This window comes from Mobula hypostoma, chromosome 4, assembly GCF_963921235.1.
Source record: "Mobula hypostoma chromosome 4, sMobHyp1.1, whole genome shotgun sequence".
Classification (NCBI taxonomy): domain Eukaryota; kingdom Metazoa; phylum Chordata; class Chondrichthyes; order Myliobatiformes; family Myliobatidae; genus Mobula; species Mobula hypostoma.
The window spans coordinates 27,866,530-28,148,226 of NC_086100.1; the positions used below are offsets into that span (position 1 = coordinate 27,866,530).

The following is a 281,697-nucleotide window of genomic DNA, read 5'->3' on the forward strand; positions in this document are numbered from 1 at the left end:
CTTGGATCACATTTCTTCCCCATTCTGTTGTTTGGTTTCAGAATCAGAATCGGGTTTAATATATTTGGCATATGTCATGAAAATTGTTGTTTTGTGGCAGCAGTACATTGCAATGTGTTGGCGTGTGGCCGAATGGTTAAGGCGTTCGTCTAGTGATTTGAAGGTCGCCAGTTCGAGCCTTGGCTGAGGCAACGTGTTGTGTCCTTGAGCAAGGCACTTAACCACAGATTGCTCTGCGATGACACCGGTGACAAGCTGTATGGGTCCTAATGCCCTTCCCTTGGACAACATTGGTGGCGTGGACAGTGGAGACTTGCAGCATGGGCAACTGCCGGTCTTCCATACAACTTTGCCCAAGCCTGCACCCTGGAAACCTTCCAAGGCACAAATCCATGGTCTCATGAGACTAACGGATGCCTATATATATATAATACATTGCAATACATAATAATTTTTTAAAACTGTAAATTACACTAAGAAATATATATTAAAAATTAAATTAAATATGTAGTGCAAAAAGAGAGCACAATAAAATGGTGATGTAGTGTACATGGCTTAATTGTCCATTCAGAAATCTAATAGTGGAGGGGAAGAGACTGTTACTGAAATATTAAGTGTGTGTCTTCAGGCTCCTGTATCTCCTCCCTGATGGTAGCAATGAGAAGGGAGCAAGTCCTGGGTGACGGAAGTCCTTAACGATGGATTCCACCTTTCTGAGGCATTGCCTTTTGAAGGTGTCCTTGATGCTGGAGAGGCGAGTGCCCATGATGGATCTGGCTCCGTTTACAACTTTTTCCAATCCTGTGCAGTGGCCCCTCCATACCAGACAGTGATGCAACCAGTTAGCTATACTGTCTCCACAGTACAGCTGTAGAAATTTGCAAGAGTCTTGGGTGACATACTATATATCCTCAAATTCCTAATGAAATATAGCCCCTGTTTTGCCTTCTATGTAATTGCATCAATATGTAGGGTGCAGGAGAAACGTTCAGAGATGTTGATACTGAGGAACTGGAAACTGCTCACCCTTTCCACTGTTGATCCCTTTATGAGGACTGGTATGTGTTCCCTTGAGTTCCCCTTCCCTCGACAACGAAAGCTGAAGGTCAGTCTTGCAGATTGCTCCACAATGCAGTCACCCAATCTGTGTTTGCTATCTCCATGGCAACATCATAGAACATAGTACTGGACAGGGCCTTTGACCCATAAAGTGTGCCAACCATAAACCTTACTCCAAGATCAATCTAACTTCATCTCCCCCCCCCCCCCATAGCCTTCCATGGAAACTCATCGGCAGATCAGGGTGGAGAGGGTCAGTAACTTCAAATTCCTTCGTATTATCACTTCAGGGTCAAGCACATAAATGCCACTACAAAGAAAGCATGGCAACGTTTCTACTTCCTCAGATGTTTGTGAAGATTCGGCACGACATCTAAAACTTTGAAAAACTTCTACGGATGTGCGGTGGAGAGTATATTGACTGGTTGCATCATGACCTGATATGGAAATGCAATGCCCTTGAAAAGAAAGTTCCACAAAAAGTAGTAGATACAGCCCAGTCCTTCACTGATAAAGCCCTTCCCTCCACTGAGCACATTTACGTGGAGCGCCATCACAGGGAAGTAACATCCATCATCAAGGATCCCCACCATCCCTTCCATGCTCTCTCCTCACTACTGCCATCAGGTTCAATTCGTTAGTAGTTATTACCCCTCAAACCTCAGGGTCTTGAAGCAGAGGGGATAACTTCACTAGCCCATCTCTGAACTGTTCACACAAACTATTGACTCACCTTTAAGGGCTTTTCATCTCATGTTCTCAATACTTATTGCTTATTTTTTTCTTTGTATTTACACGGTTTGTTCTCTTTTGTTGTCCACCCTGTTGAATACGGTCTTTCATGATTCTACTGTGCTTCTTGGATTTACTGTGTATGCCTGCAAGGAAGTGAATCTCAGGATTGTATATGGCGATATGTATGTACTTTTATGATAAATTTACTTTGAACTTTGATTTTTCTTTCATCCATTTGCCTATCTAAGAGTCCCTTAAATGTCCCTTATGAATCGTCTTCTTCCACCACCCCTGGCAGGGCATTCCAAGCTCCCTCCACTCTCTATGTTAAAAAATCACCCCCCCCCCACCCCATACAGTACTCCAACCACTTTGGAAAAAATATCCCCCTTGTATTAGTCATTTCTGCCCTGGAAAAGAAAGTCACCAGCTATCCACTCTATCTATGCTTCTTATCATCTTATACACCTCCATCAAATCAACACACCCTCCTTTTCTCCCATGAGAAATACCCTAATTCACCCAATCTATCCTCATAAGACCTGAATAAGTCTCCTCTGCACCCTCTCTAAAGCTTCCACATTCTCCCTATAATTATCAGAGCATTTAATAGGTCTGCACCGTAGAAATTTATGATGTGGGAAGCCATTCAGCACATCATGCCTGTGCTAACCCAAACTCACTTTCCAGATCTTTATCTGTGACTTTGCAGGTCACAGGTCTTGAGTGCATATTCAGCATTTTTAAATGCAATAAAGATTTCTGTTCTTTTCACCCTTTCAGGTAGTGAGTTCACAATCTATCCCCACCACTTCCTTCTCTGCGTATCCTCCTCAAACATTCTCAACATCTCCTCTGTAAATCCGTTATTAATTAAGTTAAACACATGCCATATGGTTGATCTTCCTGCTGTGGGAAATATGTCCTGTGATATATTTTGAGTCCATACAATCTTGTAACTCTCAATAAAATAGCCACTCAGCATCCTCTGCCTCTAGTAAAGCAGCCTCAACCCATCCAGATCTTTTCTCAGAGATAATATTTTCCAGTCCTGGCAACATCTTTACAAATCTCTCCCTGGCCCCCTCAAATACATTCACATACTTCTTGCAATGCGGTCTGCAGACTGCACACTGCAAGCTATCTTTGGCTTAAAAACTGTTTTGTACTCTTTCGTATGACATATGGCATACTGTTTTATTGAGCATTAAGTCCCAGCTCTTATATTTTAAATTGAGCTATTTCAGAATACTTAACCTCTCCCTGTAAATCGGTCCCTTGAGTGTTGGCAGCACCCTCATAAACCACCCCTGCATTCTTTCCAGTTTAATAATGGCTTTCCAAAACTGTGCACAATTTTCTAAAGTGCAGCCTCACCAATATCTTGCTCAATTGCAATATAATGTCATGACTCCTACATTTGATTTGCCCCTATACTATGAACCAGGACTCTGGTATTGAACACGAGAACAAGGTGATCTGCCCATTGGAGCTGAATGAGCATGCGTAGAGCATCAACCCTCAGGAGGGAGGTCAAGGAGAGGATACTAACATGGGTTTCATTTATTTTGTCAGTAGATTAGGAGAATTTTGCAGAGACAGCGTCATCGGAGACCTCGTGCCAGAAGGTGAGGATCCTTACTGGCTGATAAATCATGTGCTTCTTACTGGATTTGAGATCTTAACCTTCAAGTATCATTTTCCTCAGAAGACCAAAGGCTGAGCTAGCACACTAAATGGTTCCCTTTCTGGGAGGTGACTTCTGATCGATAGAAAATGTTCCACATTAACCACATTTTGATCATGAACGCTGTTGCCTGGAGTTAGAGGGGTGGCGCCCACAGCAGGGACAGGATGGTAGAGGATTTCTGTTTCGCCTGCATTTGCTACAAGACTCATTCCTTGTATGCTTCAGTGATCTGGTTGTCAATGACTTGCAGCTGCTCAACATGGAAACATCAAATACAGGTCGACATTCACTAATCCGACTACCTGTAATCCGGTTCCTTCGATAATCTGGCACTGATTATGCTTAATGTGATCCTTCTGTAATCCGGCATTTTCACTAATCCAGCACTCCTCAGATCCCAATGGTGTCGGATTAGTGGAGGTCGACCTGTACATGTGGCTGTCCCATCACTGAGGCTGACGTGAGCTTGATCCTTTCAGTCAGGAATGCACAAAAAGAAGAGGGAGATCATGTGACTCTTTACGCCTGCCCCTCTGAGCAAAATAAAGTTTTGTGCAGAATCCTTTCCTGCCATCCCACAATGATCTGACAGGAGCAAAATTAAAGACAATAGTCTATGAGAAATATAGGAAACATTTTGAAAATTTCACGCAATTTCTAGAATGTCAAGATCATCATATGAAAAACAGAAAATGCTGGAAAGACCCCGCAAAATTAAACAGGAACTGCTTGGCTTTGCTATTAAACAGATCAGATATTGTCTGAACTGATTGTTTCAAACATTTTCTAAAATTTTTAACAACACACACGATGCTGGAGGAACTTAGCAGGTCAGGGGGCAACCATGGTGGGAAGTAGGCAGTCGATGCTCTGAAAAGGCTGAACCCAAAATGTCCACTGTCCATTTCCCTCCCTGGGTCAGCTGCCTGACCCAGTGAGTTCTTTGTGATTCCAGTATCTGCAGTCTCTAGTTTTTATTTTAGAATCCCTGCGACGGTAGTTTTCAGGAGTATTTTTATGCCCTGATCATCATGACAAGCTATTCCACAAGATCCCAGTTATCACAGAGTTACAGAGTTATACAGCAAGGAAACAGGCCCTCTGGCTCAACTTGTCCATGCCAACCAAGTTGCCTTCATGAGCGAATCCCACTTGCCTGCATCGGTTCATATCCTTCCAAACCTTTCTTATTTACTTATTGAAATATCATCTTAAATAATTCTCTCTGGAAGAACTTGTTCTTCTGAAAAACTGCTGGAAAATGGAGCAAACAGAAAGGCCATATGGTGTTGGTCTTTGAAATAGCGGGTGATTTTTAAAGCTGGTGTGTGCCAGGAGACCAACCTAAGCTGATCTACCTGTGTGTGAATTTAGTACAGCTTTTAAATTCTCAGTTGATGAGATTACACAGAAACTGATTAACAGTAAACCTAGGTTTTATTAACAGATAGGTGATCACAGGAAGATTTAATTAATAGGTTAGGTCTTGATTATATAATAAAACGGTTATCCAAGCATTCTAGAAATGAAAGGGTTATCGTATGAGGAGTGTTTGATGTGTTTGGGCCTGTACTCGGAATTTAGAAGAATGCAGGGGGATCTCATTGAAACCTATCGAATGTTGAAAGGCCTAGATAGAGTGGAGTGGAGAGGATGTTTCCTATAGCGGGGGAGTCTAGGACCAGAGGACACAGCCTCAGAATACAGGGAAAACTACTTAGAATGGAGATGAGGGTGAATTTCTTTAGCCAGGTGGTGATGACTCTGGAATTCATTAACACGGGCAGCTGCGGAAGCCAGGTTAGTGGGAGTATTTAAGGCAGAAGTTGATAGGTTATTGATTAGTCAGGGCATGAAAGGTTATGGAGAGAAGACAGAAGAATGGGGTTCAGAAAAAAAAATGGATCAGCCATGATAAAATAGTAGAGCAGACTCAATGGGACGAATCGCCTAATTCTGCTCCTACGTCTTATGGTCTTATGACCTAAGTCTAACTTAGCTAACAGTAAATCCAATTTTCTATTACAACAATGGATGCACACTGTAACATAATTAATGAAGTTCCTGAAACTCGGGAGTTGTTACTGCTGCATTCTACATCTCTACTTTTTAGCTTTGTGTGGTTCACTGTTACCACGTTAACAAAATCCATATTAACAAAATCCACATCCCTATTTACTAGTTACCTACAATAGTAGGCTTGCATTTATTTGGTACTTATCAACTCATAAGCCAAAGCACTTTATAACTACAGACCTTTTCTTCAACAGATGTAATGGCCACTTCAATATAGGGCAAATATGCACATAGAAAGCTCTCATAAGCAGCAAGTTAATGTTTACAGAGCAAAGAACAATCTGCTAGGGGAACTCATTGGTTTGAGCATCATCTGTGGGGGAAGGAATTGCTGACATTGTGCCAAACTTGATGTCAACTAGAGATGTCAACAATTCCTTCCTCCCTTCCACAGATGCTGCTCACTGAGTCCCTCCAAGAGGTTATTTTTCACTCCAGGTTCCAGCATCTGCAGCCGCTTGAACTTCTCTAATGCTTTTAGGAATGATCTCTGTAAACTAAATATTGGCCAGGATATATGAAGAAGTGCCATTTGATTTTAATATCCAGCAGAGAGTTGGAAGAAGGAATTTTAGTTTAATATCTCATCTGAAAAATGACATCTCCAATGGAGCAGTGTTCCTCCCAGGACTAGCAATCTGGATTTTCGTGCTTAAGTCTCCGAACCTGTAACCTTTGGATGGAGAGGTTTTACTGGAAACTAAAGCGTCTCCAATAATTCTTTGCATTACCATTCATTTCAGTAACATGTTCCAGATAGAAAAATATCTTAAGAAATTTTTATTTCTTAGTACTCTTTCTTCCTATGAATTATGCTTGGTATAAACAGAGAGAGAGAGGGGAGAGAAATTCTGACAAGAATATATAGAAGGGGCATCAAATGAATCCAACAGGCCTTAGTTCCTCTATAAGAGACGTCATCAATCAGGTCCTCATCAGGGGATCAGAGGTGGAGAGGGTCAGTAGCTTTAAGTTCCTCAGTGTTATCATATCAGAAGATCTGTCCTGGCACCAGCATCGAGAAGGCATAACAGCCCAACTACTTTCATAGAAAGTTGCAAAGATTCGGCTTGTCACCAAAAGCTTTGATAAACGTCTATAGATGGACAGTGGAGAGTAGACGAACTGGTTGCATCACGGGCTGAGTATGGAGGCATCAGCGCATAGAAATCAAAGAGGCTTCAGGAAGTGATGGATACAGCCTAATCCATCACAGGCAATGTCATCCCCATCATTAAGCACATTTACATGGAGCATGCTACAAGAATGCAACATCCTTCATCAAAGAGCTTAGGAGAGTCGATGGTGCCTAACAGCAACTCCTTTGCTTGCATCTTCGGAAACAGCTCTATTACCATCTTTAATATCTCTATTTTCCCCTTTCAGGGTTCTTTTGAAGACCTTGACCTGGAGTTACATGCTGACTATGATTCTTTGCGGGAATGGGACCCACTCTCGGGGTTTCAAGGTTATTCGGCACGCCAAGGGTGTGGCCTAAAAGCTTCACTCATCTTTGGAGGTCCAAGATTTTGTGGCTCTGGAGACAGGGGATTCAAGGTCGGTGACTGGGCAAGAAATCGGTGTGTCATTGGAGATGGGAGATCTAAGGCTGTGTGCCCAGAGACCCGAGACCTTTGAGCACAGAGCTCGGAAAAAGCGACACAACAGACTTTTAACATTGTAAACCAATGAGTTGTTTGTTATGTCTCCCCTCTCGCTGTGAAATGGAGACATCTCTTTCTCTCTAATTAGGGAAAGAGAGAACCTGTGGTTTGTCGAATACTGGGTGAACGAGCAGTCTTGGGGGTACTGCAAGTCTGTGTCTTTGCTGTTGCTTTGTTAATGCTTGAGTGCTCAGTGGCAGGTGCCAATGCTTTTTTTGCCAGTGGGGGGAGGAGGGATCGTTGCTTGCTGCCGCTTACGCGCGGGAGGGAGGGGTGCTGGGGGAGGACTTTGGGGTTCTAACATTTAGCTGTCATTCATTCTTTGGGAGCACTCCTCTGTTTTTCATGGATAGTTTGTGAAGAAAAAGCATTTCAGGATGTATATTGTATACACTTCTCTGACATTAAATGTACCTTTGAAACCTTTGAAGACCTCTCCCATCCAGGTTATGTTCTCTTTTTGTTGCTGTCCCTTATGTCAGAATGCTGTTTCTGGATTTCAGTTCAGCATTCAACACTGTTGTCCCATAGGAGTAGAATAATTTCTTACTCCCTAGCCTAAATGCAGCTCTGTGCAGCTGAGTGCTGGCCTTCCTAACAGACAGATCTCAGACAGTCAGGATGCACAACCACTCCATCATCCTCAACACAGGAGCCCCCCGGGACTTGGGGTGAGCCCACTGCTACACACTCTGCTCTCACGTGACTACATGGCCAAACACCCAAGTGATCACATTGTCAAGTTCACTGATGACACAACAGTGGTGGGGCTCATCACCAACAACAATGAGATGGTCTACAGAGAGGAGATGGAGGAGCTTGAGGCCTGATGCCAGGCAAAAAGCCTCTTCCCCAATGTCAAAAAGACAAAGAAGATGGGTATCTTTACATCAACAGCACGGCAGTGGATAATGTGAACAGTTTCAAACTCCTCTGAGTGCACTACCGGTCAACCCATGAACAGACGTTTCTGTGACTAGCATCACTTTATGTACATACAACCAATCAATGTATATCAGCTATCTTATGGATTTATATTTATTGTGTTTTTTTTTTACTATCACTGTGTCTTTATCCTATTGTGTTCATTTTTTTTGTGCTGCATCGGATATGGAGTAACAATTATTTTGTTCTTCTTTACACTTGCGTACTGGAATGACATAAAACAATCTTGAATCAAGCAGGGGGTTACTGGAAGGATCCCAATCCACCTACTGTTTTTTTTTTGGCTCTCCTCCATTATGTCTTGTTTAAGTTTGGAGAAAATAAGGAGTCAGACATTTGATACATCTTTTAAATTTGAGCAAACTTTGCGACCTTTTATTTAATATTTTCATATGATCTAATTCTTTTTACTTTTCCAGGTAATTATTTTTTCATCTCTGCAAAGTTTTAGATTTGACCAGAAGGATTTTCACTTTTTTTTAAACTGCATCCTCAAAATGGACTGCCCAGTCCCCCTTTTTTTGTTTGTTTTAGGTTAGTTTAGTGGGTTTTTTTTCCTCAATAACAGGAAATCTTGAGTTTTTTTTCTACGAACTGTTAAGAGAAGTGTTTCTTTTCTCTCCTTATATTAGCTTAATACTATATATGATTTTGACAGTGTATATTCCTTTGTTTGTAATATTATTGAAATATGTATTTGAGATAACTCTCCTCTGGTTTGTATTTATCCTTATTCTTTTAAATCAATAAAAAAAATTGGAAGAGAAAGAAGCAGGAGGTACAGGGCCCTTACATCTCACACCTCTAGGTTCTGACCCAGCATGGATATCTTCACTCACCATAAGTCTGAACCAATTCTACAAACTACAGACTCACTTTCAAGAACTCTTTACAACTCATGTTCTCAGTGTTCCTTTTAATTTGCACAATTAGACTTCTTCGCACATTGGTTGTTTGTCAGTCTTTGTTTATGTATAGTTCCTCATAAAATCTGTTGTGTTTGTTTATTTTCCTGTAAATGCCTGCAAGAAAATGAATGTGAAGGTAGAATATGGCAACATATATGCACTTTGAAAATAAATTTTACTTGGAGTTTGACCTCAACATTACCTGTTTATCACTAGTTAGGGGACACAGATGTCCAGAATTAACTTGCTGAATACTTTGCATTAACTAGTGTGCATTATCTTAGAAGAAAATCATTAAAAAAAGCAGATTTAAATCTGATATAAAAATAGAAAAGACTTGAAACACTCAACAGACCAGGCAGAACCACCACCACTGATGTTGTCCCCAGTCACATCTCCTCCATTTCCCAAATGCTCGATAATGCTTAATTGTATGTTTGCTAATTGCTAATCATCATCATCATCAGGTGCCATGCCCAATTTGAGCTTTGACTGCCATGGCCCACACACTCCTGTTTCGGGTCAAGTGGATCAATTCATTGGTATTCATTTCCAATTCTCTGGCTGCTGTCTCCATCATCATTTGTCTTTGTCTTCCTCTTGCTTTCTTCCCTTCAATCTTTCCCATAATTACCGTGCATTCTAACTCCTCTTTCCTAATCACGTCCAATGAAGTTAGGTTGCCTTTTCATGATCTCATACATTATTTCTCTTTTTGTGTTTGCTCTGTTCATGATATCCTCATTGGATATTCGTTTCATCCATGATATTCTTTGCATCCTCCTCAAAAACCACATTTCTGCTGCTACAATTTGTTTCCTCATGTTACTAGATATTGTCCAACATTCTGAGCCATATAACATAACTGGATAAACATAACATTTCAGTACTCTGAGGCGGGTTGTCATGCCTAGTTTAGTATTGGTCAGTATACTCTTCATTTCTGTAAAGGTGTCTTTTGCCATCCCTATTCTCCTTTTGATGTCCAAGACGCACCTGCCATCTGATGTCACCCAGCCTCCTAAGTAGCAAAAGTTCTTTACTTTTTTTATGTCTTCCCCATTTATTCTCAGCCTGCAGATAGGATTCTCCTTCTTTTTGGATATGACCATACATTCTGTCTTTTTGGAATTGACAGAGAGACCCATTTTTGCACTTTCTTCAACAATTATATCAATTAAGTTTTGTAGTTCTTCCTCCGTACTTGCAATTAACACAGTGTCATCTGTATATCTGAAATTATTGATGTTTTCACTGCCAACTTTGATCCCCAAGATGTCTCTTTATTTTTGTAATATTGTTTCACTGTATACATTAAATAAATCAGGGGAGAAAACACACCCTTGTCTAATGCCTCTCTTGATTTTCGTAAACTGACTCACTTCTCCATCTATTCTTACAGCGGCAGTTTGTTCCCAGTACAGATTTCTGATTAGGCGGAGGTGTTTCAAATCTAGATCTAGAGTTTTCTGTAATATTTCAAATAACTTATTGTGTTTCACTTTATCAAATGCTTTTGTGTAGTCGATAAAACAAAGAAACAAATCTTTTTGCACTTAAATAGCTCGTTCTGATAGTAGGTGTCCCCCGCTTTTCAAATGTTCGCTTTACGAAACCTCACTGTTATGAAAGACCTACATTAGTTCCCTGTTTTCGCTAACAGAAGGTGTTTTCACTGTACAAAAAAAGCAACGCGCAATAAAAAGCAGCATGCGCCCCGAGCAGCTGCTCTCCCCTGGATTCGGAACGGCATTCGCACCAGCGTTGCTTAAACACGTGCCTGTGAGAGTCGTTAGCAAGATGAGTTCTAAGGTATCGGAAAAACCTGAAAGAGCTCGTAAGGGTGTTACACTTAGCATAAAACTAGACATAATTAAGCATTTTGATCATGGTGAACGAAGCAAGGACAAAGTGAGTTTGGCTTGTGGAAGTTGACGAAGATGATGTTGAAGAGGTTTTGGCATCTCATGACCAAGAACTGATAGATGAAGAGCTGATGCAATTGGAAGAGGAAAGGATAACAATCAAAACCGAATGTAGTAGTGAACGGACCGAAAGTGAAGTCCACCAGGAACTGAACGTGAGGCAACTGCGTGAGATTTTCGCTGCAATGATAAAGTACGACTTTAATTTTGAAAGGGTACGTCAGTTTAGGGCATATTTGCAGGATGGTTTGAGTGCTTACAAAGAACTGTATGATCTAAAAATGTGCGAGGCTAGCAGTCAAGCAAGCCTTCCACATCAGCCACAGCAGACGACAAACCTCGACCTTCGACATCGAGGCAGGCAGACATAGAAGAAGATGAGCTGCCTGCCCTGATGGAAACAGACAACACCTCAATGTCCCACCACCCCAACCCCAGGGCCGCGGGCAGATACTGATTCGCGGAGAATGCAGCGGTAGCCAGGACGCACCCAGCATATCTTTAAGAAAAAAGCCGAAATAAACAAGCTAATTAATTAGGTGCCGCCCAGCACGTAATTGTCGGCCCAGATCAGAGGTGATTGTCAATTGCGTCGCCTCTGAGCTGGGCCGACATTTACGTGCCAGGCGGCACCTAATTAATTAGCTTGCTTATTTCAGCTTTTTTTCTTAAAGATGTGCTGAGTGTGTCCCGGCTACCGCTGCATTCTCCATGAATTGGTATCGGTCGGCGGCCCAGAAGGTGGGGGCCACTGCACCACCCCAACCTCCTATGACTCAGCCTAACACACCATCATCAGTGTGCTCGATGTCTTTCCGATTCCCGTAAGTGATACTACACTGTATATACATTATTTCTACTTTATATCGGCTGCGTATTTTTAGGTGTTATTTGGTATGATTTGCCAGCTTCATAGCTTAAAGGTTACTGGAGAGCGCTTGCGCCGTGTTTCCGCCAAGAGCACTTGCATGAGGTTTTCGCTACGGAGAACGGTGCGGCAATGATTGTGGAAAAGTACTTCTACTTTATATAGGCTGTGTATTTATCATATCATTCCTGCTTTTACTATATGTTACTGTTATTTTAGGTGACCCCTGTTTCCATCCAGGGGGTCAGTGTGGACATGGTGGAGGATTACAAATACCTGGGGATACGAACTGACAATAGACTGGACTGGTCAAAGAACACTGAGGCTGTCTACAAGAAGGGTCAGAGCCGTCTCTATTTCCTGAGGAGACTGAGGTCCTTTAACATCTGTTGGACGATGCTGAGGATGCTCTATGAGTCTGTGGTGGCCAGTGCTATCATGTTTGCTGTTGTGTGCTGGGGCAGCAGGCACCAACAGAATCACAAACTCATTCGTAAGGCCAGTGATGTTGTGGGGATGGAACTGGACTGTCTGACGGTGGTGTCTGAAAAGAGGATGCTGTCCAAGTTGCATGCCATCTTGGACAATGTCTCCCATCCACTACATAATGTACTGGTTGGGCACAGGAGTACATTCAGCCAGAGACTCATTTCACCGAGATGCAATACAGAGCATCATAGGAAGTCATTCCTGCCTGTGGCCATCAAACTTTACAACCCTCTCTTAGAGGGTCAAACACCCTGAGCCAATAGGCTGGTCCTGGACATTTCCTGGCATAATTTACATATTACTATTTAATTATTTATGGTTTTATTACTATTTAATTATTTATGGTGCAACTGTAACAAAAACCAATTTCCCCTGGGATCAATAAAGTAAGATTATAACTATGACTATGTGTTATTTGGCATGATTTGGTAGGTTATTTTTGGGTCTGCGAATGCTCACAAATTTTTCCCGTATAAATAAATGGTAATTGCTTCTTCGCTTTACGACCTTCCGGCTTACGAACCATTTCATAGAAATGCTCTACCTTCGGATGGCGGGGGAAACCTGTATCCTTAACATCAATATTGCATTTCTTGTACCTTTATCTTTCACAAAACCACATTGTTCTTTGTCTATTTCAGCTTGTATCTTACTTTTAGCTCTTGTCATCAAAATTCTTAGAAGTATCTTGGTGATATGACTCATTAAACTTATGGTTCTATGTAATTCAGATTCTATTGCTCCAGGTTTCTTACGAAGAGTGATAAATACTGATTTTTTTCATCTCTTCTGGTATTATTCCAGTCACATAAATGTCATTGATTAACTCAAAGTTGCTGGTGAACGCAGCAGGCCAGGCAGCATCTATAGGAAGAGGCGCAGTCGACGTTTCAGGCCGAGACCCTTCGTCAGGACTAACTGAAGGAAGAGTGAGTAAGGGATTTGAAAGCTGGAGGGGGAGGGGGAGATGCAAAATGATAGGAGAAGACAGGAGGGGGAGGGATGGAGCCGAGAGCTGGACAGGTGATAGGCAGAAGGGGATACGAGAGGATCATGGGACAGGAGGTCCGGGAAGAAAGACAAGCGGGGGGGGGGGGTGACCCAGAGGATGGGCAAGAGGTATATTCAGAGGGACAGAGGGAGAAAAAGGAGAGTGAGAGAAAGAATGTGTGCATTAAAAAGAGTAACAGATGGGGTACGAGGGGGAGGTGGGGCCTAGCGGAAGTTAGAGAAGTCAATGTTCATGCCATCAGGTTGGAGGCTACCCAGACGGAATATAAGGTGTTGTTCCTCCAACCTGAGTGTGGCTTCATCTTTACAGTAGAGGAGGCCGTGGATAGACATGTCAGAATGGGAATGGGATGTGGAATTAAAATGTGTGGCCACTGGGAGATCCTGCAGGATTTTAATTCCACATCCCATTCCCATTCTGACATGTCTATCCACGGCCTCCTCTACTGTAAAGATGAAGCCACACTCAGGTTGGAGGAACAACACCTTATATTCCGTCTGGGTAGCCTCCAACCTGATGGCATGAACATTGACTTCTCTAACTTCCGCTAGGCCCCACCTCCCCCTCGTACCCCATCTGTTACTCTTTTTAATGCACACATTCTTTCTCTCACTCTCCTTTTTCTCCCTCTGTCCCTCTGAATATACCTCTTGCCCATCCTCTGGGTCACCCCCCCTCCCGCTTGTCTTTCTTCCCGGACCTCCTGTCCCATGATCCTCTCGTATCCCCTTCTGCCTATCACCTGTCCAGCTCTCGGCTCCATCCCTCCCCCTCCTGTCTTCTCCTATCATTTTGCATCTCCCCCTCCCCCTCCAGCTTTCAAATCCCTTACTCACTCTTCCTTCAGTTAGTCCTGACGAAGGGTCTCGGCCTGAAACGTCGACTGCGCCTCTTCCTATAGATGCTGCCTGGCCTGCTGCGTTCACTAGCAACTTTGATGTATGTTGCTTGAATTTCCAGCATCTGCAGAATTCCTGTTGTTTGCGTTATTGATTAACTCAGTAAGTTTTTCAATTCCATAATCTTCAAGGGCAATAATTTGTTCTACGTATTACTAATTCATCAGGACCTGCTGCCTTTCCTTTCTTCATCTTATTTATTGCATTACAAACTTCAGATTTTAAAATGCTTGGACCTTCAATGTTTTTTTAAATTTCTGGTTTTTTGCCTTGATCGTCTTCAAACAATTCCTGAATATACTCAGTCCATCTGTCCATAATCTCATCTTTTTTCATTATAATGGTACCATCTTTTGCTTTCAAACATCCACCTGAAGAAGAGGAGCTTTTTACCAGTGATATTCTTGATTTGTTGATGTAACCTTTTTGGATCAGTAATAGGGATTCTTTCTATTTGCTCACATTCCTGGTTTAATCATTCTGCTTTGGCTTTTTGACATAAGCTTTTAACTTTTTTTTAATCTAAGGACTTACATTCTATTGGATTTGCTTTCTTCCATTAGATTTTTAATTTCATCTGTCATCCATTTATTCTTTGTGTTTTTTTCTTTTTTAGGAATCACTGACTTTGCTGATTCTACCAAGGCGTCCTTTAGAGAGTTAAATTTCATTTCTACGTGATTGCTATCATCTTCAACAGATTCTATTTCTAGACTTTGAAATCTATTCCTTACTTCAATTGTAAATTTTTGTCTTAAGTTTTCTTTAATTAATTGCAAGTAGTCAAGGGATTGTTCAGGTATTTGCCTCTTTAGATTTTTAAGTTTTACTTTCACAAGACCTACTACTGGGTTATGGTCACCATTACTGACTGCACCTGGATATATTTTGCATTGAGTCACTGAGTTTCTAAATCTTTGGTTTATAGTAATAAAGTCAATTTGATTTCTAGTGCTATCACCTGGACTTTTCCAGGTCCACAAGCTTCTTGGATGGTTTTTGAAGTAGGTATTCATAATTTTAATAAAGGATCAAAATAAGGATTTTGACTCTTTGGAGCTGTGGGTGTCACACAAGGATGACAACTCCGTTTGGGGTTGCAAGCTGGCAGCAATCATTTCGTTTTGATTTTGGATCGATTTTTGTTGTTACAGAAGTAATGCATTATATCTGCAAAATAAAGGTTAGAGGAATGGAGTCAGAGAGCATTAGAGCACACAAACAGGTTCTTTGGCCCATCTAGTCTGTGCCGATCTGTTAGTCTGCCTAGTCCCACTGACCAGCACTTAGACCACAGCCCTCTATACTCTCCTATCCATGTACTAATCCAAATTTCTCCATGTTGCATTCAAATACACATCCACTATTTTCACTGGCAGCTCGTTCCACATTCACACCACCATCTGAGTGAAGAAGATCCCACCCCTCAGGTTTCCCTTAAATATTTCACCTTTGTCCCTTAACAATCAATATGCAAAAGATCATCAATTGTGTAAATATAAATAAGAGAAACAAACAATTTGCAAATGAACGAATGAGTGAGTGAACAGATATAGGGATGGAAGGATAGACAGATGGAACTGAGAACCTAAGTTGCAGAGTCTTGGAAAGCGAGCCCACAGGTTATTGAATCAGTTCAGTGTAGGGGTGAGTGAAGTTGAAGGATAATAACTGTTCCTGAGCCCATGGATCCTGACACCCCTGTACCTGATTCCTGATGGCAGCAGCAAGAAGAGAGCTTGGTCTGCAGGGCAGGGGTTCCTTGATGACAGATGCTTACTTTCCTGTAACAGCAATGAACCTGAAGTTACTGTTTTGACTGTACACTATTGTAAAATGGCTCGTAGGAAATTTATTCCCAGACATCCCACCTCTCCCGGGAATTCCAGGAGTCTCCCGCAAATCGATAGCGGCTCCCTGATGCCCGCAAATTACATCCAATATCCCGGAAATCGATTTTTTAGAGAGGGAGAGAGAGAGGGAAAAGAAAGAAAGAAAATGAATGAATCCTGCTTTACAGTCGACCTCTCTCTCTCTTCCATAGTCCATCAGTTCAGTTACTGCCGTCTGTAATGATGCTGAAATGATCCGGACAACTATTGGTGATGAAGTACAAAAGCCTGGCGAAGAAATTCCCAAGGCTGGTGGTGACAACCTGACTACGCGAGGCTGTCCTATGCGGGCAGGGCCCACTGGCATCTTAAAGGGAATTAGAGCGGGGTTTAAATTGGAGCGAAATTCCAAAATCGTCTGCTAAGACATTTTTAAAAACATGCTTGCAGCAAGCAAATTCTTCGGGTTTTTTTTTCCTGAAACACTTCCACTTACGGGTACATTGAAGCCCGCGATGGGCTGGGTTTAAGCGCAGCCGTTTTCAGAAGAAAATCCAATTTTAATAAATACCCGGCCCCCGCTGAGGTCTCGTCATTAGGACAGCAAACTGTTTACCTGCGCTGAGCACTTTATATGCATTTTGAATTAAACTTTATTAAATAATATGGTAATATATTGTTTTATGTGGTGTGCGTGGTATATGTATTGTGGCTACACCGTGGTCCGGACAGAGGTTGTTTCGTTTGTGATCAATCAGCCAGATGACAATAAACTTGAACTTGAAGATACAGAACTTCTAAATCACTCATTTAAAATCCCCCATTTCGATGTAAAAAAGTAAGTTCTGATCCCGACTATTGCAGGCAGTGTGTGTGTGTGTGTGTGTGTGAGTGACTACGGACGTATATGCGATCAGACGTTGTCTGAATGGACATTAAGTGGCGCACACCTGTAATAAGGATACACCTTATGCTTTTATTCTTTTAGGGACCACAACATATTAGGGAGGCTAAGCACAGGGAAGGCTGCTCAAGTATTTCACAGATCTTTTCAGCAGAAAACCGAAGTCTGACAGAGAAGGTCACTGGAGCTGAGGTGTACTTTACATCTTTCATCATTGAGCATAACCTGTCATTCCAGGTGTGTGAGCACACAGGCAAGCTATTCAGGAAAATGTTTCCTGATTCAGAAACAGCAAAAAACTATGCCTACTCATCAACCAAGACAGCAGCTGTTGTGAATGTGGCACATTAAGGCAGAATTCAGAAGTCAGCTGTCTCACAAAACACTTGTGAATCTGATGTCTTGCAAGATTAACGAATTCATTGACACAGACTGCTATGAGGTTGAGACCTCCCCGAAATGAGTTTTTGCAGGGTGGGATGTCTGTATTCTGCCTTATCATCATCAGTTCCATCTAGGCTGGAATCAAAATGCAGAAGAGTTACAAAAGTATACAACATCTGCAATGCAAGAAAATGAGGTGGGGGCAGGTATGAGATTGCAGTCCGCTTTCAAGTCTAGATACAGAACAGCTCTCAGAGCGGCCAGGAGAAACTTCATCTTGGGCATCAAGAGGGCGAAGACCACCTACGCACACACAAAAGAATCAGGAAAACCTGTCTGATACCAATCTCCGGTGTATGTAGCTGGGAATCAAGGGCAAGGCGTTACTGGTGTACCCCCTCTGTAAAAAAAAATTGCCGCCTACGTCTCCTTTAAACTTTCCCGCGCTTTCCTTAAAGTTCTGCCCTGCCCTCTGGTATTTGACATGAAAATTCGCTAAAAGTATTTACCTAATTCAGTTTAAAGCCTACAGTGGTTCCAAGTCGATAATTCTGGGCGAACCTGGATATATGCATCAGGAAAAGAGAATTCACCAGAGCCGGATTTCGAGCTTAAATTGCTGGGCACCTGGTAATTTTCATTGGGGAATCTCACACGTAAATTTCTCAGCGGGTTGGTCGGAGACCTTCGCACGATGGTTTTCTCCTGCCGACCAAAGCGTGTTTGTTCGTGACTGCATCCATTGCCCTTAACAAATATTATTGATATTTTGGGGAAAGGTTTTAATTTAAAAAGTTACATTTTGGAAAGCTCCTCGAAGGACGGAAGGAAATTTCAACATCAGTCAGAGAAGTTCAGCTCTTCGGCCTAAAGAACTGATGGTCCCGCCCATATTCAGAACACAATGGCGTTTGCCATCGCAACGCACAGCAAACAAACGACTGCTCGGTGCTCCACTGTTCCCGCTCCCGACAACGCTGGAATTGCAGAGAGGGGATGAACATCTTGGTTCCATGAGCAGGTCCTTCAGCAACCCGCGTTTATGAAAGGTAAACAGCCCGTGGATGGCTTTGGTTCATGAAACTGAAGTGTGGTGAAGGGGGTGAGAGGGGTTGTATCCACCGTGCAGTTATATTTGCGCTTGTGTGTTTTGTGAGAGATAGGTTCGGAGACATCGCACCTGCAAAAACTCATTTCAGGGAGGTAGCATCCCACCCACCCCGTCGACCTCCAAGGGTGTATGTAATACTTTGTTTAGTGATTTTGTCTAATCTGTAAACCAAGTTGGGTACATGCAGAAAATGTGACATTAAAATGTGTACTTATATTATCATGTTTATTCTATTACAACTTTAGGCAAGTCTACAGGGAGTTTGGCCTTATCACGTAGGACATCAATAGCGTAGCTCCTTAGCAGCCAGCCAGCTAGTTTAAATAACGTTAGCTATGCTAATGAACGAATGACACCTGTTAAACTCACCTCAACATGTCTTTTACATTTTAACCCACCATGGGCAATAGAAAAGTCACTGTTGCAAACAGTGCAGCGAGCAACACTGTCATTATTTTTGAGGTCGACTGTAAAGCCCTCCCACAGAGAAAACTGATAGGTCTACTTAGCAGGGTTCCCGACCTTTTTTGCATCGCAGACCGGTTTAATATTGACAATATTCTTGAGGACCGGCCGACTGGGGGCAGGAGTGTTAATCACAGCCGGAATATAGGTGATAAGTCAATCGCATCATAACATTTTAAGTAACGTTTGGATACTAAACACACAGCGCATATTTTCCCCGTATTAACATATAAAATCATTGCAACACACCAATATCGTTGAATCAGTGGGAGCCCTGGGCTTGTTTCCCTGCAACAAGACGGTCCTATCGGGGTGATGGGAGACAGCGATACACGAAAGGGGTTCCAGTCTATTCCGCAATTTAGTTTTCGTTGCATTCATTGCAGAAAACCCCGCTTCACCGAGATATGTTGGAAATGGAAGCAACGTTTTCAGTGCTTCCGTGGCTATCTCAGGATATTTAGCCTTGACTTTGATCCAGAATGCCGGCAGAGATGTTATGTCAAACATACTTTTCAGCCCACCGTCATTTGCAAGCTCGAGGAGTTGATCTTTTTCCCCCGCACTGAGATGGATGATTCACCGGGGACATTCACAAGTGGGTCACGGACCCATTCCTTTGCACGTCTTAGGTCACTGATGACCTCGCGTGCTTTAAAATTCAACAGGGCGTGACAGGGAATGAGGAAAGGTGCAGCTGACTCATATCAGCAAATCATATTGTTTCCTCGCCGCCCGGTGGTTGGGGACCACTCTTAGCACGAAGAGAGACCAATCAGGATGCTTGCTCTCCCTCTCCCTCTCAAAAACAATCTATTTCCGGGATATTGTAGATAATTTCCGGGTGTCAGGGAGCCACTATCGATAAGCGGGAGACTCCCAGAACTTCCGGGAGAGGTGGGATGTCTTGGTTCGGATGAACAGTTGTCCTGAAGCACAACTGTGGTTCCAATGGATGCTAGAATCATGGACAGAACAAGGAGACTTTTTTTTTAATAAATCCCTTGGTGATACTTAAATGAAGAGGAAATTATACAGTGCAAGATATAATTGGCAGGTTACAGTATATGCACAGCACCATAACTGAGACAGTGACACGAATTCTGTGCCCTACATAGCTAACAGTGAAAGCTACTGCCTCTATTGCACTCATGGCAAAATAATTCATTTTAGACTGTCAGATACAACAGCAGAATTGCGCCATCGGGTCTGCTCCACCATTCGATTACGGCTGGTTTTTCTTTCCCTCTCAATCCCGTTCTTCAGTCGTCTTCCTGTAACGTCTGAGGCCCTTGTAAGAAACTGCAGTTATGGACGTAACATTGCATGGTCCTTATGTGTGTGTCTCAGTCACCCTTCCCCTCAAAAGATCTTTGCCCCGAGTTAGAATGTTGCAGATTCAAATCTTTAAAGACCCCAGTACAAATTAACATTTTCTAGGGGCACTGAGGGTGCTGCACGGTCAGAGATACTTCCTCCCTAGTGAGGTGTTACAGGAAGAGGTGCTCTCCCAGATGGGTGTAAAAGGGTCCATGGTACAGAAAAAGGCATTAATCTCACTCACAGTGCTACTTCTTTGGTTGTTAAATATTCTCCCATGTGGTAGATTCTACAGAAATAGAGGAATTTTTTTAATTTGGTGTAATCTTGAAGTTCATGATACTGATATGCCAAATAGTGAAAAGAATTTTTCATTGTATATCCTATTTTAAAACATATTTGTAGCTATTCATCCAACTGTGTTACATTATTCTACTCCTTAACTGCAGTAACATTCCCATGAATTCTGTAGTCTTCACAGGGCTCTGATCCACATTCAATATTGCAGTACCCAGAACTGTATACAACTCTACTAAAGTTGCTTAAATTAACCCATACCAAGTGCTATCATTCATTGCCTGTATTCAATGTTTCATTGGCTTTGAAACCAACCTGTACATCCACATCACTGTTGAATGCACATTCTTAATATTTTCATTGGTTAGAATCTTTTTGGTCTTGATTTTTTTTTACCAATTTCTGCCATGATTTATACCTACCATGTATTTATCTACTTGGTTAATCAGTTTTTGGGTTCTTGTGATTCTCAGGGTTTGCCAAACTCCTAATTTGATGTCATCAACAATAATACCATTCCTTTTGAGCTTATCACATACATAAAGGGAGAAAAAATGCCATCACTAACCACATCCTGCTCTTCTTTATGAAGTTGGAAATATTAGTGTGAGAATAATTAAAATGTTGCATCTGTTTCAAATTCGAAATGTTCTTCTGTGCTCTTTCATGTGTTACGTTATTGTAAATTTGTTATTGTACATCGCCCAGAATCAGTAATAGAAAGAATCTTAGCAATAAACTTGACTATTCTACAGGAAAATTCCACCTTTTGCATCCATTTTAGTACACCTTAAAATGCTTTGCAAACAATGCAGTATTTCTTAAACGCAATCAGTTACAAAATAGGAAAAATATGGCTGCCAGTTTGCACACTGAAAGCTCCCACAATCACCAGGTGAACAGGTTGCATATTGTAATGAGGGGTAAATATTATCCAAGGCAGCGAACTAACATCTCACTTGAGAGCAAACACTGACAGGGCAACAGTGCCCTCATGTAAGCGGCCAGAGTGGAACTTAAAACTATAGATTAAGACCATAAGTCATAGGAACAGAATTAGGCCATTCAGCCCATAGAGTCTGTTCCGCCATTTTATCGTGGCTGATCTCAGATACCACTCAACTCCACACACCTGCCTTCTCGCCATATCCTTTGGTTCCCTGACTGATCAGGAAATGATCAACTTCTACCTTAAATAAACCCACGGACTTGGCCACCACCATAGTCTGTGGCAGAGCATTCCACTGATTCACTACTCTTGGCTAAAAAAATTCCTCCTTACCTCTGTCCTAAAAGGTCATCTCTCAATTTTGAGGCTCCAGTTCTGGATACTCCCACCATAGGAAACATCCTCTCTACATCCACCCTACATCCACCCTATCTCGTCCTTTCAATATTCGGTAGGTTTCAATAAAATCCCCATGCATTCTTCTAAATTCCAGTGAGTACAGGCCCAAAGCTGCCAAATGCTCCTCATATGTTAACCCCTTCATTCCCAGAATCATCCTCGTGAATCTCCGCTGGACTTTCTCCAATGACAACACATCTTTTCTGAGTTATGGGGCCAAACACTGTTGACAATACACCAAATGCAGCCCGACTACTGTCTTATAAAGCCCCAGCATTACCTCCTTGCTTTTGTATTCCATTCTGCTTGAAATAAGTGCCATCACTGCATTTGCCTTCTTTACCACAGACTCAACCTGTAAATTAACCTTCTGGGAGTCTCACACGAGGTCTCCTAAGTCCCTCTGTACTTCTGATAACCGTATAACCATTACAGCACGGAAACAGGCCATCTCGGCCCTTTGAGTCCATGCCGAACTCTTACTGTCACCTAGTCCCTCCGACCTGCACTTAGCCCATAACCCTCCATTCCTTTCCTGTCCATATAGTTATCCAATTTAAATTTAAATGACAACATCGAACCTGCCTCAACCACTTCTGCTGGAAGCTCATTCCACACAGCTACCACTCTCTGAGTAAAGAAGTTCCCCCTCATGTTACCCCTAAACTTTTGCCCTTTAACTCTCAACTCTCAACTTTGAATCTTCTCCCCATTTAGATAATAGTCTGCATTATTGTTCCTTTTGCCAAAATGTATTATCGTACATTTCCCAGCACTGTATTCCATCTGCCACTTTTTTGCCAATTCTTCCAATTGTCTAAGTCCTGCTGCAATCACATTGCTTCCTCAGCACTACCTACCCCTCCAAATATCTTCATATCATCCACAAACTTTGCTACATAGTCATCAATTCCATTATCCAAATCATTGTCAAACAATGTGAAAAGTAGTGGTCCCAATACTGACCCCTGAGGAACACCACTAGTCACTGGCAGCCAACCAGAAAAGGCCCCTTTTATTCCCACTCACTGCTCCTGCCTGACAGCCGTTCCTCCATCCATGCAGTATCTTTCCTGTAACACCACAGGATTTTATGTTCTTAAGCAGCCTCATCAGAATCAGAAACAGGTTTTATTATCACCAGCATGTGTCGTGAAACTTGTTAACTTAGCAGCAGCAGTTCAATGCAATACATAATATAGAAGAAGCAGAAAAAAATAATAATACTAAATAAGTAAATCAATTACTGTATATTGAATAGATTAAAAATAGAAATATATATTTAAAAAGTGAGATAGTGTTCACGGGTTCAGTGTCCATTTAGGAATCGGAGGGCAGAGGGGCAGAAGCTGTTCCTGAATCGCTGAGTGTGTGCCTTCAGGCTTCTGTACCTCCAAGCCGATAGTAACAGTGAGAAAAGGGCATGCCCTGGATACTGGAGGTCCTTAATGATGGACGCTGCCTTTCTGAGACACCGCTCCTTGAAGACGTCTTGGGTACTTTGTATGCTGGTACCCAAGATGGAGCTGACTAGATTTACAACCCTCTGCAGCTTCTTTCAGTCCTGTGCAGTAGCCCCTCCATATCAGACAGTGATGCAGCCTGTCGGAATGCTCTCCATGGTACATCTGTAGAAGTTTTTCAGTGATTTTGTTGACAAAGCAAATCTCCTCAAACTCCTAATAAAGTATTGTCGCTGTCTTGCCTTCTTTATGACTGCATAGATATGTTGGGACCAGGTTAGATCCTCAGAGATCTTGACACACTGGAACTGAAACTGCTCACTCTCTCTACTTCTGATCCCTCTATGAGGATTGGTACGTGTTCCTTCGTCTTACCCTCCTGGAAGTCCACAATCAGCTCTTTCATCTTACTGACGTTGAGTGCCAGGTTGTCGCTCCGACACCACTCCACTAGTTGGCATATCTCACTCCTGTACGCCCTCTCATCACCACCTGAGATTCTACCAACAATGGTTGTATCATCAGCAAATGTACAGATGTTATTTGAGCTATGTCTAGCCACACAGTCGTGGGTATAGAGAGAGTAGAGCAGTGGGCTAAGCACAAGCCCTGAGGTGCACCAGTGTTGATCATCAGCGAGGAGGAGATGTTATCACCAGTCCACACAGATTGTGATCTTCCGGTTAGGAAGTCAAGTATCCAATTGCGGAGGGAGGTACAGAGGCCCAGGTTCTATAACTTCTCAATCAGGTTTGTGGGAATGATGGTATTAAATGCTGAGCTATAGTCGATGAACAGCATCCTGACCTAGGTGTTTGTGTTGTCCAGGTGGTCTAAAGCTGTCTGAAGAGCCATTGAGATTGCATTTGCCATTGACCTGTTGTGGTGATGCGCAAATTGTAGTAGGTCCAGGTTCTTGCTGATGCAGGAGTTCAGTCTAGTTATGACCAACCTCTCAAAGCATTTCATCACTGTTGATGTGAGTGCTACCAGGTGATAGTCATTAAGGCAACTCACATTATTCTTCTTAGACACTGGTATAATTGTTGCCTTTTTGAAGCAAGTGGGAACTTCCACCGGTAGCAGTGAGAGGTTGAAAATATCATTGAATACTGCTGCTAGTTGGTTGGTACAGGTTTTCAGAGCCTTACCAGGTATCCATCCGGATCTGCCTTGCAAATGTTCACCCTCTTTAAAGACAGTCTAACATCGGCATCTGAGACAGAGATCACAGGGTCATCAGGTGCAGCAGGGATCTTCACAGCTGTAGTTGTGTTCTCCCTTTCAAAGTGGGCATAGAAAGCATTGAGTTCATCTGGTACTGAAGCATCGCTGCCATTCTTGCTATTGGGTTTCGCTTTGTAAGAAGTAATGTCTTGCAGACCCTGCCAGAGCCTCATGTGTGGCAGTTTATCAGATGTCTTTTGATTATCTAACAACTCTAACAGATTTGTCAGGCAAGAGATCCCTTTACAGAAACCATGCCGATTTTGACTCATTTTATCATTAGTCTCCAAGTACCCCAAACCTCCTCCTTAATAATAGACTCCAACACTTTCCCAACCACTGAAGTTAGGCTAACTGACCTACAATTTCCTTTCTTTTGCTTCCTTCCTTCTTAAAGAGTGGAGTGACATTTACAATCTTCCAGTCCTCTGGAACCATGCTAGAATCAAGTGATTCTCGAAAGATCATGAGTAGTGCATCTGTTATCTATTCAGCAACCTCTCTCAGGACTGTGGGGTGTAGTCCATCTGGTCCAGGCGACTCAGTTTACCTAGCACTTTCTCCTTTGTAATAGCAATAGCACTTACTCCTGCTCCCTGATAGTCACGGACCTCTGCCACACTGCTAGTGTTTTCCACAGTGAAGATTGATGCAAAGTACTGTAAAGTTCATCTGCCGTTTTTGTCCCCCATTACTACCTCACCAGCATTATTTTCCAGTAGGCCAAATATCAACTCTCACCTCCCTTTTACTCTTTAAATAACTAAAAAAATGTTTAGTATCCTGCTTTATGCCCTCATATTTCATCTTTTCCCTTCTTTTAGCTTTTCTCATTGCCTTTTGTTGGATTTTAAAAGTTTCCCAATCATCCAACTTCCCACTCTCTTTTGCTATCATATATGCCCTTTCCTTGACTTTTATGCAATCATTAACTTCCCTTCTCAGCCACAGTTTCCTATCCCTGCCATTTGAGAACAACTTCTTCTGTGGAACATATCTGTCTTGTGCCTTGTGAACTATTCCCAGAAACCTCAGCCACCTGCACTCTGCCGTCATCCTTGACAGTATCCTCCTCCAAACCAGGTGAGCAAGCTCCTCTCCCTTGCCTCTGTAATTCCCTTCATTCCATTGCAATACTGATACATGTGACTTGTGCTTCTCTCAGATTCCAGTATGAATTCAATCACATTATGATCGCTGCCTTCCAAGTGTTCTGTTACATTAAGCTCGCTCATAAGATCTGGGTATTACACAACACCCAATCTAAGATAGCCTTTCCCCAAAGCAGGTTCAAGCACAAGCTGCTCTAAAAAGCCATCTCCTAGGCATTCAACAAATTCCTTGTGATCCAACACCAACCTGATTTTCCCAATCCCCTTACATATTGAAGTCCCCCATTACAATTGTGACATTACCCTTAATACAAGCCTTTTCCAGCTCCCTTTGCAATCTCAACCTCACATCTTGGCTACTATTTGGAGGCCTATATATACTATTTGTTGGCATGTGGCCAAGTGGTTAAGGCGTTTGTCTAGTGATCTGAAGGTCGCTAGTTCGAGCCTTGGCTGAGGCAGCGTGTTGTGTCCTTGAGCGAGGCACTTAACCACATATTGCTCTGCGACGACACTGGTGCCAAGCTGTATGGGTCCTAATGCCCTTCCCTTGGACAACATTGGTGGCGTGGAGAGGGGAGACTCGCAGCATGGGCAACTGCCGGTCTTCCATACAACCTTGCCCAGGCCTGCACCCTGGAAACCTTCCAAGGTGCAAATCCATGGTCTCACGAGACTAACGGATGCCTAAAAAAAATATATGGCTCTCATGATGTTTTTTTCACCCTTGCAGTTTCTTAACTCCACCCACAAAGATTCAACATTCTCTGACCCATGTCACCTCTTTCTAAAGATGTAATTCTGTTTTCAGTTCTATGATAGACCGATTGAAGGAAGCTCCATCCTTGCTCCCTCGTACACATTTCCCTCCATTGAAGTAAATGGAAAAGCTGCAATCGTGCCAGGTCTAACTTGGCAGGGTCCTGAGCTTTCTGAGAACTGCACTGGTGAATGCCAATGAATTGCTGGCACATTCCGGAATATTCAGCTTTTAGGAGCTAGGGTGACCATAGAGACCTTATAGATATTTTTTTTTGGAATACAGTATAGGAGAGTCAAAGGTTTAGTGCATCATATATACTTATTGCCTGTTATGCATTCTTATCTAGAGGTTGCTAATTAAAACTCCCTGAGAGAAGACATGAACAAAGACCTGTCCCACCTGACAAAGGTCCAGTTCTGCTAGTAAACTGAGAGAGAGAGGGGCAGCATTGCAGTAGGGGGATGGCACGTTGTAAAGATGAGAGTGGCAAGCAGCAGGCTTGGCAGACAGGAGCTGGAACTTCTGATAGATGCTCCAGGATCTATCATGCAGCCCACCTGTCCTCAGTCCCTGAGCCATTTTACTGCTGCTAGGCTTCCAGAGATCTGATCAAAGTCCACAAGAGTCCAGAATCTGACTGTGGTTTTTCAGTAAGATGGTGGCATGTTCGATTGCAGCAGCTTCCAAGTGGTCAACCAAAGGTGTTATAGTCCTTTTTAAACATTTTTTTTATGATTGCAAGATCCTGCTGGACACTAAGAACTTAAAATACTGCAGGTCTGCCCCATCAGCGAGTTGCTCGTTGGCGGTGAAACTGAAGGAGCTGGACGGTGCAGACTGTGGGGCTGCCTGCATCAGAGAGGCATCAGAGGAGTCGGGGCATGAAGGTGGTATTCAGTCTAACGAGTGATCGTCCTAGGCACTTTTCTTCTGATAGCAGGACCCTGTTGGACATTGTTAATGTGGAATGCCGCAAGTCCGATTCACTGATTTATTGGCGGACGGCGGGAGAGATGCATTGCCTTGGTCGTAGTGAGAACTAGGCCTCAAGCCATGGTGTTGCCTGTTTAAAGCTGCCCAGAGAGAGGTGTCGGAGTTGGTGTTCTCCATCTGAGGTGGTATGGCATGGCGTCTAAGCTGGAGTAGGTGCTGCCTCCCAGTGTTCGCTCAGCAGAAGACAAGCTGTTTTGTGTTCAACTGCAGATTTCTGCAACATTCATGGACTCAGCATCTTGGGCTATATATATTCTTGTGTGACTGTATTTTACCGATACCTTATATGTGCCTTGTGCTGCTTATGTCTGTAGGTACTGTGTTTTGTACCTTGGCTCTGGAGTAATGCTGTTTTGTTTGGTTGTATTCATGTACGGTTGAATGACAATCGAACTTGAAGTCCTGGTTTAATGTGACTACCTCAATATCATGCTGGCATCAAACATCGTTGAGAAGGCTCGTACAAATTTCAGCACAGCCTGGAGCTGACTTGATCCCTTTCAGTGAGGCCCTGACTGTTCACTTCATTTTCCAAAGTGTAGAATGCCACATGATGGGGCTGAACGAGGCAGAAAATGGAAAAGCTTGTGAGCACCATCCACACCGCACCCCCAACCCCAGATCAAGGATAACTTCTACCCCACCGTTATAAGACAATTAAAAGCTTCCCTAGTATAATACATTGGATTCTTAATTTCACAATCTATCTTGTTAAGGTCTTACAGCTTATTGTTTACCTGCACTGCACTTTATCTGTAGATGTTACACTTTATTTTGCATTGTTATTGTTTTACCTTGTTCTACCTCAATGTACTGTGTAACCAGTCTACAAGACAAGCGTTTCACTCTATCTTGGTACGTGAGACAATAATAAGCCGATTTGAAATCCAATTCCCATTCATGACCTCATACTCTGCTTTATCTTTCTTCATCACTATGAAAAGGTGGTCCTCCTGGATGAGAGAGAAGTTGTAATGAGCGTTGAGAAAGTGGAACGAGAGCTTAGGGAGGAAATTACGAATATTATGACAACGAAAGTTGACTGCCTGATTACAAGTAATTAACGTCTAGAGATATAGAATTGGGGGGGGTGGGCATCTCATAGAGTTGGAGATTGGAGAGGTTATAGAGATGTAAAGCTGTATGACCATGGGGAGATTTGAAAATATAAACACTCACAAAAGGCTTTTTCACTATAATAGGCTTATTTTTGGAGTAGCATCTGCGTCTGCACTCTGATAGAAAGCTATGGACCAAGTGCTGGAAGGCCGTGCAGGCACTTAGTGTTACCTGAATGTTACTGGTAAGGATGACAAGGAACACTCTCAAGACAGTGTTAAAAAGATTTGAAGATTATGAGCTCAGTGCATGACGCTACAAGTGTAAATTCTTTAAACCATGCATTACTTATTGTGGTCACATCATCGATACACAACGATTACACAAGTATGCTCAGAAAATTCAAGCGATGATGGATGCCCCAAGGCCAAAAGACATGTCACAGTTGTGGTTCTTCCTAGGATTTGTCCATTAATATAACAGGTTCCTGCCAAGCCTGGCCACTGTTCTCCACATCTTGAACTCATTACTACAGATCGGGAAGAAATGGCAATGGACAAAGCAGTAATAAGGTGGCTTTCCGAAAGGGAATGGAAATGGTGACGTCAGACACTGTCCTCACCCATTATGGTCCACATTGTCCCTCTTGTGATGCATCACCTTATGGTATAGGTGCAGCCATGTTACATGTTATGAGTGATGGAAGTGATTGCCACATAGCCTTTGCATCACGTTCCCTTACGGCTGCAGAGAAAAATTACACGCAGATTGACAGAGTGGCTTGAGTCTGGTTTGGGGTGTAAAACGGTTCAACCATTGGGAAAGAGTTTATTGATCATCAATCACTCATGTACACGGAAGAGTGTCCCACTAACAGCAGCAGTACAACTGCAGAGATGGGCTCAGTTTCTTGCAGGGCACAATTACAAGCCTGAATTCAAGAGGACAACTAATCATGGAAATGCTGATTGGAAATGGAAATGGAAACCCTTTTGCCCTTGGAAAAAGAAATATCTGAAAAAAATTATAAAAAAAAGAACACTCCTCTTGAGATATTTTCCCTAACGCAAATTGAAAGTCTAGAGATGATCCAAAGGGAAACCAGACTGTCTCAGGTCTACATGACAACTCATAATGGCTGAAATGTGCAGCAGAAACTCCAGTACCCCCAGTTTTCCCTGGACAGGGGTTTCCTTATGTGGGGATTGAGAGTTGTTGTACCATCCGAGCTGAGAGCTAAAGAGCTGGAGAAACTACATGCCAGTCACCTTAGACATGGTCAAAATGAAAGCATTGGTTGAAAGGTTTATCTGGTGGCCTGGGATAGATCAGCAGATCGAGCAGCTTGCCACGTGCTGCTCGGGATGCCAGCACATCCAGAAGAAAGGTGTCCAGAGCTGTCAGAACCTCTTCCAGCAGTCTCAGAGTCAACTCCGACAACCATCACGGAGGAGATCCCAGAACCTGAACCTGAGATTGTTTCACAGTTACAAGTCTCGGCTTCCAAGCGGAGTGACTACCCCCCCCCCCCATCAGGAAAGACATTAATCCCACAAAAGAAATAAATCCTTCACAGCAATTAAATCTTTAGGCCTGAACAGGGCAATTTCAAAGTTACGATACTGTGGATGTGTATATAGTAGTCGTATAGTTGTAGGGTAACATAATGGGGAGAAATGTACATAATTCACAACCACCAACACTGAGTTGGGGTTTTGCTTTAAGAGGCTGGTCTGATGTGATGACATTATTATGTAAAAGGCTTTTAGCGTGCTTTTGTTGTGTGGGTTTTAGAATTCAATCAAATGTGTCACAGGTTTCGATAAGCGGAAAACAGCTCACTTCATTTTATTTCCGGAAACCTACACTGGTGACCCCAGAACTCTAGCACAATTTCAGAGCTGTTGAACATGTCGACCACCATAGTCGCTTTGAAACTGCCGGGGATTTGGGAGCAAAATTTCACCGTTTGGTTTGTACAAGCTGAGGACCAGTTCGCCCGGTGAGAAATCTCTGCCGAAAACACCAAATATTTCTATGTGGTAGCATCGCTCAGCAACCCCATGGCCGTGAGAGTAGTGAGTCTGCTTGAACGCCCACCTGAACACGATTAATACCAATCGCTGAAAACTCACCTTTTACACACTTTTGGACCATCAGAGTATCAGCACGCCAACCAGTTGCTCTCCTTGCCTGGTCTCAGCGATACTAAGCCGTCAGAGCTAATGGACCACAAGCTGTCTCTCCTGGAAGTCACCATCCTTGTTTTAATTTTAATGAACTCTTGAGGTAGCAAGTGCCTGATCAAGTTTGTGTAGCCCTCGCTAATGCTCCCATGATGGGCTATAGGGAGCTTGCTAAAATGGCTGATAATCTACACTCAGCTGGGCATCATTCCTCCTCCTTTCTCTACCTGAGTAAGCCCAGTCGGTAAGGCTCACAACATAAGAACACCATCACCTGTGAAACAGACAAAGCCTTTGTTTTTACCCCGTTTGCTTTGGTACGAGCGCTAGGAAATGTAGACCACCTTGCAGCTTCGACAGTGCCAGTGCATCGGCACATCAGAGGCCTGTGAACACCGCGGGTTCCAGCTGCCAGGGACGTCTCCTGTTCATCACAGACACCCTTTCAGGGCGACGTTTCCTGTGTGACAACAGGCGCTCAAGTCAGTGTGCTGCCGGCATTGCCTATTGATGAGAAGGCAAAGAGCAATGAAACCTCAGTGGAGGTCATAGGATCCAGAACTATGGGACACGACGGGTGACCCTCTGCTTCAGCGAGTGATGTTGCACATTGGACTTCGTCCTGGCTAAAGAGGCTACACCTCTGCTCAGTACAGACTTCCTGATTGTCCAAGGACTTTTAGTTGATCGTAAGAACTGCCGGCTTGTGGGTGTCAAGGATTTGGTGTTGTTATCCTTCTCCCTCAGAACAACTCTGTCAACCGTATGCACCACCTCATGTGAGTTTACTTGACTGCTGGACAAATTCCCAAACCTCACCAATCCCTCATTCTCCACTGGAGTCACAAAACGTGGGGTCGAGCACCACATTCCCACAACTGGCCCGCCAGTCCGTGCCCGAGCATGTAGACTGGACACAGAAAAGCTGGCGACCGCGAAGTCTGAGTTTGCTCACATGGAAAGACTTGGCATTGAATGCCGATCGAATAGCCCTTCCATATAGTCCTTAAGACTGATGATGGTTGCCACCCATGTGACCTTAATGAGGCGCCAACCCCGATCGTTACCCCGTCCCACAAATCCAAGACTTTTCAGCATCTTTAGCTGGAAAGATAATCTTTTCCAAAGAAAATCTAGTTAGAGTCTACCACCAGGTGCCTGTGTGCTCGGAGGACATTCCCAACATTCCCGTTTGGCCTTTTAGAGTTTCTGCACATGCCGTTTGGACTGAAAAATACAGCACAGATTTTTCAACGGCTGATGGACTCTGTATTAAAGGATTTTCTTTTTGTTTACCTGGATGACGTACTTGTTGCCAGTGCATCCAATTTTGAACACATACCTCATCTCTGCACGCTTTTTGAGCATTTGAGCCAACACAGGCTGATTATTAACCCTGCTAAATGCCGGTTTGGGTTGTCAACCATGACTTTCCCAGCCATCACATCTCTGCAGAAGATGCAAAACCCCTCCCATCAAAAGTAGCCACTATTGTGCATTTCCCACCACTCTGCACTGCTTAAAAACTACAGGAGTTTTTTTTAGGCATGGTGAATTTCTATCACTGCTTCATTCCACGAGCTGCTGAACTTATGTTCCCCTGTATAGTGCGCTTAAATGCGATAACCCTAATCACATGCTTGACTGGTCAGTGAACATTTCCAGGACATTTCATAATACCAGATGAGCTCTTTCCAACACAACCCCACTGGCGCAGCCACTCCCCAATGCACCCATAGCCATGACAACTGATGCTTCAGACTGTGCTGTGCAGGAGCAGTTGGTTGGAGGTATGTGGCAGCTGCTAGCCTTCTTCAGCCGGCTGCTCCATCCCCCCGAAAGGAAGTACAGCTCATTTGACCATGAGCTTCTACAAAAGAACTACAGCTCGGGAGAAGATTTGTTTTCCAGCAAGGCAACGACCCCAAACATAAAGCCAAAGCTACACAGGAATGGCTTAAATACAACAAAGTTAATGTCCTGGAGTGGCCCAAGTCAGAGTCCGGTCCTCAATCCAATTGAGAATTTGTGGCTGGACTTGAAAAGGGCTGTTCATCCCACAATCCCCATGCAATCTGACAAAGCTTGAGCAGTTTTGTAAAGAAGATTACGAAATAATTGCAGTGTCCAGATGTGTAAAGCTGACAGTGACCTACCCACACATACTCAAGGCTGTAATTGCCGCCAAAGGTGCATCTACTAAGTTACAACATGTAACAAACCATATTCAAGTAGGGTGACACCTGCTATTGAAAACTAAAAAGTTTCTAGAAAAATACAGAAGCAACTATACTATAATTGCTGGAAAATTCACTGAATATTTACATATATATAGGTGATTATATAAAAATATGAGCAAACATAGGAAAGTTAAACTACAAGGATAATATAAGGAAAATAACAATTCTACAATTCTACTCTCTAATGCAACATCATCTGGTCCTTTGAGCCTGGTCCGCCATTTATTAAGATAATGGCTGATCTTCTACTTTAGTGTCATTCTCCTGCATTATCATCATAATCCCTTCATTTCCTTAATTTCCAGAAATCTTTCTATCTCAGTTGTGAATGAATACAAGCACAAAGACTCACCACCTTCTGAGAGAAGAGTCATTAACCTGCTCTTTTCCTGCATCCCTGTATATTATTCTACTTCTGCAGGAGAACCAATTCCCTCAGAATGTCCCTACAGGTTGTCCATTCCATATCATTAACTTTTATATGTTTTAGTTATTCTTATGAATGTTAATTATTATAAATATTATTAATATTTATATATTTTATGTAAATTGATTTTCTTCACCTCTCCTCTTGTATTTGCCATTCATGAACCTTACCCTTAGTAATAATGATCAGAGAGGCAGAGAGAATCTGTAATTAACAACAAGTACCTTTATTGTTTCAATGGAAGAACGCCGAATTTACACAGCTGAATATCCGTGTGCACACCTACTAATTTTTCCTAGCCCTCAATGAACAGTCAAATACAGGTGTCCCCTGCTTTTCGAACGTTCGCTTTACGAAACCTCACTGTTACGAAAGACCTTCATTAGTACCCCGTTTTCGCTATCAGGAAGTGTTTTCACTGTTACAAAGAAAGGCAGCGCGCGATAAAAGGCAGCACGCGCCCCAAGCAGCCGCTCTGCCCTGGATTCGAAATGGCATTGCTTAAACACGTTGCATTGAGCAACCATTAGCAAGATGAGTTCTAAGGTGTCGGAAAACGTAAAACTAGACATAATTAAGCGTTTCGATCGTGGTGAACGAAGCAAGGACAAAGTGAGTTTGGCTTGTGGAAGTTGACAAAGATGATGTTGAAGAGGTTTTGGCATCCCATGACCAAGAACTGATAGATGAAGAGCTGATGCAATTGGAAGAGGAAAGGATAACAATCGAAACCGAATGCAGAAAGTGAAGCAACTGCGTGAGATTTTCGCTGCAATGATAAAGTACGACTTTAATTTTGAAAGAGTACGTCGGTTTAGTGGATATTTGCAGGATGGTTTGAGTGTTTACAAAGAACTGTATGATAGAAAAATGTGCGAGGCTCAGCAGTCGAGCAAGCCTTCCACATCAGCCACTGCAGACGACGAACCTCGACCTTTGACATCGAGGCGGGCAGTCATAGGAGAAGATGAGCTGCCTGCCCTGATCGACGATAAGATGACACCTCTGTGTCCCACCACACCAATACCCGGGCCCCAGAGAGATACTGTACCGATTCGTGAAGAACGCAGCGATAGCTGGGAGGCACACAGCACATCTTTAAGAAAAAAGCCAAAATAGACATGCTAATTAATTAGGTGCTGCCTAGCACGTAATTGTCGGCCTAGATCAGAGGCGATGCAATCGGCAATCGCCTCTGATCTGCGCTGACATTTACATGCCGGGCAGCACCTAATTAATTAGCATATTTATTTTGGCTTTTTTCTTAACGATGTGCTGTGTGCCTCCCGGCTACCGCTGGATCCCTGCGTTCTTCGCGGCAATGTATTGGGTTGGCGGCCTGGAGGGTGGGGGCCACTGCACCACCCAGCCTGCGACGACTCAGTCTAACACACCATCATCAGTGTGCTCGGCGCTGTTTTCCTAATTCCGGTAAGTGATACTACACTGCACATACATTATTTCTACTTAATATAGGCTGTGTATTTTTACGTGTTATTTGGTAGATTTGGCAGCTTCATAATTTAAAGGTTACTGGAGAGCGCATTTATGCCAACAGCGCTTGCGTGAGATTTTCTGCCGAGAGCGCTTGCTTGAGGTTTTCGCTACGGAGATCTGTGCAGACAATCGTTGTAGAGAAGTATTTCTACTTTATATAGGCTGTGTATTTATCATATCATTCCTGCTTTTACTATATGTTACTGTTATTTTAGGTTTTATGTGTTATTTGGCATGATTTGGTAGGTTATTTTTGGGTCTGTGAACGCTCACAAAATTTTTCCATATAAATAAATGGTAACTGTTTCTTCGCTTTACGACATTTCAGCTTACGAACAGTTTCATAGGAACGCTCTACCTTCGGATGGTGGGGGAAACCTGTAATAGGAAAAGTAATACCAGTAAAGGGAGTCTATGCTGGCCATGGGATACTCCACAGCCAAGATGGTTGGTCTCTGGTGGTTGGAGAGTTATCGTTACTTTGCATTCAAAGCCTCTGCCTTTATATTCATTCTTTACCAGTTCAAATGTTGCATTTCAGTGTTGTTGTCTTGGGTCATCTGACTGACCTATAACAACTTCTTAAAAAACGCAAACAACAGGAATTCTGCAGATGCTGGAAATTCAAGCAACACACATCAAAGTTGCTGGTGAACGCAGCAGGCCAGGCAGCATCTCTAGGAAGAGGCACAGTCGACGTTTCAGGCCGAGACCCTTCGTCAGGAACTCTTCTTCCGCCGTCTCCATCTCCGAGCCTACTTCTTCGGCAAGGACTCTTCCACCCCCACCGATGACCCCTTCTCCCATCTTCAACCCTCCTCTTCTTCATGGACACCCCGCTCTGGTCTTCTGCCTGCTCTGGATCTCTTTATCGCTAACTGCCAACGGGACATCAACTGTCTCGACTTCACCGCACCTTGTTCCCATTCTAACCTCGCTTCTTCCGAACACTCTGCTCTCAGCTCCCTCCGCACTAATCCTAACCTTATTATTAAACCTGCCGATAAGGGGGGTGCTGTTGTAGTCTGGCATACTGACAACTCGCGGATACCTCCTCTTATTTACCCCTTGATGGTGACCCCACTAAGGAGCACCAGGCCATTGTCTCCCACACCATCACCGACTTTTTCCGCTCAGGGGATCTCCCATCCACTGCTACCAACCTTATAGTTCCCACACCTCGCACTTCCCATTTCTACCTCCTACCCAAGATCCACAAACCTGCCTGTCCTGGCAGACCTATTGTCTCAGCTTGCTCCTGCCCCACCGAACTCGTTTCTGCATACCTCGACACAGTTTTATCCCCCCTTGTTCAATCCCTCCCTGCCTATGTTCGTGACATTTCTCACGCTCTTAAACTTTTCGATGATTTTAAGTTCCCTGGCCCCCACCGCTTTATTTTCACCAGAAGTCCTGACGAAGGGTCTCGGCCTGAAACGTCAACTGTACCTCTTCCTAGAGATACTGCCTGGCCTGCTGTGTTCACCAGCAACTTTGATGTGTGTTGCTATAACAACTTCTTATTGGCACTGGTCCAAGGGCTTCACAATTTCACGCTTTTATTCTCTTCGACTGTGATTCAAACAAGTCAAACCAGGTCACTCAGACACTGAACCAAAATAACGAGATTACTTCTGCAGCCTGCCATGGTACATAATACACAGCTTATCTGAGAATGATCTCAGGTTTAGCAGGTCACTAGCAGAAACTTCACATTCAATTGCTCTGATTCGATTATCCCAGAGCAAGAACCAGTTCTCAACCAATTCACAAGAAGGAAGTTACAGGGCAGCTTCACAAAATTAACATCTCCTTCAAGCATAAGGCAAGAACAAAGACATTTTTTTGTCTCATCTCCTTCAAGCCTAAGGCAAGAACAAAGAATTTTGTTTTTGTCTACTTCCACTGTCTTTGTTTAATTTGCATTCACTGATTTTTGGACTGTAGTTCTTTCTAGTCAACAATACTTCTAGTTCAAATAAAGAAAGTAGTTGCTTGAGTTGAGCAATGTGTTAATGTTTTACTATGTAATGTTTCTTCTGCTCCTTCCAGTGTGGTTTATCATGACACGAGAATGATGAAGAAACCGAAGAAGAGTAAGAAGGAGCAGGGAAAGAATGTTTCAATCATCGTTCAAAAATTTCTGAAAACCTACGAACATCACTGTGGTCAGACATCAAGTGCAGTCAGCTCAATGCTTGTACGTAATCTGCAGAAGTGCATCGAAAATGAAGAAATCCTGACCAAGGTACATATGGTGATCAAATCTTTACTGATAAAATGTCCACTTGAGGTCAGGTAATACTGGAGAGTCCAACAAGCATGGTAGTTTTGGGGTGCTGTTGAAAAATACAAAACAATCAGTTTTTTTTTCAAATCCAGGTTCACGTTTATTGTCATTCAACCGTATACATCTACACTGAGAAATGAAACAGCGTACTTCCGGACAAATGTGCACAATGCAGCACACAGAACTCACACACTATACATCAGATGATATTAATGTAAATTAGCATATAATAAAATATATTCCAGAAGATTTAGCATAAAGTACACTTGGAATCAGAATCTTTGGCATACGTCGTGAAGTATGTTGTTTTGCCGTAGTCATACATTGAAAACATAATAAAAAAACCTATAAATTACAATAAGAAAAAAATACGTATAAAGATAAAAAGTAGTGCTAAAAGACAGAAAAGAATTAGTGAGGTAATGTACATGGGTTCATTATCCATTCAGAAATCTGAAGGTGATGGGGAAGAAGCTGCTCCTAATACATAGAGTGTGTGTCTTCAGGGACCTGTACCACCTCCTTGCTGGTAGCAATGAGAGGAATGCATGTCCTGGGTGATGGGGGTCCTGAATAATGGATGCCACCTTCTTGAGGAATCAACTTTTCAAGATGTCCTTTTTGCTGGGGAGCTGACTGAGTTTGCAACTTTCTGCTGCTTTTTTCAATCCTGTGCCGTGGCAGAGGGTAATGCAACCAGTTAGAATGCTCTCCACGATATATCTGTAGAAATTTGTGAGAGTCTTTGGTGACATAACTGCTCTCCTCCAAGTTCCAAAGAAATATAGCCGCTGTCGTCACTTCTTTGTAATTGCATCAATATGTCGGGCCCAGGATATTGGGCTCAGAGATGTTGACACACAGAAATGTGAAGCTGCTCATCCTTTCCACTGCTGATCCCTCGATTGGAATGGAGTGTGTTCTCTCACCTTCCTCTTCCTGAAGTCCCCAATAATCCCTTGGTCTTACTGATGTTGAGTGCATGTTGCTGTGACACCACTCAACCAGCTAATCTACTTCACTCTTGTACGACCCCTTGTCATCTTCTGAAATTCTTCCAACAATGGTTATGCCATCGGCAAATTTATAGATGATGGTCAAGCTGTGCCTAGCCACACAGTTATGTGTGTAGAGAGAGTAGAGCAGTGGACTAAGCACCCATACTTGAAGTGCACTAGTGTTAATTGTCAGTGAGGAAGAGATGCTATTTCCATTCTGCACTGACTGTGGTCTCCTGAAGTCAAGGATCCAGTTGCAGAGAGAGGTACAGAAGCCCAGGTTTTGTAGTTTGTTGATTAGTATTGTGGGTACTATGACATTGAATACTGAGCTGTAATCAATAAACAGCAGCCTGATGTAGGTATTGCTATTTTCACACAAGTTATTAAGTAAACTGTATAACGCTACTGGCACTTCATATGTGTGTGACCTGGGTGGTGGCAGGGAGTTCGGTAGTCTCATGGCCTGAGAGAAGAAGCTATTTCCCATCCTAACAGTCCTTATTCAAATGTTACGGTACCTCCTGCCTAATCGTGGGGGGGCAGGGGTCAAAGAGATTGTTGGACGGTTGGGAGGGATCCTTTACAAGGCTAAGGGCCTTGCATTTGCAGCACTCTTGATAAATATCTTTGGTGGGTAGGAGGGAGACCCCGACAATCCTCACTGCAGTCCCTGCAATCCTTTGTAGGTGTTGTGGTTAGATGCCATGCAATTTCCATACCAGGCAGTGATGTAGCTGGTCAGGACAATCGCATGGTTCTCCTGTAAAAATTGATTTAAATGGGGTGGGCAGCCTCAATCACCTCTATCTCCTCAGGAAGTGGAGACATTGTTGTGCTTTCTTGACTAAAGAGATAGTGTGATGGACCAGGTAAGATCTAGATAAGACAGCAATCAATAAATACTGGTTGGCAGGGCTCATGACAATACCTTAATCCCTCAGGCCAGCACCTGGTGGCCCAGGCAGCCCTGGGAAACTTGAGACAGACCTGATGCTCTCGATACAGTGCTGGTTAACTAGGGAACATTACATTACTTGGAACATTGCATATTACTCAGGAACATAGAATCAAACTCAGGAACATTGAATAGCCTTTGGAAACTTGGAGGGCCATGGGAGACCCAGGAAACCGTGATAACCTTGAATGTAGACTGGAGAAGCGCAGAACATAAACTTGAGAAACTCAGAGATTAGCCTCGGGAAAGTAGGAATGTAGCCTCAGGACAAGCACTGAGAATAGAAAGCACCCTCACCTCCAGCTGACCAATGACCAAGCCACTGTTGAACCTCCGCTGGGTCCATTTATAGGCATGGTCCTACTGTCATGGAGTGTGCTGCCAAATGACGGAACCCAAGTGCAGAGGAACGACAGACTCACATGTGGAGACAGAAACAAGAGTTTATTCAGAGGAATTCCAATAGAACATCGGTGCCTCAACTGAGCGACACTGCGAGACGAACCATTCTCAAAACACAAGGACCCCACGATTTGTGCTAATCAGGAGTCCACTTTAAATAATCACATTACACAGAAACCCTGTGCCAGTTAAAATAAACTTGACAAGATTAATCAGCACAAGAGCAAAACGGCTCAAGATAAGACAACTATTAACAAATACAGTTGAGGGGGCGTCACGTGATGACGTGGGATTGAGACGTGTAAATTCCGCTCTCCCACAACAAATCAGTAAAGTACCGTTTAAATAAAACAAAGTTGGTAAATATTTTTTGAAAATTATTTATAAACTTTGTAAGACTACTTTACGATATGCCTCCTAAACCGCAACAAAAGAAGTCTGCTGTTGCGAAGCAGCCGCGAGACGGGAAGAAAAAAGGGCCTACTGCAACGATGGAGCCTGGGACTCAGGTTGGATCTCCTTCGGTAGAACAGGGCGGTGGCAACGGTTGCTCCGAAGAAGACAACGGAATTGCGCATGCGCAAATCGACACAACGCAAACTACAAGAACCGACACCCACTGCAATTGAAAGTGACTCAGAGTCAGAACTGGATTCTGCAGAGAACACAGATGAAGAAGAGGAGGAAGAATTGGAAGCGAGTGGAAGTAAAGGAGATGATAGAGACATAAGAGAGGCTGTATTGCAATCAACGGCTGAATTAAGGAAAGTAAGAGAGGAGCTTAGAGATACGAAGAGATGCTATAATAAAGTTATGGAAAGACAGGACAAAATGGAAAAGAAGCTTCAGAAGATGGAAAGAGAAATGGGGCTTATGAATGATAGAGTGGAAAAAACAGAAAATGATTTGCTTGTCTGGAACTCGGAAAGAAACCGACTCTTGGAGAAAGTGGACATGTTGGAAAATTTCAGTAGATGTAATAATATTAAAATTGTTGGTCTTACAGAAGGTATGGAAGGAGAAAAGCCAATAGAATTTTTTCAAAGATGGATCCCGGAGGTTTTGCAAATGGGAGAGGAGGTTCGACCAATTGAAATTGAGCGGGCACATAGAGCTTTAAGACCAAAACCAAAAGATGACTAATATCCACGATCGATTTTAATAAAATTCTTAAGATTTCAAGACAAGGAAAGGATTCTTCAGGCAGCTGTTCGAACCGCCAAAGATAGAAAAGGGCCATTGATAATTAAAGAGAAAAGAGTTTTTTTCTACCCTGATATAAGTTACGAACTTTTGAAGAAAAGGAAGATGTTTAATCCAGTGAAAAAAACCCTATGGGAGCATGGTTATCAATTTATACTGCGTTATCCTGCAACTTTGAAGATTTTTTTGTCTGGTGGAGAAAAAAGATTTTTTGATGACTACCAGAAAGAGAGCAGTTTGTGCAAGATTCTCTGAATATTCACCAGATACAAGAACAAACTCAGGAGAGCGAGAAAGATTGAAGGTGAAGATTGGGCTTAAGAATGGATTTGTTGGATTTTTGAAGCTGGATAAATGTATAAATATAGTATTAATTATATGAGGGGGGTAAGAAAGGTTAACACTGGAGGAAATTAGTTGGGAATAATAATACTAATTTTGTCTATATATATATAACTTTTTTTGTTGCGGGGGAGCTGAAAGAAGCACTGATCGATTGCTACGTTAATCATGTGTGCAAGCGTGGCTTTTGCCGCGACCCGTAAAATGGAGGGGGGTAGTGTTGTGTATCTTTTCATTCACAACATTAGTGGGGGGGTATTTTGTTTTTTCTTTTTTTTCTATCTTTTTTTTTCTCTTTTTGCCTGGAAGGTTGGGAGGGGAACACATAGCATCATGGTGAAGTTTAAAGAGATTCCCCAAGGAACTATGAGAGTTGATAAGATAAGTAATGTTTTAGATTGGAGTAACTTTGTTAAGAATAATGACTAATTTATTGAATTTTTTGAGTTTTAATGTTAATGGGCTTAATGGACCAGTGAAAAGAAAAAGAATCTTAACATATATTAAAAAAATGAAGATAGTTTTAGCTTTTTTACAGGAAACACACCTAACAGAAACAGAACATCAGAAACTAAAGAGAGATTGGGTGGGTAATGTTGTTGCGGCCTCATTTAATTCAAAAGCGAGGGGAGTAGCAATTTTGATCAATAAAACGTTACCAATTAGAATACAAAGTGTAATAACTGATTCTGCGGGGAGATATGTGATTATACATTGTCAACTTTTTTCCGAACTATGGACTTTTATGAATATTAATGCACCAAATGAAAATGATGCAAAATTCAGACAAGAAACTTTTTTGAATTTGGTGGATGCACATGAAAAAATATTAATTGGAGGAGACTCTAATTTTTGCTTAGACCCAGTCTTAGATAGATCAACCAAGGCTGTTATAAAATCGAAGGTAGTAAATCTAACTTTATCATTGATGAAAGATTTAAATTTGATTGATATATGGAGAAGAATCAATCCTAAAGAAAGAGACTATTCGTTCTATTCCCATAGACATAGAACTTATTCAAGGATAGATTTTTTTCTATTATCAATGCATATTCAACACAGAGTGAAAAATATGGAATATAAAGCAAGAATATTATCAGATCATTCTCCTTTATTAATGACAATAATAATGGCTGATAAGGAAGAAGTGGCTTATAGATGGAGATTTAATTCGACATTATTAAAACGTCAAGATTTTTGTGATTTTATGAAAAAGCAGATTCAATTTTTTTTGGATACAAATTTTCATTCAGTGGAGGATAAATTTATATTATGGGATGCAATGAAAGCATATCTTAGGGGACAGATAATAAGTTATACGTCTAAAATTAAGAAAGAATATATGGCAGAACTAGATCAATTGGAAAAAGAGATTACAAGAATAGAAAAAGAATCACAAAGATATATGTCAGAAGAAAAACGAAGACAACTTGTCAATAAGAAGTTACAATATAATACGCTTCAGACATATAGAACGGAAAAAGCAATTATAAGATCTAAACAAAGGTATTATGAGTTAGGTGAGAGAGCACATAAAATTCTTGCCTGGCAGTTGAAAACAGAACAAGCTTCCAAAACAATAAATGCAATTAGAACAAGGGCAAATAAAATATCTTATAAACCTCTTGAAATAAATGAAACCTTAAAAAATTTTTATTCTGAATTATATCAATCAGAATCCCAAAACGATGTTAATGAGATAGAAAGGTTTTTATCACAAGTTTCTCTTCCAAAATTGAATTTGGAAGAACAGAGGGGATTAGATATGCCTTTTACATTAAAAGAAGTTGAAGAAGCTTTAGGATCACTTCAAAGTAATAAATCTCCAGGAGAAGATGGTTTTCCACCTGAATTTTATAAAAAATTTAAAGATTTATTATTTCCTCTTTTTATGGAACTAATACGTCAAGCAGAAAAAATACATAAACTTCCAGAATCTTTTTCAACAGCGATTGTAATAGTATTGCCAAAAAAGGACAGAGATCCTTTGAAACCAACATCATACAGGCCTATTTCTTTATTGAATACGGATTATAAAATAATAGCAAAAATTTTATCGAATAGATTATCTAAGTATTTACCAAAATTAATACATATGGATCAAACAGGATTTATTAAAAATAGACAACTGGCAGATAATGTAACTCGGCTACTCAGTATAATTCATTTGGCACAAAAAAGGGATGAGAAGAGTATAGTAGTAGCTTTGGATGCAGAAAAAGCATTTGATAGATTAGAATGGGATTTTTTATTTAAAGTATTAGAAAAATATGGGTTAGGAATATCCTTTATAAATTGGATTAAAACTTTAATTTCTAACCCTAAAGCTAAAGTAGTGACAAACTCTCAAATTTCAACACCATTCCAGCTAAAAAGGTCAACTAGACAAGGTTGTCCATTATCACCTGCTCTATTTGTATTGGCGATAGAGCCATTAGCAGAACTAATTAGATTGGATCCAGATATTATGGGTTTTAGAGTTAACCAAGAGGAATATAAAATTAATCTTTTTGCCGATGATGTTTTGATCTATTTAACAAACCCACAACATTCGTTACATAAATTATCTTCTAGATTGGATGAATATGGGAAGGTATCAGGTTACAAAATAAACTGGGATAAAAGTGAAATTTTATCTCTTACTAAAGGAGACTATAGTCAATGTTGATTAGTAACCCAATTTAGATGGCCGGTAAATGGTATAAAGTATTTAGGTATAAGACTTGATAGTGATGTAAAGAATTTATATAAATTTAATTATTTACCACTATTGAAAAAAATTCAAGAAGATCTTGACAAATGGATGATACTACCAATAACATTAGTAGGTAGAGTCAATGTTGTAAAAATGAATATATTTCCGAGATTACAGTATTTGTTTCAAACATTACCAATACAATTGCCACAGAAGTTTTTTCAAGAGTTAAATAAATCTGTGAGAAAATTTCTTTGGAAAGGTAAAATGTCAAGAATATCATTGGAAAAATTGACATGTAAATTTAGGTTAGGAGGGTTACAACTTCCAAACTTTAAAAATTACTATAAAGCAAATCAACTTAGATTTATTGCATCTTTTTTCGATGATCAAAAACCAGCATGGATTAAAATAGAACTAGACAAGATAGGAGAAAATAAACCTGAAGATTTTATATATAAATGGGAATCTAAATGGATACGGGAAAAGAAAGAATCTCCTATATTAACACACTTGATTGATCTATGGAATAAGATAAATGTTGATAAGGAAACACAGAAATCTCTATTAGCAAGGAGACCTTTGTTTCAAAACAGACTTATTCCTTTTACAATGGACAATCAACTTTTATATAATTGGTACCAAAAAGGGATTAAATTTATAGGAGATTGTTTTGAGCGAGGTATATTGATGTCATTTGAACAATTAAAGGATAAATATAAAATATCTAATAATACTTTCTTTTGTTATTTTCAGTTAAGGGCTTACTTGATAGGTGAGCTGGGTCAAACAATGTTTTTGCCAAAAGCTAATGAAATTGAAATTTTAATTCAAAAAGGAAAAATTTAAAAAATTTGTTGCTTGTATGTATAATTTGATTCAAGAACAGACAATTAAACAAGGAACCCATAAGTCAAAGCAAAAATGGGAAACAGATCTGAATATTAATATTGATGAAATAAATTGGTCAAGACTTTGTCTGGACAGTATGACAAATACAATAAATGTTCGACTTAGATTAGTACAATATAATTTTTTACACCAATTATATATTACACCACAAAAAATAGATTAAACTCAAATCTATCTGATAAATGTTTTCGGTGTAATCAAGAAATTGGTACTTTTTTACATTCTACTTGGTCTTGTTTTAAAATTCAACCTTTTTGGATAAATTTAAGAATCTTATTGGAACAAATTACTGGAATTCAACTTCCACATAACCCTGTATTATTTCTATTAGGTGATATTGAAGGGATAAAACCGAAACTTAAATTGAATAAATATCAGAAAGAATTTATAAAAATTGCATTGGCAGTAGCTAAGAAGACTATAGCAGTTACTTGGAAATCTGATTTGTATTTAAGTATGGATCGTTGGAATAATGAAATGGCTAGTTCTATTCCACTTGAAAAAATTACTTATAATTTAAGAGATAATTATGTAACATTCTTGAATATTTGGCGCCCTTATTTACAAAAGATAGGATGTCATATTTAAGTGCTCCGACAAAGAATTTGGTTACTTGGGGAAAGTAACAAATAATTATACCAAATTTATTTTGAATCCCATGGAGCATGTGGAAACCTTCCAATACCCAGGCGGCTCTTTTTTTTTCTTTCTTTCCTTTAGGTAGGACTATATATGGGGGGGGGGTTAAGGGGGGGTAGATTTTATCTTTTCATGTATTCTTTTTGAAAATTTAATAAAAATTATATAAAAAAAACAAATACAGTTGCACGGGTCCGCAGAGCTCATGACGGGTAGGGTGGTGCAGACAGCATTTGGCATGTTTGCCTTCATTGGATGGGGGACTGAGTACAAGAGTTGACACGTCATGTTAGACCATAAGACATAAGAGCAGAATTATGCCACTTGGTTCATCGAGTTTGTCAGGTTTATTTTCCATCTCAAACCCATTCTCCTGTCTTCATGCATAACTTTTGACACCCTTACTAATTAAGAACATGTCAATCTCTGCATTGTATACCCTTTGTCTTGGTCTCCTCAGCAATCTGTGGCAACAAATTCCACAGATTCACCAGTCTGGCTAAGGAAATTCCTCCTCATTTCTGTTCTAAAGAGACATCCTTCTATTCTGAGGTTGTACCCTCTGGTCTTAGACTCTCACACTATTGGAAACATCTTCTCCACATCCATTCTGTCTTGACCTTTCAATATTTGGTCCCCCTTCATTTTTCTGAACTCCAGTGAGTATAAGCCCAGAGCCATCAAATGCTCCTCATATGTTAACTCTTTCATTCCCGAGATCATTCTTGTAAACCTCCTCTAGACCCCGTCCAATGGCATCTCATCCTTTCTTAGATATGGAACCCAAAAACTGCCAAATTTGGTCCACCAATGCCTCATAAAGCCTGAGGATTACATTTTACTTTCTACTCCTCTTGAAATGAATGCTGGCATTGCAGTCATTTGAACAATGGCTACAGATGATGGTCTCTCTCTGGGTGCTTTGCTATTGCCTGGTGGGTGGTGGGCATTGATGCTTTTTGTTAAAATGGGTGGGGAGTGGAGGAAGATGCTTTTCTGCTGCTTGCGCAGGGGAGGGTGAGAGGGGGCATTGGGGTTCTAATGGTTTTCTGTCGTTCATTCTTTTGAGGTTTTGTTTTTCGTAGAAGTCAATGAAGACGAAGTATTTCAGCTTGTGTACCTAATACATTCTCTGATACTAAACGGAACCACTTGAACTTACAACGTGCATTATCTTCCGATACTTGGGGTTTGCATATTGATTTAAATGCACATGGTAGATTGGGATATTGTGGATTTTTTTTGGGGGGGTGGAATGAGATGATTATTTTTTGATTAGCAACAGCAATGTGTTCTTAATCACATATCAGAGCTAAAATACAACAGATTCTGCAGGTGCTGGAAATCCAGAGTATCACGCACGAACGTTGGAGGAACTCAGCAGATCAGGCAGCATTTATGGAAATGAATAAACAGGCGACATTTCGGACCAAGACCCTTCTCCAGGACTGGAAAGGAAGGGGGTAGATGCCAGAATAAAAAGGTGGAGGGAGGGGAAGGAGGACAAGCTAGAAGGTGATGGATGGAAAGGGTAAATGGCTGGAGGAGGAGGAATCTGATAAGAGAGGAGAGTGGACCATGGGAGAAAGGGAAGAATTTATAAACAGACATCTCCTAGCAACTATTTGGGTTTACATGATAAGCTTTTAAAATCCGGTTCTATGAAGAAATGAGGGGAAAGTATTATATATTTGTAATTATCTTTCCCCCTTAGAAACTTGGAATCAGACACAAGATGAGCTGCCTCAGATTAAAAGCTAACAATGTTAAAACATGAAACTCTACTCAAAGAATTTTTTTCTGATTCTAGAACATAGAAATCTACAGCACATTACAGGCCCTTTGGCCAACAATATTGTGTCGACCAAGTAACCGACCCTAGAAACTGCCTAGGATTACCCGACCACATAGCCCTCCATTTTTCTAAGCTCCATGTACCTATCTAAGAGTCTTTTAAAAGACCCTATTGTAACTGCCTCCATCACTGTCACTGGCAGTGCATTCCATGCACCCACCACTCTCTGTGTGAAAAACTTACCCCTGACATCCCCTCTGTACCTACTTACAAGCACCTTAAAACTATGCCTCCTCATGTTAGCCATTTCAGCCCTGGGAAAAAGCCTCTGGCTATCCACACGATCAATGCCTTTCATCATGTTATACACCTCTACCAGGTCACCTCTCATCCTCCATTGCTCCAAGGAGAAACAGCCAAGTTCACTCAACCTCTCCTCATAAGGCACATTCTCCAATCCAGGCACTGGTGGCATCCGTTAGTCTCGCGAGACCATGGATCTGCGACTGGAAAGTCTTGCTGCAGTCTGTGTTAGAGCAGCGTCTGTTGTGGCTGTAGAGGCCCACACGGGAGTGACAGTCTCGGCTGCATCGACTGCACTTGAAGCCGCTGTCCTCCAGTGTTGTCTTGGTGCTGTTTTTCCGACGAGTGCGGTTTTCTTCAGCAGCAAGCCTCAGCTTCTCTTCTCCTCTTTTTAGACCTCTGCATAGTTCCAGATGAAGTTGAAGATCCAATTACAGAGGGAGGTACAGAGGCCCAGATTCTGCAACTTCTCAATCAGGATTGTGGGAATGATGGTATTAAATGCTGAGCTACAGTCGATGAACAGCATCCTGACATAGGTGCTTGTGTTGTCTAGGTGGTCTAAAGCCGTGTGGAGAGCCATTGAGATTGCATTTGCCATTGACCTATTGTGGCGATAGGCAAATTGCAATGGATCCAGGTCCTTGCTGAGGCAGGAGTTCAGTCTAGTAATGACTAACCTCTCAAAGCATTTCATCATTGTAGATGTGAGTGCTACCGGGCGATAGATATTAAGGCAGCCCACATTTTCCTTTTTAGGCACTGGTATAATTGTTGCCTTTTTGAAGCAAGTGGGAACTTCTGCCCATAGCATTGAGAGGTTGAAAATGTCCTTGAATACTGCCGCTAGTTGGTCAGCACAGGTTTTCAGAGCCTTACCAGGTACGCCATCAGGACTTTCCACCTTGCGAGGGTTCACTCTCTTTAAAGACAGTACTCAAAATGAAGTACTTATTGTTAAGGGGAATGGTCACAGGGGTGCTTTCAGCTACCTGATGCTCTCTCTTCCCTCTCTTGACAGTCACCCACTTATCCGTCTCCTGTGACCCCCAGTGTGACTACCTGCCTGCAGCTCCTCACTTTCCCTAACAAGCCGAAAGTCATCGAGCTGCAGCTCCAGTTCTGAGGAGCTGCAGCTCAGCGCACCTGGTGATGATGTGGCCATCAGGGAGGCAGGAAGTCTCCCGGCTATCCCACGTCAGACACCAAGAGATGAAAACTGGCCTTGCAGTCATACCCACTATTCTTAAGTTAGAGGGAAAAGGAGATGTAAAAGTAACCGCTGAAAGAAGCTCGCTTTTTAAGTCTTCTCAGCGGCCTTGAGTGATGACATGCTACTGCGTCTGTGCATTTCTCCCAATTGAACTGATTGCTTTGGTGAAATTCCAATTAATTTTAAAATAAAGAAAAAAGGCCTTTTATATCCTTTCATATTCTATTAGGGAGGTGTCATTTTGTCCTATAATATTGACTTTAACCAAGGCTTTTGAAGGAGTGTGAAATCTTCATATGATTTATTTAAGGCTAATGAAAGCCATTTCGTCAGTGGGATGTGGGTGCTGTTGGCAAAGCCAGCAAGTGCCCCTGAGAATGTACTTGTGTTTGTCTTCTTCAGCTGTTGGAGTCTCTCAGATGAAGGTATTCCTACGGGTCTTGGATAGTGAGTTCCAGGATTTACATCCAGCATTGACAATTAGGGTAGTGGTGAATTTCCATTTCAGAATGCTCAGTGACAGAGATGTTCTGACATTCTGCTAAGCTGGCTTCTCCCGTGCTTCCAAGTTGCAGAGATCTCAGGCTTGGGAGGTGCTGCCAGGGAAGGTTGGTAAGTTGCTGTATCACATCTACAAGGTAAGAATACAGAAAAAGAAGCCAGCCATGAGTTTATTCCACCATTCGTAGAACATAGAACAGTACAGACCCTTCAGCCCACAATGTTGTGCTGACCCTTAAACTTACTGCATGATCAATCTAACCCTTCTCTCCCACAAAGCCCTCCATTTTTCTATCTCCCATGTGCCAATCTAAGAATCTCTTAAATGTCCCTAATGTATCACCACCCCAGCAATGCATTTCATGCACTTGTCACTCTGTAAAAAAACTACCTCTGACATTCTACCTCCTGTACTTTCTTCCAATCACCTTAAAATTATGCCATCTCATATTAGCTATGTCTATGCTGGGAAAAAGGTGCTGGCTGGCCACTCTATCAATGCTTCTTATTATCTTATACACATCTATCAAATCACCTCTCATCCTCCTTTACCTGAAAGAGAAAAGCCCAAGATTGCTCAACATTTCCTCGTAAGACATGCCCTCTAGTCCACGCAGCATCCTGGCAAATCTCCTCTGTACGCTCTCTAAAGCTTCCACATCCTTCCTTTAATGAACCAACCAGAACTGAACATACTACTACAAGTGTGGTCTAACCAGAGTTTCAGAGCTATAACATTACCACATGCCTCCTGAACTCAGTCCCCAAGGAATGAAGGCCAACAAACCATATACCTTCCTATCCACCTGATCAACTTGCATAGCAACTGTGAGGAATCTATGGACGTGGATCACAAGGTCCCTCTGTTCCTCCACACTGCTAAGGATCCTGCCATTAACCTTGTACCCTGCCTTCAAATTTGACCTTCCAAAGTGTATCACTCGTACTTTTCTGGACTGAACTCCATTTGCCACTTCTGAGCCCAGCTCCACCTCCTGACAATGTCCTGTTGCAACCTATCCACAACACCACCAACTTTTGTGTCATCTGCAAGCTTTCTAACCCACCCTCCCACTCCCTCATCCAAGTCATTTTAAAAATCTCAAAGAGCAAGGGTCCCAGAACAGATCCTTGTGGAACACCACTGGTCACCAATCTCCAGGCAGAATACATTTCCTCTACTATCACTCTCGGCCTTCTGTGGGCAAGCCGTTTCTGAATGCATACAGCCGTGCTTTCCTGGCTCTCATGCCTCCTGACTTTCTGAATGAACCTTTCATAGGGAACCTTATCAAACTCCTTTCTAGGATCCATATATACCACATCCACTGCTCTACCTTCATCATCTGTTACGTCACCTCCTCGGAGAATTCAGTCAGGCTCATGAGGCATGACTTAGCCCTCAAAAAACCATGCTGGCTATCCTTAATCAGACTACCAAATGCTCGTAAATCCTGCCTCTCAGAATCCTCTCCAATAGGTTACTCACCACTGGTTTTTTGCTGGTTTATTATTTGCACGATTACCCCTACTCCCCTTCTTGTACAAAGGAATAATATTTGCCCCCTCCAGTCGTCTGCCACTACTCCTATGGCTAGTGACATTGCAAACACCATGGGCAAAGGTGCAGCAATCTCTTTATTTGCCTCCCATAGTAACCTAAGTATATTCCACCTGGCCCTGGGACTTATCTATGCTGATATTTTTTTAAATATTCCAGCACATTGTCGCTTTTAGCATTGATACGTTCCAGCATTTCCCCTTCATTTTCCTGCTTGATTCCACCAATTGTCTACATGTTTAAAAATTTGTCAGTCCTGGCATCGACTGTGCTCGATGATGTGGCAATCAGTGCCCCGCAGGGCACAGGATTCCAGAGTCATGATCCTCTGGGTGACAACATATTCCTTTTCATCATGTCTTCTCCTGGGCTGACTGTCGCCTAGTTCCGGACTCTCCAGCTGAAGGAAACAGATTCTCAGAAACAGCCGTGTCACTCACCACCAAAATCATTGGTGCTGCAATGAAATCAGGACTTCTGCTTCTAACTTACACTGAGTATGGGGCATCATAGACCGCCTTGTTCTTAAGGTAACCCTCTTATCACAGAAATTACTCCAACACGTTATTGTAACAGCACCTGTAAATGTAAGCAAGCTCTGACAGGGCTTAATGTTTCATGTTCGCAACACCTGCACTCGCTCTGTCATGCTGTTTGATCACTAGAGGTGATGACAGTACAACTGCAACATCTCTGAAAGAACCTTGTTTTTTAAGGGAGGAGAGATGGGATAATCCTTTGGGGATGAAACTAAAAATATTGTACATCCACAAAATTAACTAAACTAAATTTAACATTTTCATATTTACAAGTTTGATCTAGAACCGTGCAGGAACAGGCCCTATGACCCATAATATTGAAGCCAAGCTGATCAAATTAACAATTAAACACTTCACTAATGCTTTCTGTCTACACAATGTCCATATCAAGATTCAATATTCTGATTTATTTACTGTATCATGTGTATATCGAAGCAGTCAGTGGAGTGTGTCATTTGCGTTAACGAGCAGCAGTGCTGGGGACAGGCTGCAAGTGTTGCCACACATTCTAGTGCCAACACGCCCATCAGCACTGAACACAAAGCAGAGCAAAGCAACAACAGTGAACCAGCCCCCATTCCTCCCTCTCACACAGACACACACCCACATACACAGTCCTCCAACCCCAGGACGGCCTCCAGCGGACTCAGACCTGGGCGCACAGGCACTGGGCATTGACTTTTCCCCAGCTGACTCGCGGTTCCAGCCATTGGGCCTCGGCTTCTGAACTTCCGATCAAACCTCGGCGTCAACCCCAAGATCTGCTGACCACCAAACTAAGCCTTGAACTCCGGGCTCGCCAATGATGAGACCCCGAGCACTAGGCCTCGAACTTCAGACTCACTGATTCGCCTGTCAGTGGGGGTCATCGGTCCTCACTCCTGATCGCATGGAACTCCAACTCCAAAACCTGCCGACAAGTCGCTGACCCTGGAGGGGCCACGCTGGTGTGCCAGCCAATCTCGGACCACGGATGTCTCATTTCTGTGTTATTGGCCTTGGAGCGGAGGCTTAGACTCCTAGCTGACCTCTAATTCCCCCACGTCCGTGCCCCCAAGTTCTAACCTAACTCCCCTCACTGTCCCCTAAAGCATCATTGTAAACCTAGATCTGAGCTACGACATTGACAGAGACCACAGCTCAGTGGTATCCTGAAAAATAATCCCTCCAATTCCCTACACATTGATTTGCCGATCTAAGAACCTGTATTGTATTTCCCTCTACTACCTCTCCTGTCAGCACTGGCCAGCTGCCTACTGTTCTCTTTGTTTTGAAAAAAAGACTTGGCCCTCACCTGAAAAAGATCTGCCTGCCTTAAATCTACCTGCTAATTTCCTTGCTCGCTGTGAATGAAGCAGTTCAGTTTGCACTGGGGTATCACCAGTAGGTGACACTCTAATATCAGTTTCAGGAAAGGTGAGGAAACCTCTAGTTCCCACCTGTACTTACTTGGTTGAGCTGACTCCAGCAACGTTTGATGTCTTGTTGTGATCTTGCTAACGCTTTGCGACTACCCGAACATAACCTCAGCATAGTCAGTGATTCACCCTGATGCTCGGCCTCCCCGTGGGACAACTTGGGAAAAGTTCAGTATTGCCGACTTGAAAACGGTGCCCAGACAACCTGATGCTCTTCCTGCTTCAGTCGCTTGGACCACAGTAGCACCCTTTGGTTTTCACCCAGCCACGTTCCACCAGCACATCAGTGGGCACCTGCCCTGTAACTGCATGTGGTGTATTCCACTTGTGAAATGAGAAGCGCGTTTTGCACTTCAGTTTTCTCAGTCACTTCTGGCAACCCGTGTGAGCCTGGGTGAAGTGGAACTGTGCACAGAAACTTAATTAGGGGTGGTCAGCATGTCTTTAGTCATTGGAGATCATGTCTTAGCAGCTTATAGAGCCATAGATATATAGAGCACTACAGCACAGAAACAGGCCCTTCAGCCCATTAAGTTCATTCCGTACTGTTATTCTGCCTAGTCCCATTGACCCGCACCTGAGTTGTAGCCCTCCATACCCCTCACGTACGTGTACGTATCCAAACCTCTCTTAAATATTGAAATCAAACCCAGATCCACCATTTCTACTGGCAGCTTGTTCCACACTCTCACCAATCTCTGAGTGAAGAAGTTCGCCCTCATGTCCCCCTTAATCATTTCACCTTTGAACCTTAACCTATGACTTATAGTTCTCATCTCATCAGTGGGAAAAAGCCTGCTTACATTTACCCCGTTGACACCGCTCATGATGTTATAGATCTTTATCAAATCTCTCCTCATTCTGTTGCACTCCAGGGGACTTGTGGTTTTTGTTTTCAATGAGCTGACCAAAAATGGTGATAAGGGCAGGGCGTGGTTTGTATGGACTTCAGTGAGGTTTTTCATAAGGTTCTATCTACATGGTAGGCTGCACTGAATGTTAGATCAGGTGGAATTCTAGGAGAGCTGGCTAAGTAGATACATAATTGGCTTGATGTTAGAAAGCATGAGGTGATGGTAGAAGGTTATTTCTCCGACTGCAGTCCTGTGGCCAGTGGTAGCCTTGGGCTGGTGCTGGGCCCATTGTTGTTTAAATTCTATATCAGCGATTCAGATGAGAATGTGCAAGGTATGGTTGGTAAGATTGCAGATGACACTTCAGTAGATGGTATAGTGGACAGTGAAAAAGATTATCAACAATTGCAAGGAGATCTTGATCTGCTGAGTGAGTGGGCTTAAGAATGGCAAATGGAATTTTGTTCAGTAAGTGCAAGGTGTTATATTTTGGAAAGTCAAACCCCCAGGATTTTCATGGTGAACTGTAGGGTTCTGGGGAGTGTTGTAAAAGAGAGGGGCCTTGAATCCCTGAAAGTGGGGTCGCAGGCAGACAGGATGGTGAAGAAGGTTTTTTGGTATGCTGGCGATCATAAATCCATTATTGAGTATAAAGGTTGAGAGGTACTGTGTGGTTGTAGGGGATGCTGGTGAGGTTGCACTTGGAGTATTGTGTTCAGATTTGATTGCTCTGCTATGGGAAAGATGTTATTAAACTACTGAGTGCAGAAAAGCCTTACAAGGATGCTCCCAGGACTTGGGAGCCTGAGACATAGAGCAAGAATAGATAGGCTAGGGCCTTATTCCCTAGAGTGTAGAAGACTGAGAGGTGATCTTGTAGAGGTGTATGAAATCATGAGAGGCATTGGTAGGGTGAATACACTCAGTCTTTTCGCAAAGTTGGGGTATCAAGAACTAGGGGGCATAGGTGTAAGATGAGATGGGAAAGAGGAACTTGAAGGGCAACTTTTTACACAAAGGGTTGTATCAATGTGGAATCAGCTGCCAAAGGAAGTGGTTGAGGCACACATAACAACTTTTATTGGATAGGTACATGGATTGGAAAGATTTAGAAGGTTATGAGATTTTATTGGATAGGTACATGGATTGGAAAGATTAAGAAGGTTATGAGATTTTATTGGATAGGTACATGGATTGGAAAGATTAAGAAGGTTATGAGATTTTATTGGATAGGTACATGGATTGGAAAGATTTAGAAGGTTATGAGATTTTATTGGATAGGTACATGGATTGGAAAGATTAAGAAGGTTATGAGATTTTATTGGATAGGTACATGGATTGGAAAGATTAAGAAGGTTATGAGATTTTATTGGATAGGTACATGGATTGGAAAGATTAAGAAGGTTATGAGATTTTATTGGATAGGTACATGGATTGGAAAGATTTAGAAGGTTATGAGATTTTATTGGATAGGTACATGGATTGGAAAGATTTAGAAGTTTATGGGCCAAATACTGGCAAATTGGACTATCTTGGTCAGCATGGGCCAGTTGGACTGAATATCGTGTTTCTATGCTGGGTGACTCTATAACTCTATGCCCTTACACCTGATTGCCAGATGCTGGCCTGTTATTGACAGGGAGCACCAGTGCCAGTTAATGCTTGACTTTGGCCATCTGCTCCAGGCAGAGCTTATCACATTTCCTACCTCTTCCAATCCAGATCGACAGCATGTTCAGGTAGACATACTGGGAACATAGGAGTAGTTGGGCCAGTTGTCAATGAGTTGCCCCTTCATGTAGCACTCTCTGCAGAATGCTCTTTCTACCCCATAAATTCCTCAACCTCTCAAAAGAATCATGTTGTGGTTAAATCAAAATTTCAAAACTGAGATTGGTAGACCTTTGGAGATGATAAGGTGTCAGGTTAATGGTGGAATAACCTTTGTGTGCTTGTGTGTGTATTGTAAACCATGCCTCCAGATGATACTTCACACACTGTGAGGTTGGGTGTCACTGGAAACAAAGGTCAAAATTCAAAGTAAATTTATTATCGAAGTACATATATGTCACTGTGTACTACCATGAGATTCACTTTCTTGTGGACCTCCTCAGTAAATATAAAGAAACACACTAGGATCAATGAAAAACTGCACACAACAAAGATGGGCAAACAACCAATGTGTAAAGGACAACAAATTGTGCAAGTATATAGAAACAAAGAAACATAGAAAACCTACAGCACAATACAGGCCCTTCAGCCCAGAAAGCTGTGCCGAACATGTCCCTACCTTAGAAGTTACCTAGGGTTGCCCATAGCCTTCTGTTTTTCTAAGCTCCATGTACCTATCCAGGAGTCTCTTAAAAGACCCTATTGTATCCAACTCCACCACCATTGCCGGCAGCCCATTCCATGCACTCACCACTCTCTGCCTAAAAAACTTAGCCCTGACATCTCCTCTGTACCTACTTCCAAGCACCTTAGAACTGTGCCCTCTCGTGCTAGCCATTTCAGCCCTGGGAAAAAGCCTCTGACTATTGTCACAACCCTATGACAGGAATAAAGAACCAGCAGAGATGGAAAACACTTTGGAGTCCAGTATTGCTATAAACTAATAATATTTATTAGTAACTGTGCAATACAGTAATATAAATGTAGATAAATCAAAAAGGTTAGCAATGATTATATGTATAAGTAAGTATATCAATAAGTGTGGAAATATATGTATGAAAAACCAAGCTTCTTTAAGTCTAGGGGTAAAAAGATACAGTCTTACGATGATGAGTAAAGTTCAGTTCAGTTCATGGTATTTAGTTGAGTAGTGATGGGGTGAGGGGGGGGGAGAGGTTTGAGTCTTCAGGTGAGCTGATGCCATCGATCTCCTTGTCGTCCTTTGAAATCCTTTAAAAGTCACCGACTGTGACTTTAACAAAGGGGACCAGTTTTCTGTGGTGGAGCTATCCCCCAGGCGAGGGTGGACACACAGACAGCTCCCCCACCAGTCAACCCTTTTCCTCTTTCCACTGCAAGAGCGATGGATCGATCCGCCTGATCGATCCTCCAAAACCCCCTTTTTCTGTGGGCACAACAATGCTCATTCAATGTCCAAACATGTGTCTGGGGTCTGTATCATCTGACCTCCTATTTTATCTCCCCGTGCTGAGCATCAACTGTCATTCAAATAATCCCTCCTTCCTCTCTCTCTGAAGGAAATGCACAAGCAGGCGAACTGTCCTTGAAGAAAGTGTCAACAACCTGCCGAAAATCATAACGTCACGTGTCCATTAAATAACACTGCCTTCGATCACCATAGCAACTTACGAGCTGCTCGGTGCTGTCTCCAACTCAGTAGACGTCCAAAGTTACTTCCAGTGCCTTAAAGTGACAGTCCAACCGTTAATCTTCGTCTCTCGCTCTTTTACGAACAAGCTATTGATGTTAAATAACTCTCTCTCTCTGTTCAAAAGCACAGTTAATAGGGGTACTTCAGGATCCCATCACACTATCCACACGATCAATGCCTCTCGTCATCTTATACAGATATAAAAGAAAAAAACTAAATAATAAAAAAAATCAAAAAACTATTGAAAACGAGAGTTCTGGAGTGCTTGAAAGTGAGTCCATAGGTTATGGAATCAGTTTAGTGTTGAGGTTCATGAGCTTGATGGTTCCTGAACCATGTGTTGTGGAACCTAAGGCTCCTATACCTCCTTCCCAAAGGCGACGGTGAGAAGAGAACATGGTCTGGATGGTGGGGGTCTTTGATGATGAATGCTGCTTTCTTGTGGCATTGGTCCTTGTAGATGTGTACAGTGATTAGAAGGGTTTTTCCTGTCATGGACTGGGCTGCATCCACTACTTTTTGTAGGCTTTTCCATTCCTGAGCATTTGTGTTTCCTTACCAGGCTGTGATGCTACTAGAAGGGACACTCTCCACTGCGCATCTATAGAAGTTTGTCGGAGTTGTAGATGACATGCTGAATCTATGCAAACTTGTAAGAAAGTTGAGTCATGGGACTTACCTGGTGGAGAGGGTCAGTAACTTTAAATACCTCAGCATTATCATTACAGAGGATCTGTCCTGGGCCCAGCACGTAAGTGCCATTTACAAAGAAGGCACTTGTAAGTGCCTCTACTCTCTTACAAGTGCAGAGCTCTCACCAGGCTCGTACACAAACTTGGCACGATAGCTAACTCTGCTAACAGCCATGTGACTCAGTGCTGAGAAGGCCACCTTTCATAAGCAAGATATGTCTATTGTCAGTATAATTTGGGGTTCCACCAAAGTGGAAAGTTGGGATGCTCCGATCAAAAAGCATTGATTGTAGCAAATGCTGTGTAAATACTGCCCCATACACAACTAATAGTCGCCAAGAAATGACAGATCGTACCCCAGCATAAAATTATAAAGTAAGTATATTTACCAATTTTTCAGCTTTTAACAAACCGTTAAGAGGAAAAGAAAAGAACAATAAAAGGGCCCATTACAGTTAAACCAGCAGCTGGGTGTACTGCTTTACTCATGGCGCTGAATTCTCATCGCCAACCACAGGAAGAACTTCCTTTCTTAGAATCTTTGACTTGCAAAGCAGCTCATGCTTTAGTGTTTCCCCTTCAGATGGTATCTTCCAAGCATCTTCCCTGGAGTTCTTCTCTCCACACCTCCTGCTGGAAGACCCCAACCAGACTACTGTCCTTCAGAAATCTCATCTCACCCAGCTCTCTCGAATCTTCTTTCACATCCCACTGGGCAGAAAATTACAACACATACCCAGAGAGTCCTGATTGGCTGACAAAACATTCCTAAGTTGGACAATATGGTTCCATATCTTTAGCTGAAACCAAAACATTCTCACTAGCAGGACACATTCTTTTACAGAAAACTGATAAAATAAAAATACCTCACAGCATTGCAGTAGAAATCTTACTCAAGGCATTACATCAGTCTGCAAAGATTTGGCATGTCATCTAAAACCTTGACAAGCTTCAGTGGAGAGTATACTGACTGGTTGCATTGCAGCCTAGTTAGGAAGCAGAACATTTGTTTGTTTTTAAGTCTCAAGTAAATTGAAAAACATATGGAAGAACAGATGCCCAGGCATGTTAAGAGAAGATATTTAGGAAATGAAAACTTCACATGAAAGGACTGTAACTAAACTAAAGGTGAAAGAGTTGCACTGATTTTGGAGCTGGGATAATGACAACAACCACAAATATCAGGTTTTACTGCTGAAAATTCTGGTTGTGTTTTCTTGTTTTAATACTCACTGGAGATCTTTGCGTTTGTCCCAAAGCCTGTTTCGCTTAGTCATTTCCCAGTGTTTTAGATGTCCAACTAGAAAAAAATGTCTGTAACACCACAACCAGACTGCAAAGACAAACTATTAGCACTGAGCGATTTAAGTAGAACACCACAGGAAAGTCCTTCAATGATTTTGTAAAATAGAATGAGTGAACTTGACAAGGCACTAGGAAACTTGTTTTGTAGTTGACTCTTGCATTGTTTGAGATTTACGTAAACAAACGAGGCTGGCCACGTGTAAGGTAACTATGCAGAAGGTGAATTAATGGATAAAGCAACCCTTAACAAAATGAAAGCTTTGATATTTCTTCAGCTTATTTCATTTTAGGAACAGCTTCTTCCTCTCCACCATCCGATTTCTGAATGGTCCATGATCACTACCTCACTATTCCTCTTTTACATTATTTTTGCAGGCTGGTGGCGTAGTGGCATCAGCACTGGACTTCGGAGCGAGAGGTCCCGAGTTTGAATCCGACCAGCCCCCTTGTACGCTGTCCATCCGTGCCTGGGTTGAGTGTTGAGCTAACAATTCGACCTTGTAAAAAAAAAACTGGAGAGGGATGGGCTCCGCCAAGTTTCAGATGCCCAAAACACGCCATATGATGAGCATACCAAAAAGCTTGTCATGATGGCGCCCCGATGACTCTACCAGGAGTTAAGGTCACGTGTGTATACACACACACACACACACACACACACACACACACACCTTATTTATTATTCTCAGTCATTTTATATGTTGCACTGTACTGAAGCCACAAAACAACAAATTTCATGGCATATGGCAATGATAATAAGCCTGATTCTGATTCTGACTTTAATTTTGATTCTGATCTCTAAAAATTTCAAAGTTCAAAATACATTTATTATCCAAGTGCATGTATGTCAGCAGCTACAGTACTGAGCAAAAGTCTTAGGCACACGTATATATCGCTAGGGTACCTAAGCTATTTGCACAGTATTGTAGCAATTTTATGTATTGCACTGTACTGCTGCTACAAAAAAACAAAACAAATTTCATGGCATGTATGAGCGATGATAAACCCGATTCTGATATGGGTCTCTATTGTGGACTGAGAGTGGGAAGGGTGCAGGGAGAGGGAATTTATGGTTGGGTAAATGGGAAGTTAGCAGGAAACACCAGAGAGACATGCTGTAATGATCGATAAATCAATAGTTTGGAATCAAACTACATTGTACATTCTCTGTAAAATAAAATTGAAGACCTCAGAGCAAGATTGCAGTACTGGAGGGATATCAGGGACTGCTGTGTACTTTGCTTCACAGAAACATAGCTCATACTCACTATTTTTGATATACAATGCTGCAGCCTGAGGGCTTCCCCAATGACAGGACAGCTGAGTCCTTTAAAGGTAAAGGAGGCAGAGTATGCTTCATGATTAACTCACTGTGGTGCACAGATGTGGCAGTTCGGTTTCAGTCCTGGAACATATAGCAGTCAAGTGTTGTTCATTTTATAAGCCGAGGTAGCTTTCTGCCATCATCCTGGTAGAAGTGTACATTCCCCTCCTGGCAAACATCAGGAAGGCACTGAGCACCATGATCAACAGTCACAAAACAGCACATCCTGATGCCTTCCCTATCATTGAAGGGAATTTCAACCAGACCAGCCTGAAGAAGTCTCTGACCAACTACCACCAACATATCACCTGTGGAACCAGGGGAGCCAACACACTTGACCACTACTACACCACCATCAAGAACGCTTACCACTCCCGCGCTTTGGAAAGTTCAACTACCTGGCTGTACTCCCAGTGTACTGGCAGAGACTAAAGACTGCAGCACCAGTGGTGAGGAACAAGAATGATCAAGGGAGGTGGACTGGCACTTACAGGACTGCTTTGAGTTAGTGAGCTGGACAATATTCAGTGATTCATCCTCAAATTTGAATGAATATACCACAGTTGTCACCGACTTCATCGAGACCTGTGAGAGTGTGTGTCTTTCAGGACGTACCAGACATTTTCAAACCAAAAACTGTGGATGACCCAGGAGATTTGTAATCTGCTGACAGCTAGATATGTGGCATTCAAGACTGGTGATCCAGAGTTATATGATTTACAGAAGGCTATTTTAAAAGCGAGAAAATAATTCTGATTGAAATTAGACACAGAATTGGAAGCATGTCAGCTCTGACATGGTTTCCAGGCCATTACTCCCTACAAAGCAAAACCCAACATCATGAACAGCTCTGATCCTCACTCCCAGATGAGCTCAACACCTCTTATGCACATTTTGAAAGGGAGAATAAATCTTACCCATATCCCTGCAGGACTGATCTCGGTCTCCGAGTCGGACATCAAAACATTTCTTAAGAGGGTGAACCCTTGCAAGGCATCAAGCCCCGATGATCTACCTGGTAGGCTCTGAAAATCTGTGCCAGCCAACTGGTAGGAGTGTTCAAGAACATTGACAATCTCTCGCTGCTGCAGTCAGAGGTTCCCACCCACTTCAAAATGGCCACAATCATACCAATGTCTCTAGCGGTAAGATGGCAGTGCGTGTAGATGCAGTAGCCTCTTGGGGGCCAACCAAAGGTGCTTTTTCCCTTGTTAAATGTGCTTTTATGCATGGTAAGACTATTCTTTAATCCAATAACTACCTGTACAGCAGGTCCACAGCATCAGTGAGCTGCTGATTGTTCGGAGTAGTCGGCTGGGGTGTCGTAAGAGATGGCCTGCAGTTTGGAGAAAGCAAGTCGGCCTGCCAAGCTGGAGAGGTTGAATCGGGCCGTCCCGTCAGGGATGTCGAATCCGGCCGTCCGGTCGGGGATGTCGGATTGGGCCGTCCGGTCGGGGATGTCGGATCGGGCCGTCCGGTCGGGGATGTCGGATCGGGCCATCCAGTCGGGGATGTCGAATACAGCCGTCCGGTCGGGGATGTCGGATCGGGCCGTCCGGTCGGGGATGTCGGATCGGGCCATCCGGTCGGGGATGTCGGTTCGGGCCGTCCGGTCGGGGATGTGGAATCGGGCCGTCCAATCGGGGATGTGGAATCGGGCCGTCGGGTCAGGGATATCGGATTGGGCTGTCTGGTCAGGGATGTCGGATTGGGCCGTCCAGTTGAGGGATGTCGAATCGGGCTGTCCCGTTGAGTATTTGGAATCGGGCTGTCGGGCTGTCAGGCTGGGGATGTTGAATCAGGGCATTGGGCCTGGGGATTCAAGCTAGGCTGTCGGGCTGGGGAATTGGAGTCAGGCTGTCGGGCTGGGAGATTGGAGTCAGGCTGTCGGGCTGGGGAATTGAAATCGGGCTGTCGGGCTGGGGAATTGGAGTCAGGCTGTCGGGCTGGGAGATTGGAGTCAGGCTGTCGGGCTGGGGGATTGGAGTCAGGCTGTCGGGCTGGGGAATTGGAGGCAGGCTGTCGGGCTGGGGGATTGGAGGCAGGCTGTCGGGCTGGGGGATTGGAGTCAGGCTGTCAGGCTGGGGAATTGGAGTCAGGCTGTCGGGCTGGGAGATTGGAGGCAGGCTGCTGGGCTGGGGAATTGAAGTCGGGCTGTCGGGCTTAGGGATTCGAACTGGGCGGTTGAGTTGCAGGAGAAGCCAGTTTCGTTCGGAAGTGCTGACCTGGGTGGAGACCATGCTGCTGCCTGCTACTCAGAAGCATTGGGGTTGGTGCCTTCAAATTGGTGTGAAGGGAGCATGCAGTGACACTGTGAGTGACCGTCTTGGACTTTCCTTTTGCGATTGTAAGACCCTGTTGGACATTGGTTGCCATAGGCCTGCTTCTCTTGTTTGGTGGCGGGAAAGCAGTGTTGCCTCGGTTGTCGATAGGACTGGGCCTCAGTCCTCGGGCTTGCGTTGTTATGTGGCATCCAGGCTCAGTTGGGGGTGGCCTCGTGTCCGTGCTGCCCTCCAGTGGTGTATCGGTGGAGTTACAGGCCGGACTGCTGGGAGCCATCAATTTGCGGGACTTGTCGCTCGGGAACTTAGTCTAAAAAAAAGATGTATTGTTTTCCATACGTCCTTTTTTCCCCTTTCTCATTATTTTAAATGCACGTGTATGTTCTTGCACCTTGGCCTCAGAGGAACTCTGTCTCATTCGGCTATATCAATGTATGGTTTGAATGACAATTAAACTTGATTTGATTTGAAAAGCAGGGTGAACTGCCTCAGCAACTATCGCACAGTTGCATTCACATCTGCCCTGATGAAGTGCTGTGAGAGGTTGGCTAGAATCAACTCCTGCCTAAGCAAGGATCTGGACCCGCTGCAATTTGCTTACAGCAGATGCAATGTCACTGGCTTGGATCACTGGACAATAGCAATACCTATGTCAGGCTGCTGTTATTTACTGAGGAACAGTGTTCAACACAATTATACCTTCAGTACTAATCAACAAGCTTCAAACCCTGGGCCTCTGTACCTCCCTCTGCAACTGGAGTCTTGACTTCCTCATTGAGAGCCCACAGTCAGTGTGGATCAGAAATAACTCCTCTTTCTCACTGACGATCAACACTGGTGCACCTCAAGGATGCATGCTGAGCCCACTGCTCTACTCTCTCTACCCTCATGATAGTGTGGCTAGGCACAGCCCAAATGTTGTCTATAAAGTTGTCGATGTCAATTTGGTTGGCATAATTTCAGATGTTGACAGTGAGGCGTACGGAAGAGTGATAGATCATCTGGTTGAGTGGTATCGCAACAACAACCTTGCAATCAATGTCAATAAGACCAAGGAATTGATTATGGACTCCAGGAAAGGGAAGTTCAGGGATCATACACCAGTCCTCATTGAGGGATCAACAGTGGAAAGGGCAAGCAGTTTCAAGCTCCTGAGTGTGAATGTTATCTCAAGATCTATCCTGGGGCCAATATATTGATGCAATTACAAAGAAGGCACGACAGCAGCTATATTTCATTAGGAGTTTGAGGAGACCTAGTCTATCACCAAACACTCTAGCAAATTTCTACAGGTTACCAGGAGAACATTCTACCTGGTTGCATCACCGTCTGGTATGGAGGGGCCACTGTGCAGGATCGGAAAAGGCTGCAGGAAGTTGTAAACTCAGCCAGCTCCATCGTGGACACTAGCATCGAGGACATCTTCAAAAGGCAATGCCTCAAAAAAGGATACATCCATTATTAAGGACCCCCATCACCAGGGCATGCTCTCTTCTCATTGCTAAAATTATGGAGGAGGTACAGGAACCTGAAGACACGCTTAGTATTTTAGGAACAGTTTCTTCCCCTCCACCATCAGATTTCTGAATGGACAGTGAACCTATGTATGCAATCTCACTATATATTTTTATTTTTGTGCTCCCTTTACACTACTAATTTAATTTATATATATTCACAACATATGCCAATGATATTAAGCCTGATTCTGATTCTCTTCTCCAAGGAAAGCTATCCGATCTGTCTTCCATACAGCCAACCTACAGGTTAATCTCTTCTGCACCGTGTTCACTACAATCACATACTCCCTATTGCACACAATAGTCTGGTGGCATATCTACCGTTTCTTATAATTATGCCAAAACTTCCTGTTCATATACGGTTATTTTCTGTCCCCCACCTAATAAAGACAAATATCCCTTCAGCTCCATGTACAGATTACCTCTGAGGACTCTAATGGCCCCTACTCTACCTAGTCCCCCCTGCAGCATGGTAGCATTGTGGTTAGTGCAAGTACTTTACAACACTGGCTGTAAGATCAGGTTTTGATTCCCAAAGCTGACTGTAAGGAGTTTGTACATTCTCCCCGTGACTGTGTGAGTTTCCTCCGGGTGCTCTGGTATCCTCCTATATTCCACAGATGTACGGATTAGAGTTGGTGAGTCCTGGGCATGCCATATTGGCACCGGTGGTGTGGACTGTTGTGGGCTGCCCAGCACAATCCTCACTGATTTGATCTGACACAAACGATGGACTTCATTGTACGCTTTGATGTACATGTGCCAAACAAATCTAATCTTTATCTTTAAGCAGATAAAGCCATCCATTTGAGTAGCATTTGTACTGACAGAGTGATCAAAGTTCCTAGTGGTAGTGAAAGAAATATAGAAATTAAATCTGGAGAGGATTAAAACTGCCAAGCAGCTTGATCCTGCCTATTTACTGTATGTACACATTATACCACCAAGCTGTACCCCTGACTGCTTGCAGGAAAGTTTTCTTAATCAGTACATCAAGGTCCCAACCAGAGAGCGTGCGATAACACAGCAGCAAATTTTTTTCAAAAGTGTTGTTTCTTCAGAATTTTTTTTTTGTTCATGATAGACCACTTACAGCTGAACACAGATATAATTCCATACTACATGTATCGTATAGGAATTTGCAGAAACAAGTAATTAACTTTTTTTGAATATACTGCATTTAATTGCGTAACACTGCTGACGCTTTGCAATAGTTCAACGAAGTTAAAAATGCTTTATTGATGGTCTTCATTAGTACTCAGTATCTGAGGCCAACAATAATCAGCCAGTAGTGATGGATTCTAGTTGCCCTGATACCATTTCTCCATGATTGCAATGTCCTGGTGAAATCTTGCACATGCTCATCACTGACAGTGTCAAGATTTGCAGGGAAGAAGTCTAAGTGGAAAGAAATGCAAAACGTTAATCTTTAGTGATGTTGCACTTCATAGTATTGCATGCTTGAAGCATGTTGTCAACCAACTACATGTAGTTTGCTGCTCTGCAGTTGCTAGGAAAATTTTCAACAACACCCTTGAATGCCTTCCATGTGATTTTCTCCAGTTCCATTAAAAGTTCTTCAAGTTGCTTGTCATTGATGACACGTTTGATTTGTGGACCAACAAAAATGCTTTCCTTAATCACGGCATCAGTTATTCTGGGAAACTGGTGACAGCAGATTCCGTCTTTGTAATCTTGAACGCAGTAATTCTACTATTGCCTTTGACAAACCCATGTCTCTGACCAGGTCATTTAACTCAGATTGAGTTATCAGATGATGCTCACCCAGTGTCGTTTTCCATTGCTGGCTCATACTTCATGGCATCTTCGTCTGCTCCTCTGGACTCCATGTCTCTGCTGGCTAGTCCTGGCAGACTATTGTTGTGTAGCACAGGTCTTGTGGCCGAAGGGAGTCAGGGGTAATCAATGAGTTTCTTGTTTTTAGCAGCGAAACCGGACACACTGGTCAGACCGAAGTAGCAGTCTATCATATGATCCTCCCACACTTGCAATATCATCAGGACAGTGAATGGCATTGACTTCCACGTACCTCTGAGCCAAAATGTGTGGAGCCCAGGCTTTGTCTTGATTACCAGCTTTACACCCAAAGTAGAGCTCGTTGGCTTTCTTAATAAGAGGAGTCATGCTCCACCTTTGAGATTTAAGCACATACTCGCCACAAGTATCACAGAAAGTATCTTGGCTGTTGCAACATTGGGGAGACATTTTGCAATCATAAATACTCCTGAAAATACAATTACTTTCTTAGAATGAGCACACACGCGCCTAGAGCATGCACATTAAAGTGATCGCAAACTGATATACATGTAAACACAATGCACAGAATAGTGTGTGCGTGATACTTTTATAGCCTTTCGAGAACTTGTCCTGCCATGCAGCCTCTGCCCTGCCTAAGTATGCCTAGGCATGCCTAGACAAGATCGAAAACCTTTCCATTTACATTGTGGGCAACTGTGACAGAGCAGCTCTACCACAAGTAATTTCTCTGTTCCCCCCCCCCCCCCCACCATAGCCTTGTAATTCACATTGTCCTGTCTGGTAGTGCAGAGGTTGTGCTTACCGGTCACACACGCTCAGGGTGGGCTCAGTAGAAAAGTTTATTTTGGGGAATGGGGAAGAGTGCCGGCTCCTGAAAATGGTTAATTATTGATTGATTTTGTTGTGAATGTCATTGTGGACATTTGTAAGTGTGAAGAAGGATGTGAATTTCTGTACCTTGGTTTTTGTGTAATTGTTCAGGCAGATGGCAACAACTGTACCCCCCCCCCCGCCACCCCATTCCCGCATTCCAAAGAATGGACTCCCAGAGGAGGAGATCCCTATTAACTTTTCTTTCTGATGGATGAGATGAGAGAAAGAGAGTACGGTAAGGTGTTTTGCTTTCAGACTGAGGTTTTGAAGCTGTAGTCCTAAAGGTCTGATGGTATACATTTGTATTTTTCTCTTTTGTCGTTTTTGCTATTTTGCCATTTTTTCCTTTGTAAATATTTTTGCACTTTTTCAAGAAGTGTTCCACCTTTTGGCACACAATAAACACTTTTGCACGGAATATGCTATTGCAACCTGTCGTCTGGGTATTTTTAAAGTCCACACCTTCATATGGGCTGGCGGCCCTCACCAAAACCCAACAGTGTGGCAGCAACATTTTAATTGAGTTGAATTATAAATTGAAATAACAAAGATGGGTGATTTCAGAAACATCGTGCATGATAGGGAAATTTCGTAAGTGATCTTGATGATCAGCAAGCCAAGATCCATAAGATATACCCAAAAGTGTTCAGGAAGGAAAATCTTTGTTGTCCAGTGTAATGGATCTCCTATTAGGGAAGGAGACAGGGCAGGTGACAGAAGTTTGTGTAAAGGAATGCTTTGTTTCTAGTGATCATAATGCCATTGGTTTTAGGATAATTATGGAGAAGGATAGGTCTGGTCCTCTGGTTGAGATTCTAAATTAGAAAAAGGCCAATTTTTATGGTTTCAGAAAGGATCAGCCAAGTGTGAATCGCGCCAGGTTGTTTTCTAGCAAAGGTGTGCTTGGAAAATGGGAGACCTCCAAAAGTGAAACTCTAGGAGTACAGCTTGTATGTTCCTGTCAAAATAAAAGGCAAGAGTAACACATTTAGGGAATCTTAGTTTTTAAGAGATATGAAGGTTTGGTTAATAAAAAGGAGGTGCATAGCAGGTACAGGCAGGAAAGAGCAAATGAAGGGCTTGGTGGGTATAAGAAATGCCAGAGAATGCTTAAGAAGGAAATCAGAAGGGCTAAAAGAAGCCATGAGGTTACTCTAGTAGACAAGGTGAAGGAGAATCCCAAGAGCTTCTACAGATAAATTAGGAGCAAAAGGATAGCTAGGGACAAAAGTGGTCCTCTGAAAGATCAGTGTAGTCATCTATATGTGGAGCTGAAAGAGATGGGGGAGATCTTAAATGGAGTTTTTGAAGTTGTATTTACTTGGGAGATGGACACAGAGTCTACTGAAGTGAGACAAAGCAGCAGTGAGATTATGGACTGTATATGGTTACGGAGGAGAAAGTATTTGCTGTCTTGAGGAAAGTTAGTGTGCATAAATCCCCAGGACCTGACAAGGTATTTCCTGAGACCCTGTGGGAGGCTGGTGCAGAAATGGCAAGGACTTTTGCAGAGATACTTATGATACCCTAAGGCATGGCTGAGGTGCAAGAGTATTGGAGGATAGAACATAGAACATAGACTAGTACAGCACAGTACAGGCCCTTCGGCCCACAATGTTGTGCCGACCCTCAAACCCTGCCTCCCATGTAAGCCCCTACCTTAGATTCCTCCATATACCTGTCTAGTAGTCTCTTAAACTTCACTAGTGTATCTGCCTCCACCACTGACTCAGGCAGTGCATTCCATGCACTAACCACTCTCTGAGTAAAAAACCCTCCTCTAATATCCCCCTTGAACTTCCCACCCCTTACCTTAAAGCCATGTCCTCTTGTATTGAGCAGTGGTGCCCTGGGGAAGAGGCACTGGCTATTCACTCTATCTATTCCTCTTATTATCTTGTACACCTTTATCATGTCTCCTCTCATCCTCCTTCTCTCCAAAGAGTAAAGCCCTAGCTCCCTTAATCTCTGATCATAATGCATACTTTCTAAACCAGGCAGCATGCTGGTAAATCTCCTCTGTACCCTTTCCAATGCTTCCACATCCTTCCTATAGTGAGGTGACCAGAACTGGACACAATACTCCAAGTGTAGCCTAACCAGGGTTTTATAGAGCTGCATCATTACATCACGACTCTTAAACTCTATCCCTCGACTTATGAAAGCTAACACCCCATAAGCTTTCTTAACTACCCTATCTACCTGTGAGGCAACTTTCAGGGATCTGTGGACATGTACTCCGAGATCCTTCTGCTCCTCCACACTACCAAGTATCCTGCCATTTACTTTGTACTCTGCCTTGGAGTTTGTCCTTCCAAAGTGTACCACCTCACACTTCTCCGGGTTGAACTCCATCTGCCACTTCTCAGCCCACTTCTGCATCCTATCAATGTCTCTCTGCAATCTTTGACAATCCTCTACACTATCCACAACACCACCAACCTTTCTGTCATCTGCAAACTTGCCAACCCACCCTTCTACCCCAACATCCAGGTCGTTAATAAAAATCACGAAAAGTAGAGGTCCCAGAACAGATCCTTGTGGGACACCACTAGTCACAATCCTCCAATCTGAATGTACTCCCTCCACCACCACCCTCTGCCTTCTACAGGCAAGACAATTCTGAATCCACCTGGCCAAACTTCCCTGGATCCCATGCCTTCTAACTTTCTGAATAAGCCTACCGTGTGGAACCTTGTCAAATGCCTTACTAAAATCCATATAGATCACATCCACTGCACTACCCTCATCTATATGCCTGATCACCTCCTCAAAGAACTCTATCAGGCTTGTTAGACACGATCTGCCCTTCACAAAGCCATGCTGACTGTCCCTGATCAGACCATGATTCTCTAAATGCCTATAGATCCTATCTCTAAGGATAGCTAATGTTGTTCCGTTGTTCAAGAAAGGCTCTACAGATAAGCCAGGAAATTATAGGCTGGTAATCCTGACATCTGTAGTGGGTAAATTATGGGAATTCCAAGTAAGTTATGGGTATTCCAAGGGACCGAATATATAAGTATTTTGATAGACGGAGATTGATGAGGAATAGTCAACATGGCTTCGTGCAATGTATGTTATGTATAACCAACCTCATAGAGTTTTTTGAGGAAGTTACCAGGGAAGTTGATGCAGGCAAGGCAGCGGATGTTGTCTATATTATCTTTAGCAATGCCTTTGACAAGATCGCACATGGGACTTTGGGCAACAAGGTTCAGTCACGTGCCATTTGGCGGGCTGGGGGTTTGGGATTTGATGTTCTTGTTGCTGTTGCTCTGTGTGAACAATCTATTCATTTTTGTGTGAGGGAGGGGTTGGGGGTTTGGAGTTTGCTAGTTTTTGTTTCTTGTTTTCATGCAGGGGGATTGATGTCTTCTTTTAACTACTTCTATGTTTTTTCTGTATTTTATGGCTGTCTGGAGAAGACAGATCTCAGAGTTGTATTCTGCATATGTACTTTGATAATAAAATGAACCTTTGAACCTTTGAACAGGTATGTAGATTTGTAAAGAAAACTTTTGGCACATTGCCTGTCATAAATCAAAGTATTGGGTGCAGAAGGTGGGATGTTATGTTGAAGTTGTATAAGATGTTGGTGGGGCCTAATTTGGAGTACTGTATGCAGCTTTGGTCACCTACCTACAGGAAAGGACCTGAGCTATAGGGAAAGGTTGAACAGGTTAGGAGTTTATTTGCTAGAGGATAAAAGAATGAGGGAAGTTCTCTATCAAAATATGAGGGGCATAGATAAGGTAAATGCAAGCAAGCTTTTTCTACTGAGGTTGGGTGAGGCTACGACTAGAGGTCATTGGTTAAGGGTGAAAGGTGAAATGTTTAAAGGGAACATGAGTGGGCACTTCACTCAGAGGGTGGTGAGAGTGTGGAATGAGCTGCCAGCACAAGTGGTGGGTGTGAGCTCAATTTCAGCATTTAAGTGAAATTTGGATGGGTATATGCATGGGAGGGGTATGGTGCGCTACAGTCCAGGGGCAGATCAGTAGGACTAAGCCGAGTAATAGTTCAGCGTGGACTAGATGTTTCTGTGCTGTAGTGTTCTATGACCCTATACTTCCCGATGAAACAGAAAAATATGATGATTGTAAAAGAAAAGTTGAGTCGCTTTACTCAATGGGGATGTATTGGAAGGTCTCAGAGCCATTGGCATCACAATTGATAGGCTCTAAGCGGTTATGTAAAGAGGCCATTAGCAAACCAGCAGTATGATTAAAAAGGGAGATTAAGGGAATTTTAGATCAGTTTTAAGACAAAAATAAAATGTGGAAGATTGAAAATGCAAAATATGAGATAAAATTGTGGCTGTTTAAGAGCATTATATTTGATCTCAGCATTGATGGGGTGGGTAGTCAAATTCAATTATATTTTAGGTGCTGTGATTTAAGTCACTGCGATAACTCTTCCCTTTGCTTTCCAGTTGACGCTTGCTGGGCCTGAGACATCTGCAGATCCACTGCCACCAGTCACTCTGAAACCACTGCTAATGACAATTCGAGATGAGCGTTATATGTATGGAAAGGAGCTGTATGTCTGGCATGTTGCTCTCAGCAATGAGGACATTGCAAATTTAGTAAGTTTAGATATTGATTCTGTTCTGCTGAAAAGTCCTGGGCTTTGAAAGAGAAGCAATAAATCACACTATTTTGATGGATTAGCAATTTGCACTTATAATATATAATTAAGTCCAGTACTGGGAAATATTACTAAATGTAGCACTACGATAGCAATTTATACTCTACTAAAGGGGTTCCCAACCTGTGTCCATGGAGCCCTTGCTTAGTCATATTGGTCCATGGCATAAAATCAAATCAAATCAAGTTTAATTATTATTCAAACCATGCACAGCTACAGCTGAACAAGACAGTGTTCCTTTGGGGCCAAGGTGCAAAACATTCAAAATAGCAAGCACACATTCAAAAGTAGCGAGTTACACAATTCAAAATATCCAGCAAAGAAGCACGTTCACTTGAAATAAAAAATATATGTAGTCTAAGACCCTGAGCAACAATGTCCGGCAACACCTTGGCCGCCAACACCAGTCCAGTTACTCTGATCAATGAGCAGCTCACTGACGGAGTAGCCCTGCAGTACCCACTGTTCTTGGAGTAGAATTGTCTTTGGTTCGTTGGAAAAAGGCTGGGAGCCCCTGCTCTACAAGCTGAATAAGTCCTACTTCCATTACAATAGTTTTAGACAAATCATAATTCATTATGGAAGGGTGAAATATGTTTCTTTTTATTTGGGAGCAGCTGATGGTTGTGGGGATTTGGGAAGTAGAGGAGTAGATATGAATTTGCTGGGAACAACAGGAATTCTGCAGATGCTGGAAATTCAAGCAACATACATCAAAGTTGCTGGTGAACGCAGCAGGCCAAGCAGCATCTATAGGAAGAGGAGCAGTCGACGTTTCAGGCCGAGACCCTTCGTCAGGACTAACTGAAGGAAGAGTGAGTAAGGGATTTGAAAGTTGGAGGGGGAGGGGGAGATCCAAAATGATAGGAGAAGACAGGAGGGGGAGGGATAGAGCCGAGAGCTGGACAGGTGATAGGCAAAAGGGGATACGAGAGGATCATGGGACAGGAGGTCCGGGAAGAAAGACAAGGGGGGAGGGGTGACCCAGAGGATGGGCAAGAGGTATATTCAGAGGGACAGAGGGAGAAAAAGGAGAGTGAGAGAAAGAATGTGTGCATAAAAATGAGTAACAGATGGGGTACGAGGGGGAGGTGGGGCCTTAGCGGAAGTTAGAGAAGTCAATGTTCATGCCATCAGGTTGGACTTTTTCTCCCTCTGTCCCTCTGAATATACCTCTTGTCCATCCTCTGAGTCACCCCCCCCCCCTTGTCTTTCTTCCCGGACCTCCTGTCCCATGATCCTCTCGTATCCCCTTTTGCCAATCACCTGTCCAGCTCTCGGCTCTATCCCTCCCCCTCCTGTCTTCTCCTATCATTTTGGATCTCCCCCTCCCCCTCCAACTTTCAAATCCCTTACTCACTCTTCCTTCAGTTAGTCCTGACGAAGGGTCTCGGCCTGAAACGTCGACTGCACCTGTTCCTATGAATTTGCTGGGAGTTATTTCATGGCATTAAGTATGAAAATTGGATTTTCATAGAATTTTGACTTCTTCCTCCTTCTTAAACTGTACACTTTTGATTTCTCCTGTCAGAATGAAATGTCCATTATTCTTCATTTCTAACACGTGGTAATGAAACATACCACCAAATGACATTGTAGTCAGACAAAGAACTGTACTGTCACACTCAAAAATAATTCTCAGCATTGGGCTGGTCATGGTTTAAAGTTTAATCTTCTTGTGAAATGTTACAAAACAGCTTGTCAATCTAAAATCCTCACATAATAGAGGCAGGTGTTCGATCGCTCAGTCACACCGTCGCACAAATAACTACCTGCTCTGGAGTTCATCTGGGGGAGAATGACTGTAGCAACTTGGTTGCAGACAGTCTGCTCGGAGAACAACACCACACTCAAAGAGTTATTCAAACAAAGGTGGAGCTGAGAATAATTTCATCCTTTATTCACTGGTTTGGGGAAAGGAAACAACTTCAAAGTAATGGGATGAATCACAATGCTGGAGTCAGTGAGTCCAACTAGAAACACCAGCTCAAACACAAGAAAGTCTGCAGATGCTGGAAATCCAAAGCAACACACGCACACAACACTGGAGGAACTCAGCAGGTCAGGCAACATCTATAGAAAAGAATAAACACCTGAAGACCTGAAGAAGAGTCTTGGTCTGGAAAGTCAACTGTTATTCTTTTCCATTGATGCTACTTGCCCTGCTGAGTTCCTCCAGTGTTGTGTGCGTGTGTTGCTTTGGAAACACCAGCTTCCAGCTCTATGAACTTCACTGTGTCTCGTCAAATGTAAAAGTCACTCTGTTGCTGAGTGGACTCAATAGCGGGGACCAGGCTAGCTGAAGTCTTCACATTTAAGAGGTATTGGAAGGTACTAATGTGGGCAAGTCAGAGTGATATAGATAGGCACCACAGAGAATGTGGATGGGTTGAAGAGAGTGCCCAGTTCTCTGCTGTACAACTCGCTGAGTCTGTGAATCAAAGATGTCCCATCATTTGTTGATGGCATGAAACGTTCTTTTTCTTGTTCTTCTAAAGCTTCTAAACCAAGCCTAGCATGAAGAATTCACCTTGAAGAGCACTCAGCAGCTGCCTGCTTTAAATCATTTGTGGATCAAAGTTCAATGTTTGAAGTAAAATTTATTATCAAAGTACATACAGTATATGTTATTGTTTACTATCCTGAGATTCATTTTATGGATAGGCTTCATCACCCCTCTCAAGGAGGTGTCTTATGTTTCTAGGCAACATCTTACTTTCTCCAAGCCATTAATGAAAAAAATGAACAGTGACATACAACTTTTCCTTGAATAATTATTGTGGTTATTCCGATCTTTGCCTTTATTCAAGTGGTCGTGTTGAAACAACTCTTGCTAAGTCAATGCAAGGGTCACGAATTTAACTGACTGAATGGCCTTAACCATCATAAGATGTTTATCCCAATCCTTTCTCTGCCTCCCAGTTAGCATGATGCATATATATTCTGTGTGTACAAAGGATATGTGATTCCACAAGCGAAAGCTATTGCCTTTAGAACTCTGCTGGAAACTTGTTGAAGTTTTCTACTTAAAAAAGCAGAGCCTCAATGTTTCTCTGTTCATCTTTCCCTCGAGTTCCCTCAATGTTTCTCCATTCATCTTTCCCTCGAGTAGTTTCCTCATTGATCACACTTGCCCATTTGCATCATATAATTTAGCTAATATTTTCCCCTCTGACTTTCTAACTACTATCCCTCGTCCATCACCTAACTTTCAACATAACAATGACATTGTACCCAAAACTCTACACCTGCTCCTCTTTCACAATGAGCCACTTACCAACCCAGCCAGCTCTGGGTTAGAAGCTCTCTCATTTCCTGTTCAAGCACCATAAATAACGCATCAAGACAGGGAAAGTCATAAGGTTGTGTTGCAGAGTTGGGTGAATTACCAATAACTCGGGTTCCGTTCTGGGTGACGTGGCTCAAAAGGCTGGAAGGGGCTATTGAGTGCTGCATCTCAAAAAACAAATAAATCCCGTCACTCTCTGTAAGGAGTGTGTACATCCTCCCCATGGAATGTATAGGTTTATTCCGGGTGCTCCAGTTTTCTCCCATAGTCCAAAGACATACTATTTGCTAGGTTATCGGGTGGTTGTAAATTACCCTGTGATTAAATCGGGGGGGGTGGGGGGTACTGGGCAGCATGGCTGAAAGGGCCTGTTCGGTCCTATATTTCAATCAATAAATAGGGATGTTTGAATTTTCAATGTTAGTTTTTAAATTAATATCCATAGATGACTGTCAATACCACCAAGACAGAAGTGGTTTGCCAATGGAGTACCAGTGTCCCACCCACTCTACCTGCCTTCACTGTTGGTGATGAAAAGCTGTCAGTAATGCCATCTTTTAAATATCTGGGGAGCATTCTCTCTGAGGATAGCAGCATTGACAACGACATCCAGAGCCGCATTAAACAGACATCAGCTGCCTTTGGGAGACTTCGGCGTAGAGTCTTTCAGAACAGAAGCCTTCGTCCCTCCACAAAGGTCGCTGTATACCAAGCGGTCTGTGTCACCACCCTCCTTTATAGCTGTGAAGCTTGGGTAACCTACAGCCATCACATCAGGTCCTTGGAGCGTTTCCACATAAGCTGTCTCCAGCGCATCCTGGGAATTACCTAGTGTGAGTGGGTGCCTCACACTGAAATACTTGTTGTAACGTTCCGTTATATTGGCTCGTGTATGTCTAGGGGAATCCCGCCCAGCACCTGCTTCAACACTCCCCTCAGGGTCAGTCGCCGCCCAAATCAATCACAAACATCAATCACCAGTCAGCACACCCAGTAAATTTTAACAAATACACTTTATAGATATTACTAATTCTATGACATTAATATGTATTTGATACAGAGAGGAAAGTAATGGAAAAAAAAAGGCGCCAACACTTATCAAAGTCCAAGTTCTTCGCACGCTACCGTTGGAGCTCAATTCGACGTCAGACGACCACCCGAATTCCGTCGACTCACGGCTCGGGACCACCCTGAGTGATCGACCGGAGCCTCTCCACACGTCCGCCGTCCTCCTCGTCTCTCCTCCGACTCCCCGCCAAAACCCAGTCCACAGTCATATCATACAGCATGGCATCCGAAAACAAAATGATACATAACCACCCATTGGCTAATAGAACCTTGTTATCATCATTTTAAAGTAAAACAAACTGTTAGCGCACACTCTCTGCAGCGTTAAAACACAACAAAGCCGCATTCCCCAGATTAACATAACAAAATCGCCATTTTAAATGTAACAAAAGAAAGACCAACTGCAGGAGTATTGAGGCCATGATCACCCAGCGTCAGCTGCAGTGGCTGGGGCACGTGATAAGGATGCCCCCATGTCGGCTACCCCATAGAGTGTTATACAGCCAGCTACATCATGTTCTACGCTGAGTTGGAAGGCCGAAGAAGCGCTATAAGGATCAGATGAAGAATGCTTTAAGGAAGTGCAATATCAGACCCGAAGACCTGGAGGAGGTTGCTGCTGACTGTACCACTTGGCGACAGCTGTGTAGGGATGGGGTTCGTATTCTGGAGATGGAAAGAAGAGAGCAGAAGAGAACCAGGAGAAAAGAAGCCATGGTTGCCACCACTGCCACATATACGTATCCCACCTGCAATAGAGCTTGTGAGTCCAGGATAGGAGTGTATAGTTATCAAAGATCTCACCATTAAAGGAGTGGACATCGTCATTGGATTTAAATGGACAACCGAAGAGAGAAATCCATAGATGATCATTGCAAATTATTGCCTCTCTTCAGCCTTCAACTTTCCTTGTCTAAAACCTATGTAATACTTTCATAGAACATAGAACATACAGATCTACAGCACATTACAGGCCCTTCAGCCCACTATGTTGTGCCAACCGTGTAATCTACTCTAGAAACTGCCCAGAATTTTCCTAGCACATAGCCCGCTATTTTTCGAAGCTCCATGTACCTAAGAGGCTTCGAAAAGACCCTATTGTATCCGCTGTCACCACCACTGCCGGCAACGCATTCCACACACCCACCACTCTCTGTGTGAAAAGCTTACCCCTGACATCCCCTCTGTACCTACTTCCAAGCACCTTAAGACTATGCCCCCTCATGTTAGCCATTTCAGCCCTGGGAGAAAACTGGCTATCCACACGATCAATGCCCCTCATCATCTTTCCATCCCATATTTGCTTCAAGGATACTCGTGTTTTAACATACCATCTTAACTTTCTCAATGTCATTTTATCTACCAACGTATTTGCTGCAATAATTTAGTCAGCTATCTCTTTCTTTCCTGTGAATTACATTAACCATTTCATGAGACAGGATTGTCAAGTAATTGTGTGGGTCTGAGACCCATTTCTCGGTGCAAATTTACCGAATCGTTTTCATAGGTCAATTACTTCTTTTGCAACCTTGTTTCAATTGCACGTTCAGAGCAGGTCAATATCTGTTGGCGTTACATTAATATGTAATGTTAGCAGTTCAAATCCACATTGGATCTTTTCCTTTCTGATGATATTTTGCTTCCACATTTGTGTTTGAGGATATATTTGAATTGCTGTCATCCTATTCAGAGCAATGGATAAAAGTTATTGTTTAATCTATTATTTCCATAATCCCTTTAAATGATTAGTTCTGCATTCAGCTTAAAGTCCTGGTTACTAGCACAGCCTTATTCGATTAACTTAGATCATAGAACGATCGGAGTTGGACCACAAGTAGAGTCAGAGCGTTAGTGTCAGAAACGTGGGTTCAATTCTGACCTCGGGCGCTGTTTGAATGGAGTTTGCATTTTCTCTCTGTGACTGCCTGGGATTTCCCCGTGTGTTTCAGTTTCCCCTCTCAGCCCAAAGATGAGTCCATTGGTGTTTTAATTGGCTATGGCAAGTTGGCCCTGGGGTGTAGATGGGAGGGTAGTAAGAATCTGGAGAGAATAAGAAATGGAGTTAACACAGAATTAGTGTAAAATAGGTGGTTGATGTTCAGCAAGGACTCATTTGGCCGAAGGGCTTATTTCTGTACCATTTCTCCCAATTACTCTATAATATATCATACTATTGTTATTTGAATTTAAATTTCAGAATCCCAGATCTAAATATTGCGGAACTAACAGGTTTTGCCAGGTTAAAAAGTCTTGTCCCCATTAACTCCTTATTCTTTTAAGCACAGTAATCTCCTCAGAGCAGAAACCACTCCGACCAAATTAAACACGAGAAAATCTGCAGATGCTGGAAACCAAGCAACACACACAAAATGCTGGAGGAACTCAGCAGGTCAGGCAGCACCTATGGAAAAGAGTATGCAGTTGATGTTTCGGGCCAAGACCCTTCTTCAGGACTGGGGGGGGGAAAAAGAAGATGAGAAGTCAGAGTAAGAAGGTGGGAGGAGAGGAAGAAAAAGAACAAGGTGGTAGGTGATAGGTGAAACCGGGAGGAGGAGAGGGTGAAGTAAGGAGCTGGAAAGTTGATTCGTTAAAGAGATAACAGTCTGGAGAATGGGGAATCTGATAGAAAAGGAAAGAAGACCTTGGAAGAAAGGGAAGGAGAAGGAGCACCAGAGGGAGGTGATGGGCAGGTTAGGAGATAAGGTGAGATTGGGAAACAGGGATGGGGAATGGTGAAAGGGGGAGCAATTAGCGGAAGTTCAAGAAATTTGAAGTTCATGCCATCAGGTTGGAAGCTACCTGGGTGGAATACAAGGTGGTGGTACTCCAACCTGAGTGTGGCCTCATCATGGCAGTAGAGGAGGCCATGGACTGACATGTCAGAATGGGAATGGGAAGTAGAACCGAAATGGATGGCTTCTGGGAGATCCCGTTTTTTCAGGCGAATAGAGCGTAGGTGCTCGGCAAGGCAGTCTCCCAATCTACAGTATGTCGGGTCTCAACAATACACAGGAGGCCACATTGGGAGCACTGGATACAGTAGATGACCCCAACAGACTCACTGAAGTGTTGTCTCACCTGGAAGGACTGTCCTAAATGGTAGTGAGGGAGGAGGTGTAGGGGCAGGTGTGGCACTTGTTCCGCTTGCAAGGCTAAGTGCCAGGAGGGAGATCAGTGGGGAGGGACGAATGGACAAAAGAGTCCCTGTGGAAAGTGGAAAGTGGGTGGGAGGGAAAGATATGTTCGGTGATGATGTTAGAGATGGCTATATTAAATTTGAGCTTCTTGAAGGCAAAATCTTAACTTAAAATCATGACAATAATATGTAACCTCTGCCTGTGGGTACGGTTTAAATGCCTGAAACAAGATATCTTGCTGCATCACTTGTGGTTGCCAAACCCTAATCCCACCTCATTTTAAAAGGATTCAATCCATTGTGGTGCTGCCGATGAGCCCAAGGGGAAAATTTGACCCTGTAGCAAAACATTATTTCATTGTAACTTCCAAAGCCACATTCACAGTTTTCCCTTAAAATAATAAATGTCAAAAAGGATCCTAGTGCTTTATAGGATCTAGTGTGTAATGAATGTCAGATAAACAAAATCAGATAAATGTTCGATTGAATTATTCAACAGTTGCCAAATCTAATCTGATTGAAAACAAAAACTTGGCTCAATCAGTGCTCTCTGGTTATTGACCTCTTCATCAGAGACAGGGCTCCTTTTAATCCCTTCTCTTTAACACTTCGATAATTTAGTGCAGATTTTAAATAATTTTAAACAGGAAAGCTGTTAGAGAAACATCAGACAGAATTGAGAACTTCAATGAGTGGGGAAATGTCTGTGGCAGTGTTAGGTTTCCTAAGCCATATTTTTCCATCATTTTAAGCAATAAATATTTAAAATTCTAATGTGTAGTATTTGTCCTTCCTTCACTTGATTCCATGCCTTGCTAACTTCTGATTATATTCACGAACTTGCTCATGTTCTGGGAGAAGATGTTACAGTGAGTTTTTGAGCATCAGAAGCTGTTTGCCTGCATGTGTTCAGTTTTGTCCAGCCAACCCAAAACATCAAGCAGGATTTAAGAAACAACTCTGGTGTATAAATCCTCAATTCAAAAACTAGGAACAATAAACTGGATGATTTAAGAAGGAGCTGAACCACTATTTGACTTGGTCAGTGATTGCATTATTATAAGTACATGAATTAACTACAAAAATATACTCTATATAAAAAAACTGACCTCTGACATCTCCCCTAAACTCCCCTCCGCTCACCTTAATAACTCTGGTATTAGCCACTGCCTCCCTGGGAGAAAGACATCAACCGACATGTTATAATTTTATACAACTGAATTCTCCAACTTAAGGTAACCTTCTCCTCCTCTGTCCCTTTTCTCTCTCCTTCTGATCTACCAGTGTCTCCTACACCCAACCCAGCACCCCCACTCCCACTAACCTATTTTGGCCAATCATGATGAAGTGTCTTGGCCCAAAATATCACTTTCTTATTCCTCTACATCAGGGGTTCCAAACCTGCGGTCTACGGACTCCATGAAAATGGACAAGGGAGAGCCAGTGGATGTAGTGTACCTGGACTTTCAGAAAGCCTTTGATAAAGTCCCACATAGGAGATTAGTGGGCAAAATTAGGGCACATGGTATTGGGGGCAGAGTACTGACATGGATTGAAAATTGGATGGTTGACAGAAAACAAAGAGTAGCGATTAACGGGTCCCTTTTGGAATGGCAGGCCAGTGGGATACCGCAGGGTTCAGTGCTGGGACCGCAGCTGCTTACAATATATATTAATGATTTAGATGAGGGAATTAAAAGTAACATTAGCAAATTTGCTGATGACACAAAGCTGGGTGACAGTGTGAAATGTGAGGAGGATGTTATGAGAATGCAGGGTGACTTGGACAGGCTGGGTGAGTGGGCAGATGCATGGCAGATGCAGTTTAATGTGGATAAATGTGAGGTTATCCACTTTAGTGGTAAGAACAGGAAGGCAGATTATCATCTAAATGGAGTCAAGTTAGGAAAAGGGGAAGTACAACGAGATCTAGGTGTTCTAGATGCATGCAAGTACAGCAGGCTGTGAAGAAAGCTAATGGCATGCTGGCCTTCATAACAAGGGGAATTGAGTACAAGAGCAAAGAGGTCGTTCTGCAGCTGTACAGGGCCCTGGTGAGACCACACCTGGAGTACTGTGTGCAGTTTGGTCTCCAAATTTGAGGAAGTACATTCTTGCTATTGAGGGATTGCAGCGTAGGTTCACAAGGTTAATTCCCGGGATGGCGGGACTGTCATATATCGAAAGATTGGAGCGACTGGGCTTATATACTCTGGAACTTAGAAGGCTGAGAGGGGATCTTATTGAAACATATAAGATTATTAAGGGATTGGACACGCTGGAGGCAGGAAGCATGTTCCCGCTGATGGGTGAGTCCAGAACCAGAGGCCACAGTTTAAGAATAAGGGGTAGGCCATTTAGAACGGAGCTGAGGAAAAACTTTTTCACCCAGAGAGTGGTGGATATATGGAATGCTCTGCCCCAGAAGGCTGTGGAGGCCAAGTCTCTGGATGCTTTCAAGGAAGAGGTGGATAGAGCTCTTAAAGATAGCGGAATCAAAGGTTATGGGGATAAGGCAGGAACTGGATACTGATTGTGGATGATCAGCCATGATCACAGTGAATGGTGGTGCTGGCTCAAAGGGCCGAATGGCCTACTCCTGCATCTATTGTCTATTGTCTACTCGGTTAATGGTGGGAGTCCATGGCATATAAAAGGGTTGGGAACCCCTGCTCTACATAGATTATGCTTGACCTGCTGAGTTCTTCTGGCATTTTGTGTCTGTTACCGTGCTCTATTACCCACACACCCCTCGCCACACTCTACTGTTCCCACTGCCTTCACCATCTCCCGATTTGCTTCCTCTCCAATCACATTCTACCATCTGCAGTCCTCTGTTGTCTCTGTCTATGATCTAGGCAGAGCAGGGGGAAGGAGGATGGAGAGACTTAAGGTTACCCCAGATGCTCCAGTTTTCCTCCCACAGTCTACAGCCTTGTCCTTGGTTTTCAGACCTATTCATCACCGTCGTCATTATGTGCCCTGTCGTAAGACATGGGTGATCATGGTCTATGATCATAATTGTTCTTGGCAAATCTTTCTGCAGAAGTGGTTTGCCATTGCCTTCTTCTGGGTGGTGTCTTCACAAGATGGGTGACCCCAGCCATTATCAATACTCTTCAGAGATTGTCTGCCTGGCACCAGTGGGCGCAAAACCAGGACTTGTGATATGCACCAGCTGCTCGTACGACCACCCACCACCTGCTCCCATGGCGTCACGTGACCCCTTTCGGCGGGGTGCGGGGGGAGGAGGTAGCTAAGCAGGTGCTACACCTGCAGCCTAGCAGAGGAAAGGAGCGCCTTACACCTCCTTTGGTAGAGGCCTATCTACACCCTGCCACTCAGAGGAGGCGAGTAGGAGTCAACTCAGGGTTGGTAATGAGGTTGCAAGAGGAAGAGTGGTAACAGGGAAATAAGTATTTGCATTAGGATAATGGGATTGCTTTGAAAGCTGCCATTGAGTCAAAGGGCTGACTGGCCTCTTGGGAACTGGTCTAAGGAAGCAACGGATGCTTTGGCTGAGATCTTTCAGAATGCCTTGAAACAATCCAAGTGGATTAGAAAATAGCAAATGTTAACACCACTCTTCATCAGCAGCAACACACAACGCGCTAGAGGAGTCCAGACGGTGGGAAATGGACAGTCAGTGCTTCAGGCTGAGACCCGACATTACGACTGGAAATCAATAGGGGAGATAGCCAGTACAAAATGGTGTGGGGGAGGGTTGAAATAAGAGCTGGCAGGTGATCAGTGCATCCATGTGAGAGGGGGATGATTGGAATATAACGGAGGGGGAGAATGGGAATGATGTAGAAAGCTAGGGGTTGATAGGTGGAAGTGAGAAAGGGCTGAAGAAGATGGAATCTGATAGGAAAGGATAGTGTACCACGAAATAAAGGGAAGGAGGTGGAGAAGGGAACTGGAAGGAGGAATATGTAGGTGATGGGCAAACAGAGAGGGTGGAGGAGTAGGAGAGGGGGTGTGGGGGCTGGTGGAATAGGGAAAAATGAAGGATGAATATCTCCTGACCTGCTGAGTTCCTCCAGCATCTTGCGTGTAGCTCCAGATTTCCAGCATTTGCAGCTTCGTTTTTCATGACACCATTTTTCATCGGACGAGGAAGATGGAAAAGAACGAAGGTTAGGTAGTCAGAGCTCCCCCAAAGTCAAAATGTCAAATGAGAAGGAGCATAGTTTTAAAGTGAGAGGATGAGAGTTTGAAGGAGGTATCTGAGGCATGTCTTTACCAGAGAGGGTGGTAGGTGGGGACGTGAGGAGGCAGATACAATAACAATGTTTAAGAAGCACATCAGTAGGAGGAAATTGGGGGATATGTGCACTTGTAAGCAGCTGTGCAGTTCAACGGTCTATCACATGGTTGTGATAGACACTGGGAGCTGAATGGCATGTTTCTGTGCTATCCTGTTCTGTGTTCTGTGTTCTGTGTTTAAGGCAACTACAGGCCATGTAGGCAAATTCCTTTTGTTGGGGAAATTCTGGAATAAATTAGTAAGGGAATGGCAGAAGTGCCAGTTTTTTTAAAAAATCACATTATAGTTGATAGTTAGAGTGGTTAGATGAAAGAGAAACTGAGAAATCTATCGGTTTATTTTTAGAAGTGTTAACCAGCCAAACATCGTATTCTTTTGGATTTTCAAGCAAGTAAGATCATGCCATTACCAGAAGTTTCTATTTCAGAATAAAACCTCAGAGGGCTGGGACAATATTAACCCGGAGAAGAATAATTTAAAGGTCAGGAAACACAGTGGGAATAACTGGTTTATTTCCTGGTGGCAGACTGTTACCAGACTGCATCTGATATAGAGATGCTGAAAACCTGGCTCCTGGAATGGAATGTCAAAGTGCAAGGATAATTTTTAGGAAGAAAAGAAAAACTGTATAATTTTCCACACTATTTTACACTGATGTTCAGAGGGTTTTGCTGTCCTTATACAGAGAGCAAATATGTAAAGAATTAAGGTTTTATTGCAAGGGGGTCTGAGCACAGAGGGGATTTAAGTTTTGTTGCAGTGTTGCAGTGTTGTGATAAGATCGCTGGAGTAATGTGTGCAGCGTTGCACTCCAAATCTGTGGAAGGATGCCCTTTTCTGGAGTTAATGCAACTAAATTTCAGAAAGAGAGTGCTATCTTTGTCAGCCTTTGTCTATTTTATATATACGTTTTAATATAATTTTTGTAAAATAGCATGGTATTTTATTCCTCTGAATGTCTGCAGGAATAGGAAATCCTAAGGTAGTTTGTGTCTTATATGGCAGTCATATGCGTACTTCGATAATTAATGTACTTATGAGTTTTTGAACTTTGGAAAATGAACTTGAGGCTGCGGTAAATGGATCAGCCGTGATGCTGATGGGACAGAACACTGTCATATCAACAACATTGTTCATCTCCTGGAAACATTCCGATCACAGGGAGAGTCCGAGAGCATTATTCCATCTTGTGCCACTTTTCCATTATCCTCCATGGGCTCTTTCTCTTCTGGCCTCTCCCAAGAAGTGCGGAGGTGATGTTTGGGAGGTGGAAGGGCACGACATCCTGGCTGTGAAGGATGCTCCTTTCTGGAGATGATGTAACTAAACTCTGAGGGAGGGGGGGAGAAAGAGAGAGAGAGACAATGTTTCAGTCCTTTAGATCTGGTGAGAAATTATGGTGTTACTTAGGGTGATACTCAAAGGTTATTTCCCCTGACTGAATAGATTGGTACTATGGTTCACTATCTAAGGCAGGGGTTTCCAACCTGGGGTCCGTGGACCTCTTGGTTATTGGTAGGGGTGTTTGGCATAAAAAAGGTTGGGAACCCCTGCTCTATAGGAAAATGATCCACCTCTTAGGTAATAGGTATATTGTGGCTCATCACAATTTTCTGTTCCAAAGGCTGTGAATGTCTAATTGTTGAGTGCATAAAGATTTTGGGGGGAGCTGTCAGTGAATTTCATTACCGCAAAGAGGGCATGGTGGTGCCTCTACTTTCCAAGAAGTTTGCGTACATTTGGCATGTTACCAAAACTTTGACGAACTTCTGTTGAAGTTCTATAACTGGTATAGATCCGTAGTGGAGAGTATCCTAGCTGGTTGCACCAGAGCCTGTCATGGAAGCACCATGAACTTTGGAAAATGAACTTGAGGCTGCGGTAAATGGATCAGCCGTGATGCTGATGGGACAGAACACTGTCATATCAACAACTTTGTTCATCTCTTGGAAACGTTCCGATCACAGGGAGAGTCCGAGAGCGTTATTCCATCTTGTGCCACTTTTCCATTATCCTCCATGGGCTCTTTCTCTTCTGGCCTCTCCCAAGAAGTGCAGAGGTGATGTTTGGGAGGGGGAGAGAGAGAGAGGAAACTGAAAAGGCTACAGAGAGAGGTGGATATAGCCCGATCCATTCCAGGCAGAGCCCCCACCCCACAGTGGAGCGCTGCCACAAGAAAGCAGCGTCCATCAGCAAAGACCCCCACCACCCAGGCATGCTCTCTTCTCATTGCTACCATCAAGCAGGAGGTACAGAAGCCTTAGATCCCAGGAATAGTTATTATCCTGAACCAGTGTGGATAACTTCATTCACCACTGCTCTGAACTGATTCTACAAACTGACCTTGCAAGGACTCTTTGCAACTTATGTTCTTGGTATTATCTTTATTTGCCCAGTCTGTCTTCTTTGCCATTAGTATTTGTCAGTCTCTGTCTGTTTATGCAAAGTATTGTATTGTATTTCTTTTGTTCCCTGTAAATGGCTGCAAGAAAATGAATCTGAAGGTAATAGATGGTAACATATTCCCAATTGATAATAAATTTGCTTTGAACTTTTGAACTTTGGAAAATGAACTTGAGGCTGCAGTAAGTAGATCAGCCTTTGATGGTGGGACTGGCTTGAGGGATGGTACTCTGCATTGGCACTGATTTCCTATGTCCTTGTATCAAACAACACTGCCCATCTCTTGGGAGCGTTCTGATCACATGAAAGAAAGAAAGAGAATTATTCCACCTAGTATTGCTGTTCCAGTATTATTCATATGCTTGTATCTTTTTGCTTCTCCCAGAAATTAGGAAGTTGGGAAGTGACAGGGCGTGATGTCCTGGCTTTCCTGTGGTTGGGTTGTGCACTGGCTTTCCTGAAATCTGCACTGTGTGAAAAAGCTCCAGTGATATTTTAGATTTATGTAATGTTTTAATGTTAGTCATGTCGGCTTGTTTCATCTGGGTCTGTTTGTGACCACACAGGCAATAATTCTCAAACTCCGTGGACGGACGTCTTATCCGTTTTCCAAAATTGAATTGTTGGATTGTGGAATTGATACCTGGTCAATTGAAAGGCTTGGGAAATCTCTCAATTTTAGTGTGCTGACTTGCATTGTTCTGGATTACAATGAGTAAGTATACAACCTCTATTATTGAAGCATAATTTTATAAAAATGCTTTTGTACATTTAATTCGGACTGTTGTGTCGTCATTGCAAAGGCTCACAATATGATGTTGAATATCACCTTCACTACTCACCTGAAGTGGAATGCAGCATTAAGTTGCAAGACCCCAACCCCTTGTGTTATAATACCTGAGAGGTCAGTTTACAGAAGAGAATGCATTTTCTCCTGCAGTGACCCCAGTGTCATTCTTAAGTACAAGATAATGCTGTCCATTTATCCAGCTTGTAAATCCCTACAAGAAACCCATGCTACAAGAAGCCGGTCGAAGCCTGTGAAGTATGAGTTTGTTAGAAGTTACGGTGCTTGGGCCTTTTCAGGAGCAGAAAGCTACAAGATAAAAAAGGGGCTAGAAAACTCACATCCCAGATTCCACTGTTTGTCCCCATTCTAACCAGTTTTTACAGGAGCACTATCCAGAGTGACCAGACCAGCTGCATCACCATCTGGAATGGGAATTACAAGGTATCTGACAGCAATTCCCTACAAAGGATTGCGAGGACTGCTGAGGGGAACATCAGGGTCTCTCTTCCACCTATCAACAGTGTTCGCAGGGCCCTTAGCATTGTCAATGATCTCTCCCAGCCATCCAGCTGTCCCTTTGGTCCCATACCATCAGGCAGGAAGGACCATAGCATTAAGACAAGAATTGTTAGGTTGGGAAACAGCTTCTTCCTCAGGCCATAAGGGTACTGAACTCCCAGCCAGCACCAAGGTTTCATCACACATGAAGCACCACTAGTATTATACTGTTGACTTTTTCACTTGTGTCATAAATGAGCCTTATTATTTGTTAATTTATTTGTGGTAATATTACTTTATGTGTCATGTGTATGAGTTATATGTACTGTGATATGTACCTTGGCCCCAGTGGAATGATGTTTTGTTTGGTGGTATACATGTGTACCATTGAATGACAAAGAACTGAACTTGAACTTGTACAGTACACCCACCAAAAGGGCATTTATGGATCCCCTCCATATTCTCGGATATAACTAACCCTTGACATTATTGCCAAGATCACTTTACCTAGAAGCAGTTGTTTCCCACTGGCACTATGCAGTCCATGTGTGTAATTTTGTAGAATTTGTGTGTGTATGGTAACTGCATGTCTGTTCATCATCATCATCAGGTGCCGTGCCCGGTTTGAGCTTTGACTGCCATGGCCCACACACTCCTGTTTCGGGTCAGGTGGATCAATTCATTGGTATTCATTTCCAGTTCTCTGGCTGCTGTCTCCATCATCATTTCTTTGCCTTCCTTTTGCTTTCTTCCCTTCAATCTTTCCCATAATTACCGTGCATTCTAACTCCTCTTTCCTAATCACATGTCCAATGAAGTTACATTGCCTTTTCATGATCTCATACATCATTTCTCTTTTTGTGCTTGCTCTGTTCATGACATCCTCGTTAGATATTCGTTTCGTCCATGATATTCTTTTCATCCTCCTCAAAAACCACACTTCTGTTGCTTCAGTTCGTTTCCTCATGTTACTAGATATTGTCCAACATTCTGATCCATATAACATCACTGAATAAATATAACATTTCAGTACTCTGAGGTGGGTTGTCATGCCTAGTTTAGTGTTGGTCAGTATACTCTTCATTCTCGTAAAGGTGTCTTTTGCCATCCCTATTCTTCTTTTGATGTCCATGTCGCACCTGCCATCTGATGTCACCCAGCTTCCTAAGTAGCAAAAGTTCTGTACTTGTTTTATGTCTTCCCCGTTTAGTTTCAGCCTGCAGATAGGATTCTCCTTTTTGGATATCATCATATATTCTGTCTTTTTGCAATTTATCGATAGACCCATTTTTGCACTTTCTTCAACAACTATATCAATTAAGTTTTGTAGTTCTTCCTCCGTACTTACAATTAACACAGTGTCATCCGCATATCTGAAATTATTTACGTTTTCACCACCAACTTTGGTTCCCAAGGAGTCTCTTATTTTTTGTAATATTGTTTCACTGTACACATTAAACAAATCAGGTGAGAAAGCACACCCTTGTCTAACGCCTCTCTTGATTTTCGTAAACTGACTCACTTCTCCATCTACTCATACAGCGGCAGTTTGTTCTCAGTACAGATTTCTGATTAGGCGGAGGTCTTTCGAATCTAGATCTAGATTTCCTGTAATATTTCAAATAACTTATTGTGCTTCACTTTATCAAATGCTTTTGTGTAGTCGATAAAACAAACAAATCTTTTTGCAATTGAATAGCTTGTTCTGATAGTATCCTTAACATCAATATTGCGTTTCTTGTACCTTTGTCTTTCACAAAACCACATTGTTCTTAACCTATTTCAGCTTGTATCTTGTCATCAAAATTCGTAGAAGTATCTTAGTGATATGACTCATTAAACTTATGGTTCCATGTAATTCACATTCTATTGCTCCAGGTTTCTTAGGAAGAGTGATAAATACTGATTTTTTTCATGTCTGTTACAATATGGAAACGCTTCTTTCAAGGATTTGGTGCATAAATACCACTCAGAAAGCAGACACATTAAACATTAAGTGTTGGACACATCATGAGCTTTTAGAAACATAGAACATAGAAAGCTTACAGCACAATACAGGCCCTTCGGCCCACAAAGCTGTGCCGAGCATGTCCTTACAATAGAAATTACCTTGGGTACCCATAGTCCTCTATTTTTCTAAGCTTCATATACCTATTGAGGAGTCTCTTAAAAGACCCTATAATATCCGCCTCCATCACCGTCGCCGGCAGCCCATTCCACGCACTTACCATTCTCTGCATTTAAAAAATTACCCCTGACATCTCCTCTGTACCTACTTCCAATCACATTAAAACTGTGCCCTCTCGTGTTAGCCATTTCATCCCTGGGAAAAAGCCTCTGACTATGCATAAGATCAATTCCTCTCATCATCTTATGCACCACCTCTAATCCTCCATCACTCCAAGGACAAAAGGCCAAGTTCACTCAACCTATTCTCATGAGGCATGCTCCCCAATCCAAGCAACATCCTTGTAAATCTCCTCTGCACCCTTTCTGTAGTTTCCACATCCTTCCTGTACTGAGGCGACCAGATCTGAGCACGGTACTCTCCAAGTGGGGTCTGACCAGGATCCTATATAACTGCAACATTACCTCTCGGCTCCTAAACTCATTCCCATGATTGATGAAGGCCAATGCACCATATGCCTTCTTAACCGCAGAGTCAACCTGTGTAGCAGCTTTGAGTGCCCTATGGACTTGGACCCCAAGATCCCTCTGATCCTCCACACTGTCAAGAGTCTTACCATTAATACAATATTTTGCCATGATATTTGACCTACCAAAATGAACCACCTCACACTTATCTGTGTTGAACTCCATCTGACACTTCTCAGCCCAGTTTTGCATTCTATCAATGTCCCACTGTAATGTCTGCCAGCCCTCAACACTATCCACAACACCCCCAACCTTTGTCATCAACAGATTTACTAACCCTTCCCTCCACTTCCTCATCCAGGTCATTTATAAAAATCACGAAGAGTAGGGGTCCCAGAACAGATCCCTGAGGCACACCACTGGTTACCAACCTCCATGCAGAATATGACCCATCTACAACCACTCTTTTCCTTCTGTGAGCAAGCCAATTCTGGATCCACAAAGCAAGGTCCCCTTGGATCCCATGCCTTCTTACTTTCTCAATAAGCCTTGCATGAGATACCTTATCAAATGCCTTGCTGAGATCCATATACACAACATCTACTGCTCTACCCTCGTCAATGTGTTTAGTCATATCCTCAAAAAATACAATCAGATTCATAAAGCACGACCTGCCTTTGACAAAGCCATGCTGACTATTCCTAATCATATTATGCCTCTCCAAATGTTCATAAAGCCTGCCTCTCAGGATCCTTTCCATCAATTTACCAAGCACTGAAGTAAGACTCACTGGTCTATAATTTCCTGGGCTATTCCTACTCCCTTTCTTGAATAAGGGAACAACATCCACAACCCTCCAATCCTCAGGAACTTCTCCCATCTCCATTGATGGTGCAAAGATCATCGCCAGAGGCTCAGCAATCTCCTCCCTCACTTCCCACAGTAGCCTGGGGTACATCTCATCCGATCTCGGTGACTTATCCAACTTGATGCTTTCCAAAAGCTCCAGCACATCCTCTTTCTTAATGTCTATATGCTCAAGCTTTTTAGGCCACTGCAAGTCATCCCTACAATTGCCAAGATCCTTTTCCGTACTGAATACTGAAGCAAGGTACTCATTAAGTACCTCTGCTATCTCCTCGGGTTCCATACACACTTTTCCACTGTCACACTTGATTGGTCCTATTCTCTCATGTCTTATCCTCTTGTTCTTCATATACGTGTAGAATGCCTTGGAGTTTTCCTTAATCCTGTCCGCCAAGACCTTCTCATGACCCCTTCTGGCTCTCCTAATTTCATTCTTAAGCTCCTTCCTGCTATCCTTATAATCTTCAAGATCTCTATCATTACCTAGTTTTTTGAACCTTTTGTGAGTTTTTCTTTTCTTCTTGCGTAGATTTACAACAGCCTTTATACACCATGGTTCCTGCACTCTGCCATCTTTTCCCTGTCTCATTGGAACGTACCTATGCAGAACTCCATGCAAATATCCCCTGAACATTTGACACATTTCTGCTGTATGTTTCCCTGAGAACATCTGTTCGCAATTTATGCTTCCAAGTTCCTGCCTGGTAGCCTCATATTTCCCATTACTCCAATGAAACACTTTCCTAACTTGTCTGTTCCTATCTCTCTCCAGTGCTATGGTAAAGGAGATAGAATTGTGATCACTATCTCTAAAATGCTTTCCCACTGAGAGATCTGACGCCTGACCAGGTTCATTTCCCAATACCAGATCAAGTACAGCCTCTCCTTTTGTAGGCTTATCTATATATTGTGTCAAGAAACCTTCCTGAACGCACCTAACAAACTGCACACCATCTAAACCCCTTGTTCTAGGGAGATGCCAATCAATATTTGGGAAATTAACATCTCCCACCATGACAACCCTGTTATTATTATACCTTTCCAGAATCTGTCTCCCTATCTGCTCCTCGATGTCCCTGTTACTATTGGGTGGTCTATAAAAAGCACCCAGTAAAGTTATTGACCCCTTTCTGTTCCTAACTTCCACCCATAGAGATTCTGTAGACAATCCCTCCATGACTTCCTCCTTTTCTGCAGCTGTGACACTATCTCTGATCAACAGTGCCACGCCCCCACCTCTTTTGCCTTCCTCCCTGTCCTTTCTGAAACATCTAAAGCCTGGCACTCAAAGTACCCATTCCTGCCCTTGAGCCATCCAAGTCTCTATAATGGCCACAACATCATACTGATCCATGCTCTAAGCTCATAGACAAGCCATCGGTCTGAGCGCATCCCTTCTCTATCACCTGCCTATCCTCACTCTCACACTCTCTACAAGCTTTCTCTATTTGTGAGCCAACCGCCTCTTCCTCCGTCTCTTCAGTTTGGTTCCCGCCCCTCAGCAATTCTCGTTTAAACTCTTCCCACTAGCTGTAGCAAACCTCCTCGCCAGGATATTGGTCCCCCTGGGTTTCAAGTGCAACCCATCCTTTTTGTACAGGTCACACCTGCCCCAAAAGAGGTCCCAATGATCCAGAAATCTGGATCCCTGCCTCCTGCTCCAATCCCTCAGCCACCCATTTATCCTCCACCTATACTCACTGTCACATGGTACAGGCAGTAATTCTAAGATTACTACCTTTGAGGTCCTGCTTCTCAACTTCCTCCTAACTCCCTATAGTCTATTTTCAGGACCTCCTCCCTTTTCCTACCTATGTCGTTGGTGCCAATACATACCACGACCTCTGGCTGTTCTCCTTCCTACCTCAGGATATCGTGGACACGATCAAAAACATCCTGGACCCTGGCACCTGGGAGGCAAACTACCATCCGTGTTTCTTTTCTGCATCCACAGAATCGCCTGTCTGATCTCCTAACTATAGAGCCCCCTATCACTGCTGCCTTCCTCTTCCTTTCCCTCCCCTTCTGAGCCACAGGGCCAGACTCTGTGCCAGAGGCGTGGCCACTGTTGCTTCCCCCAGGTAGGCCAGCACCCCCCCCCCAAACAGTACTCAAACAGGAGTACGTATTGTTAAGGGATACTCCCCAGTACCTGATTCTTGCCCTTCCCCACCTGACTGTTACCCACTTGTCTGTCTCCCGTGGCCCCTGTGTGACCACCTACCTATAACTCCTTTCTATCACCTCCTGGCTCTCCCTGACCAGGCGAAGGTCATTGAGCTGCATCTCCAGTTCCCTAACGTGATCCCTAAGGAGCTGCAGCTCGATGCATCTTGCGCAGATGTGGCCATCCAGGAGGCTGGGGGTCTCCAGGACTTCCCACATCTGACACTGAGCACAGAACACCAGCCTCACACACATTCTTCCTGTCTGTATTCTACACGAGTAATGTACCTCGCCTCGACCCATTGAGCCAAAGCCCTCCTACTCTGTCTCCCTCTACTTTGTCGCCCGCCCTATAAAGCTGTCTCCTTTAAACTCTTCTCCCTGTTCTAACTGGCTGGCGTCCACGTGCTTGCGCAGTCGTGCCCCGATCAAACCGCTGATGAAATAACCACCTCTCTTTAAACTCTTCTCACTGTTCTAACTGGCTGACGACCACACGCTTGCGCAGTCGTGCCTTTTCTTAATAGAGTTGCAGAAAGAGTCAGAGAGATACAGCACAGAGAAAGGCCTTTTGACCGACCAGTGCATGCTGCCCATCAAGCACCCATTTATACCAATCCTACCCTACCTGGTGGTGTGGGTCCTGAGGCTCCTGTACCACCTTCCTGCTGGCAGTAGTGAGAAGAGAGCATGATCTGGGTGGCGAAGGTCCTTGATGATGGATGCTGCTTTCCTACAACAGCACTCTGTATAGGTGTGCTCAATGATGGGAAGGGCTTTACCCATGATGGACTGGACTGTACTCACTACTTTTTGTAGGCTTGTCCATTCAAGGGCATTGGTGTTTTCATACCAGGCTGTGATGCAACCTGTCAATATACTCTCCATCACACATCTATAGAAGTTTGTAAAATTTTTAGATGACAAGCTGAATCTTTATAAACTTCTAAGAAAGTAGAGGCGTTGCCATGCTTTCTACGTTTTGGCACCTACAGTACATGCTGGCCCCAGGGCCGATCCTCTGAAATGGTAACACTAAAGACTTTAATGTTACTGACCCTCTCCACCTCTGATCCTTAATGAGGGCTGGTTCACGATCCTCTGGCTTCCTTGTCCTGAAGTCAACAATCAGCTCCTTGGTCGTGTTGACATTGAGTGAGAGGTTGTTGTGGCACCATTCAGCCAAGTTTTCAACCTCCCTGCAGTATTGTGATTCATCACCACCTTTCATTTGGCCAACGACAAATTTGAATATGGCACTGGAGTTGTGCTTGGCCTCACAGTCATAAGTACAAAGCAACTGGAGCAGCGGGCTAAGCATACAGCCTTGTGGTGCACCTGTGCTGATGGAGAACTTGGTGGAGGTATTGTTGCCAATCTGAACTGACTGAGTCCTGCAAGTGAGGAAATCTGGGATCGAGTTTCACAAGGTGGTATTGAGGCCAAAGTCTTGAAGCTTATTAGTTTTGAAGGGATGATAGAATTGAGTGCCAAGCAGTAGTCAGTGAAGAACAACCTGTTTTATGCATCTCTGCTGTCCAGTTATTCCAGGGTTTAGTGAAGAGCCAATGAATTGGCATTTGCTGTGGACCTGCTGTGACAGTAGGCAATTGGAGTGGATCCAAGCTGCTTCTCAGGCAGGAATGGTAATAGATTTCTGGAGATTGTACCTGGACCTGTTGTATCACCAGACCTAAATGCCACTGATCTGGCTCTCAGCAGATTACAGATCTCATGGTTCATCCAGATATTCTGGTTGGGGAAGACTCTGATTGATTTTGTGGGGACACGCTTGTGTATGATTGTTTTTATAACGTGGCTCAGTCCACTGACTCAAAACAATCCCGCCCCTCTGCCGCCCACGACCACCTTTTTGTTGTCCTTATCTCTGGAGTCTCGCTCTTTAGCCTCTGCCTGAATGCTGGTAGGGGTGGTTAGCCATGTGATCAAATTTCCAGAGATGCAGTCTAGGCATAGAACAGAGGGCATTCCTAATCACAGTGTAGCAGTGGTCAGGTGGATCGGGAACCCGGGTCCCTGTAAATTACAGAGGCCTAAATGCTGGAGCTCCCTTCCCAACAACGCTGTGCAAGGCATCAGTGAGGTCATATTTAATATTGTGTTCAGCTTTGGTTATCCTGATACACAAAAATGCCAATAAGCTGGAAAAAGCACCAAGGAAATTTATGAGAATGTTGCCTAGACTCAAGGGACTGGAAAGATCAAGTTCAAGTTTAACTATCATTCAACTGTTCACAAATATAGCCAAATGATTCAGCATTCCTCAGCATTCAGGGCCTGCCAAAACAACGAAAAGATCATTCAAATACTGGTTGGTACTTGAGATCTCAACTCAGCATTCACGAGAAAATTCATAATTAATTCATTTAAGAAATAGTTAGGTGAACTAATGACAGATTATAAAATCCAAGACCGAATTTGACAAAATAAAATCTTTAATCTGATGTAATGGGTACATTCGCATTGAAAAGCTGATTTTAATCCAGAATATGCTGATCCATGATATTACACTGATTTCTTGTTTTTAATGATGTCTTGAAGCTACTAATAATTAAAAAAGTCACTTGATCATATATTTGTCAGATTTCTCGATGAAGGCCTACGAGGACTATGCCATGGACTGAAGGGAAATGGTCAGCTGTTAACACTAAGCATGTGTTACTGTGATCTAGGACCTCCAAGTGGATCATTCTTGGGAGAGCTGGTGGCCAAAACTGCCATTAGGTAATAGAAATAGTTTTGGGTGCCCTACCTGTGAATTAGCTGAAATCTGTTTTAATTTATGATGTTGCTGAATTAATGCTTGTTGCTGAATACTGAGATAGTTGGCTTATATAAAATCCTAAAGGGATTGGACAGGCTAGATGTAGGAAGATTGTTCCCAATGTTGGGGAAGTCCAGAACGAGGCGTCACAGTTTGAGGATAAAGGGGAAGCCTTTTAGGACCGAGATGAGGAAAAACTTCTTCACGCAGAGAGTGGTGAATCTGTGGAATTCTCTGCCACAGGAAACAGTTGAGGCCAGTTCATTGGCCATATTTAAGAGGGAGTTAGATATGGCCCTTGTGGCTAAAGGGATCAGGGGGTATGGAGGGAAGGCAGGTACAGGGTTCTGAGTTGGATGATCAGCCATGATCGTACTGAATGGCGGTGCAGGCTCGAAGGGCCGAATGGCCTACTCCTGCACCTATTTTCTATGTTTCTATAAAAAAAGAAATTCTGTACAGTAACAGTAAAAGAAAAGTATAGTGCTTATTTGGAAATTTGGTCTTGCGTGCATTCACTTAAAGAGCCGGCTAACCAGTGAGTTCCATTCGAGTTAATAGTGCTAACCTTTCATCCTGATCCAAACCAAAAGAAACAAAGAAAATTGAAGAAGCAACACCTTATATTCAATCTGATGGCATGAGTATTGATTTCTCCTTCCGGTAAAAAGTTTTTTTTCCTTCCATTTCCCCTCTTCTTCTATTCCCTGCTTCGGTCTTTTACCTCTCCTCACCTGCCTATCATTTCCCCTCCTCCTTCCCTTTCTGCTATGCTCCACTCTCCTCTCCTATCAGATTTGTTCCTCTCTAGCCCTTTACCTTTCCCACCTGGCTTCACCTATCACCTTCCAGCTAGCCTTCTTCCCTCCCCCCCACCTTTTTATTCTGATACCTTCCCCCTTCTACTTCAGTCCTAAAGAAGGATCTTGACCAGAAACATTGACTGTTCATTCATTTCCATGGATACCGTCTGACCTGCTGAGTTCCTCTAGCGTTTTGTGTGTGTTGCTTTGGATTTCCAGCATCTGCAGAATCTCTCGTTTTTATGTAGCACTTTTCCAATGGCTTTAACTGACTACTGGGCTAGTTCTTTCTCATCCTTTGAGAGAATATAACCCCAGTGTTGGGCACGTGGCCAAGTGGTTAAGGCATTCGTCTAGTGATCTGAAGGTCGCTAGTTCGAGCCTCAGCTGTGGCAGCATGTTTGTGTCCTTGAGCAAGGCACTTAACCACACATTGATCTAGAGTCTGTGCGAGGAGTAGCACCCCACACAGACTTCCAATCTGCGCCTTGTAAGGCATGAAAATGCCCGACGCAGGCCTCTCATGGTCTGAGTTGACGTTCCCTCCCCCTCCTTACAAGGAGTGAAGATCTCTTGCTGTCAGGCTAAGAAAGAAGATGTGATACTGCAACACCAATGTTAGCAGGTCAGTATTTCATTTTACACTGCTTGGTTTTATTTTGCCTGCATGATTGGGTAATGTCAAGGAGACTTCCTTTATCCCCCATTGCTGAGAGGGACATTTCTACGCTCCCCCCCCCCATTGCTGAGAGGGACATTTCTACTTCCCACCACCCCCCCCCCGCCATTGCTGAAAGGAACGTTCACCCACCTACATCCGGGATACATCCCATGCTCTCCACCTCTTCAATAACTTCCAATTCCCAGGTCCCGACCGCTTCATTTTCACTATGGATGTCCAATCCTTATACACTTCCATTCCCCATCAAGAAGGCCTCAAAGCCCTCCGCTACTTTCTGGATAATAGACCTCACCAGTTCCCCACCACCACTATCCTCCTCCAGTTGGTGGAACTGGTTCTCACACTTAATAACTTCTCTTTTGGCTCTTCCCACTTTCTTCAGACCAAGGGTGTAGCTATGGGCACTTGCATGGGTCCCAGCTATGCCTGCCTCTTCACTGGTTATGTGGAACAGTCTATGCTCCAAACCTGTACTGGTACTGCTCCCCAACTTTTCCTTCACTACATTGACGACTACATTGGTGCTGCTTCCTGCACCCATGCTGAGCGTGTCAATTTCACTGACTTTACTTCAAACTTCCATCCAGCCCTCAAATTCACTTGGTCTATCTCGGACACTTCTCTCCCCTTTCTCGATGTCTCGGTCTCCATCTCTGGAGACGGACTGTCCACTGACATCTTCTACAAGCCCACTGACTCTCATAACTACCTCGACTATACTTCTTCCCACCCTGTCACATGCAAAAATGCCATTCCCTATTCCCAGTTCCTCCGTCTCCGCCACATCTGCTCCCAGGATGAGGCTTTCCATTCCAGGACATCTCAAATGTCCTCTTTCTTTAAGGATCGTGGTTTCCCTTCTACCGTCATCAATGATGTCTCACCCGCATCTCCTCCATTTCCCGCACTTCGGCCCTCACCCCATCCTCCCACAACCACAACAGGGACAGAGTTCCCCTTGTCCTTACCTACCACCCCACCAGCCTCCGGATCCAGCACATTATCCTCCGCAACTTACGCCACCTTCAACAGGACCCCACCACTAAGCACATCTTTCCCTCTCTACCCCTGTCCACTTGCAGCAGGGATCGGTCCCTCCACGACTTCCTTATCCGCACGTCAATCCCCACGGATCTCCCACCCGGCACTTATCCCTGTAAGCGTAAGTGCTACACCTGTCCCTACACCTCATCTCTTGCAACCATTCAGGGCCCCAAACAGTCCTTCCAGGTGAGGCAACACTTCACTTGTGAGTCTGTTGGGGTCATCTATTGCATCCGGTGCGGCCTCCTCTATATCGGTGAAACCTGACACAGATTGGGGGACCACTTCATCGAGCACCTCCGCTCCGTTCAGCACAACAGACAGGATCTCCCAGTTGCCACCCACTTCAACTCCGCTTCACATTCCCATTCGGTTATGTCCATACATGGCCTCCTCTACTGCCATGATGAGGCTAAACTCAGGTTGGAGGAGCAACACTTCATATACCGTCTAGGTAGTCTCCAGCCCCTTGGCATGAACATTGAATTCTCCAACTTCTGGTAATTCCCTTCCCCATCCCAGTTTCACTCTGCCCCCTCCCCCAGCTCCCTCATGGTTCCGCCTCGTTCTACTACCCATTGTATTTTCCCCTATTCCTTCTTCATCTTTCCTGCCTCCCCTCCCCCACCCCTTTATCTTTCCCCTTACTGGTTTTTCACCTGGAACCTACCAGCCTTCTCCTTCCCACCCTCCCCCCACCTTCTTTGTAGGGACTCTGCCCCTTCCCTCTACAGTCCTGACGAAGGGTTCCAGCCCGAAACTTTGACTGATTGCTTCCACGGATGCTGCCCGACCTGCTGAGTTCTTCCAGTGTGTTGTGAGTGTTGACTTCACCCACCCCCATTACTGAGAGGAACGTTCACCCACCCCCATTACTGAGAGGGACATTTCTTCCCCCCCCCAACATTGCTGAAAGGGGCAAACCCCCCATTGATGAGAGGGACATTCTATCCCATTGATGAGAGGGACGTTCCCCCCCCCCATTGCTGAGAGGGACCTTCTACCCTATTGCTGAGAGGGATGTTCCCCCCATTGATGAGAGGGACATTCCCCCCATTGCTGAGAGGGACGTTCCACCCCATTGCTGAGAGGGACGTTCCCCCCATCGATGAGAGGGACATTCCCCCCCATTGATGAGAGGAACGTTCCCCCCCCCACTGCTGAGAGGGACGTCCCCCCCCCCATTGATGAGAGGGACATTCTACCCCATTGATGAGAGGGACGTTCCCCCCATTGATGAGAGGGACATTCCCCCCATTGATGAGAGGGATGTTCCCCCATTGATGAGAGGGACATTCTACCCCATTGATGAGAGGGACGTTCTACCCCATTGATGAGAGGGACGTTCCCCCCATTGATGAGAGGGACATAGAGTCACACATCATGGAAACAGATCCTTCAGCTCATCAAGTCCGTGCCAGCCATGAAGCTCCCATTTACATTAATAGTACACTTAACCATACATCAAAACATTGAAACATACAATGAAATGTGCTGTTTGCATCAAATCAAATCAGCAAGGATTGCACTGGGCTGCCTACCAACATAGTGTGTCCACAACTCATTAATCCTAGCCTGTTCATCTTTGGACTGTGGGAGGAAACTGGAGCAACTGGAGGAAAGCTACTTGATCACGGGAGAATGTACAAACTCCTCACAGGCACGGAGGATACTTCCCCTGGCTCAGGAGTTTAGGACCAAGGTCACAGTTTCAGAAGAACTGGGACCAAGATAAGGAAAAAAATATTTATGTTATTTATGTTGTGGTCGGTGAATCTTAGGAATTCCCTACCTTGGAAGGCTGTAGAGAATCAGTCATTGAATTCATTTAAAACAGATATTGATAGATTTGAGGATAATAAGATAATCAAAGGATATGGGGGTAATGCAGGAAAATGGATGTTGAGGTAAAGGATCAGTCACGATCTTGATATACAGTACTGTACAAAAATCTCAGACCATATATATAGCGAGGGTGCTCAAGACTTTAGCACAGTACTGTATATTGGTTAAAATAGCAAAGTGATTGGGAAACAGAAATAAAAGTACTTAGCTTTGTATTAGCTCACTAGTATTTTTTAAAGAATACTTTCTACAATACTCTAAACACATCATCAGTGATGTAACCTTAGGTCACTGGATGTTTCAGGTCTTTCAGCATCAGACACCCTCACCCAGGTGACCCAGCCATGACAGATCAAGCCACAACTGGTATTCAGGTAGCATGTGCTGCAGATCCCCATGGACTTGCTCTCTTCATCCAGAGCCATCCTGAGGCTTTATCTGCTGCCTCGGTGATGTTTCCAGTGGCTCTCTGCCTCCTTGTACCAGCAATGCCCAATGTGCTGGGGGCTCTGTGAGGAGACTGTCCATAGCGAAGACCTGGCTGCCCATTTCAACGGGCATGCACTTGGCCTTCCATCCCTGTCTCTGACCGTCACTGGCCAGTTCCTCGTATCTGGCAAGCTTCCTCCCAGGGGCCTCCTCCAGATGCTCCTCCCACGGCACTGTCAGCTCCAGCAGGATGATGTACTAGAGGCACCCACGGGGATTCTGGCACCCGCTGACGACTGGCAGCTCCACACAGCACATCGTCAAGACCACCTTGAGACCAGACATCCTCCTGGTCTCAGAAACAGCAAAATTCATCATCCTGCCCAGAAGAAAATGAATCTCAGGGTTGTATATAGTAATGTATATGGTACGTACATTGATAATAAATTTACTTTGAACTAGCAATGATGCTTCCAGTCTAAATTGGATGACAACACACATCAAAGTTGCTGGTGAACGCAGCAGGCCAAGCAGCATCTGTAGGAAGAGGTACAGTCGACGTTTCAGGCCGAGACCCTTCGTCAGGACTAACTGAAGGAAGAGTGAGTGCCTGGCCCTGCTGCGTTCACCAGCAACTTTGATGTGTGTTGCTTGAATTTCCAGCATCTGCAGAATTCCTGTTGTTTGCGTTTAAATTGGATGAGTCTCTGCCTCCCTTAAATTCAGCTCCCAGTTGTTCAGTGTTTTTTTTTTCTCCCAGTTTGCAGAATGACTTTGGTTCCTATGGGATGTTGGTGTCTATGAAAGGCCAGTGTTTATTTCCCTTCCTGAATTGCCTTTGTTCCAGATGGCTTACTGGGTCCATTTAAACATCAGCAACATTGCTGTGGTTTAGAGAGACAGAACCTGAAAAGAAACAAGTAGACATTAGTGAACCTGATGGATATTAGATGACCAGAAGGTGTTTATGTCAGAGTTTCATAGACCCCACTACTGAAACTAAGCTAATTAATTTCATGAATATAAACTTCCAAGTTTCTGTCGTGGGATTTAAACTCAAATTCCAGATCTTTAGTTGTGCCCTCTGTACTGCTGGAGTCTAGACGTGTGTTATATCAATGGTTGATTTAGATTGTAGCACAAATGAATGTCAGAAAATCTAACTCATTCCAGGTTTGAAGTACATTCTCCAGAATCATACATTGCCCAGGGTTGGAATAGTTTTATCGACTTGTTAACAATATAAACAGAGTAGCAAGGTTTTGTAAAATGATTGACTGACAATGAATAATTTCGTTCTGTCATCCTGTTCTATTGTCCCTTTTGCAGAGATCTGCTTCTGGATGGAAATAATCTGCAGTGTGAGGGGGCTTATGAGCTGATTACGTTTATTGCCAATTATGCCGAACATGTGGCGAGGAAGAAATCTGGGGCATCTTCAGATATTGAGGGCGAAACATCAAAGCCTGTTCTGGAAGGTGCAGATGGATATTATATAAATCTCTTATGCAGTGTATTATAAATGCATAATTAGCATATCCTCTAATACAGACTGGGAAAAGGGATGATGAATTATTTAAACAATAAACTTGGCTACAGGACAAATGTTGTCTTGTGACGTACAGGGTCATACAGAGGCATGGATTTCTTTCTTCCTTATCCTCATTTCCCCAACAGTCAACTGGAGGTGTTTTTGTAGGCATACAGTATACACTTGATTTGCACTTATTCTGCTCATAACATTAAGGAAAAATATACCGTACTGTGCAAAAGTCTTAGGCACATATATATTTAACTCGGGTGCCTAAGACTTTCACGTAGTACTGAATTTGTCAACGTAGAGTGAAGAGCGAGTTTGTAAATGTGATGTGAGCAAAGGATGTTGGGATTGGCGAGGGTGGAGTGCCGCAAGAGGGGAAGAGGGGTGTGGCAGAGAAGGGGTGTCAGGGTTGGGGGGTGGGTGTTGCAGACACACCCAGCCCTGAGACACCAGACAAGGTCATTTAATTCCAAACTACTGGTTAATTAATCATTACAGAATGTCTCTGTCTCTCTGTTGCTTTCCACTCCCTCCCATCTCCCTTCCTCTTTTTCCAACCATGATTCCCTTCTCACTCAGTTCAGAATAGAGACCCACATCAGAATCAGGTTTATCATCATTCACATGTATCATGTGCAGTGCAAGACATAAAGTTACTACAGTACTGTGCAAAAGTCATAGGCACCATATATATGTGTGAGTGTGTGTGTGTGTCTAAGACTTTTGCACAGTACTATATATGGTGTCCACGGGCAGTTAAATTCCTATACCTGGTCTCAAAAATTTAGAGGGTAAAAATAGCAACAAAAGTTGATGTGAAGAGACACAGTGGTGCTAGAAAGTTTGTGAACCCTGTAAACATTTTCTCTATTTCTGCATAAAATTGACTTAAAATGAATAAAGGAACAAGTATTATGTTTTTTGTGTTATTTATTTAATTAAGTTCTCTTTATCTAGTTTTAGTATTTACGTGAAGCTCTGATCACATTTTAGGTCATATTGGAAAGGTGGAAAGGATTGTGTAAGATACTTCCTCTGGTAATAAAGTGGCCACTGAGTGTATGTTCGTAGTCTTCGGCTGCTTTAGCCCATTCACTTCAAGGTTCAGTGTGTTAAACATTCAGAGATGCTCTTCTGCACACCACTGTTGTAATGCATGATTATTTGAGTTACTTTCACCTTCCTAACAGCTTGAACCAGTCTGGCCATTCTCCTCTGAACACTTTCATTAACAAGGTGTTTTCAACCACAGAGTAAATGACAACCTTCTGTTAGTTTTTCTAGTTAATTGCTCTACTTGCAAATAAGCCTTTGTGAATCATGGATTAAAACATCTGGAAAATGTTACTCACTGGATTGTTTTTTGTTTCTCACACCACTCGCTGTAAACTCTAGAGACTGTTGTGTGTGAAAATCCCAGGAGATCAGCAGTTTCTGAGATACTCAAACCACTCAATCTGGCACCAATAATCATTCAATGGTCAAAGATGACATTCCCACCCCATTCTGATGTTTGGTCTGAACAACAACTGGACCTCTTGACCATGTCTGCATGCTTTAATGCATTGAGTTGCTGCCATATGATTGGCTGATTAGATATTTGCATTATTGAGAAGGGGTACAGATGTACCTAATAAAGTGGCCACTGACTGTATAACTATCTAGAATGAAGGCACCAAATTTAGTTCTGCTGATGTCGGGTGGCTAGGTAGAGAAGTGAGTTGTGAAGAGGATATAAGAGAAACACAAAAGGACCCACAAGGAAAATGGGCAAAGATCTGTCAGTAAAGTATAATGTGAGAAAATGTAAAATTGGCTATTATATCTAAAAATAACATTATCTAATGGTGAGAGATTTCAGATGAATCCAGATGTCTTAATCCATGATTCACAAAGGCTTATTTGCAAGTAGAGCAAGGAATTAGCTAACAGAAGGTTGTCATTTATTTCAAAGTAAATTGAATAGAAAGTTAGGGGATTTTTGCTTCTGCTACATGAGGCATTAGTGGAATTGCACCTGGAGTACAGTATTAATTCCCTTACTTAAGGAAAGATGTTAATGCATTGGAAGCAGTTCAGAGAAGGCTTATTAGACTGATTCCTGGAATGTGCAGATGATCTTACAAGAAAAGACTGGACAAGTGCGGCTTGTTCCCACTGAAGTTTAGATCCTGAGGGATCTTGACAGGATGGATGTGAAAAGATGATTCCTTATCAAGAATGTACAACCAGTGGTCTTTACTTAAAAATAAGGGTCTGCCCATTGAGACAGAGATGAAGTGACATTCTCTCTCAAAGCAGGCTGTTGTCTTTGAATCTGTCTCACTCAAAGAGTTGTGAAAGCAGAGTTTTAGAATATTGTTAAGGCAATGGTACATGGATACTTGGAAAGTACGGTAGGTAAAAAGATTACAATGGGTAGACAGGAATGCAGGGTAACACATGCAAAATGCTGGAGGAACTCAGCAGGTCACCATCTATGGGGAGGAATAAACAGCCAAAGTTTCAGGCTAAGACTCTTCATCAGGACTGGAAAGGAAGGGGGAAGAAGCCAGGATAAGAAGGTGGGGTTGAGGTTACCAACAGGTTAGTAATAATTTTATTAAATGATGGGGCAGGCTTGAGAGGCCGAGTAGTGTAGTCATTCCTAGTTTATAAACTGCTATGTTCATATTAGGTTTGGGAAATGTTTGTATCAAGGTTTTGTTTATTTTGCAACTGCTCTGTGATCTTAAATTGTGATCTCTTTGCTCATTACTTTGGTTTTTTTCCCCCCATTTTACAAATAACACAATGAATCAGATTTACATTCCGTTTCATCAAATGAAAACACAAAACTTATTGTTGGCAGTGTTGATATGAATAGCAACATTCCTGGATCCAAGAAGGAAAGAAAAGGTAATTATTCCAATACATTTATTTACATAAAGTCTACGTATCACAACCACAATGTTTTCAAAGTTGCAGATGTGAAGAATAACCGAACAGGTAATAATGAATATGCATTTTATACGATTGTAGGCTAGGAATAAGACATAAGTAGTGCCATACAAATAATTCTTTTATTGGGGTAAGTTATGAGTTCTTCCCAACGAGGTGGATTTTACCAGCAGGTGCCAATGGTACTGATCAGAAGTGTTATTTTTAACCCAAGTTTTGGGATTTCCATACATGTGCTGCTGAATGTGGTAATCAGAGAATGGTTGACTGACTTAACTGTCACCACACTTCTGGCACCAACAGAATATACTAACCCTAACTGTGCATTTTAGGAATATGGGAGGAAACCAGAGCACCAAGAGGAAGCATGGGGGCATGGGGGTAGCTTACAAAAACCTTATAGACACCAGCAGAAATTGAACTCTTTGTTTATATTTATTGCGTTTTTTATTATTGTGTTCTTTACCTTATCGTACTTTTTATGCTGCAACAAACCCAGAGTAACAATTATTTTGTTCTCCTTTACACTTGTGTACTGGAAATGACATTAAGTAATCTTGAATCTTACAGCTGGCATTGTAACGTGTCTTGTTAACCACAATGTTACCACACCCACCCCACAGTTTTTCTGTAGGATGGTTGGAAAATGTTGCTGACTGCTTGACAAGTTTTTGTTGCCTTTGTAAGAATAAAACTGTTTTCTCACATGGAATCTCATTGAGAATGCAAGCCATTGTGGTGTTGGGCAGAAAGAAACGCAGTCTACAAATCCGTGAATTCAAATGAATCAAGGACAGTGGAGGTAGATAGAATAATTGTCTTTGTTCTTGCCACATGCTTGGGGTTGGAATTTGTGAAGACACTGTATTCTCCATTTTGTGAACTTGACATGCTGGGCTTGATCAATGTTTTAAAGAAGACACAATGGTACTTCAGGTAATCTCCTGGACCAGGGGTCATTTCCAAATAAGAAATTATTTGTGAGATGTTCTTTGGTTGGATATAACATGTAGGTTTGTGAATGCTGGGGTTAGTGTCTGCCTGGAGTGATTTGAGCTCATTGCTGATTGAGAACAAACAGCCATAAATTATCGACTGTCACTTGATGGGAAGAGGGCAATAAATGGATGCTGGCTTGGAGCAGAGCCAGTAACGAGGTGTTAGAGATCAGACACATGGCCAATGACACTGGAATGCAACATTTGAATTGATAAGGAATGGATATAAGAGTGGAAGCTTTCTGTGTGCTGGCAGTGGTAATTTCGAAGAATAACCATCGCAGATACAAGCGTGAGCCCAAAAAAAAAACACGTGGCGAGTGAATCAGGAACATGAGGAACACCTGGGTAGCGTAGATTCCTTTGCCCGGGTAATACCTTTGCTATTCTTTGACTATTCAGGAGTGTGGTAATATCACGTGTCACATGTAAGAACGTGATTGGACAGAGTCGGGAGCATGCGCGGAAATGATAGAATGATCTGGAAACTGTATGTTAAAGACGTGCTTGCTGTTTGCTGTTGTAAATGAACGTTCTAGTTTTAATTCTTCCAGAATATGGTTTGTTCTTAGTAACCCACGGTATGTGTAAAGAACACAACATGGTGTCAGAAATCGGTCTGGAAGAATAATTTGTTTTGCTTACACGGGAGAAGCGAAGATAATCAAAAAAAAAGAGTGCAAACTTTTTCGTTGTTTGGCAACAGCTTTAAAAATGGAAGTTTTGCAACCTCTACCAACGCTTCAGCTGACTGGAAACTTAGCTGAAAACTGGAAAAGATTTAAACAGCATTTTGAAATTTATTTATCAGCGATCAGAGCAGAAAATAAAACGGGAAAAACAGAAGCAGCAATCCTGATGAAGGATTTCAACCCGAAACATTGATTGTTTATTCATTTCCATAGACCTGCTGAGTTCCTCCGGCATTTTGTATGTTATGTTGTAGTTGAACAGGATACTGGTGAGACTGCATTTGGAATACTGTGTCCCAGTTTTGGTCACTCTGTTACAGAGAAGAGGCTATTAAGCGGGGAAGAGTGCAGAGGAGAATTATAGGGTTATAACTTGGATATGGAAGACCAGCAGGTTGGGACTTTGTTCATCGGAGTGCAGGAGAATGATCTTTATAGAGGTGCATAAAATCTTGAGAGCCATAGATAGGATCAATCAGCATTGTCTTTTCCCAGGGTTGGAGAATTGAGAACCAGAGGGCATAGGTTTAAGGTGAGATGGGAGAGATTTAATAAGAACCTGATGGACAACTTTTTCCATATATTGACTGAGCTGCCAGAGGAAGTGATTGAAACATCATTTAAAAGAACCATGGATACAAAAGGTCCAGAAGGATTTGGGACAAAAGGAGGCAACTGGGACTAGCTCAGACAGGAATCTTGGTCGGCAAGGACCATTTGGGCTGAAGAATTTGTTTCCATGCTATGATTCAAAGACTCACTAACTCTATGGCTGAGACATCTCAAATTCAACTGGATGATAGCTTTCAGTTCACCTGTTTTGTTTAAAGGATGATAGTTAATTTAGTTTATCTAAATAAATTATCTTCAGAGCACTTTAAAAAAAGATGTAATTCAAACTGATTTACAATGGGATAAAGTTCAAACATAAAAATAAAAGGCAAAATTATGTTACTTAAAAGCAAAGTTGAATAAATAAGTTTTGAGCTGGCATTTGAAAGCATCATTTGAGTCTGCATCCCTTATGGTTTGAGGTATTGAGTTTTACAATTTAGAAGCATAATTTTAAAAAGCTGAGATGTCAATTATCTTTTGTGGAAGATTGTTTGAATTTAAGAGACCAGTGAAAGAAGACAGAGCTCGAGCAGGATTATAAAATGAATGCGATTCTGTGATGTACTCCAGTCCCAGACCATTGAGAGCTTTAAAAACAAATAAGAGAAATTTAAAATCGATTCTTAAAGATAAAGGAAGCCAAGGCAGAGTAGTTAGAATGGGAGTGATACCTCATCCTGGTTTTAGTTAAAAGTCTAGCAGTGGCATTCTAAATAAGATAAAGTTTGTCAATAGGTTGCTTTGAAGACTAGTAAAATATGTGTTGCAGTAACCTAGTCTATTCATGAATTACACTTCGTAGTTTCTCAGCATCGTTACATGACAGAAACAGATGCACTGTACCTTTGCATTATTTCTTAGGTGTAGAAATGATGCTCTGGTTACTTCCTTAATGTGAGGTTTAAAATTCAAATCTGAATCAAGGATAACACCAAGGCTAGTTACTTCTGATTTTTCATGAGGAGCCAAGTTCCCAAGTTTATTTGGATCCCAAATCTATTTGGATTTTCAGAAGGCCTTTGACAAGGTGCCGCACATGAGGCTGCTAAACGAGATAAGAGCCCATGGAATTACGGGAAAGTTACATACGTGGATAGAGCGTTGGCTGATTGGCAGGAAACAGAGAGTGGGAATAAAGGGATCCTATTCTGCTTGGCTGCTGGTTACCAGTGGTGTTCCACAGGGGTCCATGTTGGGGCCGCTTCTTTTTACACTGTACATCAATGATTTGGATTATGGCATAGAGGGCTTTGTGGCTAAGTTTGGTGATGATACGAAGATAGGTGGAGGGGCCGGTAGTGCTGAGGAAACAGAGTCTGCAGAGAGACTTGGATAGATTGGAAGAATGGGCAAAGAAGTGGCAAATGAAATACAATGTTGGAAAGTGTATGGTCATGCACTTTGGTAGAAGAAATAAACAGGCAGACTATTATTTAAATGGGGAGAGAATTCAAAGTTCTGAGATGCAACGGGACTTGGGAGTCCTCGTGCAGGATATCCTTAAAGTTAACCTCCAGGTTGAGTCGGTGGTGAAGAAGGCAAATGCAATTTTGGCATTCATTTCTAGAGGAATAGAGTATAGGAGCAGGGATGTGATGTTGAGGCTCTATAAGGCACTGGTAAGACCTCACTTGGAGTACTGTGGGCAGTTTTGGGCTCCTTATTTAAGAAAGGATGTGCTGACATTGGAGAGGGTTCAGAGAAGATTCACTAGAATGATTCCAGGAATAAGAGGGTTAACATATGAGGAACGTTTGACCGCTCTTGGACTGTATTCCTTGGAGAATGAGGGGAGATCTCATAGAAACATTTCGAATGTTGAAAGGCATGGACAGAGTGGATGTGGCAAAGTTGTTTCCCATGGTGGGGGAGTCTAGTACGAGAGGGCATGACTTAAGGATTGAAGGGCGCCCATTCAGAAGAGAGATGCAAAGAAATTTTTTTAGCCAGAGGGTGGTGAATCTGTGGAATTTGTTGCCACAGGCGGCAGTGGAGGTCAGGTTATTGGGTGTATTTAAGGCAGAGATTGATTGGTATCTGAGTAGCCAAGGCATCAAAGGTTATGGTGAGAAGGCAGGGGAGTGGGACTAAATGGGAGAATGGATCAGCTCATGATAAAATGGCGGAGCAAACTCGATGGGCCGAATGGCCGACTTCTGCTCCTTTGTCTTATGGTCTTATGGTTTATCAGGAAGTATATCTGTTTTGGCTTTGGGACCAACCAAAGTTTTATCTCATTTCAGTTTTATCTTCATTTAGTTGTATGAAATTATTGCTCGTGTATTGGTTTATTGCAGCCATACCAGAAGTCAGAGAAGATGGGTTGTAACACACACAGCAGTCCTGCCGAAGGGTTTCGGCTCGAAATGTCAACTGTTCTTTTTGCTGTAGATACTTCCTGGCCTGCTGAGTTCCTCCAGCACTTTTGTGTGTTACTCGGATTTCCAGCATCTGCAGATTTTCTCTTGCTTGAAGATAGGGTGTTATCATCATCAGGCTTGACCAAGATAGACAATTGTGTGTCATCTGCATTACTGTGGAGATCAAGTTCATGCTGTCTAATGATGTCTCCTAAGCAGAGTATGTTTAAAGAGAAGAGTAGGGGGCCTATTGGCAGTTTCCCTGAGCAACACCAAAAGGGACATTGTGTCTCTTCGTAAAATGATCTTCAAGGCAGACAAAAAATTTTCTCTCTGAGATATATGAACAGAACCAATTAAAGGCACTATCAGAGAGGCCAATCCAGATCTCAAGGTGATCTCAGAACTGAGACTCTGTTTGCATCAGTGGTGAGCTGAGGGTCACAGATAATTTTGGTCAGAGCCATCTCCGTGCTGTGATTTACTCTATAACCTGACTGAAACTTTTGTAGAATATTGCTCTCATTCAGAAAGTTGTTGCATTGGTTGAAAATGGCTTTCTCAAGATTCTTTCCCAGGAAGGGAAGACTTGATCTAGGCCTATAGTTAGCTAGTATCTTGTTAGCAAGGTTTGGCTTTGTGGGTGGGGGATTGACAGCTGCAATTTTGAAGGCATCTGGAAAAACTCCAGATGTGTTTAAAGATTACCTGAACAGGAACCAATATCAAACATCAAAGCAGACCAGATAGGAATAACTGGATTTTAAACTACTGTTAAAGAATGTGAAAGCAGAATTTAGGCAGGCTGTAACTTAAAGGATCATTTCCGTCTGTTTTCTGCTAACAGCATAATGAGACATGAGGTAGTAGGTTTGCAAGTAGGTTTGGCAAACTATTCTAACATTAGTTGTGGGCGCAAATGTATACTTTAGTTCAGGCAGGCTCCATGTGAGCTAAATTTGCAGTCAAAATTCTCTTGGGATGTGGAAAATCTCTGGAATGCATTTTCAAGACACACTGAGAGAGCTGTATCTGCCTTTGATTACTTTTAAAGAGGTATTTGAATAAATGTCTATTCAGAGCAACATTTAAATGATGGAATGCCATAGAAGATCACTGAGTCCATCCAAAACCCAGCTATTATCATAGCCAAAGGCAAATGCATTCAAGTCATGATGTGATTATGCCATTACCTGGAAATTACTGTCACCAACATCTGTGAACAAATGTTTAACACATTTGTTTGAAAAATTCTGCCTGATATTCTAGCTGGGGGGCTTAACTATTAAACTGTGACACGAAATAGGAATGTGTTTGGCATTCATCGATCAATTTCACTGATATTTCTCGGTGTTCATAAAATTTCTAGGTTATTTCTAGGTTATCATAAAATGTCAGTGTAGCTACACTATTTTCAATAATGTTGTGTACTTAATATTTCAATAATATCTGAGTAATCGTGTGTGTGTATATATATATATATATATATATATATATATATATACACTTTGATTAAGCATTCTTGGGCACCTCGCTCAAAGTAAAAACTGTTACAAGAATCACTCCTTGAAATATTGATCTGTGAGACACAGAGAATCTGTATTTACCAACAAGTAATTTTTATTGTCTCAACTAAAAGTCATGTGGGTTCACAAACTTAACTACCTGTGTGCACCCCACTAGAATCCCTGACCCTCCATGAACAGAAAAGGTATTACCCGAGAAAGCAGTTTACTCTGGCCAGGCGTTCTTCACGGTTCCAATCTCCACGTGTCTGTGAGGCCCTCCTTATGGTCGGTCTCTGGTTGCTGGAGAGTTTTTACCCCTGTGTATTTGGAGCACCTGACTCTTCTAGTGTTCCTCATCAGTTGAACCAGTGGATCTCCATCCCATTGGCTCAAGGTCACCTGACCGACCTTGATCACCTTCTTACTGGTTCTGGTCCAGGGCTACAACCAACATTGTTTCATGTTTCTCCCCACCCCAGCCTTGTGTGTTAGTGTCTTTCAGTTCTGACTATCCAAACCAGTTAAGTGAGGTGACCCAGACCTAGTCTAGCCAGATTACAGATTGCTCCTTTGGCAGGTCTGGCATTTTAAATAATAAGTGGCTACTCATCTAAGAATGGTCATTCCCTGAAGTTCCTTGTGACCACATTCAAATGCCCTGATTAGATTATCCCAGGCCAAGAATCAGTTCAGAGTCCACAAAGTGCAGGGAAACAAAGACAATTGGTTTGTCTGCTTCCCCTGTCCTTGATTCATCAAATCCACTAATTGTAAACTGTAGTTTCTTCTGGCTGACAAGACGAAGCCAGATCTGCGTTCCCAGACTTTCAGACAAATTCCTTTGAATTAGTTTAATGTTTTGAAGTTACAAAGCATAATACTTAACACTGTGAATCCCTGAATAAATCCACTCTAAATGTGTATGTAAAAGCAACCAGACCATAAAAAACTTCGTCCTCACCAAAATGTAAATAACATGTCCTGCAAGCATAATATCACAAAGGCCTGTACTGTTCTATCACCACCACACAACTGTTTTAAGATGTATTGAAATTACCCTCACTTCAAGAGTAAATGTCATAATTCTGTCTCCAAGTATTTGACTAACTATGAAATGATGGAAGAAAGTCCGTTAGGTTACCTCACCAATGTATTTCAAACTATTGCCTTGGAACTTGAAGGGAATTGTCAAGGATTTCAGGGGTATTACTGGCATTTGACCTAATAGTGCCAGCATTCTTTTAGACTCTTGCACAGATGAGGAAACCCTGAACTTGTTAATGAGTCATTCCGGTCAAGATGGCGTCTGGGTACAATGTTCCTTTGGTCCTCGACATCTTCTGGATAGATCAGAAAACCATCTTTTTCACTCCTTTTATGTCATTTACATTTGTTTCTCATCTTAAATATGATTCTAGAAGAGTTGGTCCCTGTATTTTGCTGTTTGGAGATTGTTTGTGTGCTTCAGCACTCTGTAATCGAGGATTCCGGGAGGCAGAGGCAGCGTGAGCGAACCTCGTGGCAAGAAGGCTGCAGGATGGCACACAAGCCGATGTTTGACCCCATTTCACTAATTATAGCTTCCATTGTCCACTGATGAAAGTGCCGAGGGCAATTGAAACATCAAGGCGAGTGTGGAACCTGGAGGTCATTTGAGTGTTCCAGTGCTCAGCGGTCTCTGAGAGGATTCCGTGAGGCAGAAGCAGCGTGCGTGAACCTTGAGGCGGCAGACAGCAGGATGAGGCACAAGCCGATGTTTGGCTTCATTTTGCCGATAAAAGCAACAAGGGAGATTAAAGCATCGAAGCGAGTGTGGAGGGATGAGTGCCGGCTGCTTGCCTCTTGAATGGTTACTCTGTACTGCAGAGGTACTGCCGCTGCACCCTAAGAGTGTTGCCCAGGTTTTTTCTGCATTTTGGATGTGGACTTGGACTATAGACTCGCTTTTTCAGTCTTACGTTTTTTATATTCTTTGCTTTTTCGCCCGACCTTCTCAGTCTTTTTTGTGCGGGGAGGGGAATCAATGTGCCTAATGCATTTTGTTTTTTTTTTGTGTTGGAAGAGGGATTTGAGAGTCGATGTGCTTGATCCGTTCTGTTCGGTTTTTTTGTGCAGGGAGAGGGATTTGGGGGTCCATGTGCCTTATCAGTTTGTTCCTCTTTTTGTGCAGGGAGAGGGATTTAGGGGTCAATATGCCTGATATATTTTGAGTGGAAAGAGAGATTTGGGGGTCGATGTGCCTGATTCGTTTTGTTTGGGTTTTTTGTGTGGGAGGTGGGATTTGTGGGTTGGTGATTGCCCTGCCTTCCTTTCTTGTTTTCATGGCTACCCGGAGAATCGAAGAATTTCAGAGTTCTATACTTCGATAATAAATGAACTTCCGAACTTCTTGAGCTTCACTTTCTCTTGATGCTGCCTGATCTGCTGGTTTTTTCCAGTACTTAATGTTTTTATTTCACACTGTGGTAATATTTTCTAATCCACATTTCAATCGCTTTGAGCTTTGAAGTTGATTTCCAGTCTATTGCTGAGGTATCTGTAAGGTGAAGGAATGCGGTTGGACTCTATTCCCTGAACATTGAACTAGCCAAATAGACCTTTTCTGGTTCTGTAAGGTTCTGTGCTCCATCTTGGGCCACTGCCTATGAGAAAATCAATTTGCAGCAGTTCACAGGACCTTGTAAAGCTTAGAATGTAAGCTGATCTTTCAGATCAGAGGAAAACATGGAAACAAATAACTACCAAAAACAGATGAACTTGAGGAAATAATAAATAAGAAGCAAGAGAAAATAAATGTCCTGCATATAGTTAGTGTTTACTTTTAATATAGTTTAATCTGCATGCTTTCTGAAGGAGCCGGCTGCATGGCAGTCTAATTGTGATTTTGAAGGTTGTCATGCACGCTTCCGTACATTTCACTATCAAGTAGGAGGACCTGCTGAGTCCCTCCAGGAATTTGTATGTGTTCCTCAATATTTCCAACACCTGCAGAATCTCCTGTGCATATCACTATCAAATCATGGGTCTGGAAAGCCCCAGGAATGAACTTTACTCTGGGGCTCATGTGTGGAGGCGAAGCAACACGTCTGGGTAACCTTGTGTTTCTTCTTCTGTTCTCTGGTTTTCAGCAAAGTTATTGATAATGTTACTTAAATGTATTATATACTCAGTAGCCCCTTTATTGGGTACACCTGCCCATTAATGCAAATATCTAATCAGCCAATCATACGGCAGCAACTCAATGCATAAAAGCATGCAGACATGGTCAAGAGGTTCAGTTGCTGTTTAGACCAAACATCAGAATGGGGAAGAAATGTGATCTAAGTGACTTTGACTGTGGGATGATTGTTGGTGGCAGACGGGGTGGTTTGAGTACCTTAGAAACTGGGATGTTCCAGAGACTGCAGAGTATAGTGCGAAAATCAAAAAAACATCCAGTGAGCGGCAGTTCTGTGGGCAAAAATGCCTTGTTAATGAGAGAGGTCAGAGGAGAGTGGTCAGACTGGTTCAAGCTGACAGGAACTCAAATAATCAGGCTTTACAGCAGTGGTGTGCAAAAGAGCATCTCTGAATGTACAACACGTCAAACGTTGAAGTGGATGGGTTACAGCAGCAGAAGACCATGAACATACAGTCAGTGACCACTTTACTAAGGATACATGGTACTGTTGGACAAGTTTGTCTTATCCTTTAACTTTCTAAACTTCTCTTCACCAGAATCTCTTTTCCCCCAATCCCTGTCCTCCAACCATTTAGTTTGAAATCTTATCTACAGTACTGATTATTAGGTGTAGAAAGAATCTCTTCCCAACCCATTTCCACTGAAGCACAATGAAAGATCTTCCTCTTTCACCAGTTCACCTGGGGCCTTAAAACAACAATTATTCCTTTTAAGCAAAATTAAACATCATGTCCTGCTCTCCTGAGAAAGATTCAACTTGAATCAACGTATTTACAAATTGAACAAATTTAACATAAGGTTAAGACCATTAAGCAGAAGTCATTTCAGTGGATCTTCACTTAACCCATAGAACAACTGGACAGCAAAGAAGCATACATCAGGGTGCTCTTTATTGACTGCAGCTTGGTATTCAATATTATCATCCCCTCAAAACTAATCATCTTATCTCTTTCACCAATCAATTTCCCAGCTCTTTACTTCATACCCTGCCCCTCTCCCAGTTTCACCTATCACCTGCCTCCTTGTGCTTCTTCCTCCCCTCCCCCACCTTCTTAGTCTGACGCCTTTCTCCTTCCTTTCCAGTCTTGATGGAGGGTCTCGGCCCGAAACATTGACTGTTTACTCTTTTCCATAGGTGCTGCTTGACCTGCTGACTTCCTCCATCATTTTGTGTGTGTTACTTTGGATTTCCAGTACCTGCAGATTTTCTTGTGTTTGCAAAACTAATTAATAAGCTTCAAGGCCTTGGCCTCAATACCTTCTTGTGCAACTGGATCCTTGGTTTCTTCACTTGCAGACCCTAGGCAGTTTGAATTGGCAACAACATCTCCTCCATGATCTCCATCAGCACTGGCACACCACAAGGCTGTGTGCTTAGCCCCCTGCTCTACTTGCTTTACACTCTTGACTGTGAGGCTAAGTACAGCTCCAGTGTCATATACAAGTTTGCTGATGACACCACTGTCATTGGCCGAATCAGCATATAGGAGGGAGATTGAAAATCTGTCTGAGGGTGCCACAACAACAACCTCTCACTCACTGTCAGCAAGACCAAGGAGCTGATTATTGACTTCAGGAGGAGGAAACCAGAAGTCAATGGCCCAATCCTCATCAGGGGATGGGAGGTGGAGGGGATCAGCAACTTTAAATTCTTCGGTGTTGTCACTTCAGCATGTAAGTGCAATTGCGAAGAAGGTACCGCAGTGTGCCTCTACTTTAGAAGATTCAGCATGACATCTAAACTTTGACAAACTTCTGTTGATGTACGTTACGGAAAATCCTGCAAAAAATAGTGGATACAGCCCACTGCATCATGGGACACATCTACTCAAAGCGTTGTCTCGGGGAAGCAGCATCCATCATCAGGAACCTCATCACCCAGCTCATGCTGTCTTCTCGCTGGGACTATCAGGAAGAAGATACAGGAGCCTCAGGACCCACAACACCATGTTCTGCAACAGTTATTACCCCTCGGCCATCAGGCTGTTGAACCAGAAGGGACAACTTCACTTGCCCCATCACTGAACTGTTCACGCAACTTATGCACTCACTTTCAAGGACTCCTGATCTCGTGTTCTCAATATTTATTACTGTTTTATTTATTATTATCATTTATTATTTTTTTCTTTTGTATTTGCAGAGTTTGCTGTCTTATGCACATTAGTTGTTGGTCCGTTCTGTTAGGTGCAGTATTTCATTGATTCTTTAATGTTTCTTGGATATCCTGAGGATGCCTGCAAGAAAACAGATCTCAGGGTGGTACATAGTGAGAGGTTTAGAAGAGTATGAGAGGCCCCCTCTGAATGCACTGCCCTCCACTCTGTCTGCACCAATTGCAATCTTACCGTCAAACTCGCAGACAAAGGGAGAGCTGTTGTAGTCTACCCTACTGAGGGCACAAGGAAACTCTGTGATACCTCCTCTTACTTACACCTTGAAAAGAACCCCACTCTGAACTATCAGAAAATTGTCTCCAACACCATCACTGACCTCATCAACTCTGGACAACTCCCATCTATTGCAACCGAAGTCTTAGTTCTCTTATCTCACACTGCTCATTTCTATTCCCTATCGAAGAACCACAAATCTGACTCGCCAAGTAGACCAGTTGTTTCTGCCTGCTCCTGCCTCACTGAACTCTATCCTCATATCTCAACTTCATTCTGTCCCCTATATCCATGCCACGTCACATGCTTTTGAACTTCTCAACAATTTTCAATTCCCTTACCCTGACCAGCTCATTATCACCATGGATGTCCAGTCGCTATACACTTCTATCCCCCATCAAGGAGGCCTTAAATCTCTCTGCTTCTTTCTCAACAAAACACTCAACCTGTTCCCCTCCACCACCACCCTCCCCTGCCTGGCAAAACTAGTCTTCACCCTCAAGAATTTCTTATTCAACTCCTCCCTCTTTCTCCAAACTCAAGGGGTAGCCATGCCTACCTTTCATTGGCTACAGTCCGTGTTCCAAGCCTTCCCTGGTAATGCTCCCCAACTATTTCTGCGCTACATTGACGACTGCATTGGTGCTGCTTTATGCACCCATGATAAGCTTTTCGATTTCCTCAACTGTGCCTCCAATTTCCACCCTGCCCTTAAATTCATTTGGTCCATTCCTGACACCTTTCTCCCCTTTCTAGATCTTTCTGTCTCCATCTTTGGAGGTAAGCTGTCTACCGACATCTTTCATAAACCTACTGATTCTCGTGGCTGTCTTGACTGTACCTCTTCCTATCCTGCCTCTTGTAAAAATGCCACTCCCTCTTCTCACTTCCCCCATCTCTGCCGCATCTTTTTCCAGAATGAGGCTTTCTTTTCCAGGACATCAGAGATGTCTTTCTTCAAAGAACAGGATTTCACTTCCTCCACCATGCTCACCTGCATCTACTCCATTTCCTGGATATCTGCTCTCACCCCATCTTCCTGCTGTCTTATCTGGTATAGAGTTCCTGTCGTCTTCACCTACCACTACCTGAGCCGCCACATCCAACAAATCATTCTCCACAACTTCTGCCATCTTCAATGAAATCCTACCGCCAAACACATCTTTATCTCTCCTCCACTTCCCACAGAGCTCACGCCCTCCCTACTATTCTCCCTCCTGACACGTATCCCTGCAGTGCCAGAAATGCTACACCTGCCCATTCACCTCCTCCCTCACCTCCATTCAGGGCCCCAAACAGTCCTTCCAGCTGAGACAGTGCTTCACCCGTGAACCTGTTGAGGTCGTCTACTGTATAAGGTGCTCTCTACGTAAGTGAGAACCTGATGTAGGTTGGGGGAGGGCTTTGTCAAGTACCTCCGCTCCATCTACAAAAAGCAGAATCCATGTTCAGCCATTTTAATTCCTAACCCCATCCCTATTCCAACATGTCCATCGATGGCCTCCTCTTCTGCCACGATGAGGCCACTCTCAGGCTGGAGGAGCAACACCTCAGAATATCTCGGTCGTCTCCAACTTGATGTCATGAACATTGATTTATCCTTCTGATAATATTTTTATTCCCTCCCCGTTCCCTCCTCTTCTGTTGCCCACTCTGGCCTCTCACCTCTTCTCCTCAACAACCTCCCCCTGGTGCCCCTCTTCTTTTCTTTCTCCTAAGGGTCTGCTCTCCTACCAGATTCCTTCCTCTCCAGCCCTTTACCTCTCCCCCTCTCCTGGCTTCACCTATCACCTTCTAGCTATCCTCCTTCACCTACCCCCACCTTTTTTTATTCTGGCATCTTCCTCTTTCTTTCCAGTTCTGAAGAAGAGTCTCCACTCCAAACTTCAACTGGGATTTTGTTTTTCATTTCCCTAGATGCTACCTGACCTGCTGAGTTCCTTCAGCATTTTGTGTGTGTTGCTCTAACTTGATGACTATTTCCAACAAGTGACCACATTAATTGGTATGTAGCTGTTGGAACGGTCTGGCTAACCACTTCCTGATGAGGTGCCTTGTGGTTTTGTGTTTAATAGTACGGACATATTGTTTATCCACCGGCTAGAAACTCTGTACTTTTGTCACTGCCAACCAAACAGCCAAATCGTCTCTTTTTCAAACTGCTTGGCAGATTTTATATTTTGAAAAATCAGTCCAGGGGTAACAGTGTGAAGAAACACGGGAATGAAAAATTCTTCTCAATATGGAGAGTTCAGGCACAGTATAGCAATGATTGCATATTATACTCTGCTTCCAAGGCTTAATTGGAACTGGAATTCAGGAGCAGAACACAACATGTACACCCACCCATGTCACACAGATTCTTTTCTAGCTCATGGTTTCTGGATTAGCCAATTATTTGTGGATAAACCTTCATGTAAGGAGAAAGCACACTGTGTGTAATCCAAGTTGAAATGATTTGTAATTTAGTCCCAGGGGAGCTATGTTTATTTGGGTAAAGGAGATGGTGTGCTTTGAGGGGAAGGTGGTCGTGAAGATGTTTGAATGACTCGGTCTCCCCCATTGTTTAACATGATAGCAACAACAAAAGCATTACTAGTTTCAAAGCATACCAGGGCTAGGAAATTGGGAAATAAATTTAAAAAGAGTTGATTCCTTACTGTTTCTTAATACTTTGAAAGCAACAACAATGATTGAAAAGACCACAAACCTTGGGGTTGGAAAGAACTGTTGAAGTAGCAGATGTGCAAGTTAAATTCAAACAGTTGCAACTCATCAACGATGCTAGTGAGCACTCGTTGGTGAAAGAATGCAGGGAAAGGCAAATTCTACAATTGCAATATCATGTTATGGATCATTAAAAATACTCTCACTTTGAAAATCAAATTTTTAAGATATAACTGTTGTGTTAAATGAGATATTATGAAAACTGTCCTTTGTAGTATATTGCAACAAGAATACAATGGGAGCCACAGAACCAAGCTGTAAAACTGCAAATGTATAAAATGTCCATGCAAAAGTTACAGTAATCAGTCAAAAGCACATGGCCAATAGGAGCAGGGATGGGTCATTTGGTCACTGTTCTGCTCCATCATTAAACATATTCAAGGCTGATCCTCCATCTCAATACCAAATTCCCTCTTACCCCTTCTCTTCTGCTCACCTGCCCGTTACCTCCCTCTGGTGCCTCCCCTCCTACTCTTTCTCCCATCGTCCACTTTCCTTTCCTATGGGCAACACCTCATATTCCAAACTGAAGGCATCAATTTCTCTAACTTCCAGTAATTTCTCCTCTTTCCTCTCCTCATTCTGGCTCCCCTCCTCACCCTTCTCTTCTCCTCACTTGCCCAACACCTCCCACTGGTGCCCCTCTTCCTTCCCTTCCTCTCATCGTCTACTCTCCTCTCCTATCAGATTCCTTTTCTGCAGCCCTTTACCTCTTCCACCTATCACCTGGCAGCTTGTACTCCCTCCCCTCCTCACCACTCTGTTCTGGCTTCTTCCCCCTTCCTTTCCAGTCCTGATGAAGGGTCTCAGCCTGTAAATTCGACTATTTATGCCTCTCCATGGATGCTGCCTGACTAGCCGTGTTCCTCCAGCATTTAGGGTGTTTTACTCTGGATTTCCAGCATCTGCAGAATCCCTTTTGTCCAAATTCCTGCAAATTCCCCTTACCCTACCTTCAATACCTTATCTGTCCAGAAATCTGTATCTATCTACAGAAATCAATAGAGCTTCATTAATATATTCAGGGGCATTCAGTTGTAGAGAACTTCTCAGGTTTCCAGCCATCTGAATGAACTAATTTCCCCTCATCCCCGTCCTGTATCCTGAGAATGCGACCCTTTGATTTAAACTCCCAGCCAGGGAAAAATTCCTCCTTGTATCCAGTCTGTCCAGCTCTGTCAGCATTTTATATGTTTCAAAAGATTTCCTCTTATTCCTCTAATCTCTAAATACTACAACCGTAGATGACCTACCCTGTCCTTATCAGATAGACCTGCCATCCCAGCATCAGTCTGGTGAACCTTTGCTGCACTGCCTCTAAGGCATGTATATGTCCTTTCTTAGGTGAGGAAACCCAAAAAAATGCACACAATAGGCCTCCTGAGGTCTCACCAAGGTTCTGTATCATTGTGAGAAGACATCCTTTCTTCTCTACTTACAGCCACTTCCTATGAAGGTCCAATATAGAACATAGAACACTAGAGCACAGTAGTGTTTCAGCCTACAGCCCACATTTTAACCTTTTCTAATGTCAATCTACCTTCCCTCCCACACAACCCTCCATTGTTCTATCATCCTTGTGCCTATCTAAGAGTTTCATAAAGGTCCCTAATGTGCCTCCCTTTATCATCACCATAACAGGGCGTTCCACACACCCACCACTCTCAGTGTGAGAAAAACAGACCTCTTACATCTCCCCTATAATTTTCTGTAATCGTTGCAGGGTCTGCATGTCCTTGAGGTTTGTCTGGTGTATTTCATCAATATATGGAAATCCATTACCCTGGAGACTTCATTCGAGCATTGCGCAATGCCTGGTATGTTTTCTCAGGCATTGGATTCAGTCTATAATATTAAAGATGCATGGATGATAATGCCCATCTTTGATGTGTTTATCCCCAATGTTTGAAGGGAAGAAAAAGAAGGAGCTCCCACAGATTGGCCCCTGGTTATCTAAATTACACCTCGCAGATAATGGCATAGATGGAAGAGGGAACAAAGGCAAAATAGGTGCAATGGCATTTGCAGAAACGTTATGCCAGTAAGTATCTTTAAGTAAGACTTTCATCTTGTCTGAATATAAATATATATTCTTGGAAGTATTTACCATTTTAACTGCATGTCATAATATTTACTATATCCAGTATTTATCCCTTGAAATGTTGATCTAATTTATGTGTATCAAATGGTCTCAAATGAAGATAAAATTTATTTTCCCACTATTTAGTCTGTGTTTCAGATCTACTGTAATCTATTTCCTTTTTTTCCAGCTAAATCACCCGTGGTACCTTAATTTCAGTTCTACTGCCTGTGGCGGTCTACTTACAGGTTAACTTGGTTTCCTATTGCAGGCCTGTAGTTGCCCACTTACACAATAATTGCCCTGTGAATGCTACTTTTCATGTTAGTTGGTTATACATTGTTCCTTATACATAGATGAATTGTTTTGATACCCTACCTTCAGATCTGCTCGACTGTAGTTCCTTACTTACAGGCTGCTTACCTGTTACTTTTCTCCCTTTAAGACCTACTGGCCTACATTTTCATATTTACAGACCAAATAGTTTGTAGCTCCTTATTTTTAAACTAGCTGGTCTCTAGTTCCTACTTTAAGCTTAGTTCATCTACAGGAACAGCACTTCAGGCAATCAATTTCTTGCTGACTATCAAGCACCCACCAACATTAATTCCATTTTGTTTGCCCCACATTCTCAATAACTCCCCCAGTTACCACTCACCCAGAGACAAGCAGCAAATCACAATGGATAACTAATCTACCCATGCAAAACACCCTTCCCTCCACTGACTCAGTCTACATTTCCTCTTTCCTTGGAAAAGTAGCCAATGTAATGAAGGACCTGTCCCATCCAAGTCATTTTCTCTCCTCCCCTCTCCAGTCAGGTAGTAGATATTGAAAGACCACACCACCAAACTTGAGGACAGCCTCTATCCTGCTGTTGTCAGACTCTGAAACAGATCTCCAATATCATAAGATTTAATCCTTGACCTTCCAATCTTACTCGTCCTGGTCTTTGCACGCTATTTGTGTACCTGCACTGCAGTTTCTCTGAAGCTGCTACATTGTAGTCTGCAACACAAGATTCTGCAGTTGTTGGAAATCTTGAGAATCACACACAAAATCCTGGAGGAAGTCAGTGTGTCAGGCAGCATTGTATGGAGGGGATTAAGCAGTCAATGTTTTGGAACAAGACTCTTCATCTATAGGTGCTGCCTGATTTGCTGTTCTGCCAACATTTTGTGTGTGTCACATTATAGTCTGCATTCTGTTTTCCTTTTACAACCTTGATATGCCATACACGCGTAAGGCATGATCGTGATCTTCGTTACAAAAGTGGTAAGTTGTGAGTAGATAAAGTTGGCATGTCCCCATCAACCCTTACCAATTTTTATTGGTGCATCCTGTCTGTCCGCATCACAGCTTCATATGACAACTGCTCCGCTCATGACTGCAGGAGATTTACACTGAGTTGTGTACACAGCTCAGTACATCGCAGAAGCCAGCCTCCCTTCCTGTCTACACCTCGCACTGCCTCAGTAAAGCAGCCAGCATAATCAAAGACCCCATTCACCCCGGACATTCCCTCTTCTGTCTTCCCCCACCCAGAAGAAGATGCAAAATCCTGAAAGCACATACCACCATTGTCAATGACAGGTCCTATCCCATCTTACAAGACTATTGAATGGTTCCCTAGCACAATAAGATGGACTCTTGCCCTGAATCTACATCATTATGATCCTGCATTTTATTGCCTATTTTCACAACAGTTTCTCTGTAGCTTTGCTGAGCATCTACGCTCCGTCCGCCAGAACAAGTGGGATCTCCCAGTGGCCACCCATTTCAATTCCACTTCTCACTCCCATTCTGATATGTCCATCCATTGCTTCCCTCTCACTGTTGTGATGAGGCCACACTTAGGTTGGAGGAACAACACCTTACATTCCGTTTGGGTAGCCTTCTACCTGATGACATGAACATCAATTTCTCAAACTTCCAATAAAGCCTCCCCACCCCCCCTTCACCATTTCCCACCCCCTTGTTCCTCATGTTATCTCCTTCCCCGCCCATCGCCTCCCTCTGGTGCTCCCCTCCCCCCGCCCAATTTTCCTTTCTTCCATGGCTTCTGTCTTTTTCACCAATCAACTTCCTTGCTCTTCGCTTCATCTCTCCTCCTTTAAGTTTCACCTATCTCCTTGTGTTTCTCTCTCCCTCCCCCCACCCTTCAAACCTACTCCTCAGCTTTTTTCTCCAGTCCTGCCAAAGGGTTTTGGCCCAAAACGTCGACTTTTTTTTTCCATTGATGCTACCTGGCCTGCTGAGTTCCTCCAGCATTTTATGTGTGTTGCTCAGATCTCCAGCATGTACAGCTCTTCTCTTGTTTGTTCTGTGTAGCTGTTATGCTTTATTCTATTTATTATTGTTTTACCTTGTGCTACACTGTGTAATGAATTGATCTGTATGAAAGCTATCCCAGAGAATTCGTTCATGTAACAATAGTGAACCAATTCCGATTCCAGAGGAAATGCATACAGTCATGTAGAAAAGACAAGAACTGCACACTGACATCACCAGAGGTTAGGATTAAACCTGGATGGTTGGAATGAGGGAGATGCTGGTCTACCAGCTGCACCTTTATTGCCCCCTATACAGAGACTAACTGGCTTTTAATTCTCTTTCTTCAAGTTGTTTTCCCCTGTTTTTAGGCTCACTGGTCAACAGTCCCCTCTTTCACTCTCATATCAAGTGCAAAGATTTATCATAAACTGATGCTGAGCTGAATGTAGCAAAGCAATATCCTGCCTTGTTGAAGACAGAAATGTTTATTTCATTCACTGTGTTTAGATTAAACTGGTAATATTGCATAATTTAACATCAAAATAACAAATAATGTTTAGTATTATGTAAAATGTGCAGTGACCTCAAATAATCTAGTGTCTGAATCACCATCAAAACATATTTAACAGTGTGCAATTACTGTGTTGCATGCTAGGTACAGCTAACCTCAACACAGTAAGTTGGTTCTTTCACAGGGAAACCAGACATCTGGGGCTCAATGAGCAGGAGGAGCAATTTTGCACCATCTTATTAAAAGGAGGGATTATATAATTAATACTGCAGGAGCTGAGAAGCAAATATGATTTAGGATGCAGAGTTTCAATGCAAATCCACAGACAGGACGTGTCAAGGGAAGACAGTCTCTGGCAGGGTGCCAAATGTGTGAAATCTGAAGTGCAAAACCTCCTGTTTGTATGGATGCTGTGTGATCTGTTCCCCCGTTACAAATCAGTACCCCAAAATAACAGAAAGTACTCCATATGCAATTGAACAATTTAGCTCTTAATTCTTCATTTGACTAGTAAAGAAAATCAAAAAGAAAAGGGCCCATTTTAATGAAACAGTCTAATGTGCACATTGGAGCTCATGGTTTCCCTTCCGTTGGTCCTCCATCGATTTCCCCCGGGCTTCGTCAATTCCTGGCCCACTCTGATTCCAAGTCCACTCTGTCCTCCTGTCTATGACCTCTACTTTCGGGCATCTTCTCTCGTCATCTCTCGCCAAACAAAAGACTCAGATCACCTTGTTCTCAGGCACACAACAACAAAAAAAACTCTCCCTTCATTGGACAGTGCACATTCCAACACCCCTGTTATCTCCAGCCATAACCCAAACACTGCTGCTACAGAAAAACCATTACATCCGCAGTGCTTCTACATAAAAACCTTTACATTAGCAGTGAAACCTTTCCCAGGGCATTGCAGATGTAAAGAATGATATATTTTTAAATTTTGGGAGAGCCAATGAGTCTGTCTTTTGGTTAGATAAAGTCCATGTGTGTTGAATTAAATCTGGATTATCGAACAGAGAGCCTTTTAGCAATCAGATAAATGTTAATTCCTGCCAATTAACCATTCTGACAGTAAAAACTAACCACTTGGCAATCTTCATCCTTTGGATTTTAATTATTGTCTTTTTTTTAAATATTATAAAAAATCTCTCATGAACTTTTCTCCTTTCTACCTTTTTAACTATCCCTTAATTCAAAATAGCAATTTCCTTCGTCGTCACTTCATTTAAATTCTGAAAATTTCTAACAAAATACTGTGGGGGTTATCTTGCCAGATAGACACTGGAGGCTCAAAGAGGAGTCTCACAATAGTTTCTCGAACAGCTCAGGGTGAGCCATAAATGTTGGTTGTGCCAGCATTGTGTGCATTCCATTCGATGGGTATGTTTTTAAATATCATTCTTTACGTCCCGCTTTGTGGATTTATTTGCTTCTCAGTTCTTGCAGTATTAATTTTGTAATCCTTCCATTTAATTGATCAAAGAGGTGTAAAGTGCTCTTCCTGCTCATCCAGCACCAGATGTCTGATTTCCTTCCTACAGATGTAAAGATTGGATTTATTTTTCACATCTACATCAAAACATTGAAACATGCAGTGAAATGCATCATTTGTGCTTGGGGATGCCCGCAAGTGTCGCCGTGCTTCCAGCACCAGTATAGAATGGTCATAACTTATTAACCCTGACCCGTACGTCTATAGTTATGTGGTGGAGAGGATATTGACCGGCTGCATCACAGCCTGGTATGGAAACGCCAATGCCCTTGAATGGAAAATCCTTCAAAAAGTAGTGGGTACAGCCCAGTCCCAACGATTGAACACATCTACATGAAACGCTGTTGCAGGAAAGTAGAATCTATCGTCAGGGACCCCCACCACTCAGGACATGCTCTCTTCCTGCTGCTGCCATCAGGAAGAAGGTACAGGAGCCTCAGCACTTACACCACCAGGTTCAGGATCAGTTATTACCTCTCAACCATCTTGAACCAAAGGGGATAATTTCACTCGATTTCACATGCCCCATCACTAATTTGTTCCTACAACCTGCAGACTCACTTTCAAGGTCTCTTCATCTCATGTTCTCCATATTTGTTGCTTTTTTTTTGTGTGTTGGCGTGTGGCCAAGTAGTTAAGGCGTTGGTCTACATATCTGAAGGTCGCTAGTTCGAGCCTCAGCCGAGGCAGTGTGTTGTATCCCTGAGCAAGGCACTTAACCACGCATTGCTCTGCAACAACACCGGTGCCAAGCTGTATCGGCTCTAGTGCCCTTCCCTTGGGCAACATTGGTGTTGTGGAGAGGGGAGACTTGCAGCATGGGCAACTGCCGCTGTTCCATACAACCTTGTCCAGGCCTGCGCCCTGGAAACCTTCCAAGGCGCAAATCCATGGTCTCATGAGAGTAACAGATGCCTAAAAAAAATTTTTTTTTTTTGTATTTGCATAGTTTGCTTTCTCTTACCCACTGTCTGCCTGCCCTGTTGGATGTGGTCTTTCATTGATTCTAATATGGTTATTAGATTTACTGAGTATGCTCTCAAGAAAATGAATCTCAGGGTTTATGTGGTGACGTATATGTACTTTGATAATAAATTTACTTTGAACTTCAAATGTGGCAGGAAACTGGAGCACCCGGCGAATGCTCATGGGGACATAGGGAGAACATACAGCTGTGGGAATTGAATCCCCATTGCTGATCGCTGGTGTTCTGCTAACCCATACACAGTGCCTTCCACTGTGACATTATCACCTCATGTGCTTTTGGTAACAGTTTGTTAAATATTGCTGCAATGAAATAGAAGTGGGTGTTCGTTGCCGCATGTAATCATGTTAAAGACCTTTATCTATCACGTCCTTTTTTTCTGTAATATTTAGATATCCAGCATTTCTTTTTCTTCTTTACCATGTTTTCATACAGATTGATAAAGTTTTCAGACCATTTGACAGAACTGCATTTAGATGGTAACTGCTTGGGTGAGCTGTGTGGGAAACAGATACTCGATGCCTTAACGAAAAGGAAAGAAGGTACTTTCAAAATTTAATTTAGTGCCTAATCAAATTATCTGCATGTTAGACTATTTTTTACATATACGTTTATGTACTTCCAGAGGAGATTCATGAGAATGATTACGGGAATGAAAGTGTTAACGTATGAGGAATGTCTGATGGCTCTAGGCCAGTGCTCACTGGAGTTTAGAGGAATGAGGGGAATCTCAGTGAAACCTATTGAATATTGAAAGGCCAAGATAGAGTGGACGTAGAGAGGGTGTTTCCTGTAGTGGGGGAATCTCAGACCAGAGGGCACAACCTCAGAATACTAGGACGTCCCTTTAGAACAGAGATGAGGAGGAATTTCTTGAGCCAGAGGGTGGTGAATCTGTGGAATTCAATACCACAGACAGCTGTGAAAGCCAAGTCATTGGGTATATTTAAAGCTGATGATGATAGGTTCTTGATTAGTAAGGCCATCAAAGGTTACAGGGAGAAGGCAGCAGAATGGGATTGAGTGGGATAATAATCTGCCGTGTTCGAATGGTGGAGCAGACCCAATGGGCCAGGTAGCCTGTTTCACATCCTGTGTCTTGTGGTCTTATGGTCTTGTGGCAAAGGAGGCTTTCTTTGGAACGTTTGGGTGTGGGATGCAGAGGTAACCTTGGCTGACTGTGCTGAAGGTACAAGCTGCCTGGATATTTTGGTACCAGGAACGAGCCTCATTGCTTATAATTGTGCTACCTGTCACAGGATAAACCCAGTGTGAAAGGAATAAGGAGTCACAGAGAGTTACACCACAGTGGCAAACCCATTGGCCCACCACATCCATGCTGATCTTTTTGCCAATCAGCATTAATCCCTTTTGACAACATTAGGTCCAACTCCTTTTCTGCTATCCTCTTTAATCGACTTCTCTGTGTCTCTTAAATGTAGTATTGAATCCTACCTCTACCACCTACTCCAGAGCAGATTCCTGATGTCAACAGGAGAAGGATCACAGTGAGAATATGAAGTTGGAGGCTGGCCGAGCTTTGGAAAGATGGAATAAGTCCATCATTAATGAAGGGAGGCTGTAGGGCTTGGAAGGGAAGGAATAATAAGCAAGGAGATAAGGAGACACATCATAGGTGACAGACAGCAGGTTGGGGAAAACTGTGAGTGACTTTGGAGGTCAAGTTGGGTCAGTGGAAGGAAGTCTTCCTGCTCCATGGGGCTCCACATGCAAACCGGTGAATTCACCTGCTGTACGGATCCAGCCCTCCTTTTATGTCTTTTTGCTTATCAAAATTTTCCAAGATTATACAGGTCTGGAGGAAATAAATTTGGATTGAAGTTTTATATAACTTTACTACTAGTCACTGGCCTCTATTCCAATTAAATTCATATAAGTCATATAATGAACCACATCATATTGTTATGGATGTTATATAAGCAGCCTAGAGAAAAGGATTGCAGCCCCCTTGAGGAGGGAAAGCTAAGAGGAGATTGGAACATATAAGTTATAGGAGAGGTTGGATTTGGATTGGAGAATATTAGCTAAAAAGAGAGTTTAGACAAATTTGAATTGTTTTCACTAGAATATTTGAATTTGGGAGAGACCTGATAGAATGATATCAGATTATGAAGATAGGGTAGATAGTCAGCCTTTTTCCAGGTTCAAATGTCAAATACTAAAAGGCACAGGTTTAAGGTGAGCAGTGAGCAGGGGAAATCTTTGTTGACACTGAGACCGGTAGGGGCCTGAGAGGAGAGGTGGTGGAAGCAGATGTGATAGCAAAGTTTAAGAATAATTTATACAGGAACATAAAGATGCAGGGAATAGAGAGACACTAACAATGTGCAGGCCTATAGTATTACTTCAGAGTCCATCACGGGTGGCGTAAACATGCTGGCAGAAGAGCCTGTTCTGGTAGAAGTGGATGTCCTTCATGATAATTGTCACCTTGCATGAAAATGTTAAAAAAAACTGCAGATACTATAAATCTGAATGTTGCTTCAAATTGAAACTAAGGGACTTTGTTTTGTAAATCAAAAACAAAGGGACACCTATTTTTGCTCTAATTGTGTCCTTTCTCATAAAATGTTGTGTTTAATTGATGTTTTTCTTGTGAATGCTGCTTTGATTTGATGCTACCAGCCTGTGATTCTCCATCAGTAAGTTCTCATTGCACTTGTGTATATGTGTGCTTGTGCATATGACAATAAACTTGACTTTGACACTGAAATAAAAACAGAAAATACAGGAGATACTTGGCAGGTCTGCCCACTTCTGAGAGAAGAGAAAAGAAGTTTGTGTCAGGTCACAGTTTGTCATCTTATCCAAGTCTGGCATTCGTGTACCCCACTGACCCACCAGTAGATGTGGAAAGGATGTTTCCCATGGTGGGGGAGTCTAGGACAAGAGGGCACAGCCTCAGGATAGAGGAGAATCCATTCAAATCAGAGACACGAAGAAATTTCTTTAGCCAGAGAGTGGTGAACTTGTGGAATTTATTACCACAGGCAGCTGTGGAGGCCAGCTCGTTGGGTGTATTCAAGGCAGAGATTGATAGGTTCTTGATTGGACATGGCATCAAATGTTACAGGGTGAAGGCCGGGGGGTGGAGCTAAGGAGGAAAGAAAATAAGGATCGCCCTTGATTGAATGGTGGAGCAGACTCGATGGGTCAAATGGCCTATTTCTGCTCCTGTGTCTTATGGTCTTATAGTCTTATGAGTTGGCTCTTTACTTTCCTCTGAAATTGCCCAGCAAGCCATCAAGTGAAATTGGAAACAGACAAAAACCTGGGCCATATGACAATATAAAGTAAAGGCATCTGTTAGTCTTGTGAGACCATGGATCTGCGCCTGGAAAATCTTCACTCTCCAGGGCGCAGGCCTGGGCAAGGTTGTATGGAAGACCAGCAGTTGCCCATGCTGCAAGTCTCCCCTCTCCACGCCACCAATGTTGTCCAAGGGAAGGGCATTAGGACCCATACAGCTTGGCACCGGTGTCGTCGCAGAGCAATGTGTGATTAAGTGCCTTGCTCAAGGACACAACACGCTGCCTCAGCTGTGGCTCGAACTCATGACCTTCAGGTTGCTAGTCCAATGCCTTAACCACTTGGCCACGTGCCCACGCATAACAATGATATCCTTTTAAAAAAATGATTATTTCAATTAATTATTTCAGAAGGGATTTGAATATAATTTTTAAATGTGAAAGCCTCTCTAAGGGTGAACCAGAGTCAGAATTAGAATCAGGTTTAATATCACTGGCTTATGTCGTGAAATTTGATAACTTAGAGACAGCAGTGCAATGCAATACATTATAAATGTAGAAAAACAAATTGAATTACAGTAATTAGATATATGTATATTAAATAGTTAAGTTAAAATAAGCAATGCAAGAACAAAAATATTGAAAAGTATTGAGGTGGTGTTCATGGGTTCAAAGTTCCATTTAGAAATCGGATGGCAGAGGGGAAGAAACTGTTCCTGAATTGCTGAGTGTGTGCCTTCAGGCAGTAACAATGAGAAGAGGGCATTTACTGAAACAATTTCGGGAATGACGGACTTTATTTCGGGGAATATACTGGCAAAGCTGATGTCGTTCTTTTTGGAAGAGAGAAGTTTGCAAGGAGGATCTAATCTAAGTATAATCCAGAAGGGTATAGACAGAGTGGATAAAGAGAAATTGTTCCCAGGAGCAGAGGCATCAAGAACCAGAAGGTGATAAGCTAAAGAACCAAAAGCAGTATGGAAAAAATACTGTTTGATCTAGTCGGTAATCAGGGTCTGAAATGAACTGCTGGAGGAGCAGTGGCTCCAGATTTAGTTGAAAACTGGAAGTGTCCAAAAGGGGAAGAGAGTGCAGACTATGGGCATAGGGCAGGGAGTGCGACTAGCTACCTTGCACTTACATTTAGCAAGTATAGGCTCAAGGGACTGAACAGTTTCATTCTCTGTGTTGTGACTATTCTGCGATTCTGTGTATGACAGAGCTATGGGGAAATGGCAAGTGAGTGGCAATAAATGTCTCATTCTTTGAAAGGACAAACACACAAGTGATGGGCCACATAACCACATATCTGTGACTACTGAATGATAATGGCTGAGGCACTCTGTTCGTGTTGCTGTAATGTGTCTGCAGATTGGATTTGTCAGAGGTCAACACTTGAGTTTGCTGAGCTCTGTGCAAGTTCCACATGCCTGACATTCCTTCAGACCACAACATACCATTTCCTGTCAGAGAATTTAAAAAGTAAAATCATTATTTGAAATTGTGACTAATCCTGCGCCCTACTTATTAATTCACAGTTAAGAATACCCAGCACATTTTTGCAGAAATATCTTGTGTTTTTTTTGTTTCTTTCCAGCAAAACTCCAGGATTTAAAAATTGAAGTCTCAACCCAAATGAATGCAGATACTTTTATAAACATCTTTCAAAATGCCAGAAAGCACAAGAAAGCCACAAGGAAAAAGAAGGTAAACCAAAGGACTTTGAAAAACAAGAGATATTTGCAGATGCTAGAAAGCTTCAAAAATAATGGCAGATGCAGAAGATCTGAATAAGATACAGAAAAGCATCAAATACTGAAGATACCCAAAGAGTCAGGCAGCACCTGTGGAAGGAGAAACAGAATTAATATTTCAGGTCTCTTTTCTCTCCACAGAACCTTTCTGACTTGTTCAGTACCTCTACCATTTTCTGTTTCTAATCCAAACAATATGGGTAGCTGCAGCAAAGTGTTAAGAATTGAGCATTTCTTCATAACTTAAACTCAGTTGGTGATCTTTCCAAAAAAAAAAACAGGGTCAATGAAGAGAAAGCATTAGATAGTCTGGTCACCATACCTTGCCAAATCTGAAGAATGTGCAGTGAAAATTACGACTGGGAAGGTGCTCAGGAAGCTTAATGGTCTGAGGGTGGATAAATCTCCTGGACCTGATGGAATGCACCCTTGGGTTCTGAAGGAAGTAGCGGGAGAGAATGCGGAGGCATTAATGATGTTCTTTCAAGAATCGATGGATTCTGGCATTGTACCGGATGACTGGAAAATTTCAAATGTTACTCCGCTATTTAAGAAGGGTGGGAGACAGCAGGAAGGAAACTATAGACCTGTTAGCCTGGCATCAGTGGTTGGAAAGTTGTTGGAATCAATTGATAGGGATGAGATTATGGGGTACCTGGAGGCACATGACAAGATAGGCCAAAGCCAATATGGTTTCCTGAAAGGAAAATCCTGCCTGACTAACCTACTGCAATTCTTTGAAGAAATTATAAGCAGGGGAGACAAAGGAGATGCAGTAGACGTGGTGTACTTGGATTTATAGAAGGCCTTTGACAAGGTGCCACACATGAGGCTGCTTAGCAAGATAAGAGCCCATGGAATTACAGGGGAGTTACTGTAATTCCATGGGCTTTTATGTTGTGCTGGAGCGTTGGCTGATCGGCGGAAAACAGAGAGTGGAAATAATGGGATCCTATTCTGGCTGGCTGCCAGTTACCAGGGAGTTCCACATGGATCGGCATTGGGACCGCTGCTATTTACAATGTATGTCAATGATTTGGATTACGGGATTAATGGATTTGTGGCTAAATTTGATGATGATACAAAGATAGGTGGAAGAGCAGGTAGTGTTGAGGAAACAGAGAGACTTAAATAGTTTAGGGGAATGGGCAAAGAAGTGGCAAATGAAATACTGTACTCAAATGGTAAAATAGTACAACTGTGGCTGACAAGGGAAATCAAAGCTATTGTAAAAGCAAAAGAGAAGGCATACAACAAAGCAAAAATTAGTGGGAAGATAGAGGATTGGGAAGTTTTTAAAAACCTACAGAGAATAACTGAAAAAATCATTAGAAAGGAAAAGATGAAATATGAAAGCAAGCTAGCAAATAATATCAAAGTGGATAGTAAAAGTTTTTTGAAGTAGGTTAAAAATAAAAGAGAAATGAGAGTGGATACAGGACCACTAGAAAATGAGGCGGGAGAAATAATAACGGGGGACAAGGAGACGGCTGCTGAATTAAATGAGTATTTTGCATCAGTCTTCACTGTGGAAAACACTAGCAGTATGTATGATGTTGTAGTGTGTGTGAAGGAAGAGAAGTGGGTGCAGTTACTGTTACAAGAGAGAAGGTGCTCAAAAAACTGAAAGGCCTAAAGGTATATAAGTCACCCGGACCAGATGAACTACACCTTAGGGTTCTGAAAGACGTAGCATTAGAGATTGTGGTGGCATTAGAAATGAAATTTCAAAAATCATTGGACTCTGGCATGTTGCCAGAGGACTGGAAAATTGCAAATGTCACTCCACTCTTTAAGAAAGGAGGAAGGCAGCAGAAAGGAAATTATAGACCAGTTAGTCTGACCTCAGTGGTTGGGAAGATGTTAGAGTCAATTGTTAAGGATGAGGTGAGGGAATACTTGGTGACACAGGACAAGATAGTACAGAGTCAGCATGGTTTCCTTCAGGGAAAGTCCTGCCTGATGAACCTGTTGGAATTCTTTGAGGAGATTACATGTAGGATAGATAAAGGGGATGCAGTGGATGTTGTATATTTGGACTTTCAAAAAGCCTTTGACAAGGTGCCACACATGAGACTGCTTACCAAGTTAAGAGCCCAAGGCATTACAGGAAAGTTACTAACATGGTTAAAACATCGGCTGGTTGGTTGGAGGCAGCAAGTGGGAATAAAAGGATCCTTTTCTGGTTGGTTGGCTGGCAGTGACTAGTGGTGTTTCGCAGGGGTCGGTGTTGGGACCGCTTCTCTTTATGCTGTATATGAATGATTTAGATGATGGAATAGATGGCTTTGTTACCAAGTTTGCAGATGATATGAAGATTGGTGGAGGGGCAAGTAGTGTTGAGGAAACAGGTAGGATGCAGGAGGAATTAGATTAGGAGAATGGGCAAGAAAGTGGCAAGTGAAATACCATGTTGGAAAATGCATGGTCATGCACTTTGGTAGTAAGAAATATACATGCAGACTATTTTCTAAATGGGGAGAATCTCCAGGAATCTGAGACGCAGAGGGACTTGGGAGTCCTTGTGCAGAACACCCTGAAGGTTAACTTGCAGGTTGAGTTGGTGGTGAGGAAGGTGAATGCCATGTTAGCATTCATTTCAAGAGGTCTAGAATACAAGAGCAAGGATGTGATGCTGAGACTTTATAAGGCACTGGTGAGGCCTCACCTTGAGTATTGTGAACAGTTTTGGGCTCCTCATCTTAGAAAAGATGAGCTGGCATTGGAGAGGGTCCAGAGGACGTTCACAAGGATGATTGCAGGAATGAAAGGGTTATCATATGAGGAACATTTGATGGTTCTGGGTCTGTACTCGCTGGAATTCAGAAGTATGAGGGGGATCTCATTGAAACCTTTTGAATGTTGAAAGGCCTAGACAGAGTAGATGTGGAAAGGATGTTTCCCATGATGGGAGAGTCTAGGATAAGAGGGCACAGCCTCAGGATAGAAGGGTGTCCATTCAATACAAAGATGCGGAGAAATTTCTTTAGCCAAAGGGTGGTGAATTTGTGGACTTTGTTGCCACATGCAGCTGTGGAGGCCAGGTTGTTGGGTGTATTTAAGGCAGAGATTGATAGGTTCTTGATTGGACATGGCATCAAAGGTTACTGGGAGAAGGCCGGGTACTGGGGTTAAAGAAGAGATAGAAAAAAGGATCAGCCATGATTGAATGGCCGAGCAGACTCGATGGGCCAGATGGCCTAATTCTGCTCCTATGTCTTATGGTCTAACACGCATTTTTGATGGAATGTATTAAAAATACAAAAGCACCTGTGGTTGGGGCACAGTGGAACAACAGGAGCAACATGCACAAAATGCTGGAGGAACTTAGCAGGCCGGGTCCTGATGAAAGGTCTCGGTCCAAAGTGTCAACTGTTTACTCTTTTCCATAGACTCCGCCTGACCTGCTGAGTTCCTCCAGCATCTTGTGTGTGTTGCTTGGATTTCCAGCATCTGCAGATGATCTCGTGTTTGTGGAACAACAAGAGGAATGGGTTGTCTCGAGCGCTACTGTGCAATCTCTAGCTCTCAGCAGGCACGATCCAGACAGTGGTTAGTTTGCTGAGTGCAGTAAATTCCATGGACATGAGACGAGCGAGAGAGCCCTGGACTCTCTTTGGACATTCCACCCGGGCCACAAAACATCGCAACCACAAATCCATCTTTGCTGTGGTAATTATACATTCCTGAAATAATCTTGCAAAGGTTCATTTAAAGTTGTACAGATTCGCAGTATTTATCACATGTGAGATGTGTCATTTGCATCAGTGACCAACACAGTCCAGGATGTGCTGGGGGCAGCCGGCAAGTGTCATCGTGCTCCCAGCGCCAACATAGCATGCCTATATCTTACCAACTCTAACACGTACATTTTTTCCCCGAGGACGTGCAGTTAGTGAGTTGTGAGCACACTCTGTTGGTGCTGGAAGCATGGCAGCACCTGAGGGCCGCCCAGCACCATCCTTGACGATTTGAGACGCCTCCAGTGGTGCATTTCTCAGCACGTTTCAAAGTGCGTGTCAAATAACTCTTTAAAAAAATATTTCAAATGAGAAAATCTGCAGATGCCGGAAATCCAGGCAACACACACACACAAAACGCTGGAGGAACTCAGCAGGCCAGGCAGCTTCTGTGGAAAAGAGTACCGTCAACATTTCGGGCTGAAACCCTTCAGCAGGACTGGAGAAAAAGGCTGAGGAGTAGATTTAAAAGGTGGGGGGGGGTGCTGTAGGGGAGAGAGGAACACAAGGTGATAGGTGAAACCTGAAGGGGGAGGGATGAAGTAAAGAGCTGGGAAGTTGCTTGGTGAAAGAGACAGAAGGTCATGGAAGAAAGAAAAGGGGGCAGGAGCACCAGAGGGAAACGATGGACGGACAAGGAGATATGGTGAGAGAGGGAAAAGGGGATGGGAAATGGTGAAGGGGAGGGGGGCTGGGGGGCATTACCGGAAGTCTAAGAAGTCGATGCTCGCCATCAGGTTGGAGGCGACCCAAATGGAATATAAGGTGTTGTTCCTCCAGCCTAAGCGTGACCTCATCATGACAGTGGAGAAGGCCATGGATAGGCATATCGGAATGGGTATGAGAAGTGGAATTAAAATGGGTGGTTCCTGGGAGATCCTGCTTTTTCTGGCGGACGGAGCGTAGGTGCTCAGCGAAGCGATCTCCCAATCTACGTTGGGTCTCACTGATATACAGAAGGCCACACCAGGAGCACCAAATGTTCTACTTAACTTCGTCATTTGATACTATAATATTGTTGTTCCGTATTTACAATTACTAGTCCCTCATTTCAGCACTATTTTATAATCATATGTCTCCTGCGTATGGTCTTTCTAGGCCTTTAATAAGAGTTAAAAATACACTTGGACTAAGATGTTAACTGTCCTGTGCTATCACCAGTGGGATCATCAGTTGATCTGCCATTTGTCTTCAGGAGTTTCGGCCCGCTTATGATCAAGACTCCCTCGAGGTGGTGGGCCAGCAGTGCTAAAGCACCACCTCCCACTGGTGAGCTTAAAAACTTGGCATCTGCCTCTATCAGTCACTTCCATCCAACAGATAGTCTGCTCTTCAGGTGTCTATGCAACTACTGAAGGGTTTGCAAGATATGTGTACACTGTCTGACTATCTGCTCCTCTGGACATACTTGGTCCACACCCATACTGATCCTTTCTCTGCTGCCTCAGCTACAGCCCTGCTGGTTGACTTGATCTCTCTTCTAGTGAAGCCAAGGTCACGCAGCCACTTTTGGAGAGTGAACACAATAAACCCACGGCAGCCTACTTCGAATGGATAGCATGAGACTTTCCACCCTCTGTCTCTGCACTCTGATCTTAATTCTGCATACTTGGTTAACTTGTGCTCCTGGGCTTCATCGATGTCTTCCCAGGGGACTGTAAGTTCACCAATAACCACTTCTCTACTGGTGTCAAACCATACGATTATATCTGGATACAATGTGGTGAAAGCTATTTGCTCCGGGAAACTGCCCTTCCCGTCCAGGTTGGCCTTGACACACCAATCATTGGCTGAAGAAGGTATGCTTGATCGTGAGCCTGCGCTGTACACCCTTGACTTGGAGCCTCCTTTCACAAATGATATGTGATGTTCTGTGCAGCAAGGGGCATGAGATAAGTTGTGCTGCAGTACTCTCTGCTCAACCACTTCTGTTACAACTTTGAGAACGTTGTTATGTCTCCAAGTGTACATGCCGCTGGAAAGATTGACTCTGCATGCACTCAAAATATGTTGAAGTGTTCCCTTCTCGCCACAAGCAGCACACCTGTCTGTCTTATCTTCATACCAGGTGCTGAGGTTGGCAGGTGCTGGGAGCAGATCGTATGCTGCTCTGCATAGAAAAGAAATGTGGAGCGTTTCCATCTGCCACAGAACATTCCAAGATATATGTCGTTGTCCAACACTTTCCCACCAGGTCCAAGCCCCTTGTTTGTCCAGGCCAGCTGTTTTAGCTAACCTCTTCTCCTCTTCTACCTCTCATACTTCTTGTGTTACAAGCTCACGGCGCTCCTTACCTGTAGAAGATGACCACCACTTGTGGGTTGTCCATCCAAGTCCCTGGCGGTCTAGCTGGATAGCCCCAACTGTTTCCTTGTGCTTCAATCTAGACTCTGCCTCATCAACTGCTACACGAGCTGACCACTTCCTGCCTGATCTCACATCCGGCTGGGTGTTCTTGATGATGGGGTCTTTTGAGTCTCAAAGCATCAAGAATGATCTTACCTTGGCAACCTTGACCTCTTCAACAAGGGATTGGACTAGGATGGTAAGCTTTGTCTGGCTACTGTGGATTGCAACATTGGTGAGGCTGCTCGGTACTCCAAGCCACTTCTTCACATACTTGTTGATCTTCCGCTCCATTGCCTCAACATGGGACATTGCCACTTCATAGACAGTTAATGGCCACATTATCCGTGGCATCAGTCCGTACTGCAAGCACCACAACTTGCCAGGCAAGCCACACTTGTCAACAGACATCAGACCCCTGCTGATCTGTTCTCCTGTCTCTTGAACCCTCTTGGTGTCCCTCAGCTCCTCTGTGGTACCATCGCCCGAGGCTCTTAACTGGTTGGTCCTGAATGGATGGAATCTCCTCTCCACAAAGGATGAAATGAAAGTCAACCAGCTTTCCTCTCCTAAGAACAAGGCTCCTTGAGTTCTTGGTCTTGAACTTCATTCTTCCCCAATCCATTAGCTCCTCGAGTCTAGATAGTACATTTTCCACTGCCTCTGTGCTGGGACCCAAGAGGGTGAGATCGTCCATGAACGCTCGTATTGGTGGTCACTCCCCTCTGCCATCAAGTGCGACACCTGGTCCCACTGATTCTGCAGCCCTCACAATGACCTTCATGGCTAACACAAAAAGGATGGGATATATGGATATTAATTGCTAATTTCAAATAGCAAGCTTCAATTTCAAGCTAAGCAGGACTAATGTTTAATGATGGTTATTTACGGTATCTAAAGATGAGCAAGCAACAAGACACTCAGAACTAAAGTTATTGTGGTACTTGAGCAAAGGACCGAAATACAGTACATTACTGACAAAGCTGTTCTCCAAGCATATGAAGTTGAAAGTGTTATGTCAGAAGTGAAGTAGAAAGAAAAGGAAATATTGAAAACCGCACAAATAAATAGTAAACAAAAGAGATTCTGCAGATGCTGGAAATCCAAAACAACACACAAAATGTTGGAAGAACTCAGCAGGCTGAGCAGTAATTATGGGGGCGGGGGGATAAACAATTGGCATTTTGGGCTGAGATCCTTCATCAGGACTGGAAAGTAAGGAGGAAAAAGCCAGGATAAAAAGGTGGGGGGCGGGGGGGGAGAGGAAGCCGGACAAGCTGTTAGGTGATAGGAGACGCCAAGTGAGGTGGAAGGTGGGTGGGTAGTAGAGGGAGGATGAAGTAAGAAGCTGGGAGGTGATGGGTGATAGGGTAATGTAACATGGGCTTTGTTGTCTGTTTTCTTGGTCAAGACTACAGTTTGTCTTCATGTGTGGACTGATGGATAAGAATAAATTATGAGGGTAATAATCATTCCAAGTTCTAAGCTAATTGATTTGTGAAGAAAAGCAAAATATGTCTATTCTGTTCTCCTTAGAATAAAGAGGAGTTAACTTCAAATTTAGTTAAAGGGCTTGACAGGGTTGTCAATGTAACTTTGAAGATGTTACTGGTGCTGTAAAGCACTACACTAACTGAGACGCTACCGTGCAGCCTGACGCCACCACATTATAGGGATATACAAATCTATCTAAGAATGTAATAAATCTGATCAAGTGTTGGCTATGCAACAGAGAGGATTACAATTTCAAGAGAGAACTTGCATGTTTTGAATTATGAAATAATTTATGGAAAAGTTTATGGAAAATACTGCCAACACACAAAATGCTGGTGGAACTCAGCAGGCCAGGCAGCATCTATGGAAAAAAAAAATACAATCAACGTATCAGACGAATCGACGAAGGGTCTTGGCCTGAAACGTCGACTGTACTTTTTCCCATAGGCGCTGCCTGGCCTGCTGAGTTCCTCCAGCATTTTGTCTGTGTTGCTTGGATTTCCAGCATCTGCTGATTTTCTCTTGTTTGTGATTGGAAAATACTGCCACCTACTGTAGCACAGGAACTAAACAAGCTTTTATCACAGAATTAATTAAAGTTGATTTACCAAAAGGTGGAGTCATGGTGAAAGTCAAAGTCCATATTACTGTCATGTGTGCAAGTCGATGTATTTATAGAAACAATGAAAAAATTTAGTGGCAACAGCAGTACAGGCACGTGGTATCTATAAGAAGCATTGACAAGAGAAACATTAATTACATGCAACTTTTACAAGAAAGAAAACAATTGCAACAAAAAAATGTCCATTGTAGTGCAGAGTGATCATGGTGTTCCTAAACAGTAGTGATTTACATTTTACTGGTTTGTTTAAGAGCTAAGTGGTTGAAGGGAAGTAGCTGTTGGTTGAACCTGGTGGTTTGAGACTTAAAGGCTTTTGCACCTCCTGGGCAGAGTACACTATTCTCTGTAGCTTCTTATGTTCTTGTGCATACAAATTGCTCCACCAGATCATGATACTTTCAAAAGTGCATCTATAGAAGTTTGTTAGAGTGTTTGGTGTCAAGCTGAACCTCCTTAACCTCCGAAGAAAATAAAGACATTGGCACACCTCACTGGCCATTGCATCACTAAGCTAGGCCTGGGGCAGGCCATCCCAGGATAATGCCCAGGAATTTAAAGCTGCCGACCCTCTCCGGCATCAGTGCCCCTCTGTAGATTGGCACACATTCAGCCTGCATCACTAAGCTAGGCCTGGGGCAGGCCATCCCAGGATAATGCCCAGGAATTTAAAGCTGCCGACCCTCTCCAGCATCAGTGCCCCTCTGTAGATTGGCACACATTCAGCCTCCTTCCCCTTCCTGAAGTTAACAGTCAGCCCTGTCGTTCTGCTGATGTTGAGTGAGAGGTTGTTGGTGTGGCATTATTCAAGCAGATGTCCTGTCTCACTCTGGTAAACTGACTCATCACCACCTATGATTCACGTCCGCTGACGAATAAGTTGTGGATCCAAATGCAGGGGGAGGTACAGAGGCCCAGGTTGTGAATCTTTGTGATGAGTTTGGATGGGATGATGGTGTTGAGTGAGCCTGATGTATATGAGTTCCTGTTCCAGAACAGAGTGAAAAGCTAGAGAGTTCACACCTGCTGTTAACCTGTCGTGGTGGTAGGCAAATTGGAGCAAATCCAGGCCATTAATGGGGCAGCGGTTGATTCCTGCCATAGCCAACCTCTCAAAACACGCAGTGAGTATAGGGAGTTAGGGAAGAGGCTGAAGGGTGGGCTCTCCAAGGTCGTAATTTCTGTATTACTCCCAGTACCACGTGTTAGTCAGGGCAGGAATGGGACAATATTACAGGTAAATGGCTGGCAGAGGAAGTGGTGCAGGGGACAGGGTTTCAGATTTCTCTATGGGAAGTTACAACATGTACCAAAAGGACAGGTTACGCCTGAACCCAAGGGAAACCAATATCCTTGCAGGCAGGTTTACGAGAGCTATTGTGATGGGTATAAACTAAGTTGGAAGGGGGATGGGAACCAGAGTGATAGGGGCTGAGGATGGGGCAGTTGGTATACAAGTAGATGCAGTGTGTAGTGAGACAGTGAGGAAGGACAGGCAGATGGGAGGGTAAAATTCCAGGCACTAGGATGAGTTGAAATGTAACACTGGGGAAAAAAAATTGAAAAGGGGGATGATTGCAAGACTGAAAGTGTTGTATTTGAATGCACGCAGTGTACGGAATAAGGTAGATGATCTTGTAGCACAGTAAGAGATTGCTACGTATGATGTTGTGGGCATCACTGAGCCATAGCTGAAAGAAAATCATAGTTGAGAGCTTAAATCTGAGGAAACACATTATATTGACAGGACAGGCAGGTAGGCAGAGGGGTTGGAGTGGCTCTGTTGGTAAAAAATGAAATCAAATCCTTAGAAAGAGGTGACATATGATCAGACGTTATAGAATCATTGTGGTAGAGCTAAGAAACTCCAAGGGTAAAAAGACCCTGATGGGAGTTACATACGGGCGCCGAACAGTAGACAGAATGTGGGTTATAAATTTCAATGGGAAATAGAAAAGTCATGTAATAAGCGCAATGTTATGATAGTCATGGGGGATTTCAATATGCAGGTAGATTGGGAAAATTAAATTGATGCTGGATCCCAAAAGAAGGAACTTGTAGGATGCCTATGAGATGGCTTTTGTGTTGGGTGTTGGATGTTGTATGATGAACCATATTTGATTAGGTAATGGAACACTTAGAAGGCAGTGATCATGATATGATAGAATTCACCTTGCAGTTTGAGAGAGAGAAGTTAAAGTCAGATGTATCAGTATTACAGTGAAGTAAAGGGATTCATAGAGACATGAGAGAGGAACTGGCCAAAGTTGATTGGAAGATGACAGAACAGGAATGGAGGGGGATTCTGGGGGCAATTCAGAAGGTGCAAGATTGACTCATCTCAAAGATGAAGAAGTATTCTAAAAAGAGGATGAGTCAACCGTGGCTGACAAGGGAAGTCAAACACAGCTTAAAAGGAAAAGAGAGGGCATATAGTATAGCAAAAATTAGTGTGAAGTTAGAGCATTACAATGCTTTTAAAAACCAACAGAAGGCAACTAAAAAAACACCATAAGGAGAGCAAAGATGAAATATAAAGGTAAGTTAGCCTTTACTATCATAGAGGATATCAAAAGTATTTTCAGATATATAAAGAGTAAGAGAGATAAGGGTGGATACCAGACCACTGGAAAATTATGCTGGAGAGGTAGTAAGTGGGGCAAATGAACTTAATAAGTATCTTTTCTCAGTCTTCACTGAGGAGGGCACTAGCAGAATGCCGGCATGGTTGGGAAACTGAAAGCTCTGCAGGTAGATAAATCATCTGGACCAGATGGTGTGTACAACAACAGGAATTCTGCAGATGCTGGAAATTCAAGCAACACACATAAAAGTTGCTGGTGAACGCAGCAGGCCAGGCAGCATCTCTAGGAAGAGGTACAGTCGACGTTTCAGGCCGAGACCCTTCGTCCTGATGAAGGGTCTCGGCCTGAAACGTTGACTGCACTGCTTCCTAGAGATGCTGCCTGGCCTGCTGTGTTCACCAGCAACTTTCAGATGGTGTGTACCCCAGGATTCTGAAATAGGTAACTGAAGAGATTGTGGAGGTATTCATAATGATCTTTCAAGAATCACTAGATTCAAGAAGGGAGGGAGGCAGAAGAAAGCAAATTATAGGCCAGTTAGCGTGACTTCAGTGGTTGGGAAGATGTTAGAGTCGATTATTAAGATACTTGGAGGCGTGTGATAAAGTAGGCCAAAACCAGCATGGTTTCCTTATGGGGAAATTTTGCCTGACTAACCTGTTGGAATTCTTTGAGGAAATAACAGGCAAGATAGACAAGGGAGAGTTTACCTGGATTTTCAAAAGGCCTTTGGCAAGGTGCTACACATGAGGCTGCTTATCAAGAAAAGAGCCCTTGGTATTGCAGGAAAGATACTAGCATGGATAGAAGATTGGCTGACTGGCAAGAAGCAGAGGGTCAAAGGGGGCCTATTCTGGTTGGCTGCTGGTGACTCGTGGTGTTCCGTAGGGGTCGGTTTGGGACCACTTTGTTTCACGTTATATGTCAATGATTTGGATGATGGAATTGATGGCTTTGTGGCCAAGTTTGCAGACAGTACAAAGACAGAGGAGGGTCAAGGTGTGTTGAGGAAGCAGTCAGTCTGCAGAAGGACTTGGACAGATTGGGAGAATGGGCAAAGAAGTGGCAGTTAGAATATTGTGTAGGGAAGTCTATGGTCATACACTTTGGTAGCAGGTTGAAAGGTATATACTATTTTCTAAATGGGGAGAATATTCAAAAATGAAAGGTGCACAGGGACTTGGGAGTTCTCATGCAGGATTCCCTAAAGTTTAATTTGCAGGTTGAGTAGATGATAAGGAAGTCAAAAACAATGTTAGTATTCATTTTCATAGGACTAGAATATAAGAGCAAGGATGTAATAATGAGGCTTTATAAGGCATTGGTCGGACCACACAGAGTATTGTGAGTAGTTTTGGGCCCCTTACCTAAGGAAAGGTGTGCTGGCGTTGGAGAGGGTCCAGAGGAAGTTCACAAGAATGACTCCGAGAATGAAAGGGTAACATACGAGGAGTGTTTGATGGCTCTGAGCCTGTACTCACTCTTTAGAAGAATGAGGGGGGAATCTCTTAAAACCTATCAAATATTGAAAGGCCTACAGAGTGGATATGAAGTGGATGTTTCCCACGGTGGGTGAGTCTAGGACCAGAGGGCACAGCCTCAGAATAGAGGGACGTCCATGTAGAACAGAGATGAGGATGAATTTCTGTACCCAAAGGGTGGTGAATCTGTGGAATTCATTGCCATGGACGGATATGGAGGCCAAGTCATTGAGTATGATTAAAGCAAATGTTGACAGGTTCTTGGTGAGTAAGGGCATCAAAGTTATAGGAAGGAAGTCAGGAGAATGTGGTTGAGAAGGATAATAAATCAGCCTTGATGGAACGGTGGAGCAGACTCAAAGGGCTAAGTGGCCTAATTCTGCTCCTATCTCTTATGGTCTTAATACAGTTGATGTGCTACTGGAGGGTGGTCACTGAAGCAGATCACCATGCTTTTGGTATAATAGATGCCTTTTTTAAGCAGGTGAGATCTTAAGACTGCAGAAGCGAGAGGTTGAAAATGTCCATAAATACTCCAGTCAGTTGGTCCCCACGGTTCTTTAGTGCTCAGCTAGGTACGCCATCAGGACAAGACGCCTTCACCCTCTTGAAGAATGGATTCACCCTCTTGAAGGTTGCCTGGATGTCTTCGGCAGAGAATGAAATTACAGGGTCATCCAGAATGTGGGGGCTCATGCCGGTGTATCGTAGTTCTCCCTATGCATGCAAAAAAAGGCATTGATCTCGTCTGGGAATGATGGGTTATTGCCACCCAGTCTCATCTTGTAGGAAGTTATATCATGCAAGCATTGGTACAAATGTGAAGTGTTCGTGTGATTCCTGTTGAGTCCAGAATTGCCTCTTTGTGCTCACAATGGCCTCACAGAGATTATACCTCGACTTCTGATATAACTCATGGTTGCCATCCCTAAACACCACAGATCTAGCCATCAGCAGATTATGAATCTACTGGTTCATGCAGGGTTTCTGGTTGGGGAAACTCGTAATGTTTTGGTATGTCCACACTTTCCCTTATGACTTTATGACTTATATGATTATGACTTTCTCTGTTGCTTTGATGGTTCTGTAAAATGCTGAAGTAAACTCATTGCCACTTTATTAAATACACCTGTACACCTGCTTGAAAATGTGATTATCTAATCAGCCAATCATGTGGCAGCAACTTAATGCATAAAATCATGCAAACATGGTCAAGAGGTTCAGTTGTTGTTCAGACCAAACATCAGAATGCAGAAGAAATTTGATCTAAGTGACTTTGTTGGTGAATCGTTTGTTGGTGCCAGATGGGGTAGTTTGAGTATCTCAGAAACTGATGATCTCCTGGGATTTTTACGAACAATAGTGTCTAGTGTTTACAGAGGGTGATGCAATAAACAAAAAAAAATCTAGTGAGTGGCAGTTCTGAAGGCAAAAATGCCTTGTTAATGAGAGAGGGCAGAGGAAAGTTATCAGACCAGTTCAAGCTGACAGGAAGGTGACAGTGACCTAAATAACCATGCGTTATAACAGTGGTGTGCAGAAGAGCATCTCTGAATGTACAACACACCAAACCTTGAAGTGGATGGGCTACAGCAGCGGAACACCATGAACATACAGGAGATACCTAATAAAGCGGCCACTCAGTGTACACCTGAATTACAAGAGTAAAAATAAAAGCTTCCTTTTTCTTAAAGCAGCAAACAACAACATTCTCCAAAGCTCTCCTTGAGATATGAAGGAAATTCAGCCCAGTTTCCAATTATCCCTGCCGCAAATGCACATGTGACACTTTCCATTTTCAGTCAAACTCCACCCAGGCCCGTGCACATCCCTTGCTATTACTTGTGCACCCACAGCTGTGACAGACAGGCCGGAAGAAGCTGCAGAAGATCGTGAACATCACACAAACCCATCTTCCGTCCTTGGACTCACTTTACACCGCATGCTATCGGACCAGTGCTGCCAGGATAATCAAGGACATGACCCACCCAGCCAACACACTTTTCGTCCCTCTTCCATCCAGGAGAAGGCTCAAGAGCTTGAAGACTCGTACGGCCAGATTTGGGAACAGCTTCTTTCCAACTGGGATAAGACTGCTGAACGGATCCTGACCCAGATCTGGGCCGTACCCTCCAAATATCCGGACCTGCCTCGCGGTTTTTTTTCACTACCTTACTTTCCCTTTTCTATTTTCTATTTACGATTTATAATTTAAATTTTTACTATAGTTACTATTGATTTGTATTCCAGGGAGCGTGATGCGCAGAATCAAATATTGCTGTGATGATTGTATGCTCTAGTATCAATTGTTTGGCAACAATAAGGTAAAGTAAAGTTCTCCTGCCCGACTTCACTCAGTATCTTTCTATATTTTATCTCAGGTGGCAGGGATTGTACCTGGTGATTGAAAGTAGAGACGTAGTGTTCATGGGTTCATTGTCCATTCAGAAATCGGATGGCAAAGGGGAAGAAACTGTTCCTGAGTCATTGAGAGAGTGTGCCTTTAGACTCCTGTACCTCCTTCCTGATGGTAACAATGAGAAGAGGGCATGTCCTTACGGACAACACCTTTGTGGGACTATGGAGCTGACTAATTTTACAACTTTTTGCAGCTTACTTCGATCCTGTGCAGTAGCCCACTCCCATAACAAATGGTAATGCGGCCAATTAGAATGCTCTTCACGGTATATCTGTGGATATTTGCGAGTGTTTTAGATGAAATACCAAATCTCCTCAAACTCCTCAGCCCACTAATTTTCACAAGTTATTGGAAACCAAGTCAGAGCCAGAGAATGTCTATACAGAGGGTCAGCAGCTGTTAATAACATTGATCTAATTTATTTTACAGAAAAAGAAGTGATAACATGAATCAGTGTCCTCCGGCAGTGCCAGATCCAATTCTACACCAAAGTTAATAGTCCAAATTCCTTATCAATGGTGTCATCAAAGAAGTTAGCCTCAAAATTACGGACATAAAAATCTGCATCTCTTTCATGTTTCCAGAAAACTCTCGTAATCTTGTGGGGGGAAAAGAGTTTGTGTTGGATGACATACCCAGTGTTCCCATCCAAAAGAAAATCTGAAGATTAAGTTTGTTTTGCATTTCTTTCTCCAAAATTCACTGTTGACCTGTTGCTGCAGAAAATTGGACCTTCCACTTTTGCCTCAAAGTGTCAGTCTTTAAAGATTGAGAACCTTGTCACTTGGATTGTAACTATTATTGAGTCCTGGGATTCATCCTTGGCCAAAGATGGAAACTGGAGCAGCCACACTACCTTTCACCTAAAGAAACAGGTCAGAGAAAGAGTATTCCATAGCAAATGATTCACCAGTACCTTTCTAATATCCACAAGGCTAAACTCAAGGCCGTAATAGAATAAATACAAGAGATTCTGCAGTTGTTGACAATCTTGAGCAAGACGCACAAAATACTGAAAGAACTCTGCAAGTCAGGCAGCATCTATGGAGGAGAATGAACAGTTGACATTTCCAGCCATGACCCCTCATCAGGACTGGGAAAAGAGGTGGAAGAAGCCGGAATAAGATGGTGGGAGGGAGGGGAAGTCGTACAACCTGGCAAGTGATAGGTGAACCCCGATGAGGGGGAAGGCGAGTGGAGAGAATCTCGATCAGATTCCTCCTTCTTCAGCCTTTTATCTCTTCTTACTTCATCCCTACTCCCCCGCCCACACACCCTCACCCTATCACACATGATTTCACCTGTCACCTGCCAGCTTGTGTTCCTCCCTCCCCCCACCTTTATATTCTGACTTCCACCCTCTTCATTTCCAGCCTCAGCCAACAACGTCGACTGTTTATTTCCCTCGATAGGCGTGCCTGACCTGCCGAGTTCCTCCAGCAATTTGCGTGTATTGCTGGAATAGAATATTCCCCATTTGTCTGGATGAATGAATTTGAGAAATATCCAGGCCAACGGGACCCATTTGATGACACTAAATCCACCAGTTTAAGCATTTCACTCCCTGCACCAGCAGCTCACTCGGACAGTGCTGTGCACCACCTATAAAATGCAGCACAGAAAATTACCATAAATCTAAAGCCATCAGCAGGATTAGGACATCTGTGGAATACAAACTGCTCCAACTCCACTCTATGTCCTATAAATCATATGTATGTCAACCTGAATTGCAAATGTATTGGCATGCCTATAGTGTCACTGTCAAAATCCTCCTCGTCCTTACGCACGCAGACCGCAGCAATTGAAGAAGTTGATTGAATACCATCTTTTCAGGAGCAAATCAGGATGAGGAATGAATGTAGTTCTGACCAACGATGTCTAAATCATATAAATCTTATGAATCATTTTAAAATATATACTCACGTACTACAGATGTGTGTACATTTAACCTCATTAGCTGATGAAATTCTCATTATTTTTTGCCTCAGAAACCTACATGTAGCAGTGGATTTAACTAAAGGCTGTGAATTCATTTGCAAAAGAAGAGAGGGGACTAATTCACAATGCCAGATTGCAAATCACTTTTGACTTTCCTTATTTATTATTTATTTTTTATTATAACTGTCTAAGACTTTGTCAAAAAGATGAATGAAACATTACTCCTAAATAATGTAACGACTTGTAAAAGACTGCCTCCAACTGTGGAACCATATTTGACATACATAATCAAAGAGCTTTCTAAAGGAAGTTTTTGCAATTATTCCACTTTCAATTCCCTCTACAATATTACACTTTTTTGTGTGACTCAGAATGTAAAATAAATGCCAGACAAAAACAATATGAGCAGTAGAACTTTTGACTTTACCTGTAGGTTTTGATTGCTAAACAGTACCTAATAAAGTTGCTAAAATGTCCAATGGACTCTTGATTTTTGTAGGTCAGTGCACAGTTGATACTCAAAGCGTTCACTCATTTCATCAATACCACGAGCTACAGAGTTATTACTCAAAGGAATTGATTTTAAAATACTGTAGGCATTATTAATCTCTTACCAATTGTATGTTTTCCACAATTTGCTGTCATTTTGGAAATGATATAAGAAGCAATGAGACCACTAACATGGTCATTTTTAGCTTTCTTGGCAAATGACTCGAGTGTTCAACGCTTTTCAAATGCTTCTTTCATCTTCTGGAACTGAGTAATATCATAAGTAGCCTTTTCAGGGTGTCTATTACGGAAGTGTTCCTGCAATCTTGTTGGTTTCATGGCTTCATTAGACAGTACATACAGTATTATAAATAAGACACATGGGGCGTCGCTGATCTGACGGGAACGGAATAAAACCAGGCTCCAGTTAGGTAAACAACAGGAATTCTGCAGATGCTGGAAATTAAAGCAACACACATAAAAGTTGCTGGTGAACACAGCAGGCCAGGCAGCATCTCTAGGAAGAGGTACAGTCGACGTTTCAGGCCGAGACCCTTCGTCAGGACTAACTGAAGGAAGAGTGAGTAAGGGATTTGAAAGTGGGAGGGGGAGGGGGAGATCCAAAATGATAGGAGAAGACAGGAGGGAGAGGGATAAACAGGATTAGAATTCAAGGCTTCACCACTTTCAGGTTCATAGAGATCGTACCGTACATATTTATCCATCATTCATGGGGCTTAATTAAAATCAAAAATGAACACAAACTGGGGTTGCCTATCGGCTGTTGACGACGGCAGCAAAGTAACGGTGAGGCGAAGATGAAGACGGTCACAACAGTAAAAATTACGTTGACAAGGATTCAGATTGGAATCTGAATGTTAGTCGGAATAGAGCTGGTGTTCGGCAAGCTACCTTTACACTATTCCAGTTAGCGTGACCGACCAGTCAGATTAGGTCTCTTTAGCCCCAAAGATGGTTCTTCACCGCACATGTGAAGCCGAGGCCGCTTTGAATACCTCAAGTAGAATCCTCGGTGTTGGCAGGTTCTGGACAGCACCGTATCATCGTGCGACCTGTTTTCTGTAGAGTAAGTTGAGAGGGTGTACTTGACTTAAATTCCATGAACTTGTTCCGTGCTGCGAGTCAAGGGGTACTGTTGGGCACCCTGTCTGCTACTTTATGCATCCCCAATAATGTCTCTTTGGTTGGTAAGATCGGATGAAATCGCCGAGTTTCAGACCCATTGTGATGGCGAGTGCTCACCGCCTGCAGAGCTAGGGTTCTTCCTGTGTTCCAGTACCCCATCCTTATTTTTTCGAAATACGCGTGCCTCGTTAGGGGACCGCTTACTATCCCCCCACCCCAAGAATCTTGAACACCCCCGATGACTTCTATTTCCCGTGTTGGGAATCACTGCACTAACTTGATGACTATTTGCAGCACTTTCGGATTGTGTTTCAGATACATCAGCTTGTATGTGCAAAGTGCTAAATTTGGGCAGCAGAATCTCAAATCTTCTCCCTGTTAGACCAAAGACCTTGTTCTCTCAAGTCGGGTGGCAGCAATGCCCGCCCCACATTAAAAAAAAACTGCACGTCCTGAATCATTCTCAACTCCATTCTCAACAAGGCGAAGAGAGGTGGGACGAAGGACAAAAATGTAACCTTAGTTTTATGAATAAGTCTCTGCAACCAACATTGAAAATCGCATGTAGGTGGCAGATGATAATCCCAGACAGAGGATCACTCTTTTTTGCCCTGAAGTGGAAAATACAACTCCAAGAGGACCACAGCCTTGCAGTAGGGTTTGGAGGTTTACGAGCCTCAATGACCCAGAGAGCTATGTTGGTTGGGAGTCAGGGCTTTATGCTTTGGCTCTTGGTAGGGTCACCCATGCCAAACAGGTCAAAGGGTGGTCCACCGGTTTTCCAGGCTCAGGGGTTCAGCTCAGGGCTAACTGGTAAAACAGAATTGTTACAAAAAAAAAGCAATGAAGAACCCTTCCAAAATCTGTGTGCGTTGGTATTCCTAAGTTGCATGACTGACAGTAGTGAAAACCAAGAGGAAGCTACTGACACGATGAAAGAAACCCTGAATTCCTCAACACAATCATTCCTCAGAAACTGATTGGAAAGCTGACCCTACTGGGCTGAACACCTCCCTCTACAAGTGGATCCTAGACTTCCTGACTGGGAGACCTTAGTCAGTCCGGATTGGAAGCAGCATCTCCAACACCATCACACTGAGCACGGGGGCCCCCCAGAGCCGTGTGCTCAATCCACTGCTGTTCACTCTGCTGACCCACGACTGTGCTGCAACGCACAGCTCGAACCACATCATCAAGTTCGCCGATGACACGACCGTGGTGGGTCTCATCAGCAAGAACGATGAGTCCGCATACAGAGAGGAGGTGCAGCGGCTAACGGACTGGTGCAGAGCCAACAACCTGTCTCTGAATGAACAAAAGAGATGGTTGTTGACTTCAGGAGGACACGGAGCGACCACTCTCCGCTGAACATCGACGACTCCTCCATAGAGATCGTTAAGATCACCAAATTTCTTGGTGTTCACCTGGCGGAGAATCTCACTTGGTCCCTCAACACCAGCTCCATAGCAAAGAAAGCCCAGCAGCGTCTCTACTTTCTGCGAAGGCTGAGAAAAGTCCATCTCCCCCCCACCCCCATCCTCACCACATTCTGCAGAGGTTGTATTGAGAGCATCCTGAGCAGCTGCATCACTGCCTGGTTCGGAAATGCACCATCTCGGATAGGAAGACCCTGCAGCGGATAGTGAGGGCAGCTGTGAAGATCATCGGGGTCTCTCTTCCCGCCATTACAGACATTTACACCACACACTGCATCCGTAAAGCAAACAGCATTATGAAGGACCCCATGCACCCCTCATATAAACTCTTCTCCCTCCTGCCATCTGGCAAAAGGCACCGAAGCGTTCGGGCTCTCACGACCAGACTATGTAACAGTTTCTTCCCCCAAGCCATCAGACTCCTCAATACCCAGAGCCTGGACTGACACCAACCTACTGCCCTCTACTGTGCCTATTGTCTTGTTTATTATTTATTATTATTTACTGTTTTGTGCACTTTATACAGTCCCGGGTAGGTCTGTAGTCTCGTGTAGTTTCTGTGTTTTTTCTTACGTAGTTCAGTGTAGTTTTTGTATTGTTTCATGTAGCACCATGGTCCTGGAAAACGTTGTCTCGTTTTTACTATGTTCTGTACCAGCAGTTATGGTTGAAATGACAATAAAAAGTGACTTGACTTGACTAGACTGTTTTGTCTGTACAACTATATATCAAATAAATAAAGGCACGCACTCGGAGGTAAAGTTAACTTATGTATTCACTTTGCAGAGAGAGCAACAAACCAGTGCGCAAGGGTAAGTTATCAGTCTATGATTGGAGCTAAGGGAATCCATTGCGCTAAAAGAAAAATGCGAGTATGACACTGAACACCGCCTGAGATGAGGGATCGTCACTGCTGCCCTAAACGCCGGCAGTCCAGCGTGACCGGCGGTAAGTGGAAAATACAGACGCTCCCTTTGTGGCCGCACTGGGCGGAAGCGGGGCTGACGTCACCGTGTTAGGGACCATCTCCATTTGTAACCGACAAGAGAAGCGAAGGGACTGAAGAGGCAGCGGTTCAGGGCCTGGGCTAAGTGGGGAGATCGCCTGCCTGCGGCTTCGACTGAGCGGAGAGGTTGCAGCTCGGGGCCTTTCTTGCATGGAGAGTGCGTAGTTGCAGTGGACGTGCTCTGGAGACCGGGCTGGGTCGGGACGGGTCGGGACGGGCCGGGCCGGGCCGGGCCGAGCCGAGCCTCGAGGCCGCAAGGCCCTTGTGAGGAGCGGAGCAAGCCCGGGCTGCGCGTCCCGCAGGGGACAGAATGAGCGAAAGTGGCAAGAGGAAGAGAAGGAAGAGTTTAAACCCCTCGCGTTATTCAGGTATAAGCTGCAGGGGTAGACGAGGTTCAGAAATACAAATAGAGGGTAAATTAATCCCGGGGACAGGGCAGAGAAGATAGGGACCGGGGGAAATAGGGCAAGATCTCTCGGGAATAGACGATATTGGTAAGGTTGTGGGGGTTGGATGTAGTTTATGAGGGTGGGAAGGGAGATGGTGTTGCATGGACTCGGGTTGGTAAATAAGGGAAATTGGAATTGCTTTATTGTTGTTCCGAGATTCTGCGATAATTTTAACTCGCATGTTTATACAGAGGAGGTCATTGGGTAAAACAATAACAATGTAGAATAAAGTGTAACAGCTACGGCGAAAGTGCACTGCAGGTAAACAATAAGGTCCAAGATCATAAGATAGATTGTGAGCTCAAAAGTCTATCTTATAGTTAGGAGTCATGGGTTGGGGTTTGTATGCCTAGGCCTGGCGTTGAGGGTGGGGACTGGTTCTTTGTTGGTGAGGGTGGGAGGATGGCAGTAGTACCCTGAAGTGGAGATGTCAGAGGTGAGATGAAATGACTAACCCAAAGTCCCACCTGTATTCTCATCCTGTGTTTAAGTTTCATAGAAAGGCATTTTGTCATCTCTGTTGGCCTAGCTAGAATTTTTTAAATACCTTCTTGAGGAACTCACTCCAGCAGCATCTCCCACAGATATAGTTTGACCTGCTAAGTTCCTTCAGTAGATTGCAGTTCATGGAGTCTAAAACAGTAAAATAATGTGCCTCCACAAACTGTTCAGTTCTGATTACAGTGTGACCAATATAGCACTGCTTCCAGTCTTGATGCTGATTAAATTAAATGCACCTTTATACCCTTCATATTCTTCTGTCCATCAAAAAGCTTCTAAAACTTCACAAACTGTCTGATTCAAATACTGCCCCATCACTCTCTGTATAATAAAATTGCCACTTGCATCACCTACTCTTCCTTCATGGTCTCTAGTGGTTGATATTTCTACCTTAGAGAGGAAATTCTGACTGTGCCTCGCCAAAGATTTCCTGGAAGTTATTCTCATGATTTAAAAAAGAAACTGTTTCAGGTCTCCCCTCAGCCTCCAGGAGAATAACCCAAGTTAATCTAACCTGTCCTTGTTGCTCATATCCTCTTAACCAAGTGTTAACCTGGTAAACTTATTCTGCGCTATACCACAATGTCCACCTCCTTACGACAAGGGGGCAAGCAGCACTGCACACAGTGCTCCACGTGTGGTGAAGTACTGTTGAGTGTAAAATGATCATTGTGTTCCCTACAATTCTGAAATCGCTATGACATTTATACTATTGTGAAATGGCCAGAGAATGTCATGTAGGGCCTTTATCATCATCATTATATACCATGTCGTGTGGCGTAGGCAATCATGATCTTTTGACCATGCTTGTTCTTGGCAGATTTTTTCTACAGACATGGTTTGCTGTTGCCTTCTGAGTGGGCAGTGGTCGCATAATCAGGACTTGTGATATGCACCAGCTGCTCATACGAATGTCTACCACCTGCTCCAGTGGCTTCACGTGACCTGATCGGGGGGTGGGGGGCTAAGCAGGTGACCTGCAGGCTAGCGGAGGGAAGGAGTGCCTTACGCCTCTTTTGGTAGAGGCGTTTCTCCACTCTGCTGCCTGAATGTAGGGCCTTATCTATCTAAGCATGATCCCTTTTTTCCCCTAATTTCTTAGATGCATCTGTGCTTAATTTTCTCAGTGACAGAAAAAAACACATAATCTAAAATGCTACAGAAGAGGAGCATTTAAATAAAGCTTTTAATAGCTTAAAGACACCGTTCAGATTTCCAAGTGGAATGTGCACTGGAATAATGACTTCGCACATGTATTTATTTCTGGGAAATCCTTGATAGGCAATCTACCTTTGATTGGATTAGTTCCCGTCGATAAAAGTATCATCGTTCTTTTTCAGGGTTCGACTCCACAGTTGAAGATGAATGGGAAAGCAGTCCTGAATACTGTACACATTCAAATGATTCACAAGGTAGGATAAAATTGTTAATGAAGAACATTTTGTTCTTGTGAGTATTGTTTTCCCAGGAGGTGCAATTTTGCACTCTCTCATTGTTATTCTGAATTGTACTTTTATGGTTGCAGGAGGGAAACAAAAACTAGATGTTTCTTAATGACTGACAACAGCTCTGGAAAAGATGTATCCCACAAAACAAAAAAAGAGGTCAAATTAAATTGGTTTTTTATTGTCACATGAACCAAGGTGCAGTGAAAACTTCTCCTGCCTAGTGTCCGTAAAGATCAATTCATTATAACAGTGCGGAGTGTTACAGTACTGAGAAAGTGCAGTGCAGGGAGATAATAAGGTGTAAGGTCATAATGAGGTAGATTCTGAGGTCGGGAGTCCACTAGGGAACTATTCAGTGGTCTTATACAAGCAGTCCTTGAATCAGGTGATACTTGTTTTTAGGCTTTTGTAACTTCTTCCTGATAGGGAGAAGAAGAGAGATTGTCAGGGGTAAGTGGGAGCTTTGGTTACACTGGTAGCTTTACTGAGGCAGCAACAAGTGTAGACAGAGTCCACGGAGGGCAGGCAGGTTTCCATGATGTGGACACAACTGAGCACAATTCTCTGCAGTTTGCTGTGGTCATGGGCAGAGCAGTTACCATACCAAGCCATGATGCATCCAGGTGGGATGTATTCTACAGTGCATTGATCAAGTTTGGTGAGGGTCAGTGGGGACTTGCCAGATATCTTAAGCCTCCTGATGAAGTAAAGGCACTGCTGAGATTTCTTGGCTGTGGTATCAGTGTGATTGGACCAGGACAGTCTGTTGGTCATGTTCACTCTTAGGAACATGAAGCTCTCAACCCTCTCAGCTTCATGTACATAGGAGCAAGTCCACTGACCCACTTCCTGAAGTCATTGACTTGCTCTTTCGTTTGGCTGACTTTGAGGGAAAGGGTGTTGTCATGACAGCATGTCACTTGAGCTAGTGAAACCTTAAGAGACGTTTGCTTTTTCCCCTTTCCCCCCCTCCTGTAACTTTCTCACTAGATCCTTGCTTTGTAGCGATGAGCCATGCTGGGTTAGATTTCTAATGTTGTTGGCAGGTCTTTGGATCGTAGTGACTGACTATGTGTGATTTGAGACAACCAGGGCTTGGCTTTCAGATCACTGCCCAGGTTTATTGCAGAATGGCAACCTGTTTTACAAGAATGGCACGATTACATAGCCAGTCGAGCACTGCCTCACAGTGCCAATGACCTGGGTTCAGCCCTGATCTTGTTGGTGTGTGGTGTTTGCATGTTCTCTCCCTGTGACCATATACTGATTCTCCGGTCACTCCACATGCCAAAGACATGAGGGTTAACCAGCGACTGTAAATTTCTCCCAGTGTGTAGATGAGTGGTAAGAGTTTGAGGGAAATGAGGAAAATAAAAAAGGGATTCAAGTAGGATTGGAGTAAAAGGTGCTTGATTTTCAGTGTGTGTGCGCAGTTAACCAAAGATTGTTTACAGCTCTAGAAACTCTGTATTGTTCTATAAAGCCATGCAGTTTTCACATTAGTTCTTAAAACATCAGCTTTTTTCCACCCCCATGATCGCCACTGACTATTGTAGGGTGGGGAGTACTTAAGTCTTGTTGTTGTAAGTTTGGAGAGGGGGGGCAATGAATTAATTTCCAAAATAAAGTCTTAAGTACATCAACATGTTTCCTATTTGCTTTTCAGACCTTTATATGACAGTGAGACCAATAAACACTGTTTTGAAAGGAACTAACAAGAGGCAGTGTGGGATTGAAAACTGGAGCCTTTTTAATGACCAAGATGGAAAATTCAACGCCTACCACTCTGAACAGAGCATTTCTCTCTCCAATAAACACCAAGATGATACCACAGAAAGTTCAATTAGTGATGGTTCAGAGAGACGGGACAAATCTCCTTGCATGGGAATTCTTTACCAGCACAAGTGGCCTCTGCGAAAACCGTCCTGCGACGGACTCTACAGCTGCGAGCACTGCGACTTCAACAGCAAGTACCCGCTGGAGTTGAAGCAACATGTTATTCTCAGGCACACCGACACTCTGTCCAACGTCTGCCCAGTCTGCAAGCGTGAATTCCTGACGTACAGTCTGCTCCACAAGCACTTGCAGGCCCACGAGACAGACGAGCCAAGTGCTTGTCAGCTGTGCAGCCACAGTGCTGAAAACCCAAAGGAGCTAGAGTTACACGTGGCAGATGCCCATGTCGGTGAGTATCTGTACTGGTGTGAGCAGTGCAACATTCACTTCTGCAGCACCAGTGATCTCCATCTTCATCTGCAGCAACACGACGGCGATGAGGAGTACCTCTGCCAGTTCTGTGAGTACGGTACGGATGATGCTACTGAGTTGCACGGCCATGTCCTTGCTGAACATGCGTACAGCCTCATGGAGATGAATGACACCTCCGAAGACGGACTTCACGGAGCAGCTGGCTTCCTGAGTAAAGTGAGCTTTGACCGGGACCGAAATTTCTTTATATGTCAGTCCTGTGGCTACAGGAGCCGGCTGTTCGCCAACGTCAACAGGCACGTAGCGATCGAACATGCTCGATTCTTTCCATTCGTATGCGACGATTGCGGAAAGGGGTTTTGCAACACGGCGGAATATGACAAACACTTGAACTTGCACTCGTCTCAGGAGATTTATTTGTGCCAGTACTGCGATTACTCTACGGAGCAAATTGCAAACCTTCAAGCACACATCGATGTGGGCCACACTGCAGCTTTACCGTACAAATGTGAGATGTGCATGCTGAGATTTACAAGCAACAGTGAGCTCATGTGGCACCTTGCTAAACACAAACAGAACAATGAGCAACTATGCTATCAGGTTTATGACTAAGCATCTTTTAAACTTGCAATCTTGACTGTAAATGTAGAAGTTAAAACAAAAGTTGGAAACACAATTAGCCTTTTGTTTCTATTTGGGAGAGTATTCCCTTGGAAGAATACCATGTAATTTATCACAAGCCTCCCTAACTCCCATGAATTTTGTCCAGTGTTTTACCCTGTGCACTAAATGAGCTTATGCAGTCGGCTTCGTGGGTGACTTAATTTAAAGATGTATAGCATTTTGAATTGTGTTCAAATTTTGGTGATTGTGGCGTCATGTGTGAAGGTTGAGAACAAAACAAGAAACCATTCCAAATCCCAGGACCTAAAATATGAACATTTTAACATGAAATGTGGCTACATATGGAGTTCTCGTTCTTGCATCTGGAAAGTAGAAACAGTGAGGGGGTAGAGTTTCTGCTGTGGGTGCAGTTGGTGATGTAGATGTCATCTTCATTTGTTTTATTTTCTCAAGTTTCTCCTCAGACTCACTTAAATATCATCAAATGCGTACAGTATTTCAGTAAGAGCTTCTTTTTACTTTAAATTACGTTCTTGTATTATGATTGAGTAGTAACAGTGTTGATTCATTAATATGGCTGCAGATTCAGGACGAAAATAAGCATTTTAATCAGTTTCCTTTCCACCTGCAAATAACTGAATTCTAAGAAATTAACTCTTTTTAAAAATAGCCAGAATCCTTTGCTACTTGTAAGTTGTTCTTCAGTAAATTGCTAGACTCAAAAATCATGTACAACTTGCCTATTATAGCTGTACACTGAACACCAGCTTAATTTAACAACTCTCTCAAAGCCCCACAAGTGGAACCAATCAGCAGACGCTCACAGTGGTGATTAATTTGTTCTGTGGATGAGGCCCATTTTGTGGCCAGTATTGGCTGACGGTGCAGTGATTTTTCAGTCGGTCCTAATCTGCTCTGGGCTTTCCTCACTTTAATAATAACTTGGCAATATTGTGATATACAAGCTAGCACAACTGAAAAGAGGCTCTGGGCTCACCTTCCTGTAAAATCATGGCGTGACTTTAAGTAACTTACAAGTTTTTGCTTTTCCATTGGTCTGGATTTGGGAAACAGGATTCCTGCAGCTTTGTGGTCATTGCATTGGGGAGAACGGAATGAGTATTAGCAACTATACAGTTAAATGAAAGAAGTGAACCTCAAATTAATCATGGAGTAATTTTGGTTGTGCCAGTCTACAAGAAATAGACACTGGGGTTGAGGAGTGCTTTGAACAGATTTGTAGAATTATGGAACAATATTACATCTCAGTAATATTTAATTATCCCAGGAGTGATAACAAAACTTGTCTTATTACATAAAACTAATTTTTCAGATCCAACATTAATATTTTTTCCTGTTTGGGCATATTATTTATGATTATGAGGACACGCAGTCCCCTTTTATTGTCATTTAGTAATGCATGCATTAAGAAATAATAAAAATGTTTTTCCAGAATGATATCACGAAAGCACATGACAAACCAACTTAAAAACTAACAAAAACCAAATATTACTTTTGTTTGTAATGATATTCTGTCCTTATTTTTTAGACATCTTAGGAATAATGTTTCTGCCGATGCAGAAACATGCCCTTTACCAGCCACCGCACCTCTAACCAACACCTGTACCATTAAGTGTAAAGTTCCTTTGCCACAGTTCAACTTTGTGGCTCATGATCTGTGCCCTGCTTTTTTGAGAATAGAGATAGAGTATATTCTTGAATGATACTTGTCCAGTGCACCTCTAACTTTTTCTTGTTCTGTTTTAACTTTCCATACCCACTTCATAAGTTTACTGCTGAAAAACAATTGTGCAATGTGAACCTTATTATTTTTCTGTTTTTAAAAAAAAATTAAAGAAGCATCATTTCTAGTGGAGGAAAATCATTTGGATTTGGTCTAGTCTATGTAGCAAATTAAAGTTAATCTACTTTAGGCCAGTGGCCTGCATTCAGGTGGTCAGAACATACCTTAGCTGTGTGGATGCAGTGGTAAAATACATACTCTGAAGATGATACGGAAAGAATATCTGCTTCTAGTGGCTTCAAGAGGTCCATCAGAACATTTTGGCTAATTTTCTGATGATATTCTATAATTTGCTGACATCCATTAATCTTGATGGAATTTAGTTCACAGACTGTATGACAAACTTGTACTACTGTTTCTAAAGTGGTCTGGGTAAAATGTTGCTCTCTTCCTCTTAACTCTATATTGATTGAGTTCATTGTACAGTGATGCAGATTGTGTCAGTGATGGAGTAAATTATATCACTTTTGAAATAAACTTTACCAGCTCAGTAGAGACTATGGTAACTGATTCATTGTATCAGTGTGATTATGCTGTTGCATATGCGAAGTGCACAACTTGGCTTCGAATTCTTTACAATTTATGTGGAAAAGTGACCTATTCTTAAGACTTAGGTGTCACATGCAATTGTGTACTTAATTGAGCTGAACTGTATCATGCATGTACTGTGCCATATCAGACAAAGGAAGTTCATTCTTTAACAAAATGTGGGACAAAATCCATTAACTCATTTTAAAATACTATGTTCATTACCAGGAGTTCAGATCAGTCTGGCTGACACCTTCCTATTCTCTAAAGCTGTGCAAGATTTTACGAAGAGTTTGTTCAGCTCCATAAGTAAGAGTACCCCTCATGAAGTGAACCATAATTTACCAAATCAGGCAGAAGCCAGAAGTATAACCAGTACAGAAAATGACATTATTAGACAAATTGACAATCTTGTGATGAGTGCTGGCAACAGAAAATGTTCTTGGCACAGACACCATTTAATGTGAAAAGGAAAAAAACTTCATCAAAACACTTAATTTGAATTCAAAACCAGTATAGCATTTACAGTTTAAGCACAGACCATGTACAGTGATTTTGATATAAATGATATTGATGGCATCTGTAAATGTATTAAACTTTACAGTTTTAAAAAGTATCAACTTATTCCTATTGAAGATCCAATACAAAATAATTCTTGCAATAGTTAGCAGAGGACCGGAATTTCTTTTACACGCCATGTGTTTTGTGCTACAAATCTGCTGTTTTAAAAAAATATAACCCTCCCCCGAAATTACAGAGATTTAAAGTTTGTACAGTTGTGAGTGACTATCATATTCAGCTGGAATTTTATCTTGTAGATACTGGCTGAATGAGCTGACAAATTTGATTTGAACTTGTTGGATCAAATTGCTGGCATAACTTTTATTCCCAAATGTAATCACTGCTCTGCAGCTCAGAGAAAAAGAAATTTTTTGATACACAAGCCCATGAGTGTGTAATGTAAAACTTAATGTGATTCAGTGATTGGTAGTAATATGACCCAGACCCTTCAAAAATAAATGGGATTTTAGAAGGGGAGCTAAATGTTGTAGTGGAAATGTGTTAAGATGGTGGTGAAGGAAGTGATACAAATTTTGAAATAAATGCTGTCATCTTACTTACTGATCTTTAGTTGCTCTTTCATTGTAGTAAGTGATTACACTCAAACGCACAATATGCAAAATGTAAATTAGGATTCTCAGTCATAGATTCTCTTGAATTTCTGTGGAAAAGTGACAACTGCCTTACACCATTAAAGTATTTGATATCTTGTACATGCAATATTAATTGACAGAGTTTGTAAAGATCTGGCAAGTATCTTGGTAATTATTTTTGTACATCCCTGTTCTTGATTGTGTTTAAATGAGAAGGCATGTAAAATATTGTAGCATTGGATAGTAATCTATCAAATTAACTGACAAAGTTGTGGAATAGATATTTTTAGTGTGAGCAGGAAATATGCTGTAATCTGTTGTGGAAGCTATACTGTAGTATTATAAGATCATGGTATTAAAATATTTTTTGCACTTTGACATGATTCTTCATTTTAAATACCACAGTCAATGTAGAAATTCTGCATAGTTGTTGCTATTTTTTAGATATTTGCTCACCACAACATACTTATAAAACACGCTTATTCTAGCCAAGGTGCTTCAACAAAATTTGACCGAACTCTTATGTCGTGTTAGGGCAGATGTCTAAAGACGTGGTGTATTTTGGAGGAGGATAAAGATGTATAGAGAGCTGCAGTGTGGTGATCGGTATCTGGAGAGGCTTAAATATTGGTAGGGAAGATGAACACTGGTCACCTTGGAGATGACACCGTGGGATCTTTCTAGCTGAGTTTGGGCTTTGATTTAATGGCACATGTATGGGGAGTTTACCTGAAATGCAGGATTCCCTGACTATTGCACGGTCAGCATAGATCATCGTGGACATCTCTGGAAGAGAAATATAAGAATAACCTGTTTCTGAACCACATGTGCTAGGGGCTGAGCATTGACTGATAGCTTAAAGCTTAGACCCATTGGCTGGTCCTTGTGCTGAATGAATGGGCAAGCAGAAGTTCAGAAGCTGCTCTGTGTTCTTTTACAGCGGTCTGCCCTGTATTGTAAAGAATAATAGTACGGGCAGAAAGTGAGGTACCTATGTTTGCTTAACAATTAACATGGCCAGTGGGAAAGCAACAAATAGGAGCAGGACCAGGCCAAAGAGAACTTGACCCAATTGTGCCATTCAATGTGATCTTGTATATTTCAAAATCCAGTTTATTGCCCTAACCTCATATTTCTTGATGACTAAAATCTTTTCCTGGAAGTAGTGTCACAGGTAGAGTTGTAAGGAGAGCTTTTGGCATGTTGGCCTTCATAAATCAAAATACTGAGTACAGGAGCTGGAATGTTCTGCTGAAGTATAGATGCTGGTGTGGCCAAATTTGCAGTACTATATGCTGTTCAAGTCACCTACCTACAAGAGAGATATCACTATGATTGAAAAGAGTACAGGGAAAATTTACAAGGATGTTGCTGGGACATGAGGCCCTGAGGTTATAGGGAAAGGTTGAACAGGTTAGGAGAATGAGAGGAGATCTTGTAGAGGTGTACAAAATTGTGAGGGGTATAGATAGGTAAATACGTAACAGGCTTTTTCCTCTGATGCTGGGTGAGACTGGAACTAGAAGTCATAGGTGAAATATTTAAGAGGAACTGGAGAGGGAGGCTCTGCACTCAGAGGCTGTGAGCTACCCCAGTGGACGTGTTTGATGCAAGTTCAATTGCAACATTTAAGAGATGTTTGGAAGGCTATGGTCCAGGTACGGGTACATGGGACTAGGTAGAAGTTGGCATAGACCAGATGGGCTGAAGGATCTGTTTCTGTGTTGTACTCTTTGACTCTCATAAAACTAAAAAATGCATTTATACATGCCATGTACTTCAAAAGACATCTTTGTCTGTGTTAGCTGATGCATCCAAGCCAATAATTAATGAAAAATTTAATCAAGCATCTTTTAGTATCTCAGAGCAATGAAACACTTTCAGAGCCAATGAAGAAATCTTAAACCATAAGACATAGGAGCAGAATTAGGCTATTCAGCCCATCAAGTCTGCTCTGTCATTCCATCATGGCTGATTTATTATCCCTCTCAGCCCCATTCTCCTGCCTTCTCCCCATAACTTATGATGCCATGGAAATTAAGAACCTATCAACCTCCACTTCAAATATAATACTCAAATGACTTGGCCTCCACAGTTGTCCATGGTGAATTTCACAGATTCACAACGCTCTGGGTAAATAAATTCCTCCTCATCTCTGTTCCAAATGGTTGTTCCTCTATTCTGAGCTGTCCCCTCTGGTCCTAGACCTCTCCAGATCCGCTCTATCTAGGACTTCTGATATTCAATAGGTTTCAATGAGATTCCCCCTCATTCTTCTGAACTCCAGTGAGGACAGGCCCAGAGCCATCAAGTGCTCCTAATACATTAACACTGCCATTCCCAAAATCGTTCTCGTAAACCTCCGCAGGCCCCAGGCCCTCTCCAATGATAGCACATTTTTTTTAAGGTAAGGGGCCCAAAACTGCTCACAATACTCAGAAAGTGAGGTCTGACCAATGCCTTATAAAGCCTCAGTGTTACATTAGAACATTAGAAAGTTTTTGACAACAAGCCATTTGGCCCAACAAAGTTTGGCAAATTCCTACTCACATAGTGTGTTGAAATAACTATCAAATTTAGATTTGAAAGACTCTTAAGTTACTACTCTGAACTACACAACTAGGTAGTTTGTTCCATGTGTCCACAACTCGCTGTGTAAAGAACTGCTTCCTGATGTTAGTCTGAAATCTCCCTTTAACCAATCTCCACCGATGGTCCAGTATCCTCATTGACGGATTAATTTTGAAGCAGCAGCTGGTATCCACCTTACTTCTACCCTCAATGATTTTGAATGCTTCTATCATGTCTCCCCTCATTCTACGTCTACTTGGGATAAAAAGATTTAATTCTTTCAATCTTTCTTCACAGCTCATGCCCTGCAGACCTGGAATGAGTCTCGTCACCCGTCTCTGAACTCTCTCCAGTGCCTTCTCGTCCCTCACAGAATACGGAGACCAAAATTGTACACAGTACCCAAAGTGTGGCCTCATAAGCACATCCTACAGCTTAAGGAGAATGGCTCTGGACCTGAACTCCACTGAGCGCATTATATAGCCCAACAACCTATTAGCCTTCCTATTTGCTTCTGTGCATTGTCTAGATGTTGATAGTGATGAATCTAACAGGGCACCCAAATGCTTCTCATACAGTGCGCTTTCTAACTCAAGACCCCTCCATTGAATATTTGTATCTAATATTTCTACTTCCTATTTGTAATATTTTACACGTACTTAAATTTCACCTGCCTTTTATCTGCCCACGTCTGGGTTTTGTTTAGAACTAACTACTGATTCTGCTGTCTGAATGTTATTAGCCTACCCCCTAACTTTGTGTCATCTGCAAACTTTACTAGCTTATTTTGCTATGCACTTATCCAAATCATTAACATAAATTAAAAACAGCAGCGGCCCCAAAACTGATCCCTGCAGAATCCCACTTTTAACATCTAGGTGTGAAAATGATCCTCTCACCGTAACTCCTTGTTTTCTGTTTTTGAGCCAATTCTGCACCCATTCACACATCTTACCCTGAATCCCTGCCTCCTGTAATGTGAATGCTAACCTCTTGTGGGGTAACTTGTCAAAAGCTTTCTGAAAGTCCAAGTTAATTAAATCAACTGCTCTGCTGTTATCACAAATTTTAGTTGACTCTTCATAGAACTCCAGCATATCAGTAAAACCTGAATCCCCCTTTCTAAGTCCATGCTGGCTTTATGCCTGTTCTTATCATCTGCTCTTCCAGCTCATTCTTTACTAATGTTTCTATTAGCTTACCGATGATAGACATGAAGCCTTCTAATCTATAGTTACTAGTGTCACCCTTCTATTTACCAGGACAATATTTGCCCATTTCCAGTCCTTAGGAATTCCATCATTCTTCACTGACTTTTGAAAAATACATGTAAGGGGTTTATTTAATATATATTCACAGACCTCTTTAAGTATCCTTGTATATATGTTGTCTCACCCTGAAGATTTATTAACCTTCAGCCTTTTCAGCTGAAGCAGGACCTCACTTTCTGAGATCTCTACAACAACCTTTTTTTCCTCAACATTTACTGGCATAAGACCATAAGACATAGGCGCAGAATTAGGCCATTCAGCCCATTGAGTCCGCTCTGCCATTCCATCATGGCTGATCCCAGATCCCACTCAACCCCATACACCTGCCTTCTTGCCATATCCTTTGATGCCTTTAACAATCAGGAAACTATCAACTTCCGCTTTAAATATACCCATGGACTTCGTCTCTGCCGCAGTCTGTGACAGAACATCTCACAGAATCACTACTCTCTGGCTAAAAAGATTCCTCCTTACCTCTGCTCTAAAAGGTCACTCCTGAATTTTGAGCTGTGTCCTCTAGTTCTGAATACCCCCACCATAGGAAACATCCTCTCCACATCCACCCTATCTAATCCCTTCAACATTCGGTAGGTTTCAATGAGAACCCCCTGCATTCTTCTAAGTTCCAGTGAGTACGGGCCTAAAGCTGCCAAATGCTCCTCATATGTTAACCACTTCATTCCCAGAATCATCCTCGTGAACCACCCCTGGACTCTCTTCAATGACAAAACATCCTTTCTGAGAGGTGGGGCCCAAATTTGCTCCAAGTGCAGCCTGATTAGTGTCTTTTAAAGCCTCAGCATTATCTCCTTGCTTTTATATTCTATTCTCTATGAAATAAATGAAACATTGTATTTGTCTTCTTTACCACAAACTCACCATGTAAATTAACCTTCTGGGAGTCTTGCAAGAGGATTCCAAAGTCCCTCTGATGTTGAAATTTTCTCCCCAATTAGATAAGTCTGCACCATTGTTCCTTTTACCAAAATGTATTATCATACATTTCCCAACACTGTATCCCATCTGCCACTTTTTTGCCCATTCTTCCAATCTATCTGTCCTGCTAATCACATTGCTTCCTCAGCACTACCTACTGCTCCTCCTAAATTCGTATCATCCGCAAACTTTGTCACAAAGCCCTCAATTCAATTATCTAAATCATTGACAAACAATGTTAAAAGTAGCAGTCCCAATACTGACCCCTGAGGAACACCACTAGCCACCAGCAACCAACCAGAAAAGGCCTCTTTTATTCCTACTCGCTGCTCCCTGCCTGTCAGCCATTCCCCTATCCATGCCAGTATCCTTCCTGTAATACCATAGGCTCTTAACTTGTTAAACAGCATCTTATGGCATCTGATAACAGCATCAGTATGGCATCTTATCAGACTCCTTTTGAAAATCCAAGTAAAATGACATCCTTTGTCCACCCTGCTAGTTACTTCCTTGAAGAACTCAACAGATTTGATGGGCAAGATTTCCCTTTACAGAAACCATGCTGACCTTGACTTATTTTATCATTAGTCTCCAACTACCCCAAAACCTCACCCTTAATAATAGACTCCAACACTTTCCCAACCACTGATTTAGGCTGACCTATTTCCTTTCTTTTGCCTTCCTCCCTTCATTAAAGATTGGAGTGACATTTGCAACCTTCCAGTCCTCTGGGACCATGTCAGAATCAAGTAACTCTTGAAAGATCATGACCAATGCATCCATTATCTCTTCAGCAACATCTTTCAGGATTCCGGGATGCAGTCTATCTGGTCCAGGTGACTTATCCACCTTAAAGCCTTTGAGTTTGCCTAGCACCTTTTCCTTTGTAATAAAAATGACACTTACACTCCCTGACACTCACAGACCTCTGGATCACTGCTAGTGTCGTCCACAGTGAAGACAGATGCAAAGTACTCATTAAGTTCATCTGACATTTCTTTGTCCCCCGTTACTAGCATCATTTTCTAGTGGTCCAATATCAACTCTCACCTCCTTTTTACTCTTTATATAACTGAAAAAACTTTTAGTATCCTGCTTTATATTATTGGCTTGTTTGCCCTCATATTTCAACTTTTTTCTTATAGCTTTTTTAGTTGCCTTTTGTTGGATTTTAAAAGGTTCCCAATCATCCAACTTGCCACTCACTTTTGCTATGTTATATACCTTTCCTTGGCTTTTATGCAGTCCTTAACTTCCTTTGTCAACCACAGTTGCCTACCCCTGCCATTTGAGAACAACTTCTTCTGTGGAACATACAGTAGCATACAAAAGTTTGTGCACCCCAGTCAAAATTTCTGCTACTGTGAATAATTAAGCGAGTAAAAGATGAACTGATTTCCAAAAGGCACAAAGTTAAAGATGACACATTTCTTTAATATTTTAAACAAGAAAACTTTTTTATTTCCATCTTTTACAGTTTCAAAATAACAAAAAAGGAAAAAGGACCGAAGCAAAAGTTTGGGCATCCTGCATGGTCAGTACTTAGTAACACCCCCTTTGGCAAGTATCACAGCTTGTAAACGCTTTCTGTAGCCAGCTATGAGTCTTTCAATTCTTGTTTGGGGGATTTTCACCCATTCTTCCTTGCAAAAGGCTTCTAGTTCTGTGAGATTCTTAGGCCGTCTTGTAGGCACTGCTCTTTTAAGGTCTATCCACAGGTTCTCGATGATGTTTAGGTCAGGGGACTGTGAGGGCCATGGCAAAACCTTCAGCTTGCGCCTCTTGAGGTAGTCCATTGTGGATTTTGAGGTGTGTTTAGGTTCATTATCCTGTTGTAGAAGCCATCCTCTTTTCAACTTAGGCTTTTTTACAGATGGTGTGATGTTTGCTTCCAGAATTTGCTGGTGTTTAATTGAATTCATTTTTCCCTCTACCAGTGAAATGTTCCTCGTGCCAATGGCTGCAACACAAGCCCGAAGCATGATCGATCCACCCCCGTGCTTAACAGTTGGAGAGGGGTTCTTTTCATGAAATTCTGCACCCTTTTTTCTCCAAGCATACCTTTGCTCATTGCCGCCAAAAAGTTCTATTCAAAAGGTTCAAAGGAACATCTAAACAAGCCTGATGCATTTTGGAAACAAGTCCTGTGGACTGATGAAGTTAAAATAGAACTTTTCAGACCTCCCCCTCCCACTTTCAAATCTCTTACTAACTCTTTCTTCAGTTAGTCCCGACGAAGGGTCTCGGCCCGAAACGTCGACTGTACCTCTTCCTAGAGATGCTGCCTGGCCTGCTGCGTTCACCAGCAATTTTTATGTGTGTTGCTTAAACCAGGATGGCGTGGGTTTAAGGATTAGGATATTAAGAAGGGATTTTAGGAAGATTTCTTTTTCATCCAGAGGAAGTGGTTTGAACTGGCTACTGAAACAACCACTTCAGCTCATTGGGATAAATACGACCCGCGGATGGGGAATCAGAATCCGACGGCCCATGAAAGCCCGGACATCTGCGACCGAGACACCGCACGGAACCGGAAATACGCGCGGGGGATTGAGCCTGTTGGCGGGAGTTTGTCTCGGTAGCGAACTAGCGCTCAGTGCATCTTTATCCGTGGTAAGGAGCCGGGGGCCGGGAGTACCTGCCGCGCTTATCCATCCCGGGGGGTGGGGGGCACAGTTTACCGTGCCGGAGCGGGAGACAGGTTGGTCGATTGGCCGCCCGTCCCCAGCCGGATGGTGGGAGAGGCGGAATGTGAATGTCTGGCCTCTGTAATGGGCTTGGGAAGGAGAGTGGGGGTCACTGGGGACGCTGGGTTCTCGTGGGTAGAGTGCATGGTGTATTTTTTTTTGGAGGTGGGAGGGGGCAGTTGGTACCTTAGCTGGAGAGTTCAGAAGCTGTTCTTGATAGGGACTCTTGGGAGCCAGTATATAAGAGGGTCTGTGAATGTAAAGAATGGAATTGGGAGATTATTTATGAGTCAAAGGTTAATGGATGCACTGTGGTTGCTGGGGCTCATCAGTGGATGCTGTTGGAATTTAGGAATCACTTTGTTAAATAATTCCTCTATTGTGGATGCTATTGGGAATGTTAATATTTATTACGAAGTTCCTATTGTGCATTTGCAAAAAGTTATGTTTAAAATGAATCCTTCTGCAATTTATCTTTAAGCCATAATGTGTCACCATGCAGTGCCTCAGCAATTATATTTCCAGATGTTTCCTGGACTTGTGATATAGAAACTATCCCAAGAGCAGCAAAATGTGTTCTTTAAGGAACGCCTGACCCTTTCAGACAGCTGGATTTTCTGGTCACTCTGCTGATTCACTCTGATAGAATAGTTGACTCAATTTGGTGGATTCAAGATTTGTGAGTGCAACATCTGTCACCGTCATGAAGAAGAGTCTCGGCCCAAAACATAAGACATAGGAGCAGAATTAGGCCATTTGGCCCATCGAGTCTGTTCCACCACTCAATCATGGCTGATCAAGGCTCACTTCCCAGCCTTCTCCGCGTTACCTTTGATGTCGTGTCCAATCAAGAACCTATCAAGCTCTGTTTTAAATACACCAAATGACTTGGCCTCCACAGCTGCCTGTGGTAATACATTCCACAAATTCACTACGCTCTGGCTAAAGAAATTTCTCCACATCTGTTTTAAACGGATGTCTCTCAATCCTGAGGCTGTGCCCTCTTGTCCTCGACTCCCCCACTATGGGAAACATCCTTTTCACATTCAAAAAGTTCCAATGAGATCTTCCTTCATCCTTCTAAATTCCAGCGAGTACAGACCCAGAGCATCAAACATTTCTTGTATGATAATCCTTTCATTCCTGGAATCATCCTTGTGAACTGCCTCTGGACCCTCTCCAATGTCAGCACATCTTTTCCAAGATGAGGGGCCCGAAACGGCTCATAATAGTCAAGATGAGGCCTCACCAGTGCCTTATAAAGCCTCAGCATCACATCTCTAGTCTTGTATTCAAGCCCTCTTGAAATGAATGCTAACATGGCATTTGCCTTCCTTACCACTGACTCTAGCCACAAGTTAACCTTTAGGGTGTTCTGCACAAGGACTCCCAAGTCCCTCTGCATCTCAGATTTTTGGGTTTTCTCCCCATTTAGAAAATAGTCCGCATATTTATTTCTACTACCGAAGTGCATGACCATGGATTTTCCATCATTGTGTTTCATTTGCCACTTTCTTGCCCATTCTCCTAATGTCTAAGTCCTTCAGCAGCCTACCTGTTTTCTCAACACTACCTGCCCCTCCACCAATCTTTGTATCATCTGCAAACTTGGCAACAAAGTCATCTATTCCATCATCTAAATTATTGATATACGGCATAAAAAGGAACATTTCCAACACCGACCCCTGCGGAATACCACTTGTCACTGGCAACAAACCAGACAAGGGTCCTTTTATTCCCACTCGCTGCCTCCTACCAATCAGTCAATGCTTTAACCATGTTATTAACTTTCCTGTAATACCATAGGCTCTTAACTGGGTAAGCAGCCTCATGTGTGGTACCTTGTCAAAGATCTTCTGGAAATCCAAATATACAACATCCACCACATCCCCTTTATCTATCAATGGCTACCCCGTTGGTTTGAAGAAAGTGGGAGGAGCCAAAGGAGAAATTACTTAGAGGACAAGTTCCGCTAGGCGGAGGAGAGTGGTGGTGGAGGGGAACTGGTTAGGTCTGTTGTAGCTATGGGCACTCAGATGGGTCCCAGCTATGCCTGCCTGTTTGTCGACTAAGTGGAACAGTCTATGTTCCAAGCCTACAATGGTGACCGTTCTGCACTTTCCCTGTGCTACATCGACGACTGCATTGGTGCTGCTTCCTGCGCCCGTGCTGAACTTGTCAACGTCATCCACTTTGCCTCCAACTTCCACCCTGCCCTCAAATTCAACCGGTCCATTTCTGACACCTCCCTTCCCTTTCTCGATCTGACTGTCTCTGTCTCCGGAGACAGCTTATCCACCGATGTCTGCTACAAACCCACAGACTCTCACAGCTACCTGGACTACACCTCGTCCCACCCTGCTGCTTGTAAAAACGCCATCCCCTTCTCTCAATTCCTCCATCTCAGCCGCATCTGCTCTCAGGGTGAGGCTTTTCCTTCTAGAACGAAGGAGATATACTCCCAGTGTGGCCTCCTGTATATTGGTGAGATTCGACGTAGATTGGGAGCCTGCTCCATCCACCAGGACAAGCAGGATCTCCCAGTGGCCACTCATTTTAATTCCGCTTTCTATTCCCATTCTGGTATGTCCATTCACGGCCTCCTCCACTGTTGCAATGAGGCCACAGTTGGGTTGGAGGAACAACACCTTGTACTGTATGCCATTTGGGTATCTGCCAACCTAATGGCATGAACATCGATTTCTGAAACTTCTGGTAATGCCCCACCCCCCCTTCACCATTTCCCATCCCCTTTCCCTCTCACCTGATCTCCTTGCCTGCCCATCACCTCCCGCTGGTGCTCCTCCCTGCCCCCCCCCCTTTTTCTTTCTTCCATGGCCATACCCTCCTCTCACCTTTTAAAGCTGCTACTCATCTTTTTTTTTCTCCAGTCCTGCCGAAGGGTTTCGGCCCGAAATGTCTGCTGTACTTTTTTTCCATAGGTGCTGCCTGACCTGCTGAGTTCCTTCACCATTTTGTATATGTTGCTTTGGATTTCCAGCATCTGCCGATTTATTTTTTTTTCCTCTCTTGTTTGTGTATTGAGATTTAAACCTACCGCCTCTAGTTTATTAGCTCACATCACTTGAAATCTAAGTGGATGCCCATTGTATAACACTGTTGTTTCATGGCAAATAAAAAGACGAATTGTCCTGCAAACTGCAGTGATGGGCATCCCAACCACCTGGTTTCTGTAACGTGTTACCTTGGGCATTCAGTCTGGAATTCAGAGCAATAGAAGGAAATGTAGATTATCTCAGAAAATGAAATGTCCATCAATTGCCAGGAGAAAAACAGACCTTTTTTGTCCTTGGGTCACCTCGACAAACTTTCTTCTTCGTTAATCTGAAGTGTAATAGCAGTTTTATTAGGAAATACAGCAGCCAAGTTATACACAGCAATGAGTGACCTATCAGTTAATCAGATTTGTATGATGTTGAATGTGGCCAGGACAATAAATGAGTATCTGTACTCTTTTTCAGGGTGAGGAAGGCTCATTAATCTTTATTGCTATCGAATTGAGAACGGTTTTGTCATGCCTCTGTCATGTTGTGCGCATGCGCTGGTCGTGCATGCAGCCAGTTACAGTTGCTCCGCAGTTTCTTACTTTTAAACTTTTTAACTTAGTTATTTGTTGTATTTTTTTTTCTCACGGTAACACGTTGTAGCTGCACCCTCTCTAACATGCTGGTGGAGAGAGTTTTACTTAACCAATTTCCCCCGGGATTAATAAAGTATGACTATGTTGACAGCCTCTGTTTTCAGCGTTGCTTTTGTTGTGTCAGTGCTTCTCTTCCCTTAGAATTTCTTAGAAGAAAAGTTTAAACCTTCGTAATTTTTGCTTAAAGGTGAAAAATGCAAGCCTTTCTAAAAGGAGCTGGTGTGATCGGCACTAAACCCTCAAGAGAGAAAAGTGCAGCAGGAACCAGTGGTGAAAACAAGAAGCAAAAATCCGTGCCGTGGGTGGAAAAATAGTAAGAAACGGACCACACATGATGCTTTATATAGTGTTTCCACATCACATGGAGTGTCCCTTTCCCTTGTAAATTGGGGGGGAACTGTATTTATAATTACAAATGCCCAACTTGTGTGTGCAGACTGTGTGTTCAAATGAGCATTTGGCAGACCAGCAGGATGAATTTGCCAACTGTTGTGAGGCTGTAGGCATTTCCTGACAGGTGGGACCTCAATTCACAGCCATATGTCCGAGTTGTGTACTGTCCACTTTACAAATCACATCGGTAATCATGGCAGCTCATATTTTTCCAGAGCTGATTAATAATAAAATCTATTTGCATGCCATCTGAAATGTGATTTAAAGAGTCCCAACACATTGTACCTCAATAACTTTGTTGAGGTGATGGGTGTGGTGGGGAGGTTGTTGGACGACTTTGATTTACCTTTCGAATGGTGAAAGACCTAGACGAGTAAATGTGGAAAGGATGTTTCCCATGGTGGGAGAGTCTAGGACAAGAGGTCACAGCCTCAGGATAGAGGGGGACCCTTTCAAAACAGATGCAGAGAAATTTTGCCAAAGGGTGGTGAATTTGTTTAATGTATTACCACATGTAGCTGTAGAGGTCAGGTCGTTGGGTGTGTTCAAGGCAGAAATTGATAGGTTCTTGATTGGTCATGGCATCAAAGGCCAGAAACTGGGGTTGAGGAGGAGATCATAAAAAAAAGATCAGCCATGATTCAATGGGCCAGATGGCCTAATTCTGCTCCTATGTCTTATGGTCTTATTTAAGGTATTACTGGTTGGAGCAATCAAGTGTGCAAATAAGGACTAAGTTACAATTAAGGACCTAGAATGTCTTGGCACCTTAGGGCTGGAGAAGATTAGAGAGAATGAGGGAAGTGGTAGTGGTAGTGGATGCAGGAAGTTTCACAACACTAAGAAGTGTATAGATGAGCATCCACATGTCAAGGGTTTAGATGAACTGTGTAAAGGAGATTATTATAAATGGGTTCAGTGGTCAGCATAGCCATGTGGGACAAAGGGCTAGTTTCTGTGCTCTACAAATAAGATCATAAGATTTGAAAACAAGGATGAAAACTCTAAAACTGAATCATTGATTAGCTCTGACACGCTGTAGGTCAAGTGTGGGAGAAATGTGTGTGTAAAGTCATCTTTCTTTTAATTGGAGGGAAAATTGGTAATGAAAATTTGCAGGCTGCTTGCCCGTACAGATCTTCCAGGCAGTCCTGGATTTTCACATAATATTAACATAAATTAAACCACTGGACTCTTGTTACAACATGCCGCTTATTTTGTGGTTAAGGAGCAAGTAGTGCTTTTAGAGCATAAATTTCTTATCTAGTTGTACCCTGTCACATTCATCTGTACAAAAACATTGATTTTTTTTGAAAGATTAGCTTTACTTATCAGAAAAATAACATAAATGCATCATTCTCGAATCAGTGAGGGGTGTGCTAGGGGGCAGCCTGCAAATGTTGCCACGCTTCCAATGCTAACATAATGAGTCTACAATTCACTAATGTTAACTGTATGTCTTTATAATGTAGGAGGAAACTGGAGCACCAGGAGGAAATCCACACTATCACGGAGAAACTGGCCCTTTGTCCCAGATGCCTGTGCTGTACTTATTTATAATAATCTCACGCTTCCAACACTAACATTACACGTCCACAACTCACTAACGTTAACTGTGCATCTTTGTAATGTGGGAGGGAGCCAGAACACACGGAGGAAACACTCAATACAAACTCCTTATAGGCAGCTGCAGGATTTGAACCCCAATCAGTGATCGCTGCTGCTGTAAAGTAATTGAGTTAACCACTGCCACACTGTGCCCTCTGCTGCTGCAACAAGCTTTTTGCCATTAACTCTGAGCTTATTATGAAACTGCATCATTACTGGTTGGCTTCATAAATCTCTAGCCCTCTTAACAGAATAAATATCTCAGAAGGTGACTGCAGGAGAAATATTTTTTATATTATTTTTAATTTAGGTCTTGCTTAATTGCTGAATGCATTCAAGGGAAAGAATTTTTTTTAACTAGTCTGTATGAGGCCGTGGCTAATATTCAGAGCTTGTGGTGTAGAAGATCAGGAATGTAAACACACACTCCATTTTTTGGATTTGTGGCATTTCCCCATTGCTGTGCAGTAGGAATATGTCTAGCTTGGTAAATGGGGCAGTATTGCCATGCTGAATGAGAAGAATTCCTTGAGGGATAATCCATGTCAAAATACAGATTCTGAAAATTATATTGAAGCCTTATCTGAAGCCATTGATCGGGGTGGGGGGACATAATAGTGACTCTATTTTAAAAGTATTGACTTCCCAATCATTATGCTTTGAGAGGCTGGTCAAGGATTACACCTGCAGCACGCTACCACCCACACTGGACCCCCTACAATTCGCCTACCAACACAACCAATCGACAGATGACGCAATACCCACAGCCCTACACAACGTCCTTGCACATCTGGAGAAGAAGAATGCTTATGTGAGAATATTGTTCTTGGACGACAGTTCAGCATTCAACACCAGAATTCCCTCCATACTCGACAAGAAGCTCAGGAACCCCTGCCTTGTGTAGCTGGATCCTGGACTTCCCGTCACATTACCAGCAGGTGGTAAGAGTGGGCTCCCTCACCTCTGACCTTCAACACCTCAGGGCTGTGTACTAAGCCCCCTCCTTTACTCCCTGTATACCCATGACTGTGCCACCACCCATAGCTCCAATCCACTAATTAAATTTGTATACAATACTACACTGATTGGCCTAATCTCAAATAATAATGAGGCAGCATACAGAGAAGTCATCACCCTGACACAGTGGTGTCAAGAAAACAACCTCTCTCAACGTTGCAAAAACGAAGGAGTTGGTTATGGACTTCGGGAGGAATGGAGACAGGCTAAACCCTATTGACATCAGTGGGTCTGGTGTTGAGAGGGTGAACAGGTTTAAGTTCCTCGGCATAAACATCACCAAGGATCTCTCATGATCTGTACAGATGGTTGTAGAACTTTGGTATGGGCCCCCAAATCCTAAGAACTTTTTATAGGGGGCACAATTGAGAGCATCCTGACTGGCTGCATCACTGCCTGGTATGGGAACTGTACTTCCCTCAATCGCAGGGATTGTCAGAGAGTGGTGCAGACAGCCCAGCACATCTGTAGATGTGAACTTCCCCTATTCGGGGCATTTACAGAGACAGGTGTGTAAAAAGGGCCCGAGCAATCACTGGGGTCCAGACTCACCCCAACCACAAACTGTTCCTGCTGATACCGTCCAGTACTGCAGCATGAAAGCCAGGACCAACAGGCTCTAGGACAGCTTCTTCCACCAGGCCATCAGACTGATTAATTCATGCTGATACAATTGTAGTTGTATGTTATATTGACAATCCTGTGTACGTACTATTTATTATAAATTACTATATATATTACACATTTAGACGGAGACATAATGCAAAGATTTTTACTCCTTGTATATGAAGGAAGTAATAAAGTCACTTCAATTCAATAACTCTCTGCTGTACCTGTGAAACATCTTCCTTCCTGTCCCCTACCCCTACTCCACTATATAAAAGAAAGGTGCAAAGGTTAATTTATTATCAGAGTATACAACTCTGGAAATTCTTCAATTCTCCAGGTAGCCATGAAAACAAGAAAGAAAGAAAAAGGCAGCATGATTCCCACAAAAAAAGCAAACAGCACATCAAACCCCAAATCCCTCCTCCCACACAAAAAGAAAGCGAACAAAGCTTGTATTTGAGCTGTGTGCGAGCCTCCTGCAGAGGTCACTTGAATAGGAAATGACAGCCTTCAGTACTTGCTGTCTGCTTATTTACTGTTTTAATCCTCATTGCAACAAGACAGGTGCAGTTTATATTTAAAACAAAGTATAATATATTGGAAACACTTGGCAGTTCAGTGGCATCTGTGGAAGGGAAAATAGAGCTAATATTTTGGGTCTGCTACATCGAAGCCACACTCAGGTTGGAGGAACAACACCTTATATTCCATCTGGGTAGCCTCCAACCTGATGGCATGAACATTGACTTCTCTAACTTCCGTTAATGCCCCACCTCCCCCTCGTACTCCATCCGTTATTTATTTATATACACACATTCTTTCTCTCTCTCTCCTTTTTCTCCCTCTGTCCCTCTCACTATACCCCTTGCCCATCCTCTGGGTTTTTCCCCCCTCCCCCTTTTCCTTCTCCCTGGGCCTCCTGTCCTATGATCCTCTCATATCCCTTTTGCCAATCACCTGTCCAGCTCTTGGCTCCATCCCTCCCCCTCCTGTCTTCTCCTATCACTTCGGACCTCCCCCTCCCCAGCCCACTTTCAAATCTCTTACTGACTCTTCCTTCAGTTAGTCCTGACGAAGGGTCTCGGCCTGAAACGTCGACTGTACCTCTTCCTAGAGATGCTGCCTGGCCTGCTGCGTTCACCAGCAACTTTGATGTGTGTGGCTACTTTATTATCCCTCTCAACCCCAGTCTCCTCTCCCTGTAACCTTCGACGCGCGCTGGTTAATCAAGAACTCAAAAGGATGTTTGGGTCCCTGGGTAGTGGAGGGGAAGGAGTAATCAGTCAAGTGTTGCATCTGCCGTGTTTGTGTGGGAAGATGCCGTAAAGGAGAAAGCGGACCAGGGAATCAGAAAGGGAGAGGTACTTCTGAAATGCAGGAGAGAAGGGGGGAGCGGAAAGTGTCTTTGATGGAATCTTGTTGAAATTGGAAAGGACGATCAGTTGACTTTTGGCCATATCCCATAGCCCCACTATTAGCAGCACACAGTGCAAACAAGCAAATTAACCATCCAGCTGAGCCATTGACCTACATGACCTGGCCCTTCCTTGTCACAAGTATTCTTTTGTGCTTTCATTGAATGCAACTTAAAGCTAGCATTCTCTGTTTTGGGGAAAGGTCTTCTAATTGTTTCCTCTATCCGCAGATACTGCCTGACCTGCTGAGTGTTTCCGGCATTTTGTTCTTGGTTTCAGATTTTCAGTGTTTGCATTTCTCTCTCTGTGGTGGGGTATTCAGTGAGTATGTATTTGTACTACAGTTTCCCTCTAAAGTTTGTCTTGGTAACTTTTGTCATCTTCATACAGTCGGCCAAAATGTGTGGCTGAAGTTGCGTTTCAGGAGGAAGTTGTGTCTGTGCTAAAGAAGTCCCTGGAAGGAGCAGATGTGAGTGGCATTTATAGTTTCAGCTATAGAAGTTGTATTCATTTATATTTCAACACCTTGGTAAATGGGAGTATTAAACCACCCAAGTGACTGTTATGTCTTTAGTTGCATCAGCTCCTTAAATTTGTGAGAGATTTTAATTTCCCTGGTATTGACTAGACCATCCAGAATGTTAAGAGCTTGCATGGAGTGGAATTTGTGGAATTCCACAATTCCTGGGTCAGTGTACTGTATATAGAGGGGCCTGCTAGCCAGGGTGTGACACTGCACTTCCTCCTGGGGAATGGGATAGAGCAAGTGGCCGAACTGTTCGTTGGCAAGAACTTTGGGTCCAGTAATTCTGCTCTGAGTAACTCAGTGCTGTATAAAAAGCAGTTAACAATTCCCAGGCCACTTGGGGCTTGTCCATTCGTGTAAAAGTGAGACACATCCTTTCGAGTGTTTAACCGAAAAGTATGTAATAAATTCTAAGTGGGCTTAGAGCAGAAAACACATCTAAGGTAAAAGGATAACATGATACAAAGGTAGCTAGTCAATCTGAAAATACATCTATTTGAAATTGTCTGTTACAGCTTCCCAACCTGCTTTTTTATGGGCCTCCTGGGACAGGAAAAACTTCTACGATATTGGCTGCAGCAAGAGAACTCTTTGGGTAAGGTAACTCGCATCTTGTCAACCAGAAAGTGCCGGAAATGTTCAGCAAGCCAAGCAAAGTCAGTGGGGAGAAAAACACATTGTTTTGAGTTGATGTCCTTCCGTCATATCTGGAAGTAGTTGGAAATAAGTCTTGAGGTGCAGAGTAAGGGGGAAGGCGGAGAGAAAAAGTGTCATGTTAGGCTCAAATTAAGATTAAGATGTATGGGATCCATGGTGACTTGGCCACTTAGATTCAAAATCAGCTTGCCTGTCAAAGACAGGGTGGTGTTCTGGTTTTACTCTTAGTGGTCCAGTCCTCATTAAGGGATCAGGGGTGGAGAGGGTCAGGAACTCTAAATTCCTAGGCGTCATCGTATCAAAGGATCTGTCCTGGGACCATCACAAATGTGCGCTCATGAAGAAGGCACAACAGCGTCTCTACTTTCTTAGAAGTTTTCATCGATTCAGTATGTCATGAAAAACTTTAACATGCTTGTAGATACACTGTGGGGAGTATCATGGCCTGGTGTAGAAACCCCAATGGCCAGGCATGGAAAAGGCTACGGAAAGTGCTGGCCCAGTCCATCATGGGCAATGCCCACCTCACCATTGAGCGTGTTCACAAGGAGTGCTGCCACAAGAAAGCAACATCCATCAACAAGGAACCCCCACCATTCAGGCTACGACTCTTCCCATTACTACCGTCGGCAAGGAAGCACGGGAGCCTTGGATCCCACACCACCAGGTTCAGAAACAGTTATTGTCTTGCAACCACCAGGCTCCGGAACAGCACGGATAATTACACTCACCTCAAGTCTGAACTGATTCCTTAACCTGCAGACTCAGTTCAAGGATTCTACAACTCGTGTTCTCCATATTTATTTATTATTTACATGATGTCTTTTTTTTTTGCACATTTCTTTGTCAGTCTTTGTTTATGTATGATTCTTCATAAATTCTATTGTACTTTACTTTCCTGTAAATGCCTGCAAGCAAATAAATCACAAGGTAGTAAATGGTGACATGTACGGACTTTGATCTGTACTGGGACCTCTGCTGTTGGTGATACCCGTAAGTGACTTGAAGGCTCAGGTTTTGAAGCTTACTGATTAGTACTGAGGGGATGCTGAGCATTAATCGATATATCAGTCCACTATTTATATTTGGAGTTATGTGGAAGCTTAGGAAAGGGTGCAGCGGGCGTTTATCAGCTTGCTGCCTGTATTAAAGGCTATGTGCAAAAGCAGAGTTTGGACAAACTAGTGTTGATTTTTTGGAGTATTGGAAGCCGAAGGGAGACCTGATGGAAGTTTATAAAATTAGGAGAGGTGTATGTAGAGTAGACAGCTGCTACCTTCTCTCTGGGATTGATGTTTTGATATTAGTGGGCATGAAAGGGAAGGACGAAAGAAGAGGCATGGGACAAGCTTTTTATTTACCATGTGGTGGGTGCCTGGAATGTGCTGCCAGGGTTGGTGGTGGAGGAAGATGCAATAGAGGCATTTAAGAGACACTTGAATTGGCAGATGAATATGCGGAGAATGGAAAGGTATGGTCCATTAATGTAACTAGAACTCATTAGCTTAATCAGTTCAGCATAACGTCTTGGCAGAAGAGGCTCTCCCTGTGCTGCACCTTTCTGCGCTCTAACAGGAGGCTTTTGAAATTGGATGAAAGGCAAGAATAATTAAATGATGAAAAGGATTGAAGCAAAAAACACTGGTCATTCTCTACAAGGAGAGGCGATACATAAGCTTTTGTCTAAATCGACGGTGATTGAGGTGGAGTGGGTTGAGAGTTTCAAGTACCTCAGAGTGACTGTCCCGAATAGCCTATCCTGAGGCATCAGCACCTGTACTATTTCAGGTTGGAGAAATTTGTCAGGTCTCCTTTGATCCTCACCACTTTTTATTGATGCACCGTAGAAAGCATCATATCTGGATGCATCACGGCTTGGCATTGCAACTGCTCTGTCTGAGCGCACGAAACTGCAGAGTCGTGAGCACAGCACATCGTGGAACCCAGCCTCCCCTCAGTCGACTCTCTCCACACGTTTCACTGCCTCAGTAAAGCAATCAGCCAAGTCAAAGACTCCTTGTAAATGTGCTCAATGGTGGGGTGGGCTTTGCCCATGATGGACTGGGCCACAACTTTCTTCAGCCTTTTCCGTTCCTGAACATTCTCTGTTCATCACCCTTCCCAGAGTTTGAAAGCATGTTCCACCAGGCTCAAGGACAGCTTCTATTCTACTGTTACAAGATAATTCAACGGTCTCCTAGTACGATAAAGTTTTGACCTCATTTACCTCATTATACACTTGCAATTTATTGTCTGCCTGTACTATATTTTCTTTGTAACCATGACACTTTATTCACATTCTTTTTACACACACACACACACACACACACACACACACACACGCTTGTACTACCTCAGTATACTGATGTGGTGAAATAATCTTTGGAAGGCATACAGGACAAATTCTTTCACTGTACTTGTGTACACTCTACACATGATAAACCAATAAGGTAAAATGGGTCGTAAAGCTGATAAAAGTTTGGTCTGAGAAAGTGCAAATGGGATAATTAGAACAAGAAACAATTTAGTCAAGAGAAAAACTGAATATAAAATTATCTTTGTCTACATCTTGCTGCCTATTTTCTAACTTTTTCCAGTTTTGAAAGACCATGGACTTGAACTAATTGCTTCTTTCTACAAGTTCCATATACTGTGGATTCAATGTGGTATAAAGAATCCTAATATCAAAAGCAGCATATATTTTTGATTTCTGATTAGAGCAAAGTCTGGGTCACATCTCCGTCTACAATTTTATAAAAATCAACTTTTTAAGATTAGTACTTAATTATCCCTTTCTAAAGATATCATTTCTTACTGGCGGAAGGTGGATCAGGAACTCTTTTTGGCCTTAAAACAGTATTCTTTTTATATATAATTTTTCTTATAAAGTGTGACATTCTTGCTGAGCTTTTTTTGTATAGAAAAATAATCCTTTATGTGTATCAGTATGAAATTATTGATCATAGATCTAAGTCTATTATTTCCATTCCAGCATATTTTGGTAACTTCTCCAAACCTATTCCCTGAATTTGAATAAATTTTTTAACTGCTTGGTGTTTAAAAGGGTAAAAAGAATAAAAAGCATTTATATTTCAGATCAATCATATTGAGATAGACATGGCACCTTTGTTCTGTCCAGTTTGTAACAGCAAAAATCTATATTTAGTAAAGCATTTTGAGGGTTTATAACCTTTATGATGCATGTCACCCAAATGATTGTACCTTCCTAGAGTGGGTAAAATTAATTCCTATCACATCCTATCTGTAGACCTGAACTTTACCGCAAGCGAGTTCTTGAGCTTAACGCCTCTGATGAACGTGGGATCCAGGTTGTGCGAGAAAAGGTGAAAAATTTTGCACAGTTGGCAGTAGCAGGATCTCGTACAGAGTAAGTACTAAATTTTCAGTGCGGTTCTAAAAGGTTGTTGTATTATTGTTGAGCTTGCAGTGATGTAACAGGCTCAACAGGTTTCTGTTCCTTAGAAGCATCACCCATCCTTCTCTGAAGTGTAAACTCCAATGCTTTTCTCTCACTTTAGTGCATTGAGATTATTTGCCTCAATTATTCACTGTAATTAAAGTTCTGCATTCTACCAAGCCTGGTGGATAGAGGATTCACAGGAATTTCCTATTGACTTCTTGAGTCACTATCTCAATGCTATAGTCACCACTTTTAGCTTCTTCCACATCTCCAAATATAATGTCTCATCTCCTTTCATAATCTTAGAGTCCTCCTATCACATTGTTCTTTAGCCTAGAAAAAGGATTCTCAGCTTCTTCAGTCTTTTCTGACCTACCCTATCATAGCAAATCTTGTTTGCATCCTATCCGGATGCATCATGTGTCCTCAAGTCAGCATCACCACCCTTCTCACACACGCTTCTCGCTGTCTCAGGAAGGCAGCTGATATAATCGAAGACTTCACCCACCCCAGTCATTCTCTCCTCCTCCTTCCCACCCCCCCGCCCCCCGCCAACCTCCAAAATCTGGCAGAAGATGCAAAAGCCAGAAAGCAAGTACCACCAGGCTCAAGAACAGTTTCTATCCCATTGTTGTAAGACTATTGAATAATCCAAACATGGCCTAGAACACAATGACTTTTTTAGGTACCTTCAAGTACGAAATTATGTTAACCAGAGTTGTAGATATACAGACCTATCAACAGTAGAATTAGAATTCTTCAAGATTCTTAATTCGGCTTGCGGTTCAATACCTAGTAAATCAATTTCTCGATTATATAATGCACTCTCCCATGCTAAAAATGTAAACACATTGTATATTAAGGAGAAGTGGGAGACAGAAGCGGGGTTGGTACTTTCAGAGGAGGCTTGGGGGAAAATATGCAGCTTTCAGTGGTCTTCGACTAATTCTTTGACTTGGAGAGAACATTGTTGGAAAAATATTATAAGATACTTTAAGACACCATATCAGGAAAAATATAAAGATACAAACGTGACGTGTTGGAGAAAGTGCGGCTCCAAGGAGGCAAATCATTTCCGTATTTTCTGGGATTGTCCTAAATTAAGTTTATATTGGAAAGGCATTCATAGAACATTAGTTAAGGTACTTAGGACCCAGATACCTCTGAACTTTGAGATGCTCTATTTGGGGCATGTATTGTTCCTTGAACAGAAGGAAGACATAAAGTTGCTGCAGGCCCTTTTAGCGGCAAGTAAGAAATCAATCACTAGAAAGTGGCTAAATCCAATACCACCTACATTAGAAGATTGGCACGAAATTATCTTGGAAATATTTAAAATGGAAAAGTTGACTTACTCCCTGAGAATACAAAGAAAAAAATTTTATTAAAACTGGAATAAATGGATTGAATATATAACCCCAATGCGAGCAGACTTTAGATGAATCTCCTAATGATTTATACTGCTCTTCTCATCAACACAGTAATATTGCTAATGTAAGCACCCCTAGTCTAAATGTTTACTGTTTTTGTCTTTTTTTTGTTTGGAAAATAGAGAATGAATACAAGTAAAGGAAAAGATTTGGGTAAGGGATAAAAAATGATAAAATTAAGTAAATAAGTACATAGGGATTGGATAATTATGTTTGGGGGCAGGAGCAAGCATGAACAAGTTAGGATATAAACACCTATAATGGTTGTTACATAGGCTTACACACAACATTTTGGACCAGAGGAATTGATCCAGAAGAGATGTATGGAAACTATTACTAATCCACTATTATTACTACTTTCCTTAACAATTAACACCATTACTTAGCCTAAAAGATTAGAATTTCTACTGTACATAATTATCTATTTAAGTGTCTAATTTCTTTTTGTATCATCTCAATGTGTACTTAAGAATGTATAAATAGTTATAGTTTTATACATATAAAAAAATGGAAAAGGTTATACATGTGAAAAAAGTACATGATACTTGTGAATTCCTTATCCAAATAAAAATAAAATTTAAAAAAAAGACTATCGAATAATCAATTAGATGGTCGCTTAACCTCACAATGTACCTTGCACTCTGCACTGTTCTTTCTCTGTAACTAACACATGATTCTGTTTTCTGTTCATTGTTTTAACTTGTACTACCTCACTGCACTCTTCTAATGAACTGATTGATATGAAAGGTAGGCAAGATCAGTGTTTGACTGTAGGTGTAACAATAATAAACCAATCTGTAGTACCTCAACATCCCTGTTATAATATGAGGTGCTACGTAACCAAATGAAGAAATTTACTCCATCCCCTCTTTGATTTTTATTTCTACCTGTCTTTTTTTTCCAATTAAATATGTTTCTCTACATGGTTTGCGAATCTCTACTGTTCAGATTATTTTGTCCTCTATTTTATATTGACTCCTTTTTTTCCCTAATGTTTCTGTGGACTACCCATTTCCTTACTAAGCTTTTTGCAATTAAATGTCACAATGTCTTCTGTATTGTTGTATTAATATCTTGTGTTGCATTCTGCAGAGGTGCTAATTACAGCTGAAGTTGCCATTCGTAATGGAAATTATTAAATAGCTTCCAATTATTGTCAGTGGAGGAAAGAAAGTTAAATAAACTCATTCATCAAAACACATTTATCCTCATAGTTTCACAGCTCTGTAAGTGGTTCCTCTTATGAATCTGACTCTTAGTGCAAGTGTTCCCAGCTTGAATGTTTTTAATCGTTCCTGCTGTGCCTTGTCTTCCAGTGGGAAACCTGCTCCTCCATTTAAGATTGTCATCTTGGATGAAGCTGACTCCATGACAAGTGCTGCACAGGCTGCCCTTCGGCGCACAATGGAAAGGGAGTCAAAAACCACACGGTTTTGTCTCATCTGCAATTACATCAGCAGGTAGGAGAGCCATTACTAAAGAAATGTTTCCTTGAAGGGATGGCAGGCAGAGTAACATACTTTTTTATTAAATACATTTCTTTCTTTCTTTTTAAATCTTTTTATTAAATAAGTATACAAAAAGGTAAGCCATATAGACACTAATACATTGTTAGAATATAATAAAATTACAGAAGATATTAATACAAAAAAAATACTACAAACAATGTAATTTAAACATAACATACCAAGGTAACATAATAGTATACTAATTTTATATATATATATATCAATAGAGAAAAAGAAAAAAACCCACCGTGCAACTAACTAAAAGCAAAGCAATGGGCTAACTTGAAACCAAACAGAGTTAAACTTAAAATCACGTCCTCAATCCCGACCTCCATTAAAAACAGTGAAAAAAACAAGAAGGGTATATATTACATTAAATGAAAATATTGAATAAAAGATCTCCAAGTCTGTTCAAATTTAAATGAGGAGTCATAAAGATTGCTTCTAATTTTCTCCAAATTCAAGCATAATATCGTCTGAGAAAACCAAAAAAAGGTAGTTGGAGCATTAAGCTCTTTCCAATGTTGTAAGATACTTCTTTTCGCCATTAAAGTAAGAAATGCAATCATTCTACGGGCTGAAGGGGAGAGATTACTGGAAATTTTAGGTAGTCCAAAGATAGCAGTAATAGGGTGAGGAGAGATATCTATATTCAATACCTTGGAGATAATATTAAAAATGTCTCTCCAAAAAGTTTCCAAAGTAGGGCAAGACCAAAACATATGAGTTAAAGAGGCTATCTGCCCCGGACATCTATCACAAAAAGGATTAATATGAGAATAAAAGCGCACTAACTTATCTTTGGACATATGTGCTCTATGAACAACTTTAAATTGAATTAGGGAATGTTTAGCACAGATAGAGGAAGTATTGACTAATTGTAAAATCTGCCCCCAGTCATCCACAGAAATGGTAAACCCCAATTCCTGTTCCCAATCTACCCTAATCTTATCAAATGGAGCTTCCCTAAGTTACATAATAATATTATAAATCATAGCCGATGCACCTTTCTGACATGGATTAAGGTTGATTATAGTATCTAAAATGTATGTAGGAGGAAGCATTGGAAAGGAACTAAATACATTTCAATTGCCTGTCAATTGTGTCTTTATAGTCTAGGACTATAATATGGAGTTATTCTGAACTCAAACATTTAGTTCTGAAAACAGAGAACTTACTTCTCTTTCATAATCAATATGTGACACAGGTTCAGTGTCCCTTATCTGAAATGCTTGGGGCTGGAAGTGTTTCAGATTTTGGAATATGTAAGGAAATAACTAGGAATTGCTATCTGGTTCAAAATTTATATGCTACTGGTAAGCGGTGTTTGTCTTGCACTTCATCACAAATATTATGTACTTGACATTAAAAATCATTACATGCCTGAAGTATGGTGTGTGCAAGGTAACAAAGGCAGCAGAGCAGCTGCGAGGGAATACCTGAATCGGCTGTTGAGCAACAACAAACAATGGCAGGCTTTCAGTCAACACCTCTGATACGGTGTTTTGATTACAAAGTTGTGGAACACAGTATTTGTATTCTACTTTGTTTTTATAAGGGGTACTCAACCTGTACTAATGTTGAATTACTCTGAGATGATTCTTGCTATTCAATGGAAAACCCTAATGTTGGATAAGTGGATAGATTGCGTGTTGTCATTTATAACATCATCCAATTGCAGGAGACTTGTATTCACATTTCCATTCACTAGTTTCTAGCAGACAAGTAAGGTGACGTTGAAACAGGTAAGTCTTGGAATTTTGGGCCTACATTAAGTCAAACTTGGTTCTGTGAATCTTTTTTTACTATTATTTTAGAACATAGAATAGTACAGCACGTTACAGGCCCTTCGGCCCACAATGTTGTGCCGACCCTCAAATCCTGCCTCCCACCTTAAATTCCTCCATATACCTGTCTAGTAGTCTCTTAAACTTCACTAGTGTATCTACCTTAAAGCCATGTCCTCTTGTATTGAGCAGTGGTGCTCTGGGGAAGAGGCGCTGGCTATCCACTCTATCTATTCCTCTTAATATCTTGTATACTTCTATCATGTCTTCTCTCATCCTCCTTCTCTCCAAAGAGTAAAGCCCTAGCTCCCTTAATTCCCTTTTGGAATAAAATATCTGAAATAAATGTTGAGAGTACTGTTTGAGATTAAAGAATGGCTTTATTTGTCACGTGCATCAAAACATGCTGTGAAATGTGTTGTTTGCATCAAATCAAATCAGCGAGAATTGTGCTGGGCAGCCTGCAAGCACCAACATAGCATGCCCCCGACTCACTAACCCAAACCTAACTACGCCTTTGGAATGTAGGAGGAAACTCACGCGGTTGGGCAGAACGTGTAATCTCTTTACGGATAGTGGTGGGAACTGAACTCTAATCTGCAATCGATGTGCTAACTGCAACACCTCCATGCATCACTTTGACCTAAGGGCATTTGATCCTCTGAGTATTGGCTCTCCTAGCAATCCCATCAATCCCTGTACCCTATTCTCTCACACATACCCATTAATGCTTCCTCTGAATCTCCCACTAGCAATCTGTCTGAGGGATAATTCAGTTGCCTAACAGTCAGCACTTTATTTTTGGGAGGAAACCAGAGCACCTGGGAGAAACCCACAAGGTTACGGGGAGGATTTTGAAAAGCCATACATATAACTATGTAGTGAGTCGAGTGTAGTGAGCATAGCTTTGTTAAAGGAGAGGCCCCGTTGGACAAAACTGATTGACACTCTGAGTCACCTCCTTGAAAAACTCAATGAGGGTGGTATGGTTTGTCCTGGTTGTCCTCCTTAAACAACAGAGCAACGTTGATCAACCTCTTTAGCCACAACTGGAGTCTCAGTTGTGGCTAAGGAGGATACAGAGATATCTGTCAAGGGATAAGCATGCTCCTCTCCTGTCTCAATGGCCTGCAATTGATCACAATGGGCTCTGGGGACTTAGCAACCTTAATGTTCTTCAAGAAGCCAACACCACCACCTCCTTCATATCAACATGTCCTTGAATGTCAGTGTGCCACTCCATGATCTTACCAATGCAAAGTACTCATTATTACCTTGCCCACCTCTGGATTTGGGGATAAGTTCCATCCTTTGTGGTCTTATTCCCACTCTAGCTAGCCTCTATATGTTAATGTAAAATAATAATAAATGTGTTGAGAACTCTTCATACAGTTGATGTAGTTCAAAGTACTTTATAATGGGTTGAAAGTACAAACATGAAAATAAATTTTAAAAAATAAACATGCAAAAAAGACAAAAAGATCTTAATTAAAAGCAAGGTTAAATATATAGGTTTTGAGCTGGTACTTAAAAGTGTCAACTGAGTGTGTGCCCCTTGTAGTTTTAGGTACTTTGTTGAATTTCAGTTTGGGAGCTTGGGTCAAAAACGCTGACGTGCCAATTATCTTTTGAGGGAGATTGTTTACATTTAAGAGACCAGTGTGCAAAGTCCTGAGAGCTCAAACAGGATTATAAAATGAAAACAATTCTGTGATGTACTCTGGTCCCAGACCATTCCGAGCTTTAAAAACAAGTGAGAAATGTAAATTAAATTCTAAAAGATACAGGAAGCTAATGCAGATTAGCTAGGATGATAATGATACGTTTCCTTATTCTAGTTTTGATTAACAGTCTAGCAGTGGTGTTCGGACTGAGTTGAAGTTTGTCACTAGGTTACTTTGGAAGGCCAGTAGAAAGTGCCTTACAGTAATCTAGTCTATTTGCTATAAAGGTGTGAATTTGTTTTTCCAGCATCATGGCCAAAACAGATATACCTTTGCGTTATTTCTTAAGTGTAGAAATGCTGCTCTGGTCACTTTCTGAAGTGGGATTTAAAATTCAAATCTGAATCCAGGATAACACCCAGGCTTGTTACTTCTATTTTGGCAAGGGGAGCCCAGCTCCCCATTTTGTCAAGAAGGTTATCTCTTTTGGCTTTTGGACCAACCAAAAGTATTTTGTTTTTGGAAATTATTGCTTATCCACTTGTTAATTGCAACCATACCAGAAGTCAGAGAAGATGGGGTGATCAACAGGTTGGATCAAGGTGTACAATTGTGTGTCGTCTGAATGACTGTGGAAATCAAGTTGATGCTCTCTAAGGGGAGCATGTAGAAGGAAAAGAGAATGGGACCAGGGCAGTTTCTTTGAGCAACACTAGAAGATACATTGTATCTCAGAAAATTGGTCTCCAAGACAGACAAAAGAGAATTCTCAAGATATATGAATGAAACCAAGTAAGGGCAGTATCAGAGAAGCCACTCCAGTTCTCAAGGGAGTCTAGAAGAATATTGTGGTCAACTGTGTTGAAAGCAGCACTTAGATATAGAAGAACTGGAACTGAGACTCTGTTGATATTATTGCTAAGCCTTAGGTCACTGATCTTGGTAAGGGCACTGTTACGTGCTGAGGTTTCTCTAAAACCTGACTGAAACTTTTGTAGAATATTGTTCTCATTCAGAAAGTTGATGAGTTGGTTCAGAATTAGTTTCTCGAGAATCTTGCCCAGGAAGGGAAGATTTGATTATAGGCCTTTAGTTGGCCTATACCTTGCTATCAAGATTTGGCTTTTTAAGTCGAGGGCTGACAGCCATAGTTTTGAAGATGTCTGGGAAAACTTCATTTTCAAGGGATGTGTTAAGGATTGAACTGAATTGACTTTATTATTTACATCCTTCCTATACATGAGTAAAAATCTTTGTCTCCATTCAAGTGTGCAATTATAGTAATTTATAATAAATGTTATGTACAACAAGATAGTCAATATAACGTAGAAATACGGTTGCGTCAGCATGAATTAAGCAGTCTGTTGGCCTGGTGGAAGAAATTGTCCCAGAACCTGTTGGTCCTGGCTTTTATGCTGTGGTACTGTTTCCCAGATGATAGCGGCTGGTACAGTTTGTGGTTGGAGTGACTCGGGTTGCCAATGATCTTTCAGGCTCATCTTACACACCTCTCTTTGTAAGTGTCCTAAATAGTAGTGGGAAGTTCACATCTACAGATGTGCTGGGCTGTCTGCACCACTCTCTGCAGTGCCCTGAGATTGAGGGAAGTATAGTTTCCATACCAAGCAGTGATGCAGCCAGTCAGGATTCTCTCAGTCGTGCCCCTGTAGAAAATTCTTGGAATCTGGGGGGGCTATACTAAAGTTGTCCAACCAACTGAGGTGAAAGAGGCGTTGTTGTGCCTTTTTCACCACACAGCCAGTATGTACAGACCACGTGAGATCCTCGGTGATGTTTATGCTGAGGAGCTTAAAGCTGTTCACCCTCTCAACCCCAGATCCATTGGTGTCTATAGGGGTTAGCTTGTCTCCATTCCTCCTGTAGTCCACAACCAGCTCCTTTGTTTTTGCAACGTTGAGGGAGAGGTTGTTTTTCTGACACCACTGTGTCAGGGTGGTGACTTCCTCTCTGTCGGCTGCCTCACTATTATTTGAGATTGGGCCAATCGCTGTTGTATCGTCAGCAAATTTAATTAGCAGATTGCAGCTGTGGGTGGCGACACAGTCAAAGGTATACAGAGAGTAAAGGAGGGGGCTTAGTACACAGCCCTGAGGGGCAGAGGTAAGGGAGCCCACTCTTACCACCTGCCGACGATCTGACAGGAAGTCCAGGATCCAGCTACACAAGGCAGGGTGAAGGCCGAGGTCTCTGAGCTTCTTGTCGAGCCTGGAGGGAATTATGGTGTTGAATGCTGAACTCCAGTCCAAGAACAACATTCTTACATAAACATTCCTAACAGAATTGAAAACACTCTTAGGAGTCCTTAAGAAGTGTGGTAGGGACAGGGTCAAGACAACAGGTAAACTGTTGTTACAATCTCTTGTAGAGTTCTGATTCAGGAATACTTGTAAATTTTGACAATTTACAGGAATACTGTCTTTTTTACAAGGTTGGCTGTAGAGTTTATTTGTACTGTAGTCACACTAAACCAATGGAAATTATTGATTTTAAAAAATTTGCGAATTCCTTACATTTTGTGACAGACGTTTGACTGAGGATGTTGTAGGCTGTGGCAGGGTTCAATAGTTGGTTTATAGTTGAGAATATTCTTGAATCGTTGCTATTCTGTGTAATAATCTTGCAAAATGGTCTCTTCTTGCAGAGCTGATAGCTGTATTAAAGGAGGCTAGTTTTTCCTTGAATATATTATGGTGGACTTCTAGTCCAGTTTTCAACCACTTTCTTTCAGCTACTCTGCATAATCTCTTGAGTTCATGGACAGAATTGTTTAACCATGGTGAAGTTTTCCTAAGTGTTTTCTTGTTTACCCTAAATGGTGACACTGTGTTTAATATATTTATCAACTTATTCTTGAAAGAATCAACCATTTCATTTACTGAGCAATTTAGGTCACATGGGTCAGATAAACTAGCCAGCTCAGATAATTTAGGTTGTGTTGTAGCATCAAGAAACTATTGTTTAATTTATTTCATGATCTTGGTTTCAGGCAGAGAGCATCAAAAAGTACTCAAAATGATCAGATATAGTGGTATCTTACAGAGAGACATTAATAATACTTAACCCTTTTGCCATTACTAAATGAAGTGTATTTCCAAGTGGGCTCGGTGACATGACTGGCAAGATCTAGGCTGTCTAGTAAGCTCATGACTTCAGTCGCCATAAAGTTTGTATTTGAGAGATCATTAATATGAATGTTTAAATCACCAGGGATGAGAGTCCTGTTGTAGTTCAATACAATAAAAGATAAAGCAGACATTGGATTTGGGAGGACAATAAATGACAATGCAGAGGACAGGATCCGTACCACAAATTTTAAATGTATACCTCTAAATATGCTTTGAAAATATCCTTAATCTTACTTGTAGTACTTATTAAGTCCTGATTCCCTGTTTAAATTCTTCCCTGCTTGCTTTATATTTCACAAGGGACCTGTCCGATTTCAACTTCCTAATCATTACGTGTGCTTTTTTTATATTTGTGACTAAATTTGCAACATCTCTTTTCATCCCCTACAACTGCACTCAAGTTACTCATCCCATCTCCTGCCTAAGATTGTTGTAATCAGCCTTCCAGCCCACTCCCTCCCAACCCATTTAAAACTTTCGCTGGAAGTTCCATCTTAACCCTGTCATTCTTTATTCAAGTTCTCAGAAAAGTAACTTTCAAATGCTGTGATAGTCTCTACTTTCACCGCCCAAATCTTTGAGTGTTCCAGACTCTTGACTATCATCTGGTGGGGAAAAAAAATCTACCATGCCTTGGTGGATCCCATTTATCTTAATATTCTGGATCAGCCTACCATGAGGAATTTTCCAAGTGGACAATATCTGTTGCCCTACTGTCATCAATCATCTGCATCACTTAAACTCAATCAAGTTTCTAAGGCATGACCTCTCCTGCACAAAGCCATGCTGTCTTTATTTTAATTCAATGCAAATCATGAATCATCAACACAAGATTTCATTTCTCTATAACTCGATTGAAACTCAGTGACTTTTCTGCTGTGTTTTAGGATAATTGAACCATTGACGTCACGTTGTTCCAAATTCCGGTTTAAACCTTTGACAGACAGTATACAAGAAAAGAGGCTGCGTGACATCTGTGAAAAGGAGAATGTCGAATGCGACAATGAAGTAAGTTTTATACAATCTGGAATTGTATGATACATTTCAAACACAACTTTTGGTTTGGAAGCCAATGCGATTGTAACTTTCCTTTATGTTAGAGGTTAGAGCTGTAATACTAGCATTTACTATAGCAAATAACTATTTCAAGATCTACTTTATGACTTAATTTTTGGGATTAAGTTGTGCAGGTTAAAACTTCCTGAAGAAATCTATAAACATGATCTGCAAATGCAATGAAACTGCATTTGAAACGGGGTGCTACATTGGCTTGCCTAGAATCTGTGGTTGTATTGAATGTAAATTTGAGTTGGCAAATGTTTTCAATTTGCTGTTGTGACTCTGTTTTAGACAATCAATATGCTCATCAATGTATCAGAAGGTGACTTAAGGAAAGCAATAACTTACCTTCAATGTGCATCAAGACTTACTGGAGGAAAAGACATTACTGAGCAAGTCATCATTGAAATTTCTGGAGTAAGAACATTTTTTCTCATCTATAAGATAGAGATGGATCTGCAGGAAACTATAATATGAAGCGTTTCTTCAGAGGGCCATCTCGTCATACTGATATTACTGTTTGATATACTCAGATTTTCTGTCAATCAGCTCATTCCATTGGTATCTTAAGAATTTTTTTTGAGTGCTGGTTTTTCTGTTAAAGTTCTCTTTTTAAGAGCATCAGTTTCTAATTTAAAGGCTAAAAATGACCAATGTTCTAAGAAAATGCATTTTTAATTACTGTAGCCATATTTATTTCTATTGGAGATTCTATATTTTCAAAGTTTAAGGCTAGCCCAAAGCAAAGAATGCTTGCTAGTCTCTTCCTAGAAATGAGCATATTTCTTCAATTACTTCATGGTTTGAGAGGTCATTTATCCAATGCGGAAAATACCAGCAGCCGTGGGTCAAGAGTTCATGTCTCACTATGCTAGAGGCAAAATAAATCCAGACTTTTTATATAATATAAAGACAATAAAAAGCATCATTACATTTCAGGAAGGAAACATGTGACCCGTATCTTGTAGGTTTTAAATGTGATTATCAATTAAAGTGAGAAAAGTTCCTTTATTTTGTTTTATATCTATGAAGAAGTAGAAAGACTACTTGGAACTTTCAGACTAATATGCCTGTTTCCTTTCACCTTTAAGCAATCCAACTTCCTGCTAACTTCTCAAGTTCTCATTCATTATGATCCAGCAAAGCTGTGGCTGCCATTCTATAATACCTTCCCTTCTGCTGTTGGCATTGAGACTTTACCAATATATTCTGTTGCCTCATATTTATTCAATTCTCTTTCAATCCCATTTCTGCAACAATCTGAATTAAGAATTGTTAATTTGTATTTTTCATTGTTTCCCCAGACAGTGCCAACTGATATAATTGATGGTCTTTTAGCTGCTTGTCACAGTAGTTCATTTGAGAAACTGGAAATCATGGTAAAGGTGAGAACTCTTTAATTTAATCAAATATTGGGCAGAGATTTTGACAGCTGGGCCATTAAAATCAAAGATGAAAATGCCCCAATACTGTTTTATGAAAAGAAATACTGGAGAGTTAATTACATCAAGCTTATTACCAGCTTTGTAGCATGTCAACCTAATACAAGCAAGTAGAAAGCAAACGGTGACACATTAAAACTTTCAAGCAAGTTTTCCCATCAGATTGGGGGATGTGATACTCAAAAATGCTTTTATTTTAATCTAGATGATGATTAGGTATTTGGACTCATTGGGCTGGGTGGAAAATGTATTTGACTGTTCAATTCAACCATTCTTTCCTATGCAATAGTAAATTTTACTGTTGTGTGTATAAGAGCCTTTGTTAAGTTCATAGTGTACAGTGAACATCTAGTGTTTTATACTGTTTTCCTGAAATGTTAGTCACCATACTGGTGAGAACATCCCTTTTAGACAGTGATTCTAAACACTGGAGCTCTTTATCGTTGGAATCCCTTTCACAACATTTCAATTCACCAGCATCTCAAGGAAAGCTAGATAAGATTATGCTTACTAGTAAATAATTGTCTAGTCCTATGCTTTTTGTGCATGCTTGATGTTAGTTGGTTGCAACTTTTATGTTCTTTAGGATCATGTGTATTGGACAAATCTGATCAGAATTCCCAATTAGCTTCTGCATTATCATATTGGCAATGACTCTTGCTCTTTTTTCTGTATCCGGGGCTGTTTATGTAGAAAATATATGCAACTGTACTGTCCTTATTGTATGCCTCAGAATAAGTAGGGTCTTGTTTATATATTTCCACGGTATGTATTTAATACATAGAACATTTTTTTCATCCTTTGTCAGAACGTGATTAATGAAGGTTATGCTGCAACGCAATTAATCACCCAGCTACATGATGTCATCGTTGATAAAGATGATCTTAATGACCAACAGAAGTCTGCCCTCACACTAAAATTGGCAGTAAGTGTGTCTCCTTTCTAAATTTAGAATGTTGACAAGCTCTGTTCAAATTTGTACTTATCCAGTAGTCAAAATCTTATCCATAAATGATTTTGATCCCTGCTTAAGTGATAAAATGTGCAATAAACAAGTTAATGTTAGTTACCCTAGAAATAGCTTTTTCTAGCATGGATCTACTTTTTCTGGTATTCAAAGATGTTTAAACAATTATTTCTTTTAGCTGTCATAGTTTAACAGAGTACACCAGTTTTGTTGTATGTGTGATTTTATTAAAAATTATAACTGATGTCCTTTTAATTTGTCCTGGTTTCATATTTCTGAATCCAACAGCTGTTCTATGACCCAGCACCAAATCCTGCAAAACAAAAATGCAATTAATTAAAATTTTGCATTTCAATTGTACAGCAGTATGTTGCTGATTGAGTTCTTGCACTGATCAGAAAATTTAATGTTTTTCTTTTGCAGTGAGGAACAATGGGTTGAAAAGCCTTGAAACTGTTCCTGCATACTACTTTAAGGGTTCTAATTTCAGTTTTGATGTTAGTACAAGAGCTGCATTGAAATATAACAAATGAACTGGAAAGCATGTCATAGTCTTACATTAATTTTTAATGGGTTTTTTTTCCAGGAAGTTGACAAGTGCTTGGCTGATGGCGCTGATGAGTATCTGCAGATGGTCGCTCTTTGTGCAGTTATTATGCAACAGTTTACACAGTAGTTGTTAAACCTTTTGAGCTACAGAACTTATTTCTTATTAATCAAGATGTGTAAGTACAATTTACACCATGAAGACCCAAACCACATGTTGAATCTGATGACATTTTTGATCTATATAAATTCTTTAATACTGCCAACATACCCAATACATTAGTAAGACTTACTGCATGTACATGTTTGGAATTGTTTATGATATTGTGATTATTATGCACCTTCAGTGCACAGAAAAATAAATCTTTTAACTCAAATTTGGCCCAAGCTTAGAATCTTTAAACCAAGTTTTTGATCCTCTCGTCATTCTTCAGGGAAAAAGTCAGGCTTTACCTATGAGTATTAGTTAGTACATGCATATTTTTGTACCTTTGTGCGTGTCTCAACAAAGTAGTAGTGATTATTCCTTCTATCAAACTTATTGCTTGCACACTAAAGTCAAAGCTTTGGCGGTTCAAATCCCACTCAAGTTACTATCTGCATTGCCAAACCAGCTGTAGGCTTTGTCCATTTCTGTTCATCCTGCAGCAATTCAAGTACAGTAAAATTCAGGATGCATTGTGGTTAAAATATAAACTGCCTTCTTTGGTCTGGGATTGTAATTAATGTGAGTAGCTAGAAGCATAGCTTTTGCCTGCATTCTGAAAAGGAACTAGCATCCTTTTGGCTACAGCTAACTTAAGTTTTTTAAAACCTTTTTTCATTGCTTTCAGTCAGGATGAGGATTTTAAGCTATTAAAGTTCCATTGGTAGAAAGAAAAACAATCTCAATTTCCTGTCCCATTTATCAGTACATAACTACCAGCTTTCTATAAATCTATATTTTAAGCCACTGCCTGTTAGGTGACTAGAATAAAAACATTGCATTATCAGAACCCCACAAATTTAACATTAGCAGGCACGGATTCATCTCACTAATTTGTTTATTATAGAACATATAGCATCCCCATTCACTGGAATTTTAAGCTTGCACCTCATGACCCTCATCCTTCAGTTACAGTAATATGATCCCTGCTTAACCACCCCTAGAGAAAAATCACCTTCATACATTGGTCAGCTACACCTGTGCAACATTAGATTTGTCATTTTTCTTGACCAAGAAATAAACACCTATAAGGTTTCCAATTTTTGTTTTTACCAAATTAGCAGTTGTCATACCCTTTTCAAAAATTACGGCAAAAATTGCAGTTACACTATATATATATATATATATAAAATTCCTACACAACCTTCTACAAGCATCATTTACACAACCAGCAGAAACTCCTAGCAACTAACTTGTTAAAATATCAAAATAGCCATGCAATTTTTTTTGCTCCTAACAAAAAGGTCAACAATGCATGCTCAAATCAACTTTAATAGCTTTACATGCCAACAACTTGAATTCAAAATGCAATTCAGCAGAATTAATTACAGCACCCAAACAGTCCTGTTCCAAAAGACCTAGTCATATATTCAATTCGCATATGGAATACTTGAAATTCTAATTGCATATTGAGCCATGGTGCATGCATAGCTTAAATCTAAATGGCAACCACAATTAGTGGGATAATTGTATGTAACCCTCAAGTATTAGTGTCACTTATTCAAAAGCACAACAGGAATGACCCTGTAATATATCAGCTTAGTTTTGCTAAATTTTATACCACAAAAATTGTGCAAATATGCACCATTACAAATCTACAGCTAGTATTTCCTATACATCAACTCTCCAGAAGTATTAATGACATGGTTTAAAAGTTGAAAGATCTGTATTTTTACTATTGAGCAGTCTGTACAATCTCCTAGTCGGTTGTCTTTCAGAGTAAACATAAATATTCAAAAGATGGATAGCGATAGAATACATAAATTAGAACAGCCCATATACAATAAACAAAACTACAAAGTTACAAAAATAAAGATGCAATGCAGGAATGCAGTTACAACATCCAGCTTCTTTCCAAACTAGTTCCAAATCTTATTTGCACACATATCCTGGGCAAACAGCTACTGGGAAGCCAAAACTGTGCAGATCTTTGCACAACTCAAATGTTTTATTAATACAAATACATGTAGTAGATTACTCTAGAAAAGTGCACATACATTACCAGTTGATTGGCAAGCTTCATTTTAAAATAGTTGTAGATATGCCAGTTTGACATAATTGGCTGATTTAACACAGCACTTAAATTTTTTAGTCCATAAGTAAACTATTAAGTGATAAAGAATATCAAACAGAAATGCTACTACAGAACTTTCAAAACACTGAAGGGCATATACATTTAAACACCCCATGACTTAAACTTCCCACCCCAGCAGTCAACACCGTAAGAGGAGTATAACCAAAGGCCTTCCTCAAGTCACTTATCACTGCTGGATTTCTGATCCTGTTTGCACATGGGAGAAGAAATTCAACAATTCTGGTGAAGCAGCACAACGCACCATGTAGCCTGATAATTCAGCAGCTGCAAATGCAATTTCTCATGCCAGCATTAGATCAGGTCAGCCACATTCATGGGCATCTCTTCCACAGTTGTATTGTAGAATGTCTCAATATCACGAAGAATTCGTTTATCTTCCTCAGTAACAAAGTTAATAGCAACACCCTTCCTTCCAAAGCGACCACCACGGCCAATTCTGTGTGAAGAAGAAATCAAGCTGAGTACTCAGTGGTTTGGAGGCTAAACTAAAATATCTAAGAATAAGTTTAGAGGGGGGAAAAGCTTCAAATCTTATTAAAAATCTACCAACTTGTTCTCGCATTAAACCATATTACTGCTCAACAGGATAACCACCCAAATGACTACATTCTACTTTAACTCAATAGCAGTTTAACTGTTCCAAGCTGAATATAAAAATATACTAACCTGTGAATATAGTTCTCCCGATTTGTAGGCAAATCATAGTTAATTACCAGAGACACCTGCTGCACATCAATGCCACGAGCCTTTCAAAGAAAGTAATTCATTTATTAGACAATACAACTATACACAAGGCTCTTTATTCAAATTTACACATCTCACAAGCAATCATCCCAACTTCAGACAAAAATGGTCAACTATAACATCAAGACATACAGTAACTAGTAAATTTTTAGTTACCTAAAATAACCAATTCAACTAAAATGCAATTAAGTTCCTAAACAAATTTCAATTTACATACCAGCAGATCAGTAGTGATTAGCACACGGCTAGATCCTGAACGGAATTCCCTCATGATCACGTCACGTTCTTTCTGATCCATATCTCCATGCTGTAATGAAGGACAGGTTTTACAAAAAAGATTCATTACTTGGATTAATTAAGATTAAAGAATTCTCCATAAAATGTAAATTTTCATTTATAGTATGGTACAGGAGGCTGCCATTCAACTCAGAATCACAGCTCCACACTAGAGCAATCTCACCCTTCCTGGCACATACTCCACAGCCCTTGCAAATTTGTTTCCTTTAAATAATCAGAAGTATAATTGTGCATTTTTCCCCTCCCTTAAGAGTATTCTACCAGCATTATCACCAGAGGCAGAACTGCTTAAGGAGAATAATGTTAGAAAACATTACTGCTGATCATTCCATGAGTACTGCTGAGTATTTATGAGGCCACTTTTGACAGGATTATCTGCCATAGCACCTTGGAAAAGTACTCAACCCCCAATCCTCTGTTCACATAAATGAGCATTACACAGGGATTTTGATCAATTTAACTGAGAATATTTGTGAATCACATGCTTTTCCAAGTCCAATAAACAGAAAATTGCAAAGCATGTGGAACTAAAAATTCAAAAACTGAGATGTCACCAGTTCATAAGTATTCACTGCATTTTGCTCAGTACTTAGTAACTACTTGTTATTACAGCCTGTTTATGAACAAATCTATTAGCTTTGCACAATGTGATGGAAGATTTGCCCATTTCTTCTTGCAAGATTGGCAAGCTGTGCTGGGTTAGTTGGAGAGCAGCAGTGGGCAGGAATCTTGAGGTCTTTCTAGAGATGTTCGAGCAGGTTAAGGACAGGAATCTGGCCGGGCCACTCACGGACATCAGTTTTTTTTTTCCAATTGAAGTCACTCCATGGTTGCTCTGGCTGTGCTTTGGATCATTGTCCTGCTAAATCCCTCCCTAGTTTAAGCTTTCTGGCAGACACCAGGTTTTTATCTAGGACCTTTATTTAGCAGCATTCGTCTTCCCATCAATCCTGACCAGTTTTGCAGTTTCTGCTGAAAAGTATCAACATAACATGCTATCTCAACCATACCTTACAGTAGTGATTGTGTCACCCGACTGATGCGTACTATCAGTTTTACACCACACATACTGCTTAGTGTTGATGCCAAGTACCACTTTAATCTCATCCAACCACAAGGCCACCTTCCACATCTTTAACAAATTCACTTACAAAAACTCTTCCATAAATAACATTTGTGCAAGGTCTTCGATTGTAGAGCTATGAATTTTATTTCCACCTGCAGCTCACTCAGTGACAGTTGGTGCCTTATTAGTCTCGCTTACAAGTGCCAATCTTCTCCAGCAGCTAAGTTCAGAGGGACGGTCTGACCTAGGCAGTGTCTCTCTGGGCTCATATCTTTCTCACTTTCTCCACAATGGCCTGCAATGAGCTCTGTGGTACGTTAAGTATCTTTGGGTTGGTCTTAAACTCTTCCCTAGATTTGTACTTCTGTATTGTCATTTCCCTGCCTTGCCTTGAATGTTTAGTCTTCATTTTGGTTTGGTCTGTTGAAGATCTACCAGATACTGTTGGACCTTATACAGAGAGGCATTTGTTCAGGTGATCCTCCAGTTTTCCACATCAACCTACTTCAATTTTAAATTCGGAAAATGAGACAGTAAAGTGTGATAATATTTGTGGGGCTGAATTTTTTTCAAGGCACTGTATAATTAGTTGTATCACATGAAATCCAAACACATTTGCCATTTTAAATGCTTGCAGACCATATTGATGACCACAAGTGATGTACCAGGAGAACCATATCTCCTAACAGGATATTTTATACTCAGATTTCAAATGCCACTTGTCCAAAAAAAAATTGACACTGTCCATGATTTAATTGTTTTATAAGTGGACTAACTTGCAGGACAAACCAACTCAGAAAAGCTTCTACAAAAGCAATGTAGGATGAACCATATTCCCAAATCAACACTTTCAAAGGTGAAACTGAATAATGATCTCAAAATCTTACCAATGCAGATACTGTGAAGTCCCTTGCATGCATTTTTTCAGTCAGCCAATCGACCTTCCTCCTTGTGTTAAGAAAAATCACAGCTTGCGTTATGGTTAAAGTTTCATACAAATCACACAGTGTGTCCAACTTCCATTCCTGTTAGAATAAGATGTCTCAAATAAGTATAAAATAAGACACCAATTCCAAACTATTTAGTTGGTCCAGTAGTAAAATGTATTCAACAAACCTCTCTTTCTACGTTGATGTAAAACTGCTTGATACCCTCAAGAGTGAGTTCTTCCTTTTTAACAAGGATACGAATAGGATCACGCATAAACTTTTTAGTCACCTCCAAGACATCACTTGGCATTGTGGCAGATAACAGAACAACCTAAGAACAAAGTTAATTGGGTATACTTTGAATGTGCTTCCTCCTGCATTCCAGAATGCTAACTTTGAATACTAATTTTTGTACATTCTTAAATGGCATTGCTGCTATGCATTAACCTCTCAGTTTCAACATGTTGACAAGGGCAGAATGTACTAAGTGGCTATTATCTCAATATTTGTTTGCCCCAAACTTGCGATCAATTTCCCAGTAACAACACAGCAATAGTAAAGAAATGTAGCACAGTCTGAAGAAAATGGCCACTGGACATGCAAGTTGTCCAACCTAGCCTCACAACACTGTGCAATTTTTCTCCTTCCCTGGTGTACTCTACTAGCATCATCACAAAAGGCAGGATTCCTGAATTTTGTAATTTTAGCAGAGTGCTTAAGAAGAAGGAAAGCTACCAGTAATGATACTTGGAAAACTTTGCTGCTCCTTATCCAGAGTATTTACACGAGGCCACCTCTTGCGGGGACTACTTCCCATTGGAAAACAGACCAGTTTACCTGAATGTTTGTGCTTAGTTTCTGAAATATCTCATAAATTTGATCTTTGAATCCACGACTCAACATTTCATCAGCTTCATCTAAAACAAACATCTTGATCCATCTGGAAGCTGAAAAGAGATTTTAATAAAGTTAGATCAATAATCTAGTGCATGATAACAAAGCCTACTGATTAATGACTAATTTTGCCAAAAGGACCCCCATCTAATAGTTCTTTTGATGAAACCTTCAAGTGTCCAGTCATCTCCTGCCTTTTAACTTAGACCACATGTAATACCTGAAAGGCTTTCACACTAGAGACCCAACTATCAAATCTGATCCAACACACACGAACATGGCTAAGTTGTCAAATGGCTCATCTCCATTTCAAGGCCCTCTGGAAGAAGTTAACCAATTCACTCTGAACTGGATGGTTTTGATTCATGGTCAATACTCACATATATATCCCCTGTTCAACATGTCAAACACTCTCCCTGGAGTTCCTACAACGATGTTGGGAGCTTCAGCATTCAGCTTCTGCATCTCACTTCGAACATTGGTGCCACCAATGCAGGCATGGCAAGTAGCACCCATGTAATCTCCTAAAGCCAGGATAACCTTCTGGATCTAAAGAAAAGATTGGTGATTTAATCCTTTAGTTTAAAATAAGCACAAATGCATAGACTAGCAAGTTTACTACTTTAGCTGTATGTATATATTCAGCATTTATACTGCACAATGAAAGAAGATTGTACTCCTATTTGTTCATAAATTTTACCTACACACTAATAACCTGGCAATCTCCACAACTTGCAATTCACCCAGTGGCACTCACTGGCAGGAGGTACAGAGCCTGAAGGCACAGCTTCATCCCCTCTGTCATCAGATTCCTAAATGGACATTGAATCCTTGAACACTACCTCACTTTTTAAATATGAGGTATTTCTGGTTTTTGCACATTTGATTTACTGGTTTATTTATTTTTTTCTCTTCTAGATTATGTTTTGCATTGAACTGCTGCTAAGTTAACAAATTTTACATCTCATGCCGATGATTATAAACCTGATTCTGATTCCCTTAATGCAGTTAACTTTGCATATATACAGAAGTCCGAAACCAAAAACATAGCCAAAAATTTGAAGCTACTTTACATGACTTTAATTTTCAAAACAGTACAGTGAAGGGAAAAAAAAGTTCCACTTAACATTTGGTTCTAAAAACCCAGTTTATAATGAATTGACTGAATCTGCTGCACCTTCACAATTTATCTAGTTAACCAAAAATCCACTCAGATTTGAAACTGTTAGTGAATAAAGTACTAAAGATACCCAATGCAAATATTCCAAATTTCTACAATTTGTGTAAAACTGTTGCACAGATTTACTCTTGTAGGCCCAGCATTAAGTTTCAGATTTGTATCCTCACATCTTGCCCCAGAAACGATGAAAACAGACTCCCCTGAATAGCCTGGCAAATATTTCCAGACCACATAGCCAAGGTCATTACAGCATTTAAGGAAGAGTACATGGAGATGAAAAGCATTGGACCCTTCAGCTCGAGTCCTTCCCACCATCACTGATTTATTATCTCTCTCAACCCCATTCTATCTGATGTTCTATCAACTCCATCTCAAGACCCATTGATTTACCTTCACTACCAACCTGGCTAAAATTTTCCTATCTGTTCTATCCCTCAATTCTGATGCTGTGCCCTCTGCTCCTAGACTCCCCTCTCACTAGGTCTTCAACTGAAGGCTTCAATGAGGTTCCACCCTCATTTTTCTAAATGTCAAGTGAAGACCCACCCATCACTCATGTTAACTCTTTCATTCCTGGGATAATTTTCTTAAGCCTTTTCTGGACCCTCTCCAGCACATCTTTTCTTAACCCAAAACTGCTCATAGTATTGTCTGACCAATGCAATATAAAGCCTCAGCATTACATCCTTGCTTTTGTATTCTAGTCCTCTCAAAATGAATGCTATATTTGCCTTCTTTACCACCAAATCAACCTGCAAATTAATCTTCAGAGAATCTTGCACAGGGACTCAAGTCCCTTTGCACCTAAGTTCTTTGAATTGTCTCCCCATTACAAAATAGTCTACTTTTATTATTTCCATCCCCATACACTTCCCAATTCTTCTGTCGTAAGTCCGTCACTCTGCTTCAACACTACCTATCGATCCATCTTTATATCCACTGCAAACCTGGCTATAAAGCCAATTCTTTCATTCAAATTACCAACATAATGTAAGAATAAGCTGTCCCAATTCTGACCCCTGTAGTACACCACTAAGACACTGGCAGCCAACCAGAAAAGGCCCCCTTTATTCCATCTGTTAGCCTCCTGCCAGTCAGCCAATCTTCTATCCATGCTAGTATCTTTCCTGTAATACCATTTATCTTAAGCAGCCTAATGTCAAAGGCCTTCTGAAAATTCCAATGAACATCCACTGGCTCTTCTTTGTCTATCCTGCCTCAGAATTCCAAATGATTTGTCATGCAAGATTTCCCCTCAAGGAAACCATGCTGCCTTTGCCTTGCCCCACTTTCCCATGCACCTTCAAGTACCATGAAACCTCAATCTTAATAATGGATTCCAATCACCTTCCCAACCACTGAAACCAGGCTAACTGGCCTACAATTTCCTTTCCTCTGCCTCCCTTTTTGCAATTATTCCTTACTCTGGGACCATGCCAGAACCTAGTGTTTCCTGAAAAATCATTACTAATGCCTCCCCAATCTCTTCAACTACCCTGGGGTATAGTCCATATGGTCCGGGTGACCATCTTCAGACTTTTCAGCTTTCCAAACACACTCGCACTTCCGGCCTTCTGCTTGTGACTTCCAAAAGACTGAGCAAAATACTTAACTTGGTCTGACATTTACTGTCCTTCATTACTTAACTCTCCATCGCCATTTTCCAGTCGTCCAATAGCCACCCTCACTCTTGATCTCGCTGAAAACACCCATTTGTACCCTCTACCTTCATATTTAATCTTTTCTACCGTCTTTTAGTTGGCTCAGTTGGGTTTTAAAAAGCTTCCCAAGCTTCGGCCTTTAGCAATTTTTGTTATATTATATGTTCTCTTGCTTTTATGCTGTCCTCAGCTTCCCTTCTCAGCCAGTTGCCTCCTTCTCCCTTCACAATACATCTTTGAATTGCATCTTTCCTGCACCTTTCAAATTGCTCCCAGAAACTCAAGCTTGTTCTATCAACCCCCTAGTGTCTCCTTCCAATCGACTTTGGCCAGCTCCTCTCTCGTGCCTCTAATTTTCTTTACTCCACTGTAACAGCTTCTCCTGCTCAAAAGGAAAACTGCCTCCCAAGGAATTATTCACCCAAGTTCCCCAATCAAATCTGGGGCATTACTAACATCCAATCCAGAATTGCCTTTCACATAGTAGACTCAACTACAGTTAAAAGCCTGCTCTTAAAATTCCCTCTTAGGATCCAGCACCAACCTGATATTCTCCATCTACCAGTGTACTGAAACCCCCCATAACTATTGCAACATTGCCCTTTTTACATGCCTTTTCCATCTCCCATTGAAGTTTGTAGCTCACATCCTGACTACTGTATACAACTCCTAACAGGATCTTACTACCTTTACAGTTTCTTAACTCTACCCACAAGGACACTCCATTTTCCAGTACTGTCACCTTTTTCCTAAGGATTTGATTTCATATTTTACCACCCCCTCTGCCTACTTACCCATAAAATGTGTATCCTTGGGCATTAAGATTCCAGATATGACCACTCACGACTCAGCAATACCCACATCATGCCTGTCAATCTCCAACTTCACTTCAACATCTACTTTAGTCAGTATACTACATGTATTCATTACCTGTTTTTTTTTTAGTTTGGCCCTGTTAAGGTTTAACTGCAATTTTGTTGTTTTGTGTGGCCTTCCTCAGTCTCACTACATACTAATTGTATACCTACTGCCCCATCCTCAGCCCTATCTCTCTGGTTCCCATCCCCTTGCCAATCAGTTTAAACCGTCCCCAACAGAATCCAGCAAACCTACCCACAAGGATATAGGTCCTCCTCAGGTTCAGGTGTAACCTGGCCTTTTTTTTTTAAAAACAGGGCATACCATTCCCAGAAGCAACCCCAATGATCCAGAAATCTGAAAGCCTGCCTCCTGCACAAACTCTTCAGCCACTCATTCCTCTCACCTCAATGGTGTGTGGCATTGGCAACAAACCAGAGGCTACTTTGGAGATCCTACTTCTCAGCTTTCTATGCAACTCCCTATATTCTCTCTTCAGGACCTCCCCCCTACATATGTCATCAATATGTACCAGAACTTCCAACCATTTGATTTGAATACCCAAACTTTAAATTTCTTTGGTTCCAATTCTTCAGAAAGTGTTTTTTATTATTTCTACATCACGGGGTATGTTACTGCCTTATACATAAACCCAAGGCTCCTTTTGTCACTTTTCATCTTTCCCAGCGTACCAAGTGAGCCCATCCAGGTGATTGAATTTACTTGGCACAGCACAATGCCAACCAGTTTTATTGCTACACTTTGAAGTTTAAAAAGCAAACCCAGTCACAGAGCAACTTAAATACATGCAACACACAAAGTTGCTGGTGAACGCAGCAAGCCAGGCAGCATCTCTAGGAAGAGGTACAGTCGACTGTACATCTTCCTAGAGATGGCCCGAAACGTTGACTCTACCTCTTCCTAGAGATGCTGCCTGGCCTGCTGCGTTCACTAGCAACTTTGATGTGTGTCACTTGAATATCCAGCATCTGCAGATTTCCTTGTGTTTGCGAACTTAAATACATCCATATTTTGAAGTAGGTACCAAAAAAAACTCATACTAAGGCCACAGAGCACTGATTAAGAATATGAAAAGCCACATGCTGACACCAGGTTCTTTGAATTAACTCTGCTATTCAAGATCTTGGCTCGCCACTTACTACCAGGTCCCTTGCTTAATGGTATAGGTCCATGGCATACAAGTTTGGAACCCTGCTGTATACTATTCCCATATCCTTTTAAAAATACACACAAAATCCATTGATCTGTTTTGGTTGAACATCCACAACATTTTGAGCAGAGATGTTCACAACATTTCCTCATCTTAGTCAGGAGTTTTAAAAAAATCTGTCAAGTCCCATAACAATTTATGCTTTAATGATATTCCCTTCGTTCCAACCACAAATAGACTTGACAATCTCTTCAAACTCACCAACCCTGGAACCATTCTAGTGAGAATCCACACAATATGTGCACTGTATGTCTCAATTTAAAAATTAGTAATGAGACAGATCAATGATCACTTGGGAGATGGCAATAAAGTAAATTCGCAAAAAAGGGGCAAGATCATCACTGTTACCTTGATAAACAAAATAAGCTAATACCTTAATGCTTTCCTTGAAGCAATTAATCAAAATAGCTATTTGCAAATGGGTACCCACTGTGTAAATGGTCAGAACAATAGGAACAGTTGAAATCACCCAAAGTAGGAATTTTTTTTATCAATTAATATCAGAGATATCAACTGACAGTGCTTACTTAGGAAAAACTAGTGAAAGCATAAAGGAGACCCACATTAAAGATACTCTGCTAACAGAAGTGTGTTCCTATGGATTTTATTAATCACTATTTAAAAAGATTAGAATATTACTTTGGATCTCAAAATCTACAGGGGGGAAAAATAGGAAAATACAAAACGTGTTTAGTCAATCAGACCATCTCATCTTTGCCATGATCTTATACTGCAGAGCCATTCAGTTCCTTGAAATAATCCTTGGCTTTTCTTCCACAAAGTCACCATACTTTCCATCCCTCAAATCACATCCCTTTCCTCACCTACAAACCCTGAGTGTCAGAAAAAGTACTTCACAGGTGAACAGCACAATAGTGCTGCCCTACAGAATGCAAGTTGTTAAGTCATCAGGTGGACAGGATATGGCAAACAACAGGAATTCTGCAGATGCTGGAAATTCAAGCAACACACATAAAAGTTACTGGTGAACACAGCAGGCCAGGCAGCATCTCTAGGAAGAGGTGCAGTCGACATTTCAGGCTGAGACCCTTCGTCAGGATATGGCAAAGTAGGGATTCAACTAACTGCCAACCCAAGCAAAGGATATCATCATTAACCAAATCTCAATGCTAAATGCAAATAAAAGTTTACAAATGGGATATTTCTTTTGCATGCATCTTTTCCACTCAGCACCCCCCCCACACACACACAAATCCAATGTTAAATCACAGCAGCAAGTTACACTGCCTACCACAATAGCTTAATGCAAGAGAGTGTTATCTCATTGAGGTAACATTGGATTTGATAGGAAAAGGGAGCACATGTCACAAAAGAGTGGAAGGAACAATATCCACATATTGTACTCAACTCCATAATGTGGGGTTGGCAGAAAACCCAACATATTTCAAGAATTATAAGACTAAGTATTGTATTCAATTTTAGGCTCTGAATATTGGCATTAAAACTAATGACAATGAAGTAATGGAAATCAGACCCATTTAAAAATCTATGACATCTAATGGTCCTGGAAACATTCTACAACATGCTCTGACAATAGTAAAGTCAACATCAGACCAAAACCTTTACATTACCTACCTGCTGTGCCAGCTCCCTGGTAGGAGCCAGAACCAAGGCTTGTGATTCTTTCATATCCAGTTCCAGCTGCTGCAGGATGGAGATTGCAAATGTAGCTGTCTTGCCAGTACCAGACTGAGCTTGGGCAATGACATCAAAACCTGAATTATAGAAATGTAATTACTTAGAAGTCTGATATTTTGCCTGGTCTTCCCATTAATTGAAGATTTGCACATTACTATGCAAGATTTTTCCCCAAACAACCAAAGGCTGGCACAATTCTTATGATATTATAAGTGTATCGTAGCCACACACTGCTTCACAAACTAGGGTTTAATTCAAGTCAGCCTAGAGTGATCAGTAAATAAACAAGTATTTCCCCATGGGATGGTCAGCCCCGAAAGATGGTAAAGCATCATTTCACTCTAGGTTCAACGTGGTACAGAACCTTATGCACCAAACCATTAAACGTCTATCAGACTAATAACAGAAGTCAGATTACCAACCCAAATATCGCTAAACTACAATCTGAATAACTACACCTTTCCAAGTAGTCAACATTCACCTTTGATACATGGCATTATTGCCCTCTGTTGAATTGCAGAAGGCTTTTCAAAACCATACGCATAGATTCCTCGAAGGAGTGTCTCTTTCAGGTTCATGTCATCAAAATTATCGACAATTTCATTCCAGTTACTCTAGAAGTGTAAAACAAAACGACAATTTCAGTTCTGCAGCGCTTTCCTTTACGCTTTTTGATCATTTCGACATACAGCAAGCTCACCTCGATAACGCCATCAGGGTCCATCCCATCTGGGCCTTGATCTTTGCTACTGCAATATAAAAAGCGTTGTTAATCATTGTAAACGCTGATTACTACGAAGTTTTTACTGACAGTTCCAACTAGTTGTGATCTAGTAGTCATCTGGATCTTTCATACCCCACCTAACTTCGCAGTCAAGTTCAAAGAGAAACTCTAACCCGAATCCACCCAAAGTAATCTACTGAATAATCGACCCCTTCAACTGGTTACGGAAAGAAACAAATGCCACGAGTTGAAATATTAAGAAGAAACTACCAGGAAGTGCTTAAAACACATCACCCTCTCCCTCCCCATCTCACGTGTTTGAGAACCCATCGGCCTCGTGCGGGCCCAGGCCGAGCCGCTCGCAGCGCCGCCGCCGCTCAAACCTAGTGGGAGGGCCCGAGCCCGGCGAACGGAGCGGTTGAGAGTTTGTGGAAACTCGGGCCTACAAGTGTAACAAAGCCTGGGTCCCAAAGCCGGAGCGGCCTGCCGCCCCTCCCCCCCCCACCTCCACCGCAACGCAGGTCAAACGCCGCCGCTTTATTTAGGAGGTGGTTGGAGAGTGGTAGAGGGACGGGAGTTGAGCCAAGGTGACCCATAGCCGGAGCATCGGTTACCTGTAATCAGCCGAGCCGCACGACATCTTGACCAACCGCTCCTCCACACGCCCTTTAACTGAAAGGAAGCGCTCAGCCCGTCCTGGCCTTCTTTATACCGTCGCCGCCGAGCCACTTCCGGTGAGGGACCAAAACCTCACCTATAAGCCGCCAGCCACCCCGATCCGAAACGGCCTCGCTGCCAACCCACCGGTGGGTTCGAATCGGACACTTTTTATGCCAGGGAGGCGGCCTTCTGCTTATCTTTGGCCAAAGCACTATTTTTCGCTGCGGAGGAATATTGCCTTGGAAAAAAAACGATCCGAGCACTCCGCACTGACGGGGTTTCTCCAACTGCCCCTTGTATAGGCCACGCCCCCCCTGGCTGCTCCCTCCCCCCACCCTCCTGCCCACTGTATCAATGGTCCTTGAAACTGGGCCCAAATGAATAATTGCAGGGGACATAGCAGCTTTGTACTCTCGGTCCCCCAATAATTGCAACTACAATTATTTCAATACGTAAAAATCATAAATGATTTTCCCTTTCTTCAATTCTTCGGCATTATTTTTAAATCGTGAAGCATTCTTAGAAACTAGATGCCTGATCTCTTCAGTAACACACACAAATTATTGGAGTACCTGATGCAGGTCAGACAGCATCTATAGAAATGAATTAACAGTCGATGTTTCGGGACGAGACCTTTCTTGAGTCCCGCATTATTTTGTGTGCGTGTGTGTGTGTGTGTGTGTGTGTGTGTGTTCTGTTTGGATTTCCAGCATCTACAGATTTTCTCGTGTTTATGATCCTGATCTCTTGGATGGGTTTTGTAGCAAATGAGTCCAGCCTGTGCAACTTGCCATTGAGTCTTGGAGAAACACCATCACACAGGACTGCATTGTCATTCATGTTTAAATAGGTTTAAATCCTATTCCAGTGACCTGAGGAGGTGTCACACTGTTGAAGTGCTATTTACTGAATGAAGTGAAAAAAGGTTTGCTTTAAATACACCCATTGGATGTAGAAAATCAACAGGGTGCGTTTGGCACAGGAATGCAGCGGGAAGTGTTTACTGAATCACAGTTCCAAAGATCTGCCTTCAGTCCTGAACTGTTCTGCTGCTGCTGGTGTGAATTTGCTTTTGATTGCTGTAAACTAACATAGGTAGGTAGGAGAAATTGGTGGAGGGAGTGGGTGGGGAAGTTCAAGGACGTGAAAGAGAATAGGTCACTTGGAAAATATATGTCAGGTCATAAAAATGTTCTGAGTTGGCAGGTGTCTATGGGCAACAGTCATGAGAAAATGTAAATGTAAAGATAGGTGAAGTAATCAGAAACAGGTTTATTATCACTGGCATGTGCCGTGAAACTTGTTATGTAACTCGATATACTATTTCAATGTGGGCTCTATATTACCACTTCAACATGCTTAACAAAATGCAGATGGTATTTTCACTGATTCATTGTCAAATATTTTTACGCACTAATTCCCGCCCTCTATGCAAATACTGTTTACAGACGCACACACGCACAAAATATTGAGTTAGTTGCACTTTGTGAGAATTTGATGTTGCAATTAGATTCTGAAAAATATGTTGTAGAATCGCTCGTATGCTTCAAAGTAAATTTCAAATGTTCTTTGCTTAATGAGGAGCAGACTCAACGGAATGAGCATAAATATGCTGGAGTGAGAGAGACCAGTTTGAGCTCAGATAGATTTTAAGATTAACAACTGGAAGTATTGCACATGCACAGGCCAAGGCAGTTGAGGAGTTAAGAGCATTACAATACATTGATAACATAGAAACTGAACTTTTGACCTAACATGCTTGTGCTCTTAAGCCTCTTCGTTCATTTAGTCTTATTATCAAATCTGTCCAATCCTTTCTTCATTATAACTTCGGGTTCCACTTCAGAGAAGTTAAACAGAAAGGTGACGACAGCACACCATTGACTGAATGTTGTTTTGTTCAGCCATCTTTTGGATGAGATATTAAACCGACTCAATACTCTTTCGAGTGTGGGTAAAATATCTCGTGAGTAATGAGATGAAATATTGCACTGAGAAAAGCGTTGAACCAAAGGAATTTACTAGTTTAGCACCAGTTTGTAGTGAGATTGAGTCTGTGGAAGTTTGGTTGCTGTGTTTCCTAGATTGTGACAATAATCACACTTCAAAAAGCATTCTGATGAGTATAAAGTCCTTGGATTGTACTTTTTCTTTCCCAACTTGTACTAGCGTGATTAAGGTCATTTTAAGGTGATTAAGGTGCAGAGCCAACGACCTGCCTCTGAATGTGAACGGAATAAAAATGATGGTTGTTGATTTCAGGACACAGGGCGACCACTCTCTGCTGAACATCGACGACTCATCCGTAGTGATTGTTAAGAGCACCAAATTTCTTGGTGTTCACCTAGTGGAGAATCTCACCTGGTCCCTCAACACCAGCTCCATAGCAAAGAAAGCCCAGCAGTGTCTCTACTTTCTGCGAAGGCTGAGAAAAGTCCAACTCCCACCACCCATCCTCACCACATTCTGCAGAGGTTGTATTGAGAGCATCCTGAGCAGCTGCATCACTGCCTGGTTCAGAAATTGCACCATCTCGGATGGCAAGACCCTGCAGCGGGTAGTGAGGTCAGCTGAGAAGATCATCGGGGTCTCTCTTCCCACCATTACAGACATTTACACCACACGTTGTGTCCGTAAAGCAAACAGCATTGTGAAGAACCCCACACACCCCTCATACAAACTCTTCTCCCTCCTGCCATCTGGCAAAAGGCACCGAAGTATTTGGGCTGTCATGACCAGACTATGTAACAGTTTCTTCCCCCAAGCCATCAGACTCCTCAATACCCCAGAGCCTGGACTGACACCAACCTACTGCCCTCTACTGTGCATATTGTCGTTTATTATTTATTGTAATGCCTGCACTGTTTTGTGCACTTTATGCAGTCCTGGGTAGGTCTGTAGTCTAGTGTAGTTTTTGTGTTGTTTTACGTAGTTCAGTATAGTTTTTGTATTGTTTCATGTAGCACCATGGTCCTGAAAAAGTTGTCTCGTTTTTACTGTGTATTAGCAGTTATGTTCGAAATGACAATAAAAAGTGACTTGACATAATTTATGTTAACTTACAACATTGTGCAGAAGTCTAAGGTACACACGGAGCCAGGATGCCTAACATTTTTGCACAGCGCTGTAGTAAATTTATGTATTGCACTGACTGCTGCCCCAAAAATAAAATTTATGACATATGTGAGTGATGATAAACATAATTCTGTTATGGGTCTCTATTGTGGACTGTGAGTGGGAAGGGGGCAGGGAGAGGGGAATCCTGGTTGGGAAAAGGGGAAGGGAGAGAGGACAGAGCGGGAAGAACCAGAGGGACATTCTGTAATGATCAATAGTCCAGTTGTGTAGAATCAAAGAGCCTTGCCTGGTGTCCCAGGGCTGGGTGCGTCTGCACCCATGCTACCCCCCACCCCCCCCGCCCTAGCACTCCTCTGCCACCTGTCCCACAGCACTCTCACGACACGCCACCCTCGCCATTTCTAACATCCTTACAGATTTACAAACTCATTCTCCACTCCACATTGACAAATACAGTCCTACATATATATATACTGTATGTAAAGTACTGCACTGCTGCTTGTAAAAGCTGATTTTCATGGCATTTATACCCTGTGAGCATATGTATACCTAAAACAATAAACTTGAACTTGAACATGAGTGATTGCGATATCCAGAAATGATAAATTTATGGGTTTTGATCACCATATAAATGCATTCTGCCTATTAAATCTTTCCTGATACATACTGTATTTGTCTCTCAATAATCAGGGTAACATTAGTAACTTGCTTTTGCGACATTTTAAAGAGAAGGAAAGGTCGAGGATTCTAAGAGGTGCTGGTGGAAAACACCAGGAGACCAAGCAGGTGGTTGCCGAGCTTTTGATGATTCTTTACTCCTGGTGAAGGGTCTCGGCCCGAAACATCGACTGTTTATCCCCCTCCCTAGATGCTGCCTGACCTGCCGAGTACTTCCAGCGTACGTGTGTGTTACAGCTGCTTCAGAATCTGTTGTGTTTATGATTTGGTGAAAATGGTGATTCTACAACTGTAGTGACCTGTTGAAGCTGAAAGTCATGAGTACAAATCAGTGAGTGGACTTCAGAAAAGGTAAGGATATCCACCTATGATCACTCTACGTCAACTACAATCAAAAACCAGTGAAAACTCTAAGTCCAAGTACTGTAAAGCATTTATTTGGAAGTGAAAGATATTTTAGATTAATTCAAGATTCATTTCCAGTACACAAGTGTAAAGGAGAATGAAATAATTGTTACTCCAGATCCAATGCAGCATATATAAAAACACACTAAATATAAATACATAAGATAGTTCATATGCATATATTGATTATATGTACTCTATATAGGGATAAAGATGTTATCAAAGTACACATGTGTTACAATATACTACCCTGAGATTCATTTTCTTGTGGGCATTCACAGTAAATACATGAAACACAATAGAATCAATGACACTGCAAGGATGGACAAACAATGTGCAAAAGACAAAATGCAAAAATAAACAAAAATCAGAATAGTAATTATAGATAAATATTGAGAACATGAGATGAACAGTCCTTGAAAGTGAGTCCAGAGGTTGTGGGTACATTTCAATGACGGGGCAAGTAGAGTTATCTATCTCCTCTGGTTCAAGAGCCTGATTGTTGAGGGGTAATAACTGTCCCTGAACCTGGTAGTGTGGGACCTGAGGCTCTTGTCCCTCCTTCCCAATGGTGATGCTAGATACAGGAGTGACTGTACGTTGGGTGACTCTGACAGGAAGTGATTTGGATTGTGACATAAAGGGGCAGAAATGAGTTTTCAAGATTATATCTAGTTAGACATATAATCCAAAGAGATTAATGAATGACTGAGGGAGCTCAGTTGCTGTTCAGAGTAACCGGATATAGGATCTCCGTGGGTTCAATGTGTCCCAAACTGGCATTATGATTTAGGAACTGAAAGAATTCAAATTACAGAGGTGTGGTCGGATTGGGAGAGTCATGTCCTTATTAACATATATTAAAAAGGAAACATTATGAGAGTACAAATTTGAAGAGGGGACTTGTTGCCACTATAAAGTTGACCTTTAGAAAGAATGGTAACAGGGCGTACATGTTCTATAAATTCGCTTGACAGCATAAAATGAGTCATGTTTGGTCAGTGAACTTATTAAGTTTCTTCCTTCTCTGAGATTCATTACAGGTAAGTAATCAAATAATTCTGGACCTGTCAGAAGAAGTAGAAACAAGCCTGTATTTAAAACTCATAAAAGCAAAACTGTCGTTATTCACTGCCATTACACGCTGAAACCGGCACCATTTTAAAGAGTAGACACTCTGTTAAACACATAAAACCAGAAACATTTGCCAGCCGCTTGCTAGGATCACTCATCTGCAAACTCTCCAGCTTAGTCTGCTCTGGGACAGGTGATCCACCCGGACCAAACCTGTGCTGTACCGGGCAGGAAGATCTCAGACAGCCTCGCGCTGCTGAGGGACACCATCACCTACGTGCAGGACAGGGGGGTGGACGCCTGCCTGGTCAGCTTGGACCAGGACAAAGCCTTCGACAGGATATTGCACACGTACATGGCGGACGTGCTCTCCAAAATGGGATTTGGGGAGGGAATCCGGAATTGGATCAGACTGCTCTACACAGACATCCGTAGTGCAGTCCAGGTCAACGGGTGGGAAACAGACAGCTTCCCCATCAGGTCTGGAGTCAGGCAGGGCTGTCCCCTCTCCCCTGTCTTGTTTGTCTGCTGCATAGAACCCTTTGCGGAAGCCATCAGGAAGGATGAGGGCATAAGAGGGGTGACGCTGCCAGGCAGTGGAGGGACCCAAGTGAAAACCTCCCTGTACATGGACGACGTCACCGTCTTCTGCTCTGATCCAAGGTCAGTTCGCAGGTTGATTGGCACCTGCGAACAGTTCGAGCTAGCGTTGGGGACCAGGGTCAACCGCACGAAGAGCGAAGCCATGCTCTTCGGCAACTGGCCCGACCGATCCAGCGTCCCCTTCACCATCAGGTCTGACCACGTGAAGGTGTTGGGGATCTGGTTCGGAGGGGCTGAGGCGTGCAGCAAGAACTGGCAGGAGCGGACTGCCAAGGTGAAACAGAAACTGGGACTGTGGGGAGGGCGCTCCCTGTCGATAACGGGCAAGAACCTGGTCATCAGGTGTGAGGTGCTCTCAGGGCTGCTGTACTTGGCGCAGGTCTGGCCCGTCCCCCGCTCCTACAACTCGGAGAGGCAGGTCCGGATATTTGGAGGGTACGGCCCAGATCCGGGTCAGGATCCGTTCAGCAGTCTTATCACAGTTGGAAAGAAGCTGTTCCCAAATCTGGCCGTACGAGTCTTCAAGCTCCTGAGCCTTCTCCCGGAGGGAAGAGTGACGAAAAGTGAGTTGCCTGGGTGGGTCGTGTCCTTGATTATCCTGGCAGCACTGATCCGACAGCGTGCGGTGTGAAGTGAGCCCAAGGACAGAAGATTGGTTTGTGATGTGCTGTGCCGTGTTCACGATCTCCTGCAGCTTCTTTCAGTCTTGGACAGGACAACTTCCATACCAGGTTGTGATGCACCTTAGAAGAATGCTTTCTACGGTGCATCTATAAAAATTAGTGAGGGTTTTAGGGGACAGGCCAAATTTCTTTGGTTTTCTCAGGAAGTAAAGGCGCTGGTGGGCCTTCTCGGCAGTGAACTCTGCTTGGTTGGACCAAGTCAGATATTTAAGTGTTAAGTTAAAAACTGTGCTATTGACTCACTGATCTGATGTTTGTGAGAATTATTCAATCTGGCTGTCTGTTCATCACTGTTGCTCAACTCCATTGATCTCCAGGAATAATGCCTGGTAGGAACTGGCCTTAATGTGTGCTATTTAGATAACCAAATTAATTTGGCAGTTATTTTCGAGGGTGGTAGAGAGTGCTGTCATCTCTGTGTGAATCTGGATCACTATGATATTAATTTACCGTCTGCACCACAGGTGGTGATTGATATTGCAGATAAATCCTTGGTTTTAATGAGCTGGTGAAATTGCCACCAGGTGGCTTTGCACAGGAAGTCAGAAGGGATGAATTGCTTGTGCTGGACTTGGTACCCATCATATTTGTCCAAACTATGTTATGAGTAAAGCATGCTTTTAGGATTAATGAGTCATCATCACACTTTAACATCGTGATTAGCAAGTTGTTTTGTTTCTGTCTGTGCCCCTTTATTGGGGAAAAAGAGAGAGAGCCTGTGGAATGTCAGGTTGTTGGGTGAATGATTAGTTTTTGTTCTACTGCGGATCACGATCTTTGTTGACGGCTTTGCTATTGCCTGCTTGGTGGGTGGTGGGTGCTGATTCTTTTTGCTGAAATAATGGGGGGGGAGGAGGAGGAGGGGAAAAGTTGATGCTTTGCTGCTGCTTCTACGTGGATGGGGGCTTTGGGAATCTAATGTTTTTACTGTCACTTGTTCCTTGGGGTACTCCTCTGTTTCTGTGAAGAGTAAGAATTTCAGGTTGTATATTGTATACATTCTCTGAGATTAAATGGAACTATTGAAATGAATATTTTGTGTACATTTCGTGTGGGCATTTGCAACATTGTGAAAGCATTGATTCAGGTCGCTCCATGGGGCAATTTGAATAGAAAGAACTCCAAGCCTTGGTATAGCTTTCAGATCATTCCAAAGTACTGGAGAGCCAATGTAGTTTCAACGTGCTTTATTAACGTGACAGTGATATTTTTTTCACAAATAGCAATGTGATTACTTCCAGATATTCTGTTTTGGTAATGCTGATCATGAAATAAATACTGCTGATATCTCACTTGCTCTATAATACTTTGCCAAGTCATTTCGAATAGCAGGGCTATCCAGAGTTTCATTTCATTTGTGAAATTCAGCAACTTCAGCTTCACTACTGCACAGGAATTCATAAGATTTAATGAACCTGTAAGGTGAAGGAATGGAAACAGGAAATGGAAATCATTATTTCTCAGGACCTCATGTGGAGGAACCATATCCCCTTCATTAATAAAAAGGCTGGGCAGAGAACATACTTCTTGCGGCAGTTTGTAAATTTCAATTTTCCCAGAAGATGCTGGTGCAATTCTACACTATGATTCACAGAAATGCCATTATAGACAGCGTTCTCACATCAGTCATTACTGTCTGGTTTAGTGCAGCATCCTCTCACAGAAACTAGAGTTAACTGTCAGGCGGGCTGAAAAGTTAATAAGCTGCAGTCGGCCATCACTGCAGGACTTGTATGTGTTCCGGACAAAGGAGCAGGCAGGAAATATCATTGTGGGCACTAGCTATCCTACAAGCTGCCTTTCCCAGAGGCTCCCTTCTGAAAGTGCTATATGGTTATTGAAACCAAAACCTCGTACAATCTTAGAAGTTTATTTCCCCAAGGCTGTTAATCTGATCAACCATTCTCATTAACCCCCACCCTACCCCCCTCTATCTATTATACCTACCACTGCACTGTAGACACTTCAAGACATTTTTTATTGTCAGTGCATGTTGGTATTTATGAATTTATTCTCATTTTATTCCGTATCGGTCCTTTAACCCCGAACGTTATATAATTCTTTATTCTTAATATGTTTCAGTTATACTTTAGCTTCAGGGATCCTTTGCAGAGGAAGCCAATATTGTTCAATTTTATTTAATGTCATTTCTTGTACACAAGTGTAAAGAAATAATGCAGCATGTAAAAACACTAAGATAAAGAACATAATAATTTAAAAAACAAAATATAAATACATAAGATAGCTTATATACACAGATTTATTATATTTACATGAAATGACGCTAGCTACAGGAGTGTCTGTACATAGGGTGACTCTGACAGAAACTGATAAAGCAGTGGTGGTGCGGTGGGTTAGTGGCTGGAGGTGTTGATCAACCTTACCGTTTGGTGAAAGTAACTGCTTTTGAGTCTGATGGCCCTGGCGTGGATGCTATGTAGCCTCCTCCCTGATGGGAGTGGGACAGCACTTTGGTCCCTCGAAAGCAGACAATCCCAGTCTGAGATCCCAAAGAAGGTTGGTGCATAAAAAAAGGTGTTAAGAACATTTGTCATCATTCAATCTCAACTGTCAACAAAATTAGGTCTTATCCACATAAAACAAGCACAAGTTTAACTTTGATTGTTATTATTTTGAAACTAATCTCACTTAGGAAACAAATGGCCAAGTCCTTTTACAAACTATAAAAGAAATATTTAAGATATTTTGATAAACCAGGAATAGATTGGAAGTCTAATACCAATAAATATGGCCAAGAATTTAGCTCACAGAGAGTGGCATTCACTTTTGCTGGGCAACAATTATCATCTTAACAGATTAATAAATAAAAGTCGAATGAATAAAAGGATAAAAGTCATCTTATTATCATAAGATTTGTTGTGTCACCTGCTTTAGTACCTTTGAACTATGCAATCTGAGCAATGGAATGGGATTGTTCTTTATGAATAAGTGTATGGGCACAATGTCTACCTCCCAGCCCAGACCAAAATAGCATGATGAGGAATTTTAACAAGAATAGTTAAATGTGGTTTTGCAGAATTCTGCTGACCTTCCAATCTATTCTCTGACATATGTCTACTTTTCAGATGACAATGCATTTTCAGTTATATTCTCTGATGCCATTTGAAATGCTTTGAAAGGTTGGTCATGCAGGAATCAACAACATTCTCAGGAAGGACCTGGAACCACTGCAATTTGCCTATTGATTCAATAGGTCTACAGCAGCCATGATCTCAATGGCTCTATGCGGCCTTAGATCACCTAGACGTTTCAAGTACCTATGTCAGGATGCTGGTTATTGACTATAGCTTAGCATTTAACACCATCATTCCTACAGTGCAAATCAGAAAGCTACAGAATCTAGGCCTCTGTACCTCCCTCTGCAACTAGATCCTTGACTTCCTAACTGGAAAACCATAATCTGTGTGGAAATATCATCTCCTCCTTGCTGACAATCAACAGGGGTGTGTTCTTCACCCACCACTCTACTCGCTCTACACCCATGATCGTGAAACTAGGCATAGTTCAAATGGCATCCACAAATTTGCTGATGATACAACCATTGTTGGCAGAATTTCAAATGGTGACGAAAGGGCGGACAGGAGCGAGATATACCAGTTAGTTGAATATGTCGCAGCAACAACCTTGCACTCAACATCAGCAAGACCAAAGATCTGATTGAGAACTTCAGGAAGGGTAAGACTAGGGAACACAAACCAATCCTCATAGAGGGATCAGAAGTAGAGGAAGTGAGCAAGTTCAACTTCTTGAGTGTCAATATCTCTGAGGACCCAAACTGGATGCGACATATTGATGCGGCTATAAAGAAGGCAAGACAGCGGCTATATTTCACTTGGAGCTTGAGGAGATTTGTTTTGACAGTTAAAACACTCAAAAACTTCTACAAATGTGCCATGGAGAGCATTTTGACGGGCTGCATCACCACCTGGTACATGGGGGTGGGTAACTGCTACCTACTTCAAAGCAAGTTGCAGAAACTTGTAAAATTAGTCTGCTCCACCATGGCACTTGCCCCCATAGTATCCAAGACATCTTCAAGGGGCAGTGCCTCAGGAAGGCACCATCCATTATTCAGGACCCCCACCACACAGGACGTGCCCGTTTCTCATTGTTACCGTCAGGAAGGAGGTACAGAAGCCGGAAGCGATTCAGAAACAGCTTCTTCGCCTCTGTCATCGGATTTCTAAATGGACATTGAACCCATGAACGTTAGCTCACCACTCTTTTTTATTTTTGTTTCTTTTTACACTACTTATTTCAACAACTATTTAATAGACATATAGATTTATATGTCTGTGACTCTGTGACTCAGTCTCTTCTCTGTATTTATCATGTATTACACCAACAGAATCACAAACTCATTCGTAAGGCCAGTGATGTTGTGGGGATGGAACTGGACTCTCTGACGGTGGTGTCTGAAAAGAGGATGCTGTCTAAGTTGCATGCCATCTTGGTCAATGTCTCCCATCCACTACATAATGTACTGGGTGGGCACAGGAGTACATTCAGCCAGAGACTCATTCCACCGAGATGCAGCACAGAGCATCATAGGAAGTCATTCCTGCCTATGGCCATCAAACTTTACAACTCCTCCCTTGAAGGGTCAGACACCCTGAGCCAATAGGCTGGTCCTGGACTTATTTCATAATTTACTGGCATAATTTACATATTACTATTTAACTATTTATTACTATTTTTCTATTACTATTCTGTTACTATTTATTATTTCCATGACTATTACTATTTTCTATTTACTAATAGTAGTATTACTGTTACTATTTCTATTACTATTTATTATTTATGGTGCAACCGTAACGAAAACCAATTTCCCCCGGGGTCAGTAAAGTATGACTATGACTATGACTATTTCATTGTACTGCTGCCGTAACGTTAACAAATTATGCCGTTGATATTAAACTTGATTCTCATTTGTTTTTCTTTGCAAACTTTAAATTAAAGGGTGAAATACACTAGTGAGAGAAAGTGTAGCATAGTAAATCCCACAAACCGGGTGCTTCCAAGTAAAACCACATATAACTTTGCAACTGTTTATCCTGGACTTGAAAAATTATTGCATCTGCACTAAATACAGAGTTGCTACTTTACCTGCCTCGGTATATTTTTGCAACACATGAAAATTATGTTTGCTTTCATGCTTTGAGAGTCCAGATGAAAGTCAAGACCCATTCTACAAGCCACCTCCAGAGAAAAAAACTTGAAGTTATAATGGAAGTGGAAGACTGATGATACGATTTTCTCATTTAGAGTCATAGATAGAGTCATTGAATTATACAGTGCAGAAACAGGCCCTTCAGCCCATCGCATCCATACCAGCCATCTTACCCATCTACATTAATCCTATTTGTATTCATTAAGTCCATATCCTCCTAAACCTACTATTTACAAATGCCATTTTGTTCCTGTAGCATTTTGCGTGTGTTGCTAAATGACTCTTAAACGTTTTTGATAGACTAAGGGAAGTACAACTGTGTACAACTATAGATGCTGCTTGGCCTGCTGCGTTCACCAGCAACTTTGAAGTATGTTACAACTGTGGGATATAGTTAGTTTACAGTATAATGGCTAAAATGCCTAAGACCTTTGCACAGTAACACACATAGAAGTTGCTGGTGAACGCAGCAGGCCAGGCAGCATCTCTAGGAAGAGGTACAGTCGACGTTTCAGGCCGAGACCCTTCGTCAGGACTAACTGAAGGAAGAGCTAGTAAGAGATTTGAAAGTGGGGGGGGAGGGGGAGATCTGAAATGATAGCAGAAGACAAGAGGGGGAGGGATGGCCTGAGTGTGGCCTCATCGCAACAGTAGAGGAGGCCGTGGTCTGTCAGAATGGGAATGGGAAGTAGAATTAAAATGGGTGGCCACTGGGGGATTTTCCAATAGACTGTGATTAATTACCACACAAAAGAAGTTGAAACTGTTTCCTGTATCTATAATGCGATAAAGACATCACCAAATATTAAATGATGTTGATTGAGTGGATATGGAGATGTTTCTCGTAGTGGGGGAGTCTAGGACAAGAGGGCATGGCCTCATAACAGAAGGAACATAGAACATAGAACATAGAATACTACCGCACAGTACAGGCCCTTCAGCCCACATTGTTGTGCCGACCCTTAAACCCCGCCTCCTATATACCCCCCCACCTTAAATTCCTCCATATACCTGTCTAGTAGTCTCTTAAACTTCACTAGTGTATCTGCCTCCACCACCGACTCGGGCAGTGCATTCCACGCACCAACCACTCTCTGAGTAAAAAACCTTCCTCTAATATCCCCCTTGAACTTCCCACCCCTTACCTTAAAGCCATGTCCTCTTGTATTGAGCAGTGGTGCCCTGGGGAAGAGGCGCTGGCTATCCACTCTATCTATTCCTCTTAATATCTTGTACACCTCTATCATGTCTCCTCTCATCCTCCTTCTCTCCAAAGAGTAAAGCCCTAGCTCCCTTAATCTCTGATCATAATGCATACTTTCTAAACCAGGCAGCATCCTGGTAAATCTCCTCTGTACCCTTTCCAATGCTTCCACATCCTTCCTATAGTGAGGTGACCAGAACTGGACACAGTACTCCAAGTGTGGCCTAACCAGAGGTTTATAGAGCTGCATCGTTACCTCGCGACTCTTAAGGAAGTTCCTTTAGAATTAGAGATGAGGAGTAGTTGCATTCTGTGTGTGTTTGTTTCTTTTTCATTGTTTGCACAATTTGTTCTTTTTTTTTGTCGCACATTGGATGTCTGATGGTCTTTGCTATGTGGGGTTTTCCTGGATTCAACTGAGGTTCTTTGTTTTGTGGCTGTCTGCAAGAAGCATACGGTGCATTGGGATTGAGTTTAGGAGCCGAGAGGTAATGTTGCAGCTATACAGGAGCGACGGAGGATGAGAGGTGACCTGATAGAGGTGTATAAGATGATGAGAGGCATTGATCGTGTGGATAGTCAGAGGCTTTTTCCCAGGGTTGAAATGGCTAGCAGGAGAGGGCATAGTTTTAAGGTGCTTGGAAGCAGGTACAGAGGAGATGTCAGGAGTAAGTGTTTTATGCAGAGAGGGGTGAGTACGTGGAATGAGCTGCTGGCGACAGTGGTAGAGGCAGATATGATAGAGTCTTTTAAGAGAGTCCTGGACAGATCATAAAAATAGAGGGCTATGAGTAACCCTAGGAAATTTCTAAGGTAGGGACATGTTCGGCACAGCTTTGTGGGCTGAAGGACCTGTATTGTGCTGTAGGTTTTCTATGTTTCTAAGATGAACCTCAAGGTTGTGTACAGTATACATACTTCAAATTTTGACTATCTTTAGCCAGAGGGTGGTGAATCTGTGGAATTCATTGTCACAGACAACTATAGAGGCCAAGTACTTGCGCATATTTAAAGTGGAGGTTGATATATAGGTTCTCGATTAGTAACTGTCCAAGTTTACATGGAGAAGGCAGGAAAATGTGGTCGAGGGAGAATAATAAATCAGCCATGACAGAATAGCGGACCACACTCGATCAGCTGTATGACTAATTCTGCTCCTGTGTTTTATAATCTCTCCACTCTCAGTTCTCATGCAAGGTTTCGACCCAAAATGTCGACTCTTACTTTCCCCCACAGATGCTGCTCGATGTGATGTGCTGAGTTCACCAGCAGATCGTTTGTGACTCCACATTCCAGCACCTGCACTTTCTCGTGCCTCTCTTGTCATTTTGAACATCTCTATAACTTCCTCCTTGTTGTTTGAACGAACAGAAGTCATTCAGTTCCTCCCGATAATTTAAACTCTGACCCCAAAGTGATCTGGTTACTGTGGCCATTTCGCAGTTTCCTGCCAGCACACATGAAGATATATATTATCTTTGAAAGTAACTAAATGCAAGGATGTGATAAGTACTCCTCCAACTGTGTTCAGATGTCGGGGGGCTACTCCTCTCCACGTATCACCTACTGCTCTGCCTTATGTCGTTGGCCACTTCTTGGTTATTGTAGGTTATAAATTATTTACAGGTCCTGTGGCATCACATTGAACACAGCCTTAAATAATGCTGTAATGACCTTTTCGGATGAGTTGAATTATAATATGAATCTGTTTTGTTACCAGCATGGTAATTTTAATACAATGTCTAATATATTATTAGGTATTATAGATACTTAGAAAGATGAACTTGGCACTGAGGTAATTTATTAGCTATTAATTTAGTGAATACAAGCTTTGGTTTTTTATGTTGTTACATTTTGCATTTTCATGAGAAAAATGGAGAGACAGAAAGTTATCTATTGTGGAAATGATAGATGACAGAATATTTTTCTGTATATTTTCTGGACTAATTTATAGAGGCACACTCTAAAGGCTTTTTATTTTGATGCTTTGCCCTTTGTTCCTAGGCTTTCCAACTACTGGAAACTTCTTCTCTATCCAGTTCACTCCATCTAGCCTTCAATGGATTTTAATGTGATTCCCCTCTCATTAACACCGGTGAATACAGACTGTTTGTCAAGGGCAGGTCATGCCTTATGAGCCTGACTGAATACTTTGAAGAGGTAACAAAACACATTGATGAAGGTAGAACAGTGGATGTAGTGTATATGGATTTCAGTGAGGCTCATTCAGAAAGTAATGAGGCTTGGGATCCAAGGAGACCTTGCTTTGTGGATCCAGAATTGGCTTGCAAAGGGTGGTTTGGTTCGTATTCTGCATGGAAGACAGTGACCAGTGGTGTTCCGCAGGGATCTGTTCTGGGATCCCACCTCTTTGTGGTTCTTATAAACAACCTGGATGAGGAATTAGAAGGGTGGTTTAGTTAAGTTTGCTGATGACACAAAAGTTGGGGGTGTTGTGGATAATCTGGAGGGTTGTCAGTGGTTACAGCGGGACATTGATAGGATGCAGAACTGGGCTGCAAAGTGGCAGATGGAGTTCAGCCCAGGTAAGTGTGAAGTAGTTAATTTCAGTAGGTCAACTTTGAAGACAGAACATAATGTTAATGGTAAGACTCTTGGCAGTGTGGAGATCTTGGGGTCCATGTCCGCAGGACATTCAAAGCTGTTGCATAGTGTTGTTAAGAAGGCGTATGGTGTGATAGCCTTCATCAACCTTGGGATTGAGTTCAAGAGCTGTGGTAATGTTAAAGCTTAGTTAGACCCTACTTGGAGTACTGTGTTCAGTTTTGGTTACCTCACTACAGGAAGGATGTGGATACTATAGAGGGAGTGCAGAGGAGATTTACAAGGATGTTGCCTGGATTGGGGAGCATGCCTTATGAGAATAGGTTGAGTGAACTTGGCCTTTTCTCCTTGGAGCGATGGAGAATGAGAGGTGATCTGGCAGAGGTGTGTAAGATGATAAGAAGCATTGATCATGTGGATAGCCAGAGGCTTTTTCCCAGGCTGAAATGGCTAACACAAGGGGCACAGTTTTAAGGTGCTTGGAAGCAGAGGGGATGTCAGAGGTAAGTTTTATCCACAGAGAGTGGTGGGTATGTGGAATGCACTGCCAGTGACAGTGGTAGAGGTGGATACAACAGGGTCTTTTAAGAAACTCTTAGATAAAGGCATCCATTAGTCTTGCAAGACCATGGATCTGCACCTGGAAAGTCTTCACTCTCCAGGGCGCAGGCCTGGGCAAGGTTGTATGGAAGACTGGCAGTTGCCCATACCGCAAGTCTCCCCTCTCCACAACACCGACGTTGTCCAAGGGAAGGGCATTACAGCTTGGCACCAGTGTCGTCGCAGAGTACTGTGTGATTAAGTGCCTTGTTCAAGGTCACAACACGTTGCCTCGGCTGGGGCTCGAACTCACGACCTTCAGATCACTAGTCGAACGCCTTAACCACTTGGCCACGCGCCCACACAAAACTCTTAGATAGACAATAGACAGCAGGTACAGGAGTAGGCCATTCAGCCCTTCGAGCCAGCACCACCATTCACCGTGATCATGGCTGATCATCCGCAATCAGTACCCTGTTCCTGCCTTCTCCCCATATCCCTTGACTCCACTATCTTTAAGAGCTCTATCTAACTAGATAGGTACGTGGAGCTTAGAAAAATAGAGGGCTATGCGGTAGGGTAATTCTAGGCAGTATAGAGTAGGTTACATGGTTGGCACAACATTGTGGGCTGACAGTGCTGTAGATTTCTACGATTTTACGATTCTATGATTCAGAGATACCAAGCATTCCACGTGTGTTAACCTTTTCATTCCCGTGGGATCATTCTCATAAAACCAGAACATCCTCCCCAAAAGAGAACAGGAATAGCCAGAAGAGAAGAGGAGAGTGGTGAGTCAGAGGCCAGAGATGAGAGGTGCATTGAAGGAAGATAGGCAGATTGAACCAAATAGAGACAAAGGGAAGGCTGGATGTGGAAGATGTTTCTGGTGGAGGCAGACAAAATAAAGTCGGGAGATAGGGCCAGGAGGGGGTGGGGTGGGAGAAGGTGGAGACAGCTTCTGGAGGGTGATAAGCATGAACACAAAAGGTTTCCAGTGTACGAATACGGTGAGTAAGGAAGGCGATAATGAGAACCAACATGGGGGAGGTGAACGGTAAATGAAAGCTTGGAGTGGAACAGATGGAGCAGGTGGGTGAAGTGTGTGTGAAATGGGTGGAGGGAAATATGAGGGAGGTGAGAATGGGAGGCTGACAGGCTGTAGGATGGGGGAACAAAAACAGGGGGATTAAGGTCAATTGGAATAGGAGAGAGAGAGAAGAGGAAAAGAAAAAAGAGAGTTTGTAAGAGAGAAAGAGAGCTGGAGAGGGAAGGGGGAATTGAATTGGCATGCTGATGGGCCTGAGATGGCCACTAAAAACAGAGAATCAGAATCAGGTTTAGTATCACTGGCTTATATCGTGAAATTTGCTAACTTAATGGCAGCAGTACAATGAAAGACATGTTGTGAACTTGGATCTTCAGAAGGCCTTCGAGAAGGTGCAACACATGAGGCTACTTAAAAAGCCATGAGCCCATGGTATTCCAGCATGGATAAAGCAGTGACAAGAGAAAACCTGCAGATGCTGGAATCTGAAGCAACACACACACACAAAATGCTGGAGGAACTCAGCAGGCCAGACGGCCTCGATGGAAAAGAGTGCAGTCGACGTTTCAGGCTGAAACCCTTCGGCAGGACCTGAAACGTCGACTGCTCTTTTTTTTCCATAGGTGCTGCCTGGCCTGCTGAGTTCCTCCAGCATTTTGGATAAAGCAGTGGCCGATTGACAGGAGGCAAAAAGTGGGAATAAAGGAGGCCTTGTCTGCTTGGCTGCTGGTTCAAAATCCTAATGGTTGGGGGATAATAACTGTTCTTAAACTTAGTGGTGTGAGTCCTGAAACATTTAAAATGCCTATATGGATGTATCTTAAACACAGGAACGCCATAAAATTGCTCTTGTTACTCTGTTATTCATTGAAACCATAGAAACTGTATTGCAGGAGGACGACAATCATCTTTCCAACTATGTTATTGCTTGTTCCTTTTTTGGGATTATGTTTCAATTCTGTAACCTTACATGTTGTTAAATTTATTTAATTTACACTCTTGTAGATAAGTGTGTGCCTAAGGAAACTTACTGTACAGGCCCAAACCAAAAGCCGTGGATGAACCCAGGAGGTTCATCCTCCCCATGTCCACTCTATCAAGGCCCTACAGGAAAAGTCCTGCTGAGAGTAAAATCGAAATCAGAACCAGGTTTAATATCACCAGCATCTGGATGGCAACCATTAGTCTCGCGAGACCATGGATCTGCACCTGGAAAGTCTTGCTTCAGTCTCTCCAGGGCGCAGGCCTGGGCAATGTTGTATGGAAGACCAGCAGTTGCCCATGCAGCAAGTCTCCCCGCTCCATGCCACTGATGATGTCCAAGGGAAGGGCAAGGGCCGATACAGCTCGGCACCAGTGACATTGCAGGAGTTGGCAGAGCGAGTTTGAAGGCAACGTCGGACTGCCTTAGGGACTCCAGCTCCGAATTTGTCCTCAGGGTTTACTCCCAAAGCCTTTCCCATGAGCGGGTATGGCCACAAGGCAGCGGAGGTTTGAAATCAGAGTTTTCCCTCTCTTAGATGGACTGCCTTCCCAGGCTGACTAGCTCCATCTACCCGAAGCACTGGTTTTAAGGTGCCAGGACCCACCTTCGCCCCTTCTCCTGTCAGTAGAAACAGTTCCGCCGGGCTTAGAGGCTAAGCCACACGAGAAGGCCAGGAGTTGGACTTGGTTATCAGAGGCTATTTGAGGTGCACGCCATGAGGAGTACTTTTAGGTAGTGGGAGCTTGTCCCCCCTACCACCCCTCGGCTTGACAACCTTGGAACTCATCACCAGCATATGTCGTGAAATCTGATAATTTAGCAGCTGCAGTACAATACATGATAATATAGGGGGAAATAAATAAGTAATTCTATTACAGTAAGTATATACATGTATATTAAATAGTTAAATTAAAAATAGTGCAAAAACAGAAATAATATGAAAAAGTAAGGTAGTATTCATGGGTCAACGTCCATTTGGCAATCAGATGGCAGAGGGGAAGAAGCTCTTCCTGAATCACTGAATGTGTACCTTCAGACTTCTGTATCTCCTTCCTGACAGCAAAGACAAAATGAGTGCATGTCCTGTTCCTTAACAATGAACGCCAGCTTTCGTCACAGGTGCTTTGCAAATCAGTCTCTTAGTCTGCGCGTGATCTCACACATCGAAAGCACATTGGAGAAGGTGCTCTTGACTCTTTGCCTTGCCTGGAAGTGCTTTTTACATCCCCGGTTTGTGGCAAGGGAGGAGGTGTCGGGAGCCATGATGCACCTTCTGTGGTTGCAGGCAAGGGTGCCAATGATCTGGGAAGGGTAGGTGGGGACGCACGAGCAGACCAGGGGGTCGTGGAGGCACTTGTCCCTCTGAACGTTGGAGGGGGTAGAGGGAGATGTGGCTAGTAGTGGGATCAGTCGTGTAGCTGGTGATAGTTACGAGAGACTTCTGTGAAGGAAATTAGAGAAATTCCATCGATCTACAAATCATAAATATGTGATCACCAATAGCCAAAGAGAGAGAGTAAGGAATAAGTTTAGACACCATAAAAAATAGGAGTCTATTCGGCCTATCGAGTCTGCTCTGCAATTCGATCATGGCTAATTTATTATCCTTCTCAACCCCATTCCTTTGCCTTCTCCTTGTAATTTTTGACACCCTCAGTAATCAAGAACCTATCAATGTCCGCTTTGAATATACCTAAATACTTGGCCTCCACAGCTGTCTGTGGCAATGAATTTCACAGTTTCACCTCCCTCTGGCTAAAGAAATTCCTCCTCATCTCTGTTCGAAAGGGACATCCCTCTATTCTGAGACTCCCTTGGGAGCTAGACTCTCCCAGTATTGGAGACATCCTCCCCAACTCCACTCTATCGAGGCTCTACAAGGAGAAGTAAAATACGACCCTGTAGGGTTCCTTTTAGGATTTCTTCCATCTTCAGCACATTTACCAGGCAGAGTTACAAAGGTTAAGAAGAACATCTCACAGAAAGACAATTACAGCCTTGTATTTCTCTCTCCCCTCCCCCACCTTTTAAATCTACTTCTCAGCATTTTTCCTCCTGCCCTGCCAAAGGGTTTCGGCCTGAACCGTTGGCAGTACTCTTTTCCATAGATGCTGCCTGGCCTACTGAGTTCCTCTGACATTCTGTGTGTGTTGGTAAGGCTATGGTATGTGTCTGGTATGTGTCTGTCAATAATAATATTAAACATTTGTTGTTGAATTCTTTTACAATAGCTCGGCGTATTTTCTGGACTAATTTATTACAGTCAGATGGCTGGGCATGGCGGTCTGGTTTCTCAGGTTACAGTATGTACCCACATTTAACAGGTATCCACCAATAATGGGCCTCTTTCTCAAAGTGCACATTTCTGTCACTAATGCTGGATTTCGACCTGAGCGGTTAACCATTTCCTTCCACTGATTATACTGGACCTACTGAGTTCATCCAGCATCTTGAGTGTTGCTGGAATTTTCCAATCTCATTTTGCATCCCCATCAAAGGAAAACTTTCAAAATGGATGCCATGTCTCCAGTATTCCCATCCTAAGGGAGATGGTGAGATATCAAGGTGGGAGGTTCTTCTGTATTTTTTGATCCATTTGCTAAACTGTGATTATTGCCAGAAGAAATCAGATCGGCACTGGTGCAGCAACATATTTTTGAAGCAATTTTATCCAGAAACTATCCTCCACCCCCTTTTGGGGAAATATGGAACAGACTAGCCATCAGCGTGTTAATGGGGTGCCTCTCCATGTCACAGGAGCACTGTAAAAGTTACCAGCTGAAGGCAGCCTCCCATGGGATCACGCTGTACGTTCAGTCCCTTTGCCACCACATGTGGAGACGAGCCAGGCTTTGGTTGGCAGCTTACCAAACCCAGTGCTATGTGTGCAATAGCTGGACGGCTTTTCTGCAGGAATAACGAACAAATCAACAATTCTTTCCAGTCATGTAATGCACACGCAATCAGACCCAGCAGAGCTAATACTTCCTGCCTTCTCTTTTATAACTTGTTCCTAGACATGTACTCGATGTTTTTTTGCCAGGTCCAATAAAGCAAGTTGCTGAAAAGAGTTTATTGGTCTGATGAGTGTATAAAATCCACAGGCATGTAGAGACACTGTGGGACACAGCTATCCATTGTTTTTTTACTGTAGTTTCACAGCACAGGAATGTTGTTCTCACTAGGAGCTGATTCCATTTTGGACTGTTTAAATTGATCAGGAGAGCTACTGCTGAACTGCAAGTTCCTTTCACAGAAACATGGACTTTAAACCTATTGGAAGTACACACACCGTCTCTATCCACGTTTCAAATAGCAGTGTAATTAGGAGAGAACATAGAACATAGAACATAGAATAGTACAGCACAGTACAGGCCCTTCGGCCCACAATGTTGTGCCGACCCTCAAACCCTGCCTCCCATATAAGCCCCCACCTTAGATTCCTCCATATACCTGTCTAGTAGTCTCTTAAACTTCACTAGTGTATCTGCCTCCACCACTGACTCAGGCAGTGTATTCCACGCACCAACCACTCTCTGAGTAAAAAAACCTTCCTCTAATATCCCCCTTGAACTTCCCACCCCTTACCTCAAAGCCATGTCCTCTTGTATTGAGCAGTGGTGCCCTGGGGAAGAGGCGCTGGCTATCCACTCTAGCTATTCCTCTTATTATCTTGTACACCTCTATCATGTCTCCTCTCATCCTCCTTCTCTCCAAAGAGTAAAGCCCTAGCTCCCTTAATCTCTGATCATAATGCATACTTTCTAAACCAGGCAGCATCCTGGTAAATCTCCTCTGTACCCTTTCCAATGCTTCCACATCCTTCCTATAGTGAGGTGACCAGAACTGGACACAATACTCCAAGTGTGGCCTAACCAGAGTTTTATAGAGCTGCATCATTACATCGCGACTCTTAAACTCTACCCCTCGACTTATGAAAGCTAACACCCCATAAGCTTTCTTAACTACCCTATCCACCTGTGAGGCAACTTTCAGGGATCTGTGGACATGTACCCCGAGATCCCTCTGCTCCTCCACACTACCAAGTATTCTGCCATTTACTTTGTACTCTGCCTTGGAGTTTGTCCTTCCAAAATGTACCACCTCACACTTCTCCGGGTTGAACTCCATCTGCCACTTCTCAGCCCACTTCTGCATCTTATCAATGTCTCTCTGCAATCTTTGACAATCCTCTACACTATCTACAACACCACCAACCTTTGTGTCGTCTGCAAACTTGCCAACCCACCCTTCTACCCCCACATCCAGGTCGTTAGTAAAAATCACGAAAAGTAGAGGTCCCAGAACAGATCCTTGTGGGACACCACTAGTCACAATCCTCCAATCTGAATGTACTCCCTCCACCACCACCCTCTGTCTTCTGCAGGCAAGCCAATTCTGAATCCACCTGGCCAAACTTCCCTGGATCCCATGCCTTCTGACTTTCTGAATAAGCCTACCATGTGGAAGTAAGGGATTTAGCATTTAGATTACAGGGAAATGTTAAAATTAGTTGAAATAGGTTTTAAAATTGTGCTGTTTTACCAAATTTAAAATATAAATCGGAGTCAATCCAAATCGAGTTGCTCTCTCACTAACACCAAATCTTGCCCGAAGTGACACGTCGCGTGATTACTTGTTTCTATTCAGAGATACAGTACAGTAACAGGCCCTTCTGGCCCAGTGGGCCAGTTACCCCCATGTGACTAACTAACGTACGCCCTTGGACTGTGGGAGGAAACCAAAGCACTTGGAGGAAACCAACACAGTCACGAAGAAACTGTAGAAACTCCTAACAGTCAGCGGCAGGAACTGAACCCAGTTCGCTGGTGCTGTCATAGTCTCACACTAACTACGATGGCCATGCACGATTAAATGGATGGAAACTGAAGACTGAGAATAGTATAAACAGAAAGTACAGACCAACGTTTCACTTGTTCCGCCATTTCCTTCTACATCTCCGCACTCGTTCCCTTTACCCATTGTTCTAATTCTTTCCTCCAGAGCAGGAAAAGTGCTTTGAAAATCACCCCCTTTAGTAACTAACACGGGGAATGAGGTAACTTTCCATCCTTGGGGAAATACAAATACTTTTTCTGGATCTTTTCCCTCTGTTACGAGAATACACATAAAATTAAGATGTTTGCTGGCCTGGGCTAGCATCAGTGGCATCAGCAGTTGGTCTGCCACCTGCCCTCAGGGGAAGGAGAGATAAGGAACAATGGAGCAGCGTCTGGAGATGTGTAATGAAGGGATGTGGGAGAGAGAGCTGTCTGGAGCGGCTCCCCCCTTTGAACCCTGAACTGTTTGAAGTGATGGACAGGCGATACCCCAGCAGGGGGATAAAAAGGGACAGGTTCGCTAAGACAGACACACACGCCACCCGAGGTAACGAGACCCTGGAAGCGGTGCGCCTCTCACGAGTCGGTGGGAAGTACCAGACAACGACAAGGGTGGAAAGGTACGATCAGCGGGAACCCGGTGTGTGTCCGCCCTTGCCTGGGTGCCGAGTTCACTGCAGAGGATCGACCGCATCTGGAGGAGGGGTCACAGTCGGTGACCTCAGGTGACATCACCAAGGACCCGCCCAAAAGTTGCTTGTGAGCCATCCCGCTGGTCTGTGAGTGAAGCCGTTCTGAATGATCAGTTGTTCCTGTTCTCTCTGTCTCTCTTCCCCCACCTTGTCCATCGCCATGGCAACGATTACTGCGAACTGAACTACTAACTGGACTGAACTTTGAGTCATTTTGAAATTGGTCATTTACCCCTAGACAACGATAGAGCTTGATTGATGCTGTTATCTTAATTCTGTGCACATGTGCGTTTATCATCGCTGAACTGTTGCATTTATTATCCTTTCGATTAATGTGTTGCTTGTTTCTTTAATAAAACTTTCTTAGTTCTAGTACTCCAGACTCCAACTGAGTGATCCATTTCTGCTGGTTTGGCAACCCAGTTACGGGGTACGTAACACCTCTAAAAACATGGTGTTAGCGATTATTCTGGAGTCAGGGAACGAAGCATTGCATGATTATGGATGGTTTACAACGATTAAAAATAGGTTTTCAGGAAATCGAACCCATTGAGAATTTTTTGATACCTTAGCCCATTGAAACCAACTCTGATGGTGGCCCAATGAAACTATGCAAATTATACAGGGGAAGAGAATAGATGAATGCTCCTGTTAATTGGTGGTCATTGAAAACTTCAGGGTGTGATCAGGAAAGGCATTAATAACGACAATAATATCTTATTTATAGAGCACTTTTCTTACAGACAAGGTAGTTCGAAGTGCTTTGCCATGGGATTAAGTGCAACCATGAACAGAAAAGGCAAAACGATGTCAGTTAAAAGCAAATTAAAATAAATTGGTCTTGAGCTGGTGTTTAAAAATGTCAACTGACTGCATCCCTTATAGTTTTAGATACTGAATTCCACAGTTTAGGAGTGTCTTTAAAAAAAAACTGAACTGCCAATTATCTTTTGAGGGAGACTGTTTAAGTGGCAGTCTTCCTTATGGACACAGTGTTAAAAATGTATCCCGACCATACTGCACAGACCAAGAGAGGTCTGGTTTATCGCTTAATATTCTCGCTATTTGTATATTTGGAGAGTCATTCCTCAATACTACAACAAAAGAGGTAGAGTATGCTCTGGGTGTTTGGAATTTGTGCTCAGAGGTTTTCAGACCAGCCACACATACTTGAATTTTCAAAGCGGTTCAACTAGTTGAGATATGCTCCCATTATAAATGTGTAATTCTGCGAAGTTATCTGTCTGTATTCAAAATGTTAAAGTTAAGGAGGAGCCCGTAGCAATGGAATCGTCACTTAATCATTTATTATGTCAACACTAGAGATTGTTAAAATGCTGGAGATCCAGGGCAACACCCAAAATGCTGGAGGAACTCAGCAGGTCAGGCAGCTTCTATGGAGAGGGATAAACAGTTGACGTTTTGGGACGAGACCCTTCATGAAAGGCTGACTCTTCTGGAAAGGATGAGGGACGAAGCTGGGGTAAGGTGGGGGGAGGGGGAGGATTATAAACTGGCAAGTGTCAGGTGAAGTAAGATTTGGTAAAATGGCAACGCACTCAGTTGCAGCGGTCTTTCTGGGTCCAAACAAAGGTGCAATTGTTCGGATACCTCCTCTTATTTACCCCTCGATCGTGACCCACCAAGGAGCACCAGGCTATTGTCTCCCACACCATCACCGACTTTATCCGCTCAGGGGATCTCCCATCCACTGCTACCAACCTGATAGTTCCCACACCCCGCACTTCCCGTTTCTGCCTCCTACCCAAGATCCACAAACCTGCCTGTCCTGGCCAACCTATTGTCTCAGCTTGCTCCTGCCCCACCGAACTCATTTCTGCATACCTCGACACGGTTTTATCCCCCCTTGTTCAATCCCTTCCTACCTATGTTCGTGACACTTCTCACGCTCTGAAACTTTTTGATGAGTTTAAGTTCCCTGGCCCCCACCGCTTTATTTTCACCATGGATGTCCAGTCCCTATATACTTCCATCCCCCACCAGGAAGTTCTCAAAGCTCTCCGCTTCTTTTTGGATTCCAGACCTAACCAGTTCCCCTCTACCACCACTCTGCTCCGTCTAGCGCAATTAGTCCTTACTCTTAATAATTTCTCCTTTGCCTCCTCCCACTTCCTCCAAACTAAAGGTGTAGCCATGGGCACCCGTATGGGTCCTAGCTATGCCTGCCTTTTTGTTGGCTTTGAGGAACAATCTATGTTCCAAACCTATTCTGGTATCTGTCCCCCACTTTTCCTTTGCTACATCGATGACTGCATTGGCACTGCTTCCTGCACACATGCTGAGCTCATTGACTTCATTAACTCTGCCTCCAACTTTCACCCTGCCCTCAAGTTTACCTGATCCATTTCCGACACCTCCCTCCTCTTTCTAGATCTTTCTGTCCCTATCTCTGGAGACAGCATATCGACTGGTGTCTACTATAAGCCTACTGACTCTCACAGCTATCTGGACTATTCCTCTTCTCACCCTGTCTCTTGCAAAATGCCATCCCCTTCTCACAATTCCTCCGTCTCCGCCGCATCTGCTCTCAGGATGAGGCTTTTCATTCCAGGACGAAGGAGATGTCCTCCTTTTTTAAAGAAAGGGGCTTCCCTTCCTCCACCATCAACTCTGCTCTCAAATGCATCTCCCCCATTTCACGCACATCTGCTCTTACTCCATCCTCCCGCCACCCCACTAGGAATAGGGTTCCCCTTGTCCTCACCTACCACCCCACCAGTCTCCGTGTCCAACATATAATTCTCCGTAACTTCCGCCACCTCCAACGGGATCCCACCACTAAGCACATCTTTCCCTCCCTCCCTCTCTCTGCTTTCCGCAGGGATCGCTCCCTACGCGACTCCCTTGTCCACTCATCCCCCCCATCCCTCCCCACTGATCTCCCTCCTGGCACTTACCCTTGTAAGCGGAACAAGTGCTACACATGCCCTTACACTTCCTCCCTTACCACCATTCAGGGCCCCAGACAGTCCTTCCAGGTGAGGCGACACTTCACCTGTGAGTCGGCTGGGGTGATATACTGTGTCCGGTGCTCCCGATGTGGCCTTCTATATATTGGCGAGACCTGATGCAGACTGGGAGATCGTTTCGCTGAACACCTACGCTCTGTCCGCCAGAGAAAGTGGGATCTCCCAGTGGCCACACATTTTAATTCCATGTCCCATTCCCATTGTGATATGTCTATCCACGGCCTCCTCTACTGTAAAGATGAAGCCACACTCAGGTTGGAGGAACAACACCTTATATTCCGTCTGGGTAGCCTCCAACCTGATGGCATGAACATTGACTTCTCAAACTTCCGCTAATGCCCCACCTCCACCTCGTACCCCATCCATTATTTATTTTTATACACACATTCTTTTTCTCCCTCTGTCCCTCTCACTATACCCCTTGCCCATCCTCTAGCTTTCCCCCCTCCCCCTTGTCTTTCTCCCTGGGCCTCCTGTCCCATGATCCTCTCATATCCCTTTTGCCTATCACCTGTCCAGCTCTTAGCTCCATCCCTCCCCCTCCTGTCTTCTCCTATCATTCAGATCTTCCCCTCCCCCTCACACTTTCAAATCTCTTACTAGCTCTTCCTTCAGTTAGTCCTGACGAAGGGTCTCGGCCTGAAACGTCAACTGTACCTCTTCCTAGAGATGCTGCCTGGCCTGCTGCGTTCACCAGCAACTTTGATGTGTGTTGCTTGTTCGTCCTTTATGTCTTTTTTACAATCACAAAGCACTGCTTGGTATTAAGAACTTCAAGTACTGTGGGTTTTCCTCACTGGCGAGTTGCCTGATGGCGATGGAGCTGCTGCAGCCACCCAAGGAGGAAGGCGTCAGAGCCGATGTGCGGTCCAACAGACAGGTCAGATTATTGTCTTGGACCCTGTTGGACATTGGTAATGTAGAAAGCTGCAAGTCTGGTTCACTGGATCTTTGGAGAGACTGATGGCGGGGAAGCTGTATGGCCTTGGTTGTTGCACGAACCAGGCCGAGTCACCTATTGCAGCTGCTGAGAGGAGGAGACGGCAGAGCCAGAGGGGGAGAGAGTGGAGTCTGTGCTGGGTTAGGGGCTGGGCCCTCCTGGTATGTTTTGTAACTCCAAAAAATAAAAACTAATTGACAGCACAACAAGGAGCCGGGAGATAAACGAGTCTAACTTTGTTTTTGCTTTAAATGAGGCGTGTATGTATGACGTATAACCCGTAATGAATTACTTAAACAAACAGAAATGCTGAATCAAATGACATATTTACAAATGTCACTCAAACTTCACTGAAATATTAAATGTGCAACTCTTCTCTTTGCTTACCTATAAAAGCTAATCAATATAGAATGTATCACAACTTATACAGTACATAGTACAGTATAGAGTATATTGTTTAATGTATCATTACTACTATATAGACATCCACAGCATAGTAAATTTTAAATTGTCCCTTTCAGGTCTAAAGATTTAATCACTGTGGAGGATTTCTTATGCTTGTGGGATAATGTTTTTCCTGAGAAGGGTGTCACTCTGCTTGGCAGGTGAGACTTGTGGCTGTGAAACAATCTCAGCTTCTGGGCCCTCCTCTGCAGTGATCGTACCGGTTGACTCTGGGCCTGCCGGAAGTGGTTGTGACAGCTCTGGATCCCTTTCTTCTGGACATGTTGGCATCCCGAACAGTGCAGGGCAGGGCAAGCATCATTGGACGAAGTGGATCATAATGTGTGAGGACAGTGTCTGACGTCGTCACTTATTTTACTGCTTTGAAAGCCACCTCACACTGCTTTGTCCACTGCCATTTCTTTCCGATCTGTAGTAATGTATTCAAGGGGTGGAGCACAATATCCAGGTTTGGCGGAAACCTGTTCTGGTAATTGCCAGATCCTAAAAAGGACCACAACTGTGACACGTCCTTTGGCCTTGGGGTATCCACCTCAGTTTGAATTTTCCCAGCACACTTGTGTAATCATTGCGCACCAACAGTGTGATCACAGTAGGTGATGCTTGGTTTAAAGAATTTACACTTGATACATCATTCTCTGAGCCTATAACCTTATAATCTTTTTTAATACTCTCTTGAGATTTTGAAGATGTTCCTTGACATGGACAAGGATAGATCTGGTCCTAGGGTTGAGGTTCTGTACTGGAAGAAGGCCAAAGTTGAAGAAATGAGAAAGGATCTAAAAAGCGTGGATTGGGACAGGTTATTCTCTGGCAAAGATGTCATCGGTAGGTGGGAAGCCTTCAAAGGAGAAATTTTGAGAGTGCAGAGTTTGTATGTTCCTGTCAGGATTAAAGGCATAGTGAATAGAAATAAGGAACCTTGGTTCTCAAGGGATATTGCAACTCTGATAAAGAAGAAGAGGGAGTTGTATGACACGTATAGGAAACAGGGGGTAAATCAGGTGCTTGAGGAGTATAAGAAGTGCAAGAAAATACTTAAGGAAGAAATCAGGAGGGCTAAAAGAAGACATGAGGTTGCCTTGGCAGTCAAAGTGAAGGATAATCTAGAGCTTTTACAGGTATATTAAGAGCAAAAGGATTGTAAGGGATAAAATTGGTCCTCTTGAAGATCAGAGTGGTCGGCTATGTGCGGAACCAAAGGAAATGGGGGAGATCTTAAATAGGTTTTTTGCGTCTGTATTTACTAAGGAAACTGGCATGAAGTCTATGGAATTAAGGGAAACAAGTAGTGAGATCATGGAAACAGTACAGATCGAAAAGGAGGAGGTCCTTGCTGTTTTGAGGAAAATTAAAGTGGTTAAATCCCCGGGACCTGACAGGGTGTTCCCTTGGACCTTGAAGGAGACTAGTGTTGAAATTGCAGGGGCCCTGGCAGAAATATTTAAAATGTCGCTGTCTACAGGTGAGGTGCCGGAGGATTGGAGAGTGGCTCATGTTGTTCCGTTGTTTCAAAAAGGATCAAAAAGTAATCCGGGAAATTATAGGCCGGTAAGTTTAACGTCGGTAGTAGGTAAGTTATTGGAGGGAGTACTAAGAGACAGAATCTACAAGCATTTGGATAGACAGGGACTTATTAGGGAGAGTCAACATGGCTTTGTGCGTGGTAGGTCATGTTTGATCAATCTATTGGAGTTTTTCGAGGAGGTTACCAGGAAAGTGGATGAAGGGAAGGCAGTGGATATTGTCTACATGGACTTCAGTAAGGCCTTTGACAAGGTCCCACATGGGAGGTTAGTTAGGAAAATTCAGTCACTAGGTATACATGGAGAGGTGTAAATTGGATTAGACATTGGCTCAATGGAAGAAGCCAAAGAGTGGTAGTAGAGAATTGCTTCTCTGAGTGGAGGCCTGTGACTAATGGTGTGCCACAGGGATCAGTGCTGGGTTCATTGTTATTTGTCATCTATATCAATGATCTGGATGATAATGTGATAAATTGGATCAGCAAATTTGCTGATGATACAAAGATTGGAGGCATAGTAGACAGTGAGGAGGGTTTTCAGAGCCTGCAGAGGGACTTGGACCAGCTGGAAAAATGGGCTGAAAAATGGCAGATGGAGTTTAATACAGACAAGTGTGAAGTATTGCACGTTGGAAGGACAAACCAAGGTAGAACATACAGGGTTAATGGTAAGGCACTGAGGAGTACAGTACAGTACAGAGGGATCTGGGAATACAGATACAAAATTCCCTAAAAGTGGCATCACAGGTAGATTGGGTCGTAAAGAGAGCTTTTGGTACATTGGCCTTTATTAATCAAAGTATTGAGTATAAGAGCTGGAATGTTATGATGAGGTTGTATAAGGCATTGGTGAGGCCGAATCTGGAGTATTATGTTCAGTTCTGGTCACCAAATTACAGGAAGGATATAAATAAGGTTGAAAGAGTGCAGAGAAGGTTTACAAGGATGTTGCCGGGACTTGAGAAACTCAGTTACAGAGAAAGGTTGAATAGGTTAGGACTTTATTCCCTGGAGCATAGAAGAATGAGGGGAGATTTGATAGAGGTATATAAAATTATGATGGGTATACATAGAGTGAATGCAAGCAGGCTTTTTCCACTGAGGCAAGGGGAGAAAAAAACCAGAGGACATGGGTTAAGGGTGAGGGGGGAAAAGTTTAAAGGGAACATTAGGAGGGGCTTCTTCACACAGAGAGTGGTGGGAGTATGGAATGAGCTGCCAGACGAGGTGGTAAATGTGGGTTCTTTTTTAACATTTAAGAATAAATTGGACAGATACATGGATGGGAGGTGTATGGAGGGATATGGTCCGTGTGCAGGTCAGTGGGACTAGGCAGAAAATGGTTCGGCACAGCCAAGAAGGGCCAAAAGGCCTGTTTCTGTGCTGTAGTTTTTTCTATGGTTTCTATGATCACATCCTTAACCGGTAAGAATAATCTCACCCCAGGTAACATTGAGTGCCTGGACAGCCTTGCAACTCCTGGTCCATAACTTTCTGCCATAGTACAGGTGTGGATGCCACTCCAAAAATAAGCCTATTATAATGATAAAGCCCTTTGTGAGCGTTTATGGTGAGAAACACGTTGGACTCTTCTTCCATCTTCATCTGTTGGTAGACCTCAGCTAAGTCTACCCTGCTGAAGTGTTTCCCTCCAGAAAGGTTTGCAAAGATATCCTCTATCCTGGGCAGATCTGCTTTCTGTACCGGGTTGATGAAGTCTTTAAAATCACCACAGATCCTGACAGGCCCATTCTTCATGGCTACTGGGACCACTGATGCTGCCCATGGGCTCCACTCAACCTTGGAGATGTTCCTTCGGCCTCCATGTGGATCCAGCTTAAAGGCTACTTTATCACAGATGGTATAAGGAACCAGATGGACTTTGCAAAACTGGGGCGTGGCATTTTCATTTAACACTATTTTACCCTTGATATGTTTGAGCTTTCCAATACCATCCTTGGACACTGCTGTGGCATCAACCTGTAGCTTTCTTAATTCACTTTCAGTTGACTCTATCAGAGGGAACACGGCATGTAAATGATGGATAGGTCTCCAATTGAGTTGTAGTTGTCTCAGCCAATCACAACCCCACAATGCTGGCCCTCCTGTTTTTACCACATACAAGTCGAATGTGGCTTCTTGACTGTTGTATTTCATGGTTATGAATGCCATTCTCACAGGAGTTATCTTTTCTCCAGTTTGATCTTAGTTAGACATCTGCAAGCTTCAGTTCAATATCTTTGAAATGCCATTTAAGCTCATTTTGTGGAATGACTGAAACAGCCAAGCCACTGTACAATTTCATTCAATTAATTTAATTAATCTGGTGTAAGCCACATTGCTTGTCTCTGGTTAGTTTCTACATTGTAAATCACACAAGTCCTCTGTCACTTTCAACATTATCATATTTTTGATCAGCAGTATTCAGATTAGTGCTCTTTTTGAAACTGCAATTGACTTTTTACCTCTACCTCTGCCCTGTGCAATCCAGTTACTTTTGTCTGCCTGATGTGCTGTTTGTATGAGTCATGCTTTGTTTCATTTGCTGCAAGCTTTGCCTTTAAACCTGCATTGGTCTGGTGTATTTGAGTCTCTGTCACAGCGTTAACACAATTTGTTCAGCCAGGCAAGTTTCAATTTAGATATTGCCATTTTGTTCAGAATGTTTACTTTAACAATATCAGCAAAGTACATTTCAGTTTGCTTGGTTGGAGCAGTTAAACCATGCCTTTGAATCCAACACACTCAGCAAAACTGGTCCGTACTTTGCATTGGCTAATTCATTTGCTTCAAAATACTGCTCAACCCATTCAGTACACAAAATCCGGTTATCTCTTGCGCATTCAAACATGTCTATCTTTCTGAAGTACCCAGCCGTATCTGTCCTTTTTTAAATTTGTGAATATTATTACCCAGTAGTCACTGTTCTTCCGTTTCCTGCCTTTTTCTAACTTGACCAACTTTCTGCCCTTGCAAAGAAACGAACGCTACATTGTTTTTTTTAAAAATTGACTGTTTCTCACCACACTTCTTTAAAACTTGCACGTTTCATTGCGCTTCAGCAGGTAGGGAGTCACCTTGGGTTCATTTAAAACTTCCTTGTTGCCACTGTTATGTTTTGTAACCCAAAACATAAAAACTAATTGAAAGCAAAACAAGGAGCCAGGAGATAAACATGTCTAACTTCACTTTTACTTTAAGCAAGGGGCATACATATGACGTGGTAGTGTCATAACATGCAGTATGCAATTCCCATATTTTCACATATAACCAGCAATGAGTTACTTAAATGAACAAGAATGCTTAATCAAACAATATATTTACAATATTATTCAAATATTACTGTAACGTTCTCGTGCAGTGTGTTGAAACTCTGACTAAACACCAAGTTAAACCAGAGCCAATGAAGACAGAGTCGTAGTAAGGTTAACCATTTACTGTGCACTCTTCCACATTAACATTGTATGGTGAAAACTTGATAAAAAAGATACAAACATATACAGTGTCTGTTTCATTCTGGAGACCATGCGCGCTCTCTTCTTTTAGCGAGTGTCTCCAGCTGCCCTGAGTAGCGGGCGGGGGGGGTCCCGTTAAACTGTCGCCGGGCCCGAGCCCACCCCGCGTTTGAAATTGAATAGCCGACACGCGCGCCACCCGAACCGCCGCTTCCTTAACAGAAACTGCGTTAATATTTTTACTTCAAATACTTTCATAGGAACTTACAGCGTTGCTTCTATAATGTTTCTTTGTGGGTAGAAATGGAGATCTTCACGATCATGCCGCACACATTGCACCCGCCTTTACACCTTCTCGAACCGGAGGTTACACATAAGACGTGGCGAAACCATAGGTGACCTCACCACATGCCGCGATATACCATGGACAATGAATTTACCTTTGTTAGACTGTAATTTAATTATCAACCTTTAACTTTAACTAGAAAATGGTTACAAACAAATCGTTGAAAACGTAGACCCAACAAAGCCAAATAAATGCCTTAAGGGCAACACAATTACTGAAATACTAAATGCACAGCTTTTCCCCTCAGTGCTGCTCTCCAGTGTTGGCTCAGTGGAAGACAAGCTTGATTTCTGCCACTGCACTCGTGCGTGATGAGGGCTGTTGCTTGCTTGTTCTTGCAGAAGTGTATCTCCAAGATGAAATCCCATGCACCACCAGTCTACAGGCCACAACACTCAGGGTTTGGGCTATGTTCTTTTGTTGTAACTGTACATTTTACAACTATCGTAATTTTATGTGCTGTATGTGCTGTGTATGACTGTTGGTACGGTGGTTTGCACTCTCGCTCTGGAGGGACTCTGGTTTTGCTGTATTCATGTGAATGGTTGAATGACAGTTTTAAACTTGAGACCAGGTAAGGGGGAAGGTGAATGGGTGATGGGTGGGGGAGGGAGGTATGATGTTGTGAGAAGCGGGAAGGTTTATTCTCTTTGTGTTCAGTTGTGTGAGGCAAACTAGATTCTTTCCAGCAGGTCTGCTGTGTTGAATAAAGATTTTTAGCTCCCTCAGTCACAGCTTCTGTATGGCTCAGCTGAGTCAGTCACAGCAGTGCTTTCTATGAACACGGTTAGAATGTCCTATTCTCCTTTAACACATCTCCAGATTTATTCAGATATTCCAGCTTTCGCTGCTGGCTTTAGCATCAGTGTTGACAGAGAAATTAACCCGCCTGGATAACCAGTGGTTTTGTTTTGAGGCAATGATTGACAAAGGGAGACAGGACTGTAGGAACTATATCCTACAGTCCTGCACATCTGCAACCAGAACTGCGGAAGTGGGACCTGTACAATTTAAAATTTTCTTTGTGCTAGGTGATTGTAAGTTGATTGTCTGGGGTAAAAAATACCACCTTGCTTTAAAGAGGAGCAATTTCTTGTCAGAAAGGAGCTTCTTTACGGGGTTGAATGCTTGGCATGTTGCTGACTCCTTGTGGCAAGAGTTACCCTTCCTGGGCTCAGATGCACTTTAACCAATCCAATAGAGATGTGGCTTCTCGCTATAAGACATGGAATAGTACAGATCTTTCAACCCTTCAGCCCAAGGTATGTGCACCAATGAGTGCAGTTGTTGATGCGTGGGATTTGGAACCACCAGAAAGTTAAAGGAAATATGTACTTCAGTCCGCAATTAAAGAAATTACACCCAATATTCCATATCTGATATTAATACCATATTTTGAATTTTAATTTCTATCATGATTTAATGCTTGGTATCATGTACTGATAGTCAACTGCTTCACTTTATTTATTTATGTGTTTGTTTGTTTATCTGTTTATTCATCTATCCATTCAACATATTTATTTATTTGTTTGTTTGTTTGTTGACTACAGCGCAGTGACAGCAATGCTGCCCAGCAATCCCCCAATTCATAGTCATAGTCATAGTCATACTTTATTGATCCCGAGGGAAATTGGTTTTCATTACAGTTGCACCAACCCAGAATAGAGTATAAATATAGCAATATATAAATTTAATGCTGGGGCCAATTAACCCACTAACCAGTTCGTCTTTGGACTGTAGAAGGAAACCAGAGCACCCAGAGGAAACTCATGTGATCACGAGGAGTTTGCACGTTCTTGAGGTACAGAATTGAACTCCGGGTGAAGGGTCTTGGTCCCAAATATCGGCTATTTATTCATTTATATTGAAACTACCCTTCCTCCAGCATTTTGTGCATGTTGCTCAAGACTTCAGCCTCTGAAGAATATCTTTTGTCGAAAGTTTTCATCAGATAAAGACATCTGTTGAATAGAGTAGTGACAAAAATACTGCAGTGTAAGAGAGAGCTTGTGTTCACTCGGGATTCTTTCTACTTTGTTCCTCAGGATGTAGCAAATGGTGTAATTTTTGCTTTGGCACAGAAGCTTCCTCTGGGAGAGTGGGGCTTAGTTAGTGATGGGAAACGCAAAGGGATATGGAATGCACTGACAAAATATGATTCATTGTGACTATTCTTGCCATTGTGCTATCATAGTTAGACTATAAAAATCAACTGTTCTTGTATTCTATGCTAGGAAGCTCCTAATATTGATCCACAGATATTTAAAACGGGTGAATTCTCATATTCTAACTCTGGGTCTGAAACCGGTATTGACTGAACTGTGAAAAGTGGCAAGGATTCAAATGCGCTCTAAATTTTCACAATTCCTATCTACAGGCAATTATTGCTCAACAAGAAAGGACCAGTTAGCCTGACCTCAGTGGTTGGGAAGACGTTGGAGTCAATTGTTAAGGATGTGGATTCGGGGTAATTGGAGGCACATGATCAAATAGGCCAACGTCAGCATGGTTTCCTTAAGAGAAAATCCTGCCTGACAAATTTATTGGAATTCCTTGAAGAAATAACAAGCAGGATAGACAAAGGAGAATCAGTGGATGTTGTGTACTTGGATTTCAAAAGGCTTTTGCCAAGGTGCCACACATGAGGCTGCTTAGCAAGATAAGAGCCAATGGTATTACAGGAAAGATACTAGCATGGATAGAGCATTGGTGATTGTCAGGAGGCAAAGAGTGGGAATAAAAGGATCCTTTTCTGGTTTTACCACCAGTTACTAGTGGTGTTCCACAGGGATCAGTATTGGGACCGCTTCTTTTTAAATTATATGTCATTGATTTGGATGGCAGAATTGACGTCTTGGAGCCAATTTTGTGGACTTAGACAGATTAGAAAAATGTGCAAAGAAATGGCAGATGGAATATAGTGTCAGGAAGTGTAAGGTCCTGCACTTTGGTAGAAGGAATGAAAGCATAGACTATTTTCTAAACAGGGAGAAAGTTCAAAAATCAGAGGTGTAAGGGGACTAGGGAGTCTTTGTGCAGCATTCCCTAAAGGTTAGTTTGCAGATTGAGTCGTGGTGAGGAAGGCAAATGCAATGTTAGTACAGGTATTCATTTCCAGAGGACTAGAATATCAAACAAAGATGTAATGCTGAGGCTTTATAAGGTGCTGGTGAGGCCTCACTTGGACTATTGTGAGCAGTTTTGGGCCCATTATTTAAGAAAGGATGTGCTGACATTGGAGAGGGTTCAAAGGAAGTTCATGAAAATGATCTTGGAAGTGAAAAGGTTAATATATGAGGGGCATTTGATGGCTCTGGGCCTGTACTTGCTGGAATTTAAAAGGATGGGTGGGTGGGGAGTCTCATTGAAACCTACTGAACATTGAAAGGTCTGGATAGAGTGGATATGGATAGCATGTTTTCTATATTGGAGGAGTCTAAGTCAAGAGGGAACAACTTAGGATAGAGGGATGTCCACATAGAATGAAGATGAGAAGCAATTTCTTTAGCCAGAGGTTGGTGAATCTGTGGAATTCATTGCCACAGGCAGCTGTGGAGGCCAAGTTTTTGAGTGCATTTAAAGAAGAGGTTGATAGATTTTTAATAAGTCAGGGCATGAAAAGTTAGAGGGAGAAGGCAGGAGAATGGGGCTGAGAGGTAAATAGGTCAGTTATGATCAAATGGTGGAGCAGACTCGATGAACTGAATGGCCTAATTCTGCTCCAATGTCTTATGGTCTAATAACACAATAATGAATTTCTGGAAACTTTGGACATTTGGATAGTCATTTGCTTGAGACAGAAAAGGTAGGCAATTTGTAGCCGGGAGCACAGTTAGAAAGTTAGGTTGGGCAGCAGTTGGAATTATAGCTACCAAGGCATCAAATGTTTTAATTATAGGTTAATTCTGATCATTTGAAACCAATTTGATTGATCCAGTAGAAGATGCTTTTATCTTTAAATTTTGATAATCCAGTGGAAATTGGCTTGACAATAACTTCTTATTGGGCCTATATCGCACTTTGGGCTTGCCTCTCATCTCACATAGTGACTCTTCCAAATCTTGCCTCTTGTGTTCTTTACTCTTCCTTTGGTAATGATGTCCCCTTTGTTAAATAGTTTGGGTGCCTCACACATTAAAAGTTGAGAAGTTCTATTCTGATAACTGCTGAATAGGGAGAGCTGAGCTATGAACGATATAGAGTCTGGTCACACTTGCCCTTTACTATTGTTGATGAACTGGAGTCATTTTCAAAATGATGTGAGGAATGTGTCAGTACCAAGTCTGATTCATTTCAGAATGAACTTACAGAGGTACACAAAGCTATGAAGGATCTCTATCGGGTGAATGCTTGCAGGCTTTTTCTCCTCACATTGGGTGAGGCTAGAACGAGGAGTCATAGGTTTCGGGTGAAAGGTGAAATATTTAAACTTTATTTTAAAGGGAATTTGAGGAACTGTCCATGAACCCATGGACATTACCTCAGCGTTCCAGATTCGCACTATTTAATTATTTATTTTTGTTGTAATTTATGGTAGTTTGCTATGGCTACACTATTCGGCTGCCACAACACAACAAATTTCGTGACTTACGTCAGTGTCTGTAGAGCTGATACTGATTCTGAAATTCACTCACCTCAACTCTGAACTGATTCCACAACCCATGGACTCACTTTCAAGGACTCTACATCTCAGGTTCTCAATATTAATCTTTATTTATATATATTTTAATGAGTGTTTTCTGTATTTGCATAGTTTGTCTTTTTTGCACGTTAGCTGGTTGATCGTCTTTGTTTACGTGCGGTTTTCCATTGATTCCATTGTGTTTCATTGCACCTACTGTGAATGCCCACAAGAAAATGTATCTCAGGGTAGTATACTGTGACATATACATACTTTGGTAATAAGCCTACCTTGATTTGATTTAAGAGAGGTGTAGAGGGATATGGTCTGGGTACAGCTAGGTGGTACTAGGCAGAGAGCCAGGCGGGCATGGTCTAGTTGGTCCTGACTGGCTAGTCTCTGTCTTGCTCTATGATGCACAGCGATGCATTTTCCATCGCTCATAGGTCCAAAGCAGTTTCTGAGACAGAGAGAATTACAGAGTAATTGAATTGTACCGCAAACAAACTGGCCCATCTGCCTGTTTTGGATCCATGTTGTTGTATGAACCTGCCCAAATGCCAGTTAAGTTTGTAATTATATCTGGCTCCACTCTTCCCCTGGCAGCCCATTCTAGATATTCACCACCCTACATGTAAAAAAATTGTCCCTCAGACCCTTTAAACTTCCCTCCTCTCACCTTGAACCTGAGCCTTATAGTTTGAGACTCTTCTGCCCTGGGTGCAAGACTCTGACCCTCTACCCTGTCTGTGCCCCTCTTAATCCTATAAACCTCCATAAGGTCACCCCTCAACCTCTTATGTTCCAATGAGAATAAGTCCAGTCGCTCCCATTTCTCCTTATGATTAAACTTCTCCATTCCAGCAACATCCTGGTGCATATCTTCTGTACTCTCTCCGTTGCTACCTCATCCTTTGTGTGATGTACCAATAAGAACTATACGCAACACTCCCTAAGTGCAATCAACATCGGCAAAACCAGCCCTGTTACTCACCATCCTGACTTGGAAACATGTCGCCGTTCCTTCATTGTCATTGGGTCAAAATCATTGAATTCCCTCCCTAACAGCACTGTGGGTGTACCTACACCTCAGGGACTGCAGCAGTTCAAGAAGGCAGCTCATCACCACCTTCACAAGGGCAACTAAAGATGAGCAATAAATGCTGGTTAGCTGGTGACGCCCACATCCTGTAAACAAATAATTAAAAAAAGATCTAACTAATGTTTTGTGTAGCTGCAACTATTATGTGTTCCAGCCAGTGAAGACAAGCATAGAACATGTTCCTTCCATTCCCTCTCCATGTCACGGCTTTCAGCAGGCTATGGGTGTGGGCCCTAAGGTTTCTCCGAACATCAGCACTCTTAAGGTCTCTGCCATTTATTCTATGTTCTCTATATTTACTCCACCAGAATTTGACATTGCAAGATCCAACATCTCACACTTGTCTGGATTAAATTTCATCTGCCACTGCCCTGCCCACCTTTTCAGCTGATCTATATCTCACTGTATCCTTAATCTTCTTTGCCAGCTGCTCCTCTATCAATGTCCGTGTCACCTGTAAACTTACTAATCATATCCCTACATTCTCAATCAAGTCATATATATATCTATATTAAAAAATAACAAAGGTCCATCATTGATCTCGATTTTATGCCACATGTTACAGATTTCCAGTCAAAAAATGCACACCTCCCACCTTCCTTTGCCTCCTAGCACTCAGCCAATTTTTGATCCAGTTTGCCAACGTGCCTCATTTCCCTTCTGTCTGAACCTTCCAGACCAGCTTCTACCACACGAGACCTTGTCAAAAGCTTCATTTAAGTTCCTGCAAGCTAGATCTACTTCTCTCAAACAACAGGAATTCTGCAGATGCTGGAAATTCAAGCAACATACATCAAAGTTGCTGGTGAACGCAGCAGGCCAGGCAGCATCTATAGGAAGAGGCGCAGTCGACGTTTCAGGCCGAGACCCTTCGTTCCGTTAGTCCTGACGAAGGGTCTCGGCCTGAAACGTCGACTGCGCCTCTTCCTATAGATGCTGCCTGGCCTGCTGCGTTCACCAGCAACTTTGATGTATGTTGTCTACTTCTCTCACTTTTCTTTGCCCCCCTCTCTCCCTGCACCTTTCATTCTCCTTCTCTCTCTCCTCTCTCTCTATCTCTTCCCTTTCTCCCCACTCCTTTTCCCTCTCCATCTCTCTCTGCCCCCTCCCTCCTTATCCCTTGTCTTTTTAAAATAATGTATCATAAAAATTCAACTGATTCAAAATTAGACTCCTTCCTGCAACAACACTTGTAATTTTTCAAGCTTCACACTTACGTTTAATAAACAAACTTTTTGCAGTTATAAAATAATTGCCTAGTCAAATAGAAATTTTGCCAATGTCTTTCATTTAAAATATTCATGCAAATTTCCCCAAATGGTTGCAAGAAATGTAAATCCTTAAAAACAGTTTGTATTTCATGCCAGGCATTAAAGCACCATCTGACAGCAACCATTTTCAATTCAGGGCAGATCTTTAAACAAGGGAACAATTCAGCAAACCTTAATCTTCCTTTCACTGTATTTATTGTTGTGTCCATAATTTAATTATCAATTAAAACTTTGAATATCCTTTTCTACTGCCAGTATCCATTAAATTTTATAGAATTCAGAAGGACAATGGACAATTTTTAATACGGAGCATAGAACGTAGAAGAATACAGGAATAGATTCGTTGGCCCATCATACTGGCTACTGAGTACAATGCCAATAGACAATAGACAACAGGTGCAGGAGTAGGCCATTCGGCCCTTTGAGCCAGCACCGCCATTCACTGTGATCATGGCTGATCATCCACAATCAGTATCCAGTTCCTGCCTTATCCCCATAACCTTTGATTCCGCTATCTTTAAGAGTTCTATCCTTCTCTTTCTTGAAAGCATCCAGAGACTTCCTGCCTTCTGGGGCAGAGCATTCCACATATTCACCACTCTCTGGGTGAAAAAGTTTTTCCTCAACTCTATTCTAAATGGCCTACCCCTTATTCTTGATGCCAATTTAATTAATCTCACCAGCCCACTTACAGTCAGTCTTCATACCACTGTTCTCTGCCTGTTCATGGGTCTGTCTAAATGCTTCTTAAACGTTGCTCTTATACTGCCTCCCCTGGCAATGCATTCACTGCAACCACAAAAGTCGGCTTGCAAATCTCCTTTAAACTTTTCTCCTCTCATCATAAATCTCTGCTCTCTTGTAAGCTACAGAAAAAGTCCAGTGCAAAATTGTAAATGAGGTAGATTGTGAAGTCAAGAGTCAATCTTACTGTACAAGAGGTCCTTTCAAAAGTCTGACAACAGTGTGATAGATGCCATCGTTGAGCCTGCAGGTATGTGCTTTCAGTTTTTTTGTACGTTCGGCCCAATGAAAGAGGGGAGAAGAGAGAACGTCCAGTGTGGGTGAGGTTTTTAATTATGCTGGCTGCTTTACTGAGGCAGTGAGAAGTATAGACACGGTCTATAGAAGAGAAGCTGATTTCCATTATGTGCTTGCCCACAACTCTCTTTAGTTTCTTGCAGACACATGCAGAGCAATTGCCATACTAAACCGATATACATCCACCCAGAAAGATATTAGATATGTAAAATCAATATTCTTGGGATACATAAAATATATAAATGTTCCTACATTGTGCATGACATACTAGTTGAACTGCTTGGTATCTACATCTAGGCCATAGATTAATCAAATTGCTATCTTGAATATAGAGTAGACATTAACAGCTGGTCAAGCAGCATTATTGGGGGCATGGTTTTGTTGACGTTTCAGCTTGAGACTTTGAGTCAGGACATTATTGCCAATGTCTATTATTTAAAATATTTACTTGAATTTTCACCAGTCTCGACCCAAAATGTTGCCAGTTCCTCCAGCAGTTTGTTTCCTGCTCCAGGTTCCAGCATCAGCAGGTGTCTGTGCTTCCGTGCACAATGCACACGTTACTAATGTCATCACATTGCAAAATGGGGTGGTGAATATAATTGGCATAACTTAAAATTGTAAGAGGAACCAGCTGATCCAGTGCTGGTTGGTGCAAAAAGTACTGCAGAACATGTCCAAAATCATGTGTCACGTGTTACAGCTGAAAACAGTACGCATAAATCCTCTCGAATCCATTTCCTAGACTTGACTGATTAACTTTGCTCTTTACTTTTCTTACAACCAAACAGAGTCTTAACCAATCTAAAGGCCACTCTAAGATAGCCTCAAGATTCAGGGGAGCAGATTTAGGATGGAGATGAGAAGGAACTGCTTTTCCCAGAGAGTGGTAAATCTGTGGAATTGAATTGAATTGACTTTATTTCTTACATCCTTCACATACATGAGGAGTAAAAATCTTCACGTTACGTCTCCATCTAAATGTGCAATGTGCAATCATAGTAATTTATAATACGTTATAATAAATAGAACAGTCAATGTAACATAGAAATACATTCAAATTAGTGTGAGTTAATCAGTCTGAGGGCCTGGTGGAAGAAGCTATTCTGGAGCCTGTTGGTCCTGGCTTTTATGGTGCGGTACTGTTTCCCGGATGGTAGCAGCTAGAATAGATTGTGGTTGGGGTGACTTGGGTCCCCAATGATCCTTCAGCCCTTTTTTCACACCTGTCTTTGTAAATGTCCTGAATCATGGGAAGTTCACAACTACAGATGCACTGGGCTGTCCGCATCACTCTCTGCAGAGTCCTGCGATTGAGGGAGATACGGTTCCCACAACAGGCAGTGATGAAGCCAGTCAGGATGCTCTCAATTGTGCCCCTGTAGAAAGGTCTTAGGATTTGGGGACCCATACTGAACTTCCTCAGCTGTCTGAGGTGAAAGAGGCGCTGTTGTGCATTTTTCACCACACAGCTGGTGTGTACAGATCACATGAGGTCCTCAGTGATGTGGATGCCGAGGAACTTGAAGCTGTTTACCCTCTCAACCCCAGATCCATTGATGTCAATAGGGGTTAGCCCATCTTCATTCCTCCTGTAATCCACAACCAACTCCTTTGTTTTTGTGATATTGAGGGGGAGGTTGTTTTCTTGACACCACTGCGTCAGGGAGATGTCTTCTTCCCTGTAGGCCACCTCGTTATTGTTTGAGATAAGGACAATCAATGTAGTGTCCTTGGCAAACCTAATTAGCAGATTAAAGCTGTGGGTGGCGACACAGTCATGGGTACACAGGGACTAAAGGAGGGGACCACAATCTGTGTGTATTGGCGATAATATTTCCTCCTCACTGACGATCAACACTGGCGCACCTCAGGGGTGTGTGCTTAGCCCACTGCTCTACTGTCTATATACACATGACTTCATCTACCTGCTGAACCGTGTCTATGCCCACCTGGACAAGCCAGCAAGCACTGTGAGGCTCATGTTTTCTGACTTCTCCAGTGCGTTCAACACCATTCGCCCTGCTCTGCTGGGGGAGAAGCTGACAGCGATGCAGGTGGATGCTTCCCTGGTATCATGGATTCTTGATTACCTGACTGGCAGACCACAGTACGTGTGCTTGCAACACTGTGTGTCTGACAGAGTGATCAGCAGCACTGGGGCTCCACAGGGGACTGTCTTGTCTCCCTTTCTCTTCACCATTTACACCTTGGACTTCAACTACTGCACAGAGTCTTGTCATCTTCAGAAGTTTTCTGATGACTCTGCCATAGTTGGATGCATCAGCAAGGGAGATGAGGCTGAGTACAGGGCTACGGTAGGAAACTTTGTCACATGGTGTGAGCAGAATTATCTGCAGCTTAATGTGAAAAAGACTAAGGAGCTGGTGGTAGACCTGAGGAGAGCTAAGGTACCAGTGACCCCTGTTTCCATCCAGGGGGTCAGTGTGGACATGGTGGAGGATTACAAATACCTGGGGATACGAATTGGCAATAAACTGGACTGGTCAAAGAACATTGATGCTGTCTACAAGAAGGGTCAGAGCTGTCTCTATTTCCTGAGGAGACTGAGGTCCTTTAACATCTGCTGGACGATGCTGAGGATGTTCTATGAGTTTGTGGTGGCCAGTGTTATCATGTTTGCTGTTGTGTGCTGGGGCAGCAGGCTGAGGGTAGCAGACACCAACAGAATCAACAAACTCATTCGTAAGGCCAGTGATGTTGTGGGGATGGAACTGGACTCTCTGACGGTGGTGTCTGAAAAGAGGATGCTGTCTAAGTTGCATGCCATCTTGGTCAATGTCTCCCATCCACTACATAATGTACTGGGTAGGCACAGGCGTACATTCAGCCAGAGACTCATTCCACTGAGATGCAACACAGAGCGTCGTAGGAAGTCATTCCTGCCTGTGGCCATCAAACTTTACAACTCCTCCCTTGGAGGGTCAGACACCCTGAGACAATAGGCTGGTCCTGGACTTACTTCATAATTTACTGGCATAAATTACATATTACTATTTAACTATTTATGGTTTTATTACTAGTTATTATTTATGGTGCAACTGTAATGAAAACCAATTTCCCCCGGGATCAATAAAGTATGACTATGACTGTGACTATGACTATGACTGTGTGGCTAGGCATAGCTCAAATAATACCATCAATAAATTTGCTGACGATACAACCATTGTTGGTAGAATCTCAGGTTCGTAAATGTGATAATTTACTTTTTTTCAGATGTTGGAAGGGTTTATCTTTCCATTCCTCCTGTCAGGCTAAGGCAAGAGGAGTTTCGATTTTTTTATAGACAATTCAGTTTCTTTCGTTCAACATAATGTAGTGTCTGATACCAACAGGCGTTTTGTTATAATCTCAGGGAAATTAGATAATAAATTAATAGTTTTTGCTCATTTGTAAGCCCAAATATAGATGATCCAGACTTTTTTGAATGTTTTCATTTTTACCAGATTTAAGTTTATATTCTTTGATTTTAGGAGGAGATTTCAACTGTTGTTTAAATCCTGTTTTAGATCATTCTTCTTCTAAGCAATTGACTACTCATACTCATTGGTTAAATGATGTTATGTCATGCTTAAATTTAGAGAAGATTCACTGTTCAATTTCCGAACCTAGACAAGATTTTTTAACATTGTGGTGACCTTTTTTGAATTATTTTCATAATCTTTAATTTGCTATTAAGCACAGATGTCGGCAAATAATATGTTCTACTATATGTTAAGGATCTTTTCCTTTTTTTTTAACCTAACAGCTGTTTTTTTCTGGTAGTGGGTTTAGATTTTTTTTGTAATAATATAATTATCTCTTTTCAATATTATGCTTAAATTTAATTTTATATGGATATGGGGTAATTACATATCTGTGATTTCATTACATTATAATCAATATATATTATATATTCTACTGTATTCTGTATTCTTTTATGTAAGAAATTAATAAAAATATTGGAAAGAATCTCAGGTGGTGACGAGAGGGCATACAGGAGTGAGATATGCCAACTAGTGGAATGGTGCCACAGCAACAACCTGGCACTCCACGTCAGTAAGACGAAAGAGCTGATTGTGGACTTCAGGAAGGGTAAGACGAAGGAACACATACCAATCCTCATAGACGGATCAGAAGTGGAGAGAGTGAGCAGTTTCAAGTTCCTGGGTGTCAAGATCTCTGAGCATCTAACCTGGTCCTAACATATTGATGTAGTTATAAAGAAGGCAAGACAATGGCTATACTTCATTAGGAGTTTGAAGAGATTTGGCATGTCAATAAATACATTCAAAAACTTCTATAGTTGTACTATGGAGAGCATTCTGACAGGCTACATCACTGTCTGGTATGGAGGGGCTACTGGACAGGACTGAAAGAAGCTGCAGAAGGTTGTAAATCTAGTCAGCTCCATCTTAGGTACTAGTCGACAAAGTACCCAGGACATCTTCAGGGAGTGGTGTCTCAGAAAGGCAGCATCCATTATGAAGGACCTCCAGCACCCAGGGCATGCCCTTTTCTCACTGTTACCATCAAGTAGGCGATACAGAAGCCTGAAGGCACACACTCAGCGATTCAGGAACAGCTTCTTCCCCTCTGCCCTCCGATTCCTAAATGGACATTGAACCCTTGGACACTACAGCACTTTAAAAAAAAATATACAGTATTTCTGATTTTTGCATGTTTTTTAAATCTATTCAATATATGTATACTGTAATTGATTTATTTATTTTTTATTATTATTATTTTTCTCTTTCTGCTAGATTATGTATTGCATTGAACTGCTGCTGCTAAGTTAACAAATCTCATGTCACATGCCGGTGATAATAAACCTGATTCTGATTCTGACTTAGTACACAGTCCTGAGGGGCTCCTGTGTTGAGAGTCAGAGGGGTGGAGGTGAGAGAGTCCACTCTTACATCCTACAGGCGATCTGACAGGAAGTCCAGCATCCAGCTGCAAAGGCAAGGTCAAGGCCGAGGTCTCTGAGCTTCCTGTCGAGCCTGGATGGAATTATCATGTTGAATGCTGAACTGCAGTTCGAGAACAGCATTCTCACGTAAGCATCCTTTTTCTCCAGATGTGTAAGGACGCTATGTAGAGCAGTGGCTATTGCGTCATCTGTTGATCGGTTGTGTTGGTAGGCGAATTGTAGGGGGTCCAGTTTGGGTGGTAGCAAGTTGTAGATGTAATCCTTGACCAGCCTCTCAAAGTATTTACTTATTATTGAGGTGAGTGCGACAGGATGCCAGTCGTTCGGGCATGTTACCTGGGTCTTTTTTGGTACAGGGACAATGGTGGATAATTTGAAGCAGGAGGGTGCTCTACACTGGGAGAGGGAGAGATTAAACATGTCTGTAAACACAACTGCCAATTTGCTAATTGTGCTGTGCACGTCCTGAGTACTCACCTAACGAAGCAGTGGAGGCAACCTCAGTAAATATATTTTAAAAAAGGTTGGATAGATTTTTGCTTAGTAGGGGAATTAAAGGTCATGGGGAAAAGGCAGGTGGGTGGAGATGAGCCCATGGCCAGATCAGCCATGATCTTACTGAATGGCAGAGCAGGCTCGACGGGCCAGATGGCCGACTCCTGCTCCTAATTCCTTATGTTCTTATGTTAAAATAATTATCAAAATGCATGACATGACAAAGAGAATGTCAGAAAATCCATGAGAAAAATTAATGAAAAATTGTTTATAATTGAGAGGAAATTCTAGATATAGTGTGGTGCAATGAACTGGATTTGATCAGGGACCTCGAGGTAAAGGAGCCATTAGGAGGTAGTGACCATAATATGATAAGTTTTAATCTACAAATTGAGAGGGAGAAGGGAAACTCAGAAGTGTCAGTATTACAGTTGAACAAAGGGAACTATGGAGCTATGAGGGAGGAGCTGGCCAAAGTTCAATGGAACAATACCCTAGCAGGGATGACCGTGGAACAACAATGGCAGGTATTTCTGGGAATAATGCAGAAGGTGCAGAATCAGTTCATTCCAAAGAGGAAGAAAGATCCTAAGGGGAGTAAGGGGAGGCCGTGGCTGACAAGGGAAGTAAAGGACAGTCTAAAGATAAAATAGAAGAAGTATAACATACCAAAGATGAGTGGGAGGCCGGAGTTTTGGAAAACTTTTAAAGAGCAACAGAAGATAACTAAAAAGGTAATACGCGGAGAAAAAATGAGGTACGAAGGTAAACTAGCCAAGAATATAAAGGAGGATAGTAAAAGCTTCTTTAGGTATGTGAAAAGGAAAAAAAATAGTTAAGACCAAAATTGGGCCCTTGAAGACAGAAAAGGGTGAATTTATTATTGGGAACAAGGAAATGGCAGATGAGTTGAACAGGTACTTTGGATCTGTCTTCACTAAGGAAGACACAAACAATCTCCCAGGTATAATACTGGCCAAAGGACCTAGGGTAATGGATGAACTAAAGTAAATTTATTTTAGGCAGGAAATGGTGTTGGATAGACTGTTGGGTCTGAAGGCTGGTAAGTCCCTGGGACCTGATGGTCTGCATCCCAGGGTACGTAAGAAGGTGGCTTTAGAAATCGTGGACGCATTGATAATCATTTTCCAATGTTCTATAGATTTGGGATCAGTTCCTGTGGATTGGAGGGTGGCTAATGTTGTCCCACTTTTCAAGAAAGGAGGGAGAGAGAAGACAAGGAATTATAGACCCGTTAGCCTGACGTCAGTGGTGGGAAAGATGCTGGAGTCAATTATAAAAGATGAAATTACGACACATTTGGATAGCAGTAAGAGGATAGGTCCGAGTCAGCATGGATTTACGAAGGGGAAATCGTGCTTGACTAGTCTTCTGGAATTTTTTGAGGAGGTAACTATGAAAATGGACATGGGAGAGCCAGTGGATGTAGTGTACCTGGACTTTCAGAAAGCCTTTGACAAGGTCCCTCATAGGAGATTAGTGGGCAAAATTAGGGCACATGGTATTAGGGGCAGAGTACTGACATGGATTGAAAATTGGCTGGCTGACAGGAAACAAAGAGTAGCGATTAACAGGTCCCTTTCGGAATGGCAGGCGGTGACCAGTGGGGTACCGCAGGGTTCAGTGCTGGGACCACAGCTGTTTACAATATATATTAATGATTAGATGAAGGGATTAAAAGTAACATTAGCAAATTTGCAGATGACACAAAGCTGGGTGGCAGTGTGAAATTTGAGGAGGATGTTATGAGAATGCAGGATGACTTGGACAGGCTGGGTGAGTGGGCGGATGCATGGCAGATGCAGTTTAATGTGGATAGATGTGAGGTTATCCTCTTTGGTGATAAGAACAGGAAGGCAGATTATTATCTAAATGGAGTCAAGTTAGGAAAAGGGGAAGTACAATGAGATCTAGGTGTTCATGTACATTAGTCACTGAAAGCAAGCATGCAGGTACAGCAGGCAGTGAAGAAAGCTAGTAGCATGCTGGCCTTCATAACAAGGGGAGTTGAGTATAAGAGCAAAGAAGTCCTTCTGCAGCTGTACAGGGCCCTGGTGAGACCACACCTGGAGTATTGTGTGCAGTTTTGGTCTCCAAATTTGAGGAATGACATTCTTCCTATTGAGGGAGTGCAGTGTAGGTTCACAAGGTTAATTCCCGGGATGGCGGGACTGTCATATGTTGAAAGATTGGAGCGACTGGGCTTGTATACACTGGAATTTAGAAGGATGAGAGGGGATCTGATTGAAACATATAAGATTATTAAGGGATTGGACACGCTGGAGGCAGGAAGCATGTTCCCGCTGATGGGTGAGTCCAGAACCAGAGGCCACAGTTTAGGAATAAGGGGTAGGCCATTTAGAACGGAGTTGAGGAAAAACTTTTTCACCCAGAGAGTGGTGGGTATGTGGAATGCTCTGCCCCAGAAGGCAGTGGAGGCCAAGTCTCTGGATGTTTTCAAGAAAGAGATGGATAGAGCTCTTAAAGATAGCGGAATCAAAGGTTATGGGGATAAGGCAGGAACTGGATACTGATTGTGGATGATCAGCCATGATCACAGTGAATGGCGGTGCTGGCTCGAAGGGCCGAGTGGCCTACTCCTGCACCTATTGCTTATTGAAAGAGGAACAAGTAATATGGACCCATTCTAAAAGTCTTCTCTATTTTATGGGGTTTCCAGAGTCAATTTTCTGATCATTTTTGGCCATACCTCACACAAACAGACAAGGAACCAACCCATGAACATCATCTCACTATTTTTGATCACCTTTGCACCGCTTATTCAACTTAATTTTTCAACATATATCAACACACGCAAAATGCTGGAGGAACTCAGCATCCATGGAAATGAATAGACAGTCGACATTTTGGACCGACACCCTTCTTCAGGACTGAGAAGGAAGGGGGAAGATGCCGGAATAAAAAGGTGGAGGGAGAGGGGAGGGGAAAGAGAAGAGGCTGGCTGGAAGGTGATAGGTGAAGCCAGGTGGGTAGGAAAGATCAAAAGCTGGAGAGGAAGGAATTTGATGGGAGAGCAGAGTGGACCATAGGAGAAAGGGAAGGAGGAGGGGACCCGGGGGAAGTAGTGGGCAGGTGGGGAGAGGTAAAAGGTCAGAGTGGGGAATAAAGGAAAGGGGGAGAGAAATTTGTTTACAAGAAGGAAAAATCGATACTCATGCTACTAGGTCTTACTATATATTTCTTACTGTAATTTATAGTATTTTTTATGTATTGCACTGAACTGCTGCCACAAAACAACAAATTGCACGACATGTGTCAGTGATATTAAACCTGATTCTGATTCTGATGTTTTACCGCGTGCAAATATTGCTGCTACAGTCATGTGATCTCTTGCCTTTCTGGCTGCATTTCACGGATAAATCAACTGTTCCTTGTTCCACCGACAATGTTGTTTTTAGCAGCTCTTGCCTTTCCATTGCAATTCTTCCTTTCAGATTCCTGAAAGCCCCAGAAGCCTTTAATGTAAACAGAATTCTTTCCTAAAGTCCAACAAATCCTTTAAACAATCTGACCGTCACATTCATTGACTTTCTGTTTATACAGCATGATCTGTATTTGTTTTTTATTCTCCTTTCCTCTCCATTATAAACTAATTTCATTTATTTTCTATTGGGTTTTCTTTCTTTCCCTTGCATTTGATAATTACTTTATGGTAGAAATCAGCATCTGCTATGTTTTACTCCCTCTTGTGACCAACAGGACTATTTTTTACACAGGCTGGGAGCATTTAAAAATCCCCCTTCCTTGAATGCCGATGTTAAGAAAGTGATGGTTATGTCTTGGTAGTTTCACATAATATTTGAAATTTCTGTAATTATTACAAGTGATTTTCCTGCACCATTTTCCATGAAATGCATAGCTTAATCAAAAGCACAAGGGATTCTGCAGACACTGAAAATCCAGAGCACCACACACAAAATTCTGGAGGAACTCAGTAGGTCAGGCAGCATCTATGGAGCGGGGGGATAAAATCCAGTCAATGTTCCAGGCCAGGACCTCTCATCAGGACTGGAAACGGAAGGTGGCAGAAGCCCAAAGGAGGAGGAAGAGAATGGGGAAGGAACACAAGCTGACAGGCGACAGGTGAAACTAGGTGAGGGGCAAAGTGGGTGGATGAAAGATGAAGTGAGAAACTGGGTGGAAATAATTAAAGGGCTGAAGAAGCTTAATCAATCATTTGTTGTGCTGTTGTTCTGTTGTTGTTGCTGCTTGTTTGTTCTGCCGAACATTGTGGGCATGTTGCATTGGCACCAGAATGTGGGGTGCTGCTTGCAGGCTGTCCCGTGTTGATGTTAGTTGGTGGCATTTCTCCGTGTGTTTCAATGTATGTGATAAACTAGTAAATCTGAACTATCACATTAAACAGGGTGAAGAAATATTCTCCCTTCCCCACTCCACTCTCCCCCTTCCCATCTTCACAACAAACTTCACCATGAACGGGGGAGGGGGGAAAATCAGGAAACAATTAGAGATGGCAATTTAGCAAAGCAGAGTCTGCTTGCATGTTTATGAGTTATTGTCACAGCTCCAAGTACCAGACACCTGGAAGCTTGTTATAGCGGGCGAGAAGTGTCCGCACATGCGTCATCTGTAAAATGGACTCTTTCCAATTTCCACTGAGCTTCTGTTTATGGTTTCTATTTTAAACTCTGCCACATGTCTCCATTTGTGGCATTTGATTGGCTGGAAAGTTTGATTTGTTCTGTCATAATCACCTCAGGTATCCTTTGTTCCAGATTCCAGAACATCCAAACACACCAGTTAGATTTTCAGCCCGTAAGGAATGATCTTTTACACAGCCGTGTTCCAGTCGGACACAGCAAGCTGAGAACAGTGAATATTGTGCTGTCATGTTTGATATAATTTTTTATAATCACTATCTCTCTGCACCATCTGAATCTCTTTTCAAAGCTTTATTTTGTCAGGATAGATAGCAATGAGTTGAGGTCCAATCCAAAATTTTGTCACTTACATAAATCAAAGCAACAAGCAAATTATTAGATCCAACTGATTGTGATGATGAGGTGGTGGCATCCATCTGTCTCAAAGGACATTGGAGTAATTGACCTCTCCAGGGCACAAGCCTGGTTGGAATGTATGGAGATCCCTCTCTCGGCCTCACCAGTGTAGTCCAAAGGAAAGCAATATGTTTGGCTGCCGGATTTGCCAGAAGGACGTTCAGTGACATCCCACCACCTTAGGGGCTCCAGTATGAATTTTCTGTTTGGGTTTACTCCCGTAGCCTTCGTCTCTCCCGAGGCTGCCCACAAAGCAGAGGGGCTCTTTACCTGTGGCTGGGGATCTGGTTCACAAGCACAGTAATGATAAATCACATTAATGATTTATATAGATAAAATACACTACCCATAAGTATAAAGAATAAAACTTCAATTGCACACAGGCGACTATGAGGCTGGGAGAGAACACATTCACATATTTTCATTCATTACAAACAAGAGAAAATCTACAGACACTGGAAATCTGAGCAACACACACAAAATGCTGGAGGAACTCAGCAGGCCAGGCTGCACCTATGGAAAAGAGTACAGTTGAAGAGTTTCGGCCCGAAACGTCAACTGTGCTCTTTTCATTCATTAGCTCATTCTGATGGTAGAGATGGTAATTTACAAGGTCATCCAGTATTTCTGTCCAAATCTTCTAAAGTAGTTGTGGCATGATAGAATTTGAAACTCAGAATCAGAATCAGGTTTATTATCACTGATGCATGTTGTGAAATTTGTTGTTTTGTGGTTGCAGTACAATGCAAGACATGAAAATCACTAAGTTACAATAACAAAAATAAGTAAATATTGCAAAAAGTAAGGTAATGTTCATGGTTCATGGACTGTTCAGATATCTGATGGCAGGGGGAAGGAAGCTGCTCCTAAAATGTTGAGTGGGGGTCTTTGGGCTCCTGTCCCTCCTCCCTCTTAATAGTAACATGAAGGCATGTCATGGGACGGTGAGGTTTCTTAATGATGGCTGCTGTCTTCTTGAGGAACTGCTTTTTGAAGATATCCTCGATGGTGGGGAGGCTTTTGCCTGTGATGGAGCCCAGGCAATGATGCCATCAGTCTGAGTGCTCTCCACAGTACACCTGTAGAAATTTGCTGAAGACCTTGATAACATACCAAATGTGCTCAAACTCCCAGTGAACAATAGTCACTGACTTGCCTTCTTCATGATTGTCTCAATATATTGGGCCCAGGAAAGACCCTCTGAGATGTGGACACCCAGGAACTTGAAACTGCTCATCTTTTCCACCGCTGATCCTTCACTGAGGATGGCTGTGCTCTCCCGACTTCCCCTTCCTCAAGTCCACAATCAACTCCTTGGTCTTGCCGACGTTGAGTATAAGCTTGTTCTGGTGATACCAGTCAACCTATCTCATTCCGGCACGCCTCCTCACTGGTACCTGAGATTCTGCCAGTGACAGTGTCGTGCCTGAGATTCAGGTCACAAACCTAAATTCTGGCATCCGCATTGGGATGATGTCAATGTTAGGTAGAGTGGACGAGGCAAAAAAGATTAAACTAGAAAACAATAGATGAATATCAGCAAAGGTTTAAAGAGATGCATCGCAAAATTCAGCAAAGGTATGTTGCAGTAAGAAGGAATACATAAGCAAGGAAGTGAAGGATTGTATCAAATTGAAATGAATGGAATAGTGGACAATGGCACTGAGGGGGAGTTGATCAGCCACGAATGACAGAGCAGGGCTCAGGATCAGGTGCCCCACTCCTGCACCTATGTTCTTGTGATTTGAATCCAGGACTATGGACGTCCTGCTGCGTCAGTATAAGCTTTGGTGAGTTGGTACCTGGAGCATTGTGTAGAACGCTGGTCTCTGAGACAGGATGTACTTGCCATGGCAGGAAGGCCACAAAGATCCAGCAGACTGGCTTTGGAGATTCAAGTTTGCCGTTTGCCGAGAGATTGAATAGACGGGGACTGCATTCTCTGGAACTTAGACAAACAAGAGAAGTAAATGACAAAATCCTCACGGTGCTCAACAGGCTGGATGTAGGGAGGGCGTTTTCTCCTTACCATGGAGTCTGGAACAAGGAGTCACATTCTCAGAATAAGAAGTAGTTTCTTCAGGACTGACATGAGGAGAAACGGTGGCGAGTGTCTGTAAACCTCTGCCCTGTAGAGCTGTGAAGTCTGTCACGGAACCCGTTCAGCGTGTTAAGGAATAGTGCAACAAGATGGCTGAAAGGTAAGAAGATCAGCAAGATCTTGAAGAATAGGTGTGATGGGCTGAAGGGCCTCTTCTGTTGTATAATGTCTCTACTCTACTCACTGAAGCACTACAGCTGGATTCTGAGAGGATGTTTCCCCAGGTGGCTGAATCTAGAGTCAGGGCCCAGCGTTTCAGAATAAGAGTTCCCTTGTTTAGGATGGCAATGAGGAGAAAATCGTTCACTCAGAGGGTCATGACTCTTTGGAATTGTCTACTCCAGAGACCTGTGGAGGTGGAATCTTTAAACATATTCAAGCTGGGGACTGACAAACACTTAAACCACAAAGGGATCGAGGTGCACAGAGCGATGTAGAGGCTTTACACTGATCAATTAACTTACTAGTCTGTCTATTTTTAGGATGTGGAAAGACATCTGAGCAACTGCTGAAAACCCATAAGGTCCTAGGAAGAATGTATAAACTTCAATCAAGTATCACTGGAGATGGGGATGGAACTCTGGTCAGTGGAGCAGTGAGGGAGATGGTTTTACCAGGCATACCACTCTGCCAATGTCATTTCCTGAAATGTTTGCCACTGTATATCTGTCATTATACTCTTCACTCTAATTTCCCAATCCTTGGCCAACCCATCCCTCAAAGTCACGCAATCACTTTTATTATTAAACTGCTAATTCTATATCCGTGTTTGTTATTCCCAAACTGAATGTTCTGTTATGAAATGATAATTTCTCCCCAGAGGATCCTTCCCTTTGAGAATATTATTAAAGTTGTCTCATTACATGTGACCATATCTAAAGTTGCTTATTTCTAGTCTGGGTAGGCAATACATTGTTCCAGGAAGCCGTCTCATACGCATTTCCAGGAAATCACCTGATATGTAGTTCATGAACATATCCTCAGAACGGCCTTATCCGATTTGACCTGCCCAGTAACTGTGAAGAATAAAGTCCACCATGTCAAAATATTGCCTCTGTTTCACACTCTGATTGATGCTCTCTCCAACAATATAACCCCTGTTTAGTAATCTACTTCCAATCTGCTTCCTGTTCCTTTCAAGTATTATCTCTGTTCAGTTCTTATTTTCTCATCTAAGTTGCTTGTTTACTACTCTCCTCTTGACATTCTTTATTACTGGGGCTGTCCACCTGCTCCTTATTCATTCTGACTGTCTTTTTGAAAGGTCGTGTACTTTCAAATGTCCATTTCGAAGCTTTGAACACCCCGCAACAATCTTGGTCAATAGCTACTGGATCAACTCCATTAACCTTTATTATATTATTAAGTTATTATGTTCAGTTAATTATATTTATTTTTGACATTTTAACATTTTCCTCTTTACTTCTCATTTTTCTTTTGCACAATGACCACAGGTTGGATTTCATCGAAGTTTGGTACACTAAGTGCCCATCATCTGTCACACAATCATCACACATCGTCATTTTTTCTTCAAAGCACAGTTTTCTCCCTTGAGCAAACGATAAGATCGGTGCTGCACAATGAAATGTGTATTATTTATGCATATGCTCAGTTATAGTTATAGGAATTATTATTTATTGTAATGCCTGCACTGTTTTGTGCACTTTATGCAGTCCTGGATAGGTCTGTAGTCTAGTGTAGCTTTGTGTTGTTTTACGTAGTTCAGTGTGGTTTTTGTATTGTTTCATGTAGCACCATGGTCCTGAAAAAAGTTGTCTCATTTTTACTGTGTACTGTACCAGCAGTTATGGTCAAAATGACAATAAAAAGTGACATGACTTGACTTGACTTGACTTGAGAGAGTTTCAGGGGGATCTCAGCAAAATATGAAGTGTGTGGGACTGAGGAAAATGGGAGCAGTGAAGAATGGCAGGGTCTGCTACACTGAGAATCCCCAGTACTGTACATAGAGAATCAGCGGCTGATATCAGTGCCTAGCTGCTTCAATCTATAAATGAAATCCTGCCCTTAAAGTACTTATTATGTTAAAAATCCTGGGACAAGGACTTGTAAATACTGACAGGCTGTGTTACTTGTTAGGTATTTTTATTGAGAGTCAGTCATGATGGATATTGATTTCGAAATTTAGATTAGGTTCCTTTAAGTAAACAATTTGATTGATGCCACACATGCTCCTAATGTTTTTGCATACAGGAAACACAAAAGGGAATTGACAGCGTGTCAAAAGGAATCACAATACGAAATTTAGGGCCAATTTCTGACTGAGCAGCACTGGAACAGAAAATGGAGGCAAAGGAGTCCAAATGTGTGTGAAGACCTTTGTTTTCGGTGCAATTTTCTCTTGTGAAACGTTCACAGGTATTTTCCTTCTCATCTGTTTTCTAGAGGTGTGAAAGAATATCCTCCACTTGTCTGGATGATGCAGATCCAAAAACACTTAACAATCTTGGCACAGTCCAGGACTTTGTGCTCACTTCATTGAGAAACACTGTGAAGTCCCATCCTCCAGACCAACCCTGAGATGGACTGAAGAAACTCAGCATGGCTTTCTCATCAGCATTTCCCAAGCCCGTTATTTGTCCCTCCAAAAAGGGCAACGAAGACAGGAACATATGGAAGCCCCCACCTCTTGGTTCCCTGCCAAATCGCACCAACTGGATTTGGAAATGTGTCTCCATTCCTTCATCTCCTTTGCCTCAGTATCCTGCGACGTGCAGCCCAGCAACACCACGGACAAACCTTCAATGCACGTTCTACAGGTCAGGGGCCGGCTCATTATCACCTTCTCAACACCTTAATTTAAAAGTTACCTCTTCCAGTGCCATCCATACTATTTTAAATGAAATGTCTCTTGTTGCAGACGCTCCTCGTATGTTAGCCCCTGCATTCCAGGAATCATCCTCATAAATCTTCTCTGAACTCTCTCCAACATCAATACATCCCTTCTAAGATAGGGGGCCCAAAACTGCACACAGTATTCCAAATGAGGTCTCACCAGTGCCCCATAGAGCCTCTTCAACACCTCCTTACTCTTATACACTATTCCTCTTGAAATGAATGCCAACATAGCATTCGCTTTCCTTACTGCCGATCCAACCTTGTGGTTAACCTTTAGGGTGTCCCTTTGAACTTCCGATTTTTGAATTTTCTCCCCATCTAAATAATAATCTGCCCAATTATACCTTCTTCCAAAATGTACAACCGTACATTTCTCAACATTGTATTTCATCTGCCATTTCTTTGCCCACTCTCCTAAACTGACCAAGTCTCTCTGCAACATTTCCATTTCTTTAACACTTCCTGCTCCTTCACATATCTTGGTGTCATCTGCAAATTTAGCCATAAAACCATTAAATCCATAATCTAATTCATCGATATACATTGTAAAAAGAAGCGGCCCCAACACCAACCCCTGCGGAACACCACTGGTAACTGGCAACCAATCAGAATAGGATCCCTTTATTCCCACCTTTGCTTTCTGCCTATCAGCCAGTGCTCCACCCTTTTGAGGAAGATTGTTTAAGTAGCTGTCTCCTCTATTGATAAAATGTTAAAAATGCATCCCTACTATACTGACAAACAAGAGAAAATCTGCAGATGCTGGAAATCCGATCAACACAGACAAAATGCTGGAGGAACTTGGCAGGCCAGGCAGCATCAATGGAAAAGAGTAAACAGAGACCCTTCAGCAAGACTTGATTTTGTGTGGGGTGCAGCCTCAGATGACATTTTTAGACACCAGCTAAAATCCTATTTACTTAACCTTGCTTTGTCTTTTATTTTTGGGTTTGCACTTCATCCATTGTAAAGCACTTTGAACTCCATCGTCTGCATGAAAAGTACTCTATAAATAAGTTATTATTATTGTAGGGTGATGTAATTGGTTGAAACGTACATAATTCACAACCACCGACATTGGTTTGGGGTTTCACTTTAAGAGGCTGGTCTGACGTGATGGCATTATACGTAAAGAGTTTTAGTGTGCTTTCGTAAATAGGTTTTGGAGTTCAAGAAAATGTATTATGGGTTTCTTTAAACATAAATTGATTAAGTTGTTTTATCAGTGAAAACTTACATTGGTGACCCTGATGTCCTAGGATGATTCCAGAGTTATTCAACATGTCAGCTAATACAGTCTCCTTGAAACAGTCGGAGCTTTGGGAGCAAAATGCTGTCACTTGGTTTGGACAAGCTGAGGCTCAATTCGTGACAACATCAAATATTTCTATGTGGCAACGTTGCTCACCAACTCCATGACAGCGAGAGTGGTGAGTCTAGTGGAACACCCGCCTGAACACGATCAATACTGATCGCTGAAAACTCACCTCGTACACACTTCTGGACTATCGGAGTCTGAGCACGGCAACCAGTTGCTCTCCTTACCCAGCCTCGGCGATGGTAAGCCATCGTGGCTCATGGGCCACCTGCTGTCTCTCCAGGAAAATCACCACACTGTTCTATTTTTAAAGAACATTTCATGCAGCAATACCTGATCCAGCCCTCGTTAATGCACCCGTGATGGACTATATTTTTTGTGGCATCCGTTAGTCTCGCAAGACCATGGATCTGCGCCCGGAAAGTCTTTCTTCAGTCTGTGTTAGAGCAGCGTCTGTTGTGGCTGTAGAGGCCCACATGGGAGTGACAGTCTCGGCTGCAGCAACTGCACTTGAAGGCGCTGTCCTCCAGTGTTGTCTTGGTGCTGTTTTTCCAATGAGTGCGCTTTTCTTTGGCAGTAAGCCTCAACTTCTCTCCTCTTTTTAGACCTCTGCGTAGTTCCAGCCTCCAGTGAGAGCGATCGCTTGCGATGCCCTCCCACCTCTCGATGCTCATTTTCAGTGACTTCATGTCTCTCTTGCAAACGTCTTTGAAATGAAGATGGGGCCACCCTTGTGCTCTCTTGCCGGAGGCCAGTTCCCTGTACAGCAGGTCTTTCGGGATCTTCCCGTCTGACGTGCAGTGTACTTGGCCCAGTCAGCAGGGATGGCGTTGTTGGAGCAGGGTGAAGAGGCTGGGTATCTGGGCACAGGCCAGGACCTCATTGTTGGTGACTCGGTCAGTCCACGTGATGTCCAGGAGGTGTCTCAGGCTGCGAAGGTGGAAGGCGTTGAGACGCCGCTCTTGTCTGGAGTAGAGGCTCCAGGTCTTGCTGCCGTAAAGCAGTGTGCTGAGGACACAGGCCCTGGAGACTGCAACTTTGGTGTGCGTCGTTAGCTTTCTGTTCTCCCAGACTCTCTTTGTCAGCCTGGCGAATCTCGCTAAAATGGCTGACAGTCTACACTCAGCCAGGCAGCAGAGCATCACTTCTCCTCCTTTTTCTACCTCAATGAGCCCGGTCTGCAAGCCCCCAACATAAAGACGGCTGTGGCTGTAAAGCATATGATGCCAGGCCTGTGTTTTTGCCATGCTCACTTTGGTACGAGTGCTAGGAAATGTCGACCACCTTGCAGCTTTAACAGCGCCAGTGCATCGGCACATCAGAGGCCTGTGAACACCGTGGGTTCCAACTGCCAGGGACGTCTAATGGTCATTATGGACACCCTATCAGGGCGACGTTTCCTGTGTGACATGGGTGCTCAAATGATTGTGCTGCCAGCATGGACTATTGATGAGAAGGCAAAGAGTAATGAAACCTCGATGGGGGCCACTGACTGCAGCAGGATCCAGACTTACGGGACAGGACGGGTGACGCCCTGCTTCAGTGGGTGACGTTACACATGGGACTTTGTCCTGGCTAAAGTGGCTAGACCTCTGCTCACTGCAGATTTCCAGTGTGCCCAAGGACTGTTAATTGATCTTAGATGCAGATTTCCCGTGTGCCCAAGGACTGTTAATTGACCTTAAGAACTGCCGGCTTGTGGATGTCAAGGACTTTGGGCCGTTAGCCTGACCCACAACGACTCTGTCAAGCACATGCACCACCTCATGTGAGTTCACTCAACTGCTGGGCGAATTGTCAGACCTCACCAATCCCACATTCTCCACTACAGTCACAAAGCATGGGCTTGAGCACCACATTCCCACAAATGGCCCACCAGTCCATGCCCGAGCGCGTAGACTGGACACAGAAAAGCTGGCGACCGCAGAGCCTGAGTTTGCCAACGTGGAAAGACTCGACATTGAACGCCGATCGAATAGCCCCTGGGCTTCACCCCTCCATGTGGTCCTTAAGTCCGAGGGTGGTTGCTGCTCGTGTGGTGATTACCAACACCCACGATCATTACTCGGCTCCACACATCCAAGACTTTTCGGCATGTTTAGTCGGAAAGTTAATTTTTTCCATCTAGTTAGGGGCTCCTATCAGGTTTCTCTGTGCTCGGAGGACGTTGTCAAAATGGCTGTGATAACCCCATTTGGCTTTTAGAGCTTCTGCCCTCGCCGCTTGGACTGAAAAATACAGCACAGACTTTTCAACAGCTGATGGACTCTATATTAAAGGACTTAGATTTTCTTTTTGTTTACCTGAATGACATACTTGTCGCCGCGGGTCCAAATCCAAACTGGTATCGCGCACACGTGGCCACTTTGGTGGTGATGTCTGTTATCTGTCAAGTAGGGGACCGTACACAATTCTGGTTTGATGGAGACGGACGTGAGAGTAAGGAGGAACATCTGGAAAATTTCTGAAATGCCTGCTTCGCTGCTGCTGCTACTGTGTGGTAACCGGAATCTCCAGAGCAGAAGGCCCTGAAATCCTCGGCTTTGTGTGTTTCAGTGGCCGGGGAGAGGTCGAAGGCGCTCGGCAGAGGATGGTGCTCAGGAGGCTGTATCAGAGAGGCTGGTCAGAGGCTCGAAGTTTTCGGACGGATGGACTCAGTGTCGGCTGTGGTCGGCTGCTTCCAAGGCGTCGGACGGTGACGGTGCCTGGAGGTTTATGGCAGGGAGTTTCTCCCTTTTGCCACCTGCTATTGGGGATTTGGGAGTCGATCGACTCGGGGACTTTTGAGATTTTATTTACCGTGCCCATGGTTTGTTCTTCATCAAATTATAGTATTGCTTTGCACTGCTGTAACTATATGTTATAATTATGTGGTTCTGTCAGTGTTAGTCTTTGGTTTGTCTGTTTCCTGTGATATCATTCCCGAGAAACATTGTATCATTTCTTAATGCATGTATGCATTTCTAAATGACAATAAAAGAGGACTGAGTGTGCTCATAATCTAATCTAATCTCATCTCCACACACTCTTGGAGCATTTGAGCCAACACAGGTTGATTATTAACCCTGCTAAATGCCAGTTTGGGTTGTCAACCATTGACTTTCTTGGCCATCGCATCTCAGCAGAAGGGGTGAAACCTCTCCCATCCATCAAAAGTAGTCGCTATTATGGATTTCCCATCGCTCTGCACTACTAAAAACTATAGGGGTTTTTAGCTATGGTAAATTTATATCGCCACTTCGTACCGCAAGCTGCCGAACTTGTGCTTCCCCTGTATAGTGCGCTTAAAGTCAGTACCCCAATCGCGTGTTTGATGGGTCAGCGGATTTGATAACCACCAATCGAGCTCTTTTTAATGCGACCATACTGGTGCATCCGCTCCACAACGGAACTGTAGTCATCACGACTGAAGCTTAAGACTACTCTGTGGGTGCTGTGCACGAACAGTTGTTCGGGTGTGTGTGGCAGCCGCTCTCCTTCTCCAGTCGGAGTTCCATCCCCCTGAAAGGAAGTACAACACGTTTGACCATGAGGTCTCGGTCTCTATTTGGCTGTCCGCCATTTTCTTTTAAAGAGTCTCCATTTCACAAACACTTCATGTGCACGATGGCCAAAATAGACCCTTGATCTGAATGGCAGCAACGCCATCTGGCCCACGTATCTAAGTTCACCGCTGATATACAACATATCAAAGGGGAAAATAATGTCTGATTGCCTCTCACGGCCGGATGTTGAGGCTGTACACCCCGGGGTTGACTCTGCCAGCATGGCAGCTGACCAAGTTACTGATCCAGAGGTCCAGACTTACTGAACAGCAGTCCTGGGCCTCCGGTTGGCTGATATTAAGTTTGGGGAAGCTGGGGTTTCTCTCCTGTGCGATGTCTCAAAATGTCACCCTTGCCCCATTGTGCCCGCAAACTAGAGACGGACTGCTTTCGACTCCATACGTGGCCTCTCGCATTCAGGCTGGAAGGCCTCACAGAAACTGGTTGCAATGAAGTTTGTTTGGTATGGCTTCAGAAAGGACGTGCACAATTGGACTGCAGCTTGTCTGGAGTGTCAGCGGGCAAAAATTAACCATCATGTTCAGGTAACGTTGGCACCTTTTGAGGTGAACAATGATTCGATCATGTCAATGTGGATCTTGTTGGTCCCCCTCCTCCCCCTCCTGCAGTTTCATGCACCTTCTTACCATGGTGATCGTACCACCAGGTGACTAGAGGCCATCCCTCTAGTATCAGTGACTCGGGCAATCATCAGCACCTGGGTTGCTTGATTTGGCACCCCATCTGATATTTCCTCTCACCATGGCCCCCAATTCATTTCAGACCTCTGGGCTGCGATGATCCAGAGCCTCAGTGTTAGGCTGCATCACACCACAGCGCATCACCCATAGTGAAATGGCCTATGTAAGCGGTTTCACCGTTCCTTACATGCTGCTCTGAGGGCTTCGCTGATGGACAATGTTGACATGATGACCTCCCACGGGTCCTGCTGGGGCTCAGATCAGCTCCAAAAGAGGACTTGAAGTCATCCATCGCAGAGTTGGTAAACGGGCAGCTGTTACGAGTGCCAGGTGATTGTATTCCTGATGCCACAATTACCTGGTTGGACTCTGAGCAGTATTCCACCCTTCTCAGTAAATTCAATTCCTTTGCACCTATTCCTACCTCCCATCATGACGTGCAGTGCTCATGGCTTCCTGTTGGCCTACGTTCTGCCTTGGTTTTTTTTCGTCCGCCATGACGCACACCAACATCCCCTTAAGGCCCCCTTACAATGGCCTGTTCCTCGTGTCGCAATGAAGAGAAAAGACTTCCCCTTGGAACATGGGACTTGAGCTGGGCGGCTCATCTAGGCTCCAGACAGGCTCACAGTGCTGGTTTTAGTGAATTCTAGAAACACAGAAAGTCTACATCACAATACAGGCCCTTCAGCCCACAATGCTGTGCCAAACATGTACTTACTTTAGAAATTACCTAGGATTACCCATAGCCCCCTATTTTTCTAAGCTCCATGTACCTATCCAGGAGTCTCTTAAAAGACCCTATCATTCTTGGGGGCTGGGCCTGTGTGGGGTAACATAATTGGGAGAAATGTACATAATGTACTATTGATGTTGAGTTGGGGTTTCGCTTTAAGAGGCTGGTCTGACGTGATGATGCAACGACGTAAAGAGTTTTGGTGTGATCCTGTGTGTAGGCTTTGGAGGTCAATGCAATGTGTTATGGGTTTCATTGAACGTAAAATGCCTCATTTTGTTCTATTTGCGAAAACTTGCATGATTAATGCCTTCCCTGCTCTCATCCCGAAGTTTTCAATGAGCACCAATTAACAGGAACATCCATCTATTGTCTTCCCCTGTATAGTTTGCATAGTTTCAATGGACATCATCTGAATTGGTTTCAATCAAATGAAGTTAAATTCTGAATGGATTTTATTTCCTGAAAATGTTTTTTTTTATCATTTTAATTCATCCGTAATTAGTCAATGCATCATTTCCTGACTCCAGAATAATCGCTAACACCATGTTTTTAGAGGGAAAAGATCCAGAAAAAGTATTTGTATTTCCTGAGGATGGAAAGTTACTTCATTCCCCGTGTTAGTTACTAAAGGGGGTGATTTTCAAAGCACTTTTCCTGCTCTGGAGGAAAGAATTAGAACAATGGGTAAAGGGAACGAGTGCGGAGACGTAGAAGGAAATGGCGGAACAAGTGAAACGTTGGTCTGTACTTTCTGTTTATACTATTCTCAGTCTTCAGTTTCCATCCATTTAATCGTGCATGGCGATCGTGGTTAGTGTGAGACTATGACAGCACCAGCGAACTGGGTTCAGTTCCTGCCGCTGACTGTTAGGAGTTTCTACAGTTTCCTCGTGACTGTGTTGGTTTCCTCCGGGTGCTTTGGTTTCCTCCCACAGTCCGAGGGCGTACGTTAATTGGTCACATGGGGGTAACTGGCCCACTGGGCCAGAAGGGCCTGTTACTGTATTGTATCTCTGAATAGAAACATGTAATCACGCAACGTGTCGCTTCGGGCAAGATTTGGTGTTAGTGAGAGAGCAACTGGATTTGGATTGACTCCGATTTATATTTTAAATTTGGTAAAACAGCACAATTTTAAAACCTATTTCAACTACTTTTGACATTTCTTTGTAATCTAAAAGCTAAACCACTTACTTCTCTCCTAATTATACTGCTATTTGAAACGTGGATAGAGACGGTGTGTGTACTTCCAATAGGTTTAAAGTCCATGTTTCTGTGAAAGGAACTTGCAGTTCAGCAGTAGCTCTCCTGATCAATTTAAACAGTCCAAAATGGAATCAGCTCCTAGTGAGAACAACATTCCTGTGCTGTGAAACTACAGTAAAAAAACAATGGATAGCTGTGTCCCACAGTGTCTCTACATGCCTGTGGATTTTATACACTCATCAGACCAATAAACTCTTTTCAGCAACTTGCTTTATTGGACCTGGCAAAAAAACATCGAGTACATGTCTAGGAACAAGTTATAAAAGAGAAGGCAGGAAGTATTAGCTCTGCTGGGTCTGATTGCGTGTGCATTACATGACTGGAAAGAATTGTTGATTTGTTCGTTATTCCTGCAGAAAAGCCATCCAGCTATTGCACACATAGCACTGGGTTTGGTAAGCTGCCAACCAAAGCCTGGCTCGTCTCCACACGTGGTGGCAAAGGGACTGAACGTACGGCGTGATCCCATGGGAGGCTGCCTTCAGCTGGTAACTTTTACAGTGCTCCTGTGACATGGAGAGGCACCCCATTAACACGCTGATAGCTAGTCTGTTCCATATTTCCCCAAAAGGGGGTGGAGGACAGTTTCCGGATAAAATTGCTTCAAAAATATGTTGCTCCACCAGTGCCGATCTGATCATTTCTTCCGGCAATAATCACAGTTTAGCAAATAATCAAAAAACACGGAACAACCTCTCACTCTTGATCCATTTTCAGCCCCAATGTCCTGCCTTCTTCCCAGATCCCTTCATCCCCTGACCAAACAAGAATCTATCAACCTCTGCCTTAAATATACCCAATGACAGCCTCCACAGCTGCCTGTGGCAACAAATGCCACAGAATCACCACCCTCTATCTAAAGAAATTCCTCTTCATGGCTAACTAAAAGGGTGCTTCTCTATTCTGAGGCAGTGTCCCCTGGTCTTAGACTCTCCCACCACAGGAAAATCCTCTCCACATCCACTCTGTTGAGGCTTTTCAACATCTGATAGGTCTCAATGAGATCCCCCTTTATTCTTCTGAACACCAGAGTCACCAAATGCTCTTCATATGCAAACCTTTCAATCCCAGAACCATTTTCGTCAAACTCCTTTGAACACTTCCTTCCTTAGGTAAGAGGCCTAAGCTGCTCACAATATGCCAAGTGAGGCCTTAGCCTCAACATTACATCCTTGCTTTTATATTCTAGTCCTCTCGAAATGAACTCTAACATTGAACATAGAATAGTACAGCACAGCACATGCCCATCGGCCCACAATGTTGTGCCGACCCTTCAACTCTGCCTCCCATATGACCCCCCACCTTCAATTCCTCCATATCCCTGTCCTGTAGTATAGAACATAGAATAGTACATTGCATTTGCCTTCCTCACCTCAGACAGAATCTGCAAATGAACCTTTCGGGAATCCTGCATGAGAACTCCCAAGTCTCTTTACACTTCTGATTTTTGAACTTTCCCTCCATTTAAAGAGAGGTCTAACCTTCTATTTGTTCCACTAAAGTTCATGACCATACACTTTCTGACACTGTATTCCATCTACCATTTCTTTGCCCTTTCTAATAATCTGTCTAAGTCCTTCTATAGTCTCTCTACTTCCTGCCCCTCCACCTGTGTTCATATCATCCGCAAACGTCTACAAAGCCATCAATTTTGTCATCCAAATCATTGGCATATAACATAAAAAAACAGCTGTCCCAACATAGACCCCTGTGGAACACCACTGGTCAGGGCATCCAACCAGAAAAGGCTCCCTTTATTCACACTCTTTGCCTCCTACCATACAGCCAATGCTCTGTCCATGCTAGAATCTTCCCTGTAATACCATGGGCTCTTGTTAAGCTGCCTCACGTGTGCCACCTTGCCAAAGGCCTTCTGAAAAATCCAAGCACACAACATCCACTGATTCTCCTTTGTCCATCCTGCTTGTTACTTCAGGAAACCATGCTGGTTATGGCTTATTTTATCATGTGCCTCCAAATACCATGAAACCACATCTTCGCAACCATTGAGAACTGGCCGGTAACTTCCTCTCATCTGCCTCTTTCCCTTCTTGAAGAGTGTAGTGACATTTGCAATTTTCTAATTCTCCGGACCATGCCAGAATCAATTGATTCTTGAAAGATCATTACTAACGTCTCCACAATTTCTTCCGTTTATCTGGTCCAGGTGACTTTCTACCTTCAGATCTTCCAGTTTCCCAAGAACCTTCTCCCTAGTAATGGTAACTTCACAGATTTCTACTCCTTAACACCCTCGAACTTCTGGCATACTGTTACTGTCTTTCACAGTGAAGACTGATGCAAAATACTGATACCATGTCCTTGTCCCCAATTACTACTTATCCAGCATTGTTTTCCAGTGGTCCGATATCCACTCTTGCCTCTCTTTTACACTTTTTGTATCTGAAGAAACCTTTGGTATCCTTTTTAATATTATTGGCTAGCTTACATTCGTATTCCATCTTTACCCTCTTTATGATTTTTTTTGACTTTTTAGTTGCCTTCTGTTGGTTTTTAAAAGCTTCCCAATCCTCTAACTTCCCACTAATTTTTACTACATTATATGTCCTCTTTTTGGTTTTTATATTGGCTTTGATTTCCCTTGTCAGCCACGGTGTGTCATTCTGCCTTTAAAATATTTATTCTTCTTTGGATGTACCTGTCCTGCACCTTCAAAATTGCTCCGAGAAACTCCAGCAATTGCTACTCTGCTGTTATCTCTGCTAGTGGCCCCTTCCAATCACTTTGACCAATTCCTCTCTTATGCCTCTGTAATTCATTGTAGAGTCTGACTTTAGTTTCTCACTTCCAGTTGCAGGGTGATTCTATCATATTATGATCACTGACCCCTAAGGGTTCTTTTACCTCAAGCTCTCTAATCCATTCCAGTTCATTGCACAACACCCAATCCAGAATAGCTGATCCCCTAGTGGGCTGAGTTATGAGCTCCTCTTGGGATCCAGCACCAACCTGATTTTCCCAATGTACCTGCACATTGAAATCCCCCATGCCTATCATATCATTGCCCTTTTGATATGCATTTTCTAATTCCCTTTGTAATTTGTAGCCCACATCTTTGCCACTGTTTGGAGGTCTGTGTATAACTCCCATCAGGGTCTTTTTACTCTTGCAGTTTCTTAGCTCTACCCACAATGATTCTACACCTCCCGATCCTTTGTTACCGCTTTCTAAGGATTTGATTTTATTTTTTTACCAACAGAGCCACTCCACCCCCTCTGCCTACTTGCCTGTCCTTTCGATATAATGTGCAACCTTGATGTCAGTATCTCCGGTTGAACTCTGTCTTTTGTGTGTTTCCCCCTAGCTGTCAGTCTGTGGTTTTGTATTGCCATGTGCTCCTGTCCCTGCTCCTTCTCTGCTCTGGCCCCTGTATTACTGAGTTCTCCGTCTCTCACCTGTTTCTCATTATTACCTGTATTGCTGCCACCTGTGTCTCATTGTGCTCCACCTGTCATCTGCCTCTCTGTTTATTGCTCAGTGTATTTCAGTCCTGTGTTTTCACCTGTTTGTTGCCAGATTGTGCTAATGAATTTTCCTGAGTCTTTCCAGTATTTGTACTCTGTCTGTCTAAATATCAACTCTGCCTGTTTCCCGATTCTGGTTTTGGGATTTCTCTGGATAACCATATAACAATTACAGCACGGAAACAGGCCATCTCGGCCCTTCTCCCTTACTCTCACCTAGTCCCACCCAATTTAACTTTAAACGACAGCATCAAACCTGCCTCAACCACTTCTGCTGGAAGCTCGTTCCACAGAGCCACCACTCTCTGAGTAAAGAAGTTCCCCCTCATGTTACCCCTAAACTTTTGCCCTTTAACTCTCAACTCATATCCTCTTGTTTGAATCTCCCCCACTCTCAATGGAAAAAGCCTATCCACGTCAACTCTATCAATCCCCCTCATAGTTTTAAACACCTCTATCAAGTCCCCCCTCAACCTTCTACGCTCCAAAGAATAAAGACCTAATCTGTTCAACCTTTCTCAGAGGATCATCAGAGGATGTTTTGTCCTCTGTCTAAACTTTGACGCCCACTTGGTTTGCACCTCTGGATTTGTTGCTCAATTAATATCACTGTGTGCACGGCACTGGGTCTGTGACTGGATCCCGGCTCCAACGCCCTGACACTTGGATATTAAATTCCCCGCTGTAATCTTCTTTAGCCACGATTCAGTGATGCCCACAACATCACCAACTGTTCTTCGTTCACCTACCTAATTCTGAATACTGTATGCACTCAAATATAACACTTTCAGTCCTGTATTGATCACCCTTTTTGATTTTTGTCCCCCTTTTTTTACTTTGCAGCTCATCTCACTGACTGCAACTCTGCTCTATCAACACCCTGTATCTGCTAGCAGTCTCACGACACACTGCCCCTGTTTGTAAACCAACTACCTCATCCTCAGGTCTACCATCCAAGTTCCCATTCCCCTGCCAAACGTGTTGAAACTCTCCCCAACGGCTCCAGCAAACCTGCCCGCAAGGATACTGGTCCCCCTAGGGCTCAGGTGTAATCTCTTCTTTTTGTACAATGTACACACGTCATTTCATTTCTTATGTTGTATTTATGAGATTCACCAACTGTCTCAGTTTTATATTACATTTGGACCTTTCTGGCAACCACTATCTTTACAATCGCACAAATGATGAGGTAAATGATGATGATTTGACTAACAGTGATTGGTTTCCTGGTCACTTGTCACCGGTTCTTTCTGTTTCAAGCACCACTGCACAAAACTTACCGGAATTTGGCACCGTCTCGTTTTGACCAAGCTAGACTGCAGAAAACAGGAAGGAAAATGTGGAGCACGATACAGTTCCGGCCACTGCGCACAGCTCAGCCGGAGCAGATCGAGAGGCTGGGCAGCATCTACACCAGGACCACCAGACTCAAAAACAGTTACTCCCCCCAAGCCGTCAGGCTGACCGACACCTCCACCCGTTAACCCAGCCCAACTCCACTACTTCATCATTTCCTGTCAGAGTCACCTTATGTACAGATACAGATACAGATACTCCTGTATCCAGCGTCACTTTATGTACAGACAATCAGCCTAGATGTACAGCTAAACGTATGTATTTATATTTGTTGTGTTTTAATTGTGTTCTTTACGGCTCTTCTGCTGCACTGGAGCTGGAGTAACAGTCGTCTTGTTCTCCCTTACACTTGAGAATTAATAATATTTAATCTTGAATCTCAGATCCAGACTTAGAATATGGGAACTCAGCCATTTGTTTTTTTTTAAGTTCTGGCATTGTTCCCAAGTGCTGCCTGTAATACAATTCTAGAGCAATTAATTTTTAAACCTGTAACATCAGGTGATATAGCAAGTTATTTTATTGCTTGCCTGGGATTTGCGATAATTCACCTGATGTTATTAGAAGTAGTAGTAGAGCTACTAGGACTTGATGTTTCAATCCCTATGGTAAGTTGGCACTCTCGATGTTGGCAGTGGGCTTGGAGTGGTGGCAAGGAGGGAGGGTAGGTACATCATCGGGGTCATCAGGTAGGCACCCTTCTTCTTTGATGTTTCATTGATAAGCCCACAACATCTCCAGAGGGCTCCACAGTGCTACCTGGCGTGACAGGTACATCCCCCTCAGTTCCATACTCTCCTGTCTTCATCTTGCAGCCCAGTTGTTGTCTTTCCTCTTAATCCAAATCCAATTGCTGCTTTCTTCTGCTGCATTTGACAAGGACTTGTGATTGCTTGTTGGAGGGAGTGACCCCTCACCCCATCTTCTTCAATAGACTGGTCGTAGATGTAGCAATGAGTCCCCTGCATTCCACTTCTACAGGGAAAATCTTGGTCTTCCAGCCATTCTGGGCAGCTTCAATTGCCAGTTCAGAGTACTTGGTCTTTTTCCTCTCATAAGCTTCTTCGACACCATCCTCCCATGGTACTGTCAATTCCACAACATATGCCAGCTTGGTTGTTGTCGACCACCAGACCATGTCTGGCCGGAGTGTTGTAGCCGTGATGTCTGGGGGAAACACAAGCTTTTTTTCCAAGTCCACGTCCATTTTCCAATCCCGAGCAACCTGGAGAATGCTTACATCTTTTGATGTTATATGGTGCTGTGGAGGTTGGCCTGCTGGTACAAATTGTGTGACGTGGACATTTCCTGTCGATGTTTGTGGGAGAGCATTTGTGGTGATTCGCTTCTGTTCCAAGATTGATGCCAGCTGTCTGAGAACTTGGTTATGCCGCCAAGTGTACCACCCCTGGGTGAGGCTCGTGGTGCATCCTGTTAAAATGTGCCTTAGTGATGCAGGTGCTTGACAAAGAGAGCAAGCGGGGTCTTCTCCCCACCACTGGTTCAGGAGTAGTGGCAGACCCTCATGCTTGTTACCTGCATCTGCTTTCTTTCACATTCTCCTCCACTGACGAAAATTCCCAGCTGCCCAGAGGAAGCCCAAACAGGAGACGACGATACAGGTCGCTGCTTTTGATGAACAAAGAAGTGAAGGCTCTGGATGAACGGCAAGGTTTCTCGTTCAGACTGCAGTGCAGTGCAGAAGGACACAGTGTGCTCAACCATCGCCCAGGAAAAACGGGCTATTAACATGAACACATGGTACAGAGTCATAGAATCATAGAGTCAGAGAGCACGACAGCGCAGAAACTGGCCCCTCAGTCCTGACTAGGTCCCACCTGTCTGCACCTGGGCCATAGCTCCCCCTCCCCTGCTCTCCTCTCATCCCTGTACTTATCCAAACTTATCATAACTGAACTCCACCCATCACTTCAGCTGGCAGCTCATTCTGCACTCACACCGCCCTCTGAGTGAAGGAGTTGCCCCTCCGATTCCCCTTAAATATTACACCTTTTGCCCTAAACCCATGACCTCTAGTCCTAGGCTCACCCAACCTGAGGGGAAAAACCTGCTTCCATTCACCCTACCTATCCTCCTCAGGATTTTGTATACCTCTACAGATATCCTCTCATTTCCCTATACTCCAGGTAATAAAATCCTAACCTATTCAACCTCTCTCTAACTCAGGCCTTCAAGTTCTGGCAATATCTTTGTAAATGTTCTCTATTCTTTCAATCTTATTGATATCTCACCTGTAGGTAGGTAACCAGAACTGCACACATTAATCCAAATTTGGCATCACCAACATCTTATATATCTTCAGCATAACGTCCCAGCTCCACCCCTGATTTATCAAGATAAATGTGCCTGGAGGTTTATGGCAGAGAGAGTTTCTCCCTTCTGCCGCCTGCTATCGGGGACCATCGGGAGTCGGTCGGAACTTTGAGACTTTTTTTTAACCGTTCCCATGGTCTGCCTTCCTCACCACAGACTCAACCTGCAAGTTAACCTTTAGGGACTCCTGAACGAAGACTCCCAAATCCCTTTGCACTTCAGATTTTTTTGAATTTTCTCTCCATTTGGAAAACAGTCTACGCTTTAATGTCTTCACCAAAGTGCATGACCATACATTTCCCGACACTGTCACTCCTTTGCCCATTCTCCTAATCTGTCTAAGTCCTTCTGCACCTTCTCTGCTTCCTATTTTAAAGTGAATTTGAATCGAGGCAGCCTGCAGATAATGAACACTGAGCTGAACTGAATATAGATCCTTAGAATTTGTGTTTTATATTCTGTGTTTTCGCTCATTTTTTTCTTGTTGCTGTTTTGTGATTCGTTTTTTTGTGCGGGGGGGGCTGAATGTTCTTGTTGTTGTTTGCGTGATTTGTGTGTTTTTTTTGCACATGGGAGGGTTTGATGATTTTTCTTTGGTTCCATGGTTTTCTTTCTTGATTTTCTTTGTTTCATGGAGAAGAGAAATCTCAGAGTTGTAAACTGCGTACATAATTTAATTATAAATTTAATTTTGAATCCGTTGAATCCTTGAAACCTCAACACTTCCTGCCCTTCCACCTATCTTCGTATTGTCTACAAACTTGGCCACAAAGCCTTTAATTCTGTCATCCAAGTCATGGACATATAACATAAAAAGAAATGGTCCCAGTCTTGGTGTCATCTGCAAATTTGCTGATCCAGTTTACCATATTATCATCTAAACATTAATAAACATGATAAGCACCAATGGACCTAGCACTGATCCCTGCAGCACACCTCCAGACAGAGAGGCAA

General features: G+C 42.6%; 4 protein-coding genes and 2 non-coding genes across 8 annotated transcripts; 3 read left to right on the forward strand and 3 right to left on the reverse strand.

Moving 5' to 3' along the window:
* The first annotated feature begins 18,341 nt into the window (after window positions 1-18,341).
* LOC134344745 (uncharacterized) lies at window positions 18,342-148,331 on the forward strand. Of its 2 annotated transcripts, XM_063044826.1 has the most exons (11): window positions 18,342-18,439; window positions 36,951-37,146; window positions 71,072-71,224; window positions 86,019-86,167; window positions 94,973-95,113; window positions 101,286-101,434; window positions 104,299-104,394; window positions 120,816-120,945; window positions 126,682-126,788; window positions 131,113-131,222; window positions 146,383-148,331. In XM_063044826.1, exons 2-11 carry the CDS (start codon window positions 36,973-36,975, stop codon window positions 146,392-146,394), a joined length of 1,221 nt encoding a protein of 406 aa, XP_062900896.1. In that variant the 5' UTR covers window positions 18,342-18,439; window positions 36,951-36,972; the 3' UTR covers window positions 146,395-148,331. The 2 variants fall into 2 exon arrangements, with proteins under 2 accessions (XP_062900896.1, XP_062900897.1); XM_063044827.1 differs by lacking the exon at window positions 104,299-104,394.
* Window positions 148,332-152,024: 3,693 nt separating this feature from the next.
* LOC134345201 (zinc finger protein 639-like) lies at window positions 152,025-159,193 on the forward strand. Its single transcript, XM_063045477.1, has 3 exons — window positions 152,025-152,336; window positions 154,259-154,330; window positions 156,033-159,193. Exons 1-3 carry the CDS (start codon window positions 152,279-152,281, stop codon window positions 157,184-157,186), a joined length of 1,284 nt encoding a protein of 427 aa, XP_062901547.1. The 5' UTR covers window positions 152,025-152,278; the 3' UTR covers window positions 157,187-159,193.
* Window positions 159,194-167,992: 8,799 nt separating this feature from the next.
* Window positions 167,993-196,318, forward strand: rfc4 (replication factor C (activator 1) 4). The gene is made up of 11 exons (XM_063045480.1): window positions 167,993-168,075; window positions 171,998-172,123; window positions 177,243-177,321; window positions 177,894-177,973; window positions 181,304-181,423; window positions 184,203-184,346; window positions 191,879-191,999; window positions 192,342-192,467; window positions 193,355-193,435; window positions 194,301-194,417; window positions 195,046-196,318. The coding sequence occupies exons 2-11, from the start codon at window positions 172,005-172,007 to the stop codon at window positions 195,133-195,135; spliced, it is 1,077 nt and encodes a 358-aa protein (XP_062901550.1). The 5' UTR covers window positions 167,993-168,075; window positions 171,998-172,004; the 3' UTR covers window positions 195,136-196,318.
* Window positions 194,665-209,264, reverse strand: LOC134345202 (eukaryotic initiation factor 4A-II). Of its 2 annotated transcripts, XR_010017637.1 has the most exons (12): window positions 209,163-209,264; window positions 208,525-208,573; window positions 208,306-208,438; window positions 207,762-207,901; window positions 201,616-201,784; window positions 201,179-201,288; window positions 200,529-200,672; window positions 200,300-200,437; window positions 198,267-198,356; window positions 197,972-198,051; window positions 197,547-197,741; window positions 194,665-194,772 (listed from the first exon to the last, which is right to left on the reverse strand). XR_010017637.1 is itself a non-coding variant. In XM_063045478.1 (11 exons), exons 1-11 carry the CDS (start codon window positions 209,186-209,188, stop codon window positions 197,597-197,599), a joined length of 1,224 nt encoding a protein of 407 aa, XP_062901548.1. In that variant the 5' UTR covers window positions 209,189-209,264; the 3' UTR covers window positions 196,465-197,596. The 2 variants fall into 2 exon arrangements, 1 of the variants encoding a protein (XP_062901548.1); XM_063045478.1 differs by lacking the exon at window positions 194,665-194,772 and having other exon boundaries at window positions 196,465-197,741.
* On the reverse strand, window positions 200,903-201,069 carry LOC134346055 (small nucleolar RNA SNORA81). The gene has a single exon (XR_010017816.1). It is a non-coding gene; the product is annotated as a small nucleolar RNA SNORA81 (small nucleolar RNA).
* Window positions 208,092-208,166, reverse strand: LOC134346057 (small nucleolar RNA SNORD2). The gene has a single exon (XR_010017818.1). It is a non-coding gene; the product is annotated as a small nucleolar RNA SNORD2 (small nucleolar RNA).
* Window positions 209,265-281,697: the final 72,433 nt, after the last annotated feature.

What these genes read in the sequence shown, in the direction of transcription:
- LOC134344745 (XM_063044826.1), top strand. Translation starts at nt 36,973, where the DNA reads ATGATGAAGAAACCGAAGAAGAGTAAGAAGGAGCAGGGAAAGAATGTT. An exon ending in ATGAGGACATTGCAAATTTA is followed by an intron (nt 71,225 to 86,018) that starts GTAAGTTTAGAT and finishes GTGACCACACAG; the next exon opens with GCAATAATTCTCAAACTCCG. An exon ending in ATCCAAGAAGGAAAGAAAAG is followed by an intron (nt 104,395 to 120,815) that starts GTAATTATTCCA and finishes CAATGTTTGAAG; the next exon opens with GGAAGAAAAAGAAGGAGCTC.
- LOC134345201 (XM_063045477.1), top strand. Translation starts at nt 152,279, where the DNA reads ATGAGCGAAAGTGGCAAGAGGAAGAGAAGGAAGAGTTTAAACCCCTCG. An exon ending in AAACCCCTCGCGTTATTCAG is followed by an intron (nt 152,337 to 154,258) that starts GTATAAGCTGCA and finishes GTTCTTTTTCAG; the next exon opens with GGTTCGACTCCACAGTTGAA. An exon ending in ACATTCAAATGATTCACAAG is followed by an intron (nt 154,331 to 156,032) that starts GTAGGATAAAAT and finishes TTTGCTTTTCAG; the next exon opens with ACCTTTATATGACAGTGAGA.
- rfc4 (XM_063045480.1), top strand. Translation starts at nt 172,005, where the DNA reads ATGCAAGCCTTTCTAAAAGGAGCTGGTGTGATCGGCACTAAACCCTCA. An exon ending in AGTCCCTGGAAGGAGCAGAT is followed by an intron (nt 177,322 to 177,893) that starts GTGAGTGGCATT and finishes TGTCTGTTACAG; the next exon opens with CTTCCCAACCTGCTTTTTTA. An exon ending in TCATCATTGAAATTTCTGGA is followed by an intron (nt 192,468 to 193,354) that starts GTAAGAACATTT and finishes TTGTTTCCCCAG; the next exon opens with ACAGTGCCAACTGATATAAT.
- LOC134345202 (XM_063045478.1), bottom strand. Translation starts at nt 209,188, where the DNA reads ATGTCGTGCGGCTCGGCTGATTACAG. An exon ending in AATAATGCCATGTATCAAAG is followed by an intron (nt 207,902 to 208,305) that starts GTGAATGTTGAC and finishes TCTATAATTCAG; the next exon opens with GTTTTGATGTCATTGCCCAA. An exon ending in GTTGAACAGGGGATATATAT is followed by an intron (nt 201,289 to 201,615) that starts GTGAGTATTGAC and finishes ATCTCTTTTCAG; the next exon opens with CTTCCAGATGGATCAAGATG.